We start from the raw sequence: 253,192 nt of genomic DNA on the forward strand, positions 1-253,192 counted from the left end.
TAACACGGTGGAACCCAGTCTCTACTAAAAATACAAAAAATTAGCCAGGCACAGTGGCAGGCACCTGTAGTCCCAGCTACTCAGGAAGCTGAGGCAGGAGAATCGCTTGAACCGGGAGGCGGAGGTGGCAGTGAGCAGAGATCACGCCATTGCACTCTAGCCTGGGCGACAGAGCGAGACTCTGTCTCAAAATAAATAAATAAATAAAATAAAAAATAAAGTAAACAAATAAAGTTGGGGAGGGGTGCGGTGGCTCATACCTGTAATCCTATCACTTTGGGAGGCCAAGGCAGACACATCACCTGAGGCCAGGAGTTCACGACCAGCCTGGCCAACAAGGCGAAATTCTATCTCTATTAAAAATACAAAAATCGGCCAAGCACCATGCCTCACACCTGTAATCCCAGCACTTTGGGAGGCCAGGGTGGGTAGATCACCTGAGGTAGGGAGTTCGAGACCAGCCTGACCAACATGGAGAAACCATCTCCACTAAAAATACAAAATTAGCCAGGCATGGTGGCGCATGCATGTAATCCCAGCTACTTAGGAGGCTGAGGCAGGAGCATCGCTTGAACCCGGGAGGTGGAGGTTGCGGCAAGCCAAGATCGTGCCATTGCACTCCAGCCTGGGCAACAAGAGCAAAACTCCATCTCAAAAAAAAAAAAAAAGACCCTAAAACTTAAAGTATAATAATAATAATAATAATAATAATAATAAAAAGAAAGAAAGAAAAAAAGATAAAGATAAACAACCTAAACTAAAAATAGGCAAAGGATCTGAACAGGCTTTTCAAAGAAGAGGAGGCCACTCATGCCCAATATACATGAAAAGCTGTTTAGTCTCACTAGTAATTAGGGAAATGCAAATTAAAACAAGATTGAAATACCATTTCACACCCAACAGACTGGCAAAAATTAATACACCCAATAAGAGTAATTGAAGAAATGGGAGTTATATAGTTTGTCCATGGGAGTGTAAATTGGTACAACCACTTTGAAGAGCAATTTGACAAATCTTTGTCAAGGTGAAGATACATGAGCATCATGACCCAGAACTTCCATTTCCAGTTGATACTGTAGAGAAACTTTTGTTTCTTTTCCAAGGAGATGTGCTCAAGAAGGTTCTCTGAGGCATTGATCATAATTATGACATTTTACAAGCAACCTATTCTCAGCAGGAGAGTAGTTAAAATAAAAGACACACAGAGATTACAATGAATGGATTAAATTTACAAAGATAAGCACTGATAGATCTCAAAAGCATAATGTTGAGATAAAGTAATTTGCAAAATGATATATAACATTATGATACCATTCATGTAAAATTTTAGAACATAAAGCAATACCATATATTGTTTAAAGATATATACCTGGGCCAGGCATAGTGGCTCACGCCTGTAATCCCAGCCCTTTGGGAGGCCGAGGAGGGCATATCACAAGGTCAGGAGTTTGAGATCAGCCTGGCCAACATGGTCAAACCCTGTCTCTACTAAAACTACAAAAATTAGCTGGGTGTGGTGGCGTGCACTTGTAATCCCAGCTACTCGGGAGGCTGTGGCAGAAGAATTGCTTGAACCCAGGAGGCAGAGGTTGCAGTGAGCCGAGATCGCGCCACTGCACTCCAGCCTGGGTGACAGAGCAACACTGCATCTCAAAAAAAATAAAAAATAAAATAAAGATATATACCTATTGGGTAAAAGTTTTAACACATGTTTGAGAATAAAAAATACAGACTGGGCACAGTGGCTCACGCCTGTAATCCCAACACTTTGGGAGGCCAAGGGGGGTGGATCAGGAGGTCAGGAGATTGAGACCAGCCTGGCCAACATGGTGAAAACCTGTCTCTACTAAAAATACAAAAATTAGCCGGTCGTGGTGGCCCGTGCCTGTAATCCCAGCTACTCGGGAGGCTGTGGCAGGAGAATCGCTTGATCCCGGGAGGCAGAGGTTGCAGTGAGCCGAGATCGTGTAACTGCACTCCAGCCTAGGTGACAGAGCAAGACTCCATCTCAGAAAAAAAAAAAAAAAAAAAAAACAACTTCAGGGAAGGGAGAGGGGAGAGGCCACAAGGGTGGGCTTTAGTTATTTCTGTGACATTTTATATTTAAAAAAAAAGAGGTCGGGTGTGGTGGCTCACACCTGTAATCCCAATACTTTGGGAGGCCTAGATGGGAAGATTGAACCCAGGAGTTCGAGACCAGTCTGAGCAATATGGAGAAATCCCATCTCTACAAAAAATACAAAAATTAGGCCTGCCGCACGCCTGTAATTCCCAGCACTTTGGGAGGCTGAGGCGGGCGGATCACCTGAGGTCAGGAGTTCGAGAGCAGCCTGACTAACATGGAGAAACCCTGTCTCTACTAAAAAATAGAAAATTATCCAGGCATAGTGGTGCATGCCTGTAATCCAGCTACTTGGGAGGCTGAGGCAGGAGAATCGCTTAAACCCGGGAGGTGGAGGTTGCAGTGAGCCGAGATCACACCTGGGCAACAAGAACAAAACTCAGCCTCAAAGAAAAAAGAAAAATAAAATTAGGCATGGTGGCACAATCATGTTCCCAGCTACTCTGGAGGCTGAGGTGGGAGGATCACCTGAGCTGGGGTGAGGTCGAGGCTGCAGTGAACTGTAATCACACCATTGCACTCCAGCCTGGGCAACAGAGTGAGACCCAGTCTCGAAAAAAAAGAAAAAAGATGCCCGGGCATCGTGGCTCACTCCTGTAATCCCAACACTTTAGGAGGCTGAGGAAGCCAGATTGCTTGAGCCCAGGAGTTCGAGACCAGCCTGGGTAACAGAAGGAGACCTTGCCTCTACAAAAAATACAGAAGTTAGCAGGGTGTGGTGGCATGCACCTGTAGTCTCAGCTACTCAGGAGGGTGAGGTGGGAGGATTGCACTTGAGCCTGGGAGGTCAAGGTTACAGTGAACTGTGATTGCACTACTGTACTCAAAACTGGGCGACACAGTGAGATTCTGTCTCAAAAAAAAAAAAAAGGATCTGAAGCAAATAGTCAAAATATTAAAAACAAAATCATCTTGTTGGAGGGTGTATGTGTGTTTTTATATCATTTTTTGTATTTTTCTTTATGCGTCAAATATTTTTAAATGAGTAATTAAAAGTAAAACAAACAGAAAGAGTGCTGGGATACCCCAGTGATGCTGCCTGGTGCCGGCAGGGCGGGGGAGCGACAACGAGAAGGCACTGTTTTCCATCCCTGCCTGGAATCCCAGGGTCTCTGACCTCCTCCACCCCCTGCCCTGTGTCCCCAGGACTCAGTGCCCCTACCTGACAACAGGGCTGGCTGGCACCACCCCAGATCCCTAGAGGTCACCTACCCTCCAGCCAGAGGAAACTGAGAAGCAGAAATCCAGAGGGGCCTGCTCCTACACAGATGCCCGCTGGGCCCCCAGACACACACCTCACTCTAGACCTGTAGGGAGCCCCCAGTTTTCAAGACTCATTATCGACCTCACCCACTGACTTTTCCAGAAGGGGCTTTTGTCCCCTCTCAGGGTAGCTGAAGGCTGACTGGGACCAGAGGCTCTGTCCAGCGGAGGCTTCATCCAACAGCACTAGCAGTGCCCGTCTCATTCGCAGACAGACCTGTGCTTCTACCCAGTTTTTATATTGACCGCTTTTTCATTCATTTATGTGCAAAACCTTCCTGATTAAAGTATCTAGGTTTATCTGTTGACTGAAGAAGAAAAGAGTGGAGAAGAGAGCATGACCCACCGGCGTAAGGGACGCAGGTGTGCAGAGCAAGACAGGCAACGGCTACGGAGATGGAAAGTTTGAGGTGGAAGCTGCAGGAGGTCAAGCCAGGGAGGTGGCCCTAGGTCTCACCCTCTACCGTGGGGACCCATGAGACAGATGAGGGCTGTGACTTCAAACTGCAGACCAACAGATGCCCACAGCTTCTCCTGAGGGTTGCTCCTGGACTGCCCCTTCTCTCCAACAGGGGCCAGAGCAGCCCCTGGCACTGCGGTGAGGGTGCTGGGGCATCCTGGGGAATCTGGGGGACCCAGAGTCCCCCACACTGCTGCCCAGCCACCCTTGGCTGCCTTAATCATGTTGCCAGCTTGGAGGTGTCTCAAGGCAAAAGATAGACGCTGGCTGCTGGCACTGAGCCACCAAAGCCATGGGAGCCCCACTGCTGAGAAGGGCTGGCCCGGGAGCTCGTCTCAGTTCCACAGTCACACTCTGGGTCCCTGGTCCAGGACAGGAGTTAGGGCCAAGCCCCAGCTTCCGCCATCTGTCTGCAGTGGTCAGGAGACAGTGGACCATGCTTCAAGCCCATCTCCACGCCTGGGTATCCAGCCTGGGCCGCAGATTTACAACTGAAAATCTGCGGGACTGGACGGTGGAATCTGAGCCATGGTGTGGACGCTGGGCGGCCTCCTGAGCTCCAGGAGGGTCCTTGGTCCCAACCTGCCTCACTGGGTGTTTCCTTCCCAGCCTTCCCGGCTCGCCGCAGGCCTCAGAGGACCCTCAAAGCCTTGGTTTTCCCTCCCTCGGAAGACAGGAAACGGGGTTGGGAGTTTGTCGCAGTATCGCAGCCCAAGAGCCCAAATTGTCCCAAGCCCAGTCCACCCGCGCCCTCCAGCAGCTCCGCTGAGTAGGCGCGGCGAAGCCGGCCACGACCGCGAGGGGGCGCCAGGAAGCCACGCGAGACTCCCAGGGTCAGGCCCACGCGGGCCACCAGCCGCACTACTCTTCCGCTTCCCAAGTCCGCACACACGGCGCCCGCGCTGATCCACGCTGCTGACTGCTGCAAGTCGAATCCCTCTCAACTCCTGTCCGCACGGGAACCCCAGTTTACAGGGGAGCCGGCTGCCTGGCATCCCGGTGCGGCCACAGAGGCGTCCTTGTGGAAGGAGCCTGGGGACCGCTGCGGCCCATCAAGTGTGCCGCACGCCCTCCGTGCGCGGCCCGTCGGAGTGCACCTTGCGCCTCCTGCATTGTGAAAGGGAGCGGGGAGAACGGAACATGGACCCAAAGACACTGGCACTGGCAGAGCTCCGCCTGGGGCCGATGCCTTAGGCAGTACAGTACTGGTCATCTTGATTGGGGTGCACCTGTGGCCTGCCGTTCTATGTGTGGAGAAACCAAAACCTGGAGGGATTTTCTGCCCTGCCCAGGCTGCACAGCTCACCAGTGGTGGGGCTGGCATTGGAGCTCCCGGTCCACACCTGGGCTCCTCCACCCCATGGAAAGGCAGAGGTGCTGACCAGGAATCAGCCCAGGTACCTGGCACGTGCCTGACCGGAAGCCCAGGCTCCTGCTGCCTGAGCAAGCTGGGTCCCCAGGATAGGCCCGCCCCAGTACTGGAGTCCTCCCCATCAACCCCACCCCCCTACCCCTCTCAGCCCCCCCCACCCCCCTTAGCCCCCCTCCCCGCCCCCCCCCCCCCCCCCCCCCGCCTCCCCAACACGCCCTGTCCTAGGAAGAGGAATCATAGAAAGAACAGGGGCTTTGGAGCCTCAGAGATCTGGAGATCTGGACTAAAGCGGGTTCTGCCACTACTGGCTGTGTGATCTTGGACACATCATTTAACTTTCCTCATGCTCACCCTGGAGAAGTGAAACCATATGCATGACATAAAATACCTGTTGTGTGTGGACGCTCAATAAACTATGATTATTCCAGGAGTATTAATTGTTTTTTTCTTTTTCGAGACAGTTTCGCTCTGTCGCCCAGGCTAGAGTGCAGTGGCGGGATCTCCGCTCACTGCAAGCTCTGCCTCCCGGGTTCAAGCCATTCTCCTCCCTCAGCCTCCCGAATAGCTGGGACTACAGGCGCCCGCCACCACACCTGGCTAATTTTTTTGTATTTTTAGTAGAGACGGGGTTTCACCGTGTTAGCCAGGATGGTCTCGATCTCCTGACCTCGTGATCCGCCCGCCTCGGCCTCCCAAAGTGCTGGGATTACAGGCGTGAGCCACCGCGCCCGGCCTCCAGGAGTATCGATTAACTCCTATTTTGTGCCAGGCCCCCTGCTGGGGTTCAGGGAACCCCAGAGATGAATGAGATGTGACTGCCGCCCTCCAGGAAGGACTGTTGGCCAAGATAAGGTTGTTTTCCAGAGATAAAGCGATCCAGGAGAGGGAGACATAGGTTTGCCTGAAGGGAACCAAGAAGGGGTGCTGACCTTGAATGTGCTGCAGGTGACGGTCACTGTCACTGCCTTTACGGAATGCATACTCTGTGCCAGGTTCTTCACCTACATTCGTTCAACAAATAGGTATTGAGGCCCTTTTGAGTGCCAGGTACTCTGCTGGGAGCTGGGCATAGCCATACACAACAGTGACCACCCACTTGGAGTTGAGCAGACAGCCTAGTGGGGAACAGATCTCAAAGAAATAATGACATCCTCCCTAAAAATAAAGAACAGAGGGGAAAAAATGAAAAAAAAAAAAAAGAAGTTATGACACAATCACAGTCTGAACTCATAATTGAGGCAAGTGCCTCGAAGGAGAATGTCGGGAGTCAGAACCTCAGAGAACGCACCAGGGGTAAGTGGCTGCGCATCTGCACTGATGCCAGCAATAAGAGGGGGTGTCGGTAACATATTTTCAAACAATAAGAACCAGCTAAAAGCCAGTCTGCTCTTTAGGATCACTACACACAAGCGACTCTAAACAACGTTCTCCCCCGCAAATTATTTTGGTGGTTTAAAACCTCAACAATTGCTTCCCTTACTGTTGACTTTTAATAACCTATACGTAAGTCTCAAATTAACACAATTTTATTACTTATTCTTTAATAAGCATTGATTTTGCCTGGAAGTTAATTGAGAGAATTCCCTGTTATTTTAGCCAATCCCCAGCACAGGAGGACCTAGCTGCCCCTGTCCATATGGATTCAGAATTATTTACACTCACTGCAGAGAAAAGTTGTGTCTAGAATCCCTGTTGTACTATATTGTTCTGCGTTTAAACATTGGGTTTGAAACAAACATTGGTAGCATAATTTTATGTGGTCACTTGGGAGTTTGTATTTGTTTAAAGTTTTTCCACTGGGAAGATACTCGAAAGCTTTTACAATCAATCTCAAAGAAACACAGATATTGACAGTACTGTAATTTCTGGAATTTATTGTAAAATGATTTTTTTTCATTTTACAAAAATGAATGAATTTCTGCCAAACTTATCCTTATGTTTAAGGCTTTCCCTAACTATTTGTGTATCTATTGCCTCATGTGAAAAGAAACATTTCCAAGTAATTTTTTTTTTTTGAGATGGAGTCTCATTCTGGCACCGAGACTGGAGTGCAGTGGCGTGACCTCGGCTCGCTGCAACCTCCGCCTGCTGGATTCAAGCAATTCTCCTGCCTCAGCCTCCCGAGTAGCTGGGACTACAGGCACGCGCCACAACGCCTGGATAATTTTTTGTATTTTTAGTAGAGATGGGGTTTCACCATGCTGGCCAGGCTCATCTCGAACTCCTGACCTCAGGTGATCCACCCACCTCAGCCTACCAAAGTGCTGGGATTACAGGCTTGAGCCACCGCGCCCAGCCCCAAATAAAAATTAGTAAGAAGTGATTTTTGGTCAACTATGATAGAAGATAAACAAATCTTCTATGACAAATTTGCCTACACTAGAACACAAATATGCAAAGATCAGTTTTGACAAAGTCTTTGACAAATTTGCAGAAGGCTGGAAAACAAAATGTAATGTTATTCATTGCTGCAATAGATCTAGATATTCATTTTTCTCTTTTGTCAAAAAACGCATTAATATAATTTTAAAATATTAACCTAATACTTTTTTTTTTTTTGAGACGAAGTCTCACTCTGTCACCAGGTTGGGGTGCAGTGGTGCGATCTTGGCTCACTGCAACCTCTACCTCCCAGGTTCAATCCATTCTCCTGCCTCAGCCTCCCAAGTAGCTGGGACTACAGGCACACGCCACCACGCCCAGCTAATTTTTGTATTTTTAGTAGAGACGAGGTTTCACCATGTTGGCCAGGATGGTCTCTATCTCTTGACCTGGTGATCCGCCTGCCTCAGCCTCCCAAAGTGCTGGGATTACAGGCGTGAGCCACCGCGCCCGGCCTCTTTCTTTTTTTTTTGGTTCTATCATATTTCTTTTTTTTTTTTTTTTTACTAGGATAATTGTATATGTATGAAATCCAATAAAAGAAAATTTTTGGCCAGGCGTGGTGGCTCACGCCTGTAATCCCAACACTCCAGGAACCTAAGGCAAGAGGATGGCTTGAGCTCAGGAGTTCAAGACCAGCCCAGGCAACATAATGCAACCCAGTCTCTAGTAAAAAATACAAAAAAGTGCGTCTGTAGCTCCAGCTATTCAGGAGGCTCAAGTGGGAGGATCACTTGAGCCCCGGGTGGTTGAGGCTGCAGTGAGCTAGGATTGTGCCACTGTACTCCAACCTGGGTGACAGAGTGAGACCCTGTCTCAAAAAAAAAAAAAAAAAAAAAAGGAAAGAAAGAACTTTTTTTTACTGCATTTTTATTGGTCATTATTATTATTCAAGTCATTATTATTATTGAAGGTAATGATGAATAAAGGAGAGGTATTAAAAAATATATATACCTGCTCTATGCTGTCCAAAAAAACCTTAAGAAAATTATGCTCTAGGTATGAAATACTGTAGGTATGACCTTGCAGTCAAGGAAGGCTTCCTGGAGTAAGCAACATCCCACCTGAAAGGGTGGGTTGGAGATTACCAGGAAAGTGTGATGAGGAGGGTGCTGCAGGCAGAGGCAAGAGTATGTGCAAAGGCCCTGAGTCAAGAAGGTAGGTATGCAGAAGAAACTCAACACTACCACTGTGGCTAGAGCAGAGTAAGCAAGGGGAAGGGCCCAGTAGGGCCATGTGATTCAGGTAGGATTTGTTTGGGCTGTGAGAAAATGCAAAATAGTGACTCAAACAAGCTCAGTGCTTAACTGTTTTCCATAACCAAAGCCCGAAGGTAGGTAGGCGATCTAAGACTAGTGTGTGTTCTTCTAAGGTAGTGCTCCCCCAGCCTCAGCAATCGCTTCCTCCTGCTGGTCCAAGATGGCTGCTTCTCATGCTTATCAGCAGGCAAGAGGAAAGGTCAAAAGAAGTCCTGCCCCCTCCCTACCTAAGAACGTTACATTTCTGTCTGCATCCAATTGGCCAGGATTTAGTCACGTGGTCCCACCCAGTCACAAGGGAGGCTGGGAAGTGGGATATTTATTTAAATGGCTTTGTGCCCAGCTACAAATTGAAAAGAATGGACAAGGGAGGGGCAACTGTTCTGCCACATCATTTAAACAATGTTGGTCTTTATCCTAAAAGCAATGGCAAGCCATTGAAGATTTTTAAGAAGATTAGTGTGATCAGACTTGCATTTTAAGATAGTAAAGAGCTGGGTGCAGTGGCTCACGCCTGTAATCTCAGCACTTTGGGAGGCCGAGGTGGGCGGATCACGAGATCAGGAGTTCAAGACCAGCCTGGCCAACTTGGTGAAACCCCGTCTCTACTAAAAACACAAAAATTAGCCTAGTGAAGTGGTGCGCACCTGTAATCCCAGCTACTTGGGGGGCTGAGGCAGGAGAATCGCTTAAACGGGGGAGTGGAGGTTGCAGTGAGCCGAGATTGCACCACTGCACTCCAGCCTGGGCAACAGAGAGAGACTCCTTCTCAAAAAAAAGAAAAAAAAAAAGATAGTAAGGAATGGATGGGCAAGCCAGGGTAGCTTCAGGGAGGCAGAGTAGGAGGCTATGGCAATAATCTGGTATGCAGGGGGATGGATGTGGAGGGAGAGGTAAAGGAAGGCATCAAAAGTGCCAACATTGCTAGCTGGAGGGTGGAAGCAGTTACTGAGATTGCCGAGAGTGAAAAAGCAAGTTTGTGGGTGATGTCATGAGTTTTTGTTTTGTTTTGTTTTTTACACAGGGTCTCACTCTGTGGTGAACTGGAGTACACTGATGAGATCACAGCTCACTACAGTCTTGACTTCCTTGGCTCAAAGGATCCTCCTGCCCCAACCTCCTGAATACCTGGGACTACAGACGCATGCTACCATGCCTGGCAAATTTTTCATTTTTTTGTAGAGACAGGGGTCTCACTACTTTACCCAGGCTGGTCTCAAACTCCTAGCTGGGCTCTAGGATCCTGCCACCTCAGCTTCCCATAATGCTAGGATTACAGGTGTGAGTCACCATGCCCAGCTATGAGTTCACTTTTAAACATGACATCAGGGTGCCTGTATGACACCCAAATGGGGTGTGAGATGGGCAGCTGGATACACAAGCCCAGAGCACACAGAGAGGTCTAGGCAGATAGGAGTGTTACAGGGTCTTTAAGGTGTCAGTTTCAGGCCGGAAACCCCTGTGGCCCTGGCACCTTTGCCTGAGTTCTTGTCCTGTGTCCAGGTGCGTCCAGGAAGAATGAGGTACGCAGACAAGTGAAGCGTGAAGATGAAGATGAACTTTATCGAGTGTTACAACAGCTCAGAGACCAACAGTGGGTAGCTCCTCTCTGTAGGCAGGTCATCCCTCGAGCTTTCAGCTCTCAGAGAGGAGGCCCTGAAGAGGGTGGCTCTTCTCTGCTGGCAGGTTGTCTCTGCAGCTCTCAGCAGAGAGGGTAGCTCTTCTCTGCAACTGGTCATTCTGTCATCTCCAGCTATCAGCAGAGAGAGCAGCTCCTCTCTGCAGCTGGTCATCCTGCCATCACTCTGCCCTCTTCATCCTCTGGCCATCCTCTGCCCTGTTCTGGCTGAGCCCGGGGCTTTTATGGACCTCAGAGGAGAGGAAGTGCATGCTGATTGGTCCATGGGTGGCCGTAGGCAGCCCAGAGAGGCACCACAAGTTCCCACTCCAGTCCTTGGGACTGGCAGCCCCGCCCCCATACTTCAGGCCCTCCTTGGCCTGAAGGTGGGGCCTTACTGGGGACCCACCCACTTCCACTCAGGAATCAGCCTCCCACTGCCATTCAAAGCCCCTGGGGCTCTGCCCCAACCCCTGCTCCAAGATCTGAGCAGGCCCTGGGAGTGGAGAGAAGCTAGGCAGCGGGAGCAGACACCCCCGAGCCTGCAGGGACAGAAAGGGGGTGGGTTCTTCCTGAGGCCCCGAGGGTGCAGGCTGCAGAGATGCCCGGGTCCTGTGCCAGGGAAGGTGGCTGCAGTTGCACCTGGGAGCTCCCACCCCACCAGCTCAGAAGGGGCTCAGTTCCTGCTTATCCCCGGCTCCTGCCTGCTCCATATAGCAAGAGGTCCAGGTCTGCAGCCACCAGTCAGGTGGTTGCAGCTGCACCCAGGAGGGCAGCTGCTGCCTGCTCCTGACCCCCTCCAAGAGCACAAGGAGGCTCCGATCCGCAGCCACAGTTTTGGTGGCTGTAGCCCCGCCCAAGAGGGCGGGGCTTCTGTCGGCTCCATGGAGCCGGAGGGCCGGGTCTGCCTCCGTTTGGTTTGGGTGGCCATGGTTTGGGTGGCTGCAGCAGCACCCCAGGGCGCTCCTACCCCAACTCAGAACGGGCGGGGCTCCCACTGGCTCCATGGAGTGTGCAGCCCCAGCCGTACCTCCCTGCTGCAGCTGGTGTGATGGCAGCAGCCACTGCCAGGAGTGTGGGGACATGGCAAGAGATGACATTTAATTTGAACCAGCAAACACAGGTGCAAGTGAGCACCTGAGGAACTCTGGAAGTGACAGGCTGGAAAGAAAAGGAAGCAGAGAAGGAGCCTGAGGAAGAGAGGCCAAAGACCCGAAGAACAGCAGGAGAGAGAGGACTCAGGAAGCCAAAGGGACTGAGTGTCTTGAGAAGAGGATGTGGCCCCGCACGCCAAGGCCAGTGGGAGGCTTCACCTGCCCACAGCCTAACCTGATCTGTATTGATGCAGAAGCAGAAAAATAATGGAAGAAAACTAAAGTCAGGAGTCAGCAGCCTGGGTTCTGGACCTGACAGCAATACCGCCCACTCTGGAACCCAGTCCCTATCTATAAAATGCGGACATAGCACCAACCCTACCATGGCAGATACTGCTGTTGCCTCTCCAACACTATTCCTCCTGACTCCCTAGTAGAACCTCAGATTTATTGGGGTAACTGTGGCACAGACCACCAATTGCCCCAGTATACATTCTCCATTCTTAGGTAGAAATGAAAACTTAAGGCCAGGTGCAGTGGCTCATGTCTGTAATCCCAACACTTTGAGAGGCTGAAGAGAGAGGACTGCTTGAGCCTAGGAGTTTAGACCAGCTTGGGCAACATAGTGAGACCTCATCTCTACAACAACAAAAAATAATTAATTTTAAAAATAAATTTAAGTAGCTGGGCACGGTAGCTCAGGCCTGTAATCCCAGCACTTTGGGAGGCTGAGGCAGGCAGATCACCTGAGGTTGGGAGTTCGAGACCATCCTGACCAACGTGGAGAAACCCCATCTCTACTAAAAATATAAAATTAGCCAGGTGTGGTGGTGCATGCCTATAATCCCATCTACTCGGGAGGCTGAGGCAGGATAATTGCTTGAACCTGGGAGGCGGAGGTTGTGGTGAGCCAAGATTGCCCCATTGCACTCCAGTGCAACAACAGTGAAACTCTGACACACAAAAAATAAATAAAATAAGTAAATAAATAAATGAATTTTAAAAGCCAGGCATGGTGGGCCGGGCGCGGTGGCTCACGCCTGTAATCCCAGCACTTTGGGAGGCCAAGGCTGGCAGATCATGAGGTCAGGAGATCGAGACCATCCTGGCTAACAAGGTGAAACCCCATCTCTACTAAAAAACAGAAAAAATTAGCCGGGCGTGGTGGCAGGCGCCTGTAGTCCCAGCTACTCTGGAGGCTGAAGCAGGAGAATGGCGTGAACCCGGGAGGCGGAGCTTGCAGTGAGCCGAGATCGCGCCACTGCACTCTAGCCTGGGCGACAGAGCGAGACTCCATCTCAAAAAAAACAAAAAACAAAAAAAAAAAAAACAAAAAGCCAGGCATGGTGGTGTGTACCTGTGTGCTCCCAGTTACTTGGGAGGCTGAGGTGGGAAGTTCACTTGAGCCCAGGAGGTTGAGGCTGCAGTGAGATGTGATGGCACCATTGCACTCCAGGCACCATTGCACTCCCCATTGGGCAATGGGGCAAGACTCTGTTGCAAAAATATATACATACATACACACATACATACAAGAAATGGAAATTTTAGCTAAGCACATGACTTTCTAGTTAAAGATTATATTTCCCAGCATCCCTTGTGGTGAGGTGTGGTCATGTGACTGAAGTGGGCTATTACAGGGGAGGAAATTTTTTTTGAGACAGTCTTGCTCTGCCACCCAGGCTGGAGTGCAGTGGCACATCTCAGCTTACTGCAATCTCCGCCTCCTGGGTTCAAACGATTCTCCTGCCTCAGCCTCCTGAGTAGCTGGGATACAGGAGTGCGCCACGACGCCCGGCTAATTTTTGTATTTTTAGTAGAGACGGGGTTTCACCATGTTGGCCAGGCTAGTCTTGAACTCCTGACCTCAAATGATCTGCCCCTTCGGACTCCCAAAGTGCTGGGATTACAGGCATGAACCACTGCGCCCAGCCGGGAACCTGAATATTTTATAATGGGACCTAAGCAAACCTGCCGTTTGGTTGGAGGAAAACATTATCTTCCAAAGCTGTTCACTATATAAACCTCCTTGAAAAGATAGGAAAAAGACAATCAGAATATGTACAGCTATTGCTTATCCAAAGAAAACACAAAAAAGACAGAAAAAGACACTCTCTGCTCACCTGATATGCAGAAACATGAGAGAATCATGGAGAAGTAATTGTCTCCCAACATTGCACTAATATCAGATTATGAGAGCAGTGGTGTAACTGTGGCCACTGAAACAGGAGGACATATTGTTGGCAGCTCCTGGGAAGGCTGCTCTCTTTTCACTGCATGTTGTCATGTCTAGACATAGTGCCTGGTGACAGGCAGCCATCTTGTGACTATGAGAAAAAACATGGCCTACCCTTTGGCAATGGCAGAAATGAAAGCTAAAAACAACCTCAGTCCTTGATGATGCTGTTGAGTCACTCAATTAATCAGCATGGGAAACACCCCACTCCGGCCACCTTGTTACCAGAGAGTATGAATGTCCTCATCGTTGGAGCCATTTGAGTCAAGGTGTCCAGGGATAGGCAGCCTGAATCTTGCTCACCGGTACAGCACTCCTACCTCCCTCCTGGGCATGTTGTGAGACAATCCCATGCAAAAGCCCCAGGTGAGAAGCACTTCCCCATGAGAGAGATTGCTGGTATTATCCAGGGAGGTGGATAATACCACCAATGAAATAGCTCATTCAAAACCATGGACAATCAGCAGTCCCTTGCCTGCCTAACAGCAGGGGACTGGACCAACTGACTTCTTGGGGTTCCTTGCAACTCTGAGCCCTGTGGCTGTATGACCCCACCTTACTCCACCCCAGCACAGCCGCACCTGCATTCCATGGGCGAAGACTCAGGACAGGGCCCTACATTCCTGCCAGGGTAGTGTGTGGGGAGAGGAGTGGAGGTGGGGGCATTTCCTCTCGACACTCTGAATAAGAGCTTATCCTGCCTCAGGTTGTTCCCCACCAGGAAGCCCCAGGAGGGCCCTGAGGACAGCCCTTGGCCCTCAGAGGGGGAGGCTCAGGAGGGGAGATGACCATGGGGATGGAGTCACTCAGGGGAGAATCTGGACCATGATGGGGTGACTTGGGGGCCTGAGGGGAGGACCCTGAAGAAGATAAAAAGCTGGTGCCACCCTAGGCAGTTTCACAGTGTGGCTTAGGGCTGTGGGTGACAGATGGTTTGTCAGATCAGTTAATCGGGACTCATGGGCCCTTTGTTACCCTCCCACGGAACACACTCGGTGCAGGTTGGAACGGGAGCTTTCTGGAGATGCCAGCTTTTAAGCTGAACACGATTCTACTAGGAGGATTTCAGGCACCTTGAGCAAGCTGGTATGGAGTTTATTTGGGGGAAAAGCAGGGATTTTATTACCCTCAAATGCTTAAATTACACTTCTTCCAACTAAATTCAAATTTTAATTTAACTATTGAGCACCTAAAGTGTGCAGATGAAAAAGACTCAATTTCCACCCTTTGCTGGCTGGACATCCTGAAGGGGCGGGAGGGAGGGACACTACTCATCACCTCCAGGCAGCCTTCCTGGGGCAGTTCTCCCCTTTCTCGCTGCTTCCCGTCTCAGTGGGTTACCCTCCTGCGCCCCAGTCAGCCCAGTTAGCCCCCGGTGACCCTCATCTCAGCTGAGTCGTTGACACAGTCCCTGTGTGGATTTCCACCACCCCAGGCTGTGCCCAGCATGTCTCCAGGCACAGGGAACAAGGCAGGGACATGCCTGAGAGACATAAAGTGCTCTGGGATAAAAAGCAGGTGAGGCGCTATCTGGGAGACCCCGGGGGAAAGGCCTGGGGAAGAGATGAACAGAAGGAAGAGGCTGGGCAGGGGGATGGCCTGTGGGGTGGCGGGAATGGGATCGCACAGGCGTGGAGATGAAATTCAGTTGGCAAAGCTAGGTCAGGGAAGGCTTCGAATGCCCTTGGTGATGCAGGCTAGGGGAAGCCACTGAGAATTCTGAGCAGAGAAATTAACCATCAGAAAGCTTTATTTGAGTAATTCTGATATGCCAGGCACTGTGTCAGCATTTTACATGTATTTCCTCTCTCAATCCTCACAACGCCCTGTAAGATGGATATTGGCATCCCCATTCGATGGCTAAGGCACTGCAACTACCAAGCGACAAAGTGGGGACTTGACCCTCAGTCTTTCTGACCCCGTCCTCACCAGGAGCTGACTTTGTTGTTGTTGTTTGAAACAGGGTCTCACTCTGTCACCAGGGCTGGAGTGCAGTGGCAGTGGCACGATCTCAGCTTACTACAGCCTCAACCTCCTGGGCTCGATCCTCCCACCTTAGCCTCCTGAGTAGCTGGGACTACAGGCATACGCACAGCTAATTTTTGTATTTTCTGTAGATACGAGGTTTCACCATGTTGCCCAGGCTGCTCTTGAACTTCTAGACTCGAGCGATCTGCCTGCCTCACTCTCCCAAAGTGTTGGGATTATAGGTGTGAGCCACTGCACCTGGCCTCAGGAGCTGACATTTAGTGAGCACTTCCTGTGGGCCCTGTGCCTTTTACACATTATTTCTCTTAATCATCAAAACTGCCTTTGCTGGAACTTCTCAGAGGCCACATAGCCTTCAAAGGCCCTGCCTGCACGTCTAACCACCATGTGACACATGCCCAGGAAGTGGCATCAATCTTTGCTCCCATGAAATGTTCGGCACAGGGCAGGTCACCAGAGCAGGTCAGCTCCGGTCTCCTCCAGCCCTTACTGATCCTCCCTATGTGGTAGCCAGCCTCAAGATGAGGCCCAAGGGTCCCCACCTCCTGGCACTGACACCTTTGTGTGGTCCCTCCCACATGGTATAAGGTGACCTGCATAACCAACAAGATATGGCAGAACTGACAATGTGTGGCTTCCAAGGAGGTCATAAAAGGCATCGCGGTAACTGCCTTGCTTGCACTCTGGATAACTCACTCTGGGGAGACCCAGCCACCAGGTCATGAGGAGGCCCACACAGCCCTAGGGAGTGGCACACGTGGTGAGAAACTAGGGCCTCTGCCTACAGCCATGTGAGTCAGCCACCATGTAAGTGGCTCCTCTAGCCCCCATCAAGCCTTCATATGACTGCAGTCCTGGCCAAGATCTTAACTGCAATCTCAGGAGAGAACCCCCAAGCCAGAACCACCTAGCTAAGCAAATCCCAGATTTCTGACCCCCAACTCATTAAGGTTTTGTAGTAATGTGATACTCTTTAATAGATAACTAATGCACACTCCATTCAGAGTCCAGCCCTCCTGGCCATATTACCAGGGGCATCTTTACCTCTCTGAACGTATCTCTTTTCTCCAGTTCAGACCTTTCTACTGAACTTCAGATCAACTCAATCAGCAGCCCTCGTGAAGGCCCTCAGGCCCTGGGAGCTTGGCATGTCCCAGACAAATATCTCTTCAATCCATTCTCTGCCACTGTTCAGGCCCCTGGTCTCTTCCCTCAATTATTGAAACAGCCTCCTCACCAATTTTCCTGCCTTGTATACAGCTGCAAAGAACAAAATCCCCAAATATCTGTAGATTCTGCCAGACAGAGGTGTATTTCTCTCCCCTGTTTGAGAAGGCCCAAGGCAGGCAGTCCAGAGCTGGCATGATGTGCTACAGTGCCAGGAACCCAGGCGAGTACCTTCCATCTCGTTGCTCTGCAGTGGGCAGCTTTCATCCCCAAGGCTACCTCATAATCTAAAATAGCTGCATGTACGCCAGCCATCATGTCCACATTCTAGCCATTAGAAAGGAGTAACTGGAGAAAAACAAGACATCCCTTGCCTTTAAAAACATTTTGTTTGTTTTCCACTAACCGTATCTAGCAAAGGAGGCAAGGAAAAGCAGTCTATTTTGAGGGTCAAAATGTGTCATGTGCTCAGCTAAAAATACACAGGTTTAGTACTCAGGAAGAAAAGGAGATCGGGCATGAGGGACAGTCTGCAGTGCTCTCCACACTGCTACCCAGTAACAGGGTTTTATTATTACTTTCATTTGTTTATTCTTCATTATAAAATATTACAGTTTAGGAAGCTGAGGCCCAGAGAGGAGTCACAGAGTTGGTGGCTGTGCCAGAGGTACACCCTGACCCCTGCAGTCCCTCCCTACTCTGGCTTTAGTTTCCTCAGCTGGTATTATTTTATAATCAGGGAGCTGAAACACACAAACGTACAACAAAAGAGGTTTGACCCATGTTACAAAAGAAATTGAAAACGAGTATTTATAGTTATATCTTTTAAAATAACAAAAAAGGGCCACGTGCAGTGACTCACGCCTGTAATCCCAGCACTTTGGAAGGCCGAGGCTGAGGCAAGTGGATCACCTGAGGTCAGGAGTTCAAGACCAGTCTGGCCAACATGATGAAACCCCGTCTCTACTAAAAATACAAAAAATTAGCCTGGCGTGGTGGCAGACTCCTATAATCCCAGCTACTCGGGAAGCTGAGGAAGGAGAATCCCTTGAATCCGGGAGACTGAAGTTGCAGTGAACCAAGATCATGCCACTGCACTCCAGCCTGGGTGACAGAGCAAGACTCTGTCTCAAAATATATGTATATATAATTAAATTAAATTAAATTAAATTAAATTAAATTAAAATAAAATACAAAAAAAGGGTGACTCCATGTTTCAAGGAGGCAAATTTTCCTGGTCCAATTCTCGGAACCAGAAGTTATTGCACTTTACATTCTCTTCACTTCAGGATCTGTGCCTTGAACCTATAGAATAGAAGCCATTTTCTGGCCAGGCACAGTGGCTCACGCCTGTAATCCCAGCACTTTGGGAGGCCGAGGCAGGAGGATCATGAGGTCAGGAGATCGATACCATCCTGGCTAACACGGTGAAACCCCATCTCTACTAAAAATACAAAAAATTAGCTGGGCGAGGTGGCGGGCGCCTGTAGTCCCAGCTACTCGGGAGGCTGAGGCAGGAGAATGGCGTGAACCTGAAAGGCGAAGCTTGCAGTGAGCCGAGGTGAGCCGAGATCTGCCACTGCACTCCAGCCTGGGTGACAGAGGGAGACTCCGTCTCAAAAAAAAAAAAGGAAGCCATTTTCTTTCTTTAAACATAAAACTTATTGCTAAGTGATGTTAATAATGGGAAATAAAAATAAAATATGTTGGAGCTGCCTAGTTTTTGTTTTTGCTTGTTTGCTTGCTTTTTACTTTTTTATTATTTATTTATTTTTAGAGAGGAGGTCTCAGGTCTTTTGGTGTGGCCCAGGCTGGCCTGGAACTCCTGGGCTCAAGTGATCCTCCCACCACAGGCTCCTGAATAGCTAGAACTATAGTATAGGCATGCGCCACCACACTCGACTTAATTTTACTTGTTTTAACTGACAAATAAAAACTGTATATAAGAGCTGCTTAATTTTGAAAAGATGACAAAATATGAAAGCAACGAACCTGAATGTAAGATTTAGCCTTTAGGGCCAGGTGTTGTCACTCCCGCCTGTAATCCCAGCACTTTGGGATGCCAAGACAGGCGGATCACTTGAGACCAGGAGTTCAAAACCAGCCTGGGCAATATGGTGAAACCATGTCTCTACAAAAAATACAAAAATTGCTGGGTGCAGTGGCTCACCTGTAATCCCAGCACTTTGAGAGGCCGAGGCGGGCGGATCACCTGAGGTCAGGGGTTCGAGACAAGCCTGGCCAACATGGCAAAATTCTGTCTCTACCAACAATACAAAAATTGGCCAGGCACGGTGGCTCACGCCTGTAATCCCAATACTTTGGGAGGCCAAGACGGGCGGATACAAGGTCAGGAGTTCGAGACAAGCCTGGCCAACATGATGAAAACCCATCTCTACTAAAAATACAAAAATTAGCCGGGCTTGGTATCACGTGCCTGTAATCCCAGCTACTCAGGAGGCTGAGGCAGGAGAATCATATGACCCAGGAGGGGGAGGTTGAAGTTAGCCAAGATCGCGCCACTGCACTCCAGCCTGAGCAACAGAGTGAGACTCCGTCTAAAAAATATATAAAATACAAAAATTCGCCAGGTTTGGTGCCAGACACCTGTAATCCCAGCTACTCGGGAGTCTGAGGCAGAAGAATTGCTTGAACCCAGAAGGTGGAGGTTGCAGTGAGCTGAGATCACGCCACTGCACTCCAGCCTGGGTGACAGAGCAAGACTCTGTCTTGAAAAAAAAAAAAAAAAACAAATTAGCCAGGCTTGGTGGCTCACACCTACATACAGTCCTAGCTACTCAGGAGGCTGAAATGGGAGGATTACCTGAGCCTGGGAGGTCGAGGCTGCAGTGAGCAGTGATGGCACCACAGCACTCCAGCCCGGCAACAGAGCAAGACCCTGTCTCAAAAAAAAAAAAAAAAAAAAAAAAATATATATATATAGCCCTTAGAATATACACAGATTATTAACAGTGTCAGGAGTGAGCACGAGGGATTTGCCCTTGGGAGATTAAAGATTGCTGTATCTTTTGAACTTTACAACAAGTATGCATTGCACATGTAAATTTGTTTAAAAAGCATTTAAAATATATAGTTTATAATCTCCCTAAATAATATATGCCGGTTATAGAAAACACATGAATATAGGCCAGGCACGGTGGCTCCCGCCTGTAATCCCAACACGTCGGGAGGCTGAGACAGGCAGATCACCTGAGGTCAGGAGTTTGAGACTAGCCTGGCCAACATGGCGAAATCCTCTCTCTACTAAAAAAAAAAAACACAAAAATTAGCTGGGTGTGGTGGCAGGCGCCTGTACTCCCAGCTACTCTGGAGGCTGAGGCAGGAGAATCGCTTGAACCCAGGAGGTAGAGGTTGCAGTGAGCCGAGATCGTGCCATTGCACTCCAGCCTGGGTGACAAGAGTGAAACTCCATCTCAAAAAAAAAAAAAAAAAAAAAGGAAAACAAAATAAAACACATGAATATACAAAAAGAAATTTGTAATCACCTGCATTTTCACTCTTCAGCAAGATCACCACTGATAGTATATAGGCATAATGCCTTCACTCTTTTCCCTACACATATAGGGGTAGATAAGTAGAGAGAGAAGAGAGTTGTTTTTTTTTTTTTTTTTTTTGAGACGAAATCTTGATCTCTGTCACCCGGGCTGAAGTGCAGTGGCGCGATCTCAGCTCACTGCAACCTCCTCCTCCTGGGTTCAAGCGATTCTCCTGCCTCAGCCTCCCGAGTAGCTAGGACTACAGGCGCCCACCACCACGCCCAGCTAATTTTTTTTTGTATTTTTAGTAGAGACGAGTTTTCACCATATTGGCCAGGCTGGTCTCGAACTCCTGACCTTGCGAACTGCCTGCCTGAGACTCCCAAAGTGCTGGGATTACAGGCATGAGCCACCGCGCCAGGCCAAAAGAGAGATTTTTAAAACAAACTCAGTGCCGTTGTGGATATAGACTTTTTTTCAACATTTTATTATGAATATTTTCAAACAGCAAAGCTAAAAGAAATGTTTGTTGAACACTCATCCCCACCACCTGGATTCTCCTTAACACAGTACTAAACTTGCTTTATCACACAGTTATCCAACTGGATATGAGGTTTTTTTGTTTTTGTTTTTTGGTTTTTTTTTGAGACAGAGTCAGGCTTTGTCACCAGGCTGGAGTGCAGTGGCGCCATCTTGACTCACTGCAACCTCCTCCTCCCAGGTTCAAGTGATTCTCCTGCCTCAGCCTCCCGAGTAGCTGGGACTATAGAAGCCCACCACAACGCCCAGCTAATTTTTTTATTTTTAGTAGAGACAGGGGTTTCACCATGTTGGCCAGGATGGTCTCGATCTCTTGACCTCGTGATCCGCCCACCTTGGCCTCCCAAAGTGCTGTGATTACAGATGTGAGCCACCTCACCAGGCTGGGTTTCCTTTGAATTATCATACAGTCATGCTGACCTCTTTTGGCATATAGTTCTATGAATTTTACTTGTACAGATGCTTGTAACCACCTTGACAATTAAGATTCTGAACAGTTCCATCACTCCCAAAAAACTCGCTAGTTGTTATTCCCTGTGGCCACACCTTCCTCCATCCCTAAACCCTGAGAAGCACTAATCTGTTCTCATCACCATTGTTTTGTCTTTTCTAGAATGTTACGAAAATGGAATCATGCAGCATGTAAACTTCTCAGTCTGACTTCTTCTATCCATAATGTTATGTATATCAAAACAGTTCATTCCTTTTGATGACTGAGCAGTATTCCATGAATGGATGGACAGTTTATTTATCCATTCGCCCAATTTCTATTGCTTACAGTTTTCGGTGATTATGAATAAAGCTGCTTAAACATTCTCATGTAAGTCCAGGCGTGATGACTCACGCCTGTAATCCCAGCACTTGGGGAGGCCGAGGTGGGAGGGTCACTTGAGGCCAGGAGTTTGAGACCAGCCTGGGCAACACAGCAAGACACCCCCTTCCCCCATCTCTACAAAAAATTTAAAAATTTGCTGAGTGTGTTGGTGTGGATCTGTAGTCCCAGCTACTCAGGAGGCTGAGGTGGGAGGATTGCTTGAGCTCACGAGTTCGGGACTGCAGTGAGCCATGATCACACCACTGCACTCCAGCCTGGATGACTGAGCAAGACCCTGACTCAAAAAAAAAAAAAAATAATAATTCTTGTACAGGTTTTTGTGTGAACATAAGTTTTTTTCTTTATTTCTCTAGGGTAAATAACTAGAAGTGTGAATGCTGGGTCATTGTGATTTGAATTTGCGCACTCATCCAGTGGCTAATGATGTTGAGCATCTTTCTTTCTTCTTTTTCTTTCTTTTTTTTTTTTTTTTTTTTTGGAAACAGTGTCTCACTCTGTTGCCCAGACTGAAGTGCAATGGTGTGATCTCGGCTCACTGCAACCTCCACCTTCCAGGCTCAAGCAATGCTCTTGCCTCAGCCTCCTGGATGGCTGGGATTACGGGCGCCACCACACCTAGCTACTTTTTGTATTTTTTGTAGAGATTGAGTATAGCCATTTTGCCCAGACTGGTCTGGAACTCCTGAGTTCAAGTGATCAGCTCGCTCGCCTCGGCCTCCCAAAGTTCTGGGATTACAGGCATAAGCCACCATGCCTGGCCAATGTCTCTCACGTGCTTTATATTCTGCACATTTGTATATTCTTTTTGGTGAAGTGTCTGCTCATTTTAAAATTGGTTGGTTGAAAGAGGGGTTGTGGAGGTTAACCCCCTCCCAAACAAAATTATTTGTTTGTTTTCTTACTGTTGAGTTTTTAGAGTTTTTTTCTTTTTCTTTTCATTTTTAGAGAAGATCTCACTGTGTCGCTCAGGCTGGAGTGAAGCAGTGTGACCACAGCTCACTGCAGCCTCACCCTCCTGAGTTCAAGGGATCCTCCCATTTCAGTGTCCTAAGTAGTTAGAAGAGATCTTGTTTTTGTTTGTTTTGTTTGTTTTTGTTTGTTTTGTTTGTTTTTGTTTTTTGAGACAGAGGCTCTGTCATCCAGGCTGGAGAGCAGTGTCATGATCTTGGTTCACTGCAACCTCAGCCTCCAGGGTAGCTGGGATTACAGGTGCGCACCACCACCCCTGGCTAATCTTTGTTTTGTTTTGTTTCAGTAGAGACGGGGTTTCGTCACGTTGGCCAGGCTGGTCTTGAACCCCTGGCCTCCAGTAGTGATCCACGCATCTTGGACTCCCAAAGTGCTAGGATTACAGGCGTGAGCCACCGTGCCAGGCCTGGGAGAGTTTTTAAAATATATTCTGGATACAAGTCTTTTGTCAAATATGTGGTTTGTAAATATTGTCTCTCAGCCTATAACTTGTCTTTTCATTCTCTTAATGGTGTCTTTTGCAGAGCAAAAGCCTTTAATATTGATGAAGTCCAATTGATCAATTTTTATTCTTTTGTGGATCCTGCTTTTAGTGTTTTTTGTTGTTGTTGTTGTTGTTTGCTTTTTTTTTTTTTGAGACGGAGGCTCACTCTGTCGCCCAGGCTGGAGTGCAGTGGTATGATCTCGGTTCAACCTCCGCCTCCCGGGGGTTCAAGCAATTCTCCTGCTTCAGCCTCCTGAGTAGCTGGGATTAGAGGTGCCCACCATCACACCCGGCTAATTTTTGTATTTTTAGGAGATACAGGGTTTTTACCATGTTGGCCAGGCTGGTCTTGAACTCCTGACCTCAGGCGAACCACCCGCCTTGGCCTCCCAAAGTACTGGGATTACAGGCATGAGCCACTGTGCCCAGAATTTTTTTTTTTTCTTGAGACAGAGTCTCGCTCTGTCGCCCAGGCTGGAGTACAGTGGTGTGATCTCAGCTCACTGCAACATCCGCCTCCCGGGTTCAAGTGATTCTCCTGCCTCAGACTCCTGAGTAGCTAGGATTCCAGGCGCCCGCCACCACACCTGGCTAATTTTTGTATTTTTAGTAGAGACAGGGTTTCACCATGTTGACCAGGCTGGTCTCAAACTCCTGACCTCAGGAGATCCACCTGCCATGGACTCCCAAAGTACTAGGATTAGAGGCATGAGCCACAGCACCCGGCCTAGTGTCACGTTTAAGGACTCTTTAACCCCAGATCACAAAGATTTTCTCCTATGTATTCCTCCAGATGTTGTATAGTTTTAAGCCTTACATTTAGATCTCCTTCCTTCCTTCCTTCCCTCCCTCCATTCCTTCCTTCCTTCTTTCCTTCCTTTTTTTTGGACAGGGTCTCACAATTTTGCCCAGGCTGGTCTCAAACACTTGGTTCTAGCAGTCCTCCAGACTTGGCCTCCCAAAGTGCTGGTATTACAGATGTGAGTCATGCATATTTTGTATATGGATGTCTGCTTGTTCAAGCACGATTTGTTGCAAAGACTATCCTTTCTCCATTGAATTGCTTTTGCACCTTTGTCAAAAATCAATTGGCTGGGCCGGGAGCGGTGGCTCACGCCTGTAATCCCAGCACTTTGGGAGGCTGAGGCGGGCGGATCACGAGGTCAGGAGATCGAGACCATCCTGGCTAACACGGTGAAACCCCGTCTCTACTAAAAATACAAAAAAATTAGCCAGGCGTGGTGGTGGGCGCCTGTAGTCCCAGCTACTCGGGAGGGTGAGGCAGGAGAATGGCGTGAACCCGGGAGGCGGAGCTTGCAGTGAGCCGAGATTGCGCCACTGCACTCCCGCCTGGGCCACAGAGCGAGACTCCGTCTCAAAAAAAAAAAAAAAAAAAATCAATTGGCTGGCCAGTCACGGTGGCTCATGCCTGTAATCCGAGCACTTTGGGAGGCCAAGGCAGGCGGATCACGAGGTCAGGAGATTGATACCATCCTGGCTAACACAGTGAAACCTCGTCTCTACTAAAAATACAAAAAATTAGCCAGGCGTGGTGGCAGGCGCCTGTAGTCCCAGCAACTCGGGAGGCTGAGGCAGGAGAATGGCGTGAACCTGGGAGGCAGAGCTTGCAGTGAGCCGAGATTGTGCCACTGCACTCCAGCCTGGGCGATAGAGCGAGACTCCATCTCAAAAAAAAAAAAAAAAAAAAAATCAATTGTCCATACTTATGTGGGTCTATTTCTGGACTCTCTATTCTGTTTCATCGATCTATGTGTCCATTCCTCTGACAATACAATACCATCCTGTTGCTATATAGCAAATCCTAAAACCAGGTAGCGTAATTCCTCCAACTTTATTCTTCTTTTTCAAAATTGTTGTAGCTATTCTTTGCCTTTCCATATAAGTTTTACGATTAATTTGTTTTTATATATACAAATTCCTGCTGGCATTTTTATTAGAATTGTGTTAAATCTACAGATCAGCGTTATGGTTTGAATTGTGTCTCCCAAAAAGGTATGTTGGGCCTGGCACAGTGGCTCATCCCTGTAATCCCAGCACTTTGGGAGGCCAAGGTGAGAGGATCACTTTGAGCCCAGAAGTTTGAGATCAGTCTGGGAAATATAGTGAGGCCCCATAACTACGAAAAATTTAAAAGATTAGTGGCCAGGCGTGGTGGCTCATGCCTGTAATCCCAGCACTTTGGAAGGCCGAGGCAGGTGGATCATCTGAGGTCAGGAGTTTGAAACCATCCTGGCCAACATGATGAAACCCCGTCTCTACTAAAAATACAAAAAATTAGCCGGGCGTGGTGGCACATGCCTGTAATCCCAGCTGCTCAGGAGGCTGAGGCAGGAGAGTCACTTGAACCTGGGAGGCAGAGCTTCCAGTGAGCTGAGATCATGCCACTGCACTCCAGCCTGGGTGACAAGAGTGAAACTCCATTTAAAAAAAAAAAAATTGGCCAGGCACAGTGGTTCACGCCTATAATCCCAGCACTTTGGGAGGCCGAGGCAGGCGGATCACGAGGTCAAGAGATCGAGACCATCCTGGCCAACCAACATGGTGAAACCCTGCCTCTACTAAAAATACAAAAATTAGCTGGGCATGGTGGCGCACGCCTGTAGTCCCAGCTACTTGGGAGGCTGAGGAAGGAGAATTGCTTGAACCCGGGAGGCGGAGGTTGCAGTGAGCCCAGATCGCGCCACTGCACTCTAGCCCAGCCAACAGAGCGAGACTACATCTCAAAAAAATAAACAAAATAAATAAATAAATAAATTGGTCGGGCGTGGTGGCTCATGCCTGTAATCCCAGCACTTTGGGAGGCTGAGGCAGGTGGATCATGAGGTCAGGAGATCGATACCATCCTGGCTAATACGGTAAAACCCCATCTCTACTAAAAATACAAAAAAAAAAAATTAGCTGGGTGTGGTGGCAGGAGCCTGTAGTCCCATCTACTCAGGAGGCTGAGGCAGGAGAATGGTGTGAACCCGGGAGGCGGAGCTTGTAGTGAGCCTAGATCAAGCCACTGCACTCCAGCCTGGGGGACAGAGTGAGACTCCGTCTCAAAAATAAATAAATTAATTAATTAATTAATTAATTTTAAAAAAAGATTAACCAGGCGTGGTGGCCCACACCTGTGGTCCCAGCTACTCAGGAGGCTGAGGCAGGGGATTGCTTAAGCCTGGGAGGTCAAGGCTGCAGTGGACGGAACTGTATTTGCGCCACTGTACTCCAGCCTGGGTGACAGATGGAGATCTTGTCTCAAAAAAGGAAAAAAAAAAAAAGATATGTTGAAGCCCTAACCCTCAACACCTTGAAATATGACCTCAGTTGGAAATAGACACATTGTAGATGTAGTTAAGATGAGGTCAGCCCTTAATCCAATATGTTTGATATTCTTATAGGAGGAGAAGAGACACAGAGACACAGAGAGAACGCCAGGTGACAACTGAGGCAGAAGTTAGAGTGCTTCCGTCACAAGCCAAGGAACACCAGTGACTGCAGGCAAGCCACCAGAAGCTGGAAAGATGCTGAAAAGAATCCTCCCCTGGAGGCTTAAGAGAAAGCACCGCCCTGCCCACATCTTAATTTCAGACTTCTGGCTTCCAGAACTGTGAGACAATAAATTTCTGTTGTTTTCAGCCACCTAGTTTGTGGCACTTTGTTATGACAGCCCTAGGAAAATAAATTCAATTAGTTTGGGGAGAAATAACATCTTTACTATGTTGAGTCTTCCAGTCCACGAACATAGTATGTTTCTCCATTTGTGTAGATCTTTGATTTCTTTCATCAGCATTTTTTTGTAGTTTTCAGCATAGACATCCTGCGTATGTTATGTTAGAACATCCTGTGTATGTTGTGTAGGTTTAGTTATACCCAAATATTTCCTTTTTTGTTTCTTTCTTTTTAGAGCTATTATAAGTAGTATTGTGTTCTTAATTTCAGCTTCTAATTACTCATTGCTAACATATAGGAACACAATTGAATTTCATGTGTTGATCTTATATTCTGTGGCCACGAGAAACTCAGTTATTACTTCTAGGAGTTCTATAATAGGTGTCCAGCATTCCTAATGGCATTTACTCTGAAAAAATTATATTCATTGCTATAAAATATTCCATCATCTGGCCGGACACAGTAGCTCACGCCTGTAATCCCAGCACTTTGGGAGGCCGAGGCAGGTAGATCACATGAGATCAGCAGTTGGAGACCAGCATGGCCAACATGATGAAACCCCATCTCCACTAAAAATATAAAAACTAGAGAGAGTGGGGACGTCCAGCTTCAGAGCGGGAGTCTTCGTTGCGCCAACGACTAAAAAGAGAATTAAATATGGATGATGTTGAGAAAGGCAAGAAGATTTTTATTATGAAGCATTCCCAGTGCCACATTGTTGAAAAGGGAGGCAAGCATAAGACTGGGCCAAATCTCCATGGTCTCTTTGGGCGGAAGACAGGTCAGGCCCCTGGATACTCTTACACAGCCACCATTAAGAACAAAGACATCATCTGGGGAGAGGATACACTGATGGAGTATTTGGAGAATCCCAAGTACATCCCTGGAACAAAAATGATCTTTGTTGGCATTAAGAAGAAGGAAGAGGCCAGGCGCGGTGGCTCACGCCTATAATCCGAGCGCTTTGGGAGGCTGAGGCAGATGGATCACGAGGTCAGGAGATCAAGACCATCCTGGTTAACACGGTGAAACCCCATCTCTACTAAAAATACAAAAAATTAGCCGGGCGTGGTGGCAGGTGCCTGTAGTCCCAGCTACTCTGGAGGCTGAGGCAGGAGAATGGCATGAACCCGGGAGGTGGAGCTTGCAGTGAGCCGAGATCGCGCCACTGCACTCCAGCCTGGGTGACAGAGCGAGACTCCATCTCAAAAAAAAAAAAAAAAAAGAGGAAGAAAGGGCAAACTTGATAGCTTATCTCAAAAAAGCTACTAATGAGTAATAATTGGCCACTCTCTTATTTATTACAAAACAGAAATGTCTCATGACTTTTTTATGTGTACCATCCTTTAATAGATCTCATACACCAGAATTCAGATCATGAATGACTGACAGAATATTTTGTTGGGCAGTCCTGATTTAAAACTAAGACTGGCTTGTGGTTAAATGAGTATGTTCAGTTTTTGATTTTAATAGTAACTCCAATTCAGTAAATGCTATCACTGTTTACCCCTTTTAAAGATATGATTAGGCTTCGTTAGTAATGTTCAACTTTTCACAAAGATGGTGAGTGCCATCTTAAAACTTACTGGAGATTGGTTTTATATTTAGATTTATATAACTGGTTATGTGAATATATTTAAATACTGGGGAAATTCCTACACTGTCTTAGAACCAAGCAAGATTCACCTGTGTTTTGTGTTCATTTGCCTCTTAAAGGCAAGGGTTGAAGATAAATAAGGTAGCAATGTCTATAGTTTTGGCCTTAACTATAGCAATCTAATTATAATTCCCTGTATTTAAAATGGTTCCTTTTACTTATTGAAAGGCATTTTAGTGTGGTTTATGTGTAATATTAAAGACTATTCAACACCTCTCACATCTTATAGATCTATAAGGTCACATGCTTTTAAAATAGTAGCAAGTTAAACTTCACTCTTGAATTCTTTACAATCTAAGTCAAACTAAGTTATAATTTAGGATTGTCTTTAAACAGCCATTCAGAAACATAAAACTGTAGAACTGTGTATTTGTGATTGGGAATGGTGCTTTTGCCAACTTAAAAGGATTAAAGTAATGGAGATATACACAAATTTTAAAATTATGTGTGATTACAAGACTAAAGATAATTAAAAAGAAAACCACACACACACACACACACACACACAAAACTAGCCAGGTGCAGTGGTGCGCACCTGTAATCCCAGTTACTCAGGAGGCTGAGGCAGGAGAATGGCTTGAACCTGGGAGGTGGAGGTTGCAGGGAACTGAGATCGAACCACTGCACGCCAGTCGGGGCGACTGAGCGAGACTCTGTCCCCCCCAAAAAAAAATCCATCATCTTTCACTCTTTTTCTTTTCTTTTTTTTTCCTGAGATGGAGTCTCGCTCTGTTGCCCATGCTGGAGTGCAGTGGTGCAATCTCAGCTCACTGCAACCTCTGCCTCCCGGGTTCAAGTGATTCTCCTGCCTCAGTCTCCTGAGAAGCTGGGACTACAGGCGCCTGCCACCACACCCAGCTAATTTTTGTACTTTTAGTAGAGACAGGGTTTCACCATATTGGCCAGTCTGGTCTTGAATTCCTGACCTTGTGATCCACCTGCCTCAGCCTCCCAAAGTGCTGGGATTACATGTGTGAGCCACCGCACCCGACCTCTTTTTTTTTTTTCTGAGACAGAGTCTGGCTCTGTCGTCCAGGCTAGAGGGCAGTGGCTCCATCTCGGCTCACTGCAACCTCCGCCTCCCGGGTTCAAGCGATTCTCCTGCGTCAGCCTCCCGAATAACTGGGACTACAGGCGCGCACCACCATGCCCAGCTAATTCTTGTATTTTTAGTAGAGACACGGTTTCACTATGTTGGCCAGGCTGGTCCCCAACTCCTAACCTTGTGATCCGCCCGCCTTGGCCTCCCAAAGTGTTGGGATTACAGGTGTGAGCCACCTCGCCTGGCCATTCACTCTTAATATGTTTTACCAATTGCCTCCTGTTGGGCATTTATGTTGTTTTCTTTTATTGCTGTTATTATTATTACTATAATGATGGAATACATTTCAGATGCTAGGACATAAACCTTTGACCCCTTTTTAAATTATGTCAGAGGAGAGATTCCTAGAAATGGGATTAGCAGGCCGAAAAGCTGAACCCTTCTCAAGTCCTACACACGATTGAGCTGCTTGTCAGAAAGATCAAGCATGTTTCCCATTCTCATCAGCAACACGTGAGAGGACTCAGTGGGCGGAAACACGGCCAGCACTGAGACTGGTCATTTAAAAACTCTGCCAATTGGGCCGTGTGTGGTGGCTTACACCTGTGACCCCAACACTTTGGGAGGCCCAGGCGATTGGATTACTTGAGGTCAGGAATTCGAGACCAGCCTGGTCAACATGGTGAAACCCCGTCTCTACTTTAAAAATACAAAAAATTAGACGGGTGTGGTGGCACTTGCCTATAATTCCAGCTACTCAGGAGGCTGAGGCAGGAGAATCAATTGAACCTGGAAGGCAGAGGTTGTGCGTCTAAATGACTAATAACCCGTACCTGCTTCACAGACTCACTGTGATGATTTAAAGATTTATGGGGGCCACAAACAGTGGCTCGCAGAAGTAATCCCAGTACTTTGGAAGGCTAAGGTGAGAGGATCGCTTGAGGCCAGGAGTTGGCAGGAGACCCAAGTCAACCCATAACAGACAGCATTACAAACAATGAAGGATGGCTTGAGGTCAGGAGTTCGAGACCAGCCTGGGCAACTTAGTGAGACCCCTGTCTCTACAAAAAATTTAAAAACAAGCAGGCAGATCACTTGAGGTCGGGAGTTCGAGACCAGCCTGACCAACATGGAGAAACCCCGTCTCTACTAAAAAATATAAAATAAGCCAGGCGTGGTGGCGCATGCTTCTAATCCCAGCTACTCGGGAGGCTGAGGCAGGAGAATCACTTGAACCTGGGAGGCGGAGGTTGCGCTGACCTGAGATCACGCCATTGCACTCCAGCCTGGGCAACAAGAGTGAAACTCCGTCTCAAAAAAAAAAAAAAAAAATTTAAAAATTAGCCGGGCCTGGTGGTGTGCACCTGTAGTCCCAGCTACCTGGGAGGCTGAGGTGGGAGGATACTTTGAGCCTAGGAGTTCGAGGTTCCAGTGAGGTTCCATCATGCCACTGCGCTCCAGCCTAGGCAAGAGAGCAAACCCTTGCCTCAAAAAAAAAAAAGCTTTTTTAGGCTGTGCATCATTCCCCTCATGATTATCATTTTTGCCCACACCCCTATTCTTGAAGAAGCAGGATGATGATGGTAAGAGCTGATTTATTGAGCACTTAATGGATGCTAAGTCCTGTGCTACCTCACTTAGTGCTCACCCTGCTGTATAGCAAACAGGGCCCAGGCAGGAAATGGAATCCAACCAAAGGGTACAAGAGGCTTTAATGGAAGGACGACAGGGGTGGGGGCAGGGTGAAGGGGATCAACCTGGGTATTGGGACCAGCAGTGATGACAAGACACTGCAACTTCTGGGCTGAAAGGGCAATGGGAAAATGCAGTGTTCCCGAGCTGACATCATGAGGGGGGCATAGCCACAGTCAGACCAAGGACCAAAACAGGGCCAGGAGTACCCTGACTTCTCTCTCGCCTCCCCTCAGGTCGGCTGCATGGGTGCTGCTCAACAGAAAGCCAGCTGGTAAGGGAGCCCGGGCCAAGAAGTCGGCATGGGAGGGGAAGGGGCGGGGCGAAAGAAGAATAACAAGCATAGGGAAGCAGGATTATCCTGCTCCATGCCATTTCGCAGATGAGAAGAGTGAGGCCCAGAGACATGAAGTAACCTGCCGGCTGCCACAGAGCTGGGAAGGTGGAGCTAGAGGAGAGCCAAGCTCTGAGGCCCTCCGCCCAGCCTCCTAATACAATCCCAGCCCCAAGGCGCGAGCAGAGCGCGGAGCAGGCCAGCACCCCATGCTCCCGGTCTCCCTCCTTTCTCCTCCCTCCCCTCACTGCTCCCACCCTCCCACCTTCTGTCTGCCTTAGCTGGGCCTCCCCTGGCCTCCTCTCAAGAAGGCTGTGGCCCCTTTCCTCTGTGTGCTTCCCCACTTTGTCTCTCCCTTTTTTCTCAGTCTTCTTGTCTCCCTCACTCAGTCGCTGTCTTCATTTCCCTCAGTCTTTCCCTATAGCAGGCTCACAAGGGTGCATCCTCCTAAGGCTCAGTTTCTTTGCCACTCCCGAGCTCCGCCCCCTCTGCCCGCCGTGGCCCCGCCCCTGCCGGGCCGCCCTCCCCTGCGCTGGGCGGCGGGCCGGGTGGCAGGCGGGGGCGGGGCCGGGGCTGGCGCGGCGCCGGCCTGAGTCACACGCATGAGGCAGCGTGAGTCAGGCGCGGAGGGAAGTCCCTGCGGAAGGGGCTTTCGGAGCTGCAGTCGAATCGCAGGGAAAGAGAAAGTGTTCGAAACGCTGCTTTGACACAGTGACCTTGTGTGAGCCCTAGCTGCACACACCCCCCCCAACCCACGCCCTCCCCGCAGACAGCAGCACGCACACCCCCGGCCGGCTCCCGGTACGCGGCCGCTGCCCGCACTCCCGGGCCGGGCCTGCGCGTCCCTGTGGGGTTGGGCGAGCGGGGTATCGAGGGTCCAGCAGCCTGGACCCGGCCCCTCCATTGGGCAGTCCCTTTTCCAGCTTCCAAAAGCTAGCGTTGCTCACCTACGGCCAGACCCCAGACCCACTTCTCCCACGAGGTGTAAAGAAGGACCCCTGAGGGTCTTCCACGTCACCTCGTGGAGCCTCGTGGGGTATGGCAGAAGGAGGAGGGCAATTTGAGGTCCTGCAGCGCCCGGGGGAACCAGGGATGAACTCCCTCCTGCCCCCAGGCTCTCCTCCTCATCCTCTAAGTTTGCCCTAGAATCAATCGATGGGATTCAATTACAGAAATATTTATTAAACACCGACTATATGCCAAGTTATAAAAACCTGGGACAAGATGGTAAACAAAGCAGGACAGTAAACAAAATATATTAACCCCTGCCTTCCAGGAACTGGCATTCTAGTTAGGTGAGGGAGATGATAAACAAAAAATAAGCAAATGATCTAGGCTAGTGCTGCCCGATAGAAATAGAAGGGAAGCCACGAATGTAATGTTTAATTTTGTAGTAACCATGTTAAGATGGTAAAAAGAAACACATGAAATTAAGTTTAATTTTTTTTTTTTTTTTGAGACCGAGTTTCGCTCTTGTTGCCCAGGCTGGAATACAATGATGTCGACTCACCACAACCTCTGCGTCCTGAATTCAAGCAATTCCCCTGCCTCAGCCTCCCAAGTAGCTGGGATTACAGGTATTCACCACCACTCCTGGCTAATTTTGTATTTTTAGTAGAGATGGGGTTTCTCCATGTTGGTCAGGCTGGTCTCGAACTCCCGACCTCAGGTGATCCGCCCGCCTTGACCTCCCAAAGTGCTGGGATTACAGGCGTGAGCCACTGCGCCTGGCCAATTTTAATTTTTTTTTAAAGGAACCGGGTCTTCTTAAAGGGTTCCTTAAGGAACCGGGTCTCTACTTTGTGGTCCAGGCTGGAGTTCAGTGGTGCGATCATACCTCACTGCAGCCTCCAACTCCTGATGCTCCTGCCTCAGCCTTCCAAAGCCCTGAGATTACAGGCATGAGCCACTGGGCTTGGCCAAAATTAACTTTAATAATATATTCTATTTAATCCAATATATCCAGATGTTACCATTTCAACATGTAATCAATATACAAAAAACTATTGAGTTTTTCTTTTTCTTTTTTCTTGTACTAAGCCTTGTAAATCCAGTGAGTACTTATACTTCCAGCACATTTCAGCTCAGCCTAAACACATTCCCAGCACTCAGTGGCCACATGGGCCTAATGGCTATAGCAATGGGCAGCAGAGTCTTGATGTTAGATGTGGGCTGTGGAACATAAGGAAAGTAGAGGCGGGCAAAGGGGCTGGGATAGGAAGCGCTAAGTGGGGGTGGTCTGCCCTGGGCAGCCCTGACCGGGTGGTGAGGACAGGAGTCGGGCCACAGGTAAGACCTGCAGATTACCTGCAATCTGAATCCAGGCTTGGCCACTGGCCTTCGCAATTCACCTGACCTTGCTGAATAAGGGCATTTTCCTCCAGTGTGGATTGGAGTTATGCATCTGAGGCTATGAGGCACTCATTAAATGTTATCCTTATCTCACCTGTCTGCAACAGCAGGCAGGGCACAGGCCCCCAATCTCAGAGTCACATCCTCTCCACCCCCAACTCTTATGGCCACCAAAGGCGGCCTATGCCCCACCCCACCCCCAGACCCTCCATCTTTTATCCATTTCTACTCCTTGCTACAGCAAGATACTTAACCTTCTCAGGCTTCTGTTTCACTACGTAGTAGGTGCTTTAAGCTCTTCAAAGAAAAGCATTGTAGACTTCCAGAAGACCAAGCCACCCTCTTAAGATGGACCCAGGCCAATGCTGAGGTGGGTGGGGCCAGCAGGTCCCAGGTGCCAACCCCACCACACCTCTTTGGGAACTGGGAGAAAAACTGGCCCTCTTTTCCGGAGGTTGCGGTGAGCCGAGATCACGCCATTGCACTCCAGCCTGGGCAACGAGAACGAAAATCTGTCTCAAAAAAAAAACAACTGGCCCTCTTTTCTGCCCACAACAGCCATCCTACCCTCAAAGCCCCTTCCAGCCAAGGACAAAAATGATATGAAAGGATGCATCTGAAATGCACACAGATCCCAGGGAGCAGGGGTGGAGGAGAGGGCCCCAAGTCAAGAAGCTGCTTCGAGAGGAGCTGTTGATCACTGTTATACACTCCACCTCCACCTGGGCTGGTAGGCAACAGGCCCACAAACACAAGAGAAGTATTGGGATCAACAACCAGCCCTTCCTGGGGGACCTGTGGGACCAGGATTGAGACTGCAGCAAGGTTGGAGGTGGGAGATGAGCGCAGGCTCAGAAGTGCCCAGACAAGCAGCAGCAGGACCGGCCTTGGGATGCAGACCTGCCCTTGCCCCTCACCAAAAGCCGGGGAACTCAACAGGCCCCCTGTATGATGACACAGAAACCTGATTGTCAGCAGCTCCTGCCTGACACTGCCCATGGCGAGCTCCACTGCTCTTCCAGGGAGTCCCGGGCAGCTGCCAGCAGGGAAGGCCCTGGAGTTTCTCTTCTCGCTAGCTTACCAGTCTCCCTTACAGATCCCACCCCAGACTGCAAGGCATGCCCAGTTCCCAGTAGCTGTATTTCCCGCCATCCAGCAGACCTCAGAGGGAAGGCAGGAGTTGGGAGGTGTCCCAGCCTGGGCTGGCCACCAGATTCACGCTGCTCACCCCCTAGGCCACTCAGGTATTCTAGAGACCCCCTAGTGGCTGGGTTCCTAGAAAGTAAGAAAATAAAGAGGCTCCAACCCAATTTACAGCGAGGACTAAATAGGTCTTAGAGGGTATATCGACCCCCAGGATTTATGGGTGGGGGAAAGACCTGAGGACTGGGTGAGCAGGGAGCAGGAGAGGAGGTTGGTGTGGAAGAGGGAGCCAGCTGGGCTGCTCCCCACCACCATCTCCTAGCCAGATTCCAGACCAGCAGGCTTGCCCAGCTTGGCCTGCCTCCCTCCTCCGCTCTCCCGCCAGTGGCTACCTCCCCTCCCCCACTCTGCTTTCCTCCCCTCCCCCAGCTACCCACTTCCTCTGCCCCTCCCCCAGCCCCTTTCACTCTCATTCAACCATCCATTCACCAAACTTTTGCTGAGCGCCAAGGTCCCCTTAGGCCCTGGTGCGAAGCTTGTGGGTGTGGAGAAGAACAAAACAAAGCCTTGGAGGCTTCCCACAAATCTCCGGCTTGGTGTTGGCCCCTTTCCCCTAGCCCACCTCCACCCCAGCCCAGACCCCCGCCCCTCGACCTCCACCCGGCTCTCAGTTCCATCTCCTGACTTTGGCCCACAGCTTGTGGGGCTGTATGTCCCACCCCAGGCACCCCTGTGCTTCTGGTTTCAGGCAGGCAGCGTACCCTCCTGCCCCTTCTAGGACGGAGACCCCAATACCATACTCAGCCCTGAGAAAGGTTCGGGGTGAGGACGCAGGGTGGCCTGGAGTCCTGGTCTCACGTGACTCCCTAATCAGGGCACTGTCCCCTAGCCATAACACACCTTCAGTAAATCGTGCAGCCTGTAGAGACAGAAGGAAATGACCCAAAACTCATGCAAACCCAGACTGCGGTGGGAGGGAGCCTGCCCACAGCTAATGATGGAGAACAGTCAGGCTTGGAGGCTCAGGGCAGCCAGACCTGGGGTCACTGTTCCCCCTCCACAGCCCACGACACATTCCCACCTGGCTTAGAAAGCAGGAAAGAGGCCAGATGTGGTGACTCACGCCTGTAATCCTAGCACTTTGGGAGGCTGAGGTGGGTGGATCACTTGAGGTCAGGAGTTCACGACCAGCCTGGCCAACATGGCGAAATTCTGTCTCTGCTAAAAATACAGAAAAATTAGCCAGGCGTGGTGGTGCAAACTTGTAATCCCAGCTACTCAGGAGGCGGAGACATAAAAATTGCTTGAACCCCAGCCAGGCGCCGTGGCTCACGCCTGTAATCCCAGCACTTTGGGAGGCCAAGGTGGGTGGATCACGAGGTCGGGAGTTCCAGACCAGCCTGGCCAATATGGTGAAACCCTGTCTCTACTAAAAATACAAAATTAGCTGGGCGTGGTGGCACGCGCCTGTAATCCCAGCTGCTTGGGAGGCTAAGGCAGAAGAATCGGTCAAACCCGGGAGGTGGAGGTTGCAGTCAGCCGAGATCACACCACTGCACTCCAGCCTGGGTGACAGAGCAAGACTCCATCTCAAAAAAAAAAAAAAAAGAATTGCTTGAACCCAGGTGGCAGAGGTTGCCCTGAGCCAAGATCATGCCACTGCACTCCAGCCTGGAGCCTGGGTGACAGAGTGAGACTCTGTCTCAAAAACAAAAGAGAGGCTGGGCGTGATGACTCACACCTGTAATCCTAGCACTTTGGGAGGCCAAGGTGGGCAGATCACGAGGTCAGGAGTTCGAGACCAGCCTGACCAACATGGTGAAACCGCGTCTCTACTAAAAATACAAAAATTAGCCAGGTATGGTGCCGCAAGCCTGTAATACCAGCTACTCAGGAGGCTGAGGCAGGAGAATCGCTTGAACCTGGGAGGTGGAGGTTGCAGTGAGCTAAGATCGCGCCACTGCACTCCAGCCTGGGTGACAGTGAGACTCCATTTCAAAAAAAAGAAAAAAAAAAAGCAGGCAAGAAATAGAAACAAGAGAAATAAGTTAAAGACCATATGAGAATCCCCTGAAACTTCAGTCAGTGCCTGTTCCCTAGTGGGTGTGACATGGGTAGCAGCAGTGGCTAAAGTTACAGGACTTGACCCCCCACGTCCTAATGCTGGCTAGTGAGCTGACATGGACTTCCAATCCTGGTGTGTGGCCTGGGAGGCAAACCCAGCCCAGGCCTCAAGCTGGATTCCAGAAAACACGCCAGCACCTGGGTAATGGGGTCACATGTGTGTGCAGTAGCCATCCTAACAGGCTTCCTTCTACCGACTCACACGAATGGGGCTTTCACAGGCTACACAGCTTAGCAGTGCATGTGTTTTCAGCTGGTCCTGGGTGGAAAGGGGCATCGTGTTTGGGGGCATTTTACCTGCAGACCCTGTAACATTGGACTGTGGACTGCACGTTACTCAGACCAAAGGGAAACGATTTTGTTCCACAAAAAGCCAAAATCTTGCACTCATCCAGCCCAACTCACAGTCTGGTGAGCTGCCACCACTGCCTGGTCACCAACAAGCAAACCAGCCAGTCTGCCCCAACCAAACGGACAAAGTGGTTGTTGTCAGACGGCTGCCAGCTCCTGTGACTAAACCTGAGACCAAGTGAAAAAACCAATTTCCTGGGCCGGGCGCCGTGGCTCACGCCTGTAATCCCAGCACTTTGGGAGGCCAAGGTGGGCGGATCACCTGAGATGAGGAGTTCAAGACTGGCCTGACCAACGTGGGGAAACCTTGTCTCTACTAAAAATACAAAATTAGCCAGGTGTGGTGGCACATGCCTGTAATCCCAGCTACTTGGGAGGCTGAGGCAGGAGAATCACTTGAACCTGGGAGGCAGAGGTTGGGGTGAGCCAAGATCGCTCCATTGCACTCCAGCCTGGGCGACAAGAGCGAAACTCCACCTCAAAAATAAAAAAAAAGCGCCTATCTCTGGAAGGTGCAAAAGCCTTCCCACCTGTCTCAAGCTTGGCCACCCTGCCATTCCCATGATGATTGCTGGGTTCCCTGACCTCTTCTTTGCCTTGAGGTTTGGGGACAGATGCCCTGTGGCTTGGCCTTTGCGGATAACAGAAACCACTCTGGCTAATCATTCTTCATTCAACGCATTTTTTTTTTTTTTTTTTTTAGTTTGAACACTATGCTAGGCCCTAGGGATACCCCAAGGAACACAAAAGATAAAATTCCGTAACCTAATGGAGCTGGCTTTCCAGTGGAGGGAACTACACAGAAAATACCACACATATTTATACTCGATAGCAGTTAAATAGATGAGTTTATTTATGTTAGAAATTGATAAGTGTTACAAGAAAAAAAGCATGATCAAGTGGATGGGGGATTGTAAGGGAAGATGTACAGGTTGTTTGTTTGAGACAGAATCTAGATCTGTCCCCCAGGCTAGAGTGCCGTGCCCTGATCTCGGCTCACTGCAACCTCTTGGGTTCAAATGATTCTCGTGCCTCAGCCTCCTAAATAGCTGGGATTACAGGCATGCGCCACAACGGCTGGCTAATTTTTTTGTATTTTTAATAGAGACAGGGTTTCATCATGTTGGCAAGGCTTGTCTCAAACTCTCAAGTGATCTGCCCACCTCAGCCTCTCAAAGTGCTGGGCCTGGCTAGAGATGTACAGTTGTAAACAGTGTAGATGAGTAACACTGAACAGAGACCTGAAGGCAGTGAGAGGGCAAGCCCTGAGGACATCAGGGGAAAAGCATGCCAGGCAGAGGGCACAGCAAGTGCAAAGGCCCTGTGGTGGGCTCATGCCTGGCAGGCCTGGGGAAAATCAAGCGGCCCATGTGGCTGAAGCAGAGAGCGCAACAGGTAGGAGATGAGGTCAGAGGGCAGACTGCAGGGCCTTGGAGGCCTCTCTTTTTACTGTATGAGATGAGACACCCTGGAAGAATCTGAGCAGAGGAGAAACATGCCTTAGGTTGCGTGTAGAGAGATTGAATGCCAGGAATTAGGTGCTTACAAAACCATTGGAAGAACTGGAGGAGCCGGCTCCATGCTGGGCCCACTGGAACATGATTGAACTGCCAGCCTGGCCTCTGCCCTGATGAGGAGGGTACAGAATCAGGAGGCCCCACGGGCATGGTTGAGATCTGATCTAGGGTCAGAAGGCCTTGTGCCACTGCACCTGCCTCTTGAACACCATGAAGCTAGTGACTAGATGCTGGATGTCTTGTAGAAAACCCGTATCTCCACAGCCCACACAGCAATATTTCCCTCTGAACTTCCTCCCACCAAATTTCACTTTATTATTTTTATTTTTTTTTGAGACGGAGTTTCGCTCTTGTTGCCCAGGCTGGATAGCAATGGCATGATGTCGGCTCACCACAACCTTTGCCTCCCGGGTTCAAGCAATTCTCCTGCCACAGCCTCCTGAGTAGCTGGGATTACAGGCATGCACCACCACGCCCAGCTAATTTTGTATTTTTAATAGAGACGAGGTTTCTCCATGTTGGTCAGGCTGGTCTCGAACTCCCGACCTCAGGTGATCCACCCGCCTCGGCCTCCCAAAGTGCTGGGATTATAGGCTTGAGCCACTGCCCCCAGCCACTTTATTATTTTGTTTATGTTTTTGAGACGGAGTCTTACTCTGTCGCCCAGGCTGGAGTGTGGTAGCATGATCTCAGCTCACTGTAACCTCTGCCTCCAGGGTTTAAGCAGTCCTCCTGCCTCAGCCTCTCGAGTAGCTGAGATCACAGGCATGCGCCACCATGCCTGGCTACGTTTTTTGTAATTTTAGTAGAGATGGGTTTCACCATGTGGTCAGGCTGGTCTCAAACTCCTGACTTCAAATGATCCTCCCACCTCGGCCTCCCAAAATGCTGGGATTACAGGCATGAGCCACTGCGCCTGGCCCCAAATTTCTTTCTTTGATGGAACCCAATTCATATCCAAAACTTGCTTCAAAGGAATGTAGGGCATGGTGCATACCAAATACCTGCCCACCACATCTCTCACAGGCCCAAGTCCAGCCCCATGCCAAACACCCTACTGCTCCCACCTGCCTGCTTCCTAGGCCTCCTGGGATGCTCCACCCATGCCCTGGGCCCCTGCCCTGTGCTTCCTCAGGCTCACATTACAGCATGTACCACGCTGGTGGAATTGCCTGTGTACTTGTCTATCCCCTCGTGCACCCCACTCAATGCAAGCCCCTTGAGGACAGGAATGTAGCTACCCATTTCAAGGCCACACCCTTGGTGGTGGTACCTGGAGGGATCCATCTGGCCAGGCTGGGAGGAGGCAGCAAGCCCATCCAGCCTGGGAATAGAAGCAGTAGAGCGGAAAGAGGCAAAATCCTTAGCTATTTATATTTAACTGCCCCAAGACTTGTTTGGTTATTTTTTTGAGAGGGAGTCTCACTCTGTTGCCCAGGCTGGAGTGCAGTGGCGCCATCTTGGCTCACGGCAACCTCTACCTCCCAGGTTCAAGTGATTTTCCTGCCCCAGCCTCCAGGCTAGCTGGGATTACACACACGCGTCACCAAGCTCGGCTTATTTTTGTATTTTCAGTAGAGACGGAGTTTCCCCATGTTGGTCAGGCTGGTCTCGAACTCCCGACCTAAGGTGATCCGCCCACCTCAGTCTCCCAAAGTGCTGGGATTACAGGCTTGAGCCACCGCACCCAGCCAAGACCTGGTTTTAATACCTGTGAAATGGGGCAACAGTATCACTCACCAGTAGGGATGTGGAGGGATCTGAGAGAACATGTGCATTCAGTATATGCTTATCACCTCCACTCTCTCCTTAGATTTCTTCAGGGGTTGGAGAGGAGCTGGGCTTCCTTGGGGATTCAGCCCTGAAGAAGTAAGCTGAAAAGTCCATGGCATCTTGGGGCCATGCAAGGTGGGTCATTAGCTCACAGTAGGAAGGCGGAGAGGGCCCTGATTCCTGGGCCCTCCTTTTCACTTGAGAGTTTTTCCCTCGAAAGTTGGAAGCAGCAGAGGCCCTCCTCCCCTTCTAGGCCTGCCAGCCTTGCTGGCAGCAGAACTTGTGGTCAGCAGAGCCTGGAAGCCTGATCCTGCCAGATGACCAGATGCACTAGTAGCTGGGTGACTCTTGAGGAGAGTGGTCAAACACTGTGTACCAGGGTAGCCCCACCTCCTACCGGCCTGGGTCAGTCCTGGTTGATAGGGGCCAGGTCAGGTTTATGCCTGTTGTCTGGCCATAAGTATTAATAGTGCCGCTTTCACTCTGAAGTGCCCTGCTCGTCTGCTGAAGCTGAGCATACACATCCTGTGATCCAATAATTCCTCTCCTAGGCACGTACCCAACAGAAATTTGCACATCTACTCACCTATATTCTAGAACATTCATGGCAGCACTATTCATAATAGCCCCCCGCCAGAAACTATCCAAATGTCCTTCAACAGAATGGATATAAAATTGTGGTACATTCATATCACGTCACTAAGCAGCCCTGAGAATGAACATTCTGCAGCCACACACAATAGCATGGATGAACCTCACAGACATAGGTAAGCAAAGGAAACTAACCCAGGAGAATACATAATGTAAGACTCCATATCCCTATGTGTGCACGCACAGGTGAAACGAAACACTGCTTAAGTTGAGATGGTGGTTACACAGGGGTACTGGAGATGTTGTATTTCTTGGTCTGCATGCTGGTGACACAAAGGTGTTCACTTTGTGAAAATGCATCAAGCTGAATACTTAATAGAACTAAATGGAACCATCCACATTAGTTTTTTCACCTACTCATCTAGAAAATGAGCTCAAGAGTCAGCGTCCCAAAACATAAAGTTGACTCAAACTCCCCATTCCCTGGACATTCCCGTTGGGTTCACTGAACCTCACTGGGTCGTCCTTGAGCAAACTGTATAGACTGACTCCAATAACAGAAAATGCTTCCTGTGGGGAAGACGGGTTCTGGTATCGACCAACTCAACCCCCCGGGCCTTGACCATGTCCTTGGCCTGGAATAGCGCCCTCTTCCTGCTTGCCCTGTCCCCAACTCCTCAGCCACCCACCTATCCAAGTCTCATGAAGGCCTGCTCAAGCCCGTCTCCTCCAGGACTTCCCTGACCACCCTGGGCTCCCATCCTCTCCTCCTGTATTTCCTCCTAAGTCTGTAAGCGCCTGACCCCTTGGTCCAAGTTTCAAGAGTGCAGGGGACTTTGTTCATTAATTGTACCCCAAGAATTTGGCCCAGTTCCTGCTACACAGTAGGTTCTCAATAACTACTGAATGAAATGTTTTCTAACATGGCATCTCCTGTACTGCTATTCAGTTTTCTCTAGTGCAGGCCTGATTCTGATTTCCCTAGACGTGAAATTCGCTGGGACAAGGACTAGATCCTACCCATCTTTTTATCCCTACCACTCGCTCTTCTGCTTAATACTTATTTGAAGGGGAAATAAAGGAAAGACAGTGAATTCAGGGCATTTACAATCCAGAAAGCGTGGAGGTGGGGGTCAGTGAGTAGAGAGTTATTTGGATTTCAAGGGTGTGGGTAATCCTGGAGGGGAACAAGCTACTATATGTATTTGCCTACGAATTTATTTATACCTGCCTCCTTCCAGAAAGGGTTTGAGGTGGCTGACAAAAATACACACAATACAAGGTAAAAAACAAGTCGCTGACGAAATCAGGCCGAGGGGAAAATAAGAGTAGGAAAAATAAGATCGAGTCGGCTTGCTAGAAGTGGGCCAAAAAGTTGGCCAAGTTTTCCCACAGCCCACTCGAGGCGGAAGTCCCTCTCCCCTCCCCGTCTCAGGGGCGGCCACGCGTCCCACACGGACGGGGAGAGATGTACCCGAGAGAGAGGACCGACAGGACCCTCTCCGCACCTCCCCAGCCGCCAGGCCGCCAGCCCGGTGCTCGGGCCTAGCAGCCTCCGCGGCCATGGAGAGCGCGAAGTGGAGGGGCGCGCGGCTCTGGGGGGCAGCCCGAGCCCAGACCTGGGTCCCAGGGTGCTGGCGGGGAGCCTGTGACCTGGGACGGGGTGCTGGAGGCTGAGGAATCGCGCCTCCATGCCACGCCGCAGAGGTTCCCGCGCTCGAAACCGAACGCCCTCCAGCCACCACCACTCACGGCCTACTAAGCGCGCGCTCGGGGCCCAGGGCACAAAGATGGAGGGAGCGGCGCGATCCACCCGCCCCACCCCCACCCACCCGCCAGACAAAGGGGCAGGCCGCCCCTCCCCCAGCCTTCTTCGCGGGCCCCGCCGCCCTCTCCTCCCCTCCCCTCGGGCCGCCCTTTGGTGACTTCCTCTCCCCTCCAGGGGCGGCCCCGGGACTTCTCAGGAACTGCGTTTCACCTGGACGCGGGGCGGGGAGCCGGCGCGCAGAGGGCGGCCTCCGGGCCCACCCCTAGGCCGAGCCGGCCCCAGGCCCGCGCCCTCCCCTTTGAACCCGCGCTCCCGGCCCCTGGCGCCTTCCCGCCCAGGCGCCCCCGCCCCCACCCGGCCAAGCACGTGCTGCCCGGGCCCCGAGCGCTTCCCGCCGCACGGGTGGGGGCTGGGCCCACCCCCCGCCCGCTCCCCACCCCCACCGGAAACATTCCTGCCACATTCCTGCAACTGCGAGGCCCAGCCCGCCGCTCCCCACCCCGCCTCCGCGCCGGGCCCAGGGCTTTCCTGCGTCCCCTCCACCGCCGGCTCGCCCCCTGAGGAGGGGGCTGGGCCAGGGCCTCGGCTGACCGGGGAGGAAGAAGGGGAGCAGAGAAAAACATGAGTCACAGCCGTGTGTCACTGGAGCGCATTTCAATTCCCTGCATCACAGGAGGTGTGGAAGGCCGCCTCGGGGACCGGGCGCGGGAGGTGCGCCCGAGAAGGCCCCGGGCCGGCCTGCAGGGCGCGCCTCTCCGCCTGCGCCCTTTCCTCCCCCACCGCCCTCCCCGCCATCTTCCCCTTTGGCTTCCTTCTCGCTCGGTGCAACAAGTCTTTGTTAAGCCGGGCGCCGGGCGGGCCAGGCGTGGCGGAGATGGCCTGCGTGCTCGGCCCCTGCCCTCAAAGCGCTTCCAGGCGACCTCTGGCCCACCTTTTATTTTTATTTACAGTCCCAACGGAAGGGCCCAGGTCCCCAAGTGGGCCTGCGTATCTCCAGAACACCATCTAAGTCACCTCAAGGTATGAAGCCTCCCTTGGGTGTACCTGCCAACGAGCCAATCGTTGGTTTCGCTGGAAGGCTCCACCTTGATCATGGCTCGCTGGTGGCCATTAATAAAACACTTGGGATTTCACGAGTTTCACGTTTGAATTTCACAAGACTTGTATCTCACCAATCAGCCACACGCGGGTTGACACTGAAAGGCACATGCTGACACCTGTCCGCCCAGGGGAAATCTACCATCTCTCTATTTTAGTGAGGAGGCGGCGTGTAGGCCGCGGAATTCTCTAACGAGCGCGTTTCTCTTCACCCCCTGGGCCCGCGTGGACCCCCGTCCACCCCCACACGCCCTGGCGGGGGGCCGGGCCCACACGCCCTGGAAGCCCCTAGAGGTGACTCTCCCTGGGACCCCTGTACCAGGGAGGAAGGATACCGCCACCCGTCACCAACCCCCCGCCAGAAGCTCCTTCGTGACTCCTGTGCGTGCCTTCCCACACCTCCTCCGTCCGGGACTGCGAGGAGTGGGCGGTCGACTCGAGTTCGCAGCCCAGGCCTCCCACACACCCCTCCCTGCCGTCAGCACCCACCCGCGCGGCAGCGGCGGCTGGCGGGCGGCCGCCCTTTTAAATCCCCGGGCTCATTTGCATGGCCCCGCCCCCTGAGTGACACGGCTGGCGCGGGCGGGCCCGTCCCCCCTGCCCCTGGGTCGCTCTTTTTAAGCTCCCCTGAGCCGGTGCTGCGCTCCTCTAATTGGGACTCCGAGCCGGGGCTATTTCTGGCGCTGGCGCGGCTCCAAGAAGGCGTGAGTTCGCGGCCGCTCCGGTGGCTTCTTTTTTTTATATCTATAATTTAATTAAATTATTTATTTATTGAGGCCGCGCACGGGCCGTGCCCAGCTTCCTGCCCCTCGCCATCCTTCGGGGGAGGGGGAATATTTTTGTCCCCCCGCCTGGCTGTGACACATAAATACCCCGCGGGGGCCTGGGCGGCGAGCACGCGGCGGCGGCGGTCTCTGAGCGCCTCTGCTCTCTCTCCCGGTTTCAGATCCGCATTTGCTACCAGCGGCGGCCGCGGCGGAGCCAGGCCGGTCCTCAGCGCCCAGCACCGCCGCTCCCGGCAACCCGGAGCGCGCACCGCAGGCCGGCGGCCGAGCTCGCGGTGAGTCGTCCCCGGGGCCCGCGGCGGCGGCGGCGGAGGGGGGCGCCCGCGCCCCCGCCCGCACGTCGCCCCTCCTGCGAGCCGCCCGGGGCTGCAGCGCGCGCCGCCGGCTTTATTCCCAGGCCGGGGCGGCGCGAGCCGGCGGCGGGGGAGGGCCGCGCGGCGCGGGGGCGGGCGACGGGGCCCGGCGGCGCGGGGAGGACGCCCGCACCCCTTCCCCCGCGCCGCGGGCGCCCTGCGGGGGGCGGGGACCCGGGAAAGGCGCGCGGTGGGGGAGGGGGCGCGCAGCTGCGGCGAGCGCGAGTTGTGCACCCGGCGGAGCCCGGAGGAGCCCGGCGCACCTCGCGCGGCGGCCGCTCCCGCTGGAGCCGGAGCCCGAGCCCGAGCCCGGGCCCGGGTGAGGGGCGGGGAGAGACACGGGCTGCGGCGCGGCAGGAGAGTGGGGGGTCGGGCGCCCCCCGCAGCTCAAGGAAGTTCTGGAAGTGAGGGGGATGGGGAGGAACCCCGAAATTCGGCCCTACGCCCTCTCGGCCTTTCTCTCGCGCCCCCTCCGCAGATGAGGCCGGAGCGCGGGCCTGGGTTTGGGGCTTCACCCCGACCCCACCTCTGGCCTGGCCCGCGCCTCTTCAGCCCCAGGGGCCGGGCCTGCCATCCGCCCCCACAAACTGGTTTCGCTGCTTTGCTGGGCTCTGTTGGAACTAGTCCCTTTGACTCCCCGTTTGTATTTTATTTTCTTCTGGGGCTTTATTTTGCGGGGAGGGGACGGAGGGAGGGGGCTTTCTTCCTCTCCCCCGCGCCCGCGCGCGCCAGGTTTCCTGCCCCAAGGCGGGCTTGGGTGCCCCCTCTGGCAGGAAGTGGGGCCGGGTGCACCCGCGTGGCGGTGCATGCGGTCGGGGTGCGCTGCTTTCCCGCGCCTGCAGGAGCGGCCTGCGCCCCTCCCCCCGCGCGCCCTGGCCCCGGGTCCCGCCGGCCGGCCTGCAACGGCCGGGCGCAGACACTTGCAGAGTCACCCTCGGGCCGGGTCTGGAGCCTGATGCCTCGGGGGTTTAGCCCTAGCCGCTAGGCGGTTAGGCAAAGTGTCGGGTTGAAAGGGTCTCCGGGAACCTACTTTTTCCTGCTCGCCAACTTGCTGTGTGACCTTAGGCAACTCAAGGCTTCTCTGGGCTACCTTTTTACGGGGGACGGGGAAGAAAACAAGGGAACCCCCAAGATAATTTCCTAGGGCCTTTCCTGCAGAGTCCTTAAGTATTTGAGGAGCACAGTTTGCATGCACAGTGTATGGAGGAGACAGGCTTGAGGCCCAAGCGGGCTTATTTTATTACAAAGTGAGGGATTGGGGTTAGGCCCTAAATGTAGTTCCTCCAAGACAGGCCTCTGATGTTCAGAAACAGGTGGAAAAGACGAGCGTTTCTTGGCCTCACTGGAAAGGGCCTCGGGCCTTCATTTAGTTCGTGGGGGGTTGGCTGGGGGGATTAAAGGGTCCCCAGCAGCAAGAGGTGGGGGGAGGCACCAGATGGTATGAGAGCTTCCAGGGAGACCCGCCAAGATCTCCAGGCAGGCCGGGCCAGGCTCTCTGGGATTCCGGACTGGCTTCGCCCAACTGGAACCCCCTCGTTGAGGGGGCCCCAGGCAGACCTTATATGAGGTCAGCACTCGTTTAGTTGATTAATTTTGATGTTTAGTTTGAAGGGGGACCTGTGGTGTAATATAAGATTCTAATCACTGCCTGTAATTGCAGAGCAGGCCAAGCCACTAATGACGGAGCAGGATAAATCACCAACCACCTTGTTTAAAAGGGTCTCCAAGTCTGAAACATTATAAGATAGAATAATTACCAAAGTCCTGCTGTCTGGAGGGTCTCTTGATGCTTGAAAATGGAGGTCCTGGGCCCTCTAGAAATCACAAGTTTGCAAAAATGTTTTTTTCCTCTCATTGGGGTAAAAACTCTTTTTCTTTTTTTTTTTTTTCTTTTAAATTAGACATGGGAGTCCCGCCGTATTGTCCAGGCTGGTCTCGAACTCCTGACCTCAAGCAGTCCTCCTGCTTTGGCATCCCAAAGTGCTGGGATTACAGGCATGAGTCACCTTACCTGGCCCATAAATCATTTTCAAATGGTCTAGTTCTTATTTTGGTTAGAGTGAAGATTTCTTTCTATTATTTTAAGTTTTTTAAACTATTACCTAGTTTGATCCTTGAAGCAGTCAGGAGGTAGTTCAGGCAGGTACCTTATAATTACCTTGATCTTACAGATTGAGAGGGTTTCAGAAGTGGAGCCGCTTGTCCCACCCCTTACCATGGCAGGCAGGGATTTGTTACTGGAAAAATGTGTAGCCTAGGCCTCCGGCTTCTCATCCATCTGTAGCCTGGGGATAAGGACTAGGATGAAGATGTGGAGGACTGTCCTTTCTAAGCCTGTAATACAGGGTATTCCCAAATACAGGTTGCAGGCCCTCCTTCCAATGAGAAGTTTTAGGAAAACTCAAAATTGATGGGGTTAATTAAACTCCAACAGGCCTCTAAGAAGAAGGAAGATGCTAGAAAATGACCAAGAAGGTTTTAGGATGAGCCCTAAACCTCATCCTAAAGGATGAGGGCCAGCCAGGGTCTGTTAGGTGGTGCATTTCAGTTGGAGAATTCCCTACCCAACTGACAAAGTCCCATCTGACTCCAGTTGGGCAGAGGAGGGGTAAGGGGAAAGAGGAGGGTGGCCTTTGGCTTTGGGCTCACTTTCCTCCCCCACCTCACCCACTAGCTTCAACCATCTCCTCCCTCCCTCAATTATACCAATCTGAATCCTCCAGGGTAAATACCCTGGGTGAAAACAGAGAAGAGAGCTGGTGGGTGGGCACCACCCCTGGCTGTGTGATTGGCTCTTTTTGGTCCTGAGTCTTGCACCTTGCCAGATAGGCAATATTGTCAGTGAGGTGGGCAGGGGATCAATGTCCATAGCTGCCAGGTCGCAAGGTCTCATTCTTTCCATTTTCCCACTGAACTGCGTAGGCTGGATTTTCTCTTAAAGAGAAAGGGCAGCAGTTGACTACAGAAGGAGGGGATGCTGGCAATATGTCAGATCTCACCTCCCCACACCTTTGTCCCAGGGCGGCCTCACCCATGTAGCTAGGTCTGGGCTGGCTGTACCTCCTGGGATCCCCCCCACCACGCTCCACTGGGGCGGTGTTAAGGCAGGACAACAAAGAGCCCTTCTGAACAGGAGATAGATAAGGAGCTGATTAGGGCCAACGGCCCTTCCCCGCCCTTGGCAGCATCTGGGGGTGGGCAGACCCCTCCATCCTGGGCAGAGTAGGAGGCCTGGGGGCCCCTGGGAGCACAATTTTCTGCAGTGTGCCTTGAAGGTGTGGGTGATGAGGGGGTAGAAAGTGGCTGAAGCGAGATGTTTGTCTAAAAGCACTTTTCTGTCTCCCAGCATCCCAGCCATCACTCTTCCACCTGCTCCTTAGAGAAGGGAAGATGAGTGAGTCGAGCTCGAAGTCCAGCCAGCCCTTGGCCTCCAAGCAGGAAAAGGATGGCACTGAGAAGCGGGGCCGGGGCAGGCCGCGCAAGCAGCCTCCGGTGAGTCCCGGGACAGCGCTGGTAGGGAGTCAGGTGGGTGTCCAAACCTTTGCTTCACTTGGTTTACCCTTTGGGGCTAGGGAGGTGCCTGGAGTCTCATTCAGCAGGCGAGAACATGCATGGAGGGTGCAGAATGATTCTGCGCAGTAAGCGTGTGGGTGTGTCCTCCTACCTGTGTGTACTCCTGCCCCACTTGCAACCCTGGTCAGATCTCTAGAGACCCCAGGAGAGAACCGAGGGCCGTGGAATTCAAGATGAATTCTGAAGCCAGTGGCAAGAAGTCCAAACCTAAAGCACCCCAGAGGTCACGTGGCCAGTGCTTAAAACACTCGCCTTGTTCTTAATTTCCAATCCACTGTGGACCAGTAGTTTTAAAATGCAGTAAAGACGAATGAACAAAAATGAACATAGAAGCCCAGGGTTTTTAATCATTAGATTCAGTGCACGTAAAATGATTTTTGTCAATTTGCTGTAAAGTTGCTGAATACTTATGGTCGATTCTTGTACTTCCTCATCCCAGGTGAGAAACGGGTGCCTGCGTGGGCCAGCACCTGTTTGTGCACAGGCCAGTTATGAGTAGTTCTGGAATGGGCATTGCCCCTGGCTCTTTAGATGGAAATTGAAGCCCAAGAAGTCAAAAATGCTGGGGAGTTGGTGGCAGTGACCCTCAGAACCCTGGTGCTGCTCTCCCCACAAAGTCCTCATAGAAGGATTAGGCTGCCAGCCTGGCGCTGTGGGGCACCCTAGGGAGCATGGCCACTTGGGCTTGGGGGGACCCCATATTGGCCTCTTACAGAGGCAGCTGTCACCCAAGTGAGGGGTGGCTGTTGGTGAAGCCCAGTTACTTCCCTTCCCTGGGAGAGAGGTAAGAGGAGTTGAGTTTGACCTCTGCCCCTTAAACATGATACAGGTTGTTCACCTGCAGGTTTTCCCTGTCCGTACGGTGGAGAGTGGTCTGTGCTGACCTGGGCCTAGGGAGACATGAGCTGTGAGGAGTCTGCTGTGTTGGAATTTGGCAGCCACCTTCAGAGCCTGGGGTGGGGTCATTTGTCCTCTTAGCCTAGCTCCCTCAGCCTCCCCTCCTACCCCACCTGTTAGCCATGGTCAGTGGGAGGTGTCAGGAGGGGTGCAGGGTTACTGGACCCTGGTTATAGACAGACCATGGGCGGCTCCCTAGGAAACAGTAGCTAGCGCGCCTTCACCACACACCTTATATGCATTATGCAGCAGCTTTTTTTCTATCTACGGCTTATTAAAATTTCAGTGGGAATGATGGCAGGGATCTCTGGAGTCCGGCTATAATTCCCCTTCTCTGGGGGCAGCCTGGATGGGCTCCAGGTTTGCAAGTGCAGGCAGGGAGTGTGTGTCCAGCATAGGTCATCTGAGAGGGTGGGCAGTGATCATGGCCCAGTGCTAGATAACCATACATTACCCATTTAATCTCCATGACACCCTGCAAGGGAAGTCTTCACCATTTATAGATGAGGAAACTGAGGCTCCAGCATTAAGTGTCCCACCCAAGATCAGTGTCAGAACTGAGACTTGGGCAGAGCCACCTAACAGTGTCTTTCTGTCCCCAGAATGCCTTTCCTAGGGGTCTTCTGGGCTCTTGTCATTTTGCATCTTAGAAACCTGCAGGGAAGCAAGGGGAGAGGTGGGAGGCACTTTGCAAAGATGCTCAAACTGGAGCTTTGGATCCTGAAGGGATTCCTAGGTCAGGGTTGGTTTGTAGTTCTTGGTTCTTGCTGACTTAACCTTGTTGAGGAGGCAGAGGGCTGTGTCTTCTGAGGGGGTGGAAACAGGTGATGACTGTCCCTGACTACCCCCTCTGTCTTTACAGAAGGAGCCCAGTGAAGTGCCAACACCTAAGAGACCTCGGGGCCGACCAAAGGGAAGCAAAAACAAGGGTGCTGCCAAGACCCGGGTGAGACTTGAGATGGGACCACCCCTGGGTGGATGACTAGCAGAGGATCCTCTTGTTGGCACCATGGCCACGGCTGTGGGGAGGTCTGGGAAGGGGCTCGGTCATCTCAGTTGTGTACCCCCTTGCCTGGTACAGGGATGGCAGTGAGTCTTTGCTAACTGGGGAGAGTGGGGCAATGACTAAGGTCTTACTTCTGGGGGGTTGGTCCTGCCCAGGACACTGCGGAGATCAGGTCAGAAGTCCCACAGCTTTCCTGATCTAGAGAAAGGCAGAGTGGGGAGAATGGAGGGTCCCTGCCAGTCCCTGGGCTGAGAATGTTACCTTCTCTTGGGGTTCCCTGGAGCCTGAAGGGGTGGGGACAAGCAGCAAAGGCCAGATTCACAGTGGCATTAGCCTTTCAGAAAAGTTGTTTTGTTTTTTATTTTATTTTTTCTAAGACACGACTCATATCCTCTGAGTCATGGGCGGAGGTGGGAGTAGGGGGCGTGTGTGTATGTTGAGGGGGCAAATGTGGCTGGCCAGTCATCGCCAGCTGGACTTGGGTGGGCCTGTTGGGTGAGAGTGTTGGGTCACCCTGAACAGGCAGGTAGGTCTGCCCCCCATCACTATTGGGCATCGGGTGAGCACTGATGAGCATTTTGGACTTAGGAGATATTTTCTCTAATCCTCTAGAAAACCACCACAACTCCAGGAAGGAAACCAAGGGGCAGACCCAAAAAACTGGTAGGTGAAGAAGCAGACTGCTGCTTGCCTCCTGGGTTCTTTTGAGTGAGGGTGTTGAGTACACAGTACCTGATGCTATGCACCCCCTATGGAAAGGCTCTCCCTGACCTGCTGGGACATCAGATTTTACAGAAGTCCAGAGAGGGGAAGGTACCTGGCCTGGGCTGTGCCCATGAGAAGTGAGGGGTCCCAGGTACAAATCAGACCACATCTCCCTGCCCTTCCCTGCCCTAGTTGTGTGGGGGGGTCCCTCCCTCTCCTGCTCCTAGAATACTCAGAACTTCTAGGGGAGATCTTGGAAGTCATCTAGCCTGTGTCCCCCTCAGTTAGAGATGAGAAAAGGAAGCCATAGGGGGAAGGTTTGTCCTTCCTATGATCCTCTGCAGAAGAGAAACAGCGAAGGAGCTGGGCCCTGGGAGGGGTCGGTACTGGAGTTCTGATGTGACCCACCACACTGCACTGGAGGGCACCATCCAATTCTGGGTCCCCAAACAGCTGGTGGAAAGGCTCGGTGGGCTGAGTCAAGAAGCTGCCTCTAGGGGGCCGCTGCAGTTAGGGTCACCTCAGCCTTCCAGCTCCTGGCCCTCTCCTACCCCCAGCCTGCCCCCTCAAATCCCTGAAGCTGTCATTCCTCGAGCTGAGCCACTGCTGGGGTGGGGGGGTTAGGGGGTGCTGCTGGCCAGGCCCCAAGAGTGAGTAACAGGAAACAAGTTGTTTTGGAGTTTGTGCCTGGCACGGGGGCTGTAGCCCCGTGTGGTGTCCCGACATTCCCGCCCAGTGAGTGAGCCCCGGCAGCACACTTCCCCTTCCTCCCCACCCCGGCCTAGGGTCAGCCCTCGGCCACCCCGGAGGGCCAGGGCACCACAGCACAGCATCTGCCCCTGTGGGCCAAGGACCTGGTTCCCCTGCACCCACCAGAGGGCTCTTGCACCTTCCAGCCACCTCCTCCCCCACCTCCTCTTCTCCCCTAGGGAGTCAGTCACATCCTGAAGCTCAGTGCTGCCCTGAGCTCTGCCCTCCTGCCCTCCGTGGGCCTGGGGGCCAAGGGGGCTTGGCTCCTGGCTCTGGGTGAGAGCAGCATGTGTGTGGGGTTTTTTCCTCCTTTTAAATTCTTTTTATGAATGAAGCCGGGCCGTGGAGGTTGCTGAGTCACCCACACACTCAGCCCTGACTCATCCCTCTTCAGGAGAGCCAGGGAGTGCAGGGAGCGGGTGGGGGCCAGCCTCTGGGGGTGGAAGAGGGGGACCGGGCCAGAACTCACACCAACAACTGCCCCCACCTCACAGGAGAAGGAGGAAGAGGAGGGCATCTCGCAGGAGTCCTCGGAGGAGGAGCAGTGACCCATGCGTGCCGCCTGCTCCTCACTGGAGGAGCAGCTTCCTTCTGGGACTGGACAGCTTTGCTCCGCTCCCACCACCCCCGCCCCTTCCCCAGGCCCACCATCACCACCGCCTCTGGCCGCCACCCCCATCTTCCACCTGTGCCCTCACCACCACACTACACAGCACACCAGCCGCTGCAGGGCTCCCATGGGCTGAGTGGGGAGCAGTTTTCTCCTGGCCTCAGTTCCCAGCTCCCCCCGCCCACCCACGCATACACACATGCCCTCCTGGACAAGGCTAACATCCCACTTAGCCGCACCCTGCACCTGCTGCGTCCCCACTCCCTTGGTGGTGGGGACATTGCTCTCTGGGCTTTTGGTTTGGGGGCGCCCTCTCTGCTCCTTCACTGTTCCCTCTGGCTTCCCATAGTGGGGCCTGGGAGGGTTCCCCTGGCCTTAAAAGGGGCCCAAGCCCCATCTCATCCTGGCACGCCCTACTCCACTGCCCTGGCAGCAGCAGGTGTGGCCAATGGAGGGGGGTGCTGGCCCCCAGGATTCCCCCAGCCAAACTGTCTTTGTCACCACGTGGGGCTCACTTTTCATCCTTCCCCAACTTCCCTAGTCCCTGTACTAGGTTGGACAGCCCCCTTCGGCTACAGGAAGGCAGGAGGGGTGAGTCAGTCCCCTACTCCCTCTTCACTGTGGCCGCAGCCCCCTTGCCCTCCGCCTGGGATCTGAGTACATATTGTGGTGATGGAGATGCAGTCACTTATTGTCCAGGTGAGGCCCAAGAGCCCTGTGGCCGCCACCTGAGGTGGGCTGGGGCTGCTCCCCTAACCCTACTTTGCTTCCGCCACTCAGCCATTTCCCCCTCCTCAGATGGGGCACCAATAACAAGGAGCTCACCCTGCCCGCTCCCAACCCCCCTCCTGCTCCTCCCTGCCCCCCAAGGTTCTGGTTCCATTTTTCCTCTGTTCACAAACTACCTCTGGACAGTTGTGTTGTTTTTTGTTCAATGTTCCATTCTTCGACATCCGTCATTGCTGCTGCTACCAGCGCCAAATGTTCATCCTCATTGCCTCCTGTTCTGCCCACGATCCCCTCCCCCAAGATACTCTTTGTGGGGAAGAGGGGCTGGGGCATGGCAGGCTGGGTGACCGACTACCCCAGTCCCAGGGAAGGTGGGGCCCTGCCCCTAGGATGCTGCAGCAGAGTGAGCAAGGGGGCCCGAATCGACCATAAAGGGTGTAGGGGCCACCTCCTCCCCCTGTTCTGTTGGGGAGGGGTAGCCATGATTTGTCCCAGCCTGGGGCTCCCTCTCTGGTTTCCTATTTGCAGTTACTTGAATAAAAAAAATATCCTTTTCTGGACTGGAGTCTCCTGTGGTGTGTGCCCCTAAAGCCTGGGGCAGATAGGATGGGCGACACTTGTGTTCTGGCCCCCATCCTTCAGGCTGCAGGAAGGGAGGGGAAATAGCACTGGAATCCCTCCGGGGAAGGTCATTTTAAGCCTCTTGATGAAATCAAAACCCCTAGCCACAAAACATTTTATTTACAAAATATATACTGAATACTATACATCTGGCCCCATCACCATGGAAACAACTCCAAAGCCCGCCTGGGGATTTATGCCCAAGCCAAGCCCAGGAGGGCTAGAGAAAGCAAAGGTGTCTACCAGCCGCCCCCATCCCAGAAGGAAAGCCTCTTCCCATGAGTGCCTGTGGGTGGGCAGTGAGCTCAACACCCACAAAGGGCAGAAGGCCTGGGGGCAGTGAGGTGATGGTGAGGGCATGGGAAGCAGATGCTGCTGAGGGTGGGTGGAGGGAGAAATGGAGACCCAGCACCCAGCAGGGGGAGCCAGGTGACAGCAGGGGAAGCAGACGGCAGGGCCCCAGGCAGTCCAGGACCCCAGGCTCTGAAGGGTGGGGCAAGGGGGTCAGGTCACGTCTTGACATCCAGCAGCGGCATCCGCTTGTGCTGGTAGCCACTCTGCCAGCCATGTACCACCTGTCGGGGAGGAGACCACACCACAAGGCTGGGCTGTGTTCCCTGGGAGTCTGCAGCACCCAGTTACAGCCCAAGTAAGCAGAACCAGGCTCTGGTTTCAGTGTGGACGAGTATGGCTGGGAACAGGGCTGACCCCCACCTTGCCTCATTCTCCCCCGGCCTCCAAGTGCTCACCTTGGGGTCTCCCATGTCAGAGAGCAGCTCCTGCTCAGCCTCATGCAGTTCCTCAGCTGGGTCATAGCTGTACATGGGGAGCAGGTGATGGCGCAGCCGGTCCACCCTGGGGAGCAGGGGAGGGGACTCAGCTAGGAGGTCCCCCCAACCCTCATCAAACACCTGGCTGCCCCGTCTCTCCTCCCTTTCCCAGGCAGGGCCAATTTCAGTGGGTGCCTTTTGGGACACACTATACCTCCAAGAATACAACCCTGATTCTACAAAGGGGCTTTCCCCAGTGAGTAACCTGAGGCTGGGGCAGGGAAAACAAATTTCAGGCTTGTATCAGGATGGCTGAGGGACATCTTACAGAAAAGTCAGAGCCTATGAGCAGGAATTTCAGAACGGGTGTGGGGTTAGGGCGGGTGGGGGACAGGGACACTCACCGCTTTTTCTTCTGTACATACATTACCTGCAACAGAGACAGCACTGTGGGGGCTGCTGAGCCCAGGAAGGCCCACAGGCAGAGAGAGGCCCACCTCCACACCCTTCACTCCCTTAACAGGACAGTGGGGACTCTGCAGACTGGACCAGGCCCACCCAGCCCCTGCCTTAGCAAAGCTGTGGGTGTCTGTGTGTGTATATGAGGGCTCCTTACCACAGCCACCACCACCCCGACCAGGGTGATGAGGAAGAAGGGCCCCAACACATAGCCCACCATGGAGTCGCTGTTGGCCTGGGGGGCATTGGGCACAGTGGTGTTACTCATGACATCAGCAGCCGGAGGGCTGGGTGGTCAGCATGGGCAGTGGCGCTTCGGGAGGGCGCCTCCACTGGGCTCCCTGGGGAGGAGGAAGGGAGGTTATCAGTTGCACCCAGGTGACATCCAGACTCTGGATCCCTCCCCCAGAGCTGAAGATCTATGAAAACTGGTCCCAGGTCAAATCCTGGGAGGAGGGATCCTCCAGGTAGATGTACTGGATGTGACCCTCCAGTGAGTCTTGGCAAATCCTGGCAGGAAAGGGGTCCAGTGAGTCTTGGCAAATCCTGGCAGGAAAGGGGATCAAGGGAAGGCCTGGATCCAGGGCTGAGTCTTGCCCAACTCCTATCCCTAAATCAGGGTGGGGCCCAGCTCAGACGCTGGCCAAACATTTACAAGTCTCAGCTTCTGGGGAAAGATTAAGTGCAGGTTTCAGGTGCCTGCCCCAGCCCTTTTGGGGCATTGGGCTGCCAGCACCTGTCCAGTGGAGCAAAATGGACAAATGAGGTCTAAAGGAAGGACCTGCACTGCAGCCAGGGGTGAGATGGGAGCATCTGAAGGAGCCCGCTTCCATCCTGGTCCAATCCCACTTCAAGCGATGGGCTCCATGCCTGAGTTCTATGCCCTTGTCCCTGGTGTCACCTCAGACATACAGCCCAAACACCCTCTCCCCCATCTGTCTCGTGTGCCAGGGTGGACACGAGTGGGTAAAGCTGGATTGTATCTTCAAGATGATGTCACCTTCCTCTTGTCTCCACCCGGGGCTCCGCCCAGGTCCCTCCCCTCCTGGCCTGAGCTGACAGGCAGAGGTGGAGAGGGTCAGTCCCCATCGACAGAAGCAGAGATCGTCCTGGGGCAGTTTGCACGCTGATGGCCCAAGGTCCGCGACCCAGGTTCGCTTGAGTCTCTATCAGAGGGCAAGGTATGAGCGACCTACCCCCGTGTCCGTAGGGCACGGGGCATCGAGCTTGCCCTTACCCAGTCGTATGCTCATCGTCCCAGGTCAAGGGGGCATGCCAGGGTGGGGAGGGCGTCAGGCCGCTGCTAGGATGCGGGCCAGCAACAGCGGACAGGAGGTGGTTCCCACGGCGCTGGGAGGCTCAGGCCGGAGGTGGGGGTGTTGGGGGATGCGGATGGGCCGCCCCGCGCCCGAACATCCTGGAAGCCCGTCACCCGAGGCGTGGACCCGTGCCGGCGCTCTGCAGCCCAGCCGGCCTGGCCATGCCTTACCTCCCGCCGCTGCAGCCCCGACAGGAACGCCCTCGGTTGGCTCCCGGGCCCCGGAAAAGCCGTCAGGCGCGTGATCAAAGGACCCGGGGAAATGGGCCGGGCCTCAGCACCCGGGCGCAGCCAATCCGGTAGCGGAAAGCCGGTGGCCTGGAGATTTCTGGAGCCGCCAATCCGGAGGCGGGGGTGGGCGGTGCGAAGGCGGGGACAGCGGGGCTTGCAGGGTCCGCCCGGCGGCGGCAGGGGGCAGCCGAGGGCTGCGTAGTGGGGGAGGAGAACGCGACGCAGGGCCGGACGGGGTAAGGCGGGGCGCGCGCAGTTTGCCGGCGGCCCCTGGCCCGCCCGCGTCTGGAGCTCCGATTCTGGGAGGTCCCCGGCGCCCACTTCATTCACCCCTCTTGTTGCAGCCAGAATAGGGTCGCGCCGCGCTCTAACGTTGAGCCCAGGCCCTTCGCGGCAAGACCCTGCTCCGGGCCCACTCGGCCTCCGTCTGTGTTTGTTCCCTGGCCTTCGGGCTGTGCTCGGCTGGTAGAGTACGGCAGGTCTGGGCTACCGGGGGCCCTGGCACGCCCACCCTCTCTGCGCCTGTCTTAACGTCTGTAAAACAAGCTGTGTGGGGATTATTATTATTACTTTTTTTTTGAGATGGAGTCTGTCTCTGTCGCCCAGGCTGGAGTGCAGTGGCGCGATCTTGGTTTACTGCACCCTCCGCTTCCTGGGCTCAAGCGATTTTCCTGCCTCAGCTCCCCAGTGGCTGGGATTGCAGGCGCGCACCACCACGCCCGGCTAATTTTTTTGTATTTTTCGTAGAGACAGGGTTTTACCGTGTTGGCCAGGCTCCTTTCGAACTTGTGACCTCAAGTGATCTGCCTGCCTCAGCCTCTCAAAGTGCTGGGATTACAGGCGTGAGCCACCGCGCCTGGCCCATTGTGAGGATTAAATGATGACATGAGCAGGGAGCTTACCACATAATATCCCCTGAAATATTAAGTTCCTCCTGTTCACCTGTTTTCGGTTTTAGGGAACACACGAAGCAGCGGGGTGAGGTCCCCCTGGGTCACAGGCAACTTGCTAAGTCGGTAAACTTGGGTCAAAGCTTTTCTGGTCTTATCATTAAAATGGCACACATTTACTACGAAAATCTGACTATGGCCAGTGGAATTTACCAGTGTCAATATTCTGGTTGCGATTATTACAGTTTTGTAAAACGTTATCATTGGGGGATTTTTTTTTTTTTTTTTTTTTTTTTTTTTTTTTTTGAGACGGAGTCTCGCTCTGTTGCCCAGGCTGGAGTGCTGTGGCCCGATCTCTGCTCACTGCAAGCTCCGCCTCCCGGGTTCACACCATTCTCCTGCCTCAGTCTCCCCAGTAGCTGAGACTACAGGCACCTGCCACCATACCTGGCTAATTTTTTTGTATTTTTAGTAGAGAGGTGTTTCACCGTGTTAGCCAGGATGGTCTTTTTCTCCTGACCTCGTGATCAGCCCGCCTTGGCCTCCCAAAGTGCTGGCATTACAGACTTTGGGGGAATTTAAGCAAAGTGTACACAATCTCTTTGTGTTATTATTATTATTATTATTTGAGATAGAGTCTCCCTCTGTCGCCTAGGCTGGAATGCAGTGGTGCGATCTTGGCTCACTGCAAGCTCCGCCTCCCAGGTTCAGGCCATTCTCCTGCCTCAGCCCCCTGAGTAGCTGGGACTACAGGCGCCTGCCACCATGCCCAATTAATTTTTTTATATTTTTGTTAGTAGAGACGGGGTTTCACCGTGTTAGGCCAGGATGGTCTCGATCTCCTCACTTCGTGATCCGCCAGCCTCAGCCTCCCAAACTGCTGGGATTACAGGCGTGAGCCACCACGCTCGGCCATCTCTCTGATTATTATTATTTTATTTTATTATTATTTTTTGAGACAGTCTTGCTCTGTTGCCCAGGCTGGAGTTCAGTGGCACCATACTGGCTCACTGCAACCTCTGCCTCCTGGGTTCAAGTGATACTCCTCCCTCAGCCTCCCGAGTAGCTGGGACTACAGGCGCCTGCCACCACGTCATTTTTGTATTTTTAGTAGTGACGGGGTTTTACCATGTTGGCCAGGCTAGTCTCGAACTCCTGACCTCAGGTGATCCACCCACCTCAGCCTCCCAAAGTGCTGCAATTACAGGTGTAAGCCACCGCACCTGGCCTCTCTGTATGATTTTTTTTTTTTTCTTTTCTGAGATGCAGTCTGGCACTGTCGCCCAGGCTGGAGTGCAGTGGCGCTACCTCAGCTCACCGCAAGCTCCGCCTCCCACGTTCACGGCATTCTGCCTCAGCCTCCCAAGTAGCTAGGACTACAGGCGCCTGCCGCCACTCCCAGCTAATTTTTTGTATTTTTAGTAGAAATGGGATTTCACTGTGTTAGCCGGGATGGTCTCAATCTCCTGACCTCGTGATCTGCCCGCCTTGGCCCCCCAAAGTGCTGGGATTACAGGTGTGAGCCACCATGCCCGGCCCTCTCTGTATGATTTCTTATAACTATATATGAATCTACAGTTACCTCAAACGTGTATGTGTGTGTATACATATGAATATATTTATAGCTTTGTAGCAGACCCTCCTCTACCCCCAAAAAATCACACACGATTGGGAAAACTGACTGGCCGATAATGGAAACCACCCAAGAACATGAGAGTTATGGCAGCTGAACCACGCTAAAGCCCTCCTGTATCGCCAGGTGGTAATGGGCAAAAGGTATGACTAGGTCACCCTGTTCTTGCCAGAGAAACCGTTAGGAGCAGATGTATGGTTCCGGTGTGTCCAGAATCAGTGGGTTCTTGGTCTTGTTGACTTAATGAAGCCGCGGACCCTGACGGTGAGTGTTACAGTTCTTAAAGATGGTGTGTCCAGAATGTTCCTTCACATGTTCAGATGTGTCTGGACTTTCTTCCTTCTGGTGGGTTTGTGGTCTCACTGACCTCAACAGTGAAGCTGCAGACCTTCGCAGTGAGTGTTACAGCTCATAAAAGCAGCACTTCCAGAGTCGTTTGTTCCTCCTGGTGGATTTGTGATCTCACTGCTTTCAGGAGTGACACTGCAGACCTTTGTGGTGTGACAGCTCATAAACATGATACAGACCTAAACAGCAAAACAACAAAACTTCCCTAGTGTAGAAGCAGACCTGAGCCAGTTTCCCCAGCTGGCTTTTATTCCTTTATCTGGGCCCACCCACATCCTGCTGATTGGTCCATTTTACAGAGAGCTGATTGGTCTGTTTTACAGAGAGCTGATTGGTGCATTTACAATCCCTGAGCTAGGCACAGAGTGCTGATTGGTACATTTACAATCTTCCTGCTAGTCCTAAAAGTTCTCAAAGTCCCCACAAGATTAGCTAGATACAGAGTGCAGATTGGTGCACATACAATTCTCCAGCTAGACATAAAAGTTCTCCAAGTCCCCACCCACTCAGGAGCCCAGCTGGCTTCCCTTAGTGGATCCTGTGCTGGGCCGCGGGTGGAGCTGCCCGCCAGTCCCGCGCCGCATTCCCGCACTCCTCAGCCCTTGGGCGGTTGATGGGACCAGGCGCTGGGAGCAGGGGACGGCGCCCGTCGGGGAGGCTTGGGCCGCCTGGGAGCCCACGGGGTTCCGGGGCGGGTGCTCGGGCATGGCGGGGTGCAGGTCCCAAGCCCTGTCCCAGGGGGAGATGGTTGAGGCCCGGCAAGAATTCGAGTGCGGCGCGGGCGGGCGGGCAGGGTTGGGGGACCCGGCGCACCCTCCGCAGCTGCTGGCCCGGGTGCTAAGCCCCTCACTGCTGGGGGCCGGTGGTGCCGGCTGGCCGCTCCGAATGCGGGGCCCACCGAGCCCTCGCCCACCCGAAACTCGCGCTGGCCCGCCAGCGCCGCGCGCAGCCCAGGTTCCCGCCCACGCCTCCTTCCACACCTCCCCGCAAGCAGAGGGAGCCGGCTCCGGCCTCGGCCAGCCTAGAGAGGAGCTCCCACACAGTGCAGCGGCGGGTTGAAGGGCTCCTCAAGCCTGGCCAGAGCAGACGCCAAGGCCGAGGAGGCGCCCAGAGCGAGCCAGGGCTGTTAGCACGTTGTCACCTCTCACTGGGATCCCAGGCCCTGTTAGCTAGAGGCAGCCAGTGGTGCGAATATGGGTGAGTTGCTTGGTCTGGTCCAGCCACAGGTTTCCTCAGGCCCTTCCAGGGAAGGCTGGATGAGGGCAGGTCTGGTACAGAGGTCAGAGAGCAGATGGGAACTTTGATCCCTTGTCTCCAGACACCACCATCTGACTGTGGTGGGTAATCAAGGATGGAGGGAAAGGAATGAAAGAAAAGCATGAGTCTGGAAGCTCCAGCTGGATCTCCTAGTGCTCTCAGGCTTTTGAGTCTGGAGAGAAGGGAGACCCCTCACCCTAGGCTTCTGTCAGAGCTGGGCCTGCCATGCCTTGCAAGGAAGTGGGGGGTAAGTGATGGGGTTTGAGAACTTAGGCCCTTGTGGCTGCCCACACAGTTAACTTTTGTCCAGTTCCTCAGGCCTTCTAACCACAAATCTTGAGGGCCCTCTATGAGCAGGTCTAGTGGTCACATTGGTTAGAGAGGTGTGTGGAGAAAGCCAGTCTCAGGGCTGGAGACCTAGTAAAGATTTTACTTTCTTTTTTTTTTTTTTTCTCCTGAGACGGAGTCTCGCTCTGTCGTCCAGGCTGGAGTGCAGTGGCACGATCTCAGCTCACTGCAATCTCTGCCTCCCTGGTTCAAGCTATTCTCTTGCCTCAGCCTCCCGAGTAGCTGGGACTACAGGTGTGCACCACCATGCCTGGCTAATTTTTGTGTTTTTAGTAGAGAGGGGGTTTCAACATGTTCGCCAGGCTGGTCTCTTAACACCTGACCTCAGGTGATCCACCTGCCTCAGCCTCCTAAAGTGCTGGGATTACAGGCGTGAGCCACTGGGCCTGGCCGGATTTTACTTTCTTTTCTCCTAAGAGAGAACACCCTTGTGAGCTAGGCAGGGCAAGTGGAGCAATCGCAATTTGCAGATGAGTTAATTGATGCTCAAGCAATGAGATGACTTCTCAGGGCCCTTGGCCTGATCATTAAGGGCAGGGTGGGATGAGATGACAGGTGGGCCTCTCTTCTTGGACAGCTCTCTGCTGACAGCTGCCCCAGAGCTACATTTGAGGCCTGGTGTCTTGCTGTGTTCAGGCTTCACATCTGATGAGAATACCTCCAAGTATAGCCGGGAAAACTGCAGCTCTGCCTTCCCTCTTCATGCAGCTGCCGTTTCAGGAAGCGGGACGCTAGGGTGGGGTTGAGGCTACATTGTGCTACCATGCTCGAGTTTTGACTGCCTCCTGATCCATGCTGCTGTGGTTAGTGCCTGGACTTGTCTGCCCACTTCAGCTAATGCCTCACTCATCCTCGTGTCCTCCAGCTCTGGATCCACTGAACAAACCATAAAAGCAAGACCTGAAAGGATTGAACTATTTTCAGTTAACTTTTAGAATGAAGCTCAAGAAGATTTATAGGAAGGCAAAAATATCCAGTTTTTATAATATCTGACATCCATTAAAAAATGGAACCTGGTGGCCAGGTGTGGTGGCTCATGCCTGTAATCCTAGCACTTTGGGAGGCCGAGGTGGTGGATCACCTGATGTCAGGAGTTCGAGACCAGCCTGGCCAAAGAGGTGAAACCCCATCTCTACTAAAAATACAAAAATTAGCTGGACGTGGTGGCGGGAGCTTGTAATTCCAGCTACTCAGGAGACTGAGGCAGGAGAATCACTTGAACCCAGGAGGCAGAGGTTGCAGTGAGCCGAGATCATGCCATTGCACTCCAGTCTGGTGACAAGAGTGAAACTCTGTCTCAAAAATAAAAAAAAAAGGACCCTGGCTGGGTGCTGTGGCTCACACTTGTAATCCCAGCACTTAAGACAAGGAATGTATGAAAAATATCCCAGTGATCTTCTAGAGATGAAAACTACAATATCAGATTTAAAAAATCATACTTGACAGGATTAATCACACTGGACAGGATTAATGGCAGGTTAGATATTACAGAAGAAAAGACAAGTGAACTTGAGGGCATAACAATAGAAACTACCCAAAATAAAACCCAAAGATAAAAAAATCCAAAAAAAAAAAAAAAAGAAAAATGAAAAAAGGATCAGTGAGTTGCGGGATAACCGTAAGTGGCCTAATATATGGATAATTAGAGGTCCAAAAGGAGAAGAAAGAAAGGACAGAAAAATATTTGAAGAAACCATGACCAAAAGCTTTCCAAACTTGGGCCAGGCACAGTGGTTCACTCCTGTAATCCCAGCACTTTGGGAGGCCGAGGCAGGTGTATCACCTGAGGTCAGGAGTTTGAGACCAGCCGGCCAACATGAAGAAACCCTATCTCTACTAAAAATACAAAAATTTGCCAGGCGTGGTGGCACATGCCTGTAATCCCAGCTACTTGGGAGGCTGAGGTAGGAGGATCGCTTGAACCTGCGAGGCAGAGGTTGCGGTGAGCTGAGACTGTGCCATTGTACTCCAGCCTGGGCAACAAGAGCAAAACTCCCGTCTCAAAAAACAAAACAACAACAACAAAAAACTTTCCAAACTTAAAGATGGCTATAAACCTACAGACCCAGGAAGCACAATAAGCCCAAGCACAAGCAACATGAAGAAACTGTGCCAAAGCACATCGTAATCAAATTGCTCAAAGCCAGTGGTAAAGATGTTACACACAGTGGAACAAAGTTAAGAATGGCATAAGATTTCACTTGAAACAATCCAGGTGAAAAGATGGTGGAGCAACATCTTTTATTTTTTTATTTATTTTTATTTTATTTTATTTTTTTTTTTTGAGACAGAGTCTCGCTCTGTCGCCCAGGCTGGAGTGCAGTGGCGCAATCTCGGCTCACTGCAAGCTCCGCCTCCAGGGTTCCTGCCATTCTCCTGCCTCAGGCTCCCGAGTAGCTGGGACTACAGGCACTCACTACCACGCCCTGCTAATTTTTTGTATTTTTAGTAGAGACAGGGTTTCACCGTGTTAGCCAGGATGGTCTCGATCCCCTGATCTCGTGATCCGCCTGCCTCGGCCTCCTAAAGTGCTGGGATTACAGGCGTGAGCCACCACGCCTGGCTAACATCTTTTAACTACTTAAAGAAAAAACTCTCGATCTAGAATATTGGGGAAAAAAAATCTGTCAAAAACAAGAAATAAAGATGTTTTCAGGCCAGGCGAGGTGACTCACGCCTGTAATTCCAGCACTTTGGGAGGCCGAGGCGGGTGGATCACTTGAGCCCAGGAGTTTGGGACCAGCCTGGGCAGCATGGTCAAAGCCTGTCTCTACCAGAAATACAAACATTAGCCAGTCTCATAACCTGGTCTCAAAATAAATAAATAGATAAAAATTAAAACATAAAATTAAAAAATTTTTGAAAACGATGTTTTCAGACATACAAAACTGAAAGGAATCATCACCAGTAGACCTGCACTACAAGAACTGTTAAAGGAAATTCTTCAGGCAGAAAGATAATTGTACCAAATAAAAATATAATCCGACAAGAGAAAGAAAGAGCATCCAAATCGGTAAAGAGGAAGTCATACTGTCACTGTTTGCCAATGATATGATCTTTGACAAAGCAAACAAAAACATAAAGTGGGGAAAGCACACCCTATTCAACAAATGGTGCTGGGATAATTGGCAAGCCACATGTAGGAGAATGAAATTGGATCCTCATCTCTCACCTTATACAAAAATCAACTCAAGATGGATCAAAGATGTAAATCTAAGACCTAAAACCATAAAAATTCTAGAAGATAACATCAGAAAACCCCCTGTAGACATTGGCTTAGGCAAAGACTTCATGACCAAGAACCCAAAAGCAGATTCAACAAAAGCAAAGATAAATAGATGGGATTAATTAAACTAAATAGCTTCTGCACAGCAAAAGAAATAATCAGCAAACAGGCAACCCACAGAATGGGAGAAAATCTTCACAATCTATACATCTAACAAAGGACTAATACCCAGATTCTACAAGGAACTGAAACAAATCAGCAAGAAAAAAACAAACAATCTCATCAAAAAGTAGGCTAAGGAATAAATAGACAATTCTGAAGAAAAAGATATGCAAGTGGCCAACAAACATGAAAAAATGCTCAACATCACTAATCAGGGAAATGCAAATCAAAACCACAATGTGGTACCACCTTACTCCTGCAAGATGGCCATAATTTTAAAAATCAAAAAGTAGGCTGGGCATGGTGGCTCATGTCTGTAATCCCAGCACTTTGGGAGGCCAAGGCGAGCAGATCATGAGGTCAGGAGATCGAAACCACCCTGGCTAACCCAAAGAAACCCCATCTCTACTAAAAATACAAAAAATTAGCCGGGTGTGGTGGCATGCCCCTGTAATCCCAGCTACTTGGGAGGCTGAGGCAGGAGAATCACTTGAACCTGGGAGGTGGAGGTTGCAGTGAACTGAGAGCGTGCCACTGCACTCCAGCCTGGGCGACAGAGTGAGACTGACTCTGCCTCAAAAAAAAAAAAAAAAAAAGAAACACAATAGATATTGGCATGGATGTGAAAAGGGAACACTTTTACGCTGCTGGTGGGAATGTAAACTAGTACAACCACTGTGGAAAACAGTGTGGAGATTCCTTAAATAACTAAAAGTAGATCTACCATTTGATTGAGCAATCCCACTACTGGGTATCTACCCAGAGGAAAAGAAGTCATTATATGAAAAAAAGACACTTGCAGCTGGGCTCAGTGGCTCAGCACTTTGTAGTCCCAGCACTTTGGGAGGCCGAGGTGGATGGATCACCTAAGGTCGGGAGTTTGAGACCAGCCTGGCCAACATGGTGAAACCCCGTCTCTACTAAAACTACAAAAATTAGCTGGGCGTGATGGCACACACCTGTAGTCCCAGCTACTTTGGAGGCTGAGGCACGAGAATCACTTGAACCCAAGAGGTGGAGGTTGCAATGAGCCGAGATCACGCCACTGCACTCCACTCCAGCCTGGGCAAAAGAATAAGACAGAGCGAGACCTTGTCTCAACAAAAAAAAGAAAGAGAAAGAAAGAAGACACTTGCACACACATGTTTATAGCAGCACAATTCGGAATTGCCAAAATATGGAACCAGCCCAAATGCCCATCAATGAATGAGTGAATAAAGAAAATGTGATATATATACATACCATGGAATACTATGATATATATATATATACCATGGAATACTACTCAGCCATAAAAAGGAATGAAATAATAGGATTTTCAGCAACCTGGATGGAGTTGGAGACCATTATTCTAAGTGAAGTAATTCAGAAATGGAAAACCAAACACCATATGTTCTCACTTGTAAGTAGGAGCTAAGCCATGAGGATGCAAAGGCATAAGAATGATACAGTGGACTTTGAGGACTTGGGGGAAAGGATGGGAGGGGGGTGAGGGATAAAAGACTACACATTGGGTACAGTGTACACGACTCAGGGGATGGGTGCACCAGAATCTCAGAAATCACCACTAAAGAACTTACCAAACACCACCTGTTCCCCAAAAACCTACTGAAAAAAAAAATTCAAAAAAAAATGGACCTATCCAAAGGAATGAAGAATACTGAAAATGGTAGCTATGTGAGTATGTATATATGTAAATACATATATATATGTGTCAGTATGTATATATGTACAAACATATATGCACATATATTCCACACACATATACACATATATTCCCCCCACCACCACCATTTTTGTTTGTTTGCTTTTATTTATTTATTTTTTTGAGACAGAGTTTCACTCTTGTTGCCCAGGCTGGAGTGCAATGGCGCGATCTCAGCTCACTGCAACCTCCACCTCCCAGGTTCAAGCGATTCTCCTGCCTCAGCCTCCTGAGTAACTAGGATTACAGGCACCCACCACCACGCCCGGCTAATTTTTGTATTTTTCGTGGAGACGGGGTTTCACCTTGGCCAGGCTAGTCTCAAACTCCTGACCTCAGGTGACCCACCCACCTCAGCCACGCAAAGTGCTGGGATTACAGGCATGAGCCACCACGCCTGGCCTGTTTGTTTTTAGAGACCAGTTCCCACTATGTTGCCTAGGCTGGTCTAGAACTCCTTGGTTCAAGCAATCCTCATGCCTCAGCCTCCCAAGTAGCTGGGATTACAGAAGGATGTCACTGTGCCCGGCTTGCCCCGTCTGTTAGTTAAATCTTTTTAAAGAGGTAATTGAGGCCAGGCACGGTGGCTCACACCTGTAATCCCAACACTTTGGGAGGCCAAGGCAGGCCAATCACCTGAGGTAAGGAGTTCGAGACCAGCCTGGTTAACATGGCAAAACCCCGTCTTTACTAAAAATAGCTGGGTGTGGTGGCACGCACCTGTAGTCCCAGCTACTCGGAGAGACTGAGGCAGGAGAATCGCTTGAACCCAGGAGACGAAGGTTAAAGTGAGCCGAGATCGTACCACTGCATTCCACCCTGGAAGACAGAGCAAGACTCCATCTCAAAAAAAGAAAAAAAAAGTAATCGATTGTAAAAAACAAAACAAAAAGCCCAATACTGTATTGTGGGACTTTTGCACATGGAACATTTATCAAGACAGACCATATTCTGAGCCATACAACAAGTCTCAGCCAGGCGTGGTGGCTCACGCCTGTAATCCCAGCACTTTGGGAGGCCAAGGCGGGTGGATCACCTGATGTCAGGAGTTCCAGACCAGCCTGGCCAACATGGTGAAACCTCATCTCTACTAAAAATGCAAAAATTAGCCAGGTGTGGTGGCACATGCATGTGATTCCAGCTACTTGGGAGCTGAGGCAGGAGAATCACTTGAACCCGGGAGGTGGAGGTTGCAGTGAGAAGAGATCATGCCACTGCACTCCAGCCTGGGTGACAAGAGTGAAACTCTGTCTCAAACAAAACAAAACAAAAAACAAGTCTCAATAAATATAAAGGATTCAATTTAAGGTATTACTTTAATAGCATAAAGGCTGGGAAAGAAATGGGAATATACTACTGTATTCATATATATATGAGGTTGTATAATATAACTTAATGATAGACTGTGGTGAGTTAATGATGTATAGTATGAACCCTAAAGTAACTAATAAAGTAACAAAGAGTTATAGATACCAACAAATAAAATAAAGTGGATATAAAATAAGAAATCTAAAAAAAAAAAAGCAGAAAAAGAGGAACAGGGGAACCAAGAACAGATAAGACAATTAGAAAACAAATAGCAAAGGCCGGCATGGTGGCTCACGCTGTAATCCCAGCACTTTGGGAGGCCAAGGCGGGTGGATCACCTGAGGTCAAGAGTTCGAGACCAGCCTGGCCAACAGGGAGAAACCCCATCTCTACTAAAAATACAAAAATTAGCCAGGCATGGTGGCAGTGCCTGTAATCCCAGCTACTTGGGAGGCTGAGGCAGGAGAATCGCTTGAAACCGGGAGGCAGAGGTTGCAGTGAGCCGAGATCATGCCACTGCCCTTCAGCCTTGGCAACAGAGCAAGACTCCATCTCCAAACAAACAAACCAAAAAACAAAACAAAACAAAACAAAAACAAGGCCGGGCGTGGTGGCTCATGCCTGTAGTCCCAGCACTTTGGGAGGCAGAGGCGGGCAGATCATGAAGTCAGGAGATCAAGACCATCCTGGCTAACACGGTGAAACCCCGTTTTTACTAAAAATACAAAAAATTAGCCGGGCATGTCGGCATGCGCCTGTAGTCCCAGCTACTCAGGAGGCTGAGGCAGGAGAAGGGCATCACCCCAGGAGGCGGAGGTTGCAGTGAGCAGAGATTGCGCCACTGCACTCCAGCCTGGGCAACAGAGCGAGACTCCGTCTAAAAGAAAAAAAAAATAGCAGGATGATAAAATGAAACATACTGTATCAATCATTACATTAAAAGTAAATGGGGGCCGGGCACGGTGTCTCACTCCTGTAATCCCAGCACTTTTCGAGGCCCAGGCCAGCGCATCACGAGGTCAGGAGATTGAGACCATCCTGGCTAACACAGTGAAACCCAGGCTCTACTAAAAATACACAAAAAATTAGCAGGGCATGGAGGTGGGCGCCTGTAGTCCCAGCTGCTCGGGAGGCTGAAGCAGGAGAATGGCGTGAACCCAGGAGGCAGAGCTTGCAGTGAGCCGAGATCTTGTCACTGCACTCCAGCCTGGGCGACACAGCAAGACTCTGTCTCAAAAAAAAAAAAGTAAATGGGAGCCGGGCACGGTGGCTCACGCTTGTAATCCCAGCACTTTGTGAGGCCGAGGCGGGCGGATCACGAGGTCAAGAGTTCGAGACCAGCCTGGCCAACACAGTGAAACCCTGTCTCTACTAAAAATACAAAAATTACCTGGGCGTGGTGGCACACGCCTGTAATCCCAGCTACTCGGGAAGCTGAGGCAGGAGTATCGTTTGAACCCAGGAGGCAGAGGTTGCAGTGAGCCAAGATCACACCACTGCACTCCAGCCTGGTGACAGAACTAGACTCCGTCTCAAAAAAAAAAAAAAAAAAAAAAAAAAAAAGGCTGGGCGCGGTGGCTCAAGCCTGTAATCCCAGCACTTTGGGAGGCCGAGGCGGGCAGATCACGAGGTCAGGAGATCGAGACCATCCTGGCTAACACGGTGAAACCCCGTCTCTACTAAAAATACAAAAAATTAGCCGGGCACGGTGGCGGGCGCCTGTAGACCCAGCTACTCGGGAGGCTGAGGCAAGAGAATGGCGTGAACCCAGGAGGCGGAGCTTGCACTGAGCCGAGATCGCGCCACTGCACTCCGGCCTGGGCGAAAGAGCGAGACTCCGTCTCAAAAAAAAAAAAAAAAAAAAGTAAATGGGAGGCTAGGCGTGGTGGCATTTGCCTATAATCCAAGAACTTGGAGTGGCTGAGGCGGGAGATTTGCTTGAGCCCAGGAGCTCAAGACAAGCCTGGGCAACATAGGAAGACCCTGTCTCTACCAAAAAAAAAAAAAAAAAAAAAAAAAAAAATTCCAGCGTGGTAGCACATGCCTGTAATCCTAGCTACCTGGAGGCTAAAGTTGGGAGGATCACTTAAGGCCAGGTGGTTGAGGCTGCAGTGAGCTGTGATTGCACCACTGCACTGCAGCCTGGGTAGCAGAGTGAGACTCTGTCTCAAGAAAAATAATGATAATAAAGTAAATGGTTTAAACAACCTATTTAAATATCAGAGATTTTTAGACTGGATAAAAAAGCAAGATTCAATATATGCTGCCCACAAGAATGCATTTATTTATTTATTTATTTTGAGACGGAGTCTCGCCCTGTCACCCAGGCTGGAGTGCACTGGCACGATCTTAGCTTACTGCAAGCTCCGCCTCCAGGGTTCACGCCATTCTCCTGCCTCAGCCTCCCGAGTAGCTGGGCCTACAGGTGCCCGCCAACACGCCTGGCTAATTTTTTTGTATTTTTAGTAGAGACGGGGTTCCACCATGTTAGCCAGGATGGTCTCGATCTCCTGACTTCGTGATCCGCCCGCCTCGGCCTCCCAAAGTGCTAGGATTACAGGCGTGAGCTACGGCGCCCGGCAAGAATGCATTTTGAATGTAAAGATTCAAATATGCTAAAAGGTAAAGGGTGGAAAGATGCTTATATGTTTACAGTAATCAAAAGAAAGCTGGAAGGGCTATTATAATATCAAACAAAGTTAATTTCAGAGCAAGTATATTACCAGAGAAAAATAAGGTAATTTAATACCAACAAAAACGTTAATCAAGGATATAACAACCCTAAATGTCCATGGGCCCAATAAGAGAGCTTCTAAATATATGAAACCGCTCACGCCTGTAATCCCAGCACTTTGGGAGGCCAAGGCGGGCAGATCACCTGAGGTTGGGAGTTTGAGACCAGCCTGACCAACATGGAGAAACCCTGTCTGTACTAAAAATACAAAAATTGGCCTGGCATGGTGGCGCATGCTTGTACTCCCAGCTACTCGGGAGGCTGAGGCAAGAGAATTGCTTGAACCCAGGAGGCGGAGGTTGCGGTGAGCCGAGATTGCACCATTGCACTCTAGCCTGGGCAACAAGAGCGAAACTCTGTCTAAAAAAAAAAAAACCAAAAAACTATATATATATATATATATATACACACACACACACACACACACACATATGTATGTACTCCACAAAAACTGATAGAACTGCAAGAAATGACCAGGTGTGGTGGCACACACCTGTAGTCTCTGCTACTTGGAGGCTGAGGCATGAGGATTGCTTGAGCCCAGTAGTTGAAGATTGCAGGACACTATGATAGTGTCTGCGAATAGCCACTACACTCCAGCCTGAGCAACACAGCAAGACCATGTCTCTAAATAAATATATAAATAAATATATATATATATATATATATTTTAAAAAGAAGAACTGCAAGGAAAAAAAATCACAATTATAGTCAGAGATTTAAATACTCTTCTCAGTAATTGATAAAACAAGTAGAGACATAATCAGCCAGGACATGCAGACTTGAACAACATTATCAATCAATTTATTTGACCTGATTTATATTTATAAAACACTCCACCTAATAATAGGATAATACACATTCTTTTCAGGTGCACAGAGAACATTTATCAAGATAGATAATATATTGGTCCATAAAACAAGTATCCAAAGATTAAAAAATATTCAAGTAATACAAAGTACGGGCTGGGTGTGGTGGCTCACACCTGTAATCACAGCACTTTGGAGACGGAGACGGGTGAATTACCTGAGGTCAGGAATTTGAGACTAGCCTGGCCAGCATGGCGAAACCCCGTCTCTACTAAAAATACAAAAATTAGCCGGGTGTGGTGGCACTCACCAGTAGTCCCAGCTACTCAAGAGGCTGAGGCAGGAGAATCGCTTGAACCTGGGAGGCGGAGGTTGAGTGAGCCGAGATTGCGTCATTGCACTCCAGCCTGGCTGACAGAGTGTGTCAAAAAAAAAAAAAAAAAAGAGAGAGGTAACATCACTACAGACTTTACAGATGATAAAATAATAATTAGGGAATATTAGGCACAACTTTATGCCAATACATTTGGCAACTTAGGCTAAGTGGAGAATACATGGAAAGACACCAATTGCTAAAGTGTACTTAAAAAGAAATAGTTTCAAGGCCAGCTGGGCAATATAGCAAGATCTCGTGTCTAAAAAATAAAAGAAGAAAAATATACATAAACTTAGAATAATCATAATCAGTTTGAACTGATACCACCTCAGCTTTTTTTTTTTTTTGAGACAGAGCCTTGCTCTGTCACCCAGGTTGGAGTGCAGTGGCACGATCTCAGCTCACTGCAAGCTCCAGCTCCTTGGTTCACACCATTCTCCTGCCTCAGCCTCCCGAGTAGCAGGGACTACAGGCGCCTGCCACCACGCCTGGCTAATTTTTTGTATTTTTAGTAGATATGGGGTTTCACCGTGTTAGCCAGGATGGTCTCAATCTCCTGACCTCGTGATCTGCCCGCCTTGGCCTCTAAAAGTGCCGGGATTACAGGCGTGAGCCACCGCGCTCGGCCTCACCTCAGCTTTAATAATGTACATTAATGGCCAGGCACGGTGGCTCACACCTGTAATCCTAGCACTTTGGGAGGCTGAGGTGGGTGGATCATTTGAGGTCAGGAGTTCGAAACCAGCCTGGCCAACATGGTGAAACTCCATCTCTACTAAAAATGCAAAAATTAGCTGGGCGTGGTGGCGTACACCTGTAATCCCAGCTACTTGGGAAGCTGAGGCAGAAGAATCTCTTGAGCCTGGTAGGCAGAGGTTGCAATGAGCTGAGATCACGCCACTGCACTCCAGTCTGGGTGAGGGATTGAGACCCTGTCTCAAAAAAAACAAAAACAAAAACAAAAAACCCCACAAATTTATCTTCATATATTGTGGACATATTAACACAGATTTATAATTGTTTTATGCATTTATCTTTTAAATCATACAGGAAACAAAAAGAGGAATTATATACCAAATATACAATAATACTAGCTTTTATATTTACCTATGTAGTTACCTTTACCAATGATCTTTATTTCTTTGTATGGATTTGAGTTATTGTCTAGTGCCCTTTTGTTTCAGTCTGAAGGACTTCCTTTAGCATTTCTTTACCAGAAACAAATTCCCTTAGTTTTTGGTTTTCCAGGAATGTCTTAATTTCTACTTCATATTAAAGGACTGTCTTTCTGGACATAGAATTCTATTTTTTTAGAGATAAGGTCTCACTCTGTCACCCAGGCTGGAGCTCAGTGGTGCAATCATAGCTCACTGTAACCTTGAACTCCTGGGGTCATGCAATCTTCTCACTGCGGCCTCCAGAGTAGCTGGAACTACAGGCACACACCTCTACACTTAGCTAATTTTATTTTTTTGTAGAGATAGGCCTTCCCACCGCAGCCTCCAGAGTAGCTGGGACTACAGGCACACATCAGCACACTTAGCTAATTTTATTTTTTTGTAGAACTGTGGTCTGACTGTGTTGCCTAGGCTGGTTTTGAACTCCTGGGCTCAAGCATTCCTCCTGCCTCAGCCTCCCAAAGTGCTAGGATTATAGGCATGAGCTACCATGCCTGGCCTAGAATTCCTGGTTGTAATTTTTTTTCTGTTAGTACTTTAAAATATCAGCCCACTGGTTTCTGGCCTCCATAGTTGTTTATGATAAATAGGCTATTTATATTGGGAAGTTAGCTTTAATCCCCATAGTAACCACTAAGAAAACAACTAAGAAATAGGCCCAGGCACGGTGGCTCATGCCTGTAATCCCAGTACTTTGGGAGGCTGAGGCGGGTGGATCACTTGAGCCCAGGAGTTCAAGACTAGCCTGGGCAACATGGTGAAACCCTATCTCTACAAAAATAAATTTAAAAGAAAAGAAAAGAAAACAACTAAGAAATATATAGAAGAGGAAATATAAACGGTATAGTAGAAAAAGACACCGACCAAACACAAAAGAAGGCAGTATTGAAGAAATTGAGGAACAAAAATATAGGACAGGATGGGTGCAGTGATTCATGCCTGTAATTCCAATGCTTTGGGAGGCCAAGGTGGGAGATGATTGAGGCTAGGAGTTCAAGACTAGCCTGGCTAACATAGTGAGACCCCGTCTCTAAAAAAAAAAAATAAATAAATAAATATAAAAAATTAGCCAGGTGTGGTGGTATGAATCTGTAGTCCCAGCTATCCAAGAGACTAAGGCAGGAGGATCACTTGAGGCCAGGAGTTCAAGGCTGCAGTGAGCCATGATCTCACCACTGCACTTCAGCCTGGGTGACACAGTGAGACCCTGTCTCTTTCTTTTCTTGAGGCAGGGTCTTGGTTTGTAGCCTAGGCTGGTCTTGAACTCCTGGCCTCAAGTGATCTTCCCACCTTGGCCTCTCAAAGTGCTGGGATTACAGGTGTGCTCCACCATGTCTGGCCAAGACCGTGTCTCTTAAAAAAAAAAAAAAAAAGCGAGAGAGGTAAGACAATAGAAAACAACACTATGGCAGAAGTAAGTCCTTCAGGATCAGTAATCAATTTGAATGTAAATGGATTAAATTCACCAATTAAAAGACAGTGATTGGTGATGGCTGTACAACATTGTGAATGTACTTAATGACACTGAATTCTACACTTAAAAATGGTTAAAATGAGCCAGGTGCAGTGGCTCACGCCTGTAATCCCAGCACTTTGGAAGGCTGAGGCAGGTGGATCACCTGAGGTCAGGAGTTCGAAACCAGCTTAGCCAACATGGTGAAACCCTGTCTCTACTAAAAACACAAAAAATTAGCCAGGTGTGGTGGCAGGTGCCTGTAATCCCAGCTACTTGGGAGGCTGAGGGAGGAGAGTTGCTGGAACCCAATGGGTGGAGGTTGCAGTGAGCTGGATCATGCTACTTCACTCCAGGCTGGGCAAAAAAGCAAACTCCATCTCAAAAAAAAAAAAAGGTAAAAATGGTAAATTTTATATTTTTTATATATACACATATATATACATGTATACATATATTATATATGCGTGTGTGTGTGTATATATATATATATATTTTTTTTTTTTTTTTTTGAGACAGAGTCTTACTCTGTCACCCAGGCTGGAGTACAGTGAAATGATCTCAGCTCACTGCAACCTCTGCCTCCTGGGTTCAAGCAATTCTCGTGCCTCAGCCTCCTGAGTAGCTGGGATTACAGGCGCGCACCACCACACCTGGCTAATTTTTGTATTTTTAGTAGAGATGGGGTTTCTCCATGTTGGCCAGCCTGGTCTCAAACTCCTGACCTTAAGTGATCCACCCACCTCGGCCTTCCAAAGTGCTGTGATTACAGGCATCAGCCACCATGTTTGGCCTATTATTTATATTTTACCACTCAGAATACAAGACAGAGATTGGCAGAATGGATTTTAAAATGATCCAACTACTCTTGAACAGACATTTATCCAAAGAAGAAAGACAAATGGCAAATAAGCAAATAAAAATATGTTCAACATCACTAATAATTAGGGAAATGCAAATCAGAACCACAATGGGTCAGGCATGTTAGCTCATGCCTGTAATTCCAGTATTTTGGGAAGCTGAGATGGGAGGATTGCTTGAGCCCAGGAGTTCAAGATCAGCCTGGGCAACGTTGTGAGACGCCCATCTCTACCAGAAAAAAAAAAAAAAAAAATCAGAACCACAATGAGATACCACTTCATACCCGTTAGGATGGATATTTTCTAAATAATACATTTTTTAAATAATATATTTTAAAAAACAGAAAAAGTGTTCATGAGCATGTGAAGAAATTACAACCCTTGTACCCTGCTGGTGGGAATGTAAAGAGATGCAGCCACTAAGGAAAACAGTATGGAAGTTCCTCAAAAAATTAAAAATAAGCCAGGCGTTCTGGTGTGTACCTGTAGTCCCAGCTACTTGGGAGGCTGAGGTAGGAGAATTGCTTGAGCTCAGGAGTTTGAAACCAGCCTGGACAACATGGGAAGACCCCGTCTTTAAAAAAAAAAAAAAAATAGAATTACCATATGACTCAGCAATTACACTTCTTTGGATATTGTATTAGTTCATTTTCATGCTGCTGATAAAGCCATACCCGAGACTGGGAAGAAAAAGAGGTTTAATTGGACTTACAGTTCCACATGGCTGGGGAGGCCTCAGAATCACGGTAGGAGGCAAAAGGCACTTCTTACATGGTGGCAGCAAGAGAAAAATGAGGAAGAAGCAAAAGAGGAAACCCCTGATAAACCCATCAGATCATGTGAGACTTATTCACTATCACGAGAATAGCACGGCAAAGACCAGCCCCCATGATTCAATTATCTCCCCTGGGATCCTCCCACAACACATGGGAATTCTGGGAGATACAATTCAAGTTGAGATTTGGGTGGGGACACAGCCACACCATATCATTCTGCCCCTGGCCCCTCCAAATCTCATGTCCTCACATTTCAAAACCAATCATGGCTTCCCAACAGTCCCTGAAAGTCTTTTTTTGTTTTTCTGTGTTTTTTTTGAGACGGAGTCTTGCTCTGTCACACAGGCTGGAGTGCAGTGGCACGATCTCAGCTCACTGCAAGCTTCGCCTCCCACGTTCATGCCATTCTCCTGCCTCAGCCTCTGGGGTAGCTGGGGCTAGAGGCACCCGCCACCACGCCCAGCTAATTTTTTGTATTTTTTTGTTTTTATTAGAGACGGGGTTTTACCGTGTAAGCCAGGATGGTCTTGGTCTCCTGACCTCGTGATCCGCCCGCCTCGGCCTCCCAAAGTGCTGGGATTACAGGTGTGAGCCACAGCGCCGGGTCTCAAAGTCTTAACTCTTTTCATCATTAACCCAAAAGTCCACAGTTCAAAGTCTCATCTGAGACAAGGCAAGTCCCTTCCACCTATGAGCCTATAAAATCAAAAGCAAGCTAACTACTTCCTAGATACAATGGGGTGTACAGGTATTGGGTAAATACAGCTGTTCCAAATGGGAGAAATTGGCCAAAACAAACGGGTTACAGGGCGCATGCCAAGTCTGAAATCCAGTAGGACAGTCAAATTTTAAAACTCCAAAATGATGTCCTTTGACTTCAGGTCTCATATGCAGGTCACGCTGATGCAAGATAGGGGTGCCCACGGTCTTGGGCAGCTCCGCCTCTGTGGCTTTGCAGGGTACAGCCTCCTTCTGCTGCTTTCACAGGCTGTCGTTGAGTGTCTGTGTCTTTTCCAGGTCCACGGTGCAAGCTGTAGGTGGATCTACCATTCTGGGGTCTGGAGGATGGTGGCCCTCTTCTCACAGCTTCACTAGGCAGTGCCCCAGGAAGGACTCTGTGTGGGGGTGCCGACCCCACATTTCCCTTCCACACTGCCTTAGCAGAGGTTCTCCATGAGGGCCCCGCCCCTGCAGCAAACGAATCAGATCTTGTGAGACTTATTCACTATCGCGAGAATAGCATGGGAAAGACCGGCCCCATGATTCAATTACCTCTCTTTGGGCCCCACCCACATCACGTGGGAATTCTGGGCGATACTGTTCAAGTTGAGATTTGGGTGGGAACACAGCCAAACCGTATCTGATATTACCCAAAAGAACTGAAAGCAGGGATTTGAACAGATATTTGTACACCCATGTTCACAGCATTCACAACAGCCAAAAGGTGGAAGCAACCCAAGTGCTCATCAACAATTGAATGAATAAACAAACTGTGGTATATACATATAATGGAATATTTTATTCAGCCTTCAAAAAGAATGAAATTCTCACACGTGCTACAACAGAAATGAACCTGGAAGACAGTATGCTAAGTGAAATAAGCCAATCAAAAAAAGAACAAAAACTGTATGATTCCACTCATATGAGGTACCTAGAATAACCAAATTCATAGAAAGAATAGGACTTTCCAGGGACTAGGAGGAGAGGAGAATGACAGTTATTGTTAAATGTGTACAGAGTTTCAGTTTGGGAAGAGGAAAAAGGTTCCGGAAATTGATGGTGGCAATAGTTGTACAGTGTGAATGTACTTAATGCCACTGAAATGTAGACTGAAAAATGGTTGAAATGCTTATTTTATTTATTTATTTATAGACGGAGTCTCGCTCTGTTGCCCAGGCTGGAGTGCAGTGGCATGATCTTGGCTCATTGTAACCTCCGCCTCCTGGGTTCAAATGATTCTCCTGCCTCAGCCGCCTGAGTAGCTGGGATTACAGGCATGGGCCACCATACCCACCTAATTTTTGTATTTTTTTAGTAGAGACAGGCTTTCACCATGTTGGTCAGGCTGGTCTCGAACTCTTGACCTCATGATCTGCCTACCTCGGCCTCCCGAAGTCCTGGGATTACAGGCATGAGCCACCACGCTCAGCCAGAAAATTTTTTTTTTTAATTTATTTTAGTTTAGTTTTTGAGATGGAGTCTCGCTCTGTGGAAAAAAACAGAAAAAGTGTTTTTTCTGAGCCACCATGCCCAGCCTTGAAACGGTTTTTAAAATCCAAGTGGCTGGGCGTGGTGGCTCAGGCCTGTAATCCCAGCACTTTGGGAGGCCGAGGTGGGTGGATCACCTGATGTCAGGAGTTCAAGACCAGCCTTATCAACATGGTGAAACCCTGTCTCTACTAAAAATACAAAAATGAGCAAGGCATGGTGGCACGTGCCTGTAATCCCAGCTACTAAGGAGGCTGAGGCAGGAGAATCACTTGAACCAGGGAGTCAGAGGTTGCCGTGAGCCGAAATCATGCCACTGCACTCCAGCCTGGCGACAGAGTGAGACTCTGTCTCAAAAAAAAAAAATCCAAGTACATTAAGTATATGCTATTTCTAAGAAACTTTAGGCCGGGTGCGGTGGCTCACGCCTGTAATCCCAGCACTTTGGGAGGCCAAGGTGGGTGGATCACGAGGTCAGGAGATTGAGATCATCCTGGCTAACACGGTGAAACCCTGTCTCTACCAAAAATACAAAAAATTAGCCAGGCGTGGTGGCGGGCGCCTGTAGTCCCAGCTACTCGGGAGGCTGAGGCAGGAGAATGGCGTGAACCCAGGAGGTGGAGCTTGCAGTGAGCCGAGATAGCGCCACTGCACTCCAGCCTGGGTGACAGAGCAAGACTCTGCCTCAAAAAAAAAAAAAAAAAAAAAAAAAAAAGAAACTTACTTTAGACTCAAAGACACAAATAAATTGAAAGTGGAAGGATGGGAAAGGTATCCCATGAAGAGTGTAAAGAGAGCAAAAATGGCTATACTAATATTAGACAAAATCGATTTTAAGTAAAAAAGTGTTACACAAGATAAAGGAAGACATTTTATAATGATAAAGGAGTCAATTCATCAAGAAGATACGGCAAGTATAATAACACACATGTTGAACAACAGAGTCCTATAATATATGAAGCAAATATTGGCAGAGTTGGGGGCAGAAATAGTTTTCAAAAAAGAATTAAAGATATTTCATTTTTAAGAGAATATGGCACAACTGAAATTCTCATGCATCACTGGTAGTGGTGTGGCATGGTAACAACCACTTTGGAAAACTGCTTAGAATTTTTCTTATAGATTTTTTTTTTTTTTTTTTTTTTCTCAGCCAGGCGTGCTTTATGGACAATGCGCTCCTCAGGCCTTGACCGCGTACTTCCCCAGCGGGTACAGCCGCTCCTTCCGCTGCTGCTTCTTGGTCTTCAGGTTCTCCTCGTGCTTGTTAAGCCGGCGGCACATGGCGCGTGTCTTCTTAGGCCGCAGGTCCAGGGGCTTGTAGTTCTTGCCCTTGTAGAATTTCCTGAGGTTTTCCTTCTGAGTCTAGTTAATAACTGTGAGAACACAGGCAATGGATTTGCGGACGACTCGGATCTTAGAGAGCTTGGAGGCCGCACCGCCTGTCACTTTGGCGACGCGCAGCTGGGACAGCTCCACCTTCAGGTCGTCCAGCTGTTTCAGCAGCTCCTCCTTCTTCCCGCGAAGATCTGGAGCCTTGATCTTGGCCATTGCTGCACAGGCCGCCGACGCCGCCGCGCCGCCCGCTCCGAGGGAAAGAGCATAGATTCAAATATAAACTTACCTAATGATACAACAAGTGCACGCCCAGAAAAAAATGAAAATATATGTCTTCAACAAATGTGTACAAAAATATTTATGGCAGATTATTATTTTTTGAGACAGGGTCTCACTCTGTCACTCAGGCTGGAATGCAGTGGCGCTATCTTGGCTCACTGCAGCCTTCGCAGCCTGGGCTCATGTGATCCTCCCATCTTCACTTCCTTGAGTAGGTGGGATTACAGGTGTGTGCCACCATGCTTGGCTAATTAAAAAAAAAAAAAATTGTAGAGGTGAAGTCTCACTATATTGCCTAAGCCAGTCTAGAACTCTTGGATTCAAGTGATCCTCCCACCTCGGACTCCCAAAGTGCTGGGATTACAGGCGTGCACCAGGGCGCCTGGCCTGTAGCAGCAGCATTTTATTTAGTTACTATTTAAAATTTTTAATTTTTTGACAAATTATAATTTTACATCTTTAACGGGTACAAAGTGATATTATTATATATGTTTATAGTTTGGAATTATTGAATCAAGAGAATTACATATCCATGTCCTTAAATACTTACCATTTATTCCTCCTGTCTAACTGCAACTTTATACAATTTGACCAACATCTCTCCATTCCCCCTACGCGTGGCCTCTGGTAACCACCAATATACATACTCTTTGCTTCTTTTTTTTTGAGATGGAGTCTCGCTCTGTCGCCCAGACTGGAGTGCAGTGGCGCGATCTTGTCTCAGCCTCCTGAGTAGCTGGGATTACAGGCACCCGCCACCGCACCCAGCTAATTTTTTGTATTTTTTAGTAGAGACAGGGTTTCACCGTGTTAGCCAGGATGGTCTCGATCTCCTGACCTCGTGATCCACCCGCCTCGGCCTCCCAAAGTGCTGGAATTACAGGCGTGAGCCACTGCGCCTGGCCAATATACTCTTCACTTCTATGAGTTTGATTGTTTTATTTTCCACATACATAGGAACATGAGGTATTTGTTTAGAAATAGTTCAATAGTAGTTGGAGACTTCAGTCCCCTACTCTCAATGGGTGGAATACATTCCTACAGAGATGATCAATAAGGAAACATAGGACTTGAAAACCAGTATAAACCATGCCGGGTGTGGTGGCTCATGCCTCTAATCCCAGCACTTTGGGAGGCAGAGGCAGGTGATCACCTGCGGTCGGGAGTTCGAGACCAGCTGGACCAACATGGAGAAACCTCGTGTCTAAATACAAAATTAGCCGGGCATGGTGGTACATGCCTGTAATCCCAGCTACTCGGGAGGCTGAGGCAGGAGAATCGCTTGAACCTGGGAGGCGGAGGTTGCAGTGAGCTGAGATCGCTCCAGCCTGGGCAACGAGAGCGAAACTGTCTCAAAAAAAAAAAAAAAAGAAAGAAAGAAAGAAAAGAAAACCAGTATAAACCAACTAGACCTAACAGACATATACAGAACCCTCCACTCAGCAACAGCAGACTATACAGTATCCTCAAGGGCACATGGAACACACTCCCAGATAGACGATATGTTAGGCCACAAAACAGATCTTAATAAACTTAAAAACCTTCCAACAAAGAAAAGCCCAGAATTAGATGGCTTCACTGGTCAATTTTTTTTTTGTAACCAAACATCTAAAGGAGAATTAATACCAATCTTTCCTAAACTCTTCCAAAAAATTGAGAGGAGAGAATATTTTCTAACTCATTCTGACTCAGTTTTTCCCTGATATCAAAAGCAGACAAAGGTGCAAAAGAAAACTAAAGGCCACAATCCCTTACTAACATAGGTGTTAGCCCATGGAAGAATTCTCAGTTAATTTCAAAGGACTAAACTCATACAAAGTACTTTCTCTGACCACAGTGGAATGAAGCTAGAAATCAAATGTGGAAGGAAAACTGGAAAATTTGCAAGTATGTGGAAAGTAAACCACACACTCTTAAACCAGCAAGTCAAAGAAGAAACCACTAGGGAAATATAAGATATTTTTAGACCAATGAAAACATACCAGAACTGATGGGATGTAGTAAAGGCAGTACTCAGAGGAAAATTTATAGCTGTAAATGCCTAAAGATCTCAAATCAACAACCTAGCTTTACACCTTAAGGAATTAGAAAAAGAAGAGCAAACAAAACCTAAACCCAGCAGAAGGATAGAAACAATAAAGATTAGATAACAGATAAATGATGTAGAGAATTTTAAAAAGTAGAATTGGCCAAGCTCAATGGCTCACGCCTGTAATCCCAGCACTTTGGGAGGCTGAGGCAGGTAGATTACCTGAGGTCAGCAGTTCGAGACCAGCCTGACCAATATGGTGAAACCCTGTCTCTACTAAAGATACAAAGAAGTTAGCTGGTTGTGGTGGCACATGCCTGTAATCCCAGCTACTCTGGAGGCTGATACAGGAGAACTGCTTGAACCTGGGAGGCGGAGGTTGCAGTGAGCCGAGATCGTACCACTGCACTCCACCCTGGGTGACAGAGTGAGACTCCATCAAAAAAAAAAAAGTAGAATCAGAAAAACCAAAGTTGGTTCTTTGAAAAGACCAAAGAAAAATTAAAACTTTAGACTAAGAAAAAGAGAGAGAAGACGCAAATACCTAAAATCAGAAATAAATGCAGAAATATTGCTACTGACCTTACGGAAATTAAGAGGATTATAAGCAAATACCATGAACAATTGTATGCCAACAAATAAGATAATCTGGATGAAATGGAAAAATTCCTAGAAACACACAAATTATCTAAACTGACTCAAGAAGAAATAAAAAATCTCAACAGACCTATAATAAAAGATAGAATCAGTACTCAAAAATCTCCCAACAGCTGGGCACAATGGCTCATGCCTGTAATCCCAGCACTTTGGAAGACCAAGGCGGCTGGATCACCTGAGGTCAGGAGTTCAAGACCAGCCTGGCCAACATGGTGAAACCTCATCTGTACTAAAAATACAAAATTAGCCGGGCGTGGTGGTGCATGCCTGTAATCCCAGCTACTCGGGAGGCTGAGGCGGGAGAATCACTTGAACCCCGGAGGTGGAGCTTGCAGTGAGCTGAGATGGTGCCACTGCACTCACTCCAGCCTGGGCAACAAGAACTAAACTCTGTCTCAAAAAAAAAAAAAATCTCCCAACAAAGAAAAGTCCAGGATCAGGTTGGCTTCATTGGCCAGTTCTATCAAACATTTAAAGAAAAATTAAGGGCTGGGCGCAGTGGCTCACGCCTGTAATCCTAGCACTTCGGGAGGCCAAGGTGGGTGGATCACAAGGTCAAGAGATCAAGACTATCCTGACCAACATGGTGAAACCCCATCTCTACTAAAAATACCAAAAAAATTCAGCTGGGTGTGGTGGCGCATGCCTGTAGTTTCAGCCACTCGGGAGGCTGAGGCAGGAGAATCACTTGAACCTGGGAGGCAGAGGTTGCAGTGACCCGAGATTGTGCCACTGCACTCCAGCCTGGCGACAGAGCAAGACTCCATCTCAAAAAAAAAAGAGAAAAAGAAAAATTAAGGCTAGGTGCAGTAGCACATGCTTGTAATATTGACACTTTGGGAAGCCAAGGTAGGAGGATTGCTTGAACCCAGGAATTTAAGGTTACAGTGAGCTATGATCACACCACTGTACTCCAGTCTAGTTGACAGAGAGAGACTTTGTCTCAAAAAAAGAAAAAAAGTAGGTGGGGTCCAGTGGCTCATGCCTGTAATCCCAGCACTTTGGGAGGCCAAGGCAGGTGGATCACCTGTGGTCAGGAATTCGAGACCAGCCTGGCTAACCAACATGGTGAAACCCTGACTCTACTAAAAGTATAAAAATTAGCTGGGCGTGGTGGCTCATGCCTGTAATCCCAGCTACTTGAGAGGCTGAGGCGGGAGAATCGCTTGAACCCGGGAGGCAGAGATTGCGCCACTGCACTCCAGTCTGGGAGACAGAGCGAGACTCCACAAGAAAAAAAAAGAAAAGAAAAAAAAAAAAAGAATGGATACCAACCCTACACAGCCTCTTGCAAAAATTGAAGAGGATCCACTTCCTAACACATTCTATTAGGCCAGCATTACCTTGATACCAAAGCCAGAGAAAGAGTCCACAAGAAATTGATAGACCAATATTCCTTATGAATATAGATATAAAAATCCTCAACAAGCACCTATAGTCCTAGCTACTCAGGAGGCTGAGGCAGCAGAATTCCTTGAGCCCAGAAGTTCAAGGCTGCAGTGAGCTGATTGTGCCACTGTACTCCAGCCTGGGCGACAGAGTGAGACACTGTCTGCAATCAATCAATCAATAAATAAAATAAAAAAAAATTTTTTTAGCCAGGTATGGTGGCCCATGCCTGTAGTCCTAGCCACTTGGGACACTGAGCCAAGACAGTTGTTTGAGGCTGGGTGTGGCGCCTCATGCTTGTAATCCCAGCACTTTGCCAGGCTGAGAGGGGAGAATCACTTGAGCTCAGGAGTTTAAGACCAGCCTGGGCAACATGGTGAGACCCCATCTCTACAGAAAATACAAAAAATTAGCTGGGCATGGTGGCATGCACCTGCAGTCCCAGCTACTTGGGAAACTGAGGTGGAAGGATCACCTGAGCCCGGGGAGGTTGAGGCTGCAGTGAGCCGTGATAGCACCACTGCGCTCCAGCTTGGGCAAAAGAGTGAGACCCTGTCTCAAAAAACAAAAACAAAAAACAAAAAACAAAAAACCCTCAACCAACTACTAGCAAACTAGTATAAAAAATCCAGTAGCACATCAAAAAGGATTATATACCATGACCAAAGATTTATTCTAAGAATGTAAAGGTAGTTCAACAGAAACTCAATGTCATACACCACATTAATAGGACAGTGAGACAATAACATACCCCGTGTATGTTATTTCTTTCAATCTACTAATAATCTTTATGAGGTAGATGTCATTAGCTCCATTTTGAAGCTAGGGACTCTGAGATTAAGGTACTAAGTGACTGGAGGCTCCAAGGTTAGTGAGTAGTGGGGTCAGGGTACTCCATGCCAACCTGGCAAGGGTGAGCACAGGCAGTGTGACGGTGGGAAACAAGACTGCCCACATGATCGTCTCTCTCTTTTTTAATAAAAATATTTTATTATTTATGTTTGAGACAAAATCTCGCTCTGTTGCCCAGGCTGGAGTGTAGTAGGATTATGTAGTATTGAGAGGTGACAGCATGCTGGCAGTCCTCAGAGCCCTCGCTTGCTCTCGGCACCTCCCCTGCCTGGGCTCCCACTTTGGTGGCATTTGAGGAGCCCTTCAGCCACCCCCACTGCACTGTGGGAGCCCCTTTCTGGGCTGGCCAAGGCTGGAGCCCACTCCCTCAGCTTGCAGGGAGGTGTGGAGGGAGAAGCAAGAGCGGGAACCGGGGCTGCGTGCGGCGCTTGCGGGCCAGCTGGAGTTCCGGGTGGGCGTGGGCTTGGTGGGCCCCGCACTCGGAGCAGCCAGCCAGCCCTGCTAGCCCCGGGCAATGGGGGACTTAGCACCCGGGCCAGTGGCTGCGGAGGGTGTACTGAGTCCCCCAGCAGTGCCGGCCCACCGGCGCTGCGCTCGATTTCTCGCTGGGCCTTAGCTGCCTTCCCTCGGGGCAGTGCTCCGGACCTGCAGCCCGCCATGCCTGAGCCTCCCACCCACTCCATGGGCTCCTGGGCCGCCCGAGCCTCCCCGACGAGCACCACCCCCTGCTCCACGGCGCCCAGTCCCATCGACCACCCAAGGGCTGAGGAATGCGAGCGCACGGCGCAGGACTGGCAGGCAGCTCCACCTGCAGCCCCAGTGCTGGATCCACTAGGTGAAGCCAGCTGGGTTCCTGAGTCTGGTGGGGACGTGGAGAGTCTTTGTATGTAGCTCAGGGATTGTAAATACACCAATCAGCACCCTGTGTTTAGCTCAAGGTTTGTGAGTGCACCAATCGACACTCTGTATCTAGCTGCTCTGGTGAGGACGTGGAGAACCTTTATGTCTAGCTCAAGGATTGTAAATACACCAATGGGCACTCTGTATCTAGCTCAAGGTTTGTAAACACACCAGTCAGCACCCTGTGTTTAGCTCAAGGTTTGTGAGTGCACCAATCAACACTCTGTATCTAGCTGCTCTGGTGGGGCCTTGGAAAACCTGTGTGTCCAAACTCTGTATCTAACTAATCTGATGGGGACGTGGAGAACCTTTGTATCTAGCTCAGGGATTGTAAACGCACCAATCAGCACCCTGACAAAACAGGCCACTTGGCTCTACTAATCAGCAGGATGTGGGTGGGGCCAGATAAGAAAATAAAAGCAGGCTGCCTGAGCCCTTGTTGGTAACCCGCTTGGGCCCCCTTCTAGACTGTGGAAGCTTTGTCGTTTCACTCTTTGCAATAAATGTTGCTACTGCTCGTTCTTTGGGTCTACACTGCTTTTATGAGCTGTAACACTCACCAGGAAGATCTGCAGCTTCACTCCTGAGCCAGCGAGACAACAAGCCCACCAGAAGAAAGAAACTCCGAACACATCTAAATATCAATCAGAAGGCACAGACTCCAGACGCGCCACATTAAGAGCTGTAACGCTCACCGCGAGGGTCTGCGGCTTTGTTCTTGAAGGCAGTGAGACCAAGAACCCACCAATTCCGGACACAGTATGATCATAGCTCACTGCAGCGTCAACTTTCTGGGCTCAAGTGATCCTCCCACCTCAGCCTCCCACTTAGCTGAGACTACAAGTGCAGGCCACCATGCCCAGCTAACTTTTTTTTTTAATGTTTTGTAGAGATGGAGGGGGCGCTCACTATGTTGCCCAGGCTGGTCTTGTACTCGGGCTCAAGCAATCCTCCAGCCTTGACTTCCCAAAGTGCTGGGATTACATGCATGGGTCACTGTGCCAGCCATGATCATCTCAATGGATGTAAAAAAATGCATTTGACAAATCACCCTTTTATGACTGAAAAATCAGCACACCAGGAATAAGGATTTTAGCAAATGGTGTTGGAATAATTGGATATCTACATGGAAAAAAATCAATCTGGCTCTATACCTCACAACATATACAACATTTATGATGTATGATTTCATTTATAGAAAACTCTAGAACATGCAAACTCATGTAATGGGACAGAAAGCAGATTAGTGTTTGCCCAGGGTTAGGGGGCAAAGGGCCAGGAGAGAGGGCAGAAAGGGGCACAAAAAACTTTTGGCAGTGATGGATATGTACATTATCTTGGTTGTAGTGATAGCTTCATAGGCGAACATGTCATGACTTTTCAAGTTACGCATTTTAAATATGTGCAGCTTATTGTATGTTATAGTTCAATACTGTTTTTTGTTTTTGTTTTTTTTTTTGAGATGGAGTCTCACTCTGTCGTCCAGGCTGGAGTGCAGTGGTGCGATCTTGGCTCAATGCAACCTCCGCCTCCCAGGTTCAAGCGATTCTCCTGCCTCAGCCTCCCGAGTAGCTGGGATTACAGGCTTTAGCCACCATGCCCGGCTAATTTTTGTGTTTTTTAGTAGAGACGGGGTTTCATCATGTTGGCCAGGCTGGTCTCAAACTCCTGACCTTGTGATCCACCCGCCTTGGCCTCCCAAAGTGCTGGGATTAAAGGTGTGAGCCACTGCTCCCGGCCTCAATACAACTTTTTAAAAAACGTGATAAAGAGGTCGGGCATGGTGGCTCACACCTGTAATCCTAGCTCTTTGGGAGGCCAAGGCAGACAGATCACCTGAGGTCAGGAGTTCAAGATCAGCCTGGCCAACATGGTGAAACCCCCTCTCCACAAAAAATACAAAAATTAGCTGGGCGTGGTGGCAGGCACCTGAAATCCCAGCCACTCAGGAGGCTGAGGCAGGAGAATCACTTGAACCTGGGAGGTGGAGGTTGCAGCGAGCCGAAGTCGTGCCACTACACTCCAGCCTGGGCAACAAGAGCAAAACTGTCTACAAAAAAAAAAAAAAAGTAATAAAGAATGCCTTTTAAAGTCGGGTGGGGTGGCTTATGCCTGTAATTCCATTATTTTGGGACGCCAAGCAAGAGGACTGCTTGAGCCAGGAAACGGGAGATTAGCCTGGGCAAAATAGTGAGACCCCCGTCTCCACTAAAAATAAAAAAAATTATCAGAATGTTGTGACGTGTGCCTTTAGTCCCAGCTGGTCTCAAAAACCTGGGCTCAAGCAATTCTCTTGCCTCGGCCTCCCAAAGTGTTGGAATTACAGGCATGAGCCATTGTGCCTGTCCTAAAATTGTTTTAAATTTATTTTAAAGATTTTAAGTAATTAAATTTATTTTAATTAAAAAAATTTGTTTTAGAGACAGGGTCTCATTTTGTCACCCAGGCTGGAGTACAGTGGCACCATCATAGTTCACTGCAGCCTCGAACTCCTGGGCTCAAGGGATCTTCCTACCTCAGCCTCCCAAGTAGCTGGGATTACAGGCCCATAGCACCATGCCTGGCTAGGTTTTTATTTTTAGTAGAAAGGGAGTCTCAGTTTGTTGTCCAGGGTGGTCTTTAACTCCTGGGCTCAAGCCATCCTCCCACTCTCAGCCTCCCAAAGTGTTAGGACTACAGGTGTGAGCCACTGAGCCTGGCCAAAAAAATTGTTTTTTAAAGAGTCTTTTAAAAATTAATTAGTGGAATTAATGACTGACAACTCCACAGACCAAGCTCCAGGGACTGGGAAGAGGCAGACACAGTAAGGAAGAGGAACTGAGACTGCCCGCGGACTCTTCCTGCCTGCCGCTTTGTTGCACAGGCCCAGCCTTGCCAGGCCAGCCCAGGGTGACCTGACCCCAGGGGCGCCTCCTTCCAGGCTTTTCCTTACACTGGCTCACTTTTTTGCGAAATCACTTGTTCCTTGTGCAGCCCCTGTGTTTTCCCACTTTCCTACCTTCACTCGAGCGGTTTTCCCACCATCTCTGCCAGTTGGAAACCCGTTGGTCTCCTGTGGGAGGCTGGAGCTGGGGCCAGGTCGGCCTCGGGCTCCCACCCCACTCTGAGGTAAGGGGTCGGTGGAGCTGGGCAGGGCCAAGGCTAGGGGGAGGGAGGATGAGGTGCCCCATGGTGGGCCTGCATACCTCCAAGGGACAAGTGAGCGGGGACTAAGTGAGTCCTGAAGATTCAACGGAGGGAACCCCTCACCGACCAGCCCTGACAGCACCAGAGGCCTGACTTGCAACATACTTGTTCTCCATCCCCAGCTTTCCTTCACCTTCCCAACCTGCTCCACATTCAACTGATTTTCCCTCCCGTCCTCCAGCCCCCTGCAGGCTTCAGCTGCCTCTGCAGTGAGGTGTGGATGGAAGTACCTGCCTCTCAGGGTAGATGTGAAGGTCTGGGTCCTGGGCCCTGGGCCTATGCAGGTAGTAGGTGTTCAAGGAATGGTCTGAACTGATGGGAGAGTGCTTTTTTTTTTTTTTTTTTTGAGACGGAGTCTTGCTCTGTCGCCCAGGCTGGAGTGCAGTGGCGCGATCTCGGCTCACTGCAAGCTCCGCCTCCCGGGTTCACACCATTCTCCTGCCTCAGCTTCCCAAGTAGCTGGGACTACAGGCGCCCACCACCACGCCCAGCTAATTTTTTTGTGTTTTTAGTAGAGACCGGGTTTCACCGTGTTAGCCAAGATGGTCTCAATCTCCTGACCTTGTGATCCGCCTGCCTCGGCCTCCCAAAGTGCTGGGATTACAGGCGTGAGCCACCGCACCCGGCCGGGAGAGTGTTTTATAAGTTGAAAAACACTAGAAAAATAATATTAGCTATTATAATTGGTCCACTCAACTTCCTCAGATGGAGTTTGCCCCAAGCAAAACAAATTTCCCTCAACTCCACCCCATAAACTGCAAGTCCCCATAACTGCCCCTCCTCTTCTCCTCCTTTCCAGGCTCACCCAAACTTGGCTTCCTCTGCCTGTCCCAGGCACAGGCCTGGCAGGAAGTGACCAGCCTCCCATTAGCTCTTGCCACAGGTCTGGGAGAGTTCACAGGCTGCTGAGCTGAGATAAGAGGACCGGCAGGAACTGAGGGTTTCCTCACCCTAGAAAAGCACCTCCTCCTACTACTCCCTTGCCCTCCAGACTCAAGGCAGGAAGAGAAACCTGGGGAAGGGGCCTCAGAGGAGAGGCCTCCATCACATGTTCATTCTGACTGGTCAGTGGGTGCCACACTGTTTGAATGTCACCCTCGCCCCAAAGGAAGAGCCTCTTTGCATGGCTCTCCCCACCTCCTCCACCTGCTCCAAATGTCTCCCACACCAGGTCCCAGGGGACCTTGCATTTGCTTCCAGGGTTTGGGGGAAGTGAAGGGGTATTTGGAGGGAGGGGGTTGAGGGGACCAGGTGACACTAGCACACATTTCTTGTGTGGTGGACATCCCCAAAATGTCATTTGGCTCTTTGCTTGTTCCAACCCATATTTCATTTCCAGGGTACCTGCTCTGTACCACTTAGCTGGATACCACAATGGAGAAATATCTTCCCTTCGTTCAGAAGGCACCTTCAGAACAGGGGCATGTCCAAGCGGACACACAGTCCAGCGTAGGGAGAAGTATCTCAGAGATCCTTCCCAAAGGAGGGCACAGAACGTGTGAATTGTGAAACAGTGTGATGGTATAGGATGCATTTGGAGAACTGCAAGAAGTTCTATGAGGCCAGGAGAAAACAAGGATGAGGCAGTGGCAAGAAATTAGTCTGGTGAGGTGGGCAGGGGCCAACTCACAAAAGGTATTGGGTACTAATCTAAGGAGGTGGAAACTTACACTGAAAGCTATGGGTAGGAAGAGAACAAGAAATGTTGCCAAGGACACCACAGGATTTGGGGGCCAGTGGTCAGATGAGAACTGACAAGAGACCTTTGGACTTGTCAATGTGGTAGTCACTGGCCATTGACAGGAAGCATTGGAGGCTGAGTGGAGGGGAGGCATGAACCCATAGTGACCCCATGGTGTGTATGGTTTTCTCTGGGCAGGCTCAGCTCTCACATAGGAGGGGATAAAAATGGATGGATTATCCCAGCACTTTGGGAGGCCGAGGCGGGCGGATCATGAGGTCAAGAGATCAAGACCATCCTGAACCAACATGGTGAAAGCCCATCTCTACTAAAAATACGAAAATTAGCTGGGTGTGGTGGCATGTGCCTGTAATCCCAGCTACTCAGGAGGCTGAGGTAGGAGAACAGCTTGAACCTGGGAGGTGGAGGTTGCAGTGAGCCAAGATCGTGCCACTGCCCTCCAGCCTGGTGACAGAGTGCAGAGTGAGACGTCTCAAAAAAAAAAAAAAAAGGATGGATTAATTCGGGTCTGGCATTCTGAGGGAGACTACACTGGAAGGACATGGGGACAAGAAAGATGGAGTAATTAATGGTGAATGAGTGATGAAGTCATGGGCATGGGTCTTGATGTGGCACTGGCTGATAGAGTTTGGTGGCCAGAGTGGGATAACCTTTTTTTGGAGACAGAGTCTCACTCTGGCTTCCAGGCTGGAGTGCAGTGGTGCGATCTTGGCTCACTGCAACCTCCGCCTCCTGGGTTCAAGCAATTCTCATGTCTCAGCCTCCCGAGTAGCTGAGATTACAGGCATGCACCACCACACCCTGCTAATTTTTTCGTATTTTTAGTAGAGATGGGATTTTGCCATGTTGGCCAAGCTGGTCTCAAACTCCTAAGCTCAAGTGATCCACCTGCCTTGGCCTCCCAAAATGCTGGGATTACAGGTGTGAGCCACCACACCCAGCCAGGATAACCATTTTAAAAAAGATTTTCATGTCAATAGAAACAGAGCAGCTAGCTATTTACAGCATGGCCAGTGATCTGTATTTTCCACTTAGAGTTCCAAATTAGAATACTGGTGAAATCCCTTCTCATTGTGTCTATTTCTAAATCTGTGAAACAGAGGATTGGACTAGATGATCCCTAAAATCCTTCCTGCTCTATCATGCAAGGATTCACTGCTATTGTTTTATCTGTGTCCTCTTCACACCTACCTAAGCATAATGACCAGCCATCTGCCCTCAATAGATGTTTGTGTGGAGTACCTGATGGTCTCTGTCACAAAAGACACCTGTCAGCATCTAGGCCCATCACCACTGCCTGTTTATTGAGTGATGGTGATGTCATGAGGAAGTCCCTCCCTCTGCCTCCCTTGCAATCCTTCCTGTGAGGTGTGTAGGGACCAGGTGCAAATCCAGCCCTCATTCGCCCCTCCCCACCTTCAGTTTCTCCTTGCCCTGGTCCATCTTACAGTCTGAAAGGACCAAGAGAGAACTGCCAAGTGGGCAGGTTCTGGCGCACCAGACCCCCATGCTGAACTGCAGTTCTTCTATTACCTTGGATATGTTACTTAACTTCCACATTTTCTTCTAAACGTTATGACTCTTTTTTTTCTTTTTCTTTTTTTTATAGAAAAACCTTCCTTTTGAGAACAAAATGTAAGTGAAAGAAGAATCAGGCTTAAAAAGTCCATATTTATAGTTCCTTTAGCTTAGATATTTCACAAATGACTCTTTTTTCATATTTGTGAATTTATTTTCATAAATGGTGTGTGAGGTAGGGATTTTTATTTTTACTTCTTTAGATGGAGTCTTGCTCTGTTGCCCAGGCAGGATGGAGTGCAGTGGCATGATCTCGGCTCACTGCAACCTCTGCCTTCCAGGTTCAAGTGATTCTCCTGCCTCAGTCTCCCAAGTAGCTGGAATTACAGGCACCTGCCACCACGCCGGGCTAATTTTTGTATTTTTCGTAGAGATGGGGCTTAACCATGTTGGCTGGGCTGGTCTTGAACTCCTGACCTCAGGTGATCTGGCCTCCCAAAGTGCTAGGATTACAGGCATGAGCCACTGTGACTTTTTTTTTTTTTTTCGAGCCAGGTCTCCCTCTGTGTCCTAGGCTGGAGCGCACTAGCGCAATCATAGCTCACTGTTGCCTCCTGCTTCTGGGCTCAAGCAATCCTCATTACTTGATTGTCCCAACCCCACTTGCTAAAGATCCCTTCCTTTCCCTACTCAGGTGCATGGTTCCTCTGGCTCCTACCATATTCCCATGTATGCACAGGTCTGTTTTTTGGTCCCCTGCTCACTTTTATTGTCTGATTGATTTCTATTTCTATCCAGCTATTCCATTTATCACATTTAGTTACTGTACCTTTATATTAAATCTTGATACTGATTGAACATAGGATTTCCATTGTAGTCATGTGTTTTCCCTGGCAGTTTCTTCAAATTGTCTTAGACATCCTTGGTGCTTTACCCTGTAGTTTTTAGATAAGTTTGTCTAGGTCCTTTAGAAAACAGCTTCCCTAAGCCTCCATTTCCTTTACCATGACCTATGCCTCAAAGGCCTGCGAAGACTTAAAACAGCGACCACCACCTGGCCAGGAACACAAGAAACATTGAGTAGATAGTATCATCTTCCCCAAATGCCCAACCTGATGCAGTCACTGTTCTGTTAAAAACATTGTTGGCTTCCCAGGCATGCAGAGTAAAGTTCAAACACAGCCTGCTAAGCCACCTGACCCCAGCTAACCTTTCCCATGGCACCTCCTGCTTCTCCCTCCTCCCTGCCCACTATCCCTATCATGTTCCCTGAACACAGTGCTCTGCCCTCGAACATGCCGTCCCTTCACGCTGGGATCTCACGCATCCCTCATGGATCCTCTCAGACGATGCCACCTTTGAGGAGTTAAGACACTCCCTCGGGCTTCTTGTATTGCATGTATCGCTTTGCATTGTGATTACTTGTGTCTGCTGTGACTTTGTGTCTTATTTAGTGAACTCAGCACAGGCCTTGGCATTTCCAAAGAGGTGCTACCATTTGATAATCACACACTGACTTTGGTGTCACACACACTCTTTCACTTATTTAACACACTAATCCTGCAAAGTAGACTTCTCCCCCACTGAACAGGAGGGAGCAGGGATGGTAATTTGTTCAAGATCAAAGAGCTTGTCAGCAGCGGAGCAGAGACCTGGGCTAATTCCCAACATTCTATCTTCTATTACACCAGGCAGCCTTTGGATGAATGACTGTCCTTCTTCCCTTTTCTGAGTTTCTTATCTCCGTCTCATCCTTCCATGGTCCTCCCACCCAAGCTCTCTCTGATATTGCTCCTTCCTACTTCACCCCCCACGTGGCTTACTTTTCCCAGGCTGTCACCTCTCCCATTTCATGCCATCTGTCACCCAAGCAGGTGCCTCTGTGAGGACTGTGTGTCCTAGGTTTAGCACATTGCTGGTATTCAGAACACAGAACATGGAACCTCATGGCTACATCTTCAGATGCTGTTAGCTGGGTGTCACAAGATCAAGGACATAAATAAACCCTTCACAGCCTAAATCTGTTGGAAACCAGAAAGCAAGCAAGGCCATGGCTTGTAACACCAGGCTTTCTTGGAACAGTTATCAGGTGCCCAGAGATGGAAGCCACCCTGACTGGGGATGAGCAGTTATTCTACCAACTCAAACTGGCTTAGACGGTCAGTGCTACCACCTGGCATGTCAACAAAGGATGGAGGAAGTGCAATGCTGCTCCCCGCAATGATATGAGCTGCAATGGTGTCCTTTGGGCTGATTTCCTCTCTCCACCCACGTCCGAAGTTTTGGGGCATCTCTTTAGAATTCTCTCTAGCCACAAGTCCTGCAGGCCATTGGAAGACTAGGCTGCAGAAAGGTAATCCTGAACTTTGCCATTTACCCTCTGCAAATGAAACAGAATCATGTAGTAAATGTGATGATGGATCAGCTTTAGAATGGTCCATAATGATCTGACATGGGCGAGTGGGAAGTTTCCAGAACACTCAAATCCCAATTAGAGGTGGCCAGTTGGTGGTTTCCTGAGTACGTCACCTGTATCACCATGTATGAGTTCATAGCCTCATCACACACACTAAATCTGGCCCACCTGTATCAGCATGTATGAGCTCATAGCCTCATCATATACACTAAATCTGGCAAAAGAATCCTTTGATGGAGGAATTAAGGGTGATCATCATGGAATGGACAAGGAAGCCTGCAGAATCAGAATTTTAGGGGGAGCGTTCTCTGACCAACTGATAGGGAATTTGTCCTGTGGTGGAATGAAGTCAATACGCCATTATTATTGCTCAGTAACCAACTTTCTGCCTATTTTTTGCTTCCCATACAGCCAGCCAGTACACAAACCGGGTAACTTTGATGTTTATCATCATATAAATGAACCGATTAGCATCTGGGCACATACATTAGTCTCTTATGAATTAGATTTGTGAGTCTTGTTCCTGGAAGTGACTCTCTCCCACTGATCCCATCAGGTTTCTTGGCTTAAAATACTTGACCAGTGGTGATGCCAACAGAGTCCCATCCTAGAGAAGCCAGCTTGTCTCGGAGGATGGGTGTTTCTCTGTGATACGCTGTTCATTCTTGTTTCTACATCCCCCTCTGCATTTCCACTGCACTCCTTGAGTCTGCAGAGCCTCAAGCATGGTATCACAACACCTTCCAGACTGCTCCACTCCAAACTCTCCTGCTGGCTCCTGCTCAGACATGGTTGATACCACATGATTGCCCTGTTCAGGACCACGCCCATGCATAAAACCAAACTCTCTGGACTGGCTTTTGTTGCTTTCCAGAATTTGATCTCATCAGTCTTTATTTTCCATTACAGCTCAAACTGTTCCTTCCATTTTGGGACCAGGGAACAGAGCTCACTTAATGCTGCTCTCCCACTGATGATGCCCACCCATTCTCTGCCTGCAAGCCCTACCACTCACAACTTCAAAAATGGCTCCGCCCTTCCTGATTCCACCCCACACAGAGGAAAGCAACTTCTTGTGATGCTTCCTTATTCTGGATGTGGCTCACCTCTTACCCCTTCCAGCTCCTTTGGGTCCCCTAGAAAGCCTCCCTGGCTAAGGGGGACAGGCCCTCTCCTCAGCACTGGGCACTGACCGTCTAACCAGGGCTCTGTCTCGGCACCTGGTAGCAAGGACGGCAAGATACAAAAACATGCTGATTTTAATAGCCTCTGGCTTTCTCCACTGCGTTTCTCACCTGAATGCCCTGCACACCAAATCTTCCATGGGGTCACCCTTGACCTCTAGGGCAATTCCCAAGAATCTAGCAGAGGAGTGGGGGAAACCAAAAGACTGACATGAAGGACTCAAGGGAAGCCTCTGGAAAGAAGAGACCAGACACTAAAAGGGATGTGTGTGAAATACTGGTTTTTATTGGTTGGCACAAGATTACAACCTACAATTTCAATGCCCTTCCCTCCCACACAGCTCAAATGGAAGGAAACTGATTAACACATAGAAAGGAACGGCAGGCTCACAGGTTTAAGCATTTGTTTTTACAAAAAGGAGTGGGATATGGGGGTGGTCAAGTTTTACGGGTAGTAACAACATTCTCTCTAGACGGCAGGGGGTAAGTCTGCCTGTCCTCCATTGCTGGTACCACATAAGGGATACATTAGTAAAGTAGGGAAAGGGTTATATGTGTGGCTGGCCTGCTCTTAAGAGAGGAAGGTGGGATGGTATCTGCTGTGTACCTGTCTCAGACCAAACCTGGGGCTGGACCAGTGCCCCTTTCTTCTCAGCCCTCCTCCACAGCCTGACTGTACTGCCAGCCGCACCCATGGGAAGGAGGTGTGAAGGAAGCCTGAGGACATCCACCTCGAGAAAAGGAAACAGGAAAACTATTTCCTTCCGCCTTCTCTGGACCAAATTTCACTCCCCTCAGCTCCAGAGAGTGCTGCAAAAATCTTCCTTAGGGACGCTGTGAAGACACGGGGAAGAGGCCAGCCCTGAGCGGGCAAGAAGAAAAGCTTGAACTTTCCATGCAGTACCAAGCAAGGCTATTTTGGAAACAAGCAAACAAACAAAAAATGGAAACCAACACCATATAACCACAGGTTGGGTAGCTCCTAAATCCTGGACAGCATTTGGATTGGGGGTAAGGGCAATTTTACTCCAGCTCCTTGTTTTATAACCCGCACAAGGTGCCAAGAGGTTTAAGAACCACAACTGACCTCTCTTTCCCTACAAGCACCATTCCTTGGATTCCCAGTTTTGTTGAGCTCATTTGAGGTCATCCTTGCCGTCCTCTTCAAAAATGACACAGCCTCTTGGTTATTCCATTTTCTATCCCTTTCTACAATTATGAACACACTCTCTAAACAGGAGATCTATATATGCTCTCATCCTGCAGCCCAAGAGATTAGGTGACCTAATGATGAGAAGGCTAACTTATTTGCTTTCCTGGGTGGTCCTGATGGAAATGAACAGCAGCAGAGTTCTGGTGGGATAGAGCAGTCTAGTCTGAGCCACTGTGTGATTCCCCAGGGGACTGGTCCCTGGGTACACATGGGTCCCTGGCTGTCTCAGTTCCACAGATATTACTCAACTTGGCCATTTATGCCTCAGCTAAAACATATGAGCATGAGGGAAAAGGGACAAGAAATACTTTTGTCCTCTAGAAAAACTTAACTCAATACATCTTGGCTACTTTGCCTCAACCCACGGGGTTCCCTGGAAACATTTGTTGAACTTGGCCAAGAGGAGATTGTATATGGATGGCACACCTGGAAAAGAGAAGAAAGCACACTAGTTCATCTCTTTTATAAGTAGCATGGTCCCAGGGATGTTAACCTTTCTGATGCTGATGGTAGATGAGTGGAGTGGAGGTAATCGTGAGAAAACTTAAAAACCCTTAAGCTGTTTGGAGACTACACACCACAGTGGAGCAAACCAAGGTGGGGCCTCACTGCCTCCTCAGAGCCCATCCCTGACCATGTCATTGGATAGGATGGAAGACAAAGTCTTTGAAATGGAGGCTGGGCTGGCAAAAGTAAGTATGAAGATGCTACTACTGGCCTTCCACTTCCTCTCTCTGATACACCTAAGAAGGTGAGAGACACTTGCTTCAATTCCATTTTACAACAGTTCTCAACATCCTGAAATACTCTTGACTTCCTTAAGCACATGGAAAACTGGTAAGCTATATCTTTCTAACTGAAATTTTACTTATTCTAACCACCAACCCTTTCTTTGATTATCAACCAGTTTGACAGTCTTCAGATCACAAAACAACAGAACAGACCTGACATTTACAAAACTGTACTACATACTTATTTCTTTTACAGTAGAGTTGACCAATTACTTTTCTAACTACTAATGCAACACCATGCCACTGGGCCCTGGACTCTGATGTTTCTGATCCCTGAGCAACACATCTATGTCCATTCACAGATGGAAATGAAAGAGTGAGATTCTCAGAGGCTAAACAACATTCTGGTAGCAAATTGGATTTTTGAAGGGAGAGTCCTCTTAGAAAATTCTGAGCAAACATGCTCCCAGTCACGAGGGATGGGGTGAGCGGGCAGGTTTCTGTCTGTGAGCTATAGCTCCCTTCTGAACTCCTTCATGTTCTTGGGAGGACACAAGCCTCTTGCTCATTAAGCAAAGGCCCTCCAAGTCTCCTTTTTACTTCAGCACTTTGGAAACTCTCCAAGACTTAACTTCAGATCTGGGGAGGTTCTACGTGGAGCAGACCTATCCCTTCTTATTCCTGTTCCTGGGTGTCTCCATAATCAGCCTCTACCTTCCCTGGCATAAGTCGTATCTGTTATGCTGCAGGAACTGAGTAACCAAAGCTAGATATCCCTTGGACCACTGATTAGTGACACATTTTCTCCACAACAAAGGGAGGTTAAAGACAAAGGTTTAACCTGAGAAACTTCTTTTTTGGCAAGATAATAAAGAGGTTAAAGAGGCTACGTGGATCTGTCACTGCTTTAGCTTACCATTTTCAATTCAGCACCAAAGTGCTCAGGAAGACAGGCTCAGATCAGGACGACTTCTTAAAGGGATTCACAGGCAATATTACTGGCAAAATGATTTTCCAAAGCTGAGCCACGTGCCCCACCCTACAGAGAGGGGAGTAGAATCTTAAGGCCCAGCATTGGCATTGAGGCATCTTGCTTTTTTTCCTCAGAATTCCACAAAGGCTTAAGAGTGATCTAAATGCCTGGCTGGAAGCTCAAGTCTAGGAGAGCTATTTTACTGCACTGTTGAGATGTCCTCTGCAAGGTAGTCACAGATAATAAGCAATTTAGTAGATAATTATTCTATACAAGAATTAATGTTCTCTGAAACAGTGATTAATAGAATCTTCACATCTGGCCTGGCTGGGAGGCTTGGGGGCAGGAAAGGGAGGGTGGAAGGATGGGTAGCACATCAAAATGGTGATGAACCTGGCAAAACGACAATGCTGCTGTTTTTGTATCCTTTAAAGCCTATATCCAGGGTTTTAAATGACACTTTTTTTGTGTGCTTCCTGATAGGAAGTCAAATAAGTTTTAGTATTAAGAACTGGGGATATAAACCAAAGGAAACCTAGAGTCAACTGACTGCTGGAGGAACAGAAGCAATGACTTCTTTCCACCTTCTAGATAGTAATCTTACTTTTGTTGGCTAAAAGCACTTTCTTCAGCATTCTGAGTTAACACGGGTTCCCTATAAGCTCCCCTCCCCAGGTGGACAGTCTTATTTTCTAAGACAAGCTCAAAGCTCAAACTCACCAAATTACCACTGTAAACAAAGCTTCAGGGAAGAGATATAACCTTACTTCAAAAGCTTCAGGTCAGAGACAGCCAAAATCATGTGACTGCTAGCCTCAGCTCAAGTAGTGTGCCCAAATCATCACAAAATGGGATTCTTTTTTTTTTTTTTTGAGATGGAGACTTGCTCTGTCGCCTAGGCTGCAGTGCAGTGGCGGGATCTCGGCTCACTGCAACATCCACCTCCTGGGTTCAAGCGATTCTCCTGCCTCAGTCTCCCGAGTAGCTGGGACTACAGGAGTGTGCCACCACACCTGGCTAATTTTTGTATTTTTAGTTGAGATGGTGTTTCACCATATTGGTCAGGCTGGTCTTGAACTCCTGACCTTGTGATCCACCCACCTCAGCCTCCCAAAGTGCTGGGATTACAGGCGTGAGCCACCGTGCCCAGCCCTCCATTTATTAATTTATAAGGGGACTAGAAGGACAAACTATCTGATTAATTTGAAGGTGAGAGGTATCATTTTCTCAGATGCTCCAACTAGGCTTCTCACATCCCTCAAAGGTTATCAGCTAAAGACAAGAGTTTCTGAGGCTAATGCAAAAACATGGTCAAATGTGAAACCGCCCTTTTAGAGGCAGGGTTTGTGAAAGGCTGCTGGCCTCCAAAGGAGAGTATGCCTAAACTCTCTGGGCTCCCAGGACCTATGGTGACCTCAAGCTAACCTGATGCACAGACAACAGTATCTTTTAGGGACTGCAGCCAATGTTCCCCAATTTACTTTTTTTTTATACCTTAAAATATCAAATGTTTCATTTTTAGGTGATATCCCAAGTGACACAGAAACACAGCTCCTCCGGATGGTGAAGTCTCTGCTGCAAAACTCACGAAAGAGCACAGAGGATGACTCTAGGGTGCTCTCCCACTTGCTCCAAGTTAGGTAGGTGCCCTGATGGAGGCAAGGCCGAGCCATTAACATGCACAGCTCCATATCCTGGAAGCCTCTGTAGCCTTGAGGAGATAGGCTCTATCCAACAGGACTCAGAATAAATGACTGCCACCTCAACTGGGCAGTATGAACTGCCCACCTCAACTGGGCAGTCTGACCTCTTCCACAGTCTTTAAGAAACAGAAGAGTCATTTGCATTATTTAATCACCATTCATAATCTCCTCCCTCCCCATAGCTGCTTGAGTTAACTGTCCCACAAGTGTCCTATGTTTTGTAAAGATGAGGGTTATTTTCTGAAATGCAGATGGGACTAGGATGAAGCTGTATTATCAATTACAGCCAACTCTCATTTCTCTTAAAGCAAAAATTCATTCCACTGTGATTTCTCCAGGTATTTCCTACAATTCTAAATCCACCCTTGATATTAGAGAATATTAAAATCACAACAGTTGTGGCAAAAATCACATTGTGGCTATTAAATCCTTTTTGTGAACTAAAAAAAGTGAATGTGGCTTAGGCTAAGCTGTTTTTTTTTTTTTTTTTTTTTTTTTTTTAAAGATGAGGATGCGGACTCCAACAAAGGCATTAAGAAAGTACTAGATGAAAATGAGAAATATGTGAAGGATAACATGTGAAATGTACACTCAGGTCTAACAAATACCTATAACTTCTCTGGTTAAGAAGGTTTAGCAGGAGCCTCCAATGAGCACTGTATGTAGAGAAAAGGGAAGGAGCAGGTGGAGGAACAGATCTGCACAGAAATTTTTTTCTTAAAAACCACAAAGGGTGACTTTTTTCTTCTAAGCAAGCAAGCCTAAGAGGCATTACATGGGCTGGCTCCTAATATCAAAACAAAATATTTCTTTGCCACAAAGGAACTTGACTATGTAGCAACACATTTACAAAACTACTGCAAAACACTCCCAGAGGGCAGTGACCTACGCTGCTCCCCAGAGGCTGCAAGAAGCAAGGCCTCAAGTGCCTCACGTTCCATGGGGCTGTGCAGTGCAATGCAGAAGGCGGAAATCGTGCTGTGACGCCACCCTCGAGAGCTTCTGCAGCCTGAGAGGGGGTGATACTCCCACACCCTTTGATCCTTCCAGATGGCTCAGCCTGCATCTAGCAGCGAGAGAGCTCTCTCCATGCAGGGCAGATGGAGTGGTGGACACTTGTAAAAACAAAACACTAACTGTTCCATCCTGTTATATTTGCTATGAGGAAAATTAAGATTCCTGTTTTATGGGCTGCACTGTTTCTGGAAGACTACAGAAAATCTAACATCGTTGACACTTCCTGGTAGCCATTCTGTACATACACACACACACACCCAGAGAGAAGACAGGGAGAAAATCCTGGTCCAAAAGATCACATGACCTTACTAGTGTTTCCCCAATGACTGTAATTTATAAACTAAAAATTTTTACAAATCCACTGCTATCTTCTTCTGTCCTGAGTTTGGTAGACTTTAATGGATGCTCCAGCAATAACCAGAATCTAGGACATGCAGACTCACTGTAAGCGAGAGGCTAGGGATCTGCCCTAAACATAGGAACCTGTTTCTATCAAGCCTGAATGAGGTCAGCTCTGGTAGAATTAATGACAAATCAATGTCAGTGAAATACTCTGCAAACAGGGTAGCTTTTGTGCTTTCTTTTGATTATTTTCTTTGGGGAGATAAAGGTATTGCAACCATGGGTCTAACTAATCTATCACTAAAGGACTGTGACGACATTCTCAATAAAGACAGTCATGGTGTTTACTGTGCCAAGGAGGGAAAATCCCAGATCATCAGAATCCCAGTGCAACAGAAAACAGCACCAGTTTCAACAATTCTGATGTTGGACAAAGCCTCTTTTTGTCAGTTAAGAAAGCATAAGCACGATCTCTCAGTCAATTGCATTAACAGGAATCCATTCATGTCACTGAAAAATACTTCTTGGCACAGTTCACTTTCCTGACCCAAAGACACCAACAACAATCAAAACTGCACTTTCAGGGTAGTATATTGTTACACTAGCCCAGTCAAAACATACTCAGAACATTTAAAAATGTATAAATTACTGTTAGCACTGCAGTTCCGTTTTATTTTCTTATTTATTTATTGAGACAGAGTCTTACTCTGTTGCCCAGGCTGGAGTGCAGTGGCATGATCTTGGCTTACTGCAACCTCCGCCTCCCAGGTTTAAGCAATTCTCATGCTTCAGCCTACCAAGTAGCTGGGATTACAGGAGTGCACCATCATGCCCAGCTAATTTTTGTATTTTAGTAGAGATGGGGTTTTGCCATGTTGGTCAGGCTGGTCTCAAACTCCTGGCCTCAAGTGACCCACCTGCCTTGGCCTCCCAAAGTGCTGGGATTACAGGTGTGAGCCACTACGCCCAGCCCTGCAGTCCCTTTTTAAAGAGTACTGACTGTTTTCCTGCAAAGTACTTTCAAATCCATACCATAAAGGTAGAATTTATCTGGAAGAATGTGTTTTTTGAATTCCACCTAGCACTTGGTTAAATCTACTTTATTTTGCCCTTTATTTATTTGAACAGAACTTCAGAATGCTCTAGGTCAGGATAAGAAACAGTGTGTTCGTTTTTAAGAAGGACGCGTGAATAGTAAGTTGGCATTCAGACGCAAGTCCCATGGTATTGTTCTTACCCAATGGGACCTCTCCCTGGGAATATAATTCCTTTCCCAGAGGTATCATGGCATCCCAAGAATACAACTGCTCTTTGGCTCTGTGTGTGAAGATTGGGAGAGAGGATGTAAACTAAGAGTATATAGCAAAAAAAAAAAAAATTTTTTTTTTTTTTTGAGATGGAGTTTCACTCTTATCACCCAGGCTGGACGACAGTGGTGCAATCTCGGCTCACTGCAACCTCTGCCTCCCAGGTTCAAGCGATTATCTCGCCTCAGCCTCCCAAGTAGCTGGGATTACAGGCGCCCACCACGCCCACCTAATTTCTGCATTTTTAGTAGAGACGGGGTTTCACCATGTTGGCCAGGCTGGTCTCAAACTCCTGACCTCAGGTGATCCACCTGCCTCGGCCTCCCAAAGTGCTGGGATTACAGGTGTGAGCCACCGTGCCCAGTGAGTAGACAGCAAAATTTAAAGTTCACCAACTGATGTTCCCAAAAGTGCTGAACACTAAATGACACAGGGCTATGAGGTACATACATTTCTTTTAGTAGGAGGGAAAAGTAAAAGCTTTTCAAAGTTTGAGTGCTTTATTAGAATTTTTAAATGAGGCGAACTATGATTTTAATTTCACATCTTGGCTACGGAGATGCCACTGGAGTACAGAGATAATCTCCTGTCCTAAGCCACGGATCAGTCAGTGTAGACCTCCCTACCCCTCAATCTCAAGACCCTCTTACTTCCGAAGTAAACAACACAATTGGCAAATGAAGCCAGCACGAAACCTGTATCAAAAAACAAGAGAGTCTGCAGTGAGCCAGTGTATTATGTAACCACTATAATAAGTGATTACGTGGCCTCCCATATGGACCTTTCATATCCTGGTGGGAGATGGGAGACCAATTTAATGGCTCTGAGCATGCTCCATGGTGCAATCACAAGTGCCATGCCATTACAAAGACAAGCAAGCAGGTGAATTTCCCTAGTGTACTTTTCAGGAACACGGTTACTCAGTTCGGGGACAGGACTACATTGATGCACCTGCAAAGTAAAGTTGGATGCTTCAGAGCACATGGACGATACCCAGGTCAGCACGGTGTAAGGCATATATGGACATAAAGAGAGGCCATTGTTGGCAATAAATAGCATTACGGAAAAGATTCCAAACCAGCAGGACAGAAATGGACCTGATGCTCCAGTTTTTTAGATAAGTAATCCCAAGAATCCAGTTCAAACTCTACTGTCAACATGTGGGGCAGAATTCAATTTCTATCATTGTTTTTACAGATCTGGGCTGAGGCCATTTGCTCCTTGCTTGGTTAAAAAAAAATAAAAAAATAAAAAAAGGTTTCTTCCTGTTTCTTTCTGGGCAAGGAAATACAGCTTAAAGAAGGAAAGGCCATGAGTCCTGGGAGCACTATGAAGGTAGCTAAACTCTTCCCATATCTACAGTCAATGACTGGGAAATAGAGAAAGGACAGGGCAACCTGCCCAGCCACTAGCATCAAAAACAGAAAGGTATGTTAATTGTGAGGCTCTCAATTCTAGAAATGCCCAAATTAAAAGAGAAAAAAACCTTGAAAAATTAAACAAATTTCTCTTTCTAGAAGTCATTTATTTACATATTATATGTCCAATATATAATGTGTAGATAAATGTATCCTGCAGTGAAAGTGACCACTCTACTGAACTGTACAGCACATTATAGGACAAATTATTGGAAGTTTTCATCTCATACTGGTATCTTTTAATTAAAAAAAAAAAAATTAAAAATCAAAGAAAACGTCTGGCCAGGGCCAGGATAAGACAAACAGGAACACTTCAGAATCCAAGGCAGGGGAAGGCTGTTGGCCTCTCTTCAGAGGACTGCAGGGGTGGGAAGAGGGAGGGACAGATCATGCACAAAAGTACTTACAAATTACACACCCAACCCCCACCCTCAATAAAAACAGAAGAAAAAGCCCCATCACTTAACACCAAACAGCAACATTATCAATACACCCTTTCTTTGCTGCCCACCATGCCTTATTTGAAAGAGGAGGCCTGTGAGAAGTGGAAAGAGCCAGGGTGAGAGGGAAGATTTGCACTTCAGTCTAGTTTCCAATTTCCATTTCTCTTACAGGAAGTCTTCAGTCATCTGATGCCTGACATCGAGCTCTGAGCAGAAACCGAGTATGTGGTGGCCACGACTGGGGTGCCATTGTTGGCTGAGTAGCCTTGCCTCAATGTTTCAAAATATGATGCCTGCACGGGTTTGTGATACTGCAGCACTTTTATGGCATCTTCTATTTTAAACCATTCCCTCTTCCTTCCTGTGGAGGCAGAGAGAAAAGAAACTAGTACAAGAGCAATAAGGTTTCTGAGCCTAGAACTTTTGAGAAAATATAGAAAACATTAAAGCAATGTTTCTTAACACTTTTTTCCTTACAAAAATAACTCAAGCACACTTCATATGCTTCAAATATTATATCAATGTCTAATGCAGAAAGGTGAGAAACCTGAAAACCAAAGAGCTAATAAGAGTAATTGTGTAAAACCTGCCCTCCAGAGAGAACTACGGCTAGTGTTTTCCTCCTGCCCTCCTGGGTCTCTGAGCTTTCCTTGCTTGCACATACATAGGGATCAAAGCCCAGCAGCATCCCCATCTCCTGTAAAAACTGACATGAGGGCCGGATGAGGTGGCTCACGCCTACAATCCCAGCACTTTAGGAGGCTAAGGTGGGCGGATCGCTTGAGCCCAGGAGTTTGAGACTGGCCTGAGCAACATGGCAAAACTCTGTCTCTACAAAAAATACAAAAATTAGCTGGGCATGGTAGCATGTGCCTGTACTCCCAGCTACCCAGGAGGCTGAGGTGGGAGGATCACCTGAGCCCGGAAGGTTGCGGCTGCAGTGAGCTGTCATCGCGCCACTGCACTCCAGCAGGGTGACAGAGTGAGACCCTGTCCCAAGGGGGGGAAAAATCAACACGAGCATCAGCTTCCAGAATTACTAGGATGGCTGGTTTGTAATCAGTAATTCATTTAAAAGTTGTCTTATAAGAGTGAATTTATCTACATAATAGAAAATATTTTTTAAAAGAAGTAAAAATAATCTCAATACAATCACACTTTTATTTTTCAGTCTATTTTCTTACTCTTTTCTAGTCCATGCTTTAAAATCCTTTATATTTTTTCTCTTATAAAAGTAATAACTACTCATAATCTTATAAACCAGAAAAAACCACTCTCAATACCCTAGCACAACTGCCCTTTTTTCATATACTTGAAAAAGAAACAATCTTGAGACAACCAAAATTGGATCATGCTTTCAGGTACTCTGAATCCTGACCAGCTCTGCTAGAGTGTTATGGTCAGGAACAAGGACTCTGAAGCCAAAGTGCTGGGCTCCAATCACATAAATGGCTCTAATGAGCTGTGCAGCCTCGGGTAGCTGTGTTCCTGCTCCATTTTCCTCATCTATAAAACAGACAATAAATAGGGCCTATCTCACAAGTCTGTTATGACTATTAGTATAGAAAGCACCTGAAGAGTAACTGGCTGCTAAAAGAATGTGCTGCTGAATTTGCTTTTTAATTTTTGTTACTGGTTCTTTTTGACTTCATGTTATTTTTTCTTTTCTTTTTCTTTCTCTCTCTCTCTTTTTTTTTTTTTTCCAGAGATAGGATCTCACAGGCTGGATTGCAGTGGTATGATCATAGTTCACCGCAAACTCAAGCTCCCGAACACGAGGGATCTTCCTGCCCCAGCCTTCCAAGTAGCTAGGACTACAAGAACGTGCCACACCTGCTGCTGTTTTTTTTTTTTTTTTTTTTTTTTTGGTATAAATGAGGTCTCAAATTCCTGGCCTCAAGTGATCCTCCTGCCTTAGCCTCCCAAAGTACTTGGAATTACAGGCATGAGCCACCACACCTGTCCTATGTCACACTATTTCTTAAGCAATCTATATTATGAAAAAAATATGACATTGCCATTGCTAGAAAGGCTAAGGCAGGAGGACTGCTTGAACCCAGGAGGTTGAGGCTGCAGTGAGCTGTGATCATGCCACTGTACTCCAGTCTGGACAACACAGTGAGACTGTGTTTTTTTAAAGACATTTATGGCTGCATTATGTCATAGTATCTAGTATGGATGTACTATCATTCACTTAAGCATTTCCATATCACTGGACATCAATTGTCTGTGATGATGATGATGATGATGATGATGATGATGATGATGATTATTATTATTTTTGAGACAGAGTCTCAGTCTGTCACCCAGGCTGGAGTACAGCGATGTGATCCCAGCTCACTGCAACCTCTGCCTCCCAGGCTCAAGCAATTCTCATGGCTCAGCCTCTCAAGTAGCTGGGATTACAGGCGCCCACAATCACACCCAGCTAATTTTTGTTTATTTATTGAGACAGAGGCTCACTCCGTCATGCAGGCTGGAGTGCAGTGGCGTTATCTTAGCTCACTGCAATCTCCGCCTCCCGGGTTCAAGCAATTCTCCTGCCTCAGCCCCCAAGTAGCTGGGACTACAGGTGCACACCACCACGCCCAGCTAATTTTTGTATTTTTAGTAGAGATGGGGTTTCAGCATGTTGGACAGGCTGGTCTCGAACTCCTGACCTCAAGTGATTCACCCGCCTTGGCCTCCCAAAGTGCTGGGATTACAAGCGTGATCCACCATGCCCAGTGATTTTAATTATTATAAATAATGCTATTTTTTTAAAAAGTTCCCCATTTTTTCTTTCTTTTTAACCTTCTAGGGAAAGATATCTAGCACAAGAACTACAAAAATAGAGCTTTTGAACTTTCAAGGGCTCCTGATTTATACTGCAAAAGTGCTTTACAGAAAGGCGACACTGATCCCCAGTCCTGCTTGTGTATGTCAGGATGTCAGTCTCACCACATTCCTGCCAATATTAGCTTTTCTTTAACATTGACAAAAATTTTTTTTTTTTAAACAGTCTTATCTGTTGCCCAGGCTGGAGTGCATTGGCGTATTCTTGGCTCACTGCAACCTCCACCTCCTAGGTTCAAGTTATTCTCCTGCCTCAGCTTCCTGAGTAGCTGAAATTACAGGTGTGCGCCACCATGCCTGGCTAATTTTTGTATTTTTAGTAGAGATGGGGTTTCACCATGTTGGCCAGGCTGGTCTCGAACTCCTGACCTCAAGTGATTCGCCTGCCTCAGCCTCCCAAAGCGCTGGGATTACAGGCGTGAGCCACTGCAACTGCAGTTTCACAGGGTGGTGTTAAACTATGGTGTTTAACAGCTGACAACATTCCATCAGACACATGTCATTCATTGATTTGTCATTCATTGAGTTATACATTTAAGATGCAAATTTTAACCAGTAAGAATAATGGTAGTAAGATCATCTGAAGGAAGGCTCCATAGCTTGTCATATTTTAGATTATTTCATTAGGGTCAATTCTCAGAAGTGGGAGTACAAGGTGAAAGGCTTGTTTGAATATTAATAGAGCAATGGTACCTAAAAAAAGTAGTATCACAAGTGTATGACTCCTGCCTGACAGAGAGTGCTCTGAGGATAGGGCCACACCACACATCCACTGCAGTCTCCTTTTCAAGCGCTAGCACACCTGTCAGGGAGTCTGTTTTCAGTATATCCACACTGAATTTATTTCCTTGAGCACCCTGCATTATTACTAGACACAAAGTCATCAAAGAGCCAAAGGGCTACGAACTGCCCAGAGTAACAATGTGAGGGGCATGGCGGCAAGGCAAACACTAACATTAAAGTGAGAATGTTGGCAAATAAATTTTATCTGTCTGCCAATTTGTAATGGAAATTAGTGTTCTCCTTTCTAGAATATACTTTCCTTCAGAAGTAAACAATCAAACCGTGAACCAACCTTTGTACCACCACAGTTTATAGTTCCAAAGATGTAAACGTAATAGCCATCTGAGATCAAAGAAAATGGCTCCTTTGGGAGAAAGCTGGGTGTACCTAAAGGGTACACACTGCACCTTTTATAAAAGTTTATAAAATTTATCATTTTTATATTCATATAAAATATGAAAAAATATAAAAATATATATTATATATTCATATTTTACAAGAATAAAACTAGAAACCACCTGCACTATTCTGTATCTACTAAATGATTTCTGGAGGGACTCACACCACCAAACCAACACAGTTTTCTCAACAATATAAATGTCATGAGGAACAAGACCAGGGTCCTGCTCTCACTTATGGTCCCCATGGCCAGCAGTGAGCCTGGCATGGCAGAGGCCCTCAATCAGTATCTGCTCAGGAGGTGCAGAAGTATAGCCCTTTTGGGAAGGACCCAGTTTGATTTTAGAAGCAACATTTCTTATTTTTAGGGGTCATGCTTCTATTTGTGGACCATGTACTCACTTCAGATTCCATTTAAACATTTCAAAATACTATCAGGTTCAAAATGTACATGCTTGTTTTATTATACACATCCTTCAATTATTTCTATTCTTTATCCAGCTCTTGTTGTTCTGTTTGTTTGTTTGTTTTTGAGACAGAGTCTCACTCTATTGCCTAGGCTGGAGTGCAGTGGCATGATTATGGCTCAATGTGACCTCAAACTCCCAAGCACAAATGATCTTCCTGCTTCAGCCTCCTGAGAAGCTGCGACCACAGGCATGTGCCACCACGCCGAGCTAAGTCTTCCGATTTTTGTAGAGATGAGGTCTTACTAGGTTGCCCAGACTGGTCTAGAACTCTGGGCTCAGGTGATCCTCCTGTGTTGGCCTTCCAAAGTACTGGGGTTATAGGTGTGAGCCACTAAGCCTGGTATGCTCGTTTCTGGTTCTGGTCATGACCTGTGGCATGGCAAGGGCTGTTTGTGAGGAGCCCTTTCCAGGCTGTCTGGAGATGGCTTACCAATGTTAACTGAATCTTCCCAGTCTTCCAGCACTTCAGTAACAATGAGCACATAGACATACGTCCTGTGCTTCCTCTCCTGGTTCTGAAGGGCAAAGAGAGAAGGATAGAAAGAGTTTTTCCTTAGAAAGCTGGAATTACTTAAATGAAACACACTCTTATGCATATGTCCAGAGAGCTCAGACACAAAGATTCTAAACTTTTACTTTATATGGTCCTACAGTTATAGCTACATGATTTAAAACAGGCCACACTTGAATTTGAGGGTGTGCTCTTTGGCTGGACTTCTAAAACCAAGTAATTATATCGGTTTTTCCTCCCCTTCCCCCAAATACAACTTCACAGGAATACTGTGAATCAAGAAAAAGGCATCATGTAAATTTAACTAGCTAGACCACCAGGGAGAGGACTGTGGATGGGTGGGCTATCACAGAGGTCTCAAACTTCAGTGACCCCAGCAAGGCAAACAAGCTGAGTGTGACACACACACACACCCACCCACACCCCTTTTCCCACTAACCGCACTTACCTTATTTTTTTTTTGAGAGAGAGCCTTACTTTGTCACCTATGGCAGAGCGCAGTGGCATGATCATGGCTCACCACAGCCTTGACCTTCCTGAGCTTAGGTGATCTTCTCACCTCAGCTTCTTGAGTAGCTGGTACAGGTGCACATCACCATGCCCTGCTAATTTTTGTATTTTTAGTAGAGACAGGGTTTCACCATGTTGGCCAGGCTGGTCTCAAACTCCTGACCTCAAGTGATCCGCATGCCTAGGCCTGGGAAAGTGCTGGGATTACATATGTGAGCCACTACACCCAGCCAATTTTTGTATTTTTTTGTAGAGACAGGATTTCACCATGTTGCCCAGGCTGGTCTTAAACTCCTAGGCTCAAGTGATCCTCCCACTTTGGCCTCCCAAAATGCTGGGATTACAGGCATGAGCCACAGTGCCCAGCCACCTTTTTAAAAAATTTATTTATTGCCAGGGGCGGTGGCTCATGCTTGTAATTCCAGCACTATGGGAGGCCAAGGTGGGTGGATCACCTGAGGTCAGGAGTTCCAGACCAGCCTGGCCAACATGGTGAAACCCTGCCTCTACTAAAAATACAAAAACTGGCCAGATGTGGTGGCGGGCACTTGTAATCTCAGCTACTTGGGAGACTGAGGCAGAAGAATCACTTGAACCTGGGAGGCGGAGGTTGTGGTGAGCCGACATCGCACCATTGCACTCCAGCCTGGGTGACAGAGCAAGACTCTGTCTCAAAAAAAAAAAAAAAAAAAGATTTATTTACATATCTATTTTTTCATCAGAGACCTTTCTTCTGACATTTTTATTTTGTAAACTTTTTGTAGAGATAGAGTCTCACTCTGTTGCTCAGGTTGGTCTTGAACTTCTACCCTCAAGAGATCTTCCTGTGTCAGCTTCCCAAAACGCTGGGATTATAGGTGTGAGCCACCACGCCCGGCATCTGCTCATCTTTATTTCTCCTGATTTCTCACTTTTCCCTGCCTTCTTTCAAATTTGTATCACAGCTTATTTCCTTGTTTTTCCTCTCTTTGTTATAGTTACTTATCTTCTATTTTTCTTCTGTCTCTCTACACTTAGCTACCTTTCCTCCTACCTTGGTAGGAGACAAAGAAAAGTAGGAATGGGGTAAAATAATATTTAAAAATAATTCTAGTAGTTTAGGGGACAAGACTATGGGATTTCCTTCTTTCTTTCTTTTTTTTTTAAAGCATGTTATTCTCTGTTGGTGTTGCTTTCTTTAAAAAACTCACCGAGGTTGGGCATGGTGGCTGACGCCTGTAATCCTGGCATTTTGGGAGGCTGAGGCAGGAGGATCGCTTAAACGCAGGAGTTTGAGACCAGCCTGGGCAACATGGCAAGACCCTGTCTCTACAAAAAATTTAAAAATTTAGAAGGACGGTGGTGTATCCATGTAGTCTCACCTACCCGGGAGGCTGATGCAGAAGACTGCTTGAGCCCAGGAGTTCAAGGCTGCAGTGAGCTATGACTGTGCCACTGCACTCCAGCCTGGGCGACAGAGTGAGACCTTGTCTCAAAAAGTTAAAAATAACTAAAAAAAAAAAACTCGCTGAAACAGAAATGGCATTTTTCCTATGTTAATATCTGTGTGGTTATTAATACATATCATTTGTACCAAAGATTTTAACAGACTTACCTCAAAAATTCCAACTAATCTTCCCAATGTCCCTTTTACTCCAGCCTGGAAAGTGAAAAGAACAATTAATGCACTGATAGTATTATATTGCTGGTCTCATTCTGAGTCTTCTTAAGCAGTTTATAAAATAGAAACAAAAAACAAGAGGACACAGCGTGGGCAGACTCCACATCTGTGAAGTGATACCAGTGTTTCCTGTGTGTCACCGACTGCTAACCTGCTAACAGCAGTGTATGCTCTGGGAAGTTAGAATGCCTTTCATTTCTTCTGGTCTCTCTCCCTACTGCAAAGCTAGCCAAGCAGAGCAAGATCATCAGGCCATGAAGCCACCACACCAAAAATATTCTGAGGTATTGATTACTTCAGGCCAGGCACTGCCACTCTGGGAGGCTGAATTGGGAGAATCACTTGAGGATAAGGGTTCAAGATCAGTTTGGGCAACATAGCAAGACCCTGCCTCTAAAAATTTGTTTTTAAATTAGCCAGTCACGGCAGCATGTGGCTATAGTCCCAGCTACTGGGGAGGCTAAGGTGAGAGGATCACCTGAGCCCAGGAGTTCAAGGTTGCAATGAGCTATGATTGCACCACTGCACTCCAGCCTGGGTGACAAAGTGAGACCATGTCTCAAAAATAAATAAATTAATTAATTGGTCGGGTACTATGGCTCATGCCTGTAATCCCAGCACTTTGGGAAGCTGAGGCGGGTGGATCACTTGAGCTCAGGAGTTCGAGACCAGGCTGGGCAACATGGTGAAACCCTGTCTCTACAAAAAATACAAAAATTAGCTGGGTGTGATGGTGCATGCCTGTAGTCCCAGCTACTCGGGAGGCTGAGGTGGGAGGGTTGTTTGGGTCCAGGAGGTGGAGGCTGCAGTGAGCCAAGATCACACCACTGCACTCCAGCCTGGGTGACAGAGCCAGATCCTGTCGGTAAATACATACATACATGCACGCATACATACATACATAGATTACTTCATTCACTTATTCATTCAACAAATACATACTAAATGCCTAATTTGAGCCAGAAAACAGTATATGTGCCAGAGATGTAACAGTGAATAGGCTAGAATGCAAGATCCCATGGGATTAAGACCTTGTTCTGACTTGGCTGTCTGTATACAATATGGTGGAAGAGAGTTTGGCACCCTGCCAAACTTCAAGAAAGCCTAGATGAACAAGAACATAAACATGGTAATTCTGCTACAGGTAAGTATCATGACAGAAATACACAGAGTGATGTGATGACAAGGAGTGGCAGGAAGAGGGATAACTTCAGTGGTTAGACCTTTTTTTTTTTTTTTTTTTTTTTTCAGACAGAGTCTCGCTCTGTCACCCAGGCTGGAGTGCAGTGGTGCGATCTTGGCTCACTGCAACCTCCGCCTCCCGGGTTCAAGCAATTCTCCTGCCTCAGCCTCCCAAGTAGCTGGGACTACAGGTGCTCGCCACCACGCCCGGCTAATTTTTTGTATTTTTTAGTAGAGACAGGGTTTCACCACGTTAGCCAGGATGGTCTCGATCTCCTGACCTCGTGATCCGCCCATCTCAGTCTCCCAAAGTGCTGGGATTACAGGCGTGAGTCACCGTGCCTGGCCTGCCTTTTCTTAAATAAGAAAACAGTAACTTGCTTCTCTACATTTTTATAAATAACTGCCCTCCACAGCCAGCTAAAACTAGCTAGCTTATACTTCATGAATTAACCAGTGAAGCTGCCTGACAAGTGGGACAAGCTGCCAGGCCAGCCTGGGTTGGAAAGGCAGTTCTGTATTCTGATCCCAGGCAGCCTGAACACACTCTGCTCATCTCCTGAGACATGTCACCTGTGCTCCTGCCACAAGCCTCCACTGAGGGTCTGGAAGGAGAGCTGTTGGGGCAGATGAGGGCCTTGGGGGACAGAGGTAAGAAAAGTCATTGTTTTTTTTTTTTTAAAACTCTTGTCGCCCAGGCTGGAGTGCAGTGGCATGATCTCGGCTCACTACAACCTCCGTCTCCCAGGTTCAAGCGATTCTCTTGCCTCAGCCTCCCAAGTAGCTGGCACCACAGGTGTCTTACAGGTGCACATCACCACACCTGGCTAATGTAAAAATATATATATATATATTTTTAGTAGAGATGGGGTTTCATCATATTGGCCAGGCTAGTCTTGAACTCCTGACCTCATGATCTGCCCGCCTCAGCCTCCCAAAGGGATTACAGGTGTGAGCCACTGCACCCGGCCCAAGAAAAAATTTAAGAGGCCATCATTCACCTTTCTCCTCCACAAAGGAGAGAGAAAGTAGTCTCTTTAGCAGCTACTATCCAATATTTTTTTCTTAAACTAGAAGTTTATGAAACAATCTCCAAACTTTTAGGGCACAAATCAACTTAACATTATGACAACTCAATATAATTAATTTAAAACTTTTGTTTGGCTGGGCACAGTGGCTCAAGCCTGTAATCCCAGCACTTTGGGAGGCCGAGGTAGGTGGACTGCTTGAGCCCAAGAGTTCGAGACCAGCCTGGGCAATAAGGTGAAACTCCATCTCTACAAAATACAAAAAATTAGCTGGGGATGGTGGCACATGCCCATAGTCCCAGCTACTCAGGAGGCTGAAGTGGGAGGATCACCCCAGCTCAGGAAGTCAAGGCTGCAGTGAGCGACGACTGCACCACTGTACTTCCAGCCTGGGCAACAGAGACACCTTGTCTCAAAAAAACAAAACAAAATAACTTCAAAACACAAAATTTCGTTTAATAATAGTAACCTCTGCTTTCGACACCAACATATATCTGTGATTCACTCTGTGTCAGATGCAGTTAAGAAAAATGTAAAAGTATCTATTTGAAATAGACACAAATGTGTAAAATCTAGTGTAAATGAAATTATGCTGCCATTTGTACACCAACATTTCAGTGGTATTTTTCACTTCTAATTAGTCTTTCACCTTGTAGAATGTAGAAACTAATGATGTTTGTTTGTTTAAAGAGATGGTGTCTATGTTGCCCAGGCCGGCCTCAAACTCCTGGGATCAAGCAATTCTCCTGCCTCAGCCTCCTGAGTAGCTGGGATTACAGGTGCATGCCACCACACATGGCTAATGATACTTTTTATTTGTCCCTTAGCCTTTCTTTCATAATATTTATGGGATCTAATTAGCAGAATTCTATTTAATGTGATCTTACCAATAATTCTATAGTATAAAGCAAATAAATATTTCCCTATTTACCAATTTTAAAAATTGGAATTCAGCACTTTTCTCAGGAAGAGGTCCCGCCTTTAGTAAAAGGATTTCAGTTCTTTAAAGTCATAGTGCTGACAAAAAAGAAAAATTTCTCACAGGCAAAGGTTCTCCCAGACAGCTTACCTTAACTATCTTACTTTTTCACAATTTTCTCAGACTCAGAGTCCAACTTTCATCTCCTAGTTTTTTTCTCAAATGCTGCCACAAGCAATCTGAGAGTGGGTTATTTTTATCTGTCACATGATTCCTGCATGCAGGTCGGGATATGTGTCAGGGCCACATCTGACAGATATTTGGCTCACACATTTGGGGATAAGATTGAATTCAAGGGTATATTAAATTTGGTCCCATCAGGATGCTGGTATGGATCTGTCTTTTGCAAAATTATATGAAAGCAGTTACAATTTCAATCTATATGTCAAAAGCCACTAATCTAGACAGGGAGTCTTTATTTAAAAGTCCATCTTAGTAGAGATAATTCTTTAACCCTTTTCTAGTACTTTAGGCCTGGTTAACAAAAATAATCTGAACAATTGCCTACCCTTTTTCTTTTTTTTAAGAGACAGGGTCTCACTCTGTCGCCCAGGCTAGGGCGCATGGTCATAGCTCACTGCAGCCTTGAACTCCTGGGCTCAAGTGATCCTCCTGTCTTAGCCTCCCAAGTAGCTGGGGCTATAGGCATGTGCCACCAAGACCGGGTATTTTCTTGAATTTTTTTTTTTTAAGTCCAGGTGTGGTGACTCACGCCTATAATCCCAGCACTTTGGGAGACTGAGGCAGGTGGATCACCTGAGGTCAGGAGTTCAAGACCAGCCTGGCCAACACGGCAAAACCCCATCTCTACTAAAAACACAAAAATTACCCAGGCGTGGTGGGTGCCTATAATCCCAGCTATTCAGGTGGGTGAGGCAGGAGAATCACTTGAACCCAGGAGGCAGACACTGCAGTGAGCCAAGATTGTGACACTGCACTCCAGCCTGGGTGACACAGCGAGACTGTCTCAAAAAAAAAAAAAAATTATTTTTTATTTTTGAGAGACAGGGTTTCGCTGTGTCACCCAGGCTGGTCTTGAAATCCTGGTCTCAAGCAATCCTCCCACCTTGGTCTCCGAAACTGCTGGGATTACAGGTGTGATCCACCTGCCCGGCCCTGCTTTTTTAAGAGAAAAAAACACAAGTGTCTCTTTTTCCTATGAGGTGTTCTACTGGGATTGAGGTATTTCTCTGGAAAGGGCTGGATCCGATCTTGCTCTGTGGCAGTCTCCCTGTGTATGTACAAAAGCTTAGGCAGAGGCACTAATGTGGGTGATGGCCCTTCGAACCTGTGCCTAAAACGATCTACCACAAGGAATCCTGACTTTGTTGGCACAAGTGGACCGTCATCTTCTGAAACCAGCTTTTCACTCTACAGTGGACATTTTGACCGACAATGATGTTTGCCCAGCCCACAGGCATTCCCCTTCCCTTGCTGCTACCAGGGAGACCCAGATTCTGTCCAGGTGGGGGTTGTGGTGTACTTTGAGATGGCATGCCTAAGCAAGGCACAGGAAATTCTGCTCCCCTCTGCAGGGACTAGTTCAGAGGTGCTGTATGTTCAACAGCTCCTTAGAGGCTGTCTCTCAGGGACTTCTGGAAAAGATTTCCCACCACGATAAAAAGACTGCACAAAAAGAAACCCTGTACTTCCTTGTCAAGTGGGGATGTGAAAGCTGGAGCTGCTACCATCATCTGATCATAAGGGGAAGGCCAAAGAAATCTAGTGAGAAGCTGACCCAGCGCCCTGATGCTGTGAAGCAATGAGGTAATAATGGCCAGTGTCTGGGGCTTTCATGTTTCCCACATAACTGATGATGCTGAAGCCACTTTTAGTCAGGTGTTCTGTTATTATTCATAGCTGAAAGGTTCCTGCTACTTCTTCCCTTGATTTAAAAGGCAGCTCTCTGAGAAGACCAAGAACTGTATTCCCCACTCCCTGCAAGAGACAACTACTCACCTGAAAATGGTGTTTATCATTCTCTTGCATGTTTTTATACTTTTACTACTTGGGTATGTATCCACTATTAACAGTATTTGCTGCAAGTTTCTCTACTGAATTTAAAAAAGGTATTTTACCTTCTATAACTTTTTCCCTCAGTATTATGTTTCAGAGTTTTAACTATATTGACACATGTAGTTCTAGGTAATTCATTTTAATTGTTGAACAGTTATCTATTTTAGGAATTTACCATAATTTATTAATCTACTCACTTGTCAGTTTACTTCTGCTATTATTAAAAATGCTGCAAAAAACTCTCTTGTAGATCTAATCTATCTCCTTGTTACCAAGTGAAAGAGTTTCTCGAAGATTTATACTAAAAGTCAAATTTCTCAGTCACAGAGGATAAGTACCTCCAGATATTTTCAAGTTGGTATCTTTTGGTAGATCAACTGCAGAGATAGTGACCATTCTCCACCTCTCCCTACATCCATATCCTTTGACATTAATTCTGCAGCTCTTCCCATCAAGGGATAGAATCTACTTACCCATCCCTATATCTAGACTTGCCTTGTGTCTTGCTTCGGCCAACGGAATGTAGAAGAATGGTTTACCAGGTCCAAGCCTAGGCCTCAAGAGGCCTTGTAGTTTCCACTTTTCCTCCTGGAACTCTGCCATCGGCATATGAATAAGCCTGAGCTTAGGCTCCTAAAGGATGAAAGACCACAGCTGTCTAGGCTGAGTGGCCTACAGCCAGCTAACCTCCAAACTGTGTGAGAGCATAGCCAAGATCAGCAGAGTTGCCTACTCAACTCAGAGCTGGCTGCAGACATCTGAATAGTCCAGCTGACACCAGAAGTTGACCTTGGCTTGTAAGGAGTAATAAGTACTATTTTAAGCCACTGCATTTTGGAATAGTTTGTTATACAGCAAACTGATACACTCTCCAAAGTACACAGGCAGTGTATGAGTTGCCATCACTCTTGTTCCTCTTCAATATTTAGTATTTGTTGTTAGCCATTTTCCCTCCCCACTTCTGGGTCAATATGAGTGTGAAATTGTATTACATTATTTTTTAACTGAAATTGTGCACTTTTTCCTACTTCAGTGAACATTCAGATTTCCTCTTAGGGGCATTATATATTCACAGTCTTATTTGACAAGTGACCATCATAATGAATCTGCAGTTCTTTGTATCTTTATTTATTTATTTTGAGACCAGTCTCTGTAGCCCAGGCTGGAGTGCAGTGGTGCAATCATGGCTCACTGCAGCCTCGACTTCCCAGGCTCAAGCGATCCTCCTGCCTCAGCCTCCTGAGTAGCTGGGACTACAGGCACGTGCCATCACAACTGGCTTTTTTTTTTTTTTTTTTTTTGGTAGAGATGAGATTTTGCCATGTTGCCCAGGCTGGTCTCAAACTCCTGGGCTCGGGCAATTCTTCCATTTCAGCTTCCTTCTTGATACTTATGCTCTGTGGCAAATATTTTCTCCCAATCTGGCACTTGTCTTTTACCCTTGTTTTCAATGTTCTTTGCTGAGCATATTTTATTAGACACAGTTTATTTTACTTATCTTTACCTTTTGTGTTAGTTATCTTGTTTAAGAAACACATCCATGGCTGGGTGCGGTGGCTCATGCCTGTAATCCCAGCACTTTGGGAGGCCGAGGTGGGCAGATTGCCTCAGCTGAGGAGTTTCAGACCAGCCTGGGCAATATGGTGAAACCCGTCTCTACTAAAGTACAAAAAATTAGCCGAGCATGGTGGCGTGTGCCTGTAGTCCCAGCTACTCGGGAGGCTGAGGCAGGAGAATTGCTTGAACCTGAGAGGCGGAGATTGCGCCACTGCACTCCAGCCTGGGTGACAGAGCGAGAGACTCCGTCTCAAAAAAACAAAACAAAAAACAAAAAAACACATCCCTATTCCTATGGCATAAAATTACAGTCACATATCTTTTCTAATTATCTGAGAGTTTTATCGTACGATCCATCTGTAATTTATTTCCAAATAGCCAATGGTCTAGAGACTCCAGAATAGAGCCATAGATATTACTGTTTTACTAATTTAGTTGTTAATTTATGTACTAATACCATATGCATATGATTTTAACTAATACAACTTTATCTTAATACTTGGAATACCCTTCTCTGCTCTTAACAAAAACTCCTAAGCCATTTTTGTACCTTTATCCATCCATATAAATGCCAAAAATCAGTTTTTTCAGATATTTTGGCAGTGGTGCAAACACAGCTTACTGCAGCCTTGACCTGCTGGGCTCAAGTGATCCTCCCTCCTCGGCCTCCTGAGTAGCGTGGATCACAGATGCGTGTCACCATACCTGGCAATTTTTTTTTTTTTTTTTTTGGTAGAATTGGGGTTCTCATTATGTTGCCCAGGCTAGTCAGAACCAGAAATATTCAGCTGGTTTTCTTAGATATCAATCTTATCTCTTGCAGTCCTTCTAAATGTGTTCACTAATTCTATTAATAATAGTTCCTGTTGTTTTTCTTTCGTTTTCTAAGTTAATAATCACATCTTCTGTAAATAAGGACAATTTTGTCTCTGGAATCTTTACAATTTGTATTTATTTTTCTTGTCTTAATTGCAGTGGCTAGGATCGCAGTTCAATATTAAATGTTAGCATAATAGCAAGCATAACTGTCTTATTCTTATCTGTCATGGGAATGCTTTGAACATTTCAAAAATACGATGTTTGCTATTGGTTTTATTAGATACTCTATCAGGTTAAGGAAGTACCTTTTGTTTTTAGCTTGCTGATAGTTTTTATAATGAATAGGTGTTGAATTTTAATAAATTTTTACTTAGAATTTGTGCAAATTCTCATTCATAAATGACAATTTACTGTTCTTTTCTAGTTTAATTATCGAGATCAGGGGTCAGCAAACTATGGCTTATAGGCCAAATCCATCCTGCCATCAGTTTTTGTAAATAATGTTTTACTGGAACATAGCTGTGTCATTTGTTTAAGTATTGCCTACGGCTGCTTTCACATCACAACAGGAGAGCTGAGTGGCTAAAACAGATACCATATGAATTCTAAAGCCTAAAACATTTACTATCTGGCCCTTTATAGAAAGTCTGCTACGAGGCCAAGCGCAGTGGCTCATGCCTGTGATCCTAGCACTCTGGGAAGCCGAGGCAGGTGGATGATCAGAGGTCAGGAGTTCGAGAGTAGCCTGGCCAACATGGTGAAACCCCCGTCTCTACTAAAAGTACAAAATCAGCTGGGTGTGGTGGCGCATGCCTGTAATCCCAGCTACTCGGGAGGCTGAAGGAGGAGAACCACTTGAACCTGGGATGCAGAGGTTGCAGTGAGCTGAGATTACGCCACTGTACTCCAGCCTGGGTGACAAGAGTGAAACTCTGTCTCAAAAAAAAAAAAAAAAAGAAAGTTTGCTATTGCTGGGCATGGTGGCTCATACCTGTAATCCTAGCACTTTGGGAGGCTAAGGTGGAAAGACTGTGAGCCCAGGAGTTCCAGACCAGCCTGGGCAACATAGTGAGACCCCATATCGAAAGAAGGAAAGGAAAGGAAAAGAAAAGAGAAAGGAAAGGAAGAGTTTGCTAATCATTAATCAAGATCTTACCAGTCTTACAAAAGGTATGTAACTATCCTCCTCTAAATAGTCTTCAAGAATATACATATTTAAAAATTTTAGTAAAATTAATCTAGTCTGATCTTGGTATTTTTTGGCAGGAAGGAAGGTGAGTACTACTTAATTTAAGGACTAACGATCTATGTGTAGGTCTTCAAATTTTTCTTTTTCCTTTTTTTTTTGTTTTTGTTTTTGAGAAAGGCTCTTACTCTGTCTCCCAGTCTGGAGTGCAGTGGTGCAGATCATGGCTCACTGCAGCCTTGACTACCCAGGCTGAAGCAATCCTCCCACCTCAGCCTCCTGAGTAGCTGGGACAACAGGGTGCACCATCATGCCCAGCTAATTAAAAAAAAATTTTTTTTTTTTTTTTGGGGTAGAGATGAGGTCTCACTATATTGCCCAGGCTGGTCTTGAACTCCTGGGCTCAAGTGATCCTCCTGCCTTCGCCTCCCAAAGTGCTGGGATTACAGGCATGAGCCACTGTGCCCGGTCTGAATTTTTTTTTTTTTTTTTTTTTTTTTTTTTGAGACAGAGTCTTGCTCTGTCACCCAGGCAGGAGAGCAATGGCGTGATACTGGCTCACTGCAACCTCCATCTTCCGGGTTCAATCAGTTCTCCTGCCTCAGTCTCCCTAGTAGCTGGGACTACAGGCACGTGCCACCATGCCTGGCTAATTTCTTAATTTTTAGTAGAGATGGGGTTTTACCATGTTGGCAGGCTGGTCTCGAACTCCTGACTTCAAGTGATCCACTCGCCTTGGCCTCCCAAAGTGCTGGGATTATAGGCATGTGAGCCACCACGCCCAGCCTGAATTATTTTAAAAGTAAATTTGGGTAGGATTTTCTGGAAAATTTCTATGAAAGTTTTCAAATCTTTCTGTTTGTAGCTCTTTGTAACATTCTTATAATTTAAAAACCTCTATTATAAATCTGTGGTTATTTCCCTTTTTGTTCTTCATTTATTTCTGTCTTCCTATTTATCAGTCTTGCCAGAAGTTTATCTATTTTATTAGACAAATAAAAATAACCCACTTTTGGTTTTGTTGGTCATTTCTATTTTTCTATTAATTTCTACCCCTTTCCTTGTTATTTCTGTCCCTTTACTTCCTTTGGGCTTGCTCTTGTTTTTTCCAGCTTCTTGAGTTGATTGCTCAATTTATTTAACATCCATTTAACTTTCTAATATAAGCATCTAAGCATCAAAGAACTGACTGAGCTGTATCCCGTAAGTCATGATGTGAAGTGCTTTCACAGCTCTTCAGCTCTATTTGCTTATTTCTATGATGATTTGTGCTTTAACTCATGGATTATTTAGAACATTTTTTTGTTTCCAAACCTATGTTTCTCTCTCTTTCAAGCTGGCTCTGTTGTTGGTTTCTAATTTTACTGCATTCTATCAGAGTATATACAGTCTATAATACTGATGCTCTGGAATTTTTAACCATTCCTGTACAACTTAACATGTGGTTATGTTCTTATCCTTCCATGCATGCTTGAAAAAATTACGTATTCTTTGTTGGGTGGAAGCTTCTCTCTCAACATATCTATGTGCTCAATCTTGTTAATGGTGTTATTTAACCTCTATTTTTCTGTTTGCCACTTTTTCAATCACTTTCTAAATGAGATTTTATTGTTCTTCATAGGGACTATCAAGCACAAAATGAGATGTTTTGAAGTCTTCAATATGGCTATTGAGTTGTTGACTTTCCCCATAACTCTGGTAATTTTTACTTTATATTGATGGAGGTTTACTAGGTGTACATCAAGTTCATGACTACCATACTGTCTTGGCAGTCCTTAAATTTACTTCCTGTGTAGCAAGCTTTGTGATAAGCAGCTTGTATTCGTAAGTCCATGGAATTAAGAGAAAGCTGTTAAGTGGCAACAAGGCCGGATAAGTTAGATTTGTCTAAATCCAGCAGCTGTTGGTAGTTTAACGATTGTGGAATCTCCAGAGGCAAGGGTTACATTTAGTGTTTGCTGAAACCACTGTTAATTATATTGAAGTCAATGGAAAGTAAGCTGTGGATATATTTCCTAATGACTAAAAATCCTTTCCTGGAATGTGGAGCTGGATGGGAAAGCAAACACAACTGTTTTGGAAGACTCTTCTGGACTCAGTTCATTTCGCAGAAGGCGACTGGCTCCTGTCCCAGTAATTCCACCTCTATTCAGGGTTCCAACACAAACCAGCTCAAATACAGTACTATATTCTCTCTAACAGGGCACATTCTAATCTGTACACTTAGCCACTAAACTTAATATTTGTCAATGGGTACCATTTAATGTATTATAACACAGACCACTAAACTGAGTAAAAAGATATCTTTAATTCCAGTTGTTAAAAAGTGGTTAAAAAGTAATTTAGGGTAGTTATTTGTACTAAAAGTGTGCTAACAGCAAAATACCTTTAAATTAGTCAATTTAAAATATCAGTTCCTTGACTAAGGAGCAATTCTTTTTTAAACGCTACTAGCTTTTGAGATAAATTATACACAGAAATGAGTGTATTTACAACAATGTGGCCTATGCGCAATTTGTGAAGAGGAGTCTATTAAAAGCAAGATACTCCTGTGCAGTATCTTAGAGAAGCAAAAGCATTTATATAATTATTTTCAAGTCAAAGGAGAAAAAAGAGATATAATTCTGAAACATTGGGTGTGATGGTACACAACTGTAATCCCAGCTACTTGGGAGGCTGGGTAGCAGGACTGCATGAGCCCAGGAGTTCAAGACCAGCGTGGGCAACATATCAAGACCCTGTCTCTAAAAATAATAACAATAAAAAAAAATAATAATTCTAAAACTTTAAAAAAAGTTGAGGCCAGGTGTGGTGGCTCATGCCTGCAATGCCAGCACTTTTGGAGGTCGAGGCAAGACGATGGCTTGAGGCCAGGAGTTCGAGACCAGACTGGGAAACAAAGCGAGACCCCATCTCTACAAAAATAAAAAAATTAGCCAGGCATGGTGGCACGCCTGTAGTCTTAGCTACTCAGGAGGGTGAGGTGGGAGGATCGCTTGAGCCCAGGAGGTTGAGCATGCAGTGAGCTATGACTGCACCACTGCTCTCCAGTCTGGGCAACAGTGGGAGAACCTGTCTCTAAAAATTTTAACAAGAAATGCAGTGGTCGACTACGTATATTATCTCTTCTTCCAAGGAACCCATTAAAATGAAGGATAAGAACAAAAGAGAAAAATGAAATAATATAAGATGCTCAATTAAAACCACAAAAGGCAGAGAAAGAATGGAAGAACAGGAACAGAGAACAAAGGGCAATGGACAGAAAGCTATCAAACATGGGAGATATTAATCCAACTACATCAATAATCACTTTAAACATCAATGGTCTAAATACATCAATTAAAAGACAGGGTTGGGTGCAGGGGCTCATGCCTGTAATCTCAGCACTTTGGGAGGCTGAGGCAGATGGATCACTTGAGGTCAGGAGTTTGAGACCAGCCTAGCCAACATGGTGAAACCCTATCTCTCCTAAAAATACAAAAAAGTTAGCTGGGCATGGTGGCACATGCCTGTAATCCCAGCTACTCAGGAGGCTGAGGCAGGAGTATCGCTTGAACCTAGGAGGTAGAGATTGCGGTGAACCAAGATCGTGCCACTGCACTCCAGCTGGGAGACACAGAGAAACTCTGTCTCAAAAAAAAAAAAAAAAAAAAAAAAAAAAAAGATAGGCCAGGTGCCAGGTGGCTCACACCAGTAATCCCAGCACTTAGGGAGGCGGAGGTGGGAGGATCACTTGAGCCTAGAAATTCGAGATCAGCCTGGTCAACATAGGGACACCCTCTCTCTACAAGAAATAAATAATTAGCTAGGCATAGTGGTGTGTGCCTACATGTAATCACAGCTACTCAAGAAGCTGAGATGGGTGGACAGCTTGAGCCTGGGAGGTCGAGACTGCAGTGGGCACTGATTGCACCACTGCACTCCAGCCTGGGAGACAGCGTGAGATCGTCTCTCAAAAAAAAAAAAAAAAAAGACTGAGACTGTCAGAGTGTATCACAAAACAAGAGTCATCCAATATGTTTAATATGTTGTCTACAAGAAAACCACTTTAAGTATAAAAACACATACCCTGAAAGTAAAGGGATGGAGAGTGATACATACCGTGCTAACACTAATCAAATGCAAGCAGAAGTAACTAACTACACTAATCTCAGAAAAAGCAGACTTCAGAGCTTGAAAGCTATCAGGAATAGAGAAACATTACACAATGATAAAGGGGTCAGTTCTACAAGACGACATAATAATCCTTAATGTGTATATGCCTAACAACAGAACATCAAAATACATGAAGCAAAAACTGACAGAACTGCAAGGAGAAGTAGATGAATCCATTATTACTGTTGGGGACTTCAATACCCCTCTATCGAAACACGCAGATCTAGGTGGCAGAAAATCAAATTGACATAAGTGACCTCTATAGACCACTTCATCCAACAACAGCAGAACACACATTATTCTCAAGCTCACATGGAACATTCAACAAGACAGACCACATTCTGAACTACAAGACACACCTTAACAAATCTGAAAGAATAGTAATCATTAAAATGTATGCTCTCAGACCACAATGGAGTTAAGAAATCAATTAATCTGGCTGGGGACAGTGGCTCACACCTGTAATCCCAGCATTTTGGGAGGCCAAGATGGGAGGATCACTTGAGCTCAGGAGTTCGGGACCAGCCTGGGCAGCACAATGAAACCCTATCTCAAAAAAAGAAAAAAAAGAAAGAAGTCAATAACTGAAAGATTGCTGGAAAATCCTCTAATATCTGGAAATTAAACAACACACTTCTAAATAACATATGAATTAAAGCAGAAATCTCAAGAAAATTTTTGAATAAAAATAAAAATATAACATCAAAATTTGTGGGATGCAGTGAGAGTGGTGCTTAGAGGAAAACTTTAGCACTAAATGCATATATTAGAAAAGAAAGATCTAAAATTAATAATCTAAGCTTTTACCTTAGGAAACTAGAAAAAGAGAAAATTAAATCCAAGTAAGCATAAGAAAATAATTAAAAATTAGAACAGAAATCAAAGAAGTTGAGACAGAAAATCAATTGAGAGGATGAACATAACCCAAAACTGGTTATTTAAAAGGTCAGTAAAATTAAAAAGCCTAAAAGTATACAAACGTATGTTTAAAATATGTAATAAAAATAAAATCATATAAAAATTGATAAGTCTTCAGCTAGGCTAATTAAGAAAAAAAGAAGACACAAATTACTAATATTAGACATGAAAGAGGAGACATCATTAAAGATACCATGAACAAAAAAGAGGAAAATAAAAGAAAACGATGAACAACCCTGTGCCCATGGATTTCACAACCTACATGAAATGACCAATTCCTGGAAAGGTAGAATCTGTCAAAACTCACATAAGAAAAAACAATCTCAATAAGCCTACACCTATTAGAGAAATTAAATCAATAATTAATAACTGGCTGGGTACGGTGGTGCATGCCTGTAATCCTAGCACTTTGGGAGGCTGAGGTGGGAGGACTGCTTGAGGCCAGAAGTTCGAGACAAGGAGGAGCAAAACCAGTGACACCCATCTCTACAAAAAATAAAAAAATGAGCTGAGCATAGTGGCCTGTTCATGTAGTCTCGGCTACTCAGGAGGCTGAGGCTGGAAGACTGCTTGGGCCCAGGAGTTTGAGGCTCCAGTGAGCTATGTTTGTACCACTGCACACCAGCCTGGGTGACAGAGCAAGACCCTGTCTCAAAAATAATAACAAAAGCAGGGTATGGTGGCTCACGCCTGTAATCCCAAAACTTTGGGAGGCCGAGGCAGGAGGATCACTTGAGGTCATGAGTTCAGGACCAGCCTGGCCAACACAGTGAAACCCTGTGTCTACTAAAAATACAAAAATTAGCCGGGCGCGGTGGTACATGCCTGTAATTCCAGTTACTCTGGAGGCTGAGGCGGGAGAATCACTTGAACTGGGAAGCGGAGGTTGCAGTGAGCTGAGATCATGCCACTGCACTCCAGCCTGGGCAACAGAGTGAGACTCTGTCTCAAATAACAACCACCACCACCACCACCACCACCACCACCACCATAATAACCTTCCAAAACAGAAAACACCGAGCCCAGATGGGCCACTGGTGAATTCTACAAGTTAAGGAAAAAATTACACCAATTCTCTACAATTTCTTTTAGAAGAAAGAATACTTCCTAACTTAGCCTATGAGGCCAGCATTACCCTCATACCAAAACAGGACAAATACATCACAAGAAAACTACAGACCAATATCTTGTAATAAATCAAATCCAACAATGTGTAAAAATAATTACACCTACAACCAAGTGGGATTTATCTCTCCCAAGGCTGGTTCAATGTTCAATAATCAATTAATGTATTCCATCACATCAACAAGCTAAAAGTCACATAATCAGGTATAGATGCAGAAAAAGCATGTAACAAAATCATACCTACTCATGATAAAAGAAACTCTCAACCTCCAATCACAGTTGGACACAGAAGAAAAAAAAAAAAACTCTCAACAAACTAGGAACAGAGGGAGACTTCCTCAATTTGATACAGAGTAAGTACAAAAAACTATCGCTAACATCATGCTTAATGGTGAGAAACCAGAAGCTTAATGGTGAGAAACTAGAATAAAACAAAACTGTATTCGTTTGCAGATGACATGATTTTAATTTTTTAAAAATCCAAAAGGATTGACAAAAAAATTGTGAAATTAAAACAATTAGCTTGTTTTTAGGCTGCAAGATACAAGGGTAATGTACAAAAGTCAATTGCTTTTCTACATCCCAAGAATAAACAAGTAGAATTTCAAATTAAAAACATATCATTTACATTAGCACCTCCTAAAGTGAAACAATTAGGTATAAATTTAAAACATACATGTATAAGATCTATATAAAAAAACCACAAAACTTTCAGATATCAAAGAAAAACTAAATAAATGGCAACAATCCATGTTAATGAATAGGAAGACTCAACATTATTAATATGTCAGTTCTTCCCAACTTGATTTACAGATTCAACACAATCCCAATTAAAATCCCAGAAAGTTATTTTGTGAATATTGAAAAAGTGATCCTAAAGTTTATAAGGAGATGCAAAAGCCCAGACAGTCAACTCAGTAAGAAAGGAGAACAAAGTTGGAGAACGGATATCCAACTTCAAGACTTACTATAATGCTACAGTAATCAAGACAGTGTGGTTTTAGCAAGAGACAAATAAATAAATAGATGGAACAACAGCAGGCCCAGAAATAGACCTACATCAATACAATACACAAATCTTTGACAAAGGAATAAGAACAATACAACGGAGAAAAAAACTGTCTTTTCTACATATGATGCTGGCATTTTTGCCTGGCCATCCACATGCAGAAAAATCAATCTAGACACAAACTTTATACCCTTCAAAAAAATTAACTCAAAATGGATCACAGACCTAAATGTAAAACGCAAAACTATAATACTCCCAGAAGATAACACAGGGGAAAATATAGGTGATCGCTGGTTTGGCAATGAATTTTTAGATGCAACACCAAAGGCAGAATACCTGAAAGAAAAAATTGATAAGATGAACTTCATTAAAATAGAAAACACCTATTAGGATAGCTAAAATTGGCAGGGTGTGGGTGGCTCACGCCTGTAATCCCAGTACTTTGGGAGGCTGAGGTGGGCGGATCACTTGAGGTCAGGAGTTCAAGACCAGCCTGGCCAACATGCCAAAACCCCGTCTCTACTAAAAATACAAAAATTAGCCGAGTGTGGTGGTGCACGCCTATAATTCCAGCTACTTGGGAGACTGAGGCAGGAAAATCGCTTGAACCTGGGAGGTGGAGGTTGCAGTGAGCTGTGATCTTGCCACTGCACTCCAGCCTGGGCAACAAAGTGAGACTCATCACCAAAAAAAAAAAAAAAAAAAGATAGCTAAAATCTAAAACACTGACAACACCAGATGCTGGTGAGGATGTGGAACAACAGGAACTCTTATTTGCTCTCTGGAAAGAATGCAAAATGATAACAGCCACATTGGCAGTTTCTTACAAAACTATACATACTATTACCATATAAAGCAATTGCACTCCTTGGTGTTTACCTAAATTAGGAGGTGAAAGCTTACGTCCATGCAAAAACTTGCATATCAATGTGGGTCTATTTCTGGGCTCGCTATTGTTCCATTTATTTATATGTCTCTTACTAAAACCACACTGTCCTGATTACTGTGTAGCAGCTTTATTAATAACTGCCAAAACTCGGAAGCAACGTCCGAGTCCACGATGTCCTTCAGTAGGTGAATGGATAAATAAGGTGTGGTACATTTACACAAAGGATTATTATTCAGTGCTCAAAGAAATGAACTATCAAGTTATGTATGTAAGGACATGGAGAGGGCCGGGCATGGAGGCTCACGTCTATAATCCCACCACTTTGGGAGGCTGAGGTGGGTGGATCACCTGAGGTCAGGAGTTTGAGACCAGCCTGGCCAACATGGTGAAACCCCCTCTCTACTAAAACTACAAAAATTAGCTGGGCATGGTGGCGCACGACTACAGGCCTGTACTCCCAGACACCAGGGAGGCTGAGGTAAGAGAACTGCTTGAGCCTGGGAGGCAAAGCTTGCAGTGAGCTGAGACTGCACCACTGCACTCCGGCCTGGGTGACAGAGCGAGACCTTGTCTCTGAAAAAAAAAAAACAGAAAAATAAAGACATGGAGGAATCTTAAATGTGTATTACTAAGTGGAAGAAGTCAATCTGAAAAGGCTACATACTGTATATTCCAACTATAAGACATTCTAGGAGAAGCAAAAGTATGAAAACAGTAAAAGATCAGTGGTTGTCAGGAGTTTAGGGGAGGGAGGGATGATACACAGAGCACAGAGGATTTTTATAGGGCAGTGAAACTATTCTGTGTGATACTATAATTCTGGATACATGTCATTATGCCTTTCTACAAATCCAAAGAAAGTACAACACCAAGAGGGAACCTTATGAAAACGAGGGATTTGGGGTGATTATGATGTGTCAGTGTTGGTACATTGACTGTAGCAAATGTACTGCTGTGGTGTGAGATGTTGATAATGGGGGCCATGCACACGTAGGGTCGGTGGGTATATGGGAACTCTGTGTGGTTTGCACTCAATTTTGCTGTGAACCTAAAACAGCTTAAAAAAAAAAAAAGTTAAGTCTGGGCGCAATGGCTCACGCCTGTAATTCCAACACTTTGGGAGGCTGAGGCGGGCAGATCACGAGGTCAGGGGATCGAGACCATCCTGGCTAACACAGTGAAACCCTATCTCTACTAAAAATACAAAAAATTAGGCAAAGCACGGTGGCTCACGCTTGTAATCCCAGCACTTTGGGAGGCCCAGACAGGTGGATCATCTGAGGTTGGGAGTTCGAGACCAGCCTGACCAACATGGAGAAACCCCGTCTCTACTAAAAATACAAAATTAGCCAGGCGTGGTGGCACATGCCTGTAATCCTAGCTACTCGGGAGGCTGAGGCAAGCGAATCACTTGAACCCAGGAGGCGGAGGATGTGGTGAGCCAAGATTGCACCATTGCACTCCAGCCTGGGCAATAAGGGTGAAACTCCATCTCAAAAAAAAAAAAAAATTCTGAGCATAAAAAAATTAAATAAACCCTGGCTGGGGGCGGTGGCTCATGCCTATAATTCCAGCATTTTGGGAGGCCAAGGCGGGTGGATCACTTGAGGCCAGGAGTTTGAGACCAACCTGGCCAATATGGCAAAACCCCATTCTCTACTGAAAATATAAGGCCGGGCGCAGTGGCTCACACCTGTAATCCCAGCACTTTGGAAGGCCGAGGTGGGTGGACGACCTGAGGTCAACAGTTTGAAACCAGCCTGGTCAACATGGCATAACCCTGTCTCTACTTAAAAAAAAAAAAAAAAAAAAAAAAAAATTACCCAGGCATGGTGGTACGCGCCTGCAGTCCCAGCTACTCGGGAGGCTGAGGCAGAAGAATCACTTGAACCTGGAAGGTGGGTGCTGCAGTGAACCAAGATCCCGCCACTGCATTCCAGCCTGGGCAACAGAGTGAGACTCTGTCTCAAAAAAAAATTAAACCCTAATGCCAAAAGTAGTTTCTTTCCTAACTACATAAAGGAACCTAAAATTTCATTAACTTAACTAGCATCCTCCTGACAATGGTAATAGGGTGATGGGAGGAGAAAAGAGAAGATGAAAGCCCAGGGCTTTGGGAGACGCTCCTGAGGGTTCAGGTCATAAGTCACCGTGCGATTCGGGGCAAATTAGTCTGTTTTTCTAGTAATAATAATACCTAGCATTTGAGTTCTTACTAAATGTCTACCTGTGAAGCAGATATTATTCATGATATCTATGCTCCGGACAAGAAAATTGATATCTAGAGATGATAAATAATTTGCCAATACTATGCAGTTAAACATCAGCACCAGGATTAGAACCTAGGTGCCTTTGATTTTAAAGCATATACACGTACCAACCTCCTGATCTCTGCCGCTGGGAAAATAAATCAGGACACCTTCTGCAGGGGAGATAAGTTTATTTAAATGGAACATTAAATTATTTTTTGAATTTGCAGTTACTACAGGTATTACATAAATCTTTTGCCTTTTAGACTACCTGAAAAATCCATATTAAGGACCAGGTTTAAAAAGGGAGTGGGGGGAACAAACACTTAAGAAAAACTGGTTTTGCAGTCTTAAGTGATTCTGGTTCTCTTATTACCTGAAAGCCTCCTCAATTTTCTAGCTTTCATTTTAAAGGCAGAACTGCCAGTTTCAGTTTGAAATGACAAAAAAATTCAACTTTGCCAAATACCACTACAAAGGTGGTCTTGTTCTTTCTGAAACATTTAATATCACATCTATTCTATTCACTCACCAGAGATGAACGGTTTATTTGAAAGCTGCAATAAGCTGCATCTACCTTTCTTATTCTCAATCTGCTAAATGACATCATTTTTTATTTTAGACATTCTAATAGGTATGTAGTGGCATCTCACTATTCAATGGCATTAAAGGTAATTTATTTCATTAAATTTTTTTTAAGACAGAGCACAACCCTGTCTCAAAAAAAGTTTACTCATTTAGATCATGTACAGACATATCTGTTATAAATATGTATTCAAAAGAAAAAACTGAAGGCCTGCAGTTATAGGTTTCTGTTTGACCAAAAGTATAGATTTAAACTAGATAACCTCTTGACCTCCTTTCAACAATGTGATTCTATGACCCCATAAAAATAAATTCCACTTAATATCACAGTCTCTATATACAACAGGCATACTACCTTAGGCTTCTCAAGTTTAAGGATTTTCTCAGTGATGTCATCATTCAGTTTTACGCCCAGAGCTTTGCTAGTCACACGGCCATAAATAGCTGATCGTCTTTCTTCCTGCTTTCATAAATCTCCGATAAAGCATGTCATGGAGGAGCTCTTGTCATCCTGGTTAAAAACAACCTCTTCCCCTTTTTGACTGCCTTACTCTCCACTCTAGAAACCCACTTCAAAAGCCTGGCTCTTTTCACTTTGTTTCGTAGAGACAGGTCTCTCTGTTGCCCTGGCTGGTCTTGAACTCCTGATCTCAAGCAATCCTCCCACCTCAGTCTCCCAAAGCACTGGGATTACAGGTGTGAGTCACCACACCTGGCCCAAAAGCTTGGCTTTTTTGAGAGTGTTTTTATGGCTTATTTTGAAACTAAAACCGTATCTATTTTAGGGCCTGATGTGGACCCCTACCAAGTCTCTTAACTGACAGAATCAGTTATTCAGATGGCATCCCAGACTGCCCTCTAACTCACCCTCAATCACAAAAGGTACTAAAGAGGAACAAAAATGGAGCCAAATGAAATGAACACTTTAGTGGTATTAGAGAGTCTCCTAGAAATTCCCACCTCATCTAAAGGACAGGACTGCTTCATATAGAAGAGATATAAATGAGCAAGAATGGCAGGTAGGTGGATGAAAAACAGTATTTCATCTGGCATAGGTATGAATGCTTGGACTTGCTACTTCTAGTATAAACACATTCTGTTATTTGAAACTTAATTTCCCATCCTCAGTACCATGGCATTTCTTCACCAATAAAAGGCACTTAAAAAAGCAACAGGATGAAGTCTCTCTCCTCCAGGTTTAATGTAAGATTGTATTTCCAACCACGGTGATTTAGGCAGAGGGAACAGCAATTACAAGGGCACTGAGAGGGGAAAGGCCTGGTATCAGAGGAGCAGCAAGGAGGCTACCAGTATTGCTGGAGCACAGTGAGAAAGAGAGGGGAGTGAGAGCTGAGGTCCCAGAGGGAGACAGATCATAGGCCAATCTGAGGGCTTCAGCTTAGAAAGCCTTTGAGTGACATGATCTGATCTGGTTTCTTTTTACAGGATAATTTTGCCTACTGTGTTGAAAGTAGTAGACTGAAGAAGGCAAGGGTGCAGGGGGTGTAGCTAAGGAATCGAGGTGAGTGGTGATGGTGGCTTGGACCAGGGGGATAGTGAGAAGTGGCTGAAATCTAGACACACGTATTCTGAAGGTAGAGCCAACAGGATTTGCTGATGAACTAGATATTAGGTGTAAGAAAAGAACAAAAATCAAGGATGACTTCTAGGTTTTTGGGTTAAGTAACTTAAAGGATGGACTGCCACTACTGAGATGGGGAAGACTGCTGGCGAAGCAGGTTTGGGGGAAGGCAGTAGAATCAAGGCTTATATATACTGAGTTTCAGATGGCTACTGAACATTCAAATGGAAATACCAAGTAGGCAGGTTAAGAATAGCACTGGTTAGGGATAGATTACTCACCCATCCACACAACTACCTACCTACCCACTAATCCAACCACCTACCTACCGTATTTAAAGCCTCCAGACTGGGAGAGATCACCAAGGAATAAATGAGAAGCAGACCAAGAAAAAAAAAGACCAAGGACTGAATCCCAAGGCATCTAATGTTAAGAGGTGGAGAGAGAGGGAAAAATGAGCAAAGATAACTCAGATGTAGGAGAAAAACCTACTGGAAGCCTGCTGGAAAAAGATGTTCAAGCTTTTCTCCCATCCCCCCAACAGTATTTTGCTCTCAGCCTTTGATTCTTTTAGCTGAGGCCCTAGACAACACGGTACATGGCTGTACCTTGTCTGAATTCATGTCTGACAGAAAGCATGAGATAACAAATGATTATCCTTATTTTAAGTTTTATTAGGTAGCAACAGATAACTCATCATTTTTCAATACATAAAAGTCAGCATCACCAACAGAAGTCACATAAATATATACAAGAGCAATATTCTCTAGCTCTCAGGCTGATTAACACATCTGATAGTTCTTCATGGATTACTTCTAGTCAAAGTGTCTTTTACCCCTTTAAAGATTAACCCAGTCCTCTGGAAACATACTCAGCTATCTCTATGATCTCCATGTGAACCACCTTCTTTCCCAACTCATCTTATCCTCACAAACAAAACATTTTAATTTAAATTTAAAAAATTAAAACTCTAAGAATAGCAAGGTCAGGTTTAAAAGCTGAAAATAAACTTGCATCAAAAGCAAAAACCTAACTGAAGCTCTGCCATCTGCCCCCAGAGACATCTTTGCTTTCATTTCCTTGTACCTAAGGAGAAGATAATATAGAACGGAATTTCAGCAATTCTAATTTTAACTTTTCTAAGCTCAAATATATCCCTTTAGAATTCTTGGGGGAAAGGGTGGCTGTATCCTTAAGCACTTTAAATACTAACTTTAACAATTGCTCGATTGCTTCACATTTCTGCCCAGACTCTGGAAAAGATGATGGGGTTGTAAAAAAATTTTTTAAACTTTAGATAAAGTAAAAGTTTCCATGGCTTCCTTCCAGTCCCAATTCCTTCCCCAGAGGTAATCACTCTAATCAGTTTAATATTTTCCCTGCCAGATTCCACTCTATATATTTACATATATAGGAACACACACAAATATGTTTTTGTACATTTTATTTTACCCAGATGGGATCATGCTTGCCAACTAACCTTATCTTCAACAAACATTTAACTATGTGTCTTACAGGACGCTGTATGTTGGGATATAAAGATTTCCTATATTATTTTTAAACTGCTGGATGGTAATAAAAAATACAAATGTGTCATATTTGACACAACCATTCTCCTATCGGTGGACATTTAGACTGTTTCTAATTTTTTGCTATTACAAATAAAGTTGTGATGAACCTCTTGTACATGTTTCTTTAAAAAAAATTTTTTTTTAACTGGAGATGAAGTCTCGCTATGTTGCCTAGGCTGGCCTCAAACTCCTGGACTCAAATGATCCTCCCACCGTGGCCTCCCAAAGTGCTGGGATTATAGGTGTGAGCCACCATGCCCAGCCTGTACATGCTTCTTTGTGCTCATAAATAAGCACTTCTCAGCACATGCTTAGAAGTGAAAGTGCTGGGGTGAGATATAACCAAAAGACGAGATATAACCAAAAGACACAGAAAGTTAGAAGATTTAGTCAATGTGTCCAAGCCTGTGGCAAGAGAGGAGAGATAGGGCTTTTCTAGGAAAACAGAGCTGGGACAGTAAAAAAAAAGGGGCTGGGATGGTAGAAAATGACAGCTGTAAGGCAGGGAAAACTCAAACCATGTTTTTTCTGTGCTCTCACATCAAACAATCAACACAGAAGGCTTCCGTAACAAAATGTGTGGGGGTTTTCCTCTCCCACACCAAGCAGGGATCAGTTCTGCAGTGGATGCCAGCAGGTTGTCATCCAACTCAATTCTGAAGCTATCTACCGGAAGACAGCCCCAGAAACCAAGGTTGAGGGCTCAGTCCCACAACACCCTCCTTCCTACCAGTCACAAGTCCAGGCCTCTAGAACTTCTGACCGACTAGCTTCAAGTTGGGATTTCCATGACCCCCTATTTGGGCTCAATTGCTAAAGCAGCTCACATAACTCAGGGAAACTCACATTTACCAGTATATTACAATGAATATAAGCCATACAGATTAAGAGATGCACAGGGCGAGGTTGGGGAAAGCTGCACAGAGCTTCCATGGCTTCCCTGGGTGTGCTGCTCTCTAGGAACCTCCACGTGTTCAGTTACCCAGAAGCCCAGAAGCTCCCTGAACTCTGTCCTCTTAGGCCTTTTATGGAGACTTCATTGGATAGGCATGATTGGACAACCATGATGAAATGTGATTGAACACAAAGGGTATGAGTTAATACTAATCGACTGAGTAGGAAAACCTAGCAAGGCCTGTTTGTTCAGATTCTTCTTGGCCTTTCTGTGCAGGATTTCTTCCTCTAACATATGGGGCATGACCTCTGGAATGAGGATCTTGTGACCCATAATCAGAAAGGCGGGGAAAGATTAGAGTCCTGCCTTGGGCAGGTAAAAGGAGGGCAGGAGAAAGTCAGAGACAGAGATTCTGTTTTCTGAGGCCTGCTCCTGAGGCCTAAAGTGCTCCAACATTATAACAAAAGACTGTTAACTCCAAAAGGCTATGACAGTTAGGAGCCAGGAACCTGAGACGAAAACATATATATGTGTGTCAATATCACAACAGTAAAGAGAAACTTCTGTCTCCTTTTTAATAATTTACATGAACCTCCTAGTTCACTTCTGTATCCAATATTTGAAAATACTCTTGAAAAGGCCACAGTCAAGAAGGAGGGCTGTTAATAGGCGAAAACTCACACAAAAGGAAATATATCAAAATGTTACTAGTGGCGAGTATGAAAATTTTAAATTTTGTTCTTTTTACTTTTCTGCTCTTTTTTTTTTGGAGACGGAGTCTCGTATGGTTGCCTGGGCTGGAGTGCAGTGGTGTGATCTCGGCTCATTGCAACCTCCGCCTCCCGGGTTTAAAGCGATTCTCCTGCTTCAGCCTCCCAAGTAACTGGGATTACTGGCGCCTGCCACCACGCCCAGCTGATTTTTGTATTTTTAGAGATAGGGTTTCACCATGTTGGCTAGGCTAGTCTCAAACTCCTAACCTCGTGATCCGCCCACCTTGGCCTCCCAAAGTGCTGGGATTATAGGCGTGAGCCACTGCACCCAGCCTACTTTTCTGCTTTTAAAATGTTCACACTAGGCTGGGCACAGTGGCTTAACGCCTGTAATCTCAGCACCCTGGGAGGCCAGAGTGGGTGGATTTCTTGAGCCCGGAGTTCGAGACCAGCCTGGTCAACACATGGTGAAACCCCATTTCTACAAAAAATACAAGAAAATTAGCCAGGTGTGGTGGCATGCACTTGTGGTCCCAGCTACTCAGGAGGCTGAGGTGGGAGGATCACCTGAGCTCAGGAGGTCGAGGCTGCAGTGAGCTATGATCACACCACTCCATTCGAGCTTGGACAAAGTGAGACCCTGTCTCAAAATAAATAAATAAATACTCCACATTAAATATACAGGAAAAACACACTTGAAATTTACATTACAATGAGATGGTGAAAAAAGCACTTACATATCAGCATGGAAAGTCATAAAAGCTTTGATAAAATGTAGTGACTAAGCTGAAAACCCAAAGAGGTGTCTCTAGGTGGCAAAAGGATAGGGCACGGTTTCTAGCAGGAGGGACAGGAGGGAACCGCATGCATTATGTCAGATGTGTGGGGTCCTGGAAAGCAGTTAGAATGACTGGCACATAGGGTCCGAGATAGCACAGACATCCTTAAGGTTATAATATGTGTTGTCTCAGGCCAGGCACGGTGGCTCACGCATGTGAACCTAGCACTCTGGGAGGCCGAGGCAGGTGGATTGCCTGAGCTCAGGAGTTCAAGACCAGCCTGGGCAACACAGTGAAACCCCATCTCTACTAAAATACAAAACACTAGCTGGGCGTGGTGGTGCGCAACTGTAATCCCAGCTACTCAAGAGGCTGAGACAGGAGAATCGCTTGAACCTGGGAGGCAGAGATTGCAGTGAGCCGAGATCGTACCACTGCACTCCAGCCTGGGCAACAGAGGGAGACGCCATCTAAAAAAAAAAAATAATAATAAAATAATAATAATAACATGTGTTGTCTCCTTCATCATTAATAGAATTAGTTTTAAAATCTTGGCTAATGTAGTAAGAGCAAGATACCAGCTTGCTTTAATTTGCATTCATCTGATAATCAGTGAGGTATAATATATATATTTTTCGCTTATTATTTCTTCTCTGCTTAGAAGTGGCAAATCTCAGGGAAGATCGACCACCACTATCTTTCCCAATCCATTCCATGGGTATGCAAGTCACTGAGCAGTACTACACTCTCACCAAGGCGCCCAGGTACTTACTAGAACCTCCTCAAGTGACATGAGCATCAGGAAGCACACAGCATACCTATGTGCAACTCACCAAAAATATTTATCCTAAATCTAATCAAGCCTCCAAACCTGGGCTGTTCAAAATGGTGAACATGATATACATTGTAGCTACTGAGCACTTGAAATGTGGCTAGTGTAACTAAGAAACTGAATTTTGTATTTATTTAATTTTAATTAGTTTGTTTTTGTTGTTGTTGTTTTACCGCTTCTTGTGAAGCAGAACTATCCCATAGGCAGTGTGCCCAGAAAGCCTTAATTAGTTTAAATAGCCACGCAAGGCAGCTAGTGGCTGCCATACGGAACAACGAAGATATAGAACTTTTCCTTCACTTCAGAAAGTTCTATTGGATGGCACTGTTTTAGACTAAGTTGCTGGAAATACAGAGGATGGGGAAACAAGTTAAAGGAAACCAGGAAGAAACAATCAAACAAAACCAGGATGTGAGGCATTTTATAAGACAACTACCCTGGACTCTTTTTTTTTTTTTTTTTTTGAAACGGAGTTTCGCTCTGTCGCCCAGGCTGGAGTGCAGCGGCGCGATTTCAGCTCACTGCAACCTCCGCCTCCTGGGTTCACGCCATTCTCCTGCCTCAGCCTCCCGAGTAGCTGGGCTATAGACACCCGCCACCACGCACGGCTAATTTTTTGTATTTTTAGTAGAGACGGGGTTTCACTGTGTTAGCCAGGATGATCTTGATCTCCTGACCTTGTGATCCGCCCGCCTTGGCCTCCCAAAGTACTGGGACTACAGGCATGAGCCACTGCGCCCAGTCACTGGACTCTTATAAAACAGTCAGTATCTTTGGGGATAGGCATATGGAAAGAATGGAAATACAGTTCTATGATAAAACAGCCTAAAAAGACATACAAGCAACAGTAATGTGTGAACCTAGGTTAAGGCCTAGTGAGGAAACAAATATAACAAACATTTCATGATAACTGGGGACATTTGAATATAGAGTCAATACTGGATAATATCATGGAATTATTACAAATTTCCTTAGATGTGACAATGGTATGTGGTTATGTAGGAGACTGGCCTTATTCCAAAGAGATGCATGCTACTATTCACAATAGCAAAGAGGTGGAATCAACCCAAGTGCCCATCAATAGTGGACTGGATAAAGAAAGTGTACATATACAAAATGGAATACTATGCAGCCATAACAAAGAACGAAATAATGTCCTTTGCAGCAACATGGTTAGAGCTGGAGCCCATTATCCTAAGCAAATTAACACAGAAACAGAAAACCAAATACTGCATGTTCTCACTTATGAGTGGGAGTTAAACACTGGGTACACATGTACACAAAGATGGGAACAATAAACACTGGGGATTCTAAAAGTGGGGTGGGGGGAGGTTGAAAAACAACCCATCAGGTATTGTGTTTGCTATTTGGGTGACAGGGTCATTAGAAGCCAAAACCTCAGCAACATGCAATATACCCATGTGCACATGTATCCCCCAAATCTAAATTTTAAAATGGAAAGAAGGAAAGAGAGGGAGGAAGGGTGGGTGGGCACAAAGAAAGATGGGCTGGGCACAGTGGCCCATAATCCCAGCACTTTGGGAGGCCAAGGCATGTGTATCTCTTGAACCCAGGATTTCAAGACCAGCCTGGGCAACATGGTGAAACTCCGTCTCTACAAAAAATACAAAAATTAGCTGGGTGTGGTGGCTTGTGCCTGTAGTCCCAGCTACTCAGGAGGTTAACGTGGGAGGACTGCTTGAGCCTGGGAGGTAGAGTTGACAGTAAGCAGAGATTGCGCCACTGTACTCCAGCCTGGGTAACACAGGGAGAGCCTGTCTCAAAAAAAAAAAAAGAAAAGAAACAAGAAACAAAGAAGAGAAGCGAAACGAAGAGAAGAGAAGAGAAGAGAAAAAAGAGAAAAGGAAAAGAAATACATGCTAAAGAATAGAATTTAGGAGTGATGTGTCACACTATCTACAACTTTACATTCAAATGGAATAGCCAAAAAAGTAACAATATAGAAAGATAAAGCGAGTACGCAAAAGGTCAAAAGATATTATATTTAGAAGAAGGTATAGTGTTTATTGTACTATTTCTGAATTTTTCTTGTATGCTTGAAAATTTTCATGATTGAAAAGTTCGGAAAAATAATTAGCCATGGAATTAGGGTAATATATAATCTTCTTTGCGCTGTCTTTTCATTCTACTAGGAACATGTATTATTTTTATGAGCAGAAAAAAATGGTAAGCTATAGTGGGCACTAGCTTAATCAAGTGATCAAACTTGGCTACACTAATACACTAATAGCATCACTAAGTGCTTACAAGGAGCACTTAAAAGCCTTCAGAATGGGCTGGGCGTGGTGGTTCATGCCTGTAATCCCAGTATTTCGGGAGGTCGAGGTGCACAGATCACCTGAGGTCAGGAGTTTGAGACCAGCCTGGCCAACACGGGAAACCCCGTCTCTACTAAAGATACAAAATTAACCTGGCATGGTGGCACACACCTCTAATCCCAGCTACTCAGGAGACTGTGAGGCAGAAGAATGGCTTGAACCCAGGAAGCAGAGGTTGCAGTGAGCTGAGATCACACCACTGCACTCCAGCACGGGCGACACAGCGAGCCTACGCTTCCAAAAAAAAAAAAGCCTTCAGAATAAGAGCCTTGTTTAGATCATATAGTTGTTATTGTTGTTGTTTTTGAGATAGGGTCTCACTTGGTTGCCCAGGACAGAGTGCAGTGACATGGTCATAGCTCACTGTAATCTTGACTTCCTGGCCTCAAGTGATCCTCCTGCCTTGGCCTCCCAAAGTATTGGGATTACAGGCATAAGCCACTGCACCCAGCATGTCTCCATTTTTAGGGTTAAAACCTTACAAATCACTCTAATGGTCTTAGTCAAAAGCACCTATATATTTAAAACTAAAATGGTCACTAACACAAATATGTAATAACATTATGAATACCACTTTTCATATAGTCAATAGTATCTACCATGAATTTTTGCAAACACCAGAATCACAGAGTCACTAAAAAGTCAATCATCTTAAGGATGACTCTAGAAATAATCATGGTAATAACCCAGGGGCAGCCATTTACCATTTAGTAACAGCCTCAGAGCAGAGACACTTCTCTGAAAAGAGAGAGAGGCGGTTCTACTAGGAATATGGCTGTGGGGCCAGTGTTGAATTACACTCGGCCACGTGAGCACAGAGCAAAAGCTGAGCACAGGAATCATCACAATTGCAACTCAGCCAGGCCCTTCACTGGAGGCTATGTCTATGCCAAGGCTTGCCTTCATCCCCGAACTGTAACTGAGAGGGAAGGCCCTTTCTAAGTTCTCAGCTGCCAGAAACAGGAGATTCAATACCGATTTACTTAAGGGCCTGAAAGGTAATGCCAGAGATCTATCGGATTCATTCTGTCTTCTAATGTAAAACTGCCTCACACCACCTTCTACATTAAAACACGATATGCTTTCACTGATCACTTTATATAATGAATTTTTTTTCTTTTTTCTTTTTTAAAGAGACAGGGTCTCGATCTGTTGCCCATAGCTTGCTGCAGCCTCAAACTCCTGGGCTTAAGCGATCCTCCCTCCTCAGCCTCCTGGGTAGATGGAACTATAAGTGCAAGCCACCATGTCTGGTTCATTTTTAAAAACTTTTTGTAGAGACAAGGTCTCCCTTTGTTGCCTAGGCTGGTCTCAAATTCCTGGGCTCAAGTGATCCTCCCACCTGGGCTTCTCAAAGTGCTGGGATTATAGGCGTGAGCCACTGCACCCAGACAAAATTATTTTTCTAAGGATAAGCTTTTAATTTCTTTTGCTGTATTTTTGTGTATGAGTTTTCCTAGGAGGGCAGAATAAAGATGCTTCCTCACACAAAAATATATGTTCATGTTAGGTGAACAAAGGTTTTCCTGAAATTTTTACTACGGAGCCACATTTCCCACTAAATCCTTTAAAAAGAATAAATTATCAGAATAAGATCCTCACATATAATGTACTAAGACACGACGATTCTTATATATTGTAGTGCTGTGACCGAAGGAGATAAAAATATCTGTCTTCTTATCAAGTAAAAATAAAGACACGGTAGTGCTGACAGACATGGCAGTGTTGACAAACATACAATCTGTCTTAGGGAAAGTGGCATCTATCACATCACCGTCCTTTGTAGCTTCCAGCTCAGGAACTTGAATATAGCTGGTATATAATAAGTACTTACGCTTATTTTCTCAACTTTACATTTTGAAAAATGTCAAACATACAGAAAAATTATTTGCCTATTTTAGTTCTGATTTTAAAGATAAAGCCATAGGCCACAGGCCATACATGTACATTGTTATTAGGAATTCACGTTCATGTGATTTAAAATCCTTAAAAAATTAAATAATGGAAGTTCGAGAATGCCATCTAAATAAAGCCTGCTTTTAAACAAACGGGAGGAACTCATGGTCTCTCCTAACTTTTTACATCTAGATACACTTTCTAATTTTAACAATTTACATCTAGATAATTTTAGCAAATTACATCTAGCTACACTTTCTAATTTTAACATTTTTATTTAACAGTAAAATATTCCCAAGGTTAAAAACCTTTATTTGCTTTCGGAGACAAAAAAACAAAAACTATCTTCTAAGAGGTTGGAGTTTATCAATTTACAGTTTAAAGTTAAAATTCGGAACACAGCTCATTCATTTAATTAACACATACTTTGGTTGTTTTTCACTATGAGCCTTTCAGTCCTACTACTGTTGTTGTCTTTTTAATCCATATGCAGACATTACTCTAACATTTTTAAAAGCCAATTTTTCAAATTAGTTGCCCACATTGAAAGATCAGAAGATCTTACATGATAATCCAGCTTTTTTTTTTTTTGACACAGAGTCTTGCTCTGCTGCCCAGGCTGGAGTGCAGTGGCGTGATCTCAGCTCACTGCAACCTCTGCCTCCTAGGTTCAAGCAATTCTCCTGCCTCAGCCTCCTGACTAACTGGGATTATAGGCACCGGCCACCATGCCCAGCTAATTTTCGTATTTTTAGTAGAGACAGGGTTTCACCATGTTGGTCAGGCTGGTTTCGAACTCCTAACCTCAGGTGATCCACCCGCCGTGGCCTCCCAAAGTGCTGGGATTACAGGCGTGAAATGTAGGGTCCAGCCCTATGGGGCTTGACGGATGTTCTCCCCGTGTGTGGAGACGAGAGATGGTAGGAAATAAAGACACATGACAAAGAGATAAACAGAAAACAGCTGGGCCCGGGGGGACTACTACCACCAAGACGCTGAGACCGGTAGTGGCCCTGAATGGCTGGGTGCACTGATATTTATTGTATACAACACAAGGGGGCAGGGTAAGGAGGGTGAGTCATCCAAATGATTGATAAGGTCAAGCAAGTCACATGATCATAGGACAGGGGGCCCTTCCCTTATAGGTAGCCGAAGCAGAGAGGGAAGGCAGCATACGTCAGCATTTTCTTCTACGCACTTATCAGAAAGATCAAAGACAGGCCGGGCGCGGTGGCTCACCTGTAATCCCAGCACTTTGGGAGGCCGAGGCGGGTGGATCACGAGGTCAAGAGATCGAGACCATCCTGGCCAACATGGTGAAACCCTGTCTCTACTAAAAATACAAAAAATTAGCTGGGCATGGTAGTGCGCGCCTGTATTCCCAGCTACTTGGGAGGCTGAGACAGGAAAATCGCTTGAACCTGGGAGGTGGAGGCTGCAGTGAGCTGAGATCGTGCCACTGCACTCCAGCCTAGCAATAGGGCGAGACTCCGCCTCAAAAAAACAAAAAAAAAGAAAGAAAGAAAGATCAAAGATTTTAAGACTTTAACTATTTCTTTTACCGCTATCTTCTAAGAACTTCAAAAAGGAACCAGGAGTATGGGAGGAACATGAAAGTGGACAAGGAGCGTGACCACTGAAGCACAGCACCACAGAGAGGGGTTTAAGCTTCCAGACGACTGTGGGCAGGCCTGGATAATATCCAACCTCCCACAAGAAGCAGGTGAAGCAGAGTGTTCCCTGACTCCTCCAAGGAAACGAAGACGTCCTTTCACGGTCTGCTAAGTAACGGGTGTCTTCCCAGGCGCTGGCATTACCGCTTGACCAAGGAGCCCTCAAGTGGCCCTTATGCGGGTGTGACAGAGGGCTCACCTCTTGCCTTCTTGGTCAATGCTCACGATGTCCCTTCAGCACCTGACCCTGTACCTGTTCCTTGGTTATATTAGTAATACAACAAAGAGTAATATTAAAAGCTAATGATTAATGTTTATGCTAATGATTGATAATGTCCATGATCATCTCTATATCTAATTTGTATGATAACTATTCTTATTCTAACTACTTTCTTTATTATACTGAAACAGTTTGTGCCTTCAGTCTCTTGCCTCGGCACCTGGGTAATCTTCCACCCACAGTGAGACACCACACCCGGCCAAGAATCCAGCTTTCAAGTTTCTCTTGAAACATCAGAGGATCTAATCACACTGGGTCTTCCCCTTGCCCCCATCTTTATTTAGGTCTAACTGACAAATAAAAATTATATACATTTACAGTATACTGCATGATGTTTTGATGTATGTATACACATTGGGACTTAACTACCACTAGTGTATTAGTGTAGCCAAGTTTTATCACTTGATTAAGCTAGCGCCCACTCCACTATAGCTTACCATTTTTTTCTGATTATAAAAATAATACATGTTCCTAGTAGAATGAAAAAATGGAAAGTACAAAGAAGATTGCATATTATCCTAATTCAAGCATCTGTGTATACTTTTTTTGTTGTTAACAGTGTCTTGATCTGTAACCCAGGCTGGAATGCACTGGTGCAATCACGTCTCACTGCAGCCTTGATGCTGGGCTCAAGCAATCCTCCCTCCTCAGCCTCCCAAGTAGCTGGGACTACAGCTGTACCCACCTTGTCAGAGGTGTACTTACTGTCAACTGCCTGTCCCCTTCCTGACAAGTTTATGAGCTGGAGATCCCTGACCATATTAATTCCTCATAATTCCCCAAACTGCTATATTTATGTTGAAATGATCAAAAGTATCCTTAATATATTATTCATAAAGTTTTGCTACTAAATGATATATAATTTTGTGATTAAAGTTCTGGGTTTTAAAAATGCATGTTATTTCTCTGATAAATCCTATGATAGCCTACACTCCACTTTCTATTCACAACTGCTCAGGCTGGGTAAAAGGTACAGATGAAAATACAACACAGTCATACTGTGCCTTCACTTTTTTTCCCCCACTCCAGAGCCAAACATTAATGAACTAAAAAACAGGTGACAATGAATATCTTAAATTACTCCCAAGTAGTCACAGATTTTTTAAGTGTTCTACTCTTGTATAACATGAAACATGAAATTCTGCTTTCCTGTTAGAGACTGTTCTGAGATACCATATGGAGCCTTCTGGTTGCTGTGTGTGTGTTGTGTATATATATAGAGAGATATGCATAAAAATACATATATACATAGATATACACAAATATATATATAAAAAAAGAGAACAACCATTTTTTTTTTTTGAGATGAAGTCTCGCTCTTATCCCCCACGCTGGGGTGCAATGGCGCGATCTCAGCTCACTGCAACTTCCACCGCCCGGGTTCAAGCGATTCTCCTGCCTCAGCCTCCCGAGTAGCTGGGATTACAGGCGCCTGCCACCACGCCTGGCTAATTTTTGTATTTTTAGTAGAGATGGGGTTTCACCATGTTGGCCAGGCTGGTCTCGAACTCCTGACCTCAGGTGATCTGCCTGCCTTGGCCTCCCAAAGTGCTGAGATTACAGGCGTGAACCACCGTGCCCAGCCAAGAACAACCATTCTTTTGCAGGGACAGGGAATACGTGGTACAGGAATTAGGATGAGAAGATACTTTAAAAAAAATTTTTTTCCATTATACTTTAAGTTCTAGGGTACATGTGCACAACTTGCAGGTTTGTTACATATGTATACATGTGCCATGTTGGTGTGCTGCACCCATTAACTCCTCATTTACATTAGGTATATCTCCTAATGCTATCCCTCCCCCAACCCCACCCCATGGCAGGCCCTGGTGTGTGATGTTCCCCACCCTGTGTCCAAGTGTTCTCATTGTTCAATTCCCACCCATGAGTGAGAACATACAGTGCTTGGTTTTCTGTCCTTGTGACAGTTTGCTCAGAATGATGGTTTCCAGCTTCATCCATGTCCCTACAAAGGACATGAACTCATCCTTTTTTATGGCTGCATAGTATTCCACAGTGCCTATGTGCCACATTTTCTTAATCCAGTCTATCACTGATGGACATTTGGACTGGTTCCAAGTCTTTGCTATTGTGAATAGTGCCGCAATAAACATACGTGTGCATGTGTCTTTATAGCAGCATGATTTATAATCCTTTGGGTATATACCCAGTAATGGGATGGCTGGATCAAATGGTATTTCTAGTTCTAGATCCTTGAAGAATCACCATGCTGTCGTCCACAATGGTTGAACTAATTTATGTTCCTATTTCACCACATCCTCTCTAGTACCTGTTGTTTCCTGACTTTTCAATGATCGCCATTCTAACTGGTGTGAGATGGTACCTCATTGTGGTTTTGATTTGCATTTCTCTGATGGCCAGTGATGATGAGCATTTTTTCATGTGTCTGTTGGCTGCGTAAATGTAGAAGATACACATTTTTTAAATAAAGTTCACTATGGCATTTTTCATATTCTTATTAGAAAATACAAATGATGCTGGGCATGGTGGCTCGTGCCTATAATCCTAGCACTTTTGGAGGCCAAGGTGGACAGATTGCTTGAATTCAGGAGTTTGAGACCAGCCTGGGCAACATGGTGGAACCCCAGCTCTACAAAAAATACAAAAATTAGCTGGGTGTGGTGGTGCATGCTTACTTGTAGTCCCAGCTACTCAGGAGGCCAAGGTGGGAGGATCACTTGAGCCAGGGAGGTGGAGGTGGCAGTGAGCTGAGATCATACCACTGCACTCCAACCTAAGCAACAGAGCAAGACTCTGTCTCCAAAAAGAAAAAAAAAAAAAAAGAAAAAGAAAAAGAAAAGAAAATACAAATGGAATCAAGAAGAGTTAAAATATAACTTCTTTTTTTTGAGATGGAGTCTCGATGTGATGCCCAGGCTGGAGTGCAATGGCACGATCTTGGCTCACTGCAACCTCTGCTTCCCAGGTTCAAGCTATTCTCCTGCCTCAGCCTCCTGAGTAGCTGGGACTACAGGCACATGCTACCACGCCCAGCTAATTTTTGTACTTTTAGTAGAGATGGGGTTTCACCATATTGGCCAGGCTAGTCTCGAACTCCTGACCTCAAGTGATCCACCCACCTTGGGCTCCCAAAGTGCTGGGATAATAAGGATGAGCCACCGCACCTGGCCTAAAATAACTTCTTGATAGACTGCGGATAGATTAACAAGGCTAGAGATAATTGAGCAGCTCTGAACTCTTGCGGTGCCATTAGGAAGGCAACCTCAATTATTCTACGTTAAGGTATTTAGACTTTCAAACTTTCTTTTTTTTTTTTTTTCCCAAACTTTCTTTTTAAGTTGTCCATGACCTGCTGGATTTTTCTTTTTTTCTTTTACAACTTTCTTTAATGAAGGTTAATTAAGTAAAACATGCTGTGGAATTTTTATTTTATGTATGACACTGTACATACTAACTTGTACAAAAACTTGAGGGAGGGCAGCAAAGACACAGGGAAATCTAAGCAGATATCACCAACCTGAAGATGGACTGTTTCTATGGCAAAGCAACAGGTGGCATGAGCCAGAGGAGTAGCACAGAAGTACTATTAGGATAGAAGTGAGGAAGTCACAGAGAACTAACCACACTTTTTAAAAAAGCAATGGCTGTGTCACAAACTATCAGGCTGACTACAAATACTACAAATATCGGCCCTCCGTATTTGTGCACTACGTGTCTGTGGATTCAACCAACTGCAGATCGAGAATTTTTTAAAAAATTGTATCTGTACTGAACACGTACCGACTTTGTTCCCTTGTATTTCCTAAACAATATAGTATAACTACAGTTGATCCTTGAATAATGTTGATCCTTGAACAAGTTGGTAGGGTGCCAACTCCCACGCAGTCAAACATCTGTGTATACTTTTTTTTTTGTTAACAGACAGGGTCTTGATCTGTCACCCAGGCTGGAATGCACTGGCACAATCATGGCTCACTGCAGCCTTGATGCTGGGCTCAAGCAATCCTCCCTCCTCAGCCTCCCAAGTAACTGGGACTACAGGTATGTGTCAACACGCCCAACTTATTTTTTTTTTAATTTTTTGTTTTTTGTAGTGATACGGTCTCACTATGTTGCCCAGGCTGTTCTCAAACTCCTAACCTCTAGCCACCATGTCCGGTGGGTATATAATTTTTGACTCTCCCAAAACTTAACTACTAATAATCTATTACTGACCAGAAGCCTTACCAATAACAGTTAACATACATTCTGTATGTTGTGTGTATTATTTACTATACTCTTATATTAAAGCTAGAAAAAGAAAATGTTATTAAGAAAACCATAAGGAAGAGAAAATATATTTACTATTCATTAGGTGGAAGTGGAGCCCAGTAAAGGTTTTTTCCTCGTCATCTTCACATTGAGTAGGCTAAGAAGAGGAGGAGGAAGAGGAGGGGTTGGTCTTGCTGCCTCAGGGGCCACCTCAGAGGCAGAAGTGAAGGAGGTAAAAGAGGAAGCAGGAAAGGCAGGCACACTCAGTATAATGGTGTAACTTTTACTGGAAAAAAATCCACATATAAATGAACCCGTGCAGTTCAATCCCCTGTTGTTTAAGGGTCAACTGTATTTACATAGTGTTTACATTGCATGAGGTAGCATAAGTAATCTACAAATGATCTAAAGTATATGGGAGGATATGTGTAGGTCATATGCAAATACTCTGCCACTTTATATAAGGCGCTTGAGCATCGGCAGATTTTTATATCCACCAGGGGTTCTGAAACCAATACCAAGGAATGGCTATACTGTAGGCACATAATTTTCTCCTCCTGTTTCTGTTTTTGGATGTTCTCTATTCTTGTGATAATACTCTTGGGATGGCTGAGGTGAGAAAAGGTAAAGGAAATGGGAATGTAAGACGAAGAGAAGACAGAACGGTTTCAGACACAGCTTCCCTTTTTTCCCCTGTCAGACAAGAGTTTTACCTTTCCCACTGAATTAGCAAGAAAGAATAGCTCTGAGATCATACAAAGAGGTGCTTTTCTTTTTTATTACAGAAAGACTATCACATGGCTGGCTCACACAGCTTCTGCTGCCCTAGTCTAAAGAGGCACTGTTACTAAAGCCCATGGCAGGCCATGGGAGCAAGCCTGTTCCCCTAACCCTTTAATGGGTCACTCTAAAAGGATTTTGACCACGAGCAGCTAAAAAAAGGAAGCTAATTTGCAAAAGGGAATATTTTAGCCCTCCCCTTACATGTGGTTGCTAATGTGTCAAATGCTTCAGATTTATCTGTTTCTGAAATTCAGCCAATATGCTAAAATTTTTAAGCTGGGCTGAACAAAGCTTTAGAACAGGTGGAATTTAATGAGACCTAGGACTGACAATGCCATGATAAACTACTGAATAATCTTAATTCTTTAATGTTTATATAAAAACTTTTTCTAGTAACAAAGGAAACATACACTCAATGCAGAGAACTTGATAACCTATGAACTAACATAAAGATAACCACTGCAAACATTTTGGTGGACATCTTTCAAGGAGCCATAGCATTAGGAGTGTCGGGGACGAAAGATGTCCTGGATTCAAATCTTACTTTGAGCATATTAGGCTGGACACAACTTGTTGGGGCAAATCACTCAACCTCAGCCTTTTCTCTCCTGTAAAATGTAGATAATAACAGTTCCTACTACATACATAGGACCTTTGGAAAAGGTGCTGCAGATGGTACTTAACCATGGGTTGCCATGCTTTTATAGCACGTGACTTCACTACTCTGAGCACAGCTAAAAGAATTAAAAATCAGCAACTGATGCAAAGGTAAGGTAGACATTTTCAAAATAGCCAGAAGCTGATGATGTGACCTGGCAGCACTGCCCAAAGGGGCATACTACATGAAGTTGTCACTAGGCAAAACCAATCAGGTCCTCTCTTAGGAAGGCAACAGACAGAGTCAACAGACAGGTAAGTTTTGCATAAGACAGGAAAAACACAAAATAAAAGCAGTAAGCTAAGAGGCTGAGAAGAGATGAGATAGGCAGGTCCTCCGCAGTGGAAGAGGGGGCTGAGCCATTGGCGTGTGACCAGGCTCCTTGAGCCACTCTGCATTTCCACTGTTGTTCCACCTGTCACGAGTGATGCCTGCCGGTGCACTGTGACCCAAGTTTCCAGCTTTGTACAGCCTTGGCTGGGCAGTTGCTGTGACAATGTCATGTTCTTCCTCACTTAACTGAGGCATTTGGAGAGTATGTCTATTTCTGACAACCTAAAAGGGCACATTGCAGTTGCATTTCTGTAGCTGTTCTAACAGTTAGGTCAATAATTGTAGCACTCTATTAAGCACTTGAGATATGTGTTGAGCACTGGAGATTCGACAATGAGCAAGAAAAAATGGGACCGGGGGCGGTGGCTCGCACCTGTAATCCCAGCACTTCGGTAGGCCGAGGCAGGTGGATCACCTGAGGTTAGGAGTTAAGAGACCAGCCTGACCAACATGGTGAAACCCCGTCTCTACTAAAAATACGAAACTAGCCGGGCATGGTAGTGCATGCCTATAATCCCAGCTACCTGGGAGGCTGAGGTAGGAGAATCATTTGAACCCAGGATGCGGATGTTGCAGTGAGCCAAGATCGTGCACTCCAGCATGGGCGACAACAGTGAAACTCCATCTCAAAAAAAGGAAAAAGAAAAAATGGGGAAAAGGTACAATGGCCTACACCTGTAATCCCAGCACTTTGGGAAGCTGAGGGAGGAGTGGCTGGAAGCTAGGAGACCCTCGGCAACATAGCAAGACCCTGTCTCTAATAAATAATAATAATAAACTAGCCAGGCATGGTGGCATGCACCAGTAGTCCCAGCTACTCAGGGGGCTGAGGAAGGAAGATTGCTTGAGCCCAGGAGTTTGAGGTTACAGTGAACTATGACCATATCACTGCACTCTAGCCTGGGAAGAAAAGAAGAAGAAAAAAAAAAAGGAAAAGGAAAAGAGAAGAGAGAGAGAAAGAGGGAGAGAAAGAAAGAGAGAGAGGAAGGAAGGAAGGAAGGAAGGAAGGAAGGAAGACTACACAGAGTATAAAGTCTAGCACAAAAGACAGATAATTAAACAAGCAACATCAATAAAGCATGAACAATACCACAGTGCTAGAAATACAGACTGCAATGGAAACATACAGCATGAGTGAACCTACTAGAAGGAATCACAAAGATTTCATGAATGAAGTAACCTTCATGTTGATAGACTAAATTTGCCATGTTGATTCATGCTGTGTGAACTCCATGACCCCCAGCCTTGTGATGTTATGGAGTTTTGATGAAGCAAAAGTGAACAGGGTCAGTGTGGCCTATCAGGTCACCTAAGAGTCGTGGCCTCATTTAATAGGAAGGCTCAGTTTCTTCAACAGGTAAGCATCTTTCAATCCTAGAAACATTTAGAATTAAATATAAAAATGTTTAAGGGAATCAATAAATATTTTATAATTTATAATATTTTAGTCTTAAATATTATAATGTTTATTACCACAGAAGTATTTTTGTGTTAAGGAGACCAGACATAATCTAAGATTTTGTAATGCTTACAAGAATGTTACTTATTCTGGCTGGCAGTCTTGTGGCCTCAAATTTTAAAAATATAGTTGAATAATTTATTTCTGACTCATGATTTTAAGTTAAAAATCTTAAGAAGCTTATATATAGCATGGGCATATTTAAAGACTCTAAAACATCTTATTTCTAAGTGTAATATATGAGATTTACAGGAGTTTGCAAAAAAAAAAAGTGTTTTTTTCTTTGAAAATGCTGTGTTTTGTTTTTTTGTTTTTTAAGATGAGGTCTTGCTACGTTGCCCTGGCTCGTCTTAAACTCCTGGGCTCATGTGATCCTCCTGCCTCAGCCTCCCCAGTAGCTGGGACTACAGGCCCATACCACCAGGCCTGGCTATAAATGTTTTTATTATTAATTTTTATTGACACATAATAATTTTAAGTATTTATGGAGTACAGTGACATTTTGCTACATGTATACAATATATAATGATAAATCTGGTTGGGTATAATATGGCTGTAATCCCAGCATTTTGGGAGGCCGAGGCAGGTGGACTGCCTAAGGTCAGGAGTTTTAGACCAGCCTGGCCAACATGATGAAACCCCGTCTCTACTAAAAATACAAAAATTAGCTGGGCATGGTGGCGGGCATCTGTAATCCCCGCTACTTGGGAGGCTGAGGCAGGAGAATCGCTTGAAACCCAGAGGCGGAGGTTGCAGTGAGCACTCCAGCCTGGATGACAGAGCGAGACTCCATCTCAAAACAAACAAACAAAACAAACAAACAAACAAAAGGTTATATACACATTTGAGTGGGGTGGGGGAGTTTGGGAGGGGTGTTGCTGCTCCTAATCCCTGCCTTGTTCAATGTATTTTTTGGCCATTTGTCTTCTTTTGAGAAACGTTTATTCACATCATTTGCACATTTAATACTAGATTCTTTTTTTTGCTGTTGAATTCTTTGTATATACTGAATAGTAATCCCTTGTTGAATGAGTATTTTGCATATATTTTCTCCCATTCTGTAGACTGTCTCTTCACTGTTGATTGTTTCCTTTGCTGTGCGGAAGGTTTTTAGTTTGATACAATCCAATCTGTCTATATTTGCTTTTGTTACCTGTGCTTTTGAGGTCTTACCTATAAAATCTTTGTCCAGACCAATGTCCTAAAGTGCTTCCCCCTGTGTTTACTTGTAGTAGTTTTTCACAAGACTTTTTTTCATTGAAGAGCTTTATAAAGTTTTTTTTTTTAAGTAGGACAACTGAAGTTCTTTAAAAAAAAAATCAAATATATTAAATATATAAATGCAATCTGAAACATCTGAAGGTTTTCAACTAATTGGTATAGAGGTATTATCCACAAAGCCCCTCAAAAAGTGGCTATTAAAATCTCCTACATTTACAAATAAAAAATCAGATCTGAAAGCATAAACATCTTGAAAACTAAGTGAATCTCTAAACAGTGCTTTGTTTACAAAAGCTTCCCTTCACGGACAATAAAAAACATCTATCAACATTTCAAGTCTCCGATTTCAAGTCTAATTCTCTGTTGATAAAACTGGAAAATCCACTTCTTTCATTCTGTTTTGATGGAAGCCACTGAACTGTTTCTGTTTCTGTAATAACATGTTCTCTTATTTTTATTGTTTGTACATTTTATTTGGATACTTATTCTAAAGTTCAAAGCAGTTCACAGACATTTCTTTATCCTCTCAATAATGCTGGAATAAAATATGAGATATGATGATATGATTCTCCTCTGACTGCAGAAAAAAAATTAGCTCAAAGTCAGGAAAGATTCTTTAAGGCTGAGAACGGCAGGCAGAGCATGCCTGAAGTCAGAAAAGAATCACGTCATCACATACTGGAATATACTTTATTCCAGTATTATTAAGAGAATAAAGTTTCAAGATCAGGATTCCTTCAAGACAGGAGCTAGGTAAGATACTAAACATGAGGAGTGTAGTTTAATTATCTGTGCTGCATCTTTCACTTCCTTGCTTCAAGATTATTTTATTCCTATTTCACACTATTCTCCCTTTTACCTACAGAAGGATAGTATGCAATTTCCAGGAAACAAAAGTACAGTACCCTATATCCTTCCTACTCCCTCAATGCATTTCCTGTTGCAAACATCCGGTTTTCTATATCTTAGCTGCACTTGTATAACCCAGGGACAACTCAACTGTAACACTCAAAAACAGAACAGCAACAGTGACAACAAATAAGGTCAGCTTTCCTGAAACAGACACAAATTCCAAATGTGCTCTACAAAAGTAGAACTGCCAGAGATATTCCAACCACAACTCCCAAAACCAAGTATCAAGTCTTTGCACAAGGTCTTTGAACTTTTTCCTCTCTCTATTCCAGAACCATCACTCCATTTCAGGTCTTGTAACAATCTGTCTGAATACACAACTGCATGGTCACTCTCAAACACCATTTTTGCCTTAAGCACCTTAGAACCAACAGAAGCCAACTGGATTTAAATCAAAATTATTCAGTTTAGGCCCACCAACTGGCCCTACCACACTTATTTGAACAGTCAAACTCTCAGTTCCTACAGAAAGAGTCAGGCAAAGGTTCTGGTGCCCTCAGGCCTAGGGATGCAAAGTACAGAATCATACCTGCCCTTCAGGGCGTGTCTACACCCTTCTAATTCCGCATTATCCCAGGTCTGACAGGAAAGTGGGAACCCAATTCTGCTTCAGAGTAAAGAAAAGCTCACTAGCTACTTCATCCCTTCTCTATCTAATCTCCCTTATGTGGGGATATCATATATAAGACCATCATCACACTACCTACTGCATCCCCAAAGTCCCTCCAAAATGGGAAAATCTTAAATGAGCAGGTCTATAACCATCCAGACATTCTCCTAGGAGCCAGTCTTTTGTGCCAGAGTTAGCTACTCTGCCAACAAGCCCCCGGCATGCTATACAAACTGTTCCCTCAAAGTTTAATTTTCAAATTATAGTTTCCTATTAACTCTGTATTCCTGGTGAGATGTTAAGCTTATGTGATGATGGCAAAACCCAAATTTCTGTATCCCCAATTTGTGGCCCAGTGTTTTGTGCAAGATGGATGGGCACTCAATATTTGCTGAACGGACAAATAACATTCAATCAGTAAACAGCTATGAGGAAGGTGCAGACTCTGAACTGGATTCTGTCACAGCTTCACTTTCCCACAGAAACAGGTCTGCCTGATTAAACTACTGACACACTGTAGATCAGACAGCTCTCTCACAAGCCACTGGACACTCTTCTCTAGAGGGGGATGCTTTGCAAAGACATCTCAATTCCTTGATGGGTTAGCACAGCCAGGCAGAGGAGAATGTCTGATACAACTAAAGCAGCCGTTATCATTCACAGGGAATCTGGTTGGGTCAAAATTCTTAGTTGCAGACAACAGAATCCAACTTGATTAGTTTAAGATAATGATTTATTAAGGGATAAAAATAGTTTACAGAATCACTAGGAGAGCTCAAGAAACACAGGCCAAGGTTCCAAGAACAATTCTTAAAACCACATTGCAGAACTGGACTGCCAAGGGAGTTGCTGTCTCTGGGGTGGATCAGGAAGCTGCCAAATAAAAGCCACCAGCCAAATCAGGAAGTTAACACTATAGCTGCCAATTCCAAAACCATTATCTCCTTTGTCTAAATGTGTGCCACCAAAACAGATGGGCCTGCTGCTCTCAGAACACGCCCTCCTTGTGACTAAAGCAATCTTGTTCAAGTGCTTTGTATTGGGGATATCTAAATATCATCAAGGAGACTTAGTTGCATTCCTTACCTGAGTTTAGGAAAAGTGCTTTTTAACTTTCTAGTCTCTCCATGTCAGAAGAGTATTGGAATGGGTGTGGAGACCACCAAACCACAATCCATCCCTCAAAGAGCATTTCTCTCCACAAGATCCATCAGGAGAAATTCTCAGAACACTCATTGGTAAGAATTCAATACTCTACTGCAGTAGGATCTCAAAATCACCAGAGGTCCTGTTAAAATCAGATTCTGATACAGTAGATCTGGGTTGGGTTCTGAGATTTTCCATTTCTAACAAGCTCCTGGCTGATGCTGATGTTGCTGGTCCATCAATTACACTCTGAGTAGCAAGAGCTTAAACCAGGGATTATCTATGGTTCACCACCGTTTTTATAAATAAGGCTTCACTGGAACATAGCCAGGCCCATTTGTTTATGAATTGTACTGTCTATGGCTACTTTTGCCCTATAATGGCAGAGTTAAATAGCTGTGACAGAGATTGTATGGCCTGTATAATAAATTTTTTCTCACTCTAAAATTACATATTATCTATCCATTCTTTTTTAGAGTAAACATATATTGGCACATTCCAATGTAAGCTAAATTTCTAACAAAATAAACATTTTATCTTCTCTTATTGGCCATGCTTTTAAATTGCTTTAAAGTCTAAGAGGCTTCTCAAAGTCAAATCCTAGACGGTGAAGGCTTAGTAGTTTAAACATGGAACTGACATTCCCTTTGCCAGGAAGTTTAAGCATAAGCATGCAAAGCAACTCTGAAACACCGACATAAAGAGTCTGCTGGGGGACCTTTTGGGGAAAATTTCTTTTCTCTCAAATAAAGAGACCCATGACGTGAAACTGTGTGTCCTGCATTTGAAAAGAATGTGTAAGGATAGAGCTGTGATAACCATCTTGTCACTACAAGGAGACAAGCCTGCAAACAAAAGCCAAGGATGGCAGAAGAGAAAGAAGGGAAGCACTTGGGCTCTTAATACTGCTGAGTCAGCCAACCTGGGACTTCTTATTATGTGATATAATAAGCCTGTTACAGAACAGTAAGGGGCATAATATTATTTTCAGCTGCATACATCCTAAGTGGTAGAGTGATACATAATTCACAAAGGACATTCATACTCATGTTCTCGTTTGAACCTCATATTCCCCTCCCCTCCCTCCATGATGGAGTAAAAAGGAAGATATTCAAATGAAGGACAAAAGTCCAGGGTGTTTAAAGTTATTTTCTCATAGGTCACACAGCTATTAACTGACAGTAACAGAAACCAGGATTCCCACGTCAATGTTCTTTTCATTACACCCTCTCTTGATTCCATTTGGTTCTACCCGGGTTAGCCTCCTTACCACCCACTGTAAGAATGCCTTCTCACATCCTCTCTGTCAATGTTTATCACTTTCTATACTCTGACAATTTCCATTTAGGGTATTTCTTCAACATCTGCATTGTTCCAACCCTTGTTCCATCTATCAAAGAAGCATGTATTAATTACTTTCTGTTCACCTAGCTGTGTACTAGGCATGGAAAGTGAGGATTTTTGATGGGAAACGTGATTTTTGCCCTCAGAGAGAACAATCTAGTTATGGGTATAAGATAGATGCTACAATGAGAGTGACATAAGCCAATGTAAGTGTAGGAATTCAGAGTGAGGAAAGAATTCCTTGGATATTCCAAGGGCAAGATTATTCTAAGAGCACTTCATCAAAAGCTGGATCCAAAAGAAACATAGGAATTAGACTTGTTGTAAGTGCTTTTTTATATGTTCTTAGAATCAATCTTATATTCCCTCTGGAACAAGGAAATGGATTTCAAAAGCACTGCCTATGTGGCCAGGGCGAGTAAACTGGGGCGATAAAGCTTACACAACTGAGTTATGAGTCCTAAATGAGATAACAAGAAAAGCAGAGCATGGTGTCACCACAAGAGGCTATGGAAAAATAATAGTTCGTTTCTCTCGGTTTTCAATTGCAATCTGTTTCTCAGTTTCCCCCAGGCTGTAAATTCTTGAAATAAGAGAACTAAGAGTCCATGACTTTACTTCTTCTATTTATTCTGTAGTATCTAGTAGGATATCATGGCCCAGGAACTCAACACATGTATGTGGAACATCATGTGACTAAATAAAAAAGAAGATACTATTCTCTCTCAAGCTGTACCATTAACAGTATCTGGCTAACAGAATCACTCCTTTAGCCACAGTTCCATGGCTAGGATGCAGTAAGCACAGGAAAACAAGGGCCTCCTCCAAAGCTTAATGACAATGAGTCATTTATACTAATGCTGCCTGTTCCTCTTACTCCTTAGAGGTCAGGAACTATTTGCTTCTTGATTTTGTGCCACAGGTAACAGGCAGTGTTGGAAGAAATCCATGGGAAGTAACAAAAGTCTGGCATAAAAAGTCATGGGAAGTCTGGCATAGAGTGCCGGTTAACATTACCATGTCACAACTCCATCACCCGGTAATAAAGGAGGGACCGGATAACCATTCATTGCCCTTTTTCTGTGACTGTATATTTATTCAGTGAGTGCTGACATATTAAAGAACTACACAGATAGGACAGGTTCATGATGACGAGGCACAGCTGTGCCCTCTCTTCTCCATGCATACCTCCTCACAGACTTCACGAACTGCTGCCACACTTGGCTCCTCCTCGGGCTCCATGCCTCCTCCAGGGACAATCCATCTGTCTGGATGGCGACTACTGCTCACGAGTAGCACCTGTTAAGTCACAAAGGTTGCATGGGGGGGTTAAAAATTCAAAAAGACACATCCACACAAATTCAGAGTTTAAACACCACAAACATCAAAGTAACCAAGACCCATTCTTTGTTTATGCCTTCCCAAATCACTTCTTGCAAAGTAGCTTTCGTTTCTGTTTGAAAAAGTAGGCAATCAGCTAGTAAAAGCAGAAGGGCATCTGAAGGCCATTATCTCTACACTCCCCTCAGACGCTCAATTACCTGCTCTATTTATCCCCTCATTGTTCTTTTTGCTAGAGCCCTTTGAACACAGACCTGACAAGGTGAATGAAAGACTTCAAAAAAAAAAAAAGAGGATTGTCACTGATGAGCCTGTCAGCACTGAAAAAGCTCGCCAGAAGACAAAAGGCCCTTGGCCATGATTGCCATCATGGTCCAACACTCTCCCTCCAAGTTTCTCACCCATGAACTGGGAGCTGTATCCCAGTTCCTGCTCCATCAGATGGCCACAGGCCAATACAATACACCACCCTAGACTCTAAGGGACCCTAATTCTCTTGGCCACATGAGAAGTAGAAAAATTCCTTTCATCATATTTTCAGCTAAAATAAAACTGGACTTTTTTAAAAGACTTAGCCAGCATTCTGGTCAGAGTTGAAATAAAAATCTAGAATTTGCCTAGTTCCTTTTCCTTACTTACCCCTCTCTGTAGGAAAGATGCTAAACAAAGTCAGTTGGACTCCCTGTTTGGAGGCTGAGTTGAGTTGGCATTATTTCCAAAACTAAAGGAATCTTCAACTGCTCCCTAAACCATTACTTTCTGATGACCTGTGAGCCTACAAACCAAACTCTGCAACCATCCTTGTTGCCTCAAATGAAATGCTACTTCCTTCTCTGGCCCTTATAGATTCCACCACTGCCTTCTAGTTACTGACATTCCAGTCATCCCCAGCCTCTTCCTTGAGGTCTCTGCAGCTATGGACCCTTGGAAACTCTACCTTCATCCTCAGTCCCTCTTGTTCCTGTCATAAGAGATTCTTCTGATGCTCATCTACAAAATATGTGATCTGTAGATTCAGAGAAGATCATGGTGTTATGGGAAGGAAATCCATGAATCCATACTCAGTCACTAATATATAGGCCATGGACTGAAAACTTGTCTTAAACTTACAAGTACTATTTTTCAAATATATTTATAAGCTCTGCTTTGATTAATACAATGCGAAATAATTTAAAATACTATGAAATCCACAGTAGTTTTTGGTTGATATGTATATATACTCAATTAAAAGATACTACAAGAGCCAGGTGTGATGGCTCACACCTGTAATCCCAGCACTTCGGGAGGCCAAGGCAGGAGGACTGCCTGAGCCCAGGAGGTCAAGACCAGCCTGGGCAACATGATGAGACCTCGTCTCTACAAAAAAAAAAAAAAAAAATTAGCCAGGCTTAGTGTTGCACACCTGTGGTCTCAGTTACTTGGGAGGACTGCTTGAGCCCAGGAGTTCGAGACTGCAGCGAGCTATGATCAAGCCACTGCATTCCAGCCTAGGCCACAGAGTGAGACCCCCATCTCAAAAAAAAAAAAATCCTCTCATTGGACTGTCTCAGACCTTATACAAAATCAAAATGGACCAACAACCTAAATGTAAGAGCTAAAACTATAGCACATTTAGAAGAAAACACAGGGGTAAAATGTCATGATCTTGAATTTGGCAAGATATGCCAAATTCTTAGATATGAAGCATGAGCAACAAAAGGGCAAACAAGATAAACTGGAATTTATTGAAATTAAAAACTTCTGTGTAACAAAGGACATAATCAGGAATGTGAAAAGACAACCTACACAATGGGAGGAAATATCTGCAAATTATATATTTAATACAGGTCCAGTATCTAAAACAATCAAAAGATAAACAGTATTTCTACAGAGAAGACATACAAATGGCTAATAAGCACATGAAAAGATGCTCAACATCATTAGTCATTAGGGAAATGCAAAGTAAAACCAAAATGAGATACTACTTCACACCCACTAGGATAGCTATAATTCAATCAACCAAACAGCATAAGAAGTGCTGGCAAGGATATAGAGAAACTGGAACCCTCGTACATTGCTGATAGGAATGTACAATGGTTCATTCAGCCACTGTGGAAAACAATCTGGTTGTTCCTCAGTAAGTTAAACATAAAATTACCATCAGATCTAGTAACTCCACTGCTAGGTATACAACCAAAAGAACTAAAAACAGGTACTCAAACAGACACTTCCATACAAATGTTTATAGCAGCATTATTTACAATAGCCAAAAGGTAAAAACAACTCAAATATCCAATAAGAGTGAATGAATAAACAAAATGTGGCCTATACACACAATGGAATATTATTCAGCCATTAAAAAAATGAATTACTGATAGATGCTACAACATGGACGAACCTTGAAAACATGCTAAGGGAAGGAAGCCAGGCACAGAAGGCCACATATTGTATGATTCCACGAATATGAAATACGCAGAATAAGCAGAATAAGCAAATCCAGAGAAACAGAAACCAGATTGGTGGTTACCAGGAACTGGCGGAAAGGGAAAATGAGCAGCAACTGCATAACAGGTACAGGGTTTTATTTGGGGAAAATGAAAGTATTCAGAAAGTAGATATGAAATGGTGATTGCCAAATGCCAATGAATTGTTCTTTTTTTTTTTTTCAGATGGAGTCTCGCTCTGTTACCCAGGCTGGAGTGCAGTGGTGCAATCTTGGCTCACTGCAAGCTCTGCTTCCTGGGTTCACGCCATTCTCCTGCCTCAGCCTCCCGAGTAGCTGGGACTACAGGCACCTGTCACCACGCCCGGTTAATTTTTTGTATTTTTAGTAGAGACTGGGTTTCACCGTGTTAGGCAGGATGGTCTCGATCTCCTGACCTCATGATCCACCCACCTCGGCCTTGAAAAGTGCTGGGATTACAGGCGTGAGCCACCGCGCCAGGCTGAATTGTTCATTTTTAAATGGCTAATGGTATGTTACGTGAATTCCATTTCGATTAAAAAAAAAGAAAACTTGTTTTGCAATCACAGTTTTTTGTTTTGTTTTGTTTTGTTTCTTTGAGACGGAGTTTTGCTCCTGTTGCCCAGGCTGGAGTACAGTGGTGCAACTTTGGCTCACTGCAATCTCTGGCTCCCGGGTTCAAGTGATTCTCCTGCCTCAGCCTCCCGAGTAGCTGGGATTACAGGTGCCCACCACCACGTCCGGCTAATTTTTTGTATTTTTAGTAGAGATGAGGTTTCACCGTGTTGGCCAGGCTGGTCTTGAACTCCTGACCTCAGGTGATCCACCTGCCTCGGCCTCTCAAACTGATGGGATTATAGGTGTGCGACCATGCCCAGCTGATCACAGTCATTTTTTAAAAGCTGAAGGGAGTCGGCTGGGCATGGTAGCTCACGCCTGTCATCCCAGCACTTCGAGAGGTCGAGGCGGGCAGATCACAAGGTCAGGAGATCGAGACCATCCTGGCTAACACGGTGAAACCCCGTCTCTACTAAAAATACAAAAAATGAACCGGGCATGGTGGCAGGCACCTGTAGTCCCAGCTACTCAGGAGGCTGAGGCAGGAGAATGGCGTGAACCTGGGAGGTGGAGCTGGCAGTGAGCTGAGATTGCGCCACTGCACTCTAGCATGGGCGACAGAGCAAGACTCCGTCCCAAAAAAAAAAAAAAAAAAAAAAGCTGAAGGGACTCAGTGCTACTACTTTTTTCCCCCAGAGTCTACACCTCAATGGAGTAACCTTCCAGAAGGTTATCCTTACTTTTGTTTTGTTTTGTTTTGAGACGGAGTTTTGCTCTTGTTGCCCAGGCTGGAGTGCAATGGTGTGATCTTGGCTCACCGCAACCGCTGCCTCCCGGGTTCAAGCAATTCTCCCAGCTCAGCCTCCCGAGTAGCTGGGATTACAGGAATGCACCACCACGCCCGGCCGATTTTTGTATTTTTAGTAGAGATGGGGTTTCTCCATGTTGGTCAGGCTGGTCTCGAACTCCCGAACTCAGGTCATCTGCCCGCCTCGGCCTCCCAAAGTGTTGGGATTACAGGTGTGAGCCACCGCGCCTGGCCAAGTTTTATATTACTAAATCATAAAACTACTGCCACACTCATTCTCTTCAATAACTGTGACCAATCTTACATTTTACAACATTCTTTATCAAAAGAAAATAAACCCAAATATAAGCATGTAAGTTAATTCGAATTACAAGGTTAAAAAAAAAGGCCTCCAAAGACTGTAGACAAAGGCATTTAAGTCATATTTATCCAACTACAAAAAGATTCAAGAAGAAAAAGTAGTAAAATGGGTTAATCCTCCAGTGACTTGTTGTATAAATAACAACACGTAGTCTTTCTTCCCTTACTTCCCGGTAAAGTGTTTGCCAGCCATTATAAACCTAAGCATTGCTTCAAAGGCTGACTAAGGCCATCCAATGAAGTTACAGTCCAAAATAAAAACCTTTACAGGAATATTTCAAAGATAAAGCAAAGAAAAGGAAACTTCTGACAAAAGATAAGCATTCAATTTCTAAATTTCAATCAATGTGAAATACTAATTAGTAAATCTAGCAAGTGTTATTGCTTTGCACAGTCAGCCATGACTATATGAACTAGGACTACAATAATGAGGCTGAAGGAAGCAAGCCTCATTAGTTTGTAGCCACACTTCAAAGCAAACACTGTTACTAGTAAATAGCTCTCCTCGGTAAGTTTCCTTGACAACCTATTGAAAATTTACTACAAAAAAAAAAAAAAAAGTTTCTGTTTCTGCTTTTTGTAGAGACAGGGTCTCATTCTGTTGCCCAGGCTGAAGCGCCGTGGCAGGATCAAAGTTCACTGCAGCCTCAAACTCCTTGGCGGTAGAGATCCTCCAGCTTCAGCCTCCCAAGTAGCTGGGACTACAGGCACACACCACCATGCTCGGCTAATTTTTAAAATTTTTAAACTTCATTTTTTAGAGATGGGGGGTCTCACTAGGTTGGCCAGGTTGGTCTTGAACTCCTGACCTCAAGCAATCCTCCTGCCTTGGCCTCCCAATGTGCTAGGATCACAGGCACGAGCCACTGTGCCCTCCCACAAAAATTTTTTACTTTAGCCAGTGGTTTTACTCCTTCCTATCATATAAAGTACTAAATGGTGTTCTGGCCAGTAAATTCTTATTCTGAAGTTTGATTTTGACATATACAATTATCTGAAAAGAAATTAAGTGCAAAAGCTCCAAAAAGATTTCAAAAATAATACACTAAGGGGAAAAATTACCTACTCAACAAATGTTCATTAAGTAACATCATGAGCCAGGAACTGGAGATGAAGAGATTAAATGCACTGCAGTTTGCAGGCAGATCAAAATGGGAAAACAGCTGACCAGGTATCAGACCTTTTTGAAGCTTTAGTCATTGAGACAGGTGATATCTATGCCGAAGTGGATAAAGAGACCCACAGAACACATCCATCCATAGATAGACTCTTGGATTCATGATATAGGTGGCTCTGCAGAGCAGGCAGAAATCAACAGGTGGTGCAGTGACAACTTGTTTTCCACATGGGCACAGAAGAAAAAACATTGTATTGATTAGTGACATGTGTGTAATGAAATGATAAATCTGTGGGAATGATAAACCTAATGAAGGGAGGGAGAAATACAGCAGGAACACCATTGTTTTATTTCTTACAAATTGTTGTGGGGTTTTTTTGCTAAATAGTGCTTAATACAAATTTTTAAAATACAAAAGAAACCCATAGTCCCTGCCCTATAGGAACTGAGTATCTAGTGAAAGACCAAAAAAGAGTAATTATACGGAGTGAGAAATACTTAGCTTGAGGATACCACAGTGATAATGAAAAGAGATACCTGCCCGGACGTACTGGCTCATACCTGTAAACCCAGTAGTCCCAGTTACTTGGGAGGCTGAGGTAGGAGGTGCACTTGCCAGGAGTTCAAGACCAGCCTGGGCAACATACTGAAACCCCCATGTCTACCAAATAAATAAATAAATAAATAAAAATAAATAAAAAAATTAGGCCAGGTGCAGCGGCTCATGCTTGTAATCCTAGCACTCTGGGAGGCTGAGGCGGGCAGATCACTTGAGCTCAGGAGTTCAAGACCCCGTCTCTACAAAAAAAAAAAAAAAAATTAGCCGGGCACGATGGTGTGAGCCTGTAGTCCCAGCTATGCAGGAGGGTGAGGCAGGAGAATCGCTAGAGCCCAGGAGGAGGAGGTTGCAGTGACCCAAGATTACATGACTGCACTCCAGCCTCGGCAATGGGAATGAAACCCTGTCTCAAAAAAACAAAAGCAACAACAACAGAAACCCCCCCCCCCCCGCCCCAAAAAATAGCCAGGCGTGGTGGTGCATGTTTACAGTTCCAGCTACTGGGGAGGCTGAGTTGGGAGGATTGCTTGAGCCCAGGAGGTCAAGGCTGCAGTGAGCTATGATCCCACTACTGCACTCCAGCCTGAGTGACAGAGCAAGACCCTGTCTCAAAAAAAAGAAACATGCTGGGAGCTGTGGCTCACACCTGTAATCCCAGCACTCTGGCAGGCCGAGGCGGGCGGATCATGAGGTCAGGAGATCGAGACCATCCTGGCTAACACAGTGAAACCCCGTCTCTACTAAAAATACAAAAATTAGCCGGGTGTGGTGGCGGGTGCCTGTAGTCCCAGCTACTCAGGAGGCTGAGGCAGGAGAATGGTGTGAACCCGGGAGGCGGAGCTTGCAGTGAGCCAAGATCGCGCCACTGTACTCCAGCCTGGGCGTCAGCGCAAGACTCCGTCTCAAAAAAAAAAAAGAAAGAAACAAAAGAACAAGTCAGACTTGGGGAGTAGGGGATGCATCATAACGGAGAAATGATATGGGAAGGTTTCTCTTTTTTTTTTAAGACAGGATCTCGCTCTTTTGCCCAGGCTAGAGTGCAGTGGTGCAATCGTGGCTTACTGCAGCCTTGGACTCCTGAGCTCAAGTGATCCTCCTGCCTCAGCCTCCCAAGTAACTGGGACAACAGGCATGGTTAATATTTTTTATTTTTAAAATAATATATTTATTAACCACCAAGCCTGGTTAATATTTTTTATTTTTACTTTGTAGAGACAGTGTTTTGCCATGTTATCTAGGCTGGTCTTGAACTCCTGGGCTCAAGGGATCCTCCTGAGTTGGCCTCTAAAACTCAATTTGAGTTTTAGAAAGGTTACTTTGACATATGTTGGAGATGGGACAGCATGCTAATGGAGCAGGTTCCTGCAGTAATTCAGGTTGAGAAATGATTAAGACAGTAGGAGGCGGAAGTGGAAGGAAGTGATAGGTTTCCAGATACATAGAAAGAAGAGTCTATAAGACCAAGTGACTGACAGGACGTGGGAATATGTCTCCTTGGATATGGGCTGGGTCAATGGTGTAGCAGCCTTCCAAGGAGAATATGGAGGCGTCAGTGGAGGAGGGAACCACAGGGAGGAGTTGTGAAATCATCCTCTGAACGTATGAATTTGAGGGCTCAGTGAGACATCTAATGAGTATTTCTAGTGAGAAATTATACGAATGTGGGACTGGAGTTAAGAGGGAAACCGACGGTGATTTTGGAAACAATGGTATCAGAATCTTCCAGCCAGAATGAGACTAACACAAGGGGAACATGGGCATTTGCAAAGTTCTGGCCAGAGGATCTGACCCCTTTCTCCCTATCCACCCACCATCCACCTTGGTATCAGACAAGTCTCCATTCCTACTGCCAAGGGTATAGTGGGCACAGATATACTCCAGAGATCCTAGGTTAAAGTTCTGGAAATACTCTCCTTAAATAAATTAGATTATCTAGGCCAGGCACGGTGGCTCACGCCTGTAATCCCAGCACTTTGGGAGGCTGAGGCGGGCAGATCACGAGGTCAGGAGATCGAGACCATCCTGGTTAAAACGGTGAAACCCCGTCTCTACTAAAAACACAAAAAATGAGCCAGGCGTAGTAGCGGGTGCCTATAGTCCCAGCTACTCAGGAGAGTAGGCAGGAGAATGGCGTGAATCCGGGTGGTGGAGCTTGCAGTGAGCCGAGATCGCGCCACTGCACTCCAGCCTGGGCAACAGAGTGAAACTCCGTCTCAAAAAAAAGAAAAAAAAGAAAAGAAATGAGATTATCTATGGTGATAATCTATGCCATAGGAAATCTTGATTAACAAACTACATGACTGGACATATTACTGATTTCTGGAGAATCGGTTGCATACAGTAAAGCACTCAACATGATCTTGTTTCCAACAATGCAATTCCCTTGACATCTGACAAGCCCCTCAGCACTGCCAATACTGCCAGAGTGCTCTGCTGGTACCACAGATGGCACCAGGACCAGATCCTATCAAATCTGTGATATGCTCTGCAAATTGCATCTTCAGATGAGCCCTTTAAATAATTTATGTGTCCCTTCATAAAAATAAGGCCAAGATGAAAGTGAGTAATTATCTGTACTTGTTTGGATTCCAGATAAATGGATGTATACTATATTTTACACAGTGTTTTAAAGAACGGCTGTCACAAGGTCTTGTGCATGATGATCCCATAAAATGTTTAAAAGATGAGTAAAGCTGAGTATGAGGTTAAATAACTTGCTGAAAGTAAATCAATAAATTATCACAGGGCCAAGCACAGAAGTTTCAGTTTCTAGAGCTTTAAAGCCATTCTACTATTTTTAATAGTTATTTTAAAAATTTAAAACTATTTTTTTTAGCTACAGAGGAACTAAAAAAAAATGCTAAAAGAAGGAACCCCTAGACATCAACAGTCAATTTACAAAATGCCTTATAAACATTGCTTCACCTTAGTTAGCTTATCAGGCTGCTTATTTAATCAAAGAGGAAATTCCCTGCCTAGTACAAAGAAACACCATACTGTGCTATGAACAGATATTCTGACAGTTTTTATCTTGGGAGCAACAAGATTATTTTAAGAACAATATGAAAAGGTTTCCACAGATACAAACTATTACACAGATATCGGCGCCAGGCACAGTGGCTCACATCTGTAATCTCAACACTTTGGGATGCGCACTGACAGAAATTTAAAAAAGGTAAAAAGAACACTTTGGTGGCCAGGCGTGGTGGCTCACCCCTGTAATCCCAGCACTCTGGGAGGCTGAGGTGGGGGTATCACTTGAGCCTAGGAGTTTGAGACCAGCCTGGGCAACACATTGAGACCTCATCTCTACACTCCCCTGCCTCAAAAAAAAACAAAAAAACAAAACACTTTGGGAGGCCAAGATGGGAAGATCTTTTGAGGCCAGGCGTTCAAGACCAGTCTGGGCAATATGGAGAGACCCTGTCTCTACAAAAAAAATTAGCCAGACCTAGTGGCTGGCTGAGGCAGGAGGATCATCTGAGCTCAGGATATTGAGATTACAGTGAGCTATGATTGTGCACTGCACTCCATCCTAGGCAATAAGGCAAGACCCTGTCTTTAAAAAAAAAAAATTAGAGGGCTAGGCGCGGTGGCTCATGCCTGTAATCCTAGCACTTTGGGAGGCCAAGGTGGGCATGTCACCTGAGGTCAGGAGTTCGAGACCAGCCTGGCCAACATGGTGAAACCCTGACTCTACTAAAAATACAAAAATTAGCTGGGCGTGGTGGTGGGCGCTTGTAATCCCAGCTATCAGGAGACTGAAGGAGGAGAATTGCTTGGACCCAGGAGGTGGAGGTTGCAGTGAGCTGAGATCGCACCATTGCATTCCAGCCTGCGCGACAAGAGTCAAACTCTGTCTCAAAAAAAAAAAAAAAAGAAATAGAAAAAATATACATACACACGGATGCATCATTCTTAAGTGAGTTCCCAGGGTGTACAGAGATTGCCTCTGTACAGTACAATTGGCAGTGCTAAGCATGAGGTGCTTTACTTTAAAACCTTGAGTATGGCTTGAATATTTTAGAACAAACATTTAAGACGTATAAATGGAGGTGGACATGGTGGCTCACACCTGTAATCCCAGCACTGTGGGAGCCCAGGAGTTCAAGACCCACATGGGCAACATGGCGAGGTCCTGTCTCCACAAAAAAAAAAAAAAAAAAAAAAAAAAACTTATAATTGGCCAAGAAGAATCCCAAACATTATTTCCTAGGAAAATTCTGAAAGCCAAATAAAGTGAATGAAATATTTAAAATGCTCCAGTTTCTTTAGGTTATTTTATTATATCATTATTTTTTGAGACAGGGTCTCACTCTGTCGCCCATGCTGGACTGCACTGATGCCATCTTGGCTCACTGCAGCCTCAACTTCCCGGGCTCAAGCAATCCTCTCAACACCCCCCACCCACTCCAACAGCTGGGACTACAGGTGTGCACCACCACACCTGGGTAATTTTTGCATTATTTGTAGAGACAGGGTTTCACCGCGTTCCACAGGCTGGTCTCAAACTCCTGAGCTCAAACAATCCATCTGTTTCAGCCTCTCAAAGTGCTGGAATTACAGGCATGAGCCACCATCCCTGGCCTTGAGCTTATTTTAATAAACAAAGCCACAGCAACATTTCCTGACATCCATGAATTGCATAACTTTCCCACAGTCTTAGAACTACAGGAATACACTGTAAAATCCCTGCTCATCAATATGCTGATTTTGCCAAGCCATGTACCAAATGATACCCTCCATAATACATGCTCAAACAGAAGACATTCACTGTAAACTCAAGGGCAGGTATTGTGTTCCCAAGGTAGCATCAACTTATTAACCACAATTCAGTCTAATTTAAGATGTCAAAGTTTAAACCACAAATGTACACTGTCATCTTTATAGAGGAGGACAGTCAGGAGACTTTGGGTTACAGGTCTGCCTCTGACACCAATCAGTCACATAAATGCAATGAAAAAATTATCTCTCTCTAGACTTCAGCTTTTTTAGTTTTAAAATGAGATGGTCCAAATCTAAAATTCTTTCAGCATTAATATTCTGTCGTTCTAAACTGATAGAGGTACATGTGTCTAGAATTCGTCTTCCTAATTCTACTCTTTTCAAACATCTATTTTTTTAATAGTACATAATGTGTATATTCAAAGGGTATAAAAAAAACATAATGAAAAGCAAGCCTTTTCTCTTAACTCTGTCCCAAGAGGCACTTCTTGTGAAGACTTCTAGAGATATTCTAACATATGAGTATAAACAAATACATATTTATTCTTTTCTTTCCCCTTTGTCAACCCCAATAGTAACCCATTATACACACTGTTCTACTTTGCCTTTTCACTTAAATCCTGGAGATCATTTTATCAGTACATTCTGAGAGCCCCTTCCTTTTTTTAAATAACCACAGGGTATGTTTTTAAAACTTATTATTTGTTATACACAAATTTCAAACATGCATAAAAGCAGAGAGAAAATATAATGAATTCCTAAGTAGTCACTGTCCAGCTTCAATAACTATCAATGTTTGCCAATCTTGTTTTACTTACCTATACACAACTCCCAAGTATTTTTTTCTTTTTTTTTTTGAGACAAGAGTCTTGTTCACTACAACCTCCAACTCCAGGGTTCAAACGATTCTCTTACCTCAGCCTCCCGAGTAGCTGGGATTAAAGGTGGGTGCCACCACATCCAGCTAATTTTTGTATTTTTTTGGTAGAGACAGGGTTTCGCCATGTTGGCCAGGCTGGTCTCAAACTCCTGACCTCAAGTGATCCGCCTACCTTGGCCTCCCAAAGTGCTAGGATTACAGGCATGAGCCACACCCGGCCTTGCTTTTGTTTTTGTTTTTAAGACAGGATCTCGTTCTGTCACCCAGGCTGGAGTGCAGTGGCGCATCATAGCTCACCGAAGCCTTGACCTCCCGGGTTCAGGCAATCCTCCCACCTCAGCCTCCTGAGTGGCTGGGACTACAGGCGCCTGCTACCATACCCGGCTAATACTTGTTTGTAGAGACAGGGTTTCGCCATGTTGCCCAGGCTAGTCTTTTTCTTTTTTTTTTTTTTTGAGACGGAGTTGCCCAAGCTGGAGTGCAATGGCATGGTCTCGGCTCACTGCAACCTCCGCCTCCTGGGTTCAAGTGATTCTCCTGCCTCAGATTCTCCTGCCTCAGTCCCCCAAGTAGCTGGGAATACAGGCACCCACCATCAAGCCCAGCTAATTTTTGTATTTTTAGTAGAGACAGGGTTTCACCATGTTGGCCAGGCTGGTCTCAAACTCCTGACCTCAGGTGACCCGCCCGCCTCGGCTTCCCAAAGTGCTGGGATTACAGGCGTGAGCCACTGCGCCTGGTCCCAGGCTAGTCTAGAACTCCTGGACTCACGGGATCCACCCACCTTAACCTGCCAAAGTGCTGGGATTACAGGCATGAGCCACTGGGCCTGGCCAGGAGTTTGAGGCTGCAGTGCTCTATGATCATCCTATGAACAGCCATTGCACTCCAGCTGGGCAGTATAGTGAGATTTCATTACACACACACACACACACATACATTGCACTCCAGCTGGGCAGTATAGTGAGATTTCATTAAACACACACACACACACACACACACACACACACTCTTGGCCGGGTGCAGTGGCTCACGCCTGTAATCTCAACACTCTGGGAGGCCGAGGCAGATGGATTTCTTGAGGTCAGGAGCTCGAGACCAGCCTGGCCAACATGGTGAAACCCCGTCTCTACTAAAAACACAAAAATTAGCCAGGCGTGGTGGCAGGCACCTGTAGTTCCAACTACTTAGGAGGCTGAGACAAGAGAATTGCTTGAACCCGGGAGGCGGAGGTTGCAGTGAGCTGAGATGGCATCACTGCACTCCAGCCTGGGCGACAGAGCAAGACTCTATCTCGGGGGGGGGAAAAAGTGTATATATATATATATATATTTATTTATTTATTTATTTTATATTTGTATTTATTTTATATTTGTATACTTTATATTTTATATTTGTATACTTATATTTTATTTTATATTTGTATTTTATATATTTCTTTTATATTTGTATACTTTTATTTTATATTTGTATACTTTATATTCTATGCCATACTAAATTCACTTATTTGTTCATTTGTTCTAGCAGCTTTTTGGTGGATTCCTTAGGATTTTCTATATAGATGATCATGTTAACAGCAAATAAAGATAGTTTTGCTTCTTCCCCTCTAATTTATATGTCTTTTATTTCTCATTCATGCCTTACTGAACTGGCTGGGGCTTCCAGAATAATGTTGAATAGAAGTGGTAAGAGCAGACAACCTTATCTATTCCCTGTATTAGGAGGAATGTATTCATTATTTCAATATTAAGTATGATATTAGCTGTTTGGGGTAGATGCCCTTTATTAGGTTAAGGAAGTTCCATTCCTAGTGCTGAGATTGTTTTTTAATTATTATTATAAATGGACACTGGATTTTGTCAAATGCTTTTTCTGAATCTATTGATACGATGATATGGTGGTTCTCTTTTTTAGTCTGTCAGTGTGGTAAATTACACTGACCAGTTTTTAAATGTTAAACCAGCCTTGTATTTCTGGAATAAATCACAGTTAGTCACGATGTATTATTCTTTTTGTATACTGCTGGATGCAAGTTGCTAATGTCTAGTTTAGGGTTGGGGTCTCTGTTCATGAAGGATACAGTGTCTGATGTTCTCTTTTCTTGTAATGTACCATCTTGGTATCAAGGTAATACTGGCTTTATAAAATTGGCAAACATTCCCTCTTCTTTTCTAAAAAATAAAGAAATTATACTTCTTTTATTTTCTAAAAAGTAAAGAAATTGTGTAGAATGATACTATTTCTTAAATATCTTTAGAATTCACCAGCGAAGCCACCTGGCCCTACAGCTGTTTTTTTGGGGGGGTGGGGGGTGGGGGGTGGGGGGAGGGTTTAACTACAAATTCAATTTCTTTAATAGACATAGGCTTATTTATTTATTCTTAAGGAAGCTTTAGTAGTTTGTATCTTTCAAGAAATTTGGATAAAAACTCAAGAGGAAAGGGTCTGGGGAACTTCCAGATAGCTGAACATGTGAAGGTCCCTAGAGGGTGGTGTGCCCAGGGAAGGCATGGAAGCTCGGTCCCCTTCCCCCATACCTCCCCTATGCATCTCTTCATCTGTATCCTTTGCAATGTCCTTTATAATAAACCAGTAAACATAAGACCCTGTTTAGGAGTAGAATGGGACAATCTCAAGAGAGAAAGCATGATAGGAGCCACGAAGGGACTGTATATTTTAAATGCAGGACACACGGTTCCTGGCTGTGTCTGTGATACTGGACATCTTAGGAACCAGATACTTAACAATGTAAGAAGGCCCTGGAAAGAAAGGATAAATGCCTGAGGTAATAGGTACCCCATTTACCCTGATGTTATTGTTACTCATAGTATGCCCATATCAAAGTATCTTACGTACCCACAAAAATTAAAAATTACATTTAAAAAAGAAATTTGCCCATTTCATTGAAAATACTGATTTGATTGCCTTATAGTTGTTCACAATATTCCCTTATTATCCTTTCGATATCTGTAAAACCAATACTGATTCTTTCTACAGAATACTTTCATTCCTGATATGGCTGATTCCATGACCAACAGGAAATATACAATATAAGTCTAAAACATCTTGTCAAATCAGATACTGAAGAAGCTATCAAAACCCACTAGGACTGTATCAAAAGGATTCAGGAGTTAATTTGAAAAGGCTCACGCTGGTCAAAAATGGGCCAGTAAGAATAACAGCAACAGACTAGAATATCAAATATATTTAAATCCATGAGTTTATACTGATAATTTTTAAGAAATAAAAACAGAACTGGTAACCACTGAAGGATGCCAATGAACCAACTCACTAATTTGGGGAATAATGACAAACTGAGGGGGAAAAAAAAATCAATCATTTATTTTGTGTTTTCTATATAATTATTTTTAGGTATAATTATGGAATTGTGGGGGTTTTCTTTATTTTCTTTTGACGGAGTCTCGCTCTGTTGCCCAGGCTGGAGTGCAGTGGCGCAATCTTGGCTCACTGCAAGCTCCGCCTTACAGGTTCATGCCATTCTCCTGCCTCAGCCTCCTGAGTAGCTGGGACTACAGGCGCCCGCCACCATGCCCGGCTAATTTTTTGTATTTTTAGTAGAAACAGGGTTTCACTGTGTTAGCCAGGATGGTCTCGATCTCCTGACCTCATGATCCACCTGCCTCGGCCTCCCAAAGTGCTGGGATTACAGGCGTGAACCACCGCGCCCGGCCGAATTGTGGTTATTTTTTAAAGACAGTATTCTGTTTTAGAAGTACTTACTGAAAAATTACAGATAAAATCATACAGTGTTTGAGATTTGACCCAAAATAATAGTGGAGGGGGAGGAGTGATTACGAATATACATCCTACAAAATTGGCCATGAGCTGATAACAGTTGAAGCTGACTGAGGAGTACATGGGGGTTCACTATACTATTCAGTCCACTTTGGAAGAGGTTTTAAGTTTTCCATAATAAAAGGTTTTTTTTTAGGCCAGGCATGGTGCCTCATGCCTGTAATCCTAGCACTTTGGGAGGCCAGGTGGACCGCTTGAGCCCAGGAGTTCCAGACCAGCCTGGACAACACAGCAAAACCTTATCTTTCTAAAAACTAAAAAATTAGCGGGGCATGGTAGTGAGCACCTGTAGTCTCAGCAATACTAGGGAGGCTGAGATGGGAGGAGTGCCTGAGCCTGGGAGGCTGAGGCTGCAATGAGCCGTGATCATCCCACTATACTGCGTCCTGGGTGACAGGGCAAGACCCTATATCCCCTGCACCCTGCAAAAAAAAAAAAAAAAAATTTAATGCATTGGTTATTCTTAGCCATTTATACTTTCATATATTTTAGAATGAATTTATTATTTTTTAAAAGAAACCTGCTGAGATTTTTATTAGTATTATAAAACCAAATAGATTTCAGAAAAAACTGTATGTCTTCTAATCCATAAGCAAGGTATAGCTTTTCATTCATGTAGGTCCTTCAAATCTTTTCTTCTATAACTTGAATTAGCATAATTAGAAGGTCCTGCCTCAGTCCAAGATTACAATGAAATTATCCCAGGTTTTCTTCTAGTAATTTATGACCGTAGTTTTTAATGTTTGTACTTCCCATCTATGTAAAAATTATTCTGATTATAAATATGAGGAAAGAATCCAACTATACTTTTTTCCAGGTGTTTGCCAGTTGTTCCTATATGCATTGAAGTCTACTTCTGGACTATCTATTCGGTTCTATTGATTCATTTGCCAATTCATGATCCAGCTTAGTAGCATTCTATTTTAAGTATCACAGACTGCAATATGGTTTCATGGGGCTAACATCACCATACTTGCCCTTCACTCTTCTTTTTCAGAGTTTCACTGGCTTTTCCTCCAAGGTTTCTTATCCATTTGAACTCAGAAACTGCATGAGTAGTTTACACACACACACACACCCCTTATAATTTCTACAAGAATCAAGTTGAATTTATAGATTAATTTACAAGAATCGACAGGATGTTGAAACTTCCCACCTAAGAGCAAGATACTTTTTCAAGTTTTTTCAATAATATTTAAAAAGTTTTCTCTGCACAGACCTTATCTATGTCTTAAGTTTATTCTTTTTTGTTACTGTTATAATGGGTTCCTAACTCCATCCTATGGCTTATTATTTCAAAGGAGTCACAGAAAATTTTCACGGGTTAGTATTAAAATACTAATTCCACACATAAACACAATCAAGTGATTATGTGGAAATTATTTTTTAAAGGAAAAAAGAAATTTTTACTTTATACCAACAGATTGTAAACCATGATGGCCTGGCCAGATGCCCAGCTAGAGCCACGAGATATGAAACCCACGCCTCACAGGGGGGCCAGAGCTAGGGCTGGGCAGAGGAGCAATAACCAGAGAGTAGACAGGGCACAAACAGCTCTTCACAGATGTATGAATTCAAGTTTATCGTTCTTACAAACATGAGAACAAAAAAAAGAGCCAATCATATGGTGGGCCAGGAATAATACATTAACTATATAGGAGAAAATTAAGATAGAAAGATAGTTATTGCAGGGAAAATATTTTTATGTAATTTCAAGTACTATATCACAAATTTTTGTGTTCTGAAATGAATTAAATTTAACCATCAGACTGTTTTATTCTACTGGAAATAACATTTACTCAATTTAGGAAGATAAGGAGTTATCACAATAAATCATAGAAAAACCTAAGTAACGACTACATTAAGATTGAGAATTCGGCCAGGTGCGGTGGCTCATGCCTGTAATCCCAGCACTTTGGGAGGCCGAGGCGGGCAGATCACAAGGTCAGGAGATCGAAACCATCCTGGCTAACACGGTGAAACCCAGTTTCTGCTAAAACTACAAAAAATTAGCCGGGCGTGGTGGCAGGCGCCTGTAGTCCCAGCTACTTGGGAGGCTGAGGCAGGATAATTGCTTGAACCTGGGAGGTGGAGGTTGCAGTGAGCCGAGATCGTGCTACTGCACTCCAGCCTGGGGGACAAGAGCAAGACTGTCTAAAAAAACAAAAACAAACAAACAAAAAAACTCATACCTATTTAGCAGTTATTCCCTGTCCCCATCCTCCCACTTCCTGGCAACCATCAATTTGTTTTTTGTATCTATGGATTTGCTTATTCTGCATACTTCATATAAATGGAAGCATACAATAAATATGTGACCTTTAGTGTCTGTCTTCTTTCACTTAGCATATTTGAAAAGTTCATCCATATTGTAGCATGTATCACCACCTCATTCCTTATAGCTGAATAACATTCCAATTTATGTATACACCATACACCACAATGTGTTTATCCATTCATCTACTGGTTAACATTTGGTTGTTTCTACCTTTTAGCTATTGTAAATAGTGCTGAACATTCCTCTACAAATGTTTGAGTACAAGCTTTTCAATCCCTTTAGGTACATACCTAAAAGTGAAACTGCTGGATCAAACATAATTCTACATTTAAGTTTCTGAGGACCCACTAAACTTCCACAGCAGCTGAGCCATTCTGCATTCCCACCAGCAATGTATGAGGTATCCAATTTCTCTACATCCTCACTAACACTTGTTATTTTCCACTCTAGTGGGTGTGACATGTTAAAACTAGTTTTAAGAATGTCTATACTTTGGGAGGCTGAAGTGAGCAGATTGCTTGAGTCCAGGAGTTGGAGACCAGCCTGACAAAATAGAAAAACCCCATCTCTACAAAAAATACAAAAATTTAGCCAGGCATGGTGACACATGCCTGTAGTCCCACACACTCAGGAGGCTGAGGAAGGAAGATCACCTGAGCCTGGGGAGGTTGAGGCTGCAAGGCTGCAGTAAGTGGTGATTGTGCCACTGCACTCCAGCCTGGGAAACAGAGTGAGACCCTGTCTCAAAAAAAAAAAAAAAAGCTAAAAACAAAAACAAAACAAAACAAAACAAACACCGGGCACAGTGGCTCACACCTGCAATCCCAGCACTTTGGGAGGCCAAGGTGGGTGGATCACCTGAGGTCAGGAATTCGAGACCAGCCTGGCCAACATGGTGAAACCCTGTCTCTACTAAAAATACACAAATTAGCCAGGCGTGGTGGTGAGCACTTGTAATCCCAGCTACTCAGGAGGCTGAGGCAGGAGAATCACTTGAACCCAGGAGGCGGAGGTTGCCGTGAGCTGAGATGATCAAGATTGTGCCACTAGGCGACAGAGCAAGACACCATCTCAAAAACAAACAAACAAAAAAGATTGTCTATAATAACTACTTAACTTTTGAAGGAAAGCAGAATGACCATTTAGTAAGACTGGAAAAAGTTACTCCTATTCTCTCGCCCTCCGCCATAGACACACATGCAGAAAAAGCTCAAATAACTAGTTTTTTTTTCCCCTGGAAAATAAGTTAAAATGTACTAAATACCAAGTGAATGAGAAAACACAAGCCACAGGATGGAAAACAAATATTTTCACAAGACTTATCTGATAAAGGATTCATCCAAAATATACACAGGACATTTAAAATTCAACAATAGAAAAAAACCAATTAAAAAATGAGCAAAAGATGTGAACAGACACCTCATGAAGAAATATATACATATGGGGCCAGGAGCAGTAGCTCATACTTATAATCCTAGCACTTTGAAAGGCTGAGGCAGGAGGACTGCGTGAGGTCAGGAGTTTGACATCACTCTGGGCAACATAGCAAGACCCCATTTCTGTAAAAAATTTTAAAAATTAGCCAGCGTGGTGGTATGCACTTGCAGTCCCAGCTACTTGGGAAGCTGGGGTGGGAGGATCACTTGAGCCCAGGAGTTCAGCTATGGTGAGCTATGATCGCACCACTGGCACTCTAGCCTGGGTGACAGAGTGAGACCCTGTCTCTAAAAAATAATTTTTAAAAGAACATATGCAGATGGTAAATAAATATAAAAAGATGTTTCACATCATATGTCAACAGGGAAATGCAAATGAAACAACAAGAAGACACTACTTAACACCTATTAGAAGAGCCAAAATCCAGAACACTGAACACCATCAAATGCTGGTGGGGATGTGGAGCAACAGAAACTCATTTGCTCACTGGGGTGAATACAAAATGGCACAGCAACTTTGGAAAACAGTTTGGCAGTTTCTTACAAAACTACATATACTCTTACCCTATTGATAACACAATCATACTTCTTGGTATCTACCCCAAAAAGTTAGAAACTTAAGTGACACAAAAACCTGCACATGTATGTTTATAGCAGCTTTATTCATAATTGCCAAAATCTTGGAAGCAACCATGACGTCCTTCAGTAGGTGAATGGATAAATAAGGTGTGGTACAATCACATAAAGGAATATTATTCAGTACTCAATCAAGCTATGAAAAGACATAGAGGAAACTTTAATGCATATTACTAAATGAAAGAAGCCAACATGAAAAGGCCACATACTGTAAGATTCCAACTAGATAACATTCTGGAAAAGGCAAAACTATGAAGACAGTAGATCAGTGGTTGTTAGGGGTGAGCAGAGAGGGAGGGATGAATAGGTAGAGAAAGAACAGAGAATTTTTAGGGCAGTAAAACTACTCTGTCTGGTGCATACATTTGTCCAATCCATAGGAAGTACACCAGCAAGAGAGAACTCTAATGTAAAGTATGGGCTTTGGGTGATAATCACGTGTCACAGTAGGCTCGTTGATTGTAACAAATATATCACTGTGTTCAGGATGCTGATAGTGAGGGAGATTGCCTGTGGAGGCAGGGGACCTATGGGAACTCTGTACTTTACACTCAATTTTGCTAAGAACCAAAAACTGCTCTAAAAAGTAAAGTCTATTTTTAAAAGTACTAAACATACATTCATTATATATACACATACACACACATAAAGAGAGAAGGAGAGACAAAGGTCCTGCTCTGTACCTCAGGCTAGAGTGCAGTGGCATGATCATAGCTTACTGCCACCTCAGCCTCCGGAGTAGCTGGGACTACAGGAGCATGCCACCACACCTGGCTAATTTTATTTTTTGTAGAGATGGGGTCTTGCTACATTGCCCAGGCTGGTGGCAAACTTCTGGCCTTAAGAGATCCTCCTGCCTTGGCCTCCCAATGTGCTGGGATTACAGGTATGAGCTAGTGGGCTAGCTCATGGATTAAAAATATTTTTAAATTATATGCTAGATTATCTCAACAGATCACTAAAGGTTCAATGTAAACTCAAAAAATTATTAGTACCAAGTGATTCTCCTGCCTCAGCCTCCTGAGTAGCTGGGGCCTGCCACCATGCCCAGCTAATTTTGGCATTTTTAGTAGAGACGAGGTTTCACACTATTGGCCAGGCTGGTCTCAAACTCCTGACTTCAAGTGATCCCCCCACCTCAACTTCCCAAAGTGCTGGGATTACAGGCGTGAGTCTCTGCGCCTGGCCCCAGGTTCTATTCATGTAAATATAACCTAATTAAATTCTCACAATAACCCTAGTAATCAGATGGTATTAGTGGATGTATTTCTGTTTTACACTTGAGGAAACTGGTTTAAAGAGAATAATTCAGACCTGAACTTCAGATGTGACTCTAAAGCCATTATTTCCATACACCACCTGTCTCCGTTTGACTGCTGCAGCACTAGCTACCATGAGCTAACCCTCATGAGAGTCCTGAGAATTTGCATCCGAATAAAGAGCTTTTGGTAGCTTCAGTTCTATACGGCACATGTATTCTAACAGCTTAGACTAGTAAAATGTGCTCAGAATATACAGTTAACGATTGAGCACAACACTCAAACCTGCCAGGACGTGGTTTTCCCCTCTACTTTGCTGGGTAACCAAAAGCTATCAGACATTCATAGCTGGTTTATGAACTGAGAGGTTGCATAATATGCTAACAGCTACGCCAAGGTTTATTGGGTTCTAGGGCAGCAGAGCTTGCGGGTCCTCCAGATCCATATCTCAACTCATGAAGGATAAAAGATTAGCTGGGTTCCTTTGCAAGTTAACAAGTACTGGCATTTAGTCACTTTCACTCAAGGCAGGCAACTATGCAAAAGAGATTAGCAGAAACGGCAAATAACCAAAGGTAAATAAAGGGCAGACTTAACTGCTCATCCACCGCAGCACTGAAAAATAACTGAATTTTTATCCTAACTCATGAAGGGGAGTAAGGGAAGCAGGCTTGTCACTTAAGGGTAAACAGTTGTGAGAGATTAGAGAGTCTTGGCAGTGGGAAACAGGGCCCAAAATAGATGTATTAAGCATGGGCTAGGTGAGAGTTCTGATCAGCATGTATTTTTAGTAATTGCACATTTCTACCTTTCCCATGTCCAGTTCAACATTAAGGAGCCAGCCTTCTGAAATGTCAGAAAAGTTCCTCCTACCCCCACAATCATCCTCACAATAGAAATAATCATAATCAGTGCCCAGCAGTAATTTTTTTTCTTTTTCTTCTTTTTTTTTTTTTGAGATAGAGTCTCGCTCTGTCACCCAGGCTGGAGTGCAGTGGCGCGATCTCAGCTCACTGCAACCTCCTCCTCCCAGGTTTAAGCGATTCTCCTGCCTTAGCCTCCCAAGTAGCTGGGATTACAGGCACCCACCACCACGCCCAGCTAATTTTTGTATTTTTAGTAGAGACGGGGTTTCACCACGGTTGTCGCCCATCGTCTGTTTCTCCTCTATTCCAGAGACGCTAACAAGGAAGCTAGTTGCTAACTAACCAGACTGTGTCAAGATCTCAAGTAAGACTAAACTTGACCATGCTCTGTTTTAAGTAACAAATTTTTCTGCTGGTGTTTTCTATTGCTGTCAAACTATTATATTACAAGGGCTGTTTTTACCTAACTCTGTTGGGCATTAAGAATGAAGAAACATGTCACATGATTGTAAAAAGTCAGAAAACATGACTGGTGGAGGAAACATTTAACAGCTGACAAGCTGTCTTATGGTAAATTATTGTAAATATAACTAAATATAAATAAACTTACTAAGGTTTTGTCCTCATCTACAAGCCAAGCCCTTTTGTTCTCTAGCATTATAAAACTCCCTCATTTCCAATATATCCGACAGCAGCTCAACCTGTTGTTTGCCTTCTGTAGAATTTTTTTTAATAAGTTGATTTTAAAAATACAAGTGCTACTGACAGTTTCTAAACCTAAACAATGGCCTGCCATGGCCTAGGATATTAAAACAACAACAACAACAACAACAACAACAACAGAACAAATCTAAACAACGGGAAGTCATACATAAATCCTCTCCATTCTTCACAAATACTGTATCTTTTGCCCAACCTTTACCTTGATAAGTGAAGCTTTATCTCCCATCATAAATCAAAAACTCAGGCAGGGCCTAAGAACTGGCCATTATGTAACACACCAATAGCATCCAGTAGAGTGTATATGAAGTACAACAAATAATTATTAGAAGAACCAATCAGCTGGGTGTGGTGGCTCACACCTGTAATCCCAGCACTTTGGGAGGCTGAGGCGGGCGGATCACGAGGTCAGGAGATCGAGACCATGGTGAAACCCCATCTCTACTAAAAATAAAAAGAATTAGCCGGGCGCGGTGGCGGGCGCCTGTAGTCCGAGCTGCTGAGGAAGGAGAATGGCGTGAACCCAGGAGGTGGAGCTTGCAGTGAGCTGAGATCACGCCACTGCACTTAAGCCTGGGTGACAGAGCAAGACTTCGTCTCAAAAATAAATAAATAAATAAATAAATAAATAAAATAAAAGAACCAATCAGTAAAATATTAGTCCATCCAGGACACAATGTTGACAAGTAATTTCCAGATTTTTAAAATTTCACAGACAAGTTTTTAAAATAAATTGGCCAGGCAAGGTGGCTCACACTTGTAATCCCAGCACTTTGGGAGGCCAAGGCGGGTGGATCGCCTGAAGCCAAGAGTCTGAGACCAGCCTGGCCAACATGATGAAACCCCATCTCTACTAAAAATACAAAAATTAGCCAGGCATGGTGGCAGGCACCTGTAGTCCTAGCTACTCAGGAGACTGAGGCAGGAGAATCACTTGAACCTGGGAGGCAGAGGTTGCAGTGAACCAAGATCACGCCACTGCACTCCAGCCTGGCAACAGAGCAAGACTCTGTCTCAAAAATAAATAAAATAAATAAACAAATAAAGTCCTGGGATATTATTTAGCCTTAAAAAGGAATGAGATTCTGACATGTTGCAAGATGAATAAAATTTGAAAGACATCATGCTAAGTGAAATAAGCCAGTCATAAAAAGACAAAAATTATATGATTCCACTTATGAGATACCTGGAGTAGTCATATTCATTGAGATAGAAAGCAGAATGGGGCATAGTGGCTCATGTCTGTATTCCCAGCTATACAAGAGGCTGAGGCAAAAGGATCCCTTGAGGCCAGGAGTTCGAGACGAGTCTGGGTCACACAGCAAGAACTCATCTCTGAAAATAAATACAGGCCAGGTACGGGGCTCACGCCTGTATTCCCAGCACTTTGGGAGGCCGAGGCAGGTGGATTACATGAGGTCAGGAGTTCAAGACTGGCCTGACCAACATGGTGAAAGCCCGTCTCTACTAAAATACAAAAATTAGCCAGGGGTGGTGGCACAAGCCTGTAATCCCAGCTACTCAGGAGACTGAAGCAGGAGAATTGCTTGAGCCCCGGAGGCAGAAGTTGCAGTGAGCCAAGATTGCGCCACTGCACTCTAGCCTGAGAGCCAGAGCGAGACTCTGTCTCAAAAAATATATATAAATAAATAAATAGTATTTTTTAAAAAGTAAGTAGAATGGGTCAGGCTCACACCTGTAATCCTAGCACTTTGGGAGACCAAGGCCAGCAGATCACTTGAGCCCAGGAGTTCAAAACCAGCCTGGGCAACATGGGAAGACCCCATCTCTACCAAAAAAAAAATACAAAAAGTAGCTGGGCATGGTGATGCATGCCTATAATCCCAGCTACTGGGGAGGGCTAGGGTGGAAGAATCACTTGAGCTGAGGAGGTTGAGACTGCAATGAGTCATGATTTTGCCACTGCACTCTAGCGTGGGTGACTGAGCAAGACCTTGTCGAAAAAAGAAAAGAAAAGAGAGAAAGAAAGGAAAGGGAGAGAAACAGCTAGAGAAAGAAAGAGCGAGAGAGAGAAAGAGAGAGAGAAGGAGAGAGAGAGAGAGAAGGAGAGAGAGAGAAAGAGAGAGAGAGGGAAGGGAGGGAGGGAGGGAGGGAGGGAGGGAGGGAGAGAAGGTAGTTGCCAGGGGCAGAGAGGAGGCCAGAATGGGAGCTTACTGTTTTGTTTTTTAGAGACAGGGTCTCACTCTGTTGCCCGGGCTGGAGTACAGTGGCATGATCATAGCTCACTGCAGCCTCGACCTCCTGTGCTAAAGCAATCCTTGCCCTTCAGCCTCCCAAGCAGCTAGGACTGCAAGGTGTGCCACCATATCTGGCTGAGACTTATTGCTTAACAGGTACAGAGTATCAGTTAGTGAAGATGAAAACGTTCTTGAGATGGACAGAAGTGATAGTTGCACAACAATGTGAATGTACTTAATGCCACTGAACTGTACACTTATAAATACCTAAAGTTGTGCAAATTTTACATTACATATATTTTACCACAATTAAAAAGAATTTTTTTTTGAGACAGTCTCGCTCTGTCGCCTAGGCTGGAGTCCAGTGGCACAATCTCAGCTCACTGCAACCTCTGCCTCCTGAGTTCAGGCGATTCTCCTGCCTCAGCCTCCCAAGTAGCTGGGATTACAGGTGAGCACATACCTGGCTAATTTTTGTATTTTTAGTAGAGCCAGGATTTTTCTATGTTGGCAAGGCTGGTCTCGAACTCCTCAAGTAATCCACCCGCCTCAGCCTCCCAAAATGCTGGGATTACAGGTGTGAGCCACAATGCCTGACCTAAAAACATTTTAATAAATTGGCCGGGCGCAGTGGCTCACGCCTGTAATACCAGCACTTTGGGAGGCTGAGGTGAGTGGATCGCCTGAGGTCAGGAGTTCGAGACCAGCCTGGCCAACATGGTGAAACCCCGTCTCTACAATTAACACAAAAATCAGCCGGGTGTGGTGGCGTGCGCCTGCGATCCCAGCTACTCGGGAGGCTGAAGCAAGACAATTGCTTGAACCTGGGAGGCGGAGGTTGCAGCGAGCCGAGATCGCACCATTGAACTACAGCCTGGACGACAAGAGTGAGACTCCATCTCATTAAAAAAAAAAAAGAAAAAAAATTTAATAAATAAGGTACTAATAGTTGCCACTACCATATTTTGTCATGTAAGTAAATAAAAGATTAAACATAAGTACCGTCCAGCATGACCATCCAGTTCATAAAGAACATTTTAGTACCAAAAACACTAGGACAAATCTAATTTCAGAACAAAAGACAAGTGGCAACTTTCCAATGCACTTATACATACATTGGCTTTCTTTTTCTCATTTTACCATAAAATAAAAACTTGCTTCTAGCCTTGCATTTGGACACTGCTGCTCTAAGGCAAGCTCAGAGCATTGCTTCATACCCTAGAAGGAAGAAAAGATGGAGAAAGAAGAGCTGTGCCATGGGCAAAACTGGCTACCATTTTGGGGAGTGGGGAAAGCTCAGGACTGCCAGAAGAATGGAGAGGTTAAAAGCTGTATCTTGGCCGGGCGCAGTGGCTCACGCCTGTAATCCCAGCACTTTGGGAGGCTGAGGCAGGCGGATCACGAGGTCAGGAGTTCGAGACCAGACTGGCCAATATGCTGAAACCTCGTCTCTACTAAAAATACAAAAATTATCCTGGCGTGGTGGCATGTGCCTGTAGTCCCAGCTACTCGGGAGGCTGAGGCAGAAGAATCACTTGAACCCAGGAGGCAGAGGTTGCAGTGAGCTGAGATCGTGCCACTGCACTCCAGCCTGCGCGACAGAGCGAGACTACATCTCAGAAAAAAGAAAGCTGTATCTTCCATAAAGAATATTGCTTTCGGGTGTTTCTTTCTTGGGATGTTTTCATATTAGGACTACTTCAAGCTGCTTTTTTCCTCTCCTTCTTCCCTACCAAGTAGCTGGAGCTTGAGAAGGCCTATCTCTTTACAAGCTTGAGAAGGGACCTGAACTCTTGGAGGAATAACTGATCTGGAAAGGCACAGGCCAGGAGACCTCATAAAGCAAAGAAGTGCAGCAGCATACAATCCCCTGGGCTCCAGGGCATGGAGGAGAGAAAGTCTGGTTTATTTGGCTGTCATTAAATCAAATCAAAACATAGTACAGGGGAAAAACAAAAACACAGTATAGATGAATCTCAGACAGCAATTTTCAACTGGTGGCTCACAACCTCCCAGGTTTAAGCATCAACGTATGAAACAGTAGCTCTGCTTTTGTTTTGTGTTTTTTGTTTTTGAGACAGAGTCTCACTCTGTCGCCCAGGCTGGAGTGCAGTGGCATGCTCTCAGTTCACTGCAAACTCCACCTCCTGGGTTCACACCATTCTCCTGCCTCAGCCTCCTGAGTAGCTCAGACTACAGGCTCCCGCCACCACACCTGGCTCATTTTTTGTATTTTTAGCAGAGACGGGGTTTCACCGTGTTAGCCAGGATGGTCTTGATCTCCAGACCTCGTGATCCGCCTGCCTCGGCCTCCTAAAGTGCTGGGATTACAGGAGTGAGCCACCGCGCCCGGCCCAACAGTAGCTCTGTTTAATAAGTAATTCATTGTCTGTTTTCTGGAGTGGATCTTGAGAAGCTTCCTCACAGTTCAACTCCCTTAGCAGCCTAGCTGATTTTGAATTAGTTCTATACTGTTTATTGGGTACCTGTAATAGACCACTGGTTGAACACAAGATATAGGAGGAAAACTTGTATAGAAATGTATGTTAACAAGGAACATAAATACAATTCTGCAAATTTCTTTCAAAATAATTTCTACCAGATCTGTAAGTTAAATTCAACTCATCAAAATGACTACACAAGAGAAAAATATATAATGAAGACTATCTCCATCTTGACTTTTTATTTACTGGGGGTTAAGTTACTCACAGCTACAACATTATTTACAAAAGGATACTTGAAAAAAGCATCCTGAAATCTCTCTTCTTTCATCATTCAGAGACAAAATTAATCTAAAAATATGAAATAAACCAGTAGTTTTCTTAAAGTTCAAAGGCAAAAATTCCAAACATTAAGACTTGTGTCAGACTTTTGTCTAGGCGATGGGGCTACAATGGTAAGCAAGACAGAGGAGACGGCTGCTCTGATGAAGTCACAGTTAAGGAGAGGGGTCTTGTAAACAGGTAAGTAAGATAATGTCAAACAGTGATAGGTACTAGGAAGGAAATTAAAGACCATGATGTGACAGTGTGTGACTTAAGAGGGCAACATCAAAGACAGGGAAGCCTTTGGTCTAAGAAAAATCAACATATTGATCTAAAGTCATTTACCATGTCACTTCAGTACAATGAAAAGATTTTTTTAAATTCTACTGAATATTATAACTTATTATAACTGAATAAACCACAAACAGAGCAGATGCCTGGAGGGTCTTCTCAGGAAACTTGGCAATATTAGGCAGCTGGCTGGTAGAAACTCCAAGGACCCAGAGACCCTAATCCTGACCTCTTCCTAGTATGACTAACACATGCCACGGGTGAAAGGTACATAATATTCATAATCTTGGGGACAAATCTGAGGTTTCCCAGAGGCAGTTTATAATGTCTATTACCCAAAAACAAATTTTTTAAAGTTACATTTGAATAAAACCCTGAAACATAATATTTAGAAAACACTACATTTTTCTTGATTTATTTTTAAGAATTGGTGACTCCTCAAATAATATGGCAACTTATTACTCAAAATCCAAACAGATTATCCATAGAACATTTATGACCATTTGCACCTGCCCTAACGGATAAGTTTCTGCTGTCTTCTTGGCACCATTCTACAAGTCATCACCACTATGCTCTATGAATCTAAACCTGAATAATGCTGGCTAAAATAAATAGGAACTTACTTTTCTCACTAACAGAAATCTGAGGAAGACAGCTACTGGAGCTGGTCTGACCACTTGATGCCATCAAGGCCCAGACTCTGTATCTTTGCACTCTCCCATTCCTCCTCATGGCCTCAAAGTGGCGGCTACAACTCCAGATACAACTTCAGCGTTCAAGGCAGATGACAGAAGTAATAGTGCCAGTCACATCTGTTCTTCAGCAAACTTCTGCTTCTGGGTCAGACAGCCACTCCTAATTGCACAGAAAACTGGGAAATGAGTATTTAGCGAAAAGAGGGTTCAGGATGTGGGGTCAGCCAAACAACAGTGTCTGTCACACACTGGTTGAGCCAAATATGGGAAACCAATGTCCAACTTCCTTCCTCGGACAGAACTTGACAAGCTGAACAATGGTGTTAATTTTAGACTAAGCTGACCATCAAACCAGTGAAGTCCAGCACCTCTGGGTGAATTCTCACATATTTTCTTTGGCTAAAACATAAACACGATTTTTGTTATAGTTGTTGTACTGTTGATGACAATCACCAACAAAGAAAAAATGCATTAAAAATGTCTAATACTGGCCAGGCGCCGTGGCTCACACCTGTAATCCCAGCACTTTGAGAGGCCGAGGCAGGTGGATCACCTGAGGTCAGGAGTTCAAGACCAGCCTAACCAACATGGTGAAACTAAATTTTTAGTCTCTACTAAAAATTCAAAAATTAGCAGGGCATGGTGGCACGTACCTGTAATCCCAGCTACTCGGGAGGCTAAGGCACGAGAATCGCTTGAACCTGGGAGGCAGACGTTGCAGTGAACCGAGATCGTGCCACTGCACTCCAGCCTGGGCAACAGAGCAAGACTCCGTCTCAAAAAAAGAAAAAAAAAGTCTAATACCGCTTTGCTGTGTCTTTAAAGAGCAACTTTATGGCTACTGAAAATGCTTTGGGCCAGGTGCGGTAGCTCATGCCTGTAATCCCAGCACTTTGGGAGGCCGAGGCAGGCAGATCAAGAGGTCAAGAGATCAAGACCATTCTGGCCAACATGGTGAAATTCGTCTCCACTAAAAATAAAAAAATTAGCTGGGCGTGGTGGCGTGCCGGTAGTCCAAGCTACTCAGGAGGCTGAGGCAGGAGAATTGCTTGAACCCAGGACGTGGAAGTTGCAGTGAGCTGAGATTGCACCACTGCACTCCAGCCTGGCGACACAGCAAGACTCTGTCTCACAAAAAAAAAAAAAAGAAAAAAAAAAGAAAAAATGCTTTGAAGATAGCAAGTCTCATACTCAGCAGATGCAGATTCAACGTGGGAAACAGGAAAGAACAATCACTACTAAATTGTTATTGATTCCTTACGAGATCCTTTCTGAAACCATTAGAGGTAACAGTCAGTTTATGTGGTTCACTGACTAGAAGAATAGAGAATCACACTAATTCTTATTAATGAGCACTGGGGAAACAGACTGGCAAGATGAGAATTATAATCCTTTAAGATGGTTGGCTAAGTGTCATTTTTTTATTATTATTATTTTTTGTATTATACTTTAAGTTCTAGAGTACATGTACACAACGTGCAGGTTTGTTACATACGTATACATGTGCCATGTTGGTGTGCTGCACCCATTAACTCCTCATTTACATTAGGTATATCTCCTAATGCTATCCCTCCCCTAACCCCACCCTACAACAGGCCCTGGTGTGTGATGTTCCCCACCCTGTGTCCAAGTGTTCTTATTGTTCAATTCCCACCTATAAGTGAGAACACGCAGTGTTTGGTTTTCTGTCCTTGCGATAGTTTGCTCAGAATGATGGTTTCCAGCTTCACCTGTGTCCCTACAAAGGACATGAACTCATCCTTTTTTATGGCTGCATAGTATTCCATGGTGTCTTATGTGCCACATTTTCTTAATCCAGTCTATCACTGATGGACATTTGGACTGGTTCCAAGTCTTTGCTATTGTGAATAGTGCCGCAATAAACATACGTGTGCATGTGTCTTTATAGCAGCATGATTTATAATCCTTTGGGTATATACCCAGTAATGGGATGGCTGGGTCAAATGGTATTTCTAGTTCTAGATCCTTGAGGAATCGCCACACTGTCTTCCACAATAGTTGAACTAGTTTACAGTCCCACCAACAGCATAAAAGTGTTCCTATTTCTCCACATCCTCTCCAGCACCTGTTGTTTCCTGACTTTTTAATGATCGCTGTTCTAACTGGTGTGAGATGGTATCTCATTGTGGTTTTGATTTGCGTTTCTCTGATGGCCAAGTGTCACTTTTTTTTTTAAGTGTGCTTTGTGTCAGGCGCAGTTGCTCACACCTGTAATCCCAGCACTTTGAGAGGCCGAGGTGGGGAGATCATCATCTGAGGTCACGAGTTCGAGACTAGCCTAACCAACATGGAGAAATCCCATTTGTATTAAAAATACAAAATTAGCCAGGTGTGGTGGTACATGCCTGTAATCCCAGCTACTAGGGAGGCTGAGGCAGGAGAATCGCTTGAACTCAGGAGGCAGAGGTTGTGGTGAGCCCAGATCATGCCATTGCACTCCAGCCTGGGCAACAAGAGCGAAACTCCATCTTTAAATATATATATATATACTTTGTGAGATTGGAGAAAAATAAACCAATAATTTATCAATTACTGGTCAATAATACTATCTTCTTTTCTGGCTTAACATTGTCATCTACCCCCCATCTCATCCCTGCCCCCACTAAATCTGACAGGCTTTAATATATATACATAGAGAGAGAGAGAGAGAGAGAGCACACGTGCGCGCCGGGTGCGGTGGCTCACACCTGTAATTCCAGCACTTTGGGAAGCCGAGGCAGGCGAATCACAAGCTCAGGAGATCAAGACCATCCCGGCTAACATGGTGAAACCCCATCTCTACTAAGAATACAAAAAATTAGCCGGGCATGGTGGCAGGTGCCTGTAGTCCCAGCTTCTCGAGAGGCTGAGGCAGGAGAATAGCGTGAACCCAGGAGACGGAGTTTGCAGTGAGCTGAGATCACGCCACTGTACTCTAGCCTGGGCAACTGAGCAAGACTCCGTCTCAAAAAAAAAAAAAAAGTGTATACAGAATTCAAATTAGGATAAATTGCATATTATATGTGAAAAAACAGATTATAAAATTGTATATAATCTAATCCTGTAGCCCAAGCTACTCAGGAGGCTGAGGTGGGAGGATCACTTGAACTCAGTAGTTCGAGGCCAACCTGGGCAACAAAGAGAGGTCCCATGGGGGGCAGTGGGGAAGGAATTGTATATAAATCAAACACAATGTTATAAAATTTAAAGCCAGAATGATTAAAGAGAATAATTTCCTTCATACGTTTTGGGGGAAACTAGAGGCTGAATGGTATTTATCCTCATAAATAATTGTAGGCCTATTGTGTATGGAGCACCACGTAGGCACCACAGAGGATAAACTATGAGCAGGAGAGAACTCTGGTAACTTATAACATAATGGGCTCAAAACAGGATATTTTCCAAATTTGCTATGGTGAATGTAGAACATCTTTATAATGGAAGGAAGACTACTAAAACTGCCTTAAAAAGTATTTTATGGCATTCAAAATGTGCCAAAAATATCCACGTTTCTGACAAATTCAGCTTCTTCCCACAACACACATGCACTGGTGCTGGGATTCGTGATCAGCTTCAGCTAACAGTGACAACAGCAATAGATGCTGCTGAAGTTGGTATAGATTACACTTCTATAATTGTGTTACAGCCTTTCATTCCACCTGTTTTTGTTCTTTTAAATACTGGTACTGGGAGTCTGTTTTAGAAATATATTTTTATTCAGCTGGGCGCAGTGGCTCATGCCTGTAATCCCAGCACTTTGGGAGGCCAAGGCGGGCGGATCATCTGAGGTCAGGAGTTTGAGACCAGCCTGGCCAACATTGTGAAACCCTGTCTCTACTTAAAAAATACAAAAAATTAGCCGGGTGTGGTGGCACGCACCTGTAGTCCCAGCTACTTCGGAGGCTGAGGCAGGAGAATCACTTGAGCCTGGGAGGCAGAGGTTGCAGCAAGCCCGGATCATGCCACTGTACTCCAGCCTGGGCGACAGAACAAGGCTCCCTCTCAAAAAAAAAAAAAAAAAAAAAAAAATGCATTCTACTTGTTTAACTCCTTTTGTGGATCTGTCAGAAGAAAACTGTGTTATCTTTGTACATATTATTTTACCAGAATTATCACAGTAGACAGATTTCAACACTCTTTTGGTTCCAGTTCCCTTATTTCACTGACGTGGCTGGATAGATCATGTCTATGTTTACTTCCAGGTTCACAAATGTAAAGATTCTATAACTTCAGGTCTTCCTCTCTTTCCATAAAAGCTCTTTCACAGTAAATTCACAGAGCACCATTTACTGCAGTGAATCTTTCCTTTCTTTCCCAGTTCTTGTATTTTTTAGATCACATATCAGTCTGTCTTTGTGACGCTGTTATGATCAGCATCTGATTTTTTTTTTAATGCCTGCACAATCTGTACTGGAGTAGCAGCAAATTTATACTCATCCCTCAACACTCAGATCTAGTCCTTTCGCATTGTGTCTGACTTCTCAATCCAGCATTTGTCAACTCCTCCATTTCTAAAGCATTCGGAGAGGGTGCTTTTACAGCACTCATTTCACTGTATCATCATCATTTCTTGGCTAGTGTGATTCCTTCTGTGGTTCCTGCCTTCGTTACAGCACCAACTATGTTATCTGGGAGGCACTTTACTTTCCTCATTCAAGTCTCGTAACAACTTCATGAATTAGGTATTATTTATTCCCATTTTACAAATAAAAAAACTGACTCTCAGTCAACTTTCTGATTCTTCTGATCTTATAACATGCTCTTGAATCAGTCCCCAATCTTGGGACATCTCTACCATTCTCTTTCCCCTCTCCAGCGTCTATATGCAAAGGGATAAGGAAATATATGAAACTTAAACAATATAAATTCCATCTCCTTTTGAGCCCACTAGGTTATAAGTTACCAGAGTTCGGCCGGGCGCTGTGGCTCATGCCTGTAATCCCAGAAATTTGGCCGAGGTAGGCGGATCACCCGAGGTCAGGAGTTCGAGACCAGCCTGACCAACATGGTGAAACCCCATCTCTACTAAAAAATACAAAAATTAGCCAGGCATGACAGTGCTCGCCTGTAATCCGAGCTACTCGGGAGGCTGAGGCAGGGGAATTGCTTGAAACGGGGAGGCAGAGGTTGCAGTGAGCTGAGATTGTGCCATTGCACTCCAGCCTGGGCGACAGAGTAAGACTCTGTATCAAAAAAAAAAATTAAAAAATAAAAAATAAAAAAGTTACCAGAGTTCTAAAACAGTCTCTCCTGCTCATAGTTTATCCTCCGTGGAGTCTACATGCTGCTTTATACACAGAAGGCCCACAATTGTTTGTGAGGATAAATACCATTCAGCCTCCAAATGTATCCCCTTATAAAACTATCACTTCAATCCTGACCACACCACAGTAACTCTGCCAGACTTTTTCTTGCCTCTCAAATCACCAGATCAGTATATTGATTGGAAGAGTAAATATGGTGAATAACTCTCCTTCTCAGAATAGATCCATCTGGAAGGAGTTTTCTCGAATTCATGTCAATATAACTCAGACTCTTGGGTTCTTTCATTTATCCACCTTCCAATCTCCGAAGAAAATGTGCTTCTTTCCTAAAGCCTGATTTAATCAACCCAAATCCACACATCCATCTTACCATCCTTCTAACAGTTTTATAAAGTCACTGTTAAATCTGTTGCTACATCTCATCTTCATTATACTTGATGGCTCTAGGTGTGACCTATCACCCATCACATCTTTGTGAAATGTTCTTCCACCTCCGCTTTTATGACAGTGCTTCTTTGAGTGCTATGATGCCCCAAGCTCAGGCCCTACGCTCAGTTTTGCTTTCTGCGTACTTTCTCTTGTGCTAACTTTCTATTCTCCCTCTCCAAGGTCCCTGACACTCCACACTGTATCTATAGTCCTAACTTCTTACTCCCCTTCTAGTCCCACATCTCCAACTATCATCAGTTGAATTCAGTTCATCACTTCAAATTCGACATGACAAAACCAAAGTTCCATCTTCTCTCCAAAACCAACCTCTCTTCTAAATTTCCATTTCTCCTGTCACCCAGGATCAAAATTTAAAAGTCATCTTCAACCATGAGCTCCTTCATCTTTTTTTTTTCTTTTCTTGAGACAGGGTCTCACTCTGTCACCGAGGCTGGAGTGCAGTGGCACTATCATGCCACTTGACCTCCCAGGCTCAAGTGCAATGGCATCTACTGCAGCCTCGATCTCCCAGGCTCAAGTGATCCTCCCACCTCAGCCTCCTGAGTAACTGGGACTACAGGCTTGCACCACCATGCACAGCTAATTTTTTATTTTTATGTTTGTAGAGATGGGGTCTCCCTATGTTACTCAGGTTGGTCTTGAACTCCTGGCCTCAAGTGATTCTCCTGCTTCCGCCTCCCAAAGTGCTGGGATTACAGGCATGAGCCACCATGCATGGCCTCCTTTATCTTTAACATATCATCTGTTACCAAACCTGTCCACCCTTTGATCTTAATACTTCATTCCATTCTGCTGCTACTATGGCTCTCACTTCCAGAATAGAACATCATTCTCCCAATCATTCCCTCTGGTAGCCCCCAATGAGTTCACCCTGCATTCTACTCTCACACATACCTTTCCACAACCCTTTGAAGGACAATTGTGGTTCCCCACTGTAGGATCAAACCCAAACTCCTCATTATCTCAAATCAAGGCTCTATACCCTTAGCTCCCAGCCAGCTGACACCCCCTATCACTCCCCATCAATACCCTGCCACACCACTATCCCAGACCCAGGTTCATATGCTCAGAGTCTCTGGCATGCAACAAACTCATTCCCACCCTCAATCATGCTGGGTCTCCTTTTCCTAACATACTCTTTCCCCTCCTTTCTACGTAAATCCTATTAACTTCTTAGAGCCCAAGATTGACTACTTCTGTATTTTGCATCCAAAATGAAGCACTCCAGAAGCACAGCCTTTCCTACATTTTTTCTAACTGCTCCATGTACTTTATGTCCCACTTCTTTAATTTTTCTGTCTGATCCCACCCAAGGCACATAATGCAGCCACTTGTTCAACTGTACTGAAATGCCTAATGGTAATTTAATTAATTCATCAATTTAGAAAAGCATTCTTCCTGGACAGCAGTGGACATGTCCACAGTTTTAAAACCATCACTGCACCGAGAATAGTGTTTTGCAAAAAGTGAAGCCTCAATAAATTCTTGTTAACCAAGACAGAACTTGGAAACTACAATATGTGTATTTTAAGAAGCATTGTACTGTTTTCATAAACTTGGATTTTAAAAATTCATTTTAAAAAATCTGGTCCTTGATACCCCCAACATTTAAAACATTAAAAATTCACACATTCTCAAATATTATTTAGGATAATTCTAAAAAGAGAATTTAAAAAGTGTGGAGAGGGCAGGGCACGGTGGCTCATGCCTGTAATCCCAGCACTTTGGGAAGCTGAGACGGACAGATCATTTGAGGCCAGGAGTTTGAGATCAGTCTGGCAAACATGGTGAAACCCGTTGCTACCGAAAATACAAAAATTGGCCAGGTGTGGTGGCACACACCTGTAACCCCAGCTACTTGGGAGGCTGAGGCATGAGAATCGCTTGACCCTGGGAGGCAGAGGTGGCAGTGAGCCAAGATCACACCACTGCACTCCAGCCTGGGTGACAGAGGGAGACTCCGTCTCAGAAAAAAAAAGTGTGGAGAGAGCATGACTATGCTGATAAGCATTTTATAAAAACACTGGCGTTCAGCCTACTGTTAGTTACAGTGCTCTAATTTGCTCTAATTTGACTGAATTACTTTTTTGTCATTTAAAATCAATTTTACAAACTTTAGCATGAAGAAATTTTTACTACAAAAAGCGGAAAAATGGCCAGGTGCAGCGGCTCACACCTATAATCCCAGCGCTTTGGGAGGTCTAGGCAGGAAGACTGCTTGATCCCAGGAGTTTGAGACTAGCCTGGGCAACATAGCGAGATCTCGTCTCTCCTACCCCAAAAAAAAAAAAAAAAAAAAAAAATAGCCAGATGAGGTGGCACATTCCTGTAGTCTCAGCTACTTGGGAAGCTGAGGTGGGAGAACTGCTTGCGCCCAGGAGGATAAGGCTGCAGGGAGCCATGATCACATCACTGTACTCCAGCCTGGGAGACAGAGCAAGATCCTGACTTGGGGGAAAAAAAGGAAAAATGTTAAAGCTTGCTTCATAAATAAAATGAAAAGCTCTCCCACACACAAAAAAACTTCTGACTCAACATGTATACGTTTCTTCTGGTGCACTGGATTAGTTGAGGAGGCTACCCTAAAAACTACCAAAGTGATATATTAGGCAAAGTTCTTGGTTGCAAGCAAAAGAAACAAAGCCTGGCTGTCTGAAGCCAAAAAGGAATTTATTGGAAAAAATATCAAATGCTCAGAATATTGGAGTGGCAAGGACTACAGGACCAAGCTTAGAAGATAGGCCCACACTATGAGCACTCCAGAGGTGGCAGCAAAAGCCACAGCCTGGGTCTATAGCACAAACATCTGGTCAGCACACAGTCACTGCCTTGCCCCACCCATCCCTTTGGCCTCCTCAGGCCTCCAACTGGTGGAGCCTTAGTCCTGCATCCACATCGCCACACCAGAGAAGAGAGCTAGGTGGAGGATGGGTCCCTCCTTCTCTCCAAGAAGGGCGTTCTCCAAAAAGAATGGTACTCTTCTAATTTTATGCCAGAAAAATCAATCATTCAATACACTCCGCATCCCTGCACCACAGCCACCCAAACTCTTCTCTAGTGGCACCACTGTGTATGCTTATTGCTTCTACCATCCCTGGCTTCTTCTGCCCAGTCTGGCCATAGCACACCCTCCAAGTCCATGATCAAGTCCTATGCCAAGACCTTCTCAGTCATGCATCTTTATCAAACCCAAGAAGAATTCACCACCCCTCTTCTTTCACCCACAGCAACGTAGTTCTAGTTTTCTTTTCATTAGCACAACAGCTCCATGATCTGTATAGACTCATGGAAAATAGAAAAGTCCACCTATATCAGTATTTGTTTAGTTTTCAATGTTTCAAAATAAAATTTAGATTTGCTAAGTGTGTGACATAGTATAAAAGTATGGACTTTTTATACTTTTTATGACTTATTATAAAAGTAATCCATGGTGGGGTACAGTGGCTCACACCTGTAATCCCAGCACTTTGGGAGGCCAAGGTGGGCAGATCGCCTCAGGCCAGGAGTTTGAAACCAGCCTGGCCAACATGGCGAAACGCCATCTCCACTAAAAATACAAAAATTAGCTGGACGTGTTGGCAGGTGCCTGTAATCCCAGCTACTTGGGAGGCTGAAGCAGGAGAATCGCTTGAACCTGGGAGGCAGAGGTTGCAGTGAACCAAGATCACACCACTGCACCCCAGCCTGGGCGACAGAGAGAGACTCCATCTCAAAAAAAAAAAGTAATCCACAAAAGTTTTTTTGTACAGACAGGGTCTTGCTATGTTACCCAGGCTGGTCTCGAATTCCTGGCCTCAAGTGAACATCCCACCTTGTCCTCCCAGGGTGCTGGGATTACAGGCTTGAGACACTGTACCAGCCCAAAGATTGTATTTTAAAATCTAGGCCAGGCGCGGTGGTTCATGCTTGTAATCTCAGCAATTTGGGAGGCCAAGGTGGGCAGATCCCTTGAGGTCAGGAGTTCGAGATCAGCCTGGCCAACATGGTGAAACCCCATCTCTACTAAAAATTAGCCGGATGGGGTGGCACATGCCTGTGATCCCAGCTACTTGGGAGGTGGAGGCAGGAAAATCCCTTGAACCTGGGAGGCGGAGGTTGCAACGAGCTGAGATCGAGCCATTACACTCCAGCATGGACAAGAGTGAAACTCCATCTTAAAAAAAAAAAACAGTAAATACATATTAAAATAAATCAGTTTTCTTTTATGCAGTAAAGTACTAATTTTTATCTATCTATTTATTTATTTATTTTTTTTTTTTTTGAGACAAAGTTTCGCTCTTGTTGCCCAGACTGGAGTGCAGCAGCGCGATCTCGGCTCACTGCAACTTCCACCTCCCGAGTAGCTGGGATTACAGGCGCTTGCCACCACGCCCGGCTAATTTTTGTATATTTAGTAGAGACAGGGTTTCACCATGTTGACCAAGCTGGTCTTGAACTTCTGACCTCAGGTGATCCACCCTCCTCGGCCTCCCAAAGTGCTGGGATTACAGGCACGAGCCACAGCGCCCAGCCCTATTTATTTTTTTTTTTAAGAGAAAGGATCTTGCTCTGTCACCCAGGTTGGAGTACAGTGGCACGACCATGGCTCACTGCAGCCTCAAACTCCTAGACTCAAGTAATCCTCCTGCCTCAGCCTCCGAAATAGGTGAGATTATAGGCAAGAGTCACTGCAGCCAGCTAAAGTACTAATTTTTAGTGGTATATAGCATCCATACCATGAAATGAAAAGTAGATGAAATCGTGAAGGATTTTCCTGGTTGATTTCACTGTTAGTTACAGGGTTCAAAATGGATAGAATTCTCTGTTGAGATCTTTGTTTTCATGTCCTTGGGGATGAGAAAAAGGGTCATCACTCTCTCACAGACACTGGACTGGGCCTCTTACTTTCTCTCTTTCTTCCAGCAGAGATTAGGGGGACAGGCAGGGAATAACAGCTTTCTTTATCCACAATACGTTGATACAAACAGGCTTCCAAAGGCTGCATATCTGGGCCTCTGACTTAGATGGCCCAGTGTCCTTCACCTAGGATATTCTTCAACTACCCATATTCGACCAAGCTGTTCAGGTCTAGCCTGCTCCATAAAGTCATCCCTGACACTCTAGCTCATCTTTCTTCACAGGCTTCTCCAATTCCTATAAACACCTCTCTCCATACTTCTCTATTTTACACTCCAAACTGCATCTTATTTTGCTTTTTAGACAGGCTCTTACTCTGTCACCCAGGCTGAAGTGCAGTGGCACAACCATGACTTACTGCAGCCTTGACCTCCCAGTCTCCAGTGATCCTCCCATCACAGCCTCCCAAGTAGCTAGGACCACAGGCGCACACCACCACACCAGGCTAATTTTTAAATTTGTTTATAGAGACGAGGTCCCACTACATTGCTCAGCCTTGTCTCAAACTCTTGAGCTCAAGCAATCCTCCCCCTCGGCTTCCCAAAGGGCTAAGATTGCAGGTGTGAGTCACTGCACCCGGCCTAAATTGCATCTTGCCAGTAGACTGAAGCTCAGATTCTGTATTCTACACATTTTAAAACTCTTCAGTTTGAAGTATTCTTTATAGATACCACAATAAAATTACTTTTGTAACCAAAAATAATAATTCCCTCTTGAAAAAAAAATGACCCATACACCCTGGCAGAAGGATGATTGTGCCCAGCTAAAATAGTTGAACCTACAAAAAAAACCCCACAGAAATACAATTATTATATACAGAAACTCTCTGGATTGTTTTCCTAACTCATATTGGCAATAAAATCTAAAAGTTTTGTCTTAGTATTATTAAAGGCAGACTATCCAAACTGCAAAGCCTCCTAGGAAGAAATCAATACCACAGTGATAGATGTAAAAGCCCTGAGTCAGGGCTCAGCACATTTGGTTAATGATGGCTGAATATAAGCCTAGCAATCAAATCATTTCTGCAAAGAGGAAGCAAATAAAAATATTAAATAATCGGCTGGGCATGGTGGCTCACGCCTGTAATCCCAGCACTTTGGGAGGCCGAGGCAGGTGGATCACGAGGTCAGGAGTTCGAGACCAGCCTGGCCAACATGGTGAAACCCCAGCTGTACCAAAAATACAAAAATTAGCCGGGCTTGGTGGTGGGCACCTATAACCCCAGCTACTCGGGAGGCTGACACAGGAAAATCACTTGAACCCGGGAGACGGGGGTTGCAGCGAGCCGAGATCGCACCACTGCACTCCAGCCTGGGCAACAGAGCGAGACTCTATCTCAAAAAAAAAAAAAAAAAAAAAAAAATTAAATAATCAAACAGGCCAGATGTGGTGGCTCTTGCACGTAATTCCAACACTTCGGGAGGGCAAGGAGGGAGGATCACTTGAGCCAGGAGTTCCAGACCAGTCTGGGCAACATAATGAAACCTCATCTCTACAAAAAATAAAAAAAATATATATTAGGAGGGTGTGGTGGCACATGCCTGTAGTCCCAGCTACTCAGGAGGCTGAGGTGAGAGCATCACTTGCGCCCGGAAGGTTGGGGCTGCATTGAGCTATGATCACACCACTACACTCCAGCTTGGGTGGCAGACCCAGACCCTGTCTCAAAACACAAACAAGCAAATTTCAAAGTATAAGCACAATGTAACTTCTCTTTTTTTGTTTTGTAACTTTTCTTAATGTATATTTTATTAGGATTTCTAAATATTCAAAGAAAAATCATGGTTAGGTATAGTGGCTCACACCTGTAATCCCAGCACTTTGGAAGGTCAAGGCAGGAGGGCTGCTGCTTCGGTCAAGGCAGGAGGGCTGCTGCTTCAGCCCAGGAGTTTGAGACCAGCCTGAGCAACATAGCAAGACCCTGTCTCTACTAAAAATAAATTAGCCAGGCATGGTGGTGCATGCCTGTAATCTTAGCTACATGGGAGGCTGAGGAAGGAGGATCGCTTGAGCTCAGGAGGTCAAGGCTGCAGTTAGCCATGACTGCATCACAGCACACCAGCCTGGATAACAGAGCAAGACGCTGTCTCAAAAAAAAAAAAGGAAAGGCCGGGCGCGGTGGTTCTCGCCTGTAATCCTAGCACTTTGGGAGGCCGAGGAGGGTGGATCACAAGGTCAGGAGTTCGAGACCAGCCTGGCCAAGGTGGTGAAACCCCTATCTCTACTAAAACTGCAAAAATTAGCTGGGTGCAGTGGCAGGCACCTGTAATCCCAGCTACTCGGGAGGCTGAGGCAAGAGAATCGTTTGAACCTGGGAGGCGGAGGTTGCAGTGAGCCAAGATGGCGCCATTGCACTCCAGCCTGGGTGACAGGGCAAGACTCCATCTCAAAAAAAAAAGGAAAAAAGAAAAATCACAATCCTTCCTCCTTTTAAGAAAAGCATAAGCACTATGTCTGAGCTCATACTCATTTTTATTCATCATTGCTAAGCTACTCTTACAAAACACATCAGAAATATGTTAAATAACCAAGCCGAAGAAAAGATTTTCTAAGCAGTTCATAAAACTTTACTGTTTTATGAACAAAGAGATCAACTAATTGTATACAAAGAAAGTCTATTTAAGGGATCATTTCATTTTATGGTGTTTTTTTTTTTGGAGCCAGGGTCTCTCTCACTCTGTTGCCCAGGCTGGAGTGCAGTGATGCAAACACAGCTCACCACATCCTAGACATCCCCAGCTCAAGCGATCCTCCCACGTAGGCCTCCCAAAATGCTGAACAGTCTTATTTATCCATGTATTCCCAAGGTCTTACACAGACACTCCAAAAATGTGTGCTGAAGAAATGAATAAACAATTGTATTCCTGAACAAGGGCCCTTCCTTTCTGTACTAGGCTATGAAGATATAGATTGCTTCAGACACAGCACACAGTAGATGTGCAGCACTATTTTTATTGAGAAATGAGAATTAAAGCAGAAGCAAAGAAGTAGGATTGGGGCAAGGACATAAAGAATGGAGACTGCAGTATGAATTCAGACCAGAATTCACACCTTGGGAAGGAGGCAAAAAATAACGTAATGGAAGACATGACTAACTGGTATTAGGCAAACAGAAGGGAAAGCAGGGGAAAAAAGCTTCCAGGAAAGATTTTGAGAAATGAGGAGCAGAAATGTCCAGTCATGACGGGATCAATGAACCCATCATGATCTTAGAGCAATGTAATATTGAACAGTGACCAAGATGTGTTACAAAAGGACTCCCGAACCACCCTGGGATCTGCTGGAAGCCCTTTGTCATGATTATTGCCTCTGGGATTGCTACCTGTGTCTTACTCTCTTCTCTAGAGCCTGCTGGAAGGTGCAGTCTGCAGAGACATCAGTCCACCTGCTCCTCTGGGGCATTTTACAGACAAACAGGCCACCAGTCTCTGCCCACTGAAGAGCTCCAATGTCAATCATCTCTCCGTTCCAACCTGGTGAGCTGAAGGATCTGAGAAAATGTGAAGCAGCTCCCCTTTGCCAAGAGATATAGGGCTTCTAGTGGAAAAGTACAACAAATGAACCTAACAACTTAGGAACAGCTTCATCCTTTCTTTATTAAAACAGCTTTAAGGCACAGGGAAATCTAACTCACACAATCCTATTAGTAGTCATTTTTCTCCCTGGGTAAAAACAGACCCGTTAGGAGCAGCTTTAACTTTCCTAGGCACTGTGATGTCATTTGTGGTATGTTCTGTATCATTTGGCCTTTCTAAGAGTACAAACAAGCCCATCCCTGTCTCTCACTTCTCCTCACAGAGGCTCTAAAAAAGGAAAGGCTGGGGGAAGAGGGATAATCTCACTGGAAGTACTTTAGCAGGGCCAAAGTTGAATAATATGACAGATGAATATCATATTACCCAATTTTGGATTATAAAATCTTACTCAAGAAGTTACAGTCTTCCATACAGTGTATGATAAAGTGTCAAGTAAAGGATACGGTTGATTAAAAAATATAAATGTAGGTTGGGCGTGGTGTCTCACGCATGTAATCCTAGCACTTTGGGAGGCTGAGGTGGGAGGATCGCTTGAGCTCAGGAGTTCAAAACCAGCCTGAGTAACATAGTGAGACCCTGTCTCCACACACACACAAACTAGCTGGGCAAGGTGGCAGGCACTTGTACTTCCATCTACTTGGGAGGCTGAAGTGGGAGGATCACTTGAGCCTGGGAGGTGGAAGCTGCAGTGACCTGAGATCGCATTACTGCATTCCAGCCTGGTCAACAGAGCAAGACCCTGCCTCCAAAAAAAAAAAAAAAAACTCAAAACAAGATCTTGGCCCTAAGAACAAAGATTAGCAGATAAATATACATTTATATATACATACTTTATATATTACTAATTATATATTATGTGCAAAGAGGAAGCAAATGAAAATATTAAATATCAGGCCAGATGTGATGGCTCATGCCTATAATCTCAACACTTTGGGAGGCCAAGAAGGGAGGATCACTTCAACCAGGAGTTCCAGACCAGTCTGGGCAACATGAGACCTCATCTCTACAAAAAATAAAAAATATGGCCACGCACAGTGGCTCACGCCTATAATCCCAGCACTTTGGGAGACCAAGGTGGGCGGATCACCTGAGGTCGGGAGTTCGAGACCATATTACATATTATTAGCAAATAAATATTTTATATGTATATAAACATGTAGTTATTTGCTAATCTTTGTAGGGCCAAGATCTTGTTTTGAGTATGAGTCTACTGTTGAATTGTTAAGTTGACTTTCTTTCATATGCCACATCCATAATCAATGACCTATGTTTTCCAGTCCTAGTTTTTATAAAGAACAAAAACCTAAAAACATTCATGAAGTAATCTACGTGCAGAGTCCTTCTAGACTTTTAAGATCCCCTCTCCAGTCTTCTCAGTTTGTTTGTCCATATAAGCAGCAGTAATTTCTTTTTTTTTTGAGACAGACTCTTACTCTGTCACCTAGGCTGGAGTGCAGTGGCGTGCTGTTGGCTCACTGCAACCTCTGTCTCCTGGGTTCAAGCAATTCTTGTGCCTCAGCCTCCCACGTAGCTGGGACTACAGGCTGCACACCACCGTGCCTGGCTAGTTCTGTATTTTCAGTAAAGAAGGGGTTTCACCATGTTGCCTAGGTTGGTCTCAAATTCCTGGGCTCATGTGATCCGCCCACCTTGGTCTCCCAAAGTGCTGGGATTATAGGCGTGAGCCACCATGCTGAGCCTTGTTCTTTTCTGAACTCAAAGTTCACTGGTTAAGTTGCACAATTACAATAACAAGTACAATGAACATAAACAGATAAAGGAGTAAAGGTAACTAATTGTAATCACACAATTTGGCAGCTGGGAGGCCACCTGGTTGGGGTACACCAGACCCAGCAGCCTGCTGTGTAACAGCCAAGCATTCAGTGTACCAAGCTGGTTAAAGTGGTGGTTGGTTAAGAAACTGTGTATCAGGTTCAAACTACTGTAATAAATGTTAGTTACCACAAATACCCAATTTAAAGATGTTATCAACATACCAATAACAATCAGTACAACTTTTTAAGTGGGAGGTTTTTTTCTGTTAATTTTTGTTTGTCAACAAGAAGAGAAGCCAGAAAAAGAAAAGGTAATCATTTTCATCATGCTGTTTGGTCTGTTTGTTCTTCCATCTCTCCCATTAGACTCTAAGCTCCCTGCATGTCTGTCTCCTTCATAACAGTATCACAGAACTTGGCACTCAATGAGTGTTCAATAAATTTGCTATGTTGACACATCCTAACCTGGATCAGAATTTCAGCCTCTCATTGCTGGTCTATAAATAAAGTTTTCTGGGGCTGGGGAAAAAAAAAAACCTAGAATGATAGGTTTGGCTACCCATGATCTATTACCTTCTAATATAGTCATGGACTATATAACATTTCAGTCAACTACAGACCACGTATAAAAGAGTAGTCCCAAGACATTATAATGGAGTTGAGAAATTCCTATCCCATCATAGCTGTGGTGTCACAGCACAATGCATTACTCATGTGTTTATGGTGAGTACACAATCAAACCTACTGTGCTGCCGGTCATATAAAAGTCTAGCACAGCTGAGCACGGTGGCTCATGCCTGTAATCCCAGCACTTAGGGAGGCTGAGGAGGCAGATTGCCTTAGTCCAGGAGTTCAAGACCAGCCTGGGCAACATGCCGAAACCCTATCTCTACAAAAAAAATACAAAAATTAGCCAGGCCTGGTGGCATGTGCCTGGAGCCCCAGATACTTGTTGAGGTGGGAGGATCGCTTAAGCCCAGAAGGTCAAGGCTGCAGTGAGCTGTGATCACACCATTATACTCCAGCCTGGGCAACAGAGTACGACCCTGTCTCAAAACAACAACAACAAAATGTAGCACATACAATTATGTGCAGTACATAATACTTGATAGTAAATGACTATTACTGGTTTCTGTATTTACTATACTGTACTTTTTATTGTTATGTTAGAGTGTATTCTCTCTACTTATTTTTTTAAAAAGTTAATTGTAAAACAGTCTCAGAAGAAGGGATTGTTATCAGAGGAGATGACAGCTCCACGCCTGTTACTCTCCTGAAGACCTCCCAGTGGGATAAGATGTGGAGGTGGAAGACAGTGATACTGATGATCCTGACCCTGTGTAGGCCTAGGTTAATGTGTGTTTGTGTCTTTGTTTTCAACCAAAGAAAAAGCTTAAAAAGTAAAATATGGGTAGCCAGAGGAACAAAAAGTAAAACAAACAAATACTAAATAATATTTTTAAATAAAGTTTCTAGAATAAAGATATAATGAAGAAAACATTAGCCAGGCATGGCGGCATACACCAGTTGTCCTAGCTGCTTGGGAGGCTGAGGTGGAAGGATCACTTGAGCCCAGGAATTCAAGACCAGCCTGGGGAACAGAGTAAGATCTCATCTCTTTAAAAAAAAAAAAAAAGTGATTTTAGTATGACAGGAAAGAAAGAGAAAATATTGTTATATAGCTGTACAATGTGTTTTAAGCTAAGTATTACAAACGAGTCAGAATGTTAAAAAATGTAAAAGTTTATATAGTAAAAAAATTACAGTAAGCTAAGGTTAATTTATTATCGAAGAAAAATAATTTTTTGATTTAGTGCAACCTAAGCTGTACAGTGTTTCTGTAGTGTACAGTAATACCCTAGGCCTTCACATTTACTCACCGCTCACTCACTGATGCGCCCAGAGCAACTTCCAGTCATAATAAGTGCCCTGGTCAGGTGAACCATTTTTTATTTTTTGTACCGTATTTTTCCTGTACTTTGCTTGTTTAGATATGTTTAGATACACAAATACTACTGCGTTACAATTGCCTATTTATTCAGTACAGTCATATGCTGTACAGTTTTGCAGCTTAGGAGCAATAGGCTATACCATATAGCCTACATGTGCAGTAGGCTATACCATCCAGGTATGTGTAAGTACATTCCATGATGTTCACACAACAACAAAATCACCTAACGATGCATTTCTCAGTATGTATCCCCAACGTTAAGCGACACATGGCTGTATTTTCATCTCTTTTTCTTCACATTCCATGTATGCTTCTTGACATTGCTTAAATTTATAAATCAAGGTCCTATTTATACTTATATTGCTACTGTATTAATGCTAATAATATTCTGTAAACTATTCTATCTTGATTAAGGCCATTAGTGCCCATTAAAATTTTTTTTTTAATTGGGTTGAATGCCTTATTCGGTTGGAATTTTACATTCCCACAATGTGTGGCAGCTAATGCTTCTGGCACATCTACTGAGAACATAAAAGTTCTCCTGGAACTAACAAATTACTTCCCTTCCAACATAATTATATAATCTGAGAGTTGAAAAGCACCCTAGAGATTATTCTGTGGTCCAAAATCCCTCCCAATTAAGGAATCTCATCTAAAACTACTCAACTCTGTCTGCAAGAAGGGATGCTAATATTTAGATTCTCCATGACACAGCGCTGCAGCCATAGTAGGCTCTTTAATACATGCTTTTTGTTGTTTTTCATACATGTTTGTTGAACTGAACAAATCTAAAATGGACGTATTTCACTCATTTTATTTTTCTTCCCAGGCTTTAGCTGTAACACCCACTGAATCTGTAATTTAAAGCTTTGCATGATTCCTCGGCTCATTAACCAACGTTCAAAAAGAAATTCAATAAAGGAAACTCAATGCATTAAAGAAACTCATTTTAACAGTTTAAAGCTCCTGGCCTGGCAAAGTGGCTCTTGCCTATAATCCCAGCATTTTGGGAGGCTGAGATGGGAGGATCTCTTGAGCCCAGGAGTTTGACAATAGCCTGGGCAACAAAGGGAGACCCTGTGATATGCTATGGCTCTGTGTCCCCACCCAAATCTCACCTCGATTTGTAATCACCACCTGTGGAGGGAGGGAACCTGTAATCCCTCCCATGTGTTGAGTGAGGGAGGTAACTGGATCATGGAGAGTTTCCCCCATGCGGTTCTCATGCTAGTGAATGCTCACGAAATCCAATGGTTTTACAAGTGTTTGGGAGTTCCTCCTTCCCTTCTCTCTCTCCTGCTGCCTTGTGAAGAAGGTTCTTACTTCCCCTTTGCCTTCTGCCATGATTGTAAGTTTCCTGAGGCTTCCCCAGCCATGTATAACTGTGAGTCAATTAAACCTCTTTCTTTATGAATTACTCAGTCTCAGGTATTTCTTTATAACAGTGTGAAAATGGACTAATACACCCTGTCTCTACACAAAATTTAAAAATCAACCAGATGTGGTGGCTTGTGCATGTAGTCCCAGCTACTTGGGAGGCTGAGACGGGAGGATTGCTTGAGCACAGGAGGTTGAGGCTGCAGTGAGCCATGATCACACCACGACACTCCAACCTGGGTGACACAGTAAGACCCTGTCTCAAAATAAATAAATAAATAAAGGTCGGGCACGGTGGCTCACGCCTGTAATCCCAGCACTTTGGGAGGCCAACGCGGGTGGATCATGAGGTCAGGAGATTGAGACCATCCTGGCTAACACGGCGACAACCCGTCTCTACTAAAAATACAAAAAATTAGCCAGACGTGGTCGCGGGCACCTGTAGTCCCAGCTGCTCGGGAGGCTAAGGCAGGAGAATGGCGTGAATCCGGGAGGCGGAGCTTGCAGTGAGCCGAGATGGTGCCACTGCACTCCACCATGGGCGACAGAGCAAGACTCTGTTTCAAAAAAAAAAAAAAAAATACAGAAAACTAGCCAAGCATTATGGCAGGTGCCTGTAATCCCAGCTACTCGGGAGGCTGAGGCAGGGAGAACAGCTTGAACCCGGGAGGTGGAGGTTGCAATGAGCCGAGATCACGCCACTGCACTCCAGCCTGGGCGAAAGAGCGAGACTCCGTCTCAAAATAAATAAATAAACAAAAATAAATAAATAAATAAAATTTTAAAAATAAAAATGCAAGCTCCTAGAATCGCCTGAACCTGGGAGGCAGAGGTTGCAGTGAGCCAAGATGGGGCCACTGCACCCCAGCCTGGGCGACATAGCGAGAGTCTGTCTCAAAAAAAAGAAGAAAAAAAGTAAGCTCCTAGAAGGCAAGTCCTATGCCTGGTCTGACTTGTGAGATGCCGTGAGGTAGCCTAAACAGACAAGTAAGCTTTCAACATTAATGTTGCTAATGTCAGTGCATAACAAAACATTTAACAGAAAATGGAAAATTAAGCCTTTGCTAGTTTGCTTATGATCTATAGTTTTCAATTTATCAAAAATACATTTTCTATTTCTAGTATGATTTATTATTATTATTTTTATATTTAGAGATGGGGGTCTGTGTTGGCCAGGTTGGTCTCGAACTCTTGGCCTCACCACCTTGGTCTCCCGAAGTGCTAGGATTACAGGCGTGAGCCACCGCGCCTGGCCTGGTGTGATTTTTTTAAAACAAACAGTCTTGCATCATTCGCACAACTAAATTATACTTATAATTGGGGTGCTCACAGATTTATGCATACTAGTGTAGTAAGACATGCTATTATGCTAATTCGTTTTCCCTTCAGTTAAGAGCCTGTGAGCCCATCTGATTTCCCATAACGTGATATGATAATGAAGAGAATAAAGTCTCTGGAGCAATAAGCACCACCAATAATTTTATTTTACTCAAATATGCATTCCAAAACTATATAATTTACAGCACGGCCCTGGTTAGCTATTACAATGCATCTGTTTTGGGGACTTTTACAATATATGGTAGGATACAAAGCATACGTTTCCAAATCTCCTTTCGTTCTGTTTTGCTGAAAGGGAGCACACATGGGATCCCTTAACAACACAATTCACTAACTAATTTTCTTCAGGCAGTAATTCAAATTCCCACTTCCTCCTAAATACCTCTGGACAGCAACTCCTGGCAATCCATCTGTCTCTTTCGCCACAGCTTCTTTTCATAACTAACGGGTCAAGTTCCTTTCCCCATTTCGACACTGCACTGTACTGCGGCCCTGCAACCATAGCCCACTGCTGAATCCAATATAACATATTGGATTTCACTGTCCTTCATTGTTTCCAGTTTAACTGCCATTTTACCACCATGCACACGAGAAATGCATTCCCACAGGCATCTTATGAATTTCCAAAGCAGCTATTCTTTTGTGGATTTACAAAACATGTGCTTCTCTGAATTTCCTTCATCACCACAGAAACGGCTTTGGGAAGCCGAGATTTTTTTTTAAAGTACCCTACCTATTATAAAAAGAAACTGATTCTAAAACATTATTTTCCTAGCTAATTTAATCCTAAGAGTCTTCCCACAAGGCAGTCCTTCCCACAAGGAGGAACGTCAGGGCAAAAATGTTAAATACCGCTTTTGGTCTTCCCAATTAATATGAAACATTTTCAGCACACAAAGATTATTATATCAAATGTCTTTTCTTCTCAGACTACACCATAAAGGCTACCCAGCGCACTGTAAAATAAACAGCTGGCTGTGGCTTATGCACAACGCCCTAAATCTTCCGAAGACACCCCACCCCCACCCCTCGGCTTTGGGCTCACAGACATATAATCCCTCGGCAAACCCCCAAACCTGCCAATGAAGTGCACTATTTCTCTGCCACAAAGGCCGGCCCGCGCCTCGTGCACGCCGGCCTCCGCACACATGTGCCTGGCTGACAACTGCGGAGCGGCCCTTCCAGGATCAAAGCCGCTGGCCTGGACCGAAAGTCGCACTCCTCCCAGCCCACTGCCTTCTCCCGCGGCCGCTCTCCCCGGTAACAGGCGGCGGAACCGAAGCGCTCCGGCCGCAAGCCGGCTACCCCCTCCGCCCGGCGCGCCCTGTGCAGCTGCACTCAAACCCGCTTCCCCTCAGCCCCAACGTCCTTTCTCCTTCCCCCCTTTTTCGCCTCAGGAAATTCCATCGGAACTTCATTCCGCCCGAGCCGGACGAACCTGGCACACCCTCCTCCGGCGGCCGCGCCCCTCGCGCCTCCACCCGAAGGGGCCGGAGACCCGGCGACCCCGGCCCGCCCAGCCTGCCGCCTCACCTCCTCCTCGCTCTCGCTGCGGAAACACAGGCATGCGGCCCGCTTCTTGTAGCCGTCGCCGTCGTAGGTGCGGGTCTGGTTCGACTTGAGCTTCATCATCCTCCGGGCCGGGTGGGGGTGCGGTGCGGGTCGCGGGAGTCGAGGGGTGGGGAGCCCGCTCTGGACGGCCGCGTGCGCGCGCGCCCCCGGCTCGGCCAAGGGAAGCAGGGAGGGGGAGCTTCTCCGCTACACGGCTCCGCCGCTGGCCCGCCGCGGCCGCCTCATTCCCCCCGGCCCAGGTCCCGCGCCGCCGCTGCCACCGTCACGGCTGCCTTCTCCGCTGCCGCCAGGGCCGCCGCCCCCTCTGCCGCCGCCACCCCCGACGACGACCGCGCCGCCATCTTGGGCGCGATGCGTCAGCGGCGTAAGGCTGCACCGGCCTGCGGGACGGCCGCGCGCTCGCAGCGTAGGCCGCGTTCGCGAATCGCGCCCTCCCAGTTCGCGCGGCGGAAACCAGCATCTGAAAGGAGAGGGCCGCGCGACTCCAGGCCACCGCTACGCCGGCAGCGTAGGCGTAGAACTGGTGGGGCGCGCGGAGGAAGCCGGGGGAGATAAGAGCAGCGGCGCAGGACTCCTAGCGGCCGGAGCGGAGACCGAGCGGTCCAGCCGCGCAAGTCAGCGGATGGGGAAGCGGGGACTTGGCCAAGGTCACGCCGCGTCTCCGCGGCCGAGGATGAACCAAGGTCATGCCACCCGCCCCTGGGCCCTGCCGGTCGGTCTCGAAGGGGTTGAGGGGGAAGGTTTGTAGGAAAAAGGAGAATGTAGTTAAAGGCAACGGAAGCTGCAGCCTGAGACATCTGGGATTTGGAACTGCAAGGAAACGGCGCATGGGAGGCGTGTGCACTTTGCGTTGATAGCCTGAACCTCAGGATGTTTTAGGGGCTGGTGCATGTCGCCCATTACAAAGAACAAATATTTATTCTGCAATCTTTTATTGATGCTAAAGGTAATTGCTTCCTCTTATGGTAAACAAGAGGGCCAGAAAGGAACGCGCGCGTGCGTGTGTGTGTACACACATAATGTAAATCATAAAACATCATCGTTTCTGGCAATAAATGAGGAGTGTGTGTTGTGGATGTCAAACAGATTCTCCAGGAAAAGATATACAGACAGAAGCTCTCCAGAAAGGAAAACTGGTGTATGACCTGTGAATGTTCTCAGCAACCCAGAACAAACCAAGTACCATGCAGATGCCCTAAACGTACCAAAAATCCTGTGCAGTATCTGTCTGTGAGTTGTTTAATACCCTTTTTTGTTTTTTAAATTTTTTTATTTAATTTTTTAAAATTTTTTTATTTAACATTTTGTTGCCCAGGCTGGTCCGGAATTCCTGGCCTCGAAGCTATCCACCCTCGGCCTCCCAAAGCACTGAGATTACTGGTGTGAGCCACAGCAGCCGGCTAATTCCCCTTTTTGAATTTGCTTGTATTTAGCATAGTCAAAAAGATTTGAAACCAAATACACCTTGGTTGTAACCTCAATTACATTTTTTTTAATGTTCATACCACCCGATTACATCATATTTTAACTTCCGCAAAATAGAGACCTACTTGGCCCTGGCAGATAGCAAGCACTCAGGGCACACCAGATGCTATTAATAGTTTGTTTGCCTATTAAACTTTCTTCAAGAAAAGAAAATTAGAGTTCAGTAAATGTTGAATGAATAGATAGATGGAGGTTTTCTTTTGGTTTCTAATTCCTTACCCTGACTTTTTATGGGCATGTTTTTGTTTGTTTGGGGTTTTTTGTTTGATTGTTTTTTGGAGACAGGGTCTTGCTGTGTCAATTAAGGTGGAGTGCAGTGGCATAATCTCAGCCAGCTCAACTGCAGCCTAGACCTCCCGGGCTCAAGCGATGCTCCCACCTCAGCCTCCCAAGTAACTGGGACCACAGGCGCCTGTCATGCAGCCTGGAGCGCTACCACGTCCAGCCAACTTTTGTATTTTTTTTGTAGAGACAGGGTTTCACCATGTTGCCCAGGCTGGCCTCGAACTCCTGGGCTCAAGCAGTCCTTATGCCTCAGCCTCGCAAAGTACTGGGGTTACAGGCATGAGCCACTGCTCCCAGCCTATGGGCATGTTTAGTTTCAAGAGCCCACAAGATTACTCCCAGATCCTTTGACTGAGTAATAATTACTTTGTCTTTGTTCAGGGAGCATTAACCAAGGGATTCTGTCCTTTCCTTGAAGATAATGGGTAAGTAGTACATTTAAATTTGTTTAAAAAAAATTATACTCGGCCGGGCGCAGTGGCTCAAGCCTGTAATCCCAGCACTCTGGGAGGCCAAGGTGGGCAGATCATCTGAGGTCAGGAGTTCGAGACCAGCCTGACCAACACGGTGAAACCCCGTGTCTACTAAAAATACAAAAATTAGCCGGGCGTGGTGGTGCGTGCCTGTAATCCCAGCCGCTCAGGAAGCTGAGACAGGAGAATCGCTTGAACCCTGGAGGGAGAGGTTGCAGTGAGCTGAGATCGTGCCACTGCACTCCAGCCTGGTGGACGGTGTGAGACTCCGTCTCAAAAAAAAAAAAAAAAAAAAGAACATCTGTCAACATAGACCATAAGCATGTCCATAAAATAAGCTTCAATAAATGTTAAAGGACTGAAGTTGCATAGAATATGTTCATGGGGAAAAGGACTTAAATTAGAAAACACCATAATAGGATATCTAGAAAAGGCTCAAATATTTGTACATTAAATAATCTACTTCTAAGTAACCCATGAAACAAAAGTCACAAAAGATAAAATGTTTCTAACTGATATCAATATTTATGAGGCTTAACTAAAGGAGGCTGGGCGCAATGGCTCACGCCTGTAGTCCCAGCACTTTGGGAGGCTGAGAGAGGCAGATTGCTTGAGTCCAGCAGTTGGAGACCAGCCTGGACAACATGGTGAAACCCCATCGCTACAAAAAAAAAAAAAAAAAAAAAAGCAGTGCTTAGAAGGATATAAATAGATTCAACTAGTATTAGAAAGGAGGAAAAGCTTAAAATCAATAATGTAAATTTCCACCTTAAGATGCGAGAAAAGGCTGAGTGCAATGTCTCACACCTGTAATCCTAGCACTTTAGGAGGCTGAGACACGCAGACCACTTGAGCCCAGGAGTTTGAGAGCAGCCTAGGCAACATAGTGAAACCCCGTTTCTATGAAAAATACAAAACTTAGCTGGGTGTGGTGGCACCAGTAGTCCCAGCTACTCAGGAAGCTGAGGTAGGAGGATCACTTGAGCCTGAGAGGCGGAGGTTGCAATGAGCCAAGATCACACCACTGCACTCCAGCCTGGGAAACAGAGCAAGACCCTATCTCAAAATAAATTAATTAATTAAATAAAATAAGCTAGAAAAAAGTAAACCCAAATTAAGTAGGGGAAGAAGTTAATAAGAGAAGAAATCAATGAAATATAAATCAAACAATAGAAACAATTAACAAAGCCAAAAGTTGTTTCTTTGAAAAGATTAATTGTAAAAAATAAAAATAGCCAAGCATGGTGGTGTGCACTTGTAGTCCCAACTACTTGGGAGGCTGAGGTGGGAGGAGAGCTTGAGCCCTGGAAGCAGAAGTTGCAGTGAGCCAAGATTGCACCACTACACTCCCACTTGCTCTGGGCAACAGAGCAAGACCCTACCTCAAAAATAATAGTAATATAATAATAACAATATACTGACAAATGTATCATATTAATGTAAGATGTCAACAATAAGGAAAACTGGGTGTGGAGCACATGGGAACTCTACTATCTTCACAACTTTTCTATAGACCTAAAGCTATTCTAAAATAAGTCTAATCAAAAAAACTTGCCATAAAGAAAATTCCAGTGCCAGGTGGTAGCATTGGTGAAATCTGTCAAAAACCCAGGAAAGAAGGGATACAAATTCTACACAAGCTTTTTCAGAAAACAGAGGAGGAAAGAATACTTTAAACTTATTTTATGAAGCTGAAATAATTCTGATATGAAAATCTGATAATTACAAGAAAAAAGTTACAGACCTGTATCCTTCATGAACACACACACACACACACACACACACACACAAATCATGAAGAACATATCAATAAATAGAATCCAGCAATATATACAGTGAAATATATTATGACCAAAAATTTAATACAAGAATATAGTTAGTTTAACTTTACAAAAATCAGTGAAATAAACCACATCAACATAATAAAAGAGAACAACTATATGATTGTCTTGATCCTAGAAAAGCACTTGACTTTTAAATAAAATTATTATTTCATAGTCAATACTCTCAGCAAGCTAGGAATAGAAGCAAACATTCACCACCTGATAAAGGTCACCTATGAACAACAGGTGAAATGGTGAAAGAATAAATGTTTTCCCATTAAGATCAAAAGCAAGGCAAGAATATCTCCTCTCACTGCTATTATTAAGTATTGTATTAGAGATCCTAGCTAGTGAAATAAGACATGAAAAATAAATAGAAAGCATAAAGACTAGCAAAGAAGTAAAATTGTTGCTATTCACAACCTATTTTTTATTTTTATTTATTTATTTATTTATTTTTGAGACAGACTCTCACTCCATCAACCAGTCTGGAATGCAGTGGCGCAATCTTGGTTCACTGCAGCCTCCACCTCCCAGGTTCAAGCGATTCTCCTTCCTCAGCCTTCCGAGTAGCTGGGACACAGGCGTGCACCACTGCACCCAGCTAATTTTTGTAGTTTTAGTAGAGAAGGGGTTTCACCATGTTGGGCAGGCTGGTCTCAAACTCCTGACCTCCGGTGACCCACCTGCCTCAGCCTCCCAAAGTGCTGAGATTCAGGAATGAGCCACCGTGCCCGGCCAACAACCTATTCTCTAAGTAGAAAATCCAAAGGCAGGTACTAGCCAAATACCCAAAATAGTAGTATTAATAAGTGAAATTAGGCTGGGCGCAGTGGCTCATGCCTGCAATACCAGCACTTTGGGAGGCCAAGGCGGATGGATCATCTGAGGTCAGGAGTTTGAGAACAGCCTGGCCAACATGGTGAAACCCTGTCTCTACTAAAACTACAAAAAGTAACCAGGCATGGTGGTGGGCACCTGTAATCCCAGCTACTCGGGAGGCTGAGACAGGAGAATGGCTTGAACCTGGGAGGTGGAGGTTGCAGTGAGCTGAGATCATGCCACTGGACTCCAGCCTGGGTGACAGAGCCAGACACTTTTTTTTTTTGAAATGGAGTTTCGCTCTTATTGCCCAGGCTGGAGTGCAATGGCATGATCTTGACTCACTGCAACCTCTGCCTCCCGGGTCCAAGTGATTCTCCTGCCTCAGCCTCCCAAGTAGCTGGGATTACAGGCACACCACCACGCCTGGCTAATTTTTGTATTTTTAGTAGAGACGGGGTTTCACCATGTTCGCCAGGCTGGTGTTGAACTCCTGACCTCAGGTGATCTGCCTGCCTCGGCCTCCCAAAGTGCTGGGATTACAAGCGTAAGCCACCGTGCCTGGCCAGATCTTACACAATTCTTGTTAGGTTTACTCCTAGGTATTTGATATTTTTTGATACTATTATAAATAGCATTCTGTTTTAAATTTAATTTTGCAATTGTTTGTTGCTAGTGTATACAAATATACCTTATTTTTATGTATGACTTTGAGTCCTTTCACCTTAACTTCTTTTTTTTTTTTGAGATGGCATTTCGCTCTTGTCCCCCAGGCTGGAGTGCAATGGCACAATCTTGGCTCACTGCAACCTCTGCCTCTGGGTTCAAGCAATTCTCCTGTCTCAGCCTCCTGAGTAGCTGGTATTACAGGCATGCACTACCATGCCCAGCTAATTTTTTTTTTTTTTTTTTGAGATGGAGTCTCGCTCTGTCACCCAGGCTGGAGTGCAGTGGCGCGATCTCAGCTCACTGCAAGCTCCACCTCCCAGGTTCACGCCATTCTCCTGCCTCAGCCTCCCGAGTAGCTGGGACTACAGGCACCTGCCACCACGCCCGGCTACTTTTTTTGTATTTTTTAGTAGAGACGGGGTTTCACCGTGTTAGCCAGGATGGTCTCAATCTCCTGACCTCGTGATCCGCCCGTCTCGGCCTCCCAAATTGCTGGGATTACAGGTGTGAGCCACTGCACCTAGCCAATTTTGTTATTTTTAATAGAGACGGGGGGTTTGTCCATGTTGGTCAGGCTGGTCTCAAACTCCCGACCTCAGGTGATCTGCCCACCTCAGCCTCCCAAGGTGCTGGGATTACAGGCATGAGCCACCACGCCTGGCCTAATTTTTTGTATTTTCAGTAGAGATGGGGTTTCCGTATGTTGCCCAGGCTGGTCTCAAACTCCTGACCTCAGGTGATCCACCCACCTCGGCCTCCCAAAATGCTGGGATTACAGGCGTGAGCCACCGTGCCCACCTGACTCTGTCTCAAAAGAAAAAAAAAAAGGCTGGGCACGGTGGCTCATGCCTGTATTCCAGCCCTTTGGGAGGCCAAGGTGGGCTCATGCCTGTAATCCCAGCACTTGAGGTCAGGAGTTCGAGAGCAGCCTAGCCAAAATGGTGAAACCCTATCTCTACTAAAAATACAAAAATTAGCCGGGCATGGTGGTGGGCGGCTGTAATCCCAGCCACTCGGGAGGCTGAGGCTGGAGAATCGCTTGAACCCAGGAGGAGGAGGTTGCTGTGAGTGGAGATTGTGCCGTTGCACTCCAGCCTGGGCGACAAGAGTGAAACTCCTTCTCAAAAAAAAAAAAAAAAAAAAAAAAAAAGGCCCGGCATGGTGGCTCATGCCTGTAATCCCAGCACTTTGGAAGGTCAAGGCGGACAGATCACCTGAGGTCAGGAGTTCAACACCAGCCTGGCCAACATGGTGAAACCCCGTCTCTACTAAAACTACAAAAATTAGCCACACATGGTGGTGGGCGCCTGTAATCCCAGCTACTTGGGAGGCTGAGGCAGGAGAATTGCTTGGACCCAAGAGGCAGAGATTGCAGTGAGCCGAGATGACATTGTACTCCAGCCTAGTCAACAAAAGCAAAACTCCCATCTCAAAAAAAAAATTTAGAAAGGCCCAGCACTTTGGGAGGCCGAGGCGGGCAGATCACGAGGTCAGGAGATGGAGACCATCCTGGCTAACACGGTGAAACCCCGTCTCTACTAAAAATACAAAAAAAAAAAAATAGCTGGGCATGGTGGCGGGCGCCTGTAGTCCCAGCTACTTGGGAGGCTGAGGCAAGAGAATGGCATGAACCCGGGAGGCAGAGCTTGCAGCGAGCAGAGATCACGCCACTGCACTCCAGCCTGGGGGACAGAGCGAGACTTTGTCTCAAAAATAAATAAATAAATAAATAATAAATTTAAAAAAAATTGTGTAAGATCGGTATATTGAAAACTACAACATGTTGCTGAAAGAAATTCAAGAAGACCTAAGTAAATGGAGACATACTCTATATTCATGGTTTAGGTAACTCAGTACTAAAAAGACATCCATTCTCCCTAATTGTCATATAGATTCAACACAATTCCTATAAAATTTCTCGGCCAGGCACGGTGGCCCACACCTGTAATACTAGCACTTTGGAAGGCCGAGTTGGGTGGATCATGAGGTCAGGAGTTCGAGACCAGCCTGACTGAGATAGTAAAACCCCATCTCTACTGAAAATACAAAAATTAGCCGGGCATGGTGGCAGGTGCTTTAGTCCCAGCTACTTGGGAGTCTGAAGCAGGAGAATCACTTGAACCTGGGAAGCAGCGGTTGCAGTGAGCAGAGATCATGCCACTGCACTCCAGCCTGGGTGACAAGAGAGAAACTCTGTCTTAAAAAAAAAAAATTCTGGCAGTTTTTTGGAAAGAAGTCGGCAAAACGATTCTAAAGTGCATATGAAAATGAAAAGGATGTAAAATAGCAAAAAAAAAAAACTTGAAAAAGAACAGAGAGGATTTATATAACCTATTTTTAATACTATAAAATGACAGCAATCAGTGTGTGGTGGCACTCGCCTCCTCCCAGCTACTTGGGAGGCTGAGGCACGAGAATCGCTTGAACGCAGAAGGCGGAGGTTGCAGTGAGCCAACATTGCGCTACTACACTCCAGCCTGGGTGACAGAGGGAGACTCTGTCTCAAAGAAAAAAAATGGTAACCAGGACAGTGTAACATTTGTGTAAGGATAGATTAATTGATCAATGGAACAGAATAGAGAACCCAGAAATAGACCCACACTTCGTGGTTATTTTCAACAAAGACACCAGAGCAATCCAATGAAGACAAGTGCTTTTTAACTAATGGTGCTGGAATAAAGGGTATCCATATGGACAGAAAGGAACCATGACTCCTACCTCACATCATACACAAAGATTAATTCAAGATGGATTATAGACTTTAACATAAAACTAAAGACTTTAGACTATAGACTTTAACATAAAAACCAAAACCAAGACTTTTGTGGAAAACATAGGCCGTCTTCATGACTAAAAGGTAGAGGAGGACATAGGAAAACCCTGTCTCTACAAGTAATTTCTTTTTTAATTAGTCGGCCATGGTGGTGTATGCCTGTGGTCCCAGCTACTCAGAAGGCTGAGGTGGGAGGATCGCTCAAGCCTGGGAGGTCGAGGCTGCTATGAACTATGATCATACCACTGCACTCCAGCGTGGGCAGTGAGCTATGATTGTAGCAATGCACTCCAGCGTGGGCAACAGAAAGACCTTGCTTCCAAAAAACAGGTAGATGAGGCCAGGCATCGTGGTTCACACCTTTAATCCCAACACTTTGGGAGGCAGAGGCAGGAGGATTGCTTGAGGCCAAAAGTTCAAGATTTGCCTGGGCAATATAGGAAGAACGCACCTCTACTAAAAATTTAAAAATCAGTGGCCAGGCCCAAGGGCTCACACAGGTAATCCCATAACTTGGGGAGGCCAAGGCGGGAGGACTGCTTGAGCCCAGGAGTTCGAGACCAGACCTGACAATATGGTGAAACCCCATCTCTACAAAAAATACAAACGTTAGCCAGGTGTGGTGGCATGCACCTGTAGTCCCAGCTACTCGGGAGGCTGAGGTAGGAGGATCACTTCAGCCTGGGAGGTAGAGATTGCAGAGAGCTGAGACTGTGCCACTGCACTCCAGCCTGAGCAACAGAGACCTTGTCTCAAAAAAAAAAAAGGAGGCTGAGGTGGGAGGATCACCTGAGCCAGGGGAGCTGGAGGCTGCAGTGAGCTGAGATTGTGCCACTGCACTCCAGCCTGGGTGACAGAGCAAGCTCTTGTCTCAAAAATCTCGCCTCAAAAAAAAAAAAAAAATCGGGGCTAGACGTGGTGGCTCACACCTGTAATCCCAGCACTTTGGGAGGCCCAAGGCAGGTGGATCATTTGAGGTCAGAAGTTCGAGACCAGCCTGGCCAACATGGTGAAACCCCATCTCTCCGTCTCTACTAAAAATACAAAAATTAGCCGAGTGTGGTGGTGGGTGCCTGTAATCCCAGCTACTTGGGAGGCTGAGGCAGGAGAATCGCTTGAACCCAGGAGATGGAGGCTGCAGTGAGCCAAGATCACACCACTGCACCCCAGCCTGGGCAACTGAGCAAGACTCTGTGTCAAAAAAAAATTAGACATGGTGGTGCACATCTGTAATCCCAGCTACTCAGGAGGCTGAGATGGGGGGATCACTTGAGCCCAGGAGTTTGAAACTACAGTGAGCCACTTCATTCCAGCTTGGGTGACAGAGCAAGACCCTGTCTCAAAAAATACATATATTTAATTTAAATTAAAATTTTAAATAAAAATTAACTTGAAGCTGGGCACAGTGGCTCACACCTGTAATCCCAGCACTTTGGGAGGCTGAGGCAGGAGGATTGCTTGAGCCCAGGAGATCAAGACCAGCCTGGGCAACATAGTGAGACTTGTCTCTACAAACAACTTAAAAATTATCCAAGTGCGGTGGTGCGGGCCTGCAGTCCCAGCTACTCAAGAGGCTGAGAAGGGAGGATCGCTTAATCTCAAGGGATCCCAGGAGGTCGAGGCTGCAGTGAGCCACTGCACTCCAGCCTGGGAGGCAGAGCAGGACCCTGTCTCAAAACACACACACACACACACGCAAACAAAAGAACACCCAAAACAATCTCCAATAAGAACAAAGCTGGAGACTTGACTTGTATTTAAGACTTATTCTAGGCCAGGGACAGTGGCTCACACCTGTAATCCCAGCACTTTGGGAGGCCAAGGCAGGAAGATCACTTGAGCCCAGGAGTTCAAGACCACCCTAGGCAACATAGCACAAGACCTCTGTCACTACAAAAAATTTAAAAATTAGCCTGGTGTGGTGGTGTGCACCTGTGGTCTCAGCTACTTGGGAGGCTGAGGTAGGAGGATCACTTGAGCCCAGGAGGTTGACGCTACAGTGAGCCATGATCATGTCACCACACTCCAGCCTGGGCAACAGCACAAGACCCTGTCTCAAAATGAAAAGAAAAAGACTTACTCTAAAGCTGTAGTAATCAAGACAATGTGATATCGGTCTAAGAATGGGCATATAGATTATAGATCAGTGAAACAGAATAGAGTCCAAAATTGATCCACACTTACATAGTCAATTGATTTTTGACAAAAATGCTTAAGCAAATCAATGAGGAAGGGAAACTATTTCAAAAAATGGTGCTAGAACAACTGGATATTCATGTGGAAAAATAATGAACCTTGACTCATGCATCACACTATACACAAAAATTAATTTGGGATGGATCATAAATATAAATATAAAAGTTAAAACTGAAAACATCCCTTTAAACTTTAAAAAATTAATCAGAGAAGGAGGGAGAAATGCAAATCAGCCAAGCTTGCCCCACATTCACTATTAATCACAAGGTCAGCTTGCTCTCTGAGCTGCTTCCTCATGGTTATTTGGTGCCTATTGTCTTAGAATCACATAGATGCTGTTACAAGATTGCAGTTGCCTTCCACTGCTCTATAGATAACAACTTGAACTTTAAGAAATGTTGGCTGGGTGCACGCGGTGGCTTATGCCTGTAATCCTAGCACTTTGGGAGGCCAAGGTGGGCGGATTGCCTGAGCTCAGGAGTTTGAGGCCAGCCTGGGCAACACAACGAAACCCCGTCTCTACTAAAATACAAAAAAATTATCCGGGTGTGGCAGCGTGCACCTGTAATCCCAGCTACTCAGGAGGCTGAGACAGAAGAATCATTTGAACCTGGGAGGCAGAGGTTGCAGTGAGCCGAGATTGCACCACTGCACTGCAGCCGGGGCGACAGAGTAAAACTCTGTCTCAAAAAAAAAAAAAGAAAAAAAGAAATGTTAAGTTTTCCCTTTGAGATATTCCTTCAGGTCCTGCATACTAATGAAATTACTGACACGGCTGGTCTGAAGAACCCCATGAGAAACTGACTCACCAAAAAACGCAGTTTCCACATCCTGATAATTTCATCCCCTTGCCCTGACCAATCAACGACCTCAGTTTCTCAGCCCCTCACCCGCCATCATCCCCTTAAAAATCCCAACCCAGAACTCCCTGGAGAGTTGGATTTCAGCGTCTGCTTCCATCTCCTCCTCGGCACCCTGTGATTATTAAGCTCTCTCTCTGTTGCATTTCTGCTGTCTCAGAATGGGTATGTTATTGTACAGTGGGCACAGAAAACTGTTGGTCCTGTAACAAAACTGTGAAGAGTTTGGAAGAAACCATAGAATATTTTCAGGACTTGGGGGTAGGCAAAGATTTCTTAGCAGGACTCAGAAAACAATAACAATTAAAAAAAAAATACGGGCCAGGCACGGTGGCTCACGCCTGTATTCCCAGCATTTTGGGAAGCCAAGGCAGGCAGATCACCTGAGGTCAGGAGTTCGAGACCAGCCTGGCCAACATGGTGAAACCCCGTCTCTACTAAAAATACAAAAATTAGGTGGGTTTGGTGGTGGGTGCCTGTAATCCCAACTACTCGGGAGGTTGAGGCAGGAGAATCGCTTGAACCCGGGAGAAGGAGGTTGCAGTGAGCCGAGATCACGCCATTGCAGGCGTCCAGCCTGAACAAGAGCAAAAACTCCATCTCGAAAAAAAAAAACTATACGATAAATTAGGCCAGGCCCGTTGGCTCACATCTGTAGTCCCAGAACTTTGGGAGGCCAATATCGGTGAATCGCTTGAGCCCAGGAGTTTGAGACCAGCCTGGGCAACATGGTGAAACCCCGTCTCTACAAAAAATAAAAAATTAGCTGGGTGTGGTGGTGCACGCTTGTGGTCCCATCTACTTAGGGGGCTGAGGTGGGAGGATCACTTGAGCCCAGGAGGCTACAGTGAGCCATGATTGCACCACTGCACTCCAGCCTGGGTGACAGAGCGAGATCCTGTCTCAAAAAAAAAAAAGAGAAATATGATAAATTAGACTTTATCAAAAATTTAAAATTCTGCTAATCAAAAGATATATTTAAGAAAACAAATAGGCCAGGCGCGGTGGCTCAAGCCTGTAATCTCAGCACTTTGGGAGGCCAAGGCAGGCGGATCATCTGATGTCAGGAGTTCAAGACCAGCCTGGCCAACATGGCAAAACTCTGTCTCTACCAAAAATACAGAAATTAGCCAGGTGTGATGGCACATGCCTGTAGTCCCAGTTACTTGGGAGGCTGAGGCAGGAGAATCGCTTGAACCTGGAAGAAGGAGGTTGCAGTGAGCTCAGATCACGCCATTGTACTCCAGCCTGAGCAACAGAGTGAGACTCTATCTCAAAATAAATACATAAATAAATAACCAAGTTACAAGTCACACTTTGAGGAAACATTCACAAGAGTTATTACTAACAAATGACTTATAACCAGTAATATATAAAGGACTTTAGCCATTTAATAATTTTAAAAACTGGCTGGGCACGGTGGCTCATGCCTGTAATCCCAGCACTTTCGGAGACCAAGGCGGGCGGATCACCTGAGGTCAGGAGTTCGAGACCAGCCTGGCCAACATGGTGAAACCCCGTCTCTACTAAAACTACAAAAATTAGCCAGGCGTGGTGGCGGGTGCCTGTAACCCCAGCTACTCGGGAGGCTGAGGCAGGAGAATTGCTTGAACCCAGGAGGCAGAGGTTGCAGTGAGCCGAGATCGTGCCATTGCACTCCAGCCTGGGGGACAAAAGCGAGACTTCGTCTCAAAAAAAAAAAAACAAAACTGCCCACACATGGTGGCTCACACCTGTAGTCCCATATACTTGAGAGGCTGAGGCAGGAGGATTGCTTGAGCCCAGGAGATTGAGGCTGCAGTAAGCCATGATTACACCACTGCACTCCAGCCTGGGTGACAGAGCAAGACCCTGACACAAAAGAATTTTTTTACATAATAATAATAATAAAGACAACTCAATTTTAAAATGGCGTAATAGGCTGGGTATGGTGGCTCATGCCTGTAATTCCAGCACTTTGGGAGGCTGAGGTGGGAGGATCACTTGAGCCCAGGAGTTTGAGACCAGCCTGGGCAATATTGTGAGACCCCATCTGTACAAAAAAAATTAAAAAATTAGCCAGGCATGGTGGCATGTGCCTATAGTCCCAGCACTTGGGAGGCTATAGTGGGAGGATTGCTTGAGCCCAGGAGGTTGAGGCTGCAGTGAGCTGTGATCACACCACGTACTCCAGCCTGGGCAACAGAGCAAGACTCTGTCATAAAAAAAAATAAGTGTTTTAAGCCACTAAATTTCTGATAATTTGTCGCAGCAGCAATAGGAAATGAATGCACCCAGCAAAAATGAAAACATATGCTGACAAAAAGATGTGGAAAATGTTTATAGCAGGTTTTTTGTTGTTGTTGTTTTGCTTGTTTTGTTTTGTTTTTGTTTTTTTGTTTTTTTTTTTTTTTTTAGACAAAGTCTCACTCTGTAGCCCAGGCTGGACTGCAGTGGTGCGATCTTGGCTCACCACAACCTCTGCCTCCCAGGTTCAAGCAATTCTCCTGCCTCAGCCTCCCGAATAGCTAGGATTACAGGCACACACCACCGCACCCGGCTAATTTTTCTGTATTTTTAGTAAAGACGGGGTTTCAGCATGTTGGCCAGGCTGGTCTTGAACTCTTGACCTGAGGTAATCTGCCTGCCTCAGTCTCCCAAAGTGCTAGGATTACAGGCATGAGCCACTGTGCCTGGCCAGCAGTTTTATTCATAGTAGCCAAACAACATACATGTCTGTCTGTGATGGTGGGGGAATTAACTGAGAAGAGAGAGGAGAGAATGTTACGGGAAAGTAAAATATTTTGGCCCGGTGCGGTGGCTCACACCTGTACTCCCAGCACTTTGGGAGGCCAAGACAGGTGAATCACTTGAGGTCAGGAGTTCAAGACTAGCCTGCCCAACATGGTGAAACCCCATCTCTACTAAAAATACAAAATTAGCTGGGTGTGGTGGCATGTGCCTGTAATCCCAGCTACCTGGAGACTTAGGCAGGAGAATGACTTGAACCCGGGAGGCAGAGGTTGCAGTGAGCTGAGATCATGCTACTGCATTCCAGCCTGGGCAACAGAGTGAGACCTTGTCTCAAAAAAAAAAAAAAAAAAAAGTGAAATATTTTGTATCTTGACAGGTACATCAGTGATCAATGCCTTCCAGGCAAAGATTAGAAGCATAACTGTAGCCGAACAAAGTTGGTTTTTTGCTGGTTGTCATGAAAGAGAATACGTATCATGGAAAAGCATAGGGTGTCTCAAAGAGGCTGATAAGAAGGATATAGGATTTGGACTTGTGTTAGGTGGTTTTGGGGAAGGCTAAGGGACTGAGGCTTTGCTCTGGATTGGATAACCTCATGTGATCCACCTGCCTCAGCCTCCCAAAGTGCTGGGATTACCGGCGTAAGCCACCGCACCCGGCAGTCTTGATATTTTTGGTGCACTTTATCAGGGTCACAAAGCGACCTTGTCTGATTGTTGATGTTTGATGATGTTGTTTATGTCCACGGGAGAATGGCACGGCCTCGCTGTAAGCGCCAGGCCAGCTTCAAACATGCCAAGGCCTAGCCGTAAGGATCAGGCCAGTTCCTGACATTAGGAGCTGCTTTTCTCTTTCTCAGGGGTGTGAGTTACATGGTTGTATCCATCATCAAAGGGTAGAGTTAATATTTGTGTATTTCAATGTCAGTTTGACTCAAAAATGCCTGTATAAAAAATGAATAAACAGACCGGGTACGGTGACTCATGCCTGTAATCCCAGCACTTAGGGAGGCCAAGGCGGGTGGATAACTTGAGGTCAGGAGTTTGAGACCAGCCTGGCCAACATGGTGAAACCCGTCTCTACTAAAAGTATGAAAATTAGCTGGGCGTATTGGCAGGCACCTGTAATCCCAGCTACTCGGGAGTCTGAGGCAGAAGAATTGCTCAAACCAAGGGGGTGGAGTTTGCAGTGAGCCGAGATTGTGCCATCACAGCCTGAGCGACAGAATGAGACTCTGTCTCAAAAAAAAAAAAAAAAGAATCAACAAACTGTGGGCTATATGCAATGGCTCATGCCTGTAATCCCAGCGCTTTGGGAGGCCAAGGTGGGCGGATCACTTGAGGCCAGGAGTTCGAGACCAGCCTGGCCAACACGGTGAAACCCTGCCTCTACTAAAAATACAAAAATTAGCTGGGCGTGGTGGTGGGAGCCTGTAATCCCAGCTACTCAGGAGGCTGAGGCAGGAGAATCACTTGAACCCAGGAGGCGAAGGTTGCAGTGAGCTGAGATCGCATCACTGAACTAGAGTGAGACTTCATCTCAAACAAACAAACAAAAAAAGCCTGTAATACATCCATATAACATAATACTACTCAGCAATAAAAAGGAACAAACTATTGATGCATGCAACATAATGGATGAATCTCAAAACACCATGCTGAGCAACAGAAGCCAGTCCCAAGAGTACATACGATATGATTCCACTTATCTGACATTCTAGAAAAGGCAAAATTATACTAAAGACCAAGAAGGGTGTTTGCCAGGGGGTTGACCACAAAGGGGCAGCATGTGACACTTTTTAGGGTGATGGGAAAGCTCCATTGCTTCACTGTGATGTATATCTTTTTATCAAAACTCAGAACTCTATATCTAAAAAGTGAATTTTGGCCAGATGTGATGGTTCATGCCTGTAATCCCAGCACTTTGGGAGGCCAAGGTGGGAGGATCACTTGATCCCAGGAGTTTGAGACCAGCTAGGCAACATAGAGAGGCCCTATCTCTACAAAAATAAAAATAAAAAATTAGCCAGGCATGGTGGTGCACACCTGTGGTCCCAGCTACCTGGGAGGCTGAGATGGGAGGATCACTTGGGCCTGGAAGGTAGAAGCTGCAGTGAGTCTTGATGGTGCCATTGCACTCTAGCCTGGATGACAGAGTGAGACTTTGTCTCAAAAAAGCAAAGTGAATTTTACTGTATGTAAATTATACCTCAATAAACCTGACTTAAAATAATAATCAAATTAGGGGTGGGGAGTGGGTGTAGGTATCAATGTAACAAGAAGGGCAGAGGCCGTGCCTGTAGTCCCAGCTACTTGGAAGGGTGAGGTGTGAGGAGTTTGAGTACAGCCTGGGCAACACAGTGAGACTTCATCTCAAAACAAACAAAAAAGGAATGGCAGAATGCTGATGACTATTAAAGCTCAGTGATGGGTACACTGTGGTTTATTATACTTTTTTTTTTTTAAATGAGACGGAGTTTCACTCTTGTTGTCCAGGCTGGAGTGCAATGGCATGATCTCGGCTCACCTCAACCTCCGCCTCCAGGGTTCAAGTGATTCTCCTCCCTCAGCCTCCCGAGTAGCTGGGATTACAGGCATGTGCCACCACACCCAGCTAATTTTGTATTTTTAGTAGAGATGGGGTTTCTCCAGGTTGGTCAGGATGGTCTTGAACTCCCAACCTCAGGTGATCCGCACCCCCTCAGCATCCCAAAGTGCTGGGATTACAGGTGTGAGTCACTATGCCTGACCTTGGTTTATTATACTTTTATGTTTATTTTATATGTTTGAAGTTTTCCATACTAAATATTTTTTATTTTAGTGGAAGGGGAAATCTCTGTGTGATGGAGGCAAAGATGTCAAAGAGTCAGTTGACTGTTCAGCCTCCCAGTGTACTTTTTACACATTAATAAATGGATGCCCGTAGATTCTCAAACTGACCTTCTGCTTTTCACACACTTAAATAAACTAGAACTTAAACTATTTCCTTTGACATTTCTTGCAGATACTCTTCAGAATTTCTTACTCTCATTTGATTTGTAACTTTCATAAATTTTGCCCCATTTTGAGGCCTCCTTAATTCCCTCAGCTTGGGTATCCTCTCTCATTTAATATTTCTTCATTTTTAAAGATGGCCTTTTCCTCACAATGGGCTCTTTGATATGTCAGTAAACCATGCAGGGCTTATTTTTCAAGTGGCTGTTCTCTTGGTCTGGTGCCATGCATTTATCACGGGCTTCCAATAAAGCACTTTTCAATAGAAATGGGCTCCCTGCTTTCTATGGGCTGTAACTTTTTAAACAATTCCTTTCATTCCCCCCCTGCTGCCCTGATTCTGTCCTAGTTTCCCTTTCAAAAACTGAGCAATCAAATGATGGATTTTGTCCCCTCCCTTTCCCGGTAGCAGCCTGAATGTGTATTGTAGTCACCACTGACCAAGTGGCTTACCCATGAGCACTCGCTGCCCCGGTGTGATCACTGCGCAGACCCAATCCAGCCTACAGTATTCTGCAGTGTGGGGTCAAGTATTTCCCAAGCATCCAGCATTCTTGGTTGTGTCAGTCCTCACCTCCATATTGCTTTTAAGTTTTATTTATAATTGTATATGTTTATGGGTTACAGTGTGATGTACATATTGCATAATGATCAAATTAGGCTGATTAGCATGTCCATCCCCTCAAATATTTATCGTTTCTTTGTGGTAAGGACATGTAAAATCCTCTCTTTTAGCTATTTTGAAGTATACAATACAGTATTATTAACTAGAGTCACTGTGCTATGCAATCAAACACCAAAACTTATTCCTATCTAACTGAAACTTTGTACCCGTTGACCAATATCTCCCCTTTCCCGGTCCACTGTGCGCCTCCCACCTTCGTATTGTTCACTGGCTCATGATCGCCTGTGGGATAAAATCCAAACTCTTCATGCCTATTAGAATGGCTAAAATGAAAAGACTGGCCAGACCAAGTGTTGGTGAAGATGAGAAGCAACTGAAACTCACATACTGCTGGAGGGAGCGTAGAATGATGCTGCTACTTTGGAAAGCAATTTGGCAGTTCCTCTAAGTGTTAACCATAGAGTTACCACATGACCCAGCAACTTCACTCCTAGGTATATACCTAAGAGAACTGAAAACACATGTCATCACAAAAGCTTGTACACAAATATTCACAACATTAGTCACAATAGCCAAGCACTGGAAACAATCCAAATGCCCAAGTATAAGTAAATGGATAAGCAAATCATGGTATAGCCACACAATGGGATGCTGCCCGGCACTAAGAAGGAACTACTGATGCACACAGCACTGATGAATCTCAAAACAATTATGCCAAAAGAAGTTGGACTAAAAAGAATGCATACCGTATTAATCCATTTATATAAAACTCTAGAAAATGCAAACTATCCTGACAATGCCTAGCGTCAATAGGCCCACACTGCCCTGCAGGAGGCCCACCCATGCCAGGCACCAAGTAAGGAGTGTTCTAGTGAGCCCTTGTGTCTACAGGGCTACATGTCTACAGGGCTACCTCCTCAAAAACAAGTCTCTTATGGGATCTTTATTTTTTATTTATTTATTTATTTATTTATTTTTTTGAGCCAGAGTCTCTCACTCTATCACCCAGGCTGGAGTGCAGTGGCGTGATCTCGGCTCACTGCAACCTCCGCCTCCTGGGTTCAAGTGGTTCTCCTGACTCAGCCTCCTGAGTAGCTGGGATTACAGGCGTGAACCAACATGACCGGCTAATTTTTTCTATTTTTAGTAGAGACAGGGTTTCACCAGGCTGGCCAGGCTGGTCTCGAACTCCTGACCTTGTGATCCGCCCGCCTCGGCCTCCCAAAGTGCTGGGATTATAGGCATGAGCCACTGTGCCCGGCCTCTTAGGAGTTTTTTTTTTTTTTTTTTTTTTTTTTTTAACCAGATGGAGTCTTGCTCTGTCACCCAGGCTGGAGTGCAATGGTGCGATCTTGGCTCACCGCAACCTCCGCCTCCGAGTAGCTGGGATTACAGGCGTGCACCACCATGTGTAGCTAATTTTGTATTTTTAGTAGAGACCAGGTTTCTCCATGTTGGTCAGGCTGGTCTCGAACTCCCAACCTCAGGTGATCCACCCGCCTTGGCCTCCCAAAGTGCTGGGATTACAGGTGTGAGCCACCACGCCCGGCCTCTTGTGGGATCTTTTAAGCTGCTCTATCTTGTCTCCAAGCATCTAACATGCCTACATGATAGCTGCTTCCTGGTCTGTTTATTAATCAAAACAGAAGTGGTGCTTCAAGAGAGTCACTGAGACTTAAAGCTGTTGTTGGCACTGGCTGCAAGGGGATTCTGGTTTTCAGGGAAGGGGATTTGTGTCCCTATCAGGAAGTTTGTTAAATTAGGAAAAGGTATCTTCAGCCAGCAGCTTCCAAAATCCCTTGAAAAACCCTTTGGTAGTAGTAGTGCTGGTCGGGATTATCTGATGAACCATTGGGCTGGTCGGTAGATTCGAGGCTATGGTGCACCTGGAGACCAACCCTGGAAGATGGGTTAAACCTCTTCAAAGCTTTCCCTGAGTGATGGCTGGGCCCATACAGCCACCCCTGTCCCTTTTAACCTTCTCCAAGTGACCTCCTCAGGCACGTGTAGTGGGACTTGAAATGTTCCTTTTTAGCTTCGCTTGAAAAAATAAAAGAACTTAATTTTTTGACATCAGCCAGTTTCATAACCTGACACCACCTGACATTTTTATTTTCCAGTAAAACTTCTTCAAGATGCCCTGACTAGTCTCACCCCTCCCTGGCCCCGCAACTCACCTCTGGGCCACTTGAGCCTTCATTCATTTCCCTTGCCCTACACTTCCTTAGAATTCAGTCTGGACACGATTTACCACTTATGGAATAGTTGTTGTTCTGGATTCAATGTATAGCTTTGGTTTTGTTTTCCCAACTCGACTGTCAGGTGCTTAAGGGCAAACTTTGAGCCTTGTTTCTCAGAGCTCTTATTAGCAATGATCCTTGAGCAGCTAATGAATGATTATTGATTGGAAGGGATGTTTTAATCTACCAAGGTAGGGACAGAGCTGGCAGGCACCAAGATCCACTTCTACCTGCATGTTTTTATTCACATGCTGTTTTATAGATTCCTCGGGTTTCCCCAGAGTCCATGGGTGATCTTGGAGTATGTATTACGGAACTAATTTGAATCACGAGGAAAGAAGCTGGCAAAGAGCCCTAGCTGAAAAAGTAACATTTTAGGGCCAGAAAATCACTAAGGTCGTAGAGGAAACCTATTGACTAGCTGGCCTCAGTGTGAAACAGAAAGGCAGGAGCTACTAACATTTCACAGTGGAATCCAGGTTAAACAATCACAAAGCGTGTGAACATGGGCAAACCACTTGACATCACTCAAGCCAGCAGAAAAATTGGATAAAAAGCAATCTTTGAAACGAGCCAAGGCCGTGCTGAAACAAGCTTCCCCAAACACTGCTTCTTTCTGCCAAAGCAAGCTTCTATTTTATTGGTGGCTCAGATTCCAAAGTTCACTTCCCAGGACTAACAGTTAAGTGCATATTTGGAGTTGCCATCAGCTGCCACCTGGTGGTCTACATTACAACTGCCTATCAATACTGAAGGTGGTTTAGAATTCTCATCTGTGTAGTTTAGAATTATTATCAATCTCATTTGACCAATTTTTTAAATTTTTTTTTTTTTTTGAGATTGGGTCTCACAATGGATGGTTTCAAACTCCTGGGCTCAAGTGATCCTTCTGCCTCGGCCTCCTGAGTAGCTGGGACTACAGGTGTGTGCCACAGTGCTCAGCTTCATGAGACCAGTGATTATTATTGAGTCTTGCTCTGTCGCCTAGGCTGGAGTGCAGTGGCACAATCTCAGCTCACTGCAACCTCTACCTCCTGGACTCAAACGATCCTCCTGACTCAGCCTCCCAAGTAGCTGGAACTACAGGTGAGCACCACCATGCATGGATGACTTTTTTTTTTTTTTTTTGTGGAGACAGGGTTTCACTGTTACCCATGCCGGTCTTTAACTCCTGGACTCAAGTGATCCGCCTATCTTGCCCTCCCAAAGTGCTGGGATTAAAGGTGTGAACCACCATGCCAGGCCCCATTTAACCAATTATTGTCCATTTGTACACAATGCTTACCCCACAGTACTCCACAAATATGATTCCCAAGTCCCCGGAACCCATAAGATGCACTTCCAATTAGCTACCAGCTTTTCTGGCTGAAAACATTACCTTGGGCCTGTCTTGAGCCACTGGTTGGTTCAGAGCTGGTATCTCAAATGCTTTAACCACCTCCATCCCAGTAACTTGTATTTACTGCAAGCAGATAGTCATGGTGACTGATCTGCAAGCCAAGGTTGGTGTCCTGCCCAGCAAAAGTCCACAGGATTGTCACAGCTCTCACTGGGCTATGCCAAGGTTCCCTTCTGGCATTGTGTCAGGTATATGTTTGCAGTCCCTTTCCTGTACCCACGGTAAGATCACACTTGATCACCAGAAAACTGTATACACACCTCTAGTCCATTTAGTCATGCCATAAGATGACGGATCACCACTTGGAGTCCAAGGAAAACTACAACTCATTCCTTCCTTAAAGGAACCCTGCATAGCAAAGCTCCTACTGCCCAGTATTTATCCCTATTATGTTAAGACATAAAAAAGTTGGTCGTGCACGGTGGCTCACACCTGTAATCCCAGCACTTTGGAAGGCCAAGGTGGGCGAATCACCTGAGGTCAGGAGTTCAAGACCAGCCTGACCAACATGGGGAAACCCCATCTGTACTAAAAATACAAAATTAGCTGGACATGGTGGCAGATGCCTGTAATCCCAGCTACTCGGAAGGTTGAGGCAGAACTGCTTGAACCTGGGAGGCGGAGGTTGTGATAAGCTGAGATCGCGCCACTGCACTCCAGCCTAGGCGAAGAGCTAGACTTCATCTCAAAAAAAAAAAAAAAAAAATTCAGATGACTTTCAAATGTTTTGGTCCTTTTTTGAGACAGGGTCTTGCTATGTTGCCCAGGCTGGTCTCAAACTCCTAGCCTCAAGCAATCCTGCCTTAGGCTCCTGAGTAGGCGTTAGCCACTTTGAACAGCAGCAGTTTCTGTGCATTCTTGTTTTCTCCCTTGATTCTTGTCAACAAATGCTGAGCCTTGAAGACTTAGATTAGTAACACTGGCCTAAACACCGAAGGATTCCAAGTGCACCATTTCCTTGGTCGTTACCTTTCATCCTCCCTCCCCAGTACTTCTTATAGTTCCTGACAGCAGGCATAAATCACGACTCCAGGCCAACCGGCAACTTTCCCACCATGCTGAGCTGAGGCAGCATGGCTGGTCTAAAGAAGGGACCCAGTTTTCCAACTGCAGCACCATATGGGACACCACTCTGCAGGGAGGCGCTGGCTAGAGAAAGCAGGGCACACGCCAAAGCCAAGTACAGCAGCAGCCGGTGTCACCCAGGACAATGACAACTCCCCAAACCAAGCCTGTACTGCCCCATTTACATTCTGACACTTAAACAGTTCCTGTTCAGGCTGCACAATGCAAACAAAATGGACAAAAGATTAAGGTTTTTTGGCTGTAAGTTTATTGAATGCAAAAGAATCCTCTCCAATTTTACTGAGGTGGCTGACCACGTCCACGACCAAATCCGCCTCTCTGTAAGAGAAAGCACATCACATCAGCATGAGCAGCACTCTGGTTTGATCTTTCGAGGTTTTGCTAACTTTCAGGCCTCATTATAACTCCAGAGGCCCCCAAATGTAAACCAGCTGGGAGAGAGCTGAGTACAGGATATAAATCCCAGCACTGCCCCTTACTGGATGTGAGGCCATATCTAACATCTAGGCCCATTTCTTCATTGGTAAAGTGGGAGTATGGCCACCCACCCAGAGTGTGTTCATACATACTCCTATGAAAGCATCCAGCACCAGGATTGGACTGTTTCTACTGTACATGCTTCCTTTTTACAAACGACATTATCTGAGAGCAATCGTGTGCTATGAGGACCTGCCATAGGACAAAAGTGATATGCCAGTACTATGCCTGGATTAACTAATCTCACAACTACCTTAGTAGCTGTAACTATCACCTTATTTTATAGATGGGGAAACTGAGGCAGAGGGGAACCTACCTAACATTACATCAACTGAAAAAAGATGGAGGATTTGATTTCATACCATCTTGGTTCTTAAGCCCACCCACCTTCCAGTGTTTAGTTCAATGTCAAGCATTAATGAAACAGAAAATACTAGTAGGCCACATGTACTGATTTCTGAGACTCATTTCAGTAATTTATGTATTTACAAAAGTTTGCATGCTACAACTCAATGTAAAATTTGGAATTTGGAAAAAAGTGGGAGGAGGGAACTGGTTGACAGGACCCACCCATACTATATGACATCCCCACAACTTGCAGAGCAACCAGACTGAGGCCAGAACAAGTGATGGCTCATGGAAAACAAATAGGAAGATACTCACAAACTGGAATTCGGTTGCTGACCCAGCCCCAGCCTCGGCTTTCTTGTCGGCACCAGCTAGAAAGTGAAACATCGATTTAGAATCATCATATGATCTAATCTACTATAGAACAAGGGAAGACAACTCACTGACTCCAATCTTGCAGGAAAAGCCAAGTACCACTCTGTTAAATATAAGCAAATTACACCAGTGGTGGGGAATACCTTCTGAGCCACCTTTGTCTCTCCTGGGGCACCCTTCTCAGCCTTCCTTATGTCACCCTTCAATACTCACAGCCCAAACTATAAATCCTCCCAAAGGATTCCTACTTCCTATCACACTGACTGACTTACCCACTTCAGAGCAGCATCTAGATAACAAAGGGAGTGTAATTATGGAAGAACTAACATGTAAAGGGCAGGGCCCACAAAAGCCTTAATTACCACCATGGGAGAAAAGCAGACAAGATGCTGCCCGGTCCTATATCCCAGTCACAGTTCAAATGGAGATGTGTGCAAAATTCCCCAGTTTTCTTTTACTTATTTGAGACAGGGTCTTACTCTGTCACCCAGGGTGGAGTGCAGTGGTACGATCTCAGCTCACTACAACCTCTGTCTCATGGGCTCAAGCGATCCTCCCACCTCAGCTGGGACTACAGGCAGCTAATTTTTATATTTTTTGTTGGTTTGAGACTGAATTTCGCTCTTGTTGCCCAGGCTAGAGTGCAATGGCGCGATCTCGGCTCACTGTAACCTCTGCCTCCCAGGTTCAAGCGATTCTCCTGCCTCAGCCTCCCGAGTAGCTGGGATTACAGGCATGCGCCACCATGCATGGCTAATTTTTCTGTATTTTTAGTAGAGATGGGGTTTCTTCATGTTGGTTTCTGCAGGCTGGTCTCAAACTCCCAACCTCAAGTGATCCGCCCTCCTCGGCCTCCTGAAGTGTTGGGATTACAGGCATGAGCCACCGCGCCCAGCCCTAATTTTTATATTTTTTGTAGAGATGGAGTTCTGCCATGTTGCCCAGGCTGGTCTAAAACTCCTGAGCTCAAGTGATCTGCCTGCCTCAGCCTCCCTAAGCGCTGGAATTACAGGTGTGAGCCACTGCACCCAGCCAATTACAAAGACTTAGGAAAAAAAGAATGTAAAATATTTCACTACTGTTTATACTGATTACATGTTAAATTAACACGTTTAGATATTTTTTAAACCGATTTATTTATATTTATTTACTTATTTTTTTTTTGAGACGAAGTCTCACTCTTGTCCCTGAGGCTGGAGTGCAATGATGCAATCTCGGCTCATTGCAACCTTCGCCTCCTGGGTTCAAGCGATTCTCCTGCCTCATGCTCCAAGTAGCTGGGACTACATGTGCATACCACCACACTCGGTTAATTTTTCGTATTTTAAGTAGAGACGGGGTTTCACCATGTTGTCCAGGCTGGTCTCAAACTCCTGACCTCGGGTGATCTGCCCGCCTCAGCCTCCCAAAGTGCTGGGATTACAGGAGTGGGCCACCACGCCCGGCCCTGATTTATTTGAGTTGGTTGGTGGGTGGGGTCTCACTCTGTTGCCCAGGCTGGAATGTAGCAACAAGATCATAGCTCGCTGTATCTCAAACTCCTGGGCTCAAAACAATCCTCTTGCCTTGGCCTTCCAATTAGCTGGGACTATAGGCACGTACCACCATTCCCAACTCACTTTTACAAATATTTGATTAAATAAAAGACATTAGTACTCAAATAACCTGTTTCCACTTGCTTTTTCAAGTGTGGCTACGAGGAAATTTTGTATTAGATCTATGGCTCACATTGGGCACAAGAACAGGGGGAGGAAAGCCAATGCCAATAACGAATATGGTTTCAGTAATCGTTAAATTTCTTTTCTTTTGAGACAGGGTCTTGCTGTTGCCCAGGGTGGAGTGCAGTGGCATGATCTTGGCTCACTGCAACCTCCACCTCCCAGGTTCAAGCAAATTCTCCCGCCTCAGCCTCCCAAGTAGCTGAGATTATTACAGGCAGGCACACACCACCATGCCCAGCTAATTTTTTAAAGTAGAGATGGGGTTTTACCATGCTGGCCAGGCTGGTCTTGAACTCCTGACCTCAAGTGATCCACCTGCCTCGGCCTCCCGAAGTGCTGGGATTACAGGCATAAGCCATTGTGCCTGGCCCATAATCATTAAACTTCCAGTATCACCAACTTCCTCTGAACCAAGGGCTGGAGAAATTCATTCCTTCTACTACCCTGTATGGTACTCAGGTCAAGTGGTCACTTCTCCAAAAGATGACAGAAGGAAGCTAAGAGTGGTATAAGTTAGTAAAAACTCTTCTTGTACACCTTGCTTTTGTATCACAATCAACGAGTGACTTTATCCGGGTGGGCGCGGTGGCTCACATCTGTAATCCCAGCACTTTGGCAGGCTGAGGCAGGCGGATCATGAGGTCAGGATATCCAGACCATCCTGGCTAACACGGTGAAACCCCATCTCTACTAAAAATACAAAAAAAATTAGCTGGGCATGGTGGCGGGCACCTGTAGTCCCAGCTACTCGGGAGGCTGAGGCAGGAGAGTGGCGTGAACCCAAGAGGCAGAGCTTGCAGTGAGCTAAGATCTTGCCACTGCACTCCAGCCTGGGTGACAGAGCGAGACTGTCTCAAAAATGAAACAAAATAAAAAAAAAAAAGTTGAATCCTATTATTCCTTTGCAAAAATACTAACAAAAGCTCCACATTTTACCAAAGGTTTTTTTTTTTTTTTGAGACCGTCTTGCTCTGTCACCTGGGCTGGAGTGACAATTTTAACAATTACTGAAACCATATTTGTTATTGGCATTTGCTTTCCTCCCCCTATCCTCGTGCCCAGTGTGAGCCATAGATCTAATACAATGGCATGATCTCGGCTCACTGCGGCCTCTGCCTCCCAGGTTCAAGCAATTCTCATGCCTCAGCCTCCTAAGTAGCTGGGACTACAGACGCCCACCACCACACCGCCCTAATTTTTGTATTTTTAGTAGAGACAGGGTTTCGTCATGTTGGCCAGGCTGGTCTCGAACTCCTGACCTCAAGTAATCTGCCCACTTCGACCCCCCCACCAAAGTGCTGGGATTACAGGCATGAGCCACTGAGCCCGGCCTGAGTTTTGTTTTTTAAAAAATCCCAGCCTTCTCCTAATTCTCATCTATGAAATCACTGCATGAAGAAAGAAGCACAAAGGACTCCAGCTGTTCTGATGCTCTGCAGAGTGAAACCAAGAATCTTTCCTGGTCATTTTGTCATCATCAAGGGCTGAGCCCCACCCAGCCAGAGCCAGCTGTGAGAATCCAGACATTTCACCCCAACACCCCTAATATAGGTGATGCATTTACTCACGTGGCACAGCACTCCGTCTGTAGGTATCTCTGTCAGCTTCCCCTCTTGTGAGTCTCGCAGGTCGCTCACCCTCCAGACCTATGTAAATCAAACCACACTGTGAACACAGGGCAATGTGAGAACTCTGTCCCTTAAAGCCAAGAAAACTGGCATTGCTCTCCTGTTGTCACTCTCAGCAACCACTTGGTTAAGATGGGTTAATGGGGACAGGAACTCCTTAAACCTACAATGTCAGCTAGAAATAATTATTTCTCCATAGAAACTTATTGACAATCTTGGCTGCAATCTCAAAAAAAAAAAAAAAAAAAAAAAAAAGGCTTCCATTCTGTTTCAACATAAAACTATTTTCCAATTATTGGACCAGTCTAGGTATCTAGCTATTTCTATGAACATCTGAATAGCCAAACTTTTGAACCTGACCCACGTTAAGTGGAAAACTTAGTATATGCAAATGGAAAAGGAAGCATCCTAAGCTGAAAGTCCCAACTCCAATATTAAGTACATAATCTAGGGGTTACCAAGAATCGTTTAGTTCCTCTTGGGCTTCTTCACATACCTGTTAGGCTGTGGGATATATATTAAGGCAGAAACTTTATTATTTATTATCTTTTTTTGAGACGGAGTCTCAGTCTGTCACCCAGGTTGGAGTGCGGTGGCGCGATCTTGGCTCACTGCAACCTCTGCCTCCTGGGTTCAAACAGTTCTCTCACCCCAGCCTCCCCAGTAGGTGGGATTACATGCACATGCCACCATGCACGGCTACGTTTTGTATTTTTAGTAGAAAGGGAGTTTCAACCTGTTGGCCAGGCTGGTCTCCAACTCCTGACCTCAAGTGACCCTCCCGCCTTGGCCTTCCAAAGCGATGGGATTATAGGCGTGAGCCACCGCGCCCAGGCTAATTTTTTTTGGTTGGTATCTTTAGTAGAGACAGGGTTTCACCATGTTAGACAGGCTGGTCTTGAACTCCTGGTCTCATGTGATCCTCCCGCCTTGGCCTCCCAAAGTGCTGGGATTACAGGTGTGAGCTACCACACCCTAAGGCACAAACTTTAAGAGCTACCTTAAAAAAATTATCATAAATGGCCAGACACAGTGGCTCACGCCTGTAATCCCAGCACTTTGGGAGGCCAAGGCAGGTGATCACTTGAGGCCAGGAGTTCAAGAACAGCCTGGCCAACATGGTAAAACCCTGTCTCTACTAAAATTACAAAAATTAGCCGGGTGTGGTGGTGCACGCCTGTGATCCCAGCTACCAAGAAGTTGAGGCAGGAGAATCACTTGAACCCGGGAGGCAGAGGTTGAAGTAAATTGGGATTGTGACACTGCACTCCAGCCTAGGTGACAGAATATAAATAAACAAACAAACACAATCAGTAACAATTTAATCAAGTATTTTCTCTAGCCAGTTACCTTGGAACTTACCTGGAGTCCATATAATTAAAATATGAACTATGTCTCCTTTTTTTTTGACACAGTGTCTTGCTTTGTTGTTCAGGCTGAGTGCCATGGCCACAATCACAGCTCACTGCAGCCTGGAGTTCCTGGGCTTAACCACAGGTGTGCACCACCATGCCTGGCTAATTTATTTTTTTTGTAGACGGAGTCTCACTATACTGCCTTAGCTGGTCTCAAACTCCTGGACTCAAGTAGTCTTCCTGCCTTGGCCTCCTAAAGTGCTGGGATTACAGGAATGAGTCACTGCACTCAGGCAGAATGAACTCCTTTTAGAGCAGAAATAAATTAATCATGTAATGGGTGGCAAAAACAAATGTCAGGCCCAACTAAATCAGAATATATCAAGCACAGATAGGCACTGGTATTTTTTTCTCCCAGGAGATTCCAAGATGTAGTAGAGAACTTTTGCTAAAAAGTATTATGGGCTGGGCGCGGTGGCTAATGCCTGTAATCCCAGCACTTTGGGAGGCTGAGGTGGTGGATCACCTGAGGTCAGGAGTTCGAGCCCAACCTGGCCAACAGAGTGAAACCCCATCTCCGCTAAAAATACAAAAATTAGCTGGGTGTCGCTCTGGGCGCCTATAATCCCAGTCTCGGGAGGCTGAGACAGAATTGATTGAACCTCAGAGGTGGAAGTTGCAGTAAGCTGAGATCGGACCACTGCACTCCAGCCTCGGCAACAGAGTGAGACTCTGTCTCAAAAAATTATGTCTACCTAATCACCAGAATCCCTTGGGGAGCTTTCATAACAAATTCCTGAGCTCCATAAGGTAACTCTCCAGGGGAACCTGGGCCCTCTGATGATCACATTTAGGAATCTGCGCATTTTTTCACCTCAACCTATGTTCTCTGCAGCTCCTACAGAGTTTTGTAACAAAGAACCATAACCTAGACAAAATACAGGCCAAGCACGGTGGCTTACCACCGCACTCCAGGCTGGGCAACAGAGCAAGACTCCGTCTCAAAAAAAAAAAAAAAAAGCAACTGTGAGCTAGCAATGATCCCAAGAATCAGAAGATAATTCTCCTCACACCACACATACATGCATATCCTTTCACATTGTGGTATACACCATCCGTTCTCCGCTCCAGTTTCTAATTTTTTCTCCTGTTGGCAAGAAAACTACAACACTCTTGTTTCTTTCGAGGTGGTAAACGGCTTTGCTTTGGACTTCTCGGGAACAGTACAACGCACTCTGCTGGAAAAGTTACTCAATGTTCTATACCACATGTGTCTGGATGTTTGTACAGGTGTGGGTGAAGAAAGTGACAGACTATCTGTGCTTAAGGCCATCTCATGGATGGCCTGAAGAACTGAGTCTAGTTCTATTCCAAGTCCCAAGGTTCTAGCACTTGACCAAATGCCTGCAGGCCAGAGCCCTCTAAAGCTGACATCAGCTAAGAATGCTTTTGTCCCTTACACAAAAGAAACTACCTTCAAATAGCTGAAGGCATTTGTTTGGAAACCATCTGAAAGCATTCGTTTGGTAACCATACCTTTAGGCCGAGGCCTGCCAGTCTCCGGACGGCTACGGCGTAGGGTGGCAGGCACAATCTCCGGGGGCAGATGAAGGTAATCACGGAGATACTGGATACCCTCATTGGTAAGGTACCAGTAGAAATGTCTCCAGGCAAACTGTTCCTTCACGTAGCCTCGGGACTTGAGAGACTGTAAGGCAGAAAACTACTGTTAAGGCGTTAAATAGAAGCTTGGATCATCCTAGGCAAGTCTCCAGTCCCAGCCAGCCTTTCAAGTTAGCAAGCAGCCCCGGCAGTCCTGACCTCCCTTTTTGAACTTGCCTTGAACCTTAGGGGAAGATCCCTCCATCTCATTCCATCCCATCCCGGGGAGGAAGATCCATCCCATCTTCCTCCTCACCCTCCTACCTGCATGGCCTTCATGACATGAAGGTTGGGCACATTCTTGTCTGCCAGCTCCGGGTGCTTAGGCATGTGGACATCCTTCTTGGCCACCATGACTCCCTCCTTAAAAAGGAGTTCATAAATGGCAATCCGGTTCTTCTTAGGCATCAACATCTGCAAGAAGGAGACGACTGTCAAGAGCACTTCTGAGTAACGAGGCCGGGGCCCGGTAATCAAGTTCGTGATCCTAAAGTGACCCACACAAAACCGTAGACAACATGCTGGTGGGAAGACTCAACTCCACAAAACAGATTCGGCAGAGGCCAGCTCCGTCAGTCCCCACCCCCAAACACAATTCAGGCGGAAAAGTTGACAGTATGTTAAAACCAGGATAGTGGTGCACATTCGCGCCAAACTTCCTTAAGTTCTCATCAATTACAAAGGTCAATGATGGGGAGAGGAGCAAACCCTGTATTATCGGGAGCAGTTGGAGGCCATCAGCGACCGTACCCAGCGCGGAATCTCGCGGCTGTACCATAAGGTACGCAGGAAAGGCCCGGAGGGGTAAAGCCCCGGCTTCTTGAAGGCGGCAGACCCCAAACCGAAGGGCTAAGGCCTTCGCACCCTCGTCTCCTACCTACCACTTCTCCCCGAGACTAGAGCTCCAGTGCCAGGCAAGGAGGCAGTCGGGGGAGTCCTGTTCCCAAGAAAAAAGCGTGTCGGTGGGACACCGTCTCCCTAGTCTCACCTGGCAGGTCTCCGCCACGCACTGGCTTCATCCTCCCCCTCTCCTTCGGACAATCTTCGCCTACCAGCGGCCCCCTACCCCATAAAATAAGCCTCCAGCCCCTATCGCTACTCAGAAATCGGTGTGTGGGGAGTGGGAGAGAGGCCCCCTGCCCGCATCCTGGGGAGGAGCAGCCGCTAAGGCGGCAGGATAACCCGGATGGGAGCCGATGGAACTCGAACTCCACAGAAACTCACCTCTGCGGCTGCAGGGTCCGGTACCGGGGCTGGAAAGGAAGGAGCATGCGCGGTGCTGCGTCTCTTCCGGGCTGGCGTGGACCCGCCCCCCGCCAGGACCCGCGCGGAGCCTGGGGTGGCCTCGGCGCTGCCTGAAGAACTGGCGGATCTGACCACAGAGCCTGACCGCCTGAGGGACTCACGCACGCACTAGGAAACCGCCGCCGGGAACTTCTGAGCTTGCGTGCTCTATTAGTACAGGGTCACTTATTTTGGGCCGTCGTTTTAGAAACGCTTCTTCTTTTTTTCCCGCCCAAAATCTATTATGCAAGTGATATATGCTCTTGGAGCAAGAAAAGAGAGAGAACATGTAAATCAGATGACGATAAAAGACTAAAAACATAATCCCATCAACCAAAGAGAATCGCTATTAACATTGTGGTATACACTTTTCCAAATTCATATGCACTCACACAAGTAGACTTTTTTTTTTTTTTTAATAAAAAACAGAGGCCGGGCACAGTGGCTCACGCCTATAATCCCAGCACTTTGGGAGGCCGAGGTGGGCAGATCACAAGGTTAGGGGTTCGAGACCAGCCTAGCCAATGGTGAAACCCTGTCTCTACTAAAAATACAAAAAAAATTAGCTGGCGTGGTGGCGGGCGCCTGTAGTCCCAGCTACTCAGGAGGCTGAGGCAGGAGAAGCGCTTGAACCTGGGAGGTGGAGGTTGCAGTGAGCCGAGATCATGCCACTGCACTGCAGCCTGGGCGACAGTGAGACTCTGTCTCAAAAAAAAAAAAAAAAAATTGACTCAGCATTTTGGGAGGCTGAGGCAGGAGAATTGCTTGAGCCCAGGAGGTCCAGACCAGCCTGGGCAACGGTGAGACTTCATCTCTACAATTTTTTTTTTAATTAACTGACTGTGGTGGTGCACGCTTGTAGTCCCAGTTATTCAGGAGGCTGAGGCGGGAGGATCGCTTGAGCCAGGAAAGTGGAGGGTGCAGTGAGCCGGGTTTGTGCCCCTGCAGTCCAGCCTGGGTGACAGAGCAAGACCCTGGCTCTATTTAAAAAAAAAAAGGCTGGGCGCGGCAGTTCAAGCCTGTAATCCCAGCACTTTGGGAGGCCAGGGTGGGCGGTTCACCTGAGGTCAGGAGTTCAAGACCAGCTGGCCAACATAGTGAAACCCCATCTCTACTAAAAATACAAAAAAATTAGCCAGGTGTGTTGGCGTGCGCCTGTAATTCCAGCTACTTAGGAGGCTGAGGCAGGAGAATCGCTTGAACCCGGTATGCGGAGGTTGCAGTGAGCCGAGATCACTCCACTGCACTCCAGAGCTTGGGCGACAGAGCGACACTCCATCTAAAAAGAAAGAAAGAAAGGAAAGTGGGGCCGGGCGCAGTGGCTCACGCCTATAATCCCAGCACTTTGGGAGCCTGAGGCGGGTGGATCACCTGAGGTCAGGCGTTCGAGACCAGCCTGGCCAACATGGCGAAATCCGATTTCTACTAAAAAAAAAATACAAAAATTAGCCAGGCATGTTGGCGGGCGCCTGTAATCCCAGCTACTTGGGAGGCTGAAGCAGGAGAATCACTTGAACTTGGGAAGTGGAGCTTGCAGTGAGTCGAGATTGCACCATTGCACTGCAGCCTAGGCGACAAGAGTGAAACTCCGTCTCAAAAAAAAAAAAAAAAGAAAAGAAAAGAAAAGTGGACCGGGCACGGCGGCTCAGGCCTGTAATCCCAGCACTTTGGGAGGCTGAGGTGGGCGGTTCACCTGAGGTCAAGAGTTCGAGACCAGCCTGACCAACATAGTGAAACTCCGTCTCTACTAAAAATACAAAAATTAGCTGGGCATAGTGGTGGGTACCTGTAATCCCAGCTACTCAGGAGGTTGAGGCAGGAGAATTCGCTTGAACCTGGAAGACAGAGGTTGCAGTGAGTCAAGATCTCGTCACTGCACTCCAGCCTGGGTGACAGAGCAAGAGTCTGTCTCAAAAAAAAAAAAAAAAAAAAAATTAGCCGGACATGGTGGCGGGTGACTGTAATCCCAGCTACTCATGAATCTGAGTTTTGAGGATTGCTTGAGCCCGTGGGTCAAGGCTGCAGTGAACCGAGATTGCCTGGCCAGCCTGGGTGACAGAGCAAAACTCTGTCCAAAAAAAAAAAAAAAAAAAAAGCCAGGCGCGGTGGCTCACGCCTGTAATCCCAGCACTTTGGGATCCGCCAAGGCAGGCGGATCACAAGGTCAGGAGATCGAGACCATCCTGGCTAACACGGTGAAACCTCGTCTCTACTAAAAATACTAAAAAATTAGCCAGGCGTGGTGGCGGGCGCCTGTAGTCCCAGCTACTCGGGAGGCTGAGGCAGGAGAATGGCGTGAACCCAGGAGGCGGAGCTTGCAGTGAGCCAAGATCGCGCCACTGCACTCCAGCCTGGGCAACAGAGTGAGACTCCGTCTCAAAAAAACAAACAAAAAGGCTGGGCGCCATGGCTCACGCCTGTAATCCCAGCACTTTGGGAGGATGAGGCGGGCGAATTATGAGGTCAGGAGATCGAGACCATCCTGGCTAGTACAGGGAAACCCCGTCTCTACTAAAAATACAAAAAATTAGCCGGGCATGGTGGCGGGCGCCTGTAGTCCCAGCTACTCGGAAGGTTCAGGCAGGAGAATGGTGTGAACCCGGGAGGCGGAGCTTGCAGTGAGCCGAGATGGCGCCACTGCACTCCAGCCTGGGCGACAGAGCGAGACTCCGTCTCAAAAACAAACAAACAAAAAGACTAAACAGCCAGGTAAGGTGTGCTGTGAACCTGTAGTAGTCCTAACTACTTAAGGTAGCTCTTTAGGCTGAGGTGGGAGGATCGGTTGAGCCCAGGAGATGGAGAGCAGCCTGGGCAACATAGCAAGACCTCCTCTCTAAAAGAAAGAAAGAAAAAAAAAAACTCCAAGAAAGTAAAACAACAACAACAACAACAACAAAACAACAAGACTAAACAATAGATTTGACACACTGACACACTTGAAAAGTCAGTGAGATTAAAAGTAGAAATGAAAATATATGTACAGATATACACAATGTAGTCCAGAGACTGAAAGAGAATATTTGATTGATTTTTAGTTGTTGTTTTTTTAATACAGGGTCTCCCTTTTTTTGCCAAGGCTGGAGAGCAGTGGCACAGTCACAACTCACTGCAGCCCCGACCTTCAGGGCTCAAGCCATCCTCCTGCCTCAGCCTCCCGAGTAGCTTGGTCTACAGGTGCACACCACCATGCCCAGCTAAAGAGATGGAATATTTGAAAGCAAGGATGAGACATGAGTGATAGAGTGAGAAAGTCTAATAGATGTCTAGGTGAAGTCTTATAAGAAAATAATAGAGAAAGGAAAGAAACACTGTCAGAGTATTTTCCAGAATTATTGGAAGACAATGTGAATCCTGAAAATCTGAGACAGGTCTGTTAATTTAGAAAGTTTATTTTGCCAAGGTTGAGGATGTGCCCATGATACAGCCTCAGGAAGTCCTGATGACATGCGCCCAACGTGATCAGAGCACAGTTTGGTTTTATACATTTTAGGAAGACATGAGACATCAATCAACATATGTAAAATGAACATTGGTTCGGTCCAGAAAGGTGAGATAACTCAAAGCAGGGAGGGGGCTTCCAGGTCACAGGTAGGTGAGAGACAAACGGTTGCATTCTTTTGAGTTTCTGATTAGCCTTTCCAAAGGAGACAATCAGATACGCATTTATCTCAGTGACCAGAGAGAGGACTTTGGTTTTGTTTGTTTGTTGTTTTGAGACAGAGTCTTACTCTGTCACCCAGGCTGGAGTGGAGTGGCACAATTTTGGCTCACTGCAAGCTCTGCCTCCGGGGTTCAAGCGATTCTTCTGCCTCAGCCTCCCTAGTAGCTGGGATTACAGGTATGCACCATCACGCCTGGCTAATTTTTGTATTTTTAGTAGAGACGGAGTTTCACCATGTTGGCCAGGCTGGTCTCGAACTCCTGACTTTAGGTGATCCTCCCACCTTGGCCTCCCGAAATGCTGGGATTACAAGCATGAGCCCTTGCACCTGACCAGGTGGATGACTTTGGGGAAGATCTTAAAAGCAGCCAGTAAGAAAAGACAGGTATGACTGCCCACTTCCCAGCAGCAATGATGGGATGCAGTCAACTGAAATGTGGTCTCCCAGATTCTCTTCTCTTCCTAGAGCCATGGCGATCCTGCTGCAACATCAGACCATGTCACTTCCCTGTTTAAATCCCGCTAATGGCTCCCCAGCTCACTTGAAAAAATACTCAGTCCTTTTTTTTTTTTTTTTTGACAGAGTCTCGCTCTGTCACCCAGGCTGGAGTGCAGTGGCATGATCTCGGCTTAAGCAATTATTGTGCCTCAGCATCCCAAGTAGCTGGGATTACATATGCGCCACCAAACCCAGCTAAATTTTTTTTTTTTTTTTTTTTGTATTTTAATAGAGACAAGGTTTCTCCATGTTACCTAGGCTGATCTTGAACTCCTGAGCTCAATGGATCTGCCCACCTCGGCCTCCCAAAGTGCTGGGATTACAGGTGTGAGCCACCATGCTCGGTTGACTTCCTTTTTTTTTTTTGACATCTTTTATCCTCCTGGAATGTTCTCTGATGTAAAACATTTTCCCTCCAAAGGGTTAGCCAGTATCTCAACACCATTTCCCCAATGAGCTATGCTTCTATTTATCTGAAATACCACTAAATTGTTTATGAGAGATGAATTCAGTTTTAGATTTTGTTGCATTTGAGGTTCCCATGAGACACACTGGTGCAAATGTACAGTATAATTTTAGATAAAGGGTTCTGAATGTGTCCTGTCAAGAGAGCTGGGTTAGATGAGGAAAGGGCATCATCGAAGACCTTGTGAGGTTCTGAGGTCACCTAGAAAGGATAAGGAGTGAGGAGGAGACGAGGAGGAGCTCCACAGCACTGCCCAGCTCACCGTGGAATGATAGGGTTCCCTTAGTGTCTCCGCCCTGGATGGCACCTCCCTGAGGTCAGGGACCATGGCTTCCCCTCTCTCAGTGTCCTTTCTAGCATTTAGCATGGTGTCTCATATGTTCGTTAATAAATGTTTCAAAATTAACAGTAACCTCATGGCAAGTGGAGGAAACAAAAGATGATGACTTGCTGAGAGCAGCTTTGTCGGGGAGACCCTAACCCAGTGGCGCTAGAGGAATTAAAGACACACACACAGAAATATGGAGGTGTGAAGTGGGAAATCAGGGGTCTCACAGCCTTCAGAGCTGAGAGCCCCGAACAGAGATTTACCCACGTATTTATTAACAGCAAACCAGTCATTAGCATTGTTTCTATAGATATTAAATTAACTAAAATTATCCCTTATGGGAAACAAAGGGATGGGCCGAATTAAATGAATAGGTTGGGCTAGTTAACTGCAGCAGGAGCATGTCCTTAAGGCACAGATTGCTCATGCTATTGTTTGTGGCTTAAGAATGCCTTTAAGCGGTTTTCTGCCCTGGGCGGGCCAGGTGTTCCTTGCCCTCATTCCCGTAAACTCACAACCTTCCAGCGTGGGTGTTAGGGCCATTATGAACATGTTACAGTGCTGCAGAGATTTTGTTTATGGCCAGTTTTGGGGCCAGTTTATGGCCAGATTTTGGGGGGCCTGCTCCCAACAATGACTGACTAAGGAAGGAAGTGAATAATACTATCTCTGCCATTACCAAAGCCTTCTGAGATGCCAGCACTTCATGGAGTTCGCCGAATTCCATTCCGCACTTAGGCACTGGGTCCCTAGCCCTGGGCCAGATGATGGGGCTGACTGGGGACATGAGCACACAGGGATCCCATGACAAGCAATGTATACTTCTGTCATGTGCTGAGAGCTACGGAGAAAATGATCAGCCCGTGGTGATGGAGAGTAATGGGGAGTGAGGAGGTGATGTTTGATCTGAAACCTACAGAGAACTGAGAGGAGAACTAGGAAGGGGGAACAGGGCCTCTGAAAGGCCCTGATGCACGAAAGAGCTTGAGCTGAAAGGCAGCCAGGATGATTAGGACATGGTAACAAGGTGAAGCTGGACCGCACAGCGACCTCAGGAAGGCATCAGGATTTTATTCAAAGTGCAACGAAAAGCCCTGGAAAGGTTTCAAGCAGTAGTGACAGGATTCAATGTATCTTTTAAAGAGATTACTTTTATTTATTTATTTATTTTGAGATGGACTTTCACTCTTGTCACCCAGGCTGGAGTGCAGTGGCACAATCTTGGCTCACTGCAACCTCTGCCTCCTGGGTTCAAGAGATTCTCCTGCCTCAGCTTCCCAAGTAGCTGGCATTACAGGTGTATGCCATCACGCCCAGCTAATTTTTGTATTTTTTTTAAGTAGAGACAGGGTTTCACTATATGTTGGTCAGGCTGGTCTGGAATTCCTGACCTCAGGTGATCGGCCCCTTCTTGACCTCCCAAAGTGTTGGGATTACAAGCGTGAGCCACCATGCGCGGCCTTTTCTTTTTCTTTTTCTTTTCTTTTTTTTCTGAGTCAGGGTCTCCCTCTTTCACCCAGACTGGAGTGCAGTGGTGTGATCACAGCTCACTGCAGCCTTGACCTTCTGGGCTCAAGTGATCCTTCCTATCTTAGCCACCCAAACAGCTGGGACTACAGGTGTGCACCACCATGCCCAGCTAGTTTTTAAACTTTTGTACAGAGATGCAAGGGGCATGGGATGGGCCTCACTATGTTGCCTAGGCTGGTCTTGAACTCCTGGGCTCATGTGATCCTCCCACATTGGCCTCCAAAAGTGGGATTATAGGTGTGAGCCACCGTACCCTGCCTAAATGACTATCTCTAAAGCAGCCAAAGTTGTGAACCAGTGACTCTGAGGAACCTATGAACACCAGGGGAAGCCAGGGTTTAGGTCCCCAGCGACCCTAGGGACCTCCTCAGGTTGGAAAACAGTAAACTGTGGTTTCTAAAGATTTTCAAGTTTCAGTCCCTTGCTTTTTGAGATTCCTGGGTCTTTTATAAAATCTCTGGTGTCACAGCAGGGGTGGAGGGAGACCTAGAGGAGCAGTGCCCTCTGTGGCCAGCACTGCAGCCAGGAGATTTCTCTATTTCCTGGGCTCTGGGGATAGGGCGGAGGATACCAGTTCATGGCCCCGGTACAGCAATGCACTGACTGTAAGAACACTAAAACAGACATTCCTCAAGAGACACCCTGGGCCTCACCTCTTCCCCCATCTCCTGGCACCACACCTAAAATAGCTTCCTAATCCTGTAGAACATTATCTCTTCCCACTCATCCAGAAACCCCTTCAAAAGAGCCATCTGTGCTGCAATCTTCATTTGTAGCTCGCACGGCATATGTGAGTTTGCGGATGTAGGTAGATGGCTACTGATACATCCCCGGACACACACACACACACACTCTTGACGCCATGGGCTGAAGGGCTGTTTTCTCCTCTAAATGGCACCTGCTCCTCTCCACATGGGATGTCCCCTCCCCTTCGGTGGGCCACCTCTTTTCCTATTGTGGTTTGGTGCAGCTCCTCTGACCTCACCTTCCCGGTGCTGCTGTGATCATTTTCCTGAATTATTTGATTATGACCAGTGTCAAAGTGAAAACAGAGTCCAGGGAATGTCACATATTTATAGCCTGTTGGATCTGTTGCTTTGGGCCTCACTCTTGAGGAGATGATCCACATTGCTGTGGAGGTGGTCCATATTGGAGGCCATCACGTTGCTGTCAATGTCTATGCTCAAGGTATAAACCTCTGAGCATTTATCCTACTTCTTGGATTCTTTTTAACTGTCTTTTCTTTTGAGACATATGATAATAATAATAATTATCACCCAGGCTGGAGTGTAATGGCATGATCTCGGCTCACTACAACCCTACCTCCCAGGTTCAAGCAATTCTCCTGTCTCAGACTCCCAAGTAGCTGGGATTACAGGCACCCACCACCACACCCAGCTAATTTTATTTTTTGTATTTTTTTAGTAGAGGGATTTCGCCATGTTGGCCAGGCTGGTCTTGAACTCCTGACCTCAGGTGATCCACCCGCCTTGGTATCCCAAAGTGTTGGGATTACAGGCATGAGCCACTGTGCCTGGCCCCGCCGCCCAACCCCGCCCCCCGCTTTTTTTTTTTTCCTTTTTTTGAGATGGAGTCTCACTCTGTTGCTTAGGCTGGAGTACAGTGGCACAATCTCGGCTCACTGCAACCTCTGCCTCCCGGGTTCAAGCAGTTCTCCTGCTTCAGCCTCCCAGATAGCTGGGATTACAAGCGTGCACCACCACCAGCCAATTTTTTGTATTTTTAGTAGAGACGGGGTCTCACTATGTTGGCCAGCCTGGTCTCGAATGCCTGACCTCAGGTGATCTGGCCCCCTTGGCCTTCCAAAGTGCTGGGAGTGCATGTGTGAGCCACCATGCCCATCCAGCTTAGTGAACTTTTATAAGGCAGACACCCTTGTAATCACCACCCAAGTCAAGAACTAGAACCTTGACATCCCCTGCACTCTCCCCCCATAGAAGCCCTTCCGTGCCACATCCCAAGTGTAGTCCCTGGCTCCCTCCAACTGAGCGCACCATCCCGACTCATAGGACTCGCTTCCAGCGGGGTTCCTCACCCAAAAGTGCATCTCTAGACACCATATTTCAGTCTTACCCATTTAAAAAAACAACTTTATTCAGGTATAATTTACATCTAATAAAATCCATCCATTTTAAGGACACAATTTTGATGAGTTTGACAGGTGTAGACAATCATGTAACAACCAATCCTGATACAAGAACATTTCTATCACTCCCAAAATTCCCTTGTACCCCTTTATACCTGCTCCCCTTCCCCTAGTCCTGGGCCCAGGCAACCACTAATTTGCTTTTTGTTGCTATAGATTAGATTTCCCTTTTCTAAAATTTTATATAACTAAAATCATGTTATATCCTCTTTTCGGTACAGCTTCTTTCACTAATAGTTTTGAAATTTATCCCTGTTCCGTATTTCCTTCCTTTTTTTTTTTTTTTTTGAGACGGAGTCTTGCTCTGTTGCCAAGGCTGGAGTGCAGTGGCATGATCTCGGCTCACTGCACCCTCCGCCTCCTGGGTTCAAGCAATTTTCCTGCCTCAGCCTCCCAAGTAGCTGGGACTACAGGCGCACGCCAACCCACCCAACGAATTTTTGTATTTTTAGTAGAGACGGAGTTTCTCCATGTTGTCTAGGCTGGTCTCGAACTCCTGACCTCAGCTGAGCTGCCCACCTCGGCCTCCTAAAGTGCTGGGATTAAAGGCGTGAGCCACCGCGCCCGGCCTGCCTTCCTTTTTATTGCCGGGAAGTATTCCACTGAATGAATATACCAAAATAGTTTATGCATTCTTCTTCGATGGACATTTGAGTTGTTATCAGTTTTTGGCTATCACCGATAAAGCTGCTAGAAGCATCGGTTACAGGCTTCTGTATGGACATATGCTTGGGTATGGACATACACTTGGGTAAATAAATACCTAGGGGTGGGATTGCTAGGCTTTATGGGAGGTATGTGTTAAAATTTATACAAAACTGTCAAACTGTTTTCCAAAATGGCTGTGTATTCAGGAAAAACTCTCAAACTGAGTTTTTCTTCCACTCTTGGGCCAATACAACAATCAACATAGAAGACTTCCATGATCCCAACACATGTGGGGACTTCTCACCAGCAAGCAAGTTATCAATTCTGCAGCACACACCAACTGGGCACCAATTCCCACACTATCTACCTGGAGTTAGTGTCAGATTCCACAGATTTGGAGCTTTGGAGCTCAGTCCCCAACACTGCCCCTGCCACCCCCTGAGATACTGTGTCTGGAATTAGTGGGTTCTTGGTCTCACTGACTTCAAGAACGAAGCCACAGACCCTCACGGTGAGTGTTACAATTCTTAAGGCAGTGCGTCTGGAGTTGTTCCTTCTTGGTCTCACTGACTTCAAGAATGAAGCTGCACACCCTTGCGGTGAGTGTTACACTTCTTAAAGACAGTGTGTCTGGAGCTTGTTCCTTCCAATGTTCAGATGTGTTGAGTTTTTTCTTTCTGGTGGGTTCCTGGTCTACACTGGCTTCAGCAGTGAAGCTGCAGAGCTTCGTGGCGCTACAGCTCATAAACGCAGCGCAGACCCAAAGAGTAAGCAGCTGCAAGATTCACTGCAAACAAGGAGAGAACAAAGCTCCCACAGTATTGAATACGACCCAAGCGCCTTGCGACTGCTGGTTAAGGCAGCCTGCTTCTATTCGCGTATCAGACCCCACCCACATCCTGCAGATTGGCCCATTTTACAGAGAGCTGATTGGTCGATTTTACAGAGAGCTGATTGGTCCGTTGTGACAGGATGCTGATTGGTATATTTATAAACTTTGAGCTAGACACAGAGTGCCTCTGGCATGGCGAGCTGCAGGTCCCGAGCTTTGCCCCTTGGGGAGGTGGCTGAGGCCTGGCAAGAATTCGAGCAGCACAGTGCTGGGGGACCCCGTGCACCCTCCGCAGCTGCTGGCCTGGATGCTAAGCCCCTCACTGCCCAGGGTCAGTGGTGCCGCCGGCCAGCCGTTCCGAGTGCGAGGCCCACAGAACCTGCGCCCACCCGCCCACCCAGAATTCGCACTGGCCCGCGAGCCCCAAGCGCAGCCCTGGTTCCCGCCTGTGCCTCTCCCTCCACACCTCCCCACAGGCAGAGGAAGCCGGCTCCGGCCTCGGCCAGCCCAGAGAGGGGCTCCCACAGTGCAGCCGCGGGCTGAAGGGCTGCTCAGTTGCAACCAGAGTGGACGCCGAGGCCTAGGAGGCCCGGAGGATGAATGAGGGCTGCTTCCACGCTGTCGTCTTTCAATACCAGTAGCAAGTCTGGGCCTCAGGAACTTCTAACTGGCTTCACGTTGGGGTTCCCACAACCCCATCTTTGAGTGCAATTACTTTGCTGAAGCAGCTCACAGAACTCAGGGAAACATTTACTTATGTTTACTGATTTATTACTGTAAATAAAAAAATACAATCCTAAGCTCCCCAACTGACTGAACAGCTGAACAGACCCGTTCTGGGACCCAGAGAAACCTGAAAAACTGAATTCCTGACCAAGACTGGAAGAGAGGTCACACTCCCTCCCTTTTAGAGTTTAGGCACAACTGACCAGCATTAACATGAAAATAGAGAAATAAGACTTAAAATAATACTGACAGAACAGACTCTTCAGGGCAATAGGATACCAAATTACAACCATACTCTGGTGTAGCACCATGAGACAAATAGCAACCCTAAAGGAAATAAAAATATTTCACCCCAAAATATATTTATTTGATATATTTTGAAATAGTTCTGTGAAGCCATCTTTTTGTGGGGGAGATTTGCATCTTTAGAGAGTCTCCGTTAATGCAGCCAGGCTTCCCTTTCTAGGCCTTTCTGGGACCTATGAGAGATTAAATTAGAACCTGACACGTTTAAGTTCTGAAAAGAGATTTACCATCTAGTCTTTCTGAAAGGGGCTACCTATGAGGCTTCATTGATATAACAAGAAGTTTAGGCCTGGCGTGGTGGCTCACGCCTGTAATCCCAGCACTTTGGGAGGCCAAGGTGGGAGGATAACCTAACATCAGGAGTTCGAGACCAGCCTGGCCAACATGGCGAAACCACATCTCTACTAAAAATACAAAAATTAGCTGGGTGTGGTGGCACGTGCTTGTAATCCCAACTGAACAGGACGCTGAGGCAGGAGAATGGCGTGAACCCAGGAGGTGGAGGTTGCAGTGAGCCAAGATCATGCCACTGCACTCCAGTCTGGGCAACAGAGTGAGACTCCATATTAAAAAAAAACAAAAAAAAAACTTTGGCCTCCACAATCCCCCTTATCTGAACTCAGTCATTTCCTTCTGCTAACTTCAGGTCTTTAGACAAAGCTTTAATTCTTTCAACCAACTGCCAATCAGAAAAATCTTTGAATCCACCTAATGAAAGGTGAAGCCGGCTGGACTTTCTGGGTCCAGTGGAGACTTGGAGAACTTTTCTGTCTTACAAGAGGATTGTAAAATGCACCAATCAGCACTCTGTAGCTAGGATTGTAAAACGCACATATCAGTGCTCTGTGGCTAGCTAGAGGTTTGTAAAATGCACCAATCAGCATACTGTAAAATGTGCCAATCAGCACACTGTAAAATGGACCAATCAGTTCTCTGCAAAATGGACCAATCAGCAGGACATGGGCGGGGACAAATAAGGGAATAAAACTTGAACCCCCCCACCTCCCCTTCTGTGCCCCAGCAGGAGCAACCTGCTCGGGTTGCCTTGTGCGCCGTGGAAACTTAGTTCTTTTTCTCTTCACAATAAATCTTGCTGCTGCTCAGGCTTGGTCTGTGCCCCCTTTAAGAGCTGTAACACTCACCACCAAGATCCGTGGCTTCATTTTTGAAGTCAGCGAGACCAAGAACCCACCGGAAGGAAGGAGCCAATTCTGGACACACTAATCTGTAAGCTCATCTGTCCTTCAGGACGTCCCACGTCTTTCAGCTGAACCAATGTACACTTTCCGTGCACTGATTTATGATTTTACCTACAATTCCTCTCCCTAAAATGTATAAATGTACACTAACCTGACCACCTTGGGTACACTTCCTCACTTTCCACAGGCCCTGGGGAACAATCATACTGGCTAAGGACACAACTCTTTAAAATACTTTACAGAGTCTGGTTTTCCAGTAACATTATAAAGGCAATTACAAAAGATACCACTGAAGATGAGAGGTGAAGCCAGCTGGACTTCCTAGGTCGACTGGGGACTTCGAGAACTTTTCCATCTAGCTGGAGGATTGTAAATGCACTAATCAGTGCTCTGTGTCTAGCTAGAGAA

At 45.9% G+C, this 253,192-nt stretch overlaps 5 protein-coding genes, 1 long non-coding RNA gene and 1 pseudogene across 20 annotated transcripts; 2 read left to right on the top strand and 5 right to left on the bottom strand.

Annotated features, from left to right (window-relative positions):
• Window positions 1–27,606: 27,606 nt before the first annotated feature.
• On the top strand, window positions 27,607–28,340 carry LOC101129170 (cytochrome c-like). Its single transcript, XM_004043844.5, has 2 exons — window positions 27,607–27,899; window positions 28,195–28,340. Exons 1-2 carry the CDS (start codon window positions 27,620–27,622, stop codon window positions 28,239–28,241), a joined length of 327 nt encoding a protein of 108 aa, XP_004043892.3. The 5' UTR covers window positions 27,607–27,619; the 3' UTR covers window positions 28,242–28,340.
• Window positions 28,341–44,974: 16,634 nt separating this feature from the next.
• HMGA1 (high mobility group AT-hook 1) lies at window positions 44,975–54,372 on the top strand. Of its 5 annotated transcripts, none has more exons than XM_031012352.3 (6): window positions 44,975–45,108; window positions 45,351–45,464; window positions 48,889–49,067; window positions 50,875–50,958; window positions 51,631–51,681; window positions 52,968–54,372. In XM_031012352.3, the coding sequence occupies exons 3-6, from the start codon at window positions 48,933–48,935 to the stop codon at window positions 53,019–53,021; spliced, it is 324 nt and encodes a 107-aa protein (XP_030868212.1). In that variant the 5' UTR covers window positions 44,975–45,108; window positions 45,351–45,464; window positions 48,889–48,932; the 3' UTR covers window positions 53,022–54,372. The 5 variants fall into 5 exon arrangements, with proteins under 5 accessions (XP_030868212.1, XP_030868215.1, XP_018884693.1 ...); XM_031012355.3 differs by having other exon boundaries at window positions 48,889–49,034; XM_019029148.4 differs by lacking the exon at window positions 45,351–45,464 and having other exon boundaries at window positions 44,998–45,108.
• A 162-nt stretch (window positions 54,373–54,534) lies between these two features.
• SMIM29 (small integral membrane protein 29) lies at window positions 54,535–57,306 on the bottom strand. Of its 9 annotated transcripts, none has more exons than XM_004043846.4 (5): window positions 57,152–57,290; window positions 55,880–56,003; window positions 55,608–55,633; window positions 55,183–55,288; window positions 54,535–55,008 (listed from the first exon to the last, which is right to left on the bottom strand). In XM_004043846.4, the coding sequence occupies exons 2-5, from the start codon at window positions 55,928–55,930 to the stop codon at window positions 54,943–54,945; spliced, it is 249 nt and encodes an 82-aa protein (XP_004043894.2). In that variant the 5' UTR covers window positions 55,931–56,003; window positions 57,152–57,290; the 3' UTR covers window positions 54,535–54,942. The 9 variants fall into 9 exon arrangements, with proteins under 9 accessions (XP_004043894.2, XP_004043895.2, XP_018884696.2 ...); XM_004043847.5 differs by having other exon boundaries at window positions 55,820–56,003; XM_019029151.3 differs by having other exon boundaries at window positions 56,900–57,275.
• A 2,391-nt stretch (window positions 57,307–59,697) lies between these two features.
• Window positions 59,698–76,426, bottom strand: LOC134758731 (uncharacterized). The gene is made up of 2 exons (XR_010134249.1): window positions 76,211–76,426; window positions 59,698–60,261 (listed from the first exon to the last, which is right to left on the bottom strand). It is a non-coding gene; the product is annotated as an uncharacterized lncRNA (long non-coding RNA).
• Window positions 76,427–79,608: 3,182 nt separating this feature from the next.
• Window positions 79,609–80,071, bottom strand: LOC129534148 (large ribosomal subunit protein uL29-like; annotated as a pseudogene).
• A 16,122-nt stretch (window positions 80,072–96,193) lies between these two features.
• On the bottom strand, window positions 96,194–209,203 carry NUDT3 (nudix hydrolase 3). Of its 2 annotated transcripts, XM_019029155.4 has the most exons (5): window positions 209,072–209,203; window positions 158,389–158,499; window positions 112,179–112,223; window positions 109,994–110,078; window positions 96,194–105,437 (listed from the first exon to the last, which is right to left on the bottom strand). In XM_019029155.4, exons 1-5 carry the CDS (start codon window positions 209,168–209,170, stop codon window positions 105,259–105,261), a joined length of 519 nt encoding a protein of 172 aa, XP_018884700.1. In that variant the 5' UTR covers window positions 209,171–209,203; the 3' UTR covers window positions 96,194–105,258. The 2 variants fall into 2 exon arrangements, with proteins under 2 accessions (XP_018884700.1, XP_055246191.1); XM_055390216.2 differs by lacking the exons at window positions 158,389–158,499; window positions 209,072–209,203 and adding an exon at window positions 117,945–118,078.
• A 22,593-nt stretch (window positions 209,204–231,796) lies between these two features.
• On the bottom strand, window positions 231,797–240,467 carry LOC109025084 (small ribosomal subunit protein eS10). Of its 2 annotated transcripts, none has more exons than XM_031012356.3 (6): window positions 240,363–240,467; window positions 239,403–239,552; window positions 239,013–239,184; window positions 236,062–236,139; window positions 232,713–232,768; window positions 231,797–231,890 (listed from the first exon to the last, which is right to left on the bottom strand). In XM_031012356.3, exons 2-6 carry the CDS (start codon window positions 239,550–239,552, stop codon window positions 231,849–231,851), a joined length of 498 nt encoding a protein of 165 aa, XP_030868216.1. In that variant the 5' UTR covers window positions 240,363–240,467; the 3' UTR covers window positions 231,797–231,848. The 2 variants fall into 2 exon arrangements, with proteins under 2 accessions (XP_030868216.1, XP_030868217.1); XM_031012357.3 differs by lacking the exon at window positions 240,363–240,467 and adding an exon at window positions 240,127–240,330.
• Between the last annotated feature and the right edge of the window lie 12,725 nt (window positions 240,468–253,192).

This window comes from Gorilla gorilla, chromosome 5 (assembly GCF_029281585.2).
Source record: "Gorilla gorilla gorilla isolate KB3781 chromosome 5, NHGRI_mGorGor1-v2.1_pri, whole genome shotgun sequence".
Taxonomy (NCBI): Eukaryota; Metazoa; Chordata; class Mammalia; order Primates; family Hominidae; genus Gorilla; species Gorilla gorilla.

Excerpts from the sequence above, each read along its gene's own strand:
- LOC109025084 (XM_031012356.3), bottom strand. The coding sequence starts at position 239,552 with ATGTTGATGCCTAAGAAGAACCGGATTGCCATTTATGAACTCCTTTTT. Across the intron at positions 232,769-236,061 it reads CAGACGGAGTGCTGTGCCAC|CTGGTGCCGACAAGAAAGCC; the intron begins GTGAGTAAATGC and ends TTCACTTTCTAG. Across the intron at positions 231,891-232,712 it reads CAGCAACCGAATTCCAGTTT|AGAGGCGGATTTGGTCGTGG; the intron begins GTGAGTATCTTC and ends TTTCTCTTACAG.
- HMGA1 (XM_031012352.3), top strand. The coding sequence starts at position 48,933 with ATGAGTGAGTCGAGCTCGAAGTCCAGCCAGCCCTTGGCCTCCAAGCAG. Across the intron at positions 49,068-50,874 it reads CAGCGCTGGTAGGGAGTCAG|AAGGAGCCCAGTGAAGTGCC; the intron begins GTGGGTGTCCAA and ends CTGTCTTTACAG. Across the intron at positions 50,959-51,630 it reads AGGGTGCTGCCAAGACCCGG|AAAACCACCACAACTCCAGG; the intron begins GTGAGACTTGAG and ends CTAATCCTCTAG.
- LOC101129170 (XM_004043844.5), top strand. The coding sequence starts at position 27,620 with ATGGATGATGTTGAGAAAGGCAAGAAGATTTTTATTATGAAGCATTCC. Across the intron at positions 27,900-28,194 it reads GAAGGAAGAGGCCAGGCGCG|AAAGGGCAAACTTGATAGCT; the intron begins GTGGCTCACGCC and ends AAAAAGAGGAAG.
- SMIM29 (XM_055390217.2), bottom strand. Across the intron at positions 55,009-55,182 it reads CTGACATGGGAGACCCCAAG|GTGGTACATGGCTGGCAGAG; the intron begins GTGAGCACTTGG and ends CCTCCCCGACAG.
- NUDT3 (XM_019029155.4), bottom strand. The coding sequence starts at position 209,170 with ATGATGAAGCTCAAGTCGAACCAGACCCGCACCTACGACGGCGACGGC. Across the intron at positions 158,500-209,071 it reads GCAGCGAGAGCGAGGAGGAG|GTGCTACTCGTGAGCAGTAG; the intron begins GTGAGGCGGCAG and ends GTGACTTAACAG. Across the intron at positions 110,079-112,178 it reads GATTAGTTGGAATTTTTGAG|AACCAGGAGAGGAAGCACAG; the intron begins GTAAGTCTGTTA and ends TTTGCCCTTCAG.